Raw genomic sequence first — 284,097 nt, forward strand, 5'->3', positions numbered from 1 at the left:
TGAAGGTGAAATGGTGTCAGGGAAAATGCTGCTTCATCTTACGATATTAATGGGAAGATGAATTGTTAAAGTAGAATATAATCTGATCTGAAATCCATAATGTAAATAGATATGATGTTTCAGGCAGGAAACTACAACTGCCATTATGGTTACTGTCTGCCAAATGGTTATTAGCAAGCTTGATAGGCAGACAATTTCCATAATCTTCACATTCCCATCAATGATTGGGACAGGAATAAATTCCCAATCAGAAAAAGCAAACCATTTACACTAAATATAACCCTACTTCTCTAAGCAATGTATTTGTGAGTTCACCCTCCCAATTTCCCTCCAGCACACAACTAGCCACTAGCCTTAAACAGAAAGTCATTTTATGTACTGTGCACAATGTGTACTGTTTGCTAATAAACTATTTTGTATGAACAGCATCACAAGTCGAAAAAAAAAAACTGCCGGTGTCCACCAGAAATAACATGCTTGATAAAATTTTGAAATACTTATGACAACAGATTTTGCCTTGCACCAATTGCCACTTTGCTATAAATCAACACAGATCTTGACTCCTGATTTAAAACTCTTTGACAGCAAGAAGTCAAGTCCAGATTATGATACGCATAAAAACCCAGGCAGAGAGATTTAACATAAACTTTAATACAGTGTTACATAAAATGGATTTGATTACCGTTTGCAAATTACAGAATATTCAAATACTTGTTTGAATTTTAAACTATATCCAAACATGACAATTCCATGTTCATCTTAGCACTAACAATTGATGTACGGGTAATCAAAATGAAGCCACAGGTGAATGAAGGGTATGCAGGGTGTTTATTACCTCTGAGCTAAAGGGTTCCATTGTTACACACATTGTTAACCATATATCTAATGGAACCACTCCTATCTGCAATAGCATGGTGAATGGTCCATTCACAATATCAGCCCCATGTAACCAAGGCACTAGAATCACCCCGGAATGTAAGTGACAAGGCTTGGAGATCAGTTCTGAAAGGCTTGATAATAAAAAGAAAATGGACTTTAGTTTATCTAATAATTGCTGTCAAAAAGGTTGATTCATTTTAACCATACTATTAATAGATTTTACAGTTTTTTCTCAAAATGTGTTTTCTGCTATTTTTTTACCCAGCTTTGACAGCCTGCAGCTTCAAAAGTGATGGGTGAAATGTTCAGCCATGCCTCAGGTACAGTTCAGTAAGCTCCATGCTGAATATAAATGTAGTTTGAAGCCGCTATTCCTCTGTGTAAACCAAAGTTTTACTGCAGATATACCATATCCACAGTACACGTGTTTGTGTGTTTATTCAACATACTTGGTTATAAATTTTAAAAAAAAAGAAAAAGAAAACTGTGCTAAGGAGGCAAGTCTTAAAAATTGTACCGGTTTCCAGAATAGACAGGGTTCAGTAGGGATTTGGTTGGGACCCCAAAGTAATGCCAATTTACAATATACCATTTACCCCTGCAATGCTCTATGTTAGAGAAGCTGTAAAATACCCTTTTGCGGTGCTTTGAATTTTTGTTTAATAACAAGCAATTGGGGGCATTATACATTTTTCTTTTAATAGCAACTTGTATCCTATTAGCCTATATGGCACACGGACTGAAAGAAATGAGTTAAAATGTCTATCCAGTGAAGCCGTATTTTGAATGTCAAGTGGCAAATGATTCTAGAATTCAGGAGCTCTGCACATAAAAGATGTCTTGCCTATCTTTGGTCTCATAAAATGAATATTCAGTTTACATTCAGTGTTCCTTAAAATATAACGCTCGATAAATTCACTTGCTAAAATGGATTGTAAATATCTTGGTCCATCACCATGTCTACATTTGTAAAGTGGAGAGGCAGTCTTCTAAACTGCATTGGTGACTTTGACGGGGTGTCCACCCCTTGTGTATATTAATTTATGTATGTATTTTCATTTGTATTATTGTTGTTGTTGTTGCTGTTATTATTATTATTGTTATTATTATGACAGTATGTTTAAATGCCGGCAGCTGGGAACCGTCCATTATTTTTATTTATTATTTGAGAACGGCGAAAAAAGCCAGTCTCATGAAGTGTAGTTGGAATGGATGGGGTTGAATCCCTGTTCCAATAAAGCTTGTGGGAATGTGGCTGGAGCCTTAATAAGGTTTTAATAGGTAATAAAGGCTCCTGCTACAGAATATAAAAGGCCTACTCTAGGCTCATTAGATTGGAGAGAGTTTAAAGGAGTTGAGAGAGAGAGCGAAAGTGAATGCTACCAGTGAGAGATCCAAAAAGATACTCGTTTTAGGAACTACCATATCTGTTAGTATTTATTTGTTTGGCCAATGTGCCCTTGTCTTTGATTTGTTTTGTTTAAAGTGTTTGATTTCTTTTTTAATAAATATATGGCTGCGGCCATTTTCAGCTCCATACTACTGTCTGTGTCCTGCTTTCCTGGTCCGAAGTCAACACAACCCAAGACAAACTTACAAAGTCTATTCAACAGACTGTCCAAGCGATGTAAATGCATGTGTTATATTTATTTACTGAACATGTTTCCATTCGTGTGTCATGTATTCATTCTGTCATTAAGATCCATGTAATGCTGTGCCAATAAATTCCAATGCTGTTTTTCTCCATCTTGCTGTAGTCAATGTGTTGCTTTCATTACCTCTCTCTGCCACCTTAGTCTACCTATGATTAGAACAATCAAAAACTGCTTTTTGTTTTAATTAATTTAAATTTCACACCACATTCCATCTAATAATCCATCACGTGCATCATGTAAAGATAAGTTTAGAACGGAAGGCAGGTAATACTTTTTAACAGAGAGCGATAAATGCATGGAACAGCATACCAGGTGAAGGACTAGGATCTGAAATACTGGGCACATTCAAAAAACAACTAGATTCTGTCCTATCAAATTAGATCACCCTAGCAGGAGGAATGGTGGGCTATCAACAGGTCGAGCCTTAATGGGTCAAAGGGCCTCTTCTCGTTCCCAAAGTTTTCTTATCTTATTAGATGTACCGCATGCTGATTGGCCAGCTGATTTTTATGAAATACTGTTATTGTGTGCTTATCTCATCTTCAAAATGCTTTGGACACTTTAATTAACTCGAGAAAAAGCTACTCAGCATTTGTGTTGTGTTTTACAGCTCAGGCATCACACAGTACTGTTTTCAGTGACTTGGCAAGATAAGCATCTCAGCACTCCCTGGCTGTTCAGGCTTTAAGAAAGGTTTCAGGAATGGAAATTTACAAGCACACGATAATCTCAAAACTGGCACAAAGACTTGTGACAAGTTGCAGAATGCATGGCATTCCCAAATACAAGTTTACAGTTTATACTAGAGTTTAGTACAGTAAAGTAAAAGCAAGGGTAAATAATAATGCACAGAAAGTAAGGCAAATAATATTTGCAGCAAGTTACAAAAAAGACCCTGGGCATTGAGATTCTCCATGAACACATTATAGAGACTTACTAATGTTATACAATGAACTTACACATCTAATCATAGTATTCATTGTGCTTTTTTTTAAAAAAAAGGTTTTAACTTGGATTCTTTAGTGCTACTGATTTTGTTTAAAAATCAAAACTAAAACTGATAGACCATGAGCTCATTTATCCCAGATGACTGCTTCGAGGATACAAGACAGAACGTATCATAATGTAGCAACCTGAGAAGCACCTGTAAAAGGTAGCTTGTGGTATCAAATTTGTATAGTTTTGTGGGTCTGTGTCATAGACTTAATGTTATCTTATCTTAAAAGGCCTAGCCAGCCGTCTAAGGGCAGCACGACCAAGGACAGTCTGAGCTGTGGCAGTCAGAGCAAGGACAGGTAGAGCAAGGACCTTTTCCAAATCCCTCCCAATGGCTACTAGAGGCCTCATTCCTACCTTGACACCTAACGTCTGGATCAACTGGAAAATGCAGGCTCATTTGTTCTCCACTTTCAGAATGAACGCTGATAAGTATTTGCTGCAAAAACCATACCTACTGCTTCTCCTCCTACGCTACCTGCTACAAACTTGAAAATCTCCTTTTTTGAAAATTTCCTTTTTCTTGTCGCTCTCTGACTAACAAATCTCTGCTTCTCAGTGATCTTATAACCAATACCAATCTTGATCTTCTCTGTCTAGCTGAAACCTGGCACTCGCTGCATCTACCCACCCCAAAGGGCTATTCCTTGCCCGTTATGCCAGTACTCAAAAAAAGCCCCTTGACCCAACTGACTTATTTCATTTCCGTCCCATCTCCAATATCCCTTTTCTCTCAAAAATTCTTGAAAGGGCTGTAGCCAGTCAGCTGATGAAATACCTCACAGATAACAATCTGTTTGAATCTCTACAGTTTGGTTTCTGGCCGCATCACAGTACTGAAACTGCTCTGCTTCGGATTGTGAATGATCTCCTGCTCATTGCTGATGCTGGTGCTCCCTATGGGCTTGTTCTCCTTGACCTAACAGCCACTTTCATGGCATTCTTCTTGACCGCCTTCAGAAGTATGTTGGAATCTCTGGAACCTGTCTCTCCTGGATGTCCTCTTAGCTATCCGGACACATGCAGTCTGTTTTCTATGTTGGCGCAGTAGCGTTGCAAACCCGGTCACTTGTAGCATCCCCCAAGGATCTGTTCTTGTGCCCCTTCTCTTCAATATCTACATACTTCCCTTGGGTCACCTAATCCACCAACACAGTCTCATGTTTCACTCCTATGCTGACGACACCCAGCTCTACTTAAAACTCGACCCTGGAAGCCTCTCTGCCATGGTCCAGCTCTCAGCTTGCATTCAAGATATCGAGACCTGGATATCTGCCAATTTTCTTCAGCTGAATACTAGCAAATCTGAACTCCTTCAGGTAAATTCTTAAACCCAACTTAAGAATCTCAATATATTGTAGCTGCCCTGAACCTCGGAAACTCTCTGCTGCTGCCTTCCCCCACAGTACGAAGCCTTGGTGTACTTCTTGACAGCAACCTCTCCTTTAATGCCCAAATCTTCCTTCTACCATCTTCGAAACATCTCCAAAGTCCATCACACCTTTCCCTCCCGGATGTGGGGATACTTTGTCATGCATTTGTCTCCTCTCGACTCAACTACTTCAACTCTATATATGGTGGTCTCACGGCATGCACCATAAACCGACTGCAGCTAGTTCAGAATGTTGCTGCCAGGATCCTTACCAGATGTAAAAAACATAATCACATCACCCCATTCTTGCCCAGCTGCAGTGGCTACCTGTAAAGTTCATGATTATTTTCAAAACTCTCCTGCTCACCTACAAATACCTCCTCAAACTGCTGACCCGCTATGTCCCTACCCGCAAGCTGAGGTCCACCGACTCTGGCCTGCTCATTATCCCCAAGCAAAAGTGCACTTGGAGAATGCCTCGTTTAGCTTCATGGCTCTGACTCTTTGGAATTTTCTCCCAGCTTTGATGATTGATGTTCCCACCGTCGCTCGCTTTCAATCAGCTCTCAAGACCAATCTGTTCTCTTTTGCTTTCCATGCTCTTTAAGCCTGATATCTGCTATTAGCTGCTGTGTTGCTTCTTCTATTTAATGCATTATGCTACAATCATATATTATGCACTCCGCTGTATTTAATGTATTATGCTTTTTTCTTTTCTTTTTTTTAGCTTTTTTTTTACTGTATATCATGTATTATGCATTTCTCTGTATTTAAAGTATTATTGATTTTCTTGTTGTTACTGCATCTTGTAAAGCGCTTTGTGCTGGTGGTCCACTATGAATGGCGCTATATAAAATTGATATAGGATTGACTGATTGATTGATAGTTTTGTGCAATAAATACACTTTAATCACACATAAACATATAAAGTTGTGGTCTATTTATTTAATCTATTTAATCATAAAATAGAATGCATGTGGGGCTGCTGTAAATCTGTATGTACCTGAAACTTAGCATAAACTCTCCATTTCTAAGGTCGACTGTCACTTACCAGTCATCCCTCCAGTTACTCAGTAAAACCCCAAATGCATATATGATTCACCTGGATAACACCCACTGTGCAACCCCACTATTTTCCCCCTTTTTTGTAAAGACAGAGTAACTCTCCTGCCTATTTCTGTTGAATTCTTATACAATCCAAAAGGCAGTGTTGGATGGTGACAGGATTACTGTACCTGTGATTCAGATCCCATGATAGCACCTGAGATGAGAGACAGGTCCTAGTTCTGTTGTCCATCCATCACATTCCATTGGGACACTACACAACAAAACATAAAAAATAAATCATCACTGCACCTTCACGTGAAAGTATTCCAAATAAGAATTGAGTGATCTATATTTGTCAAATAGTGTATTATATTTCATGTTTTCAGTGTGTAGGGAATACTGACAGCTTTTGTCCTATGGCCAAAAATCCACAAGACACTAAGCATAAAAAGTGGAATCTGACATTAAAGGTGAATTTATATTATTTCAGATGACAGGCTTTCCACTAGTGATGCCCAAAGGGATACCAACAGCTTGTGGAATATGTCCAGTACTTTTTCAGGCACAACGTTAGCCTAAAGGATAAAGTCTGACTACACAGACCCAGATTAGCAGAGCTAACAGAAATGGATGCATTCCACATTTTCTCAGCATACTGTAGGTACAAATACTGATAACTTTGCCTCTAGACTTACGTACAACATTATCACTCATTTAGACAGCATGGCTCTATTTCTGTTCTCTGCCCTACTAGGACAACTGACTTGGTTTATGTAAACCTTAGAAACTTAGACATTTTCTGACCAAATAAGAAGAATAAAGTATATCAGTAACATATATACCATGTTATGGCTGAAAGTTCAGAGCTGTCATTATGATGAAAAGATGATGACCATGACATTATTATTATTATTATTATTATTATTATTATTATTATAGTAGTAGTAGTAGTAGTAGTAGTAGTAGTAGTAGTAGTGGTATTATTTATTTATTTATTTATTTATTTATTTATTTGGCAGGCGCCTTTATCCAAGGCGATACTGGGGTTATAGGGCAGAAAAGGGTTACAATGCAAGCTTAATATTTAAATACAGTGTAGTTTACAGTAAGTGCAAATAATACTAAATATAACATGAACTAGGGTGCAACACGTTAAGATTACAACAAGCTATATCTACAATGACATAGTGCAAGAAGCATTCTGAGATGCAGGAGGAGCTGTGGGAATCAAAGGAGAGAAAGGAGAGGAAGATCTGTGCATCATCCACGTAAAGGTGGTAGGAGAAGCCAAAAGAGGAGATGAGAATGCCTAGCACAGGTGTAGAATGAGAAGAGGAGGGGTGCAAAACAGATTGTTGAGGTGCACCTGTAGAGAAGGGGCTGCAGAGAGTAGAAATTAGCTTGAAGAACTTATTACTGTTCATTCATGTTTTGTATCTATGCTAATTTATTTACTTATTTTTAAAATGACAGTTTGAATTTATTGTGTTTCTGTAATATTGCAACAATGTAAGAAGAAAACTGCTTACCTCCATGTTTTATACACGTTGGTAAGTAAATTTTAAGTTATTGTTTTCCTACAATAAAGACGTTCTGCACCTTTAAATGTTAAACTCAAGTTTTGGTTTAATCTCCCCACTAGTCCTCCATCGCATCATTTGAACTAAGAGCTGATTGATATTGCTGGGTGTAACTCGTAGTCAACACAAACAAAATTCTTGCCATAGGTGACTATATTGAGATTTAGAGATTTGAAAAAAAAAAAATAATAATTTAACATTTCACATTTATATGATTCCATTTACAGCAGTATCCGCCTGTGTGTGGATTGCCTCGCCCCGTGTGATGGGCCTGTCTGCGGGAACCGAGAACAATACATTGGTGTCAGAAGTGGACGCAGATACACCGGCACGCACTCGTCGCCTGGTGAGCACGTCCAGGGCTGATTTGTGGCTGGCAGGGGAGTGTGTAGCGTGCACATGGGAAGGCAGCAGCAGGGCTAGTAGGTTACGTAATCACATACAAAGACACATGCCTGATATACGCTCCTTGCAAAGGAGCCGGCTCTTTTGTACAGCAGTATTGGTGCTATGCTTCAGTGTGAGAGGTTCATGCCCGCCCTCCGTCTGTTTGTGGATTGACCTGCCCTGTGTGATGTGTCTGCCTGCGGGAACAGGGAATGCTACAATATTTTGAGCCAGTTCACTTTCTTAATCAAACACTAATTAACAAAGGAAGTTGTTTCTTTTTACCCTCATATATTGATTGAGTTAACAAAGGACATGCATTGATCTCACCTCATTCTATTTTAACCTGCATTTCGTCTTGTCTCTGATCGCTGAATTCAGCTTAATTTCCACTGTGTTAGTTTCTATTAGTGAGTTGCTAATTTAAACATCTGATATTCAGTTAAGGCTTAACAACTATTAATTAAGGTTTAAAGGGAGGGAGAGAGAGAGATGGAAAATAAAAAATAAAAACTAGAAGCCCTAAATAGAGATCACAACATAACATATTTTTTTTTCCAATGGCAGCATTACAATAACATTATAATACTTGTGCAGGCATATAATTTTTTAGAAATTATTTTTTGCGTGATAGATTTCAAAGCAGACACACTTCAAACCCTCATCAATGCTAAAGTCTCTGTCTAGCAAATAGACATCAGAAAACCTGCGTTGCACATTTTCAATCATGTCATATACAGCATCTTCCCCAGTTTCAGGCACGGGTGTATAGCGCTGTTATGTGAATTATCTGAAGTGTAGGTACAATAAATAAATAGGTTGTTTTGACCAGTACCAAACCTGACAAGGCTTCCTTACAACCTGTAACGCCAACAAATAAATAAATACATCTCCTCGTTTTATTCTCTGTAGATACAGAGGCATCCATCTATCACTCTCAGCTGTGTGTATACAGATGACCCGGTGTGTCAAACACATTTCTTAGGGGCTGCTGCCACCTGCCAGTAAAAAACAAAACTGCATATACTTTTACAATACAGTTTTCTTATTTTTTCATTGAATTGTGTTAAAAACACGCGTTAAACTTTGCAGATGCACGTATAAGCGCCTGCACGCTATTCTCACATGCACTCCACATGGAAATCGTGGGATAAGCAGCTGGGTGGTTAAACCCCCACCCTCTCCTCAACCCCTCTCTTTTACAGCTGTTGATTTTGTCTTCTTCTGTTCAAAGGTAGCTGATATATCCCAAAGCTATTCTCCAATCCATCTTCACCCATCTCCTCCCCATCTGACCTTACTCTGCCTTCCTGCCCTCCCTCTCCCTCACTTTCAATTTTCAAGCCAATATCTGATTCTGACCTTTGCTTCTTAATGGTGAACTCCAGGCCAACTACTTGTGCTCTGGATCCCCTTCCTTATCACTTCTTCTAATCTATTAGCCCAGCTCTTCTTCCTTTCATCTCCTCTCTCATTAACACTTCTCTGCTCTCTGGTTCTTTTCCCTCTGCCTTCAAAATTGCTCATATCACCTATTCTTAAGAAACCTTCTCTTGACACTACTTCTGCCCTATCTCTCTCCTTCCATTCCTCTGTAAAACCACTGAAAGAGCTGTGCACCATCAACTGACTTCCTTACCAAACATTCTCTGCTCGACCAACTTCTATCCGGGTTCCGTCCTGCAAATTCCACAGTGCTGTTTTCCGCTCCTCCATTCTAATTCTCCTTTACCTCTCCTCTGCCTTTGACACTGTCAATCATGCATTTCTCCTTTCTCCTCTCTCTGATCTAGAAATCTCAGACACTGCTTTTGCCTGCTTTTCCACCTATCTTTCTAACTGTTGTTTTCAGGTTTCTTGGCACTCTATACCCGCTCACTACTCTTATCTCCTCTTTTGGCTTCTCATATCATATATATATGCTGACAATACTGAGATCTTTCTCTCTTTTCCTTTCTTTGACTCCACTATGTCCTCCCGCATTTCAGGTTGTTTCTCAGTAATCTCATCTTGGACACATTCACATCACCTCAAACCCAACCTTCCTAAATCTGACATCCTTCACTTTCCTTCTACTTCTCCTTGCTCCTCTGACCTCTCTATCTCCATTGATGCTAACAATCTTTCTCCTTCTGCGAGAAATTGAGGTGTTATTTTGTACCTTTCCCTCTCCTGTTCTCAACACATCTCTTCACTAACTCAGCACCTGTATTACAATGTAGGGTCTGAAGTTATGTGTATGTATCTAGTCAACAAACCTTAGTAAATCTACGGAATTGAAAGATAAGAATGGAAGCCCTGACAGCTACAATGCCCAGCATATAAGCAATTATCCTCCCATTTAATTAAATATCAAAACTTCCATTAGGTTCCAGTTTTCTCTCTTCCAGCTTTAATCATCAGTGTCACAGCAAACATACATCTTTAGTAATAGTTCTTTTGGTTCCAATACAACACATTGTCCAGTTTTTTCCACTGTGGTAAATTTATTTAGTGTGCGGTTTGCCCACAGCGGAAAATCTGTCTCATTGTATTGCCATTGCTTGTTATTCTTTGGTCTTAGTGGCTATGTTGGGGAGTTTATATATGCTAATGCAATGGATTGATTCCTTTTTTCATTAAAGTGCCAAAGGGAGTGTGGGGGGTTTGCTGTGTATGTACACAAGCACTGATAGATCAATGATAATTCAAAAGACGCTTCCAGAACAAAAAGCCTGTACCACTTTTTCTCAGCAGGTGTTATCCTCACCTGGGCCAGAGCTAATCCATTTTGTCAGCATTAAAACTTTAAGACCAGTCCCATCGTTTAAAACTATTTGGTATAACATGGTATGGACAGGAAATCATATCACAGTTATAGTCAACTAATATGTTACTCTTCTTGTTTAGATTCACGTTATATCTCCTGTTTCATTCATCACATCCTGATATTTATCAAAAAACTGAAGTGCTACTGTGACCTCAAAAGTGTTCTCAAACATGTCATCTTTCTATTTAAATGTTCAAAGTATATGTAGAAGTAATTTCAAAATGGGATTAAACATTTAACCAGAAAACAGAATAACACATTTCCTTTGAAATAAAATAATAGTATCATTTGTTCTCTTTTTGCAGAAGAGTTGCTTCACAAAATCTGCCTTGCACATATTCTTTATACATCTTGTATTCACATTAATATTCAGATATTCATAGTGTTACAAATGTGACACAGTGACAGGATATGTGCATATTTAAAGGCAATATATAGAAAAAGAAAGAAAAAGAAATAAACAGTGACAAGGCCTTTGGAATAGAAGCTGTGCAGACCAAAAGACTGAAATTCTTGTAATTGGCAACAGCTAGCTGAGGTTTTTTTCTGATAAGATGATCTTCTGTTAACAGAGATGCATTTTCCTTTACAAATACATATGCTTACAATCTTATAACAACAAAGACATGTCATAAGTCTTTACAGGCTTCTTTTTAAAGCTGTCAACTTCTGTTACTATTGGTTGTTTTAAATGTTGTCACTTTAGTAATCTTTTGGAAACTTCATGGGAAAGGCTTGAACATAATAAGCATACAGAAAAGCAGCTTGCTACTCAATATTAGATTGCTTTTAGAAGCATCCCCTGCCATTGCCACACACAGTCCTAAATGGATTTGACTACCATAGCTCAATTTCCATGGCAGCAGTGCAAATAGCTACTGGCCTTCCTGCCAGTACTGTATACCGTAAAAATCGTTTTATAGGTCGCACTGGCGATAAAGTCACTCCCAGCTTTTTGAGGCTCTTTTTCCAGAAAATATATTTTTCTTTTGTAAATGAAATCTGCTTGTTTAATATAATTTCTTATTAATTCAGGTGGTGTCGAGCTCCAGACTGGTATTTTTAAATGTGGAGACCCATTGCTTCTCAATGGTCAAGCCTCTATATTTAAATCTCACAGCTGTATAGGGACCGCAACATAGTTCAAACCGACTCATTTTATTTAGTTTAACACCCCTCTTGAATTCGCCCAAGGGTCACTCCTGAGTTCGTGTATCTTAACCATGGACATGGTTATGTTGCACACTTTGTTAGATTGACATTTTCATTTTAAATTACAGAAGCAATCTATTAACCTGACCAAGGTGACTCTGACAGGTCCCAGACACTTTGAAGGCAGGGAAGTCAATTAATCTCTGACCACAATGACAGATACAGTAATTGGAATTTAAACAACACAGTCTGCTTCCTTGCATTAGGTAGTGCATTATTACTTTCAAGCATATCTAGAAGTCAGCTGAAGGATGCTCTTAGGGATAAAGCAGTGTTTGTTATTTTCATAATTACTTTTTATAGTATAAAATGCACTTTATGACAAAAATGAAGTGTGCTTAACAAAATCTAAGGATCCTTGTGAGAAAGTTACATTAAAACAGAGTCCTGATATATAGCAACAGATGTACAGCAGTAATCTATATTTCATACATTTACTTTCTTTCCTAGGGGAAAACCAACATAGATTGCTTGACATTTTGCACACGTCTTTTTGACTTAATGTATATCAATGATTAACCTTGGTGTTTTTATGTATGTTAAAAGATTAGATTTACTGTTTATATGTATATGCTGTAGTGTATTTCTGCCATATCTTTCCTCATTTTTAAATGTCTTATTCAGTGTTAACAATGGAAAGGAAATACAAAGTAAATATAAAACTATTTCATTATATTTCCTAGCGTGTTTTTCATATACTGTGTGCATGCATATCATTTCAACATCATATATTCTGCCTAATTATTATTATTATTATTATTATTATTATTATTATTATTATTATTATTATTATTATTATTTATTTATTTATTAGTAGACACCCTTATCCAGGCCGACTTACAATTGTTACAAAATATCACATTGTAAAATATCACATTACAGATAAGAGCAGTTGCAAAGTACAATAAAAGCAGTAGCAAAAGATTAAATTCAAATAAGAGCAAAAAATAGAGAATACGTAAATAATTACACATAAGAGCTGGTTCGACTTAGAGCAGTAAACTTCTATTAAAAATATTTGCTTAACTGAGTAACGTCCACTATGAGCAGGTAGTAAGTATAATGAATGGATGAGAATGATTTCAAATAACAGCAATTACAAAAAACGTGAATACGAGTACCTATAAGAGTAAAGTCAAATACAAGATACAGGAAGTAGTTATAATTAAGAGCAGTAGTAGAATATGGAAAGGTATGGAGCAGTTGAGTGCAAGTACATACTGATGCAAGTACTGGTACAATTGATGCCATCTAGTCCACTATAGTCAAGTGTCGGTTTACAGATGTTCTCTGAAGAGGTGTGTCTTGAAGAGGTGCCAGAAAGTGGTCAGTGATATCCATGGGTAAGTCGTTCCACCACTGAGGGGCAAGGGTGGAGTAGGAGCGGGCTCTGGAAGCGGGAGAGCGGAGCGCGGTACAGCTAATCTGCCAGTGATGGAGGAGCAGATGGGACAGTAGGGGGGCGAGAGGGCATTTAGGGAGAAATGATAGACTAGAGATAGGAGGGAGCAGAAAGCTCAAGCATAACTGCCCACCTAAATTTTAAGCAACATTTTTCTTTTATGCCTCTGAATGTCCTTGGACTTATAGACATCAGAGCAGGCAAAGCACCTTCTGAGAATAAAATCACTTTCCAAATTACAAAAACAAAATGTAATTAACATGCAGGAAGTTTGTAAGCCATGTATTGTTATATAAAGCTTGCCAATTTTAAATCATTTCTAGGCTAATCAGCTTTATACAGGGATTTTTAAAACTGAGCAATTGTCTAGGGTAGGTAATTAGTAAGGTTTTTTTTTTTTTTTTTTTTAATTGACACTACTTTAGGATGTAAATTATGCATAAAGTCGTACATTTTCCCGAAATGGACAGATCTGATTATCCTATGATGCTGCATTTTATTGTATTTTTTTTTCTTGCTTGATTTGTTCAAGTTTCCAGAAACAACATCCATCTAAATGTTGCCAGTGGTCTGATGTTTGTCCACCAAAGGGAAAGAAATATGTATACAAATACACAATTCTCTTTTGTTTAAGCTTCAGTTTCATTTACACATCTCATTCATTCACTTCTTGTCTACCCTCAGCAGCCTTATCTATGATCAAAACAATGCCCTGTCTTTGACAGTATCCTTCCCCTACTGTGCTACCAATTAACACGAACCACAACCTTAATTCTTACTTTTAAATCTGAATTAAACCTATGTTATAGAATACTGATCCATGTGAATAAAGTCGTGGTTTTCAACCACACCCAATGAGGTCAAGGCTTTTGTTTCAACCTGTTCCCTTTTTTTATGATCCTCATACAAATATGGGCACCATTTTACTCTGATCGTCCGTCCGTTCTACCATTGTCACACGATAAATACCTTGATTGTGCACCAATCTTCACCAAATGCGTATCGCACACTTCCTGAGTATCTGTGTTTTGGATTGCATTTGGCAATAATTCAATAGCTATATGAATATATCTAACCTGAACATGAGCACATTCATGTTCATACAATAAGGTTTAAGCAGTTCTAAAACTTTTTTTTTTTCACCACTTTACGTCGTGTCTGCATATTGTGCATCAGTGCATGCTCTGAAGAGAGCACTCAGAAGTTATTCAACTTACATAGGGGTCTACAGTAAACCTTTTCAACCGTGTTTATTGTACAGGTAATACACTTAACATACAACCTCCAAGTACAACAAAGTAAAAAGTCAGGGGAAGCCAGTTAAAGATTCATTATTATACTATTCATTATTCAGACGGACCCCCCTCCTTGTTGGGTTACCTGACTGAAACTATTGTGCCTTTTCGATTTACATCCCAGAACTAAAATTCCAGCCATTAAAGTGCAGCTTGAAATAACACAATAGAAGCAACTTATCCATAGTAATATCCAGAGCAATAGGAGTAACTTATCCACAGTAATATGTTCATGATTCATTTGTTCTCATGAGGGTAGGGAAGGTTTTGTCCTTTGGTATGTAAAAAGATGATTTCCTAATATTGTTGCTTTTGGCTACAGGAACCAAAATAAATCTCTAGGGATAGAGCCAATGGGCCAATATTTTGTGTTAAAAGATACTGTTATCTGGATAGTAAATTACATTTAAAATTGACTAGATATGCTATTATTTAATAGAACAGAATAGTATTTTCTGTATAAAATCCTAAGGCTAAGAACGTGTTAATAAATTATCCAAAAAATAATATGTCATGTCATGTCATGTTTCACAAAGAAATGTAATTCTTTCAGTTTAAATGCTAGCAGTTATTCAGATATAATTTTGAATATGTGTTTATATTCAGTTCATGTAAATAACATATGCAGAATAATGTGAGCAGTACTCTGAATAACTTTATCCTGAAAACAACTTGTGTGACAGTTTGATTTATAAGTGTACTGTATTTGCATCCAAAATTCTAATTAGAATTTAGAAAGTTTACTGCACAAAATATTCTATCTATCTATCTATCTATCTATCTATCTATCTATCTATCTATCTATCTATCTATCTATCTAACTTAAATACTCCTTATCTTTCTAGGATACAGCAATTCAGGATACTGCTCACATTATTCTGGATATACGACTGTATTTGCATGAACTGCATATTTATTCCAAATAACAGTTGGAGGGGACGGGTCATGAAAAAGAGCAATGCTTCAGCTGTATTTTATGATCATTTTGGACGACTCCTAAGTAACCTCTGTATTTCTAACTCTTATTAGTAAAAGATTGTGACAAAAAACAATATTAAATTCTATGTGCAATATGATTCATACTATCGTCATTCTTAACACTTTGTCAGCTCTAAGGGTTACAAATGCATCCCAGTTCAAAGTTCTGGCAACTCTTTTAAGAGCTTGGAATATCTTTAAATGTGATGAAACTGTAATTGCTTACCTTTGTTTTGATACCAAGCAAGTCGGTGTGGCAGGGCAGACATTATAAAAAAAAAAAAAAAAGTTTTTAATATACTACTAGGGTACTTGTTGTTGACTTGTACAATCGATGCCAGAGTGAGACGACAGGCAAAGTGTAAATGTGCCCCATCATCAGGACTTTGAAGCTTTCATAATGGTGCTATTTGGATTGGGTTTTTTTTTTTTTTGAGGGATGGAGCCTATGTACATTTTTTTGTTATGTCCGATTATTCCATTATAAATATAGCCATAGTCTAAAAAAAAAAAAAAAAAACATACCTTTAGAATTTGTCCTACAAGGACTTGAATTCCCAGAAACAACTCACGTGTTGGATGCATTCCTTTAACGGGAAGTACAGCGTGGAGTGCTAGATGAGTTCCCCAATTCTATTGTTTATACATGGTTTGAAAAAAATACCATTAAAAATCCAATACACGTTTAAGACAATGTGTACCTCTTTTCAAAAAAGCAGTATTTTGCAGCGCATATCACTTGCCATTTATTACTATGAGTCTGAATTTATATTGACGAAAAAATACTGTAGCGGAAAAGTATCGTAGCTGCAGAATTTTAGAACGGCAAAATATCACTAGGGAAACGATATTTTGCAGCTGAGACATTTTCCCACAGCAGTAACTCTAGATCAGGTCTAACCAAGGAGGTGGTTGGTTTGGGATTGCATGATACGCTATATCTGGAATAAAACTTCAGAATATCCATCAACATGAATGAACCTCTTATAATTGAAGTTGTTTCTTTGCTAAATTGATTGCGAGTTTCATACACCTGCATATAGATGACATAAAAACAACTTTGATAAACAAACCAGTGTTTTTATTTAGTAGATTATATAGGAGCACTGCAACTATGGCTAAAAGTTTTGCATCACACTCTATAGAATTAATTATTTTTGCTTCATAAAGTCAAATGAAAACTGCTGTACATTAACATATTGAATTAAATATCACTTTGTAGTTTTCCAAAAATTGAAAAATGTGACATTTTGAAATCTAACATGAAACACTGTACTACTATTGTAGCTTTTGCAATATAATTTTGTAGTTTCTTGATTGCATGATGTTAAATAAATAAATATATATATATATATATATATATATATATATATATATATATATATATATATATATATATATATTTTTTTTTTTTTTTTTTTTTTTTTTTTTAATGATGTCTCATCCTAACATACTAGGTGATGCAAAACTTTTGGCCATATATGTAATAATATTTGAGTACATATCCTGTGGTGTGGTACTGACAACTTTACCATTCATTTTTTTGACAACTTTGTAAGAAAAGTCAGTCGCGTAGTGTATTCCACTCATGTGTGCCCGGCTAGCGGTATCGCACTGTAAAAATGCCCAGTGCTGCCACCCCGCTCATATGTGTCCCAGGCTTAAGCAACCCATCCACACCCTCTCCACTCTCTGTGTGTCTCTTACCCTCTGTCCTGAGGCTATTTACACTTCATTTCTCACTGTGCCCTTTGCTTAAAGTATTGGCTAGGGTTAGCTTTGTCTTCTCCTTTTAAGATTGTAAAGGCTAAACAAGCCTCCCACCCTCACTTATTGTTTATTTTTGATCATTCAAGCCACAGGCCGTAGAAAAGAAAGACGTTCTTTTAGCATTTTTTTATTTTTGTGATCTGGACGCATTGAGCTGAATTTGTTGAAAATACCATTGAGGAAGCTTTGCCACACAACTCGTAAAAAGCATCCACCACCAATGATTCATGCTGCACTCTACTTTTTCTGTACAAACAGTTTCATTTGAAACAATGGCAGTAACATAGCAGCACATCCAATGTATAAGAAGATAGTTATTAAATGAGGATATAGGCCAAAATAATATATCATTTCTCACAAATCTTTTATCAACAGGTCTTCAGCTGGTTTATACTTCAGATGGGTTTTGAATGACAGGCATACACAAATCTTCATGTGTACTGCTGTTTATCAATATTATAACTCTGGGGCAATGTAATTTCAAACATGTAATTGAAAAGTCCAATAGTATATCCTATTCATTAAAACTATGGGTTTTTCAGGAAGGCCGTAGCTGATTTAGATGCAAAGTCATGTAATTGAAAATATATCTTATATGGTGTCATTGAGATAAATTACTTCAGACCTGACATCGATCCAGTTACTGTTTTTTTCTTCTCCATTTATATCAAACACAGTCTCAGTGGAATAAGATGCAGTTTTAAGGAAGACTCTGTTTATTAAAACCATAACTTTTCACTTCAATAATATCTTATTTAAATGGAAAAAAAATGCAATAGAATTTTTTTTTTTTTTTGCCTTTCTCTTCAGTTGGAAACTCTTTCAGACAAATGGTTTCACTCACATTGTTTTTCACCTCATTGAAATACATCTGGGAGAATACAAAAATCTAAATACAGATAGAAGACTTCAATGGTGAAAAAAAAAATCATGGATATTGCAATATTTCACATTATCCCCAGACTTTACTTAGGATCAACTCATTGATGATAATACCATTCTCAAATAAACCAAACCCAAGGAGACATTGATTGTTGGATTAGAGGTGTGTTGATACCTCTTGCCCTAATTAAGGAGAGAAAGTTATAAAACTGAAAACAGTGTTGGTTGAAGCAGTTTTAGAGGCTGTTAATGATTTGGGTTAATATTACAAGATTAATTTATAGATTTGCTGACAAATACACTTTTCAGCATATCACTGTATACATGTGCATCCTATTCAGTTTGTATGTATCTGTTATACATAGTAATGTACTTCTATTTTGAAGTGTATCCGGACAGGAATACAAAAAGTAAAGCCAAAAAATGCAAAACACAACAGCTTAGCTGATTGGAAATACTATTAATAATACCAAATTATCCACGGTATAAGACCAGTACTGAAGGAATAGGAAACCAGATCCAGCTTCAATAGAAACCTACAAGTAAAACCAAACCAAGAACAAATCACTGAGAAACAAACAACAAACACAGAAACAATAAGTTTGATCATGCCCCAGACCCAAGACACACAAAACAGACAACAAAAGAAAAAGACCTGAAGATATCTATACAAATAATCATGATTCAAAAACAGCAAAGAGACCAACAACAGTTGCAGTGATGCCAGGAAACAAACAAAAGTGAGATACATACACTGCTACAAACACTGGCAACAAGAATAAAACCAGTTCAAACAGATGGGATAAAAACTTTCACAAATTACACTGTGGTACCTGCCCAGATCAGTATCACCACATCCATTCAAAGTACAACCACATTGACTTACACAAGGAAACAATATGTTTGTTCTTTCCAAGCCCCCTACCGCTACATACCAAAATAGTTACTATTATTATGAATAATTCAAAAGATTAGATCAATATTTTAACATTGTATTACTTTTATTTAATTCAATTTGCTACCAATGAGGATATGTTACAGTAAACAACTTGATGGCTGGTTGTTTGCTACGTGCTACACACAAGACCAGCATGCGCTCAGGGGCAAGATTATTTTCTGCAAATTGTCATTTGTACCTTTTTTTCTGGAAGGCAAATGGCATGTTTGCTAGTTTAAGATGTTTGCTTGAATGAAATTAGAGTGAGGGATGTTGCACACACGCAAGCATGTTACAAGATCCCTCTTTCTTTCAACCATTTGTGAAGAGGAATTGATTACATAAAGAGGTAAAACAAATACAACAGAGTGAAATGATATTACACAAAACTAGGTTTAGGACACAGCCATTTTGCAGCAGATATACAGTGTTCCCATTGCATTCCTTTAACTGTGCTGTTTTTATAGTAATGTGCAAGTGCATGTTGCAATAATTTTGCTTTTTTTGTAAGGAAGGTGGGTAAAATTTAAGAAATATATTTTTATCTAAATCAAATGTTTTCATCTATGGACTGGTTATTATATGCAGCTGGGATAAATTGTGAGCTCTCAGCATACAATTAATGTAGATATCAGTTTTCCTCAGCAGTAGTCTCAATGTTATGAGAGAAATTATTTAGTATGATATTCAAAATCTCCGAGCATCAAAATGCACATTTAAGAGCTGCATTTTTAACACCATGAAAGCTGGTAACTGTTCCCTTGGGATAGTTATTTCAAAGAGCTCTTTTTCTTTTCTTCATATGCAAAACTCTACACTCCCTGCACCCAAAGTTTTAAATCCTGATTCTATCCAACATAGTGTACTTTTGCATCAATAACTGTCTTGCTCTTTCAAGTATTTCCTGGAGGAATTCCATTGATTTCAGCCATTCCTTCTTTCTTTTGTGTCACCTGTAGGCATCACAATGTGACTTCAACATACATTCTCTGAGAAATCCCCTGTGAAACCTGTTCTGGGTATTGCTTCTGGACCAGAATAGAAATACACTGATTTTTTCTTCTTCATTACTTTATAATATATCATTCAGTTCAATGGCGTAACTCAGTATTAAGTATGTATATATAATAATACATTCATACTAGTAATAACAATAATATCAAGACGGGGAAGAAGCATATTAAAAGGTACAGAAAGCAATAATAGAGCTGCATTGTGGATCTTTAATATTCTATAATGCATATACAAATGCATGGAGTACAATTAGTACTGCACCATGTGCATTGTTTTCCCCTTTGATTTAAAGACAATCTACATAAGGAGAGTACATGTGTGAATGGACAATCTGCTGTAGACATGGTTTTATTAATGGAGTACCTCTGCACTTCATTCTGACAATAGCAAGGTTATTCACTGCCTTCTGGTGGTATAAGAAGGCAACACCGTCTCTGTAGCTGGAACCTGCTTTTTCATAATTGTCAACTGTAAATAGTAAATTGTACAGTAAATGCTATTTAAAACATTTTCATATTAACACACCCACTGTAATGCTATCACGCCAGGTGAGATAAATATCATTTAAATGTGTGGTGCAGTGTATTTTTAAAATCACAGAAACTTTGAAAAGGGGTTTGAAAAAGACTACACAAAACTCTGGTATTATAGAGATGGACAGATATATCCTTCCAGTCACGTAAAGGCCTTCTGCAGTGCCGTGTCTGAAATAGCCACTATTTAATTACTAAATCTGTATATTATATTAATGCATTTTAACATGTAATTGTTTGCGATGTGCACATCATTAATTTGACTGTGAGACTTCTAAAATAAATATTAAGGTTACCTTACCTGTTTAGTAATTACAAGATGATGCTTTTTTTTTTTTTACTGTACTTTGTCTCTAGCCTACAACACCTGCAACAAACCAGGTATTTTTTGGTTTAGTATATAGAACAATAAGTTAATTTAATAATGTAAAAATATAGGAACTATATCGAATTCATTTTATTTGCGTAAGTCTACCCTAATAAAACAAATGACTACACTGGACTGAAAATTTTAAAAGAACATTACGAATATGTACGTAAACCTAAAATCTGAATCCTGCTGAGAGCCTTTTAACAGAAGGAATAATGAGTCTTTGTTATATGAGGTGCTATCAATTTTCATTCATTTGTAGACCTATACATGTACAGACCAGTCAGATAACAAATATGTTAAGCATATTGAAATACGCTTTTATATATCAGTTCTACCATACCGGTATATACAGTAATGTTGCAATCACAACACTATTTCATGATATATTACTAAAAACAAACAATATACTGCAAATTAATTATTTGCACGTCTCAAACAAAAGTTAAAAAATACATAAAAATACATTAATATAATATACAGATTTGATATTTAAATAATGGCTATTTCAGACACTCGTTGCTGCAACAGGTCGTTATGTGACTGAAAGGATCACATCACATTAGCCTATCTGTGTGTCAATAATCTCTATGGTACCTACGCTTTATGCACGCCCACCTGATCGCAAAATGGTCAATTTGCATGTGACTTTCGTGGCTTTGCTTGATGTCAAGGATAGTAAAAAGGATAGGACAATGATGTCATAGATGAACAGAGTTAAGACAGGTGTGAGTGTCTGGAGCCCAGAAAGGATATTCTTGTTCAGATTGCGCACGATAATATAGTGGCAATGAATACATTATGCAGGTATTTTGCAATGACACATAGTGTCCAGTCAAGTTAGAAGAAAGGCTGGAGTAATGCTGCTGTGACTCTCGACTGTATATATGCTATATATATTATATATATATATATATATATATATATATATTATATATATATATATATATATATATATATATATATAAAATATTGTGTGGCTCAGTAATATTAAATGGCCAGTAGAGAGCTAGCTTGCTCCACAAGTTGAAAGCGAATGTGGATGTTAATGTAGTCACAGATTGTTTCGTTTTGTAAATAACCTTAAAGGCATACATCTAGATAAAATAAAAAGTGACATAGGTACAATAAAGCATTGCAATACATTGAAATAATAAAAGCTCTGCCAAAAAAAAAAAAAAAAAAAAAGCTTCAGGCATTGGAGCAACATTTAGGAGCAGGAAAGGGTTCTACGGCTTTGGTAGTGGAAAAAGTAATTGAAGGGCAAATGATGTAGTTCTGGATTCCTGGTGTGTTTAATAATTGTTTTGCAATGTGCAGAATGAGAAATAATGGTTTACATATGGATGATAAGTGTGTCATTATCCTCACTAGCAACGAACATTTAACTAGTCTGTTGTGTTGTTTACATTACTGTTGATTCACTCTGCCAGCAAACAACATTACATTGTCATTTCTTACTAAATGAATACTGTATGTTGGCTCACTTAATGTTTCATATATCAAGACAAATGTTGAAGATATACTGTAACAACATATAAAAACCTTCACCGTTGAATTCTTCTATTTTTATATGTGACACCTTCCTTGTCTTAATATTCCAGAAGTAGTGTATTTCTTGAAGTTTGTTGCTCAGGCAGTAGGACAGATTTTATAACTGAAGAAAATGCATTACAAAAGTAAGGGATAAACAGCAATAAGTGTTAAATCAGTAAATCTAATTCACTGTTTCGAGTGCCGTTAGACACGAGAAACTGGATGATTTTCTTACCGATTCAACACCATGAGTTGTTTTGGCCACTTAAAACATTTCTTCCTAATTGAGATTCAATTGATTGTTAATTTGGTAATTTGATTAGATTTTTTCTCTTTTGTTTTGCTTATTTTAAGTTAAAATGTCTGTCATATTGTGGGAATGTTGTCATGGGTTTCTAAGAGTTTGAGTTTGAAATCCCACTTACAAAGTGTTGTAGACAAAAGAAATGCAAAAGCTGAATTAAATCTAACGTCTGTGTAATTGTTGGAGATTTAATAAGTGATGATGAAATTGATGTTGTTCCTGAATTCAGTTGAGCTCAGCTGACCAGGTGATATTCAGCATCATAACAAATTATAATGTGTCTTTAAATGTCAATGTTTCAGTGTCATTATGGAAACTATACTGACACAGATTCTAAAAAAGTACATCATAATAGCATATTGTTTTTGGGAGATTTCAACTGGAATAGAAGGTAGCCTAAAATATGTATGTATTTGTATTTTAAAATGTGTAAGGGAATTTCACCATTGCATCTGTTAGCTGAATAAACCAGTAAAAAAATAAATAGTTCTTTGCCTTGGAACCAAGATTAAATGATACAGTATATGAACATACTGTAATATTTAATTGATATTTTGTGCATTTGGTATAATTTTCCATTGTTGTTTCTGATTACATTATTGCGATTTTTAAAAAATAATATTGCAAATAAGATCAAATACCTCAGCTTGCACATTGCTGGAATTCAATGCTGGAAATATGCACGTGAGAAGATTGACAATTCACAAAATTATAAAGAAAACAAATATTCTATAATTGGGATGAAATGACAGAGCACAATACCTATTGAATAATGACCCATCATAGAATGAGAGAATGTGCATTACGAACCCAGAACACTATCCTATCTTACCTTGGGATAGACAAAGCTATATATGTGTGTGTGCGTGTGTGTGTGTGTGTGTGTGTGTAGGTGTGCGTGTACATGTGTGAGTACAAGCATTTTGAAATACAAAGACTACCAATAAAATGTTCTGACACATATAACAGATCATCAGTTAGTATATTATTATAAATTTAGAGAAAATCCCATAATATTCGAAACATACATTTTTTGTTTTTTGCAAAATAATACATGATGAAGAAATAATTATCTTACTAAAAAGTTGACAAATATGAAAAGGACATGACAAACAATGCATGTTCTTCTGTCCAACTCATTATGAAAATTAATAAAGAATAATGCAATAACTATTCTATGCACTGGCTAAAGTATATATGACCAATACATGTAGTATTAATTTTTTTCCAATTGTTTGGCGCACCCACTTCTATAACTGACTTAATAACTATATTGGAAATCCAATGCAATTTTACAAGGGGATTTAACATGCAAGGAGGTTAATGGATGGCATTGTAGTGAAGTCCTTCTAGAAATGTAGAAGAAAAATAAACAAATACATATACAATTAAAAAAAAAATGAAGTGTGCTAAAGGTATCTGTATTGTTTAAAATATTAAAATGTTACAGTAAACTTGTCTTTTGAGTTATGAGACCAAAACCTTTGAATTAATTTCTGTTGAAATATGTTGAAAATTAAAACCACAAACCACTGGATTTTATGCAATACATTTCACACATGGCTACATTTTCCTTTGTACCCTTACACAATGAGTTTAAACTGAAACAAAACAGCAAATCAAGCATCATTTTAAAGTTGTGAGACAATGATAACAATGTGGTTTCTGACCACCTTGTAAAAGTTCAGAGCAGCTAGGAAGGGCTTTGTTAAATAAAGTCATATATCAAATAGACTTTCATTACTTTATAATATAAAGAGCAAGATCCTGTTTTTTTTTTTTTTTTGGTTTTTTTTTTTTTTTTCGGTATCAGCATATACAAATATTTCCTGAGTTATTTAACTTCCTTTCAAATGCAAACCAATTTAAGTTTTTATCAACAGTCATTCTTACAGGAAGAAGTGTTTAACTGTAAAATGAGTCTCAATGTAGTGATGTTATCTATAATGTATAGTACTGTACAGTAAATACACTTTAGGTTAACATTGCATCTTTTAATATATTGTTTCTTGCGCCAACAAAAATAAAAAGTAAACAGATTCATTTAACAGCATTAAATAAATTATCCTCAATAACTGTACATTTTGCGTTGCTTTTACTCAGCAAAAGTTTTCAAAGATTATCTTAATTAGTAGCTAGAGGTGGTATAAGAAAGAGGAGGTAAAGCAAAACATTTTAATAGTAAATTATTTTAGGGGCATAATCATAAAGCTTTAGGGCAGCAGAAGAGGCACTGAGATCCAATACATTTACTGGCACATTCATATTTCATGATAATGGACCACAGTACAGTATATTATACTGTCATTCTTTATAGTTATGTTATTAGATTTTGTTTTGTGGATTATTTTATTAATTGATGTATCTTTTAATTTTGAAACAATTAAGGTGTAATTAATTTTTTAATTGAGGTATAATGTATTAATAAGACACTGTAATTACAGTAATATATGGTATTATCAATGCTTGCTAATTATGTATCCATTTTTTAAAAGAGAGTGTTATACCACCTTTATGGCTAGGCTATATTAAGATGTAATTTTAATAATTATAAAATCACAATTATGTTAATCCATCTGTTGACTGTAAAATGTACATGATGAAGTTTTTTTTAGCATGTTAAATTATTGCTTATTTGCATAGGCCATTATGGTATAACTCATAACTCATAAAGTCTGGTCATTTATCTGTCAGCATGCAAAGATATGGAAACACTAATGTTATGTTGCTTTACATTCAGCTACTGGTAGCATAGTTGACTATGTCATAGTAATCTGTCATTTGCCTGTTAAGATGTAAGATGTTTCTAACACAAGAACAGTACAAATGAAAGAGCTGTTAAACTAATTTACATTCAATAGATATAAAAGGACTAAAAAGGGAGCATACAAATGAGTTGCCACTAAAAAATGTAAATGTACAAGTGACAAAAAATAAATATATAGATGACTCATATTTTCAGGTATTATTTGCAAACAGCAAGTGTTTTAATAATATTCCTGGTGTATATTCCTATTAGTAATAAATGTGGTGATGATGCTGTTCAAAATGAAGGTCACAGAGACCCCTGCAGAGCTTTTATAGAAACTGGCTCATAACTGTAGAACTTCACTTGAGGGAGAAGGGACCCCTAGTGGCAGAAACAGGCAACTGCTCAACTTGCGACAGTGATAGTAAAGACAAGGACAGAACAATTAACCCCGTGGTTCAGTTGTGCTATCCCACAATATAATGCACTACTGGCGTCATTACTGGAGCCCAGTCAGAGGTGGAGACTGAATGGGTAGCGAGGCCAAGGAGGCAGGCTGAGAATTGTAAAAACAAGTTAGAGCACAACAAAACACAGAGCAGGGTGGAGCATAAGTGGCACCGTGAAGCCCAGAGGGGTATGGCAAAGCCCACCAAACAAAATGCATATAAAACAAACTAGGGAGAACTGCTCCTATAAGAGTTTCTCGCAAGCAAAGCACAAAAAATGTAACAATGTAAGCAAAAGCCTGGCAATGCATAGGGAAGAACAGATGGCAGAAATTAAAATGACAAGTGGGGTCTGCAGTGCTGTGTGACAATACGCAAATGCAAAAAGCAAGACAAGAGAATGAGTGTTTTCGACCCAGGGCTTAAATAGGAAGGTTAATTGATAGATCGGCTTGTTGCTCCCCGAACAACACCCAGTGGTTACAGCACCGAGCTGTATTGGTCAATGCAGACTAAATTAATATAACCTTCTGATCTTCTATGTCATTCACAAATTAGTAGTGTTGTAGTTTTCCATCCACTTCACACTTGGTTATTTTCCAGCTCCGTGACAGGCTGATAGGCTTGATTTCACCCAAATACACACACTTCACCTGCAGCCCCATGGGCAGTGCTTTAGTTTGATTTCTGTGGTGAGGTATTATACTGAACTGTGAAACTGCAGATACAGAGGCATATTCATCTCTTTTTATTACTACATCACATACAACAAAAGGTTCAAAAGCACCAGTTTAACATTTGATTTGAAGGAGGCCTTAAAACATATTGTTGACATTGTTATGTATGCAGGTTATGTAACATGTTGACAAGATCCTTAGATGGTTAATAGAATAGGCCCAATTATGACCGCAGGGCAAGACACTAACACTAAGACAAGGTTTTTTAGTGCCTGATTATGGGGCGCAAGGTTGGTGCAGACGACAGCAATGAGACTGTGAAATGATTTCGGTACGATGTTTTGCTGAAAGTTTTTATGGGTGCACTACCATCAAGTGTTGTCCAAACATTTGGAGAGTGTCCGCATTACCATTTTTACCAAAGTGATTTTGAAGATGGGATAAAGGTGTGTCTTTGTGATCCAAGCATACATCCGCAGGTGTTTTCAAAAAGCAAACGCTGGTGCAGGGAAGCTACTGTGCACACCATGAATAGACATGCTGTGAGGGACACGACTGGAGACATGCAGAAAAAAACTATTATTATTTATTATTTGTTTATTTAGCAGACACCTTTATCCGAGGTGACTTAGAGACTAGGGTGTGTGAACTATGTATCAACTGCAAAGTCACTTACAGCTATTAACGCGGGTTAAAAAAATGTGTAAAATGTAAGTTACAGATAAACCTAAATGTATTCAAACAAAAACAAGGTTTTCACTGATGCTTAGTTCTCTTTTCATGTTGTGCGTGTCTTCATCCTGCACAAAGCAGTCATATCAGCATGAGTGATGACTGCTCTGTTCAAATGAAAATGTTAAACTCTCTGATAAATAAAAAAAAAAAAAAAGAAATTATGTCTATCTGCATTAATTTATTTAAACAGGATCTGTGATGCTTTCTGGCCTTTGATCTGCATGTTTGAAATGCTGTCTGTTTCCACATGGTTCTGCCATTCACATGCAGATAAAAATACAACAAAACACTTTCATTCTGCGGGAACAATGCCCTTTTTACAGAAAGGACATTGTTTTGACAGATAAAGTAGGCATTTGATAAATTGAAACAGGTTCTGAATTATTTTTGGGAATGTGTGCTACATCTGTCTGCTGATTTTCCACTGAAGCACTGCTTAACTTTCTTGTCTGATTGTGATTTATTGAGATACAATAGAGGTTAAGAAAATTTCATGGCTCTGTTCTTCAAATTTGTATGCGAATCAAACAGCGTATGTTACTGTTTATTACACTTAACATACAAAAGGACATCAAGAAAAAAACAACATATAGAGAATTGTGTTTATAGGAACCCTAACATACAGGAATACCATTTACTGTTTCTTCAGTTTTAGACTGTATTACTTAACTATATTTAAGATACTGCTACCAACAGCAGGTGCAGAGCAGACAATAACATCGTAACTCTTTCCCTTAATTATTCAGCCAATATTCTTCAATCATTAACAATATGGTGTATCATGTATCAGTTTTACTACTTCCCTATTAATGTTTACTGCTTATGCTCTCTATGTAGGTTTAAGTATCTGTATAGGTTTAAGTATTAGTCTGTTTAAGTATTAACAGCATTTTACAAACAATATATTATATCCTTTTCTTTAAATTGGATTGGAAGCTTAATGAACTTTCATTACAATACTGAACAACACAGTCTTGAAATTTTCATAGAAAAATCACAGTATATTACATTAAAAAGTTTTTTTTGTTTGTTTGTTTTTTTCTTAAATGTTACCATAATTAAAGATCATAGATGTAAAGGTAATTTTAGCTCTGAATAAGTAAACCCCTAATATTTTCAGATTTTGAGGTGTTGCTAAAGGAAAATGTGTAAGATGTGCAGATTGAAGAGGCCCCCATTCCGTCTTTGTAGACAATCCATTTCCACAAACAGATGAGGGCTGTATTTAAAAGCAGAGTTATAAGGTGGCAGTGGAAAAAAATCATGATAATTTATAAAAACTGATTTTAAACATTTACTATTAATAAGGACCTTTTCAAACAAACATGTATTAGTGGAAATGCTGAACCATAGACATGTGTTTAGTGATGTATTGTTTATGTGAGTATGTTTGCTGTAATAATCAGGGAAATTAAGTCCTGAACATGCATTTAGGCCTCAAAAGAAAATTAGAAAGAATTTGCAGATGTTCACCTTGGCCATACAACATTTTATACATTTATTTTGTAGGAGTATTATTTCTATTCAGTGCTGATAGATATTATTCAGCAATGCTAGGTGTTTCAGTAGAACAGTGAAGAGCAACACATAACCATATTTCATTCTATCCCCCTGTTTAGGTTAAAACAAAATAAACAAATAATATACAAAAATATGTTTGATAGTGACTACCAAAACTCTTATATTTCACTGTGTGCTACTTTCTGAGGTTGATTAGCCACAATGGGAATTTTGACTATAAAATCTGTCACTGGAAAACAGTATTAGGTGTGGAAAAACTACATTTTACAAATGTGTTGACAACCAGGTAATCCTTTATAGGTAAGTTATTGACAGCTTTATGTTTGAATAAACACTTAGCCCATGTGTTGCTTTTGGGGGTTTAGTTGATCTCATGCATATGGCAATATTACCTAAACTTTGGCAACTTTCCTAGATTTCACATTTTAGTAAAATATCACTTTCCAAACTGATTAAAGTGAAGTATTCCATGAACTATGTTGGTTTGTTTCACACAAGCAGAGCTTGGCTTACCTTTAGCTATTTGCCACATCATTTACTTTTCATATTTGCATCATAACAGATTTTTTTTTTTTTTGCTAACAATAAGGAATATCTACTTTTCTGAGACAGAATCAATAATAACAGTACATCATCTATACAGACATATATAATTGTACCATGAAAGAATCACCATTTACTATTGTGAGCGTGAGCAACGACTGTGCAGTGTGGATTCAATAAATAGACACTTTATTTTCAATAAGGGGTCAAGATCACACTACACAAATCAGTCAAAACATTTGTCAAACCATTGTTCAACTGTAAGGTCATACTAGTCATAGCATTCTTACAGGAGCTCGCAACACTTCTTGACATTTGGTATATTTAAATTTGGAAAGAAATGTTTTCCACAGCAACAGCACTGTAATGGGATATAACTTTATAGTACCCTTCATAATGTCCAATTGCCTTTCACAATAATGTATTCATGATACACCCACGCCTCGTTATATTGCCCCTTGCTATACTGCAGATTCAGATATATCTCGGCTCTGGAGCTGGCTCCCCATTTTTACAGTCTAACTGTATATTCCTCAGCTGCATATACGTAGGCACTTAGAATTACTGTGTGTTTTATTTCGTACTGCACATCACAAACAAAAATATACAAAACAATTAAAAACAAAGTATTAATATCATATTGTTAATATATACACATGCATTGCACAATAACACAAAGCAAATGAAATATCTACTTTCTGAAGCGTTTTTTTAAGCAAAGCACTAGCAAAAATCACAGGGCAGTGATGTCAGTTGGCAACAAGCCTCCTATGTTGGGAATGGATTCTTTCAATGCAGCGGTTTGGTCATTTGAGAAAGGAGAAGAAGATTGATGATTCAAACAGTACCCTCTGCAGCTGATTTGTATTAGACCCCGACACCCGCAATGTATCGAGTGGGGTGTATCTCAGTCTAATGTTTGCATGACACCTTGGAACTGTATATAACTGAATAATGATAATTACTGTTTTTCACTGGTCAAATTGTTTTATAAAACATTCAGTCATTTTAATTGTACGCTAATGCTACACCACCTCAGCTTTCACTGTACAGCAGCACCCTCTAATAAAATAAACAGCAAGTCCTCACAGAGGATTTTCAAAGGAATAATTTTGTAATGTGTGTTTTACCTTTTCTCATTTATCACTATAACAAAACATGCTGCTAAGTTGCATTTATTCATGTTGCATTAATCTGAGGCTTTGTACAAAAATACAGGCCGGAGGTTACAGGCACACGACTGCCACATGCTGCCCCTAATAGAGAGAAGATTAATAACAAGTGAAAATGGAACTCCACTATTTTGTTCAGGCCTATTTTGGTTGAAATAATAACTCCCATAATTCATTATAAGTTTTTGGCAATCGGAAAGAGGACAAAGCTATAGTATGAGTTAAGCGTTTATAATTGTTGTGAAAGGATGCTAAAACTATGCCATGTATAATTACACTGTAGTTAACGTTTTTACATACCTTCTGTGATTGTGAGGATGGAACTTCAAATATTAAAAGTCAGATCATTTCCCGATCATGCAGTCTTGTTGTCAGCATGTGTATTAAATATTGTAACTACAGTAGTTTGTATCTACATTGCAGTTTATCTACCTGTATTTTAAGTGTATTCACTTTTTAAACCAGTAACTATAAATACGGAGGAGTTGCTAGGTCACATCTTTTATTTAACTTGATGTAGAATGTGTTCTTTGATAAACATCCATGTGACTGTTGTATGCTAAATTCTAAATGTGGAGACGGCCAGTAGGGTCTAGTTATAATACAACCTCAGAAATGCCATCAACCAGTCAGAAACCTTAAAAAAAACTAAATGTAAAAAGATCAAAACTTTGTTGAAAAGGTAAATAAATACAGTATGCTATTTCAATCAACAAAAGCACAGCATCAAAATAATAACATGTTTATGCAAAGTCTGTACAACTTCAGCTGCATTAATAAGTACCAGAACATACAAGTAATGCATTTGTTTTAAATGCTTTGAACAAATTAGCAATAAAACTACAGAAAACATGTTTGTACTTTCTAACCAAAGTTAGTTACTGTTCTCTTTATTATTATTAATGATTAATGTTAGCATTGACCATAGCTTTTATCTTCTTCTGCCACAGTAGCTTTTCAGACTACTAAATGAAGAATATATCAAAAGACCATCTATGAGAAGCAAAAAAACAATCTATTCCCTCCACTCGGTGACAGAAATGAGTAATTCCTTGGGTAGGACTGGGTGTTTTCCAGTCTTTTAGCCAAAGGAACATTAAACATGTAAATCATTGGTGAGTATGTTAGGCAATCATTCTTCCACTTGTAGCAGAAAGGAATGTGGTTCAGTTAGATAATAAAACTGAAAGGGTTCTTTGTTTAATTGGGAAGGCATTCACAGAAGGTATGAAAATGAGTATATTAAAGGAATGACATTACCTTTACAGTGTCATTATGTATTACCTCAGTATGCTAGTAATGTCATGATTTCATTTCAATGTGTTCATTTGCAGCAGGGTTAAACATGACTCATGCATTCCTTTCAAAAACCTTATGACAACAAAGGCTTACCTTTAAATGAATTTTAATTGGGGAACATGCAGATCATTTTAAGTACCACGCTATAGAGCAAGAATATTTAAGCTTCTTCTAGGTACCGTATAATTTCCTGTGCTAAAGGTCAAGTTGTTTTGGAGCATTGGTTATGTTTACTGTAACTCAGAACGGAACATTCTAGTTCTAGAATTCTGATGTTCTAATACCATCATCATAGCTAGCTGTATATTTTGTAGTGAAGAGAACAGCAGACAATGGTAATGTTGTCAAAGGCATTAAAAAACTGTTGAAGGATTACTACTCTAAATGAAGTGATACGTCTGACTTGTATTGTATTTCTTTATATGGACGCACAGAAGCCAAAATACTTATATTCTTTGGAACGGATATATGTACATCTCATAAATTAGTTTTAATATTCTGTTTTAGCCAGAAAAATCTATATGTGCTTTATATTAGATCCATTAATCCTGAGTGATATCTACTGGATTTAACCTAAAAACCTTCAAAACAAAAATACTGCAATCAATTTGATTGAATGAATTCTTTTTTTTTTTTTTTAAACAAATTAAACCAAATTATATTGTTAGAATGAAGTTGAGTGGTTGTGCTTACAGTATGTAAACAGGTTATCCTTTATTAGAAAGATTCCTATTGGAAAAGAACAAAGGCACTGCTAATCAGTACTTCAGACATACAGCCTTGAATGCAGAATAGAAGAGAACATTTTGAATCAGATATTTTCTTTGTGAAAATCTTCTTTGTTTTTTTTATTTTTTTAATAAAGGCTTGCAGAAATTCTTTGCATTGCACTCTAGTTTTTAATGATAGATGGCTCATTCATATGCAGAAAAGTTTAATCCTCTGATGTCCCTGCATTTCTTTGAGACCAAGATAAATGTGGGGCTCAATCTGACTAGCAGCCTAATGATAGGACATGGACAGATCTGAATATGCTTTTTGATTGTATGATCTAATTAAAACAAGAACTATGTAAGTTGTATCCATTGAAACTAATTGGGAACTTTGCTGAAACATTTTTAGAAGACGAGTTGGGTATTATAGATATGAGTAATTAAATAACCTGTTGTCTAATAACACTGTCCTGTTTGTGTAATTGCTATAAAGTATAGTAGGCTACATTTGGCAGCTTTTTCCTTTTTCAGTCTTACTTGAGTGTTTATTTATTTATTTATTTATTTATTTTATACTGTAACAGATATGTCAGACTGATTCATGTGATGAAATGTGTGAATATCAGATTTCCTTAATTTATATATTATTATATGTTTGGTTTTTTTTGTTTTTTTGTTGGGTTTTTTTTTTTTTAAAATAGGCCTAGATCAAATCTAGTTTTAAAATGGCAGTGAAATCGAGTTTGTTCAAAATCATAAAAAGGGATTTGTTATCAACTCATCCAATAAGAACAGGAATTGCAATCAGATACATATGACAGATGGGAATGTATTGTAAAACAGACATGAGATGGGGAAGTAAGCAACTTTCACACAATTCACATTGCACACGTGCTTAGATAGTAAATGATTTTCACAGGAACCCAAGAGTTAATGCCGTTCCCCACACTACCATTGTTGGGTCAAAGCTAAACAGTTGTTTCAGCTAGGAGTTTAATGACATTGGCTCACTGCCTGCAGTATAATTTACTATTTTTATTAGTCTGTCAATATTGTACATTACGGCCCTCGATGTGTCTCATTGAATGTGAAACAATTCATTTAAACAGGAATAAAAACAGGACATGGCTAATGCATGTTCTTAATAGCTTAGATCCAGATTAAAGCCTTTGAAGTAGGCAGTACTAATTAATTTGAATTTTTGTGATGAAAAGACCCATGGTTGTTTGGGATACAGCACATCACTATTGTGTAAATAAAAATTTCTGAGTGTAACATTTTATTTTACACCCCACAGGTTTTAAAACAATTAAGTTATTCCTCACTTTGAAGTCAAATGAAAATGCCGGTGAAGGGTTTATATAAAACAGTCTTTGATCATGCTGGTTTATTCTTATTAGCTGTTACAGCCACTGTACATGCAGTCACATAAAGGAAAACACAACTAAGTATTTAGGACTACAATTTAGGGAGATAAATTGATCCATTTTAAATGCAATAACCCACAGACTATAATGGCTGTTGTTGGAGCTGTCCTTTGTTGGAGATTATCAATCCTCTTAGCAGCACCTGGTAATTTGCATAGTTGCCTCAAAGGACAGTGTAGGAACAGGAATAGGAAGTAATAATTCAGTTTTACTTAGTATGTGTCATACTCCTCCATCCTTAGCTGGAATGTCAACATTGTATTAGTTAATTTAAAAAAAAGGGATTCTTTTCCTGATTAGTTACTAAACATCCCTCTTCAGTATATTGGACTAAACATCCCCCTTCAGTATATTGGCTAATGGCCATTCACACATGTATGATTGTATTTGTGCATTACATTCATACATACTACAACACCAGTTATGATATAGTTAGGCCATGTCATTTTGATATTTTATTTAATCTAGTCCATCATCTGAAAGAAACAATTACACCTAAAGAGTTATTTAGTATGGGTTTGAAATATCTCAGTTATCTTAACCAATGTGTTATTCTTCGTGTTTATGTCACAGGTGACAAATTTTATGTGAGCTTTGTGTATTGTTTTTTTTTTTTTTTTTTTTTTTGGAATCTTCTCATCTCAACCCTCAGTTGATTTTATGTGTGTTGTGGCTGATTGTTGGGTAGAGCACTTTCGCCCCAGCAACAGGAGGTCCTGCCTGGTTAGCGCCACAGCCAATGGTGGCCAAGCAGGACTATATAAAGGGCTGGATTTGAGAGTAGAGGGATGGACATGTAAGACAGGAAGAACCAGGATGAGTGTGTGCAGGCAGAGGGTACAGCCTTGGGAGAATACGATATTGTGGAAGATTTACTGTTTTGGATTTTTTTGGGAAAACGACCATTGGCAACAAGAACTTTGTTGTGGGGACGGACCAGCACTGGAACAATATTCAGGGATGTTTTTTTTTTTTTTTTCTCATTTCTTTTTGTTGTGTCGGGAAAATATAGGGTGGTTGGTTGTTTTTATTGTGTTTTTTTATTCTGTGTGGCTATTGTACATTACCATTGGTGGGTGACAACAGCTTCAGTATTTAAGAATTTCAAAAACACGTTTTTTGGATGTACAACTAATAGCGATTTATTTTTGCACACTTTATTTTTTCCTTTTTTTGTTTTGCCTTGTTTTCCTTGGTGGAGCAAGGGACAGGTGTAACTGTTTTGGGTCCCAGTGTTTGGACCAGGACGTTTGGGCCCCCACGGATCCTTGATAGGGGGCAGATTGTTTTCCTTGATCTCTGGAAGAGAGGAAAGGACAAATAATAGTCAAGTTCATGCTGTTTTGTCTTACTTACCTGTATCGGCCGGGCCCTTGCACCCCTGTCTGGTGTGGTTGAGGCATTCTGTGGTTGACCTACCTTGCCTTCGGGTCTGGAGTCCAGCTTCCAGGTCGGGTTCGTTGGCGGCAGAATCGGGGCGAGGTCCGGGGAGCAAGGTGGAAGAAGGAGAGAGAGAGGAGAGAAACACGTGGTGAAAGACTGACCGAAGGGAAGTGATCAGAACCTCTGGGTGGAGGGTGTAGTTTACTTACCTGTGTGTCAGTTCCTAATGACCGCTTTTCTTTGCCCCAGTCTCTTCTCTCAGGTCCACAGGAGGCAACAGTGATGAACAGACGGAAAGTTAAAAAGTTACCAGGATATGATGACTGAAATGATTCAAAGTGAATCTAAACAACAATTCCAATTCATCAGTTAAGATTATTGTGCTGTGTCATACCCATAGCAAGCAGGTAGATATTAAAACAATATTTGTGTTTAAGTAAATACTGAAATGTGCTGCTTGTCACTGTGAGGGATGAAACCAGGACGAGGCATGATGAAGCATCAAGCAGCTCTATTTGCTGTCCAATTGCTGTCAATACTCTGTTGTAAGGTCCCCAACAATGAAAAGCACCTTCCAGATCTGTAGATGATATTGGCACTGACTTTTGCCTCTATGAATCCAGTCCAGTCCAGACCCTTGTTCTGATGACTATCCAGCTATTAAATTGATTAGTCCATAGCTTAGTTACAACCAGGTCTTTATTATTTCAGTGAAAGTAGGTGTTAAATGATGTAGCTAAGGACATGTATGGAACACAGTTCTAGGTTAAATTGTGCTGTTGTGGTAAAGTCTTCAGTAAAAGGTTCTAAGTGCATCAGAACAAATTATTAAAGTCATTTTACAGCATCACAAGGTTTTCATCACAGGCAGAGATATTGATGGTACGCATGTATGTATTTAGCATTATTAGTGTCATGAGAATCGATGCTGTCTATCTGATAGTGATTCAACCTTTTGTACATTTATGGTTTTGTTGCATACTGAAATGACTAATTGTAAATCAAGTACTTGGTAGAGATTCTTAATGTTGCTGTGGATTGGAAGAAAGTGGAGTGTCAGATTATACATTACAATGGTGTAACAGTACCTAGAACTCACAAACACTCAGTACCTCTGGAATGTTGAAAATGCCTGCTGTGTTTCAGTCCACAGTATTTCCATCGCAAAACCACACTGTGAAAGTGACTCACAGCAATTTAGAGTTCAGGCCAAAACTCACTGGCTTAACTTCTTTATGATCTCTTTTAATGATCTAAACAATTGCAGATCTCAATACTGCCACTCTTAAAAATTATTGCATTTAGCAATAATAATAATAAAGGGGTCACAAGCAACAGTAATAAAGAGTTGTTGGCCTTCAGTTCATTAAAATAGACCCACTTGCTAAAAACCAACACATGCTCATATGCATAAAATCCCATTAACAGATTTGTTTCTATCACAAAAATTTAAACAGTGTTAAATATTTCCTATAACATCTTAACACAACATTTTAGTATCTATGGACAAGTTTTCTGCTGCAACTGATTATTTCCAAGACAAAATAAATTTTCCTTAATTTATGTTCTGTCTCTCAGTTGACATTGTGTATCGGGCATAGACCATTATGGGTTGGGTACTCTGTTTTGCAAATGTGACCTGTGTAGTCATGCCATACTATATTTCAATATTTTGAGGCAATAGAAATCCCATTCAACTGATGACCAAAGTGAAAAAACAGTACGATTGACACATATTCTTTATTGAAGAAAATGGGAAAAAAATGCTTCTGTTGGACAAATTGCCAACAGGTCAAATAATTACTTAGGTTCAGTACAGTTTATGCAGTTAAACATATAAGCATTTTTTTCAACAATAATTACCTTCTATGACTAAAGAATAATTTCCTTAATGTCACTATAAGGAGTATCTGGGGAAGACATTTAGTTGGTTGAATATGCTTATATACATTGAACACAGCTCAGGATGTACAGTATCCGAAAGTAAAAAAAAAAAAAAAAACTGAATCTATCACCATGCACAAACAATGTTACTTAGATCTCTGACCCAAGGCCTTATTGTTTTCCCTTACAAAAATATTGGTAAGTCTCCTTCATCAGCGAACTGCCACCTTTCTGCTGAGGACATTATTTATGTCAGTAAATCATCTATGAATGAGGACAAAGCATGCCTACAGGAAAACTCTGACATTGTAATCCCTTTCTCAACACAAATTATTGTTTGACGTTAGGTAAACTAAAACCATAGTAGTTGTTTGCTAGCCAAAGGTGCCACAGTTAAACACAGGTTAGAACTAAAGAACATTTAGAAAATTAATACACTAGACATTGAACAGCTGATATATGCGTAAGATTGTAGGCCCGATTTAGATGACAGGGCAAACATTTAACTCTAGGATAAAATGCATTTGCCCCTGATTATGATTTTTAAAAAATGAGCATGTTTGCTTTGAGCGATTCCGATAAAGGTGCAGACAGGAGCACCTGCGTTTCAAACTAACCAGGTAAGGGAAGGTTTATTCGAAATGCAGGTTCTTTCAATCCCATTAAGAAAAGGGAACAGTAATTGGTGAAGGAGCGAGAGAGTAAGAGATAGAAAACACACTTTTTTCAAACAATTTTCCTTTATGTATACTTCTTATATTTTAAAACAAACAATAAATAATATAGCTGTGCATGTGATAGGTCTGAAAAGTAATTTTGATGTAACAGTGTTTACTTTGTAAAGCAGTATCTCTTTAGTGTAATTTCTGTTACAGAAAGGTAGTTCAGATATGTTATAAAGCACCTGGATTGTGTTGTATTCCTGTGGGAGGATAATTGCAGTGTAAATATCAATATTGTGACAAAAAGTGAAGCAAAGATGCAGGGTGTTTCACACACAGCATGCTACAGTATTTCCCCAAAGCACCACAAAAGCAAATACAACTAAAATTGTATATGGGACTAGTAGTAGCTTTATATTTCCAACAAACTAACAAATTGCTATTAATTTAGTGATGAAGACCAAACCGTAGAACTGCTGTTTTGTGTAGTACAACTTATATAGTACAATACATTATCCATTTCATTTAGCTATTCAAATTTGCTAAAATAAATGACACTGTATTTTATTTTAAATAATAATTTATTCGATAAATAACTGTTTCTGTAGCAATTACAGAATAACAGATGAGAGCACAAGACAAGATGGGTTACATCCCACCTTTCTTGGGATGCCATGTACTTTAAATTGCAATGCAAAATGTTTGCGTCACAAGTCAATGAAAATAGTATTCTCTGATATTGTATACCTCTCTTGATCCATTGTTAGAGTGCAGCATAGTAGTTAGTGTCATAATAAGTACCAGAACGTGTTTGCCTCATGCACAAAGTAATCCCTTTCCACTTCCAACACAGCCATGGAAAAGTCTGAAAGTTAGATAAATGTTTCATTTTTATGTAAGTTATGTTTTATTCAAAGGTTGGACACACAAAAAAAAGGAAAAAAAAAACATAATTTCCACATGAACAGAAAAACCTACAAATGAATGCCATAAAATATTTCCATTCAAGCATACATCACTTGTGATTCAGCTTTGTTCTCTGCTCACAGATGGTAACCTGTATGAAGTGAAGGCTCTACAAGACATTTCACAGAGGCTCTTCTGACAGGTGATCAAATACGAGAATGCCTCTCTCAGCTAAACAATGTTCAGATGTAGTCAATGCATGGATACTTCAATAGAATCTTTTACCTTTTCTTTCTGTTGACTTCCCTTTAATAACATAGAGTGAAAACAGGGAAGAAACAACTTTTTGAAGATTTTCAATGTGAAGCAGTTCCTATTTATTTTCCATGTCTCCACAGCTGTGGAGCTGCTTCAAATAATCTTTAAATTTTCTAAAGACACAGCATGCTAAAGTACTAAAATATGTTTTATATCATGTTATATTACAGTATGTTTATTATGTCCTTGTTAGCTTTTATTATACAAATTTAGGAATCTTCAAACAATATTTTCGGAAGGTCGGAATTATGTCCTCCACATCTTGCAACATGCGCATTTTTTGGAGTTATAAGCCTTTTCTCATGTGTCTGTGACCTGAATCGCATAGGTTTGGATAATGTTGAAAAATGTCAACATTTGCTGCATGGTCGGAGTGAAGCTGCACAGCTTTTATACTGTAGCATTCATCTGTGACAGAAGTATGAACCAGCCCTTGCTATCACACACATGTCACCACGTTGTGTGCAATTATGTCATCTATTTAATTCGATCGAAATTATAATAGGCCGTCTACAAAGGGTTAAGTGGTTTATGTTGAAGGTGCTTTCACAGTGCAACTCAGAATAAACATGGCAAAACTGGAATACCAATACTTCAAACACCTCAAGACCAACTGTAACCTTGGATAGAAATTGCAGGTGAATGGTTAAAAATTGTGTTTCAAAGCTCATTTGTCATAGTAAAGCTCATTAACATAAATCACTACATGTCAGTGTAACTGGAAGTATTAGACAATGCTTTAAATTATCGCAAGGCACAGCACACAAAACAACAGGATGCAAGCAATTAACATACAAGTTGACTCGCAAAAAATGATCCTCGCAACAACTCTGCAAGCTATTTATAGTAAAATCTACCCCTAAAATGAAAACCAGTAAGAGTTATTACTTGATGTACGTAGTTGTGCCCCTGTTGGTTGTGTTTTGAGTCAATCGGTGCTATTTAATTATTACATTTACATTTAGCAGCACATTTTAAACAATGGTGCATTGCTATTTCTGTGTTTTGACGATTATTGTTTGCATCCTGTACATAGAAAGAACAAAACAAGTAATATAAATGGAAAAACACAAGGATGTTGATATCTTCATGAAATAAGGAAATTAAGGAAATTCTTAGCAGATGTAAAGAATCTAAATTAATAATAAAAATTCATTAGATTTTATGTTTGCCAATATGAGCTGGAAATCTTACCAAACATTATAGCAACAGTTCCCCACATCTTCACTGTCTCATTAGGTGTGTCATATTGTTTTCATTAGAGTATATTAGAACTTGAAAGAGATCCCTTCATAATGACATATTGTTCCAATTCTACTTTCAGCGGGCTATAGAATGTTTTAGCATTAGTGTTAGAAGCCAGCAGGTGTCTTCAGTTTGCTTTTCTTCTTGAATACCTTAATGTACAGCCCTCCAGGCACATACTGGAATGTGAATGTTTCTAAAACAGGCGTATTAAAAGACAAATGAGTCTGATTAGACTCAAGCAATAATACTGGGAGCATATTTTCAGGAAATTTAGCCAGTTGTGGCTAATTAAAATATAGTCTTTTATATTCCATAGAATGAACACTTCTAGGGTTTTAATGTTTTGTTTCATGTTCATAATATTATACTGATTTGGATTGTGTTTCAGACATGCTAATTTTGCAAAGGTTGAAATAGATTAATGGCAAGAGAAATGAAAATCAAGAGGCAGAGGCCAAGGGTTGTAGAAAAAAAAAAAAAAAAACACTGCCGAATGCAGGTACCGGGTACTTTTATTAACCACAGAGAAAGATCTCTGTCTCTGGAGAGATACACAAGGTAAGCTTTCAGTCATTGTTCATATATATTTCTCTAGCGATGCAATTGGACATTTGAATTACCTTTTTTTCTAATATCCTGCCCTGCAAAGACCACTTGGGTAATACTGTCTTCCGAGCATAACAGAACTTAAGAGCCAGGCTAATACAGTCTTTATGCTGCTCTCGTTGATTCTCTCCATGACCTGCTTCATTCGGTCTTACCTCCAATGTGGCTCCGGTGTTAACTCCACCCCCTTGACTACCAATGCCAAGGCACAGCCACCAATGTCGTTTGGTACTAAACCCTCTGGTCACATTTGCTATCCAGGTGACTTCCAAAGTAACCTCAAGAAACAACACAAACCATAGGGAATAATTTACCAAGGGCCAACACAATTTTGCAAGTCCACAAGCCACTTCCAGCTGGCCTAGGGATCCCTCCAGAAGGACCAAGGCTAGCGTGACTGGTACCTCTAAAATCTGCCATTAAGTTCTGTGGAGGCTACCTCCACAAGAGGGTTTTATTACTATTACTAGTATCATTATTATTAGTATGGCAAGTCTGAAGGTCAAGCAAAACCAGTCCTCTGTAATTTACATCATAAAGGAACACATGAAAATCAATAACTGCTGTAGGTGTCTCCATTCTTCCCTATTTCAGACATGCAGATTAATCATAGCAATGTGATGTTCTGTAAATCAGGTTAAAACGCAGATGCACCTGTCACCCGTATCGTACTGCCAGGGCATTACATCATATCTCTAACGGGCACACTAATAATAAAAAAAAACACAAAACACAATCCTGCTTTTCTTCAAAAATGATAAAATTAAATACACTTAAAGGCACATAGTTGAGGACATGTTGATTGTTGTATTCAACTGAGAACTAGTCGTCATTTGTTAAATATAGACAAAAATAAATAGATACATTAAAAATGAAGGGCTGTTTGAAAAATAAATATAATTATGGCTTCTCTGGTCCTTGCTTTACAGTATGCTGACAAACATTAAACTCTATTAAGCTGTCTTCAAGTATGCAAAATAATATGATTTCACAATGATTATATATTCACTTCACAGCTGGCTGAGTTTATGCATCTCCATTTGTCATTGACTATTGTGTCCAATTAAATGATTAGCTTTTAAAAACTGCAGCTATTAAAGAACCCTTATGTGTTTCATCGCACTGAGTGAAGCAGAAACAAACCCATTACAGCATGTATTCACACATATTAAATAACAAACAGATGGTCGTTGTAAATTGGGGCTGCTTTTTTTCAGCAGAAGTGCCAGAAAAAAGGTGTTTTTATTTAGCTTTGTTTTCAACTTTTTTCTGAGTTTTTTTTTTCTTTTGACAAAGCAGCAGCTGGTTGCTGAGTGTTTAAATCAGCCTAGATGAAAGAAAACCTTGTTACCATTAATTCCTGTAAAGTACATCTTTGAATTATTTGGGTTAAGAATGTATGCGGAGCAAGCTTCTTGATTAACAGAGTTGTGAGGATTTTTAATTTCAAAAGTGCTTGCAAATAATTTATCATGTTTATCAGGACTGAACTACACATTTCATTGTCTTAATACCTTTGTCCCCAAGGAGTTTTTGTTTTCTCGCGACACATTTTAAATGTTAAGGTTTTTAGACAAATGACTGATAATTGGTACACATTTTCATTTTAAAAAGTCATATATAAAATGTATAAACTTATGGTTACCATGAAATATACACACACCTAGGTGGTGTTTAGTCCCGAGGAGAAGACAAGGATCTTTAACAACCCAGGCCTGTGTATATTTCATGAAAACCACATGGACCAAAATGGTGTAATTGTCATTTGGGAGAAAAAAAATAATTAAAACACATTTTTAATGTAAAAAAAGAAACAAGAAACTTTTATTGTGTATATATCCGCAGTGTTATATAGTCACAAATGACATAACCTTTAATTTGTATTTAAGAAAACATTTTAAGTTGCACTTGTTAAATATAAACTGCACATTACTATTTATTGTGAACTTTTGCATAGAAAGTGACATCTGAAAATTAGAGGGTGGAGCAAAGGCTGATAATGTGGATCTGTCTGGGAGGCTTTTCAAATGAAACTGAGAAAGGAAGTAGAGCAGCTGTGATGGAAGCTGAAGCTGAATTTCAAGGTAAGTTTCAGGATAGACCTGAACTCCACTCTTTTCTGTATTGCAGCACTGGAGTCCAGTAGCTTAGTAAATGCTTTCAGATCGAAGCCCAGTTACAGACATTATTTCCCTTGTGCCAGGTTAAGATGAAGATCAAACCAGATCTTGCATACCAATCCGACCGTGAGGTCTGTTGCTTCAGCTAATATTTTGTTATATTACAGTGATAACATTTTTTAAAAAGAAACATAAGATAGAAGTGAGCACCATCCTTTCCTTACTGAAAGTAGCCTGAAGTAATTAACACAGATTACCCAACTGACCATTGCAGGGCAGGATGTTAGAACAAAACGGGAAATTCAAATGTCCAATTGCATCGCTAGAGAAATATATATATATATATATATATATATATATATATATATATATATATATATATATATATATATATAAGAAAAATGACAGCAAACTTCAGGTTCAGCTGACCCTTAGTACAATCAAACCCATCACTGTTTACATGAAAAAATACTTTGGGAAATATGATGTCCACATTAAAGCCCTATCCTGCAGAGACAAGAATTACTGCATCAGGTTCACTGCAATCCAATGTAGTCTCAAATGCAGGTCTTGAAATAAGAGAACTAGTATCTGTAACTGGTTGTAAAAAGTCAACTTCCAGCCACATTCTCCAAAGAGATTGAATTATTGTTTTTTATTTATTTGAGATTCTCTTGACAGGTTTATTTATATATTTATATTTTCTTTTGGGGAGTGGGATTGATAAAGGCTGTAAACGCTATAAAGTTTCAAACGCTGTACCGCCTGGGCTACCTAACTGTCACAACAGTAAAATATCTAGTAGGGATGGCTGCGTTGGACATATAATCCTTAAGTAAAGCACACAAACAATAATTATAACCCTGATGAATCTGGAATGATTTTATATACATTAATTGGGCACATCATATAAGATATATTTTTACAGGTCTCCCATCTGCTGTTTTCCGTGGAGTTATAGAACTGTGGTCTGCAATTTAGAGTACTGGTTTCTTTCCTAATTCAAGGTATTATTTATGATAATTGAAAACATTTGTCAGGGAGGATTTCACCGTGAAAATTGTTCTGAATGGAAAGGGTTTTACTGGGAAATATCTTTATCAGTTTTATCGTACAAAAGAAAACAGATGTTTTGAAGTTTTAGGAAAAAGTGACCTTAATATTCCACATTCAGATCCAAGTGTTCAGCGGTTCTGCAAAGGGATTGTCTGTATAGCAAAACTGCTTATCATTCTGGTAGATGGACATGGGGAGAAATGACTTTACTGTGTTTCCATGCAAAGGATGGCAGAAAAAAAAATACCAATACTGGAAGCCATCTTATAAAATTAAATTAAGGTTTTTGTTCCACCAGTCTTAAACTGTAGCTATGTTGAGGACTATTGAAATGAAAAGTTCATATAATGTTGTCCTCGTTAATCCCATATTTATTAAAAGTCCCACGTTAGCTAATGGTAAGGCTATGTTTATTTCACTTATTGAAGTTTAGATCATTGTTATTTTTTCTAATTTTCTATTTTAGTCATCACATCCTGGTGGCCTCTGTAATTTATGTGTAAATCTGGTACACCAATGTGTAACCATTAACCTGTTCTCCTGCAACACTATACAACAAGAATACACTAGTTAAGATATATCTGATAGTTCATGTCCATAGCACATTGCTCTTTATCATTAGGAGCGCCACAGCAGTCACTTTGACGGATTGAGGTTTTCAAATTTAAATTACTCTGCATGTCTGAAAGTTATGTGGTTGTCCGTTTACAACTTTTCTTAAATACATGTATTGAATACCCTGATGGTGTTTGAAAGGCAGGATCACGAAAATAACAAAGTTATAATCCTGCCCACCTAGAATCGCCAAAGCAGTCATGTTGACTGCTTTTTACAATACATGTTTTTATTTTGAATATATATATATATATATATATATATATATATATATATATATATATATATATATATATATATATATATATATATATAAACACAAGCCTGTTGTTATCTCTGCTGGACCTGGCAGCCATTAATTCCTTCATTTTGCACCCGTGAAAATATCAATAGGAGAGACACAGTGTTTCAGATCACTACTCAGTACAGAAATAGCTCTTGTAAAGGTGGTTAATGATCTGTTCATTTCTGCAGATTCTGGAACCTTGTCTATCTTGATACTCCTTGACCTTAATGCCGCATTTGACACAGTCAACCATGATATTCTTATTAGGCACCTGTTGGTATCTCTGGTACTGCACTGTGCTGGTTTAAGTCTTATCTGCAGACAGGAAGCAGTCTGTCTCGATGGGGGCATACTTGTCCTTTTCCAGTCCGGTTTCCACAGGTGTCCCACAGGGCTCTATTCTCTATCTATATGCTGCCACTTGGCCAGATAAGCCAGCGCCATGGAGTTAGTTGTCATTCTTATGTAGATGACACTCAGATTTATCTTCAAACTAAACCTAATACCTCAATAGTGGTTTCTGTACTCTCACACTGTTTGTTGGAAATCAAATTATGGATACAAGAAAATTTTCTGCAGTTAAATTGCAATAAGACAGAGGTTATGCTGCCGGGTTCTCCGTGTTAGTTGAGTAATGTTGAGAACTTCAGCTTGGCTTTTGATGAACTTGAAATTAGAGCAATTTCCGAAATGAGAAATCTCTGTGTTATTTTTGATTATCGCCTAACTTTCAAAGCTCATGCTCAAAATGTTACAAAGGTGTTTTTTTCCATCTGAGTAACATAGTCCGCTTAAGACCTGTTCTCTCTCTACCTGATGCAGAGAGACTCATGCATGCCTTTGTCTCCTCGCGACTCAACTATTGTAATGCATTGTTTGCTGGCGGCTCTAAATGTGTTATTAATAGGCTACAATATGTTAAAAACTCGGCTGCTCGAGTCCTAACAAGGTCTAAATCTTTTGAACATATTACACCTGTCCTGGCATCTCTGCATTGGCTCCCTGTTAAGTTCAGGATTGAGTTTAAATTACTACTGTTAACATATAACATCTTGAATGGTTTGGCTCCTAGCTATATCTCTGATTTGTTAGCTGTATATTCTCATGTGCGAAACTTGAGATCTGCAGGTGCTGGGCTCTTAACCGTGCCACAAGGTTTCGGTCTATGGGAGAGAGGGCCTTCAGTTGCTATGCATCCAGCTCTGGAATGCTCTCCCACAGAAAATAAAAGATTCAAATACTGTTGATATTTTTAAAAAGCAACTAAAAACACATTTTTTTTTAAAATGACATTTGAGTCTGTGTAGGGCTGGCTGTTTACATGTTGTACTGTGTGTCTTCTTGCTGGACTAAACTTGTTGTGTGTCCTTGTTTTAATGTGTAACCTGCTTCGTGTCCATTTTTAATATCACTATGATTTGTTTTAAATTGTAAAGCGCTTTGAGATGAGCTGTATGAATTTTGCTATAAAAAATTAATAATAATAATAATTATTATTATTATTATTATTATTATTATTATTATTAAACTTTTCAATCAGAAAACTGCAAAGCAGCAGGCTGCTGCAGCTCAACCTAGATTCAGTGCTGCACCGAGTGACACACGCAAGACAAAACATATGTTATTTTCATTTTAAAATTTGAAATAATTTAATTTTTACAGTTTTGTATGTACATATACCTGTTTACAATAGTTCATTTAAATACGGCATTTCGGCTGTGCAGACATTTGATGTGATATGCTTGAATGTATTTTTTGAGTTGTATCTGATGGTTTGTCTTTCATTTTAATTTTGATGTTGTTTAAAATATAACTGTCATAATGACTGACAGCAGTGATGAGTATGAGTATAACCACGCCAGTTCTAGTGTTAAAATACTATACAGATAGATAAAAAGCTACATAGACAAATGAAGCTAGAGAGGACAAATGTACACATATAGATATAGACAGATAAATCTCCAAGACTCTTAATTGACATCTTTCGGTGTATTACATTTATACTTTTGTAGTAGCATGCCAGCTTTATTAGCTATTTACCTAACATATGCTAAATTATAACATTTCTGATAGGAGTAATTCTTATCTGTACTTGACATGTCATGAGAGTGTCAAGGTTTGGGGAAAAAAAATATCACATAATCAAAATGCCTTGGTTAAGCTATTTTATGATACACTGTTCCAGCAGAAATATGATGAGTCTTCATGTAAAAAATGCTGATTTGAATTAGATTTAGAATATATGTCATCCCCAATTAGCCTTCATTTCATTACCATGATCCCATGTATACTCCAAATCAATCACTTTTTCCTGCTCTGTACATGGGAGGTCATTTGTCAAATTTAATGTACTTCTACCTTTGCTTTCCACCTACTTCTGAGCCTGAGGTTGACCAGTGATGAAAAAAGAAAGTAATAAACTTACACATTCACACATTACAAAATGCCCACAGAAATATCTATTCAGTGTCATGATCATGACTGCGTGTGTGGGTATGGTGAAGTAAGAAGCCACCACCCTCTGAAAGAGAAACTGATGTGAAGATGCCAGGTCAGCAGGGTGGACCGCGACGAAGCCATGCCCTCCCCCCAAAAAAGCTGAAGAACGAGCAGATCAGCCAACTCCACTGAAGTGCAGGAATAACAAACAAACAAACAAAGTAATATATATTTACCCAAACCCCCAAAAAGTATATATATTATTAATATTATTTTTAATTATGGACTAATCTTGCTGCTCAGCATAGAGAGGAAAAAATAACCTCTGTGGGAGGAAACCTCTGGTGGTCTGTGATCTGTGCGGGTGGTGTGGTGAATAAAACAATGTCCAAACAGTTAGGTTTTCCCAAAAATGTCAGTGTTTTTAATAAAAGGGCACAAAGAAGCACCCCTCTACCAGCAATGGTATCGGGGGGAACATGGCTGGTTTGCCGTCCCAAATAATAAACACAATACTCCACAATAATCCCGTGCACGAAAGTGTGCTCTTAATCTGCCTGGTGGTGCTGGTGTTGTGTGGTGAGGGTAGTGCTCTGGTGATGCGGGTTGGCACCATGGCTCCAGCCGCTGGCTCCTTATTCCTCCTCTGCAGACAACAAACAAACACGTAACAAACCAAACACGTAACAAACCAAACACGTAACAAACCAAACGCAATCCTCCGGCCGGTAGTTACGTTCTCAGCGCAAGGCAGCGTACCGATGTAGCTGCTTCCCTTTTGTACCCATACACTCCTCCCTGCAAACAACCCGTCGCTATGGTTTTTCCAATAGAGGGCCGTCCCACAGCTGCTTGCAATGGAGTCGTTCCGGGTACTTGCAACTATGTGCCACTTCTAATAAGGTTACCTTCCGGTTTCCACCTTCCATCAAGGCGGTCCATCTAGGAGGCAGCATTCCATTCTCCTTACACGGCGTCCTTTCTCGTTGGGAGGGAGATTTGCAACATCGATTCTTTCTCTCTCTATCACATGGTCCCAGACTTCAGAGTTGTTGTTGGTCCGTAGGTGAAGATGGAAAATTGATCCGAAGGAAGTTAACCTCTTAATAGTGGTAGTATTTAGAAATGGTAAAATAAACAAAAAATATTCAATAACAAATGTTTTGACTTTTTCAATGTCTTCATGTAATCAAAAATGTTGAATAAATAGAGCACCTGTACAGCTGCTGTTATGAGGGTGTCACCAGTGTACCATACCATCCTTTTTCACATAACTGTTGCTACTTAGCAGGTTTTAATGCTCAATAAATGTTTTCTCCTGCATATCAGTGACCAGATATGTATCACCAATACAGTTTTTCTTGTACTCTGTCATCTGACAAAGATACTTGTTTGATTTTTTTCTGAAAAGAAAAAAAATACCAGCTACAATTCTACTGTACATACAAGCGCCTTTATTTCTGTTTTTATAACTTCAATGGCTAGATTCCTGAAAATGTGACAATTTGGACGACAACATCTAAAACCTGTAAGTTTTCTGTATATTCAAAAGCAGATCCTATTTATAAGCAGATTTACATTCTCAGTACACCTCTAAAAACAGACCTTCCCACTGCTTATTCCATATCCTTAACAATGTCTTTAACTTTCCATCAAAATTAGTTACCATTACATCCATGATTTCTATTGTCAGACTTGGGAAAATAAATTTATAATAAAGTTCCTGGGAACAGAGAACTAATGCAAAAGAGCTTTTACCCCAATATTGCATTAACATTTTATTCAGTATATCAAGGGAGCTATAAGTGTTTCTTCAAGCAAATTAGTTTGCTGGATGGAAATATACACAGCAGGAAAATGTATTGCAGCATACAACAAAAGAGATGCTTAATAAATTATGGTAATGCCATTAGTATTCTGTTTGCTTGTGAGGAAAATATTTAAATGGACGGGATTTACATATAGTGAAGAGTTTTCCATGTTGTAGTAAATTGCCAGTGTCTTTAATGACATGATTTAACTACCCATTTTCCTGTCCTTGCTCCCTTTGGGGGTCAAAACAAGAAACTGATGTTCGATTGTGGTTGTTAAAATAATAATTATTATAAAAGGAACATGGTTCTTTCCTTGTAAGATTGTGTTTCCTGTGGCACTGGTAATGAACTGGGAATCCTACTTTGAGCATTTAAAATGCCATGTTGCTTGGAAGTAAATATTTATAAAGCCTTCAGACATCCTTGTGCATCTATTTTAATTACTAAGATATATTCTGTTGGAACTGCTGTAGTATAAGGCTACCATCTTTTTTCTAACAACATGATTGCTTGTTTGATACCAATAAAGAGGGTGCATTTGTAATCAAAAAGGTAACAGATATTACAACAAAAGAAAAGGGATTGGGATAGCGGTTTTGATTCTAGACCTAATGTACTGACCTTGATTTACAGCAGCTCCCATATATGCTTCTTATTCTCATCTGCCTGTGGCTCGGGGTTTTGTGCCTTATTGTTGGTGTCTGTTGCTTCATGCTGACCTTTGCCAAGCCATGTTTTAACCCCCACGTGTTTTAATCTTCAGGTCTGAACAATACCAGAGGCAGGCCGGCTATTCTGATAAACAGAAGCGACAACTGTTGTTGTTGTTGTTGTTGTTGTTGTTGTTGTTGTTGTTGTTGTTGTTGTTAAGCGTGCTTGTTTATTTTGGGGTGTTTTTCCGTTTGCAGTGTAAAAAATAAAACTATGAAGTTTCGTACTCCTAGATGTCACAACCTAAAATATATAATTACGGTACACTTTTGTCATTCAATTCATGTAACAGGAAAATGTCTTTCTATTGAATGTTATGTACATAGGATTCTTTTTTGAAACAAAGAAAAAATACATTTGTATTCCTTCATACAGTTCATGATTTGAGAACTGTTATCTAACTCTCATCTCTCAGACAACAAAAAGGTACCAGATCTGGGATCCACTCCGATCCGGTACAAATTAACTCCTGCTTAAAATGTTTTAAACTAATTATGTTAAAATCTTTTTCTGTCTCAGAACTTTGTCTTCCAACACCCTTGCTTTAAGACAAGTTTCAAATACATTTAGGCTGAAGATGTGGCTCTCATTTATTTGAATAAGGTTCTATAAGGTTTCTTTTTTACATTAGCTTGCCTTTATTTGCCTGAAATGTTGCACCTTGATTGGCTGAGGCAGTGTCCAGCATTCTATTATGTTGATAAAATAGTAGTAATAATTTCCTTGAATGGTAACTGTAACCCCTATATCTTCTTCAGTAATATGCACAATGATACCCGCTGCATGTTATTTTTACCCTTTAGAGTCCTTGTCTTTTAAAAAAGACATAATCTCTGATACGGCATTTACTTAGCAAGAATTGACTCTAATAGATCCCTTCAGTCAAAATATCTAACTCAGGAAAATGTATGACTTTGTCTACAGCTGTCACTATCTTAGCAGATTGTACTGTCACTGTTTCACAGTGAGCATTGCTGCACCATTAGCGAATATAAATAATGCACAGCCTTTTCTGCTCTACTCAGCTAAGTGCATAGAAACCTTGGGTTCCTCTTGTCAGAAATCCAATGGATTAGTACCTAGATTTATTTTAAGTCCATAAAGCACTTTGTTCTTGACAGCATTCAAAGTGGAAAGAGTGTTATACTTAGTGCGCATCTTAATGTTGTCATTCTTATCTCGTAAGGTAGGCTGATACAGTGACTGCAGCTTGTTCTATTAATATTTCATTTGTTCTCACAGAAACCTTAACATTCTCTATACTGCCATGGAAAATACAAAAGTTCAAACGTCATATTATGAATGATATTAGTGTAAGTGGCACATGAAAGGACTGTCAGAGGGATAAAAGCAGATATAAGGGAAGTAAAATTAAAGATGAACTCCTTCATAAATTGCTTATTGTTCCTGCTGAAATAGTTTACAAATGTTTTATGCAAATATTTAATATGGCTCTGTACCCTTCATGTTAAATTTTGTTTACTACTCTATTGTAAACTTCTATACTGTACTGTATTGTTAAAATAATCCACTTTATAGTGCAATGTTTGCCCTGAAAGTTAATTCACAGCATTTTAAAAAAATCAGTGAAAAGCTTTTTTTTTTTTTTTTTGCATTTCAAGAAAATAAAAAAGGTAAGTATTTCCTTGTGTTTACCCATAGACTTGAATTTTTTTGCTGTGAATTTCGAAAAAGGTCATTGCTATGGAAATACGTTTATTGCAAAAGCATTTTGTGGGCTAATTAACATCGGTTTTTGCTCTCTGACTGGTTAGAAACCAAGTCGTTTGGTGACATTTGCTAAATATTGGCATTCTATACATAGAATATACACTGAGTGTACAAAACATTAGGTACACCTGCTCTTTCGATGTATTCTTTCGAATAGACTGATGAGGTGAATCCAGGTGAAAGCTATGATCCCTTATTGATGTAACCTGTTAAATCCACTTCAAACAGTGTAGATGAAGGGGAGACAGGTTAAAGAAGGATTTTTAAGCCTTGACACAATTGAGACATGGATGTGTGCCACTCAGAGGGTAAATGGGCAAGACAAAATATTTAAGTGCCTTTGAACGGGGTATGGTAGTAGGTGCCATGCGCGCCGGTTTGAGTATGTCAAGAACTGCAACACTCAACAGTTTCCTGTGTGTATCAAGGATGGTCCACCACCCAAAGGACATCCAGCCAATGGCAGGCCAGTGGTCAAAAATGGCTCACTGATGAAAGAGGCCAAAGGAGGCTGACAGGCTACAGTTAGTCAACTGACAGTCCAGAACAACATTGGTGTCGAAAGACCCATAAAAGAATGCACAGCTCGTCGTACCTTGACACCAATGTGGTATACCAGCCAACAACATAACAGAGTTCCACTTCTTTCAGCAAAACACAAGAAACTGTGGTTGCAGTGGGCTAAGGAACGAGAACACTGGACACTGGAGGATTGGAAAAACATTGCCTGGTCTGATGAATCCCGGTTCCTGCTGTTTCACGCTGATGGGAGGACTAGGGTATGGAGAAAACCACATGAGCACATGCATCCATCATGCCGCGTGTCAAGATTGCAGACTGGTAGTGGTGGTGTGATGGTGTGGGGTGTGTTTTCATGGCACACATTGGGCCCCTTGATAAAAGTGGAGCAACGTTTGAATGCCACAGGATATCTGAACATCATTGCCAATCGGATGCATCCCTTCATGGCAGCAGCGAATCCATCTGCTAATGGATTTTTTCAGCAGGATAATGCCCAATGCCACAAGGCTAGGATTGTCCAGGAATGGTTCCACAAATATGACAGTGAATTCAGCTTACTGCAATGGCCTGCCCAGTCACCAGATCTCCATCCAATTGAGCATCTGTGGGATGAGATGCACCGAGCTATTCCGAGTAGAGATCCACTACCAGCCAACTTGACACAACTGTGGGAAGCATTGGAGTCAACATGAGCCAGTATCCCTGTGAAATGCTTCGACACCTTGTAGAGTCCAAGCCCTGACAAATTGAGGCTGTTCTGAGGGCAAAAGGGGGTGGAACTCAATATTAGGAAGGTGTTCCTAATGTTTTGTACACTCATTGTATATGTTGTTTAATATGTATATAATATATATATATATATATATATATATATATATATATATATATATATATATATATATATATATATATATATATAAACCCATGTATTACTATTTATGTTTCAGTGTATTGTAATATATTTAATTTCCAAAAAGGATATTCTCCAATAGAACAAAATGTTTACTTGAAAACAGTCACAATCAAATTATAGGAGATCATGGAACAGGAATTTGGCAGGATCTATTGTCAGCCATCTTAGCTTGTTAGACAATGAATGGTAGATGTAATAACCAGACCTTCCCTGAAAGAAATGATTGAACAAACAGATGGGAAGAATATAGTACATTCTGCCAAAAATATATGGTGGCTAACCTTGTCTTAAAATACCTAAGGGGTAACACAATGTAAAAGCCATCCCATAGTTCTTACTGAAATAGACCAAGAGAGAAACTGTAAGGCAAAGTATTATAAATAGGGATCTATCTAATTTGTGATTTCGTGAAAATCTGGAAATTGAGGTGTCACCACGAAATTCACTTCTTTAGGGGCCAATGCATACTGGACTAGTACAGAGAGAAAAAAAAAGAAACCTAATTTAAATTAACTATTGCACACCAGCTTTTTTTTTTGCTGTTGTTGTATTTCTTTGTCGTTCTGTGTGCATTGCACTGTTCATGACAACGATGTTTATATCAGCCTATCAGTGCGTCTGTACTGGCTTTTCTGTACTGTAGAGTAGCAAGTGAGACAAAGTCAGTATTGCACTATTTTGATTTAGGTTGTTAAAATCTAGCTTTCAGCATTGAAGGTAAAATTCCAAAAATGGATGACAAAGCAAAAAAAAAGTATTTTTCAGCTGAGGATTGTGTCAAGAAATCTTCCAAAGAAACTTTACATGCAGAACGAGGTAAATTGTTTTGCACATCTTTTAATGTGACTTTGGAGAAAATACGAAACACCCTGACAACAAACCGTGCTGCATATATATGCCCTTTATTAAAGTTTTAAACCAAGTTTTGTGACTGTTTCTAATTGATTTCCACATCTGTATAACTTGTCAAAGCTTTGACTTACACTTTCAGCAAATTCAATGGATACTGAACATGTGGTCTTATGCTTGCCTTTAACAAATGACAGCACTCCGTTTTAGTAAGAAAGCAAGTACCACTATTTTTAGACTTTTATAGTGAAATATTATCTATTATTAACCCTTTGCAGTCCTATGTCAGACCAGGTCTGACAGTACAATTTTCACTTTCCAATCTGAAAAGATGTCAAAAGACGAAGGGACGTCAAAAAGACGTAAAGCACTGGTCTCTAGTCGTTTTTTTTTTCCGGAAAAAGCAGAGAAAACTTTTCAATGGCCGAGAGAGGCCGATAGGAGCTGAATGAAGCTGAAAAAAAAGGGCGTAATGACAGACAGTGTAAATTATGGCATTGTAATATAAAACCAATATGAAGCAATTCACATTTTAAGGGACCATTGGTGATCTTGGGCTGCATTTATTATTCATTTGTGGATTCATGTTTCTCTGATAAAACAAGACTGCTATAATATTTGTTGATTACACTAGCCAGTGAAAGGGCACTGTGGTTGTTGCTTTTCATCCCCCTCATTATTTCCTGTCCTGTACAACCAAATCAATGTTTGGTTTCTTTTATTTCTAGTGATCTCATCCATGTCAGGATATTGTTTTTGGCATGTGCACTTCAGGAAAACCTGATTAAGAGAGGTGTATTATGTAAAAAAATGCAGAAATAAAAATAACACAGATTTCACAAAACATGTCACCAGTACAGGACAGCGTGTCTGGGTCATGTAGTAAATTAGGATAGTCAAAAAACCTAATGATTAAAACATCAGTGGATCTTTATGCTGTGGCACTAAAACTCAAAATCCTGCACCATGTCGGACATATTTCATGTGTTATTTATCTTTTCAGCATCAAGTAACTTTATAGGAAGATAACCCTAGTATAAGTAATTTGAGTGTCTGGATTATTTGTTCTGAAAAACCCAATAACATTGCTGAGTAGAATAACGTGACACAGTGATTGAGCAGAATGTATAAATATCTCTCCAGGCATTCCAGACAATGCCCTTTCTAACTGGAATCAAGAATAACCATGCGCAAGATTAAAAACATATTGGATATTACATTGCTACAATCATACTGATACACATCACATATGCATTGTTTAATATTCTTTATTGATAGACTCAGAAACACCAAATCTGATTTTGTTACACAATACTCTAACTGGGATTGAATCTATATGTATATGTGGTGATGATCTTCTGTAGGTAGTGTAGTCCTGTTTTTTTTTTGTTTTTTTTTTGACCTTCTTCACATTGTACTTATCCTAATGCATTATTTCTTGCTGCAACATTTTATAGAATATAAGCATTTTTCTAAAACTACTTCATAATGTTTTTTGATCTCATACCACTGAGCTATGTGCTGTGTTGTATGCTCACAGTAGGTGGCGCTTTGTGTTCTTCTTATACTCCACAGCAGGCCACTTGACAAGTACAGATTTATCAAATTCACAAAATCCACTCATGTTCCCATTGGTTTAATGGAAAAACCAGGTAGCTCAGTTTGTTAATTAGGAGTGATGTTCTTTTTTGCTTTAAGGGTTTGTAGGGTAAACAGTAAGTAAAACCAGGGATTGTCACTAACTCAAGCTAGACATCTTTATTAATGACATGCTTGTATAACAAAATTCTGCAAATAAAAAATGAAAAGGGAAGTGGAAATAGACACAAAAAAGCCACCACCCCATCCTTTGAAACAAACTAAATTCGAAATGAAATGTGGTAACATTAGTTTCCAAAATAATTTAAACAGCAACAGTTTATATACATTAACACTGTTTATTATACTTAAATACAGAACATAAGTTGTTGTTTTTTTTTGTTTTTTTTTATTTTTATTATTTAACGTTAAAACCTGGGCAACTAAACATGTGATCATTTTCCTGAATATATTTAAGGACACTCATCAGGGGTAGTATATGTGAATAAATACATATCAAAATCCATCTATAATACTAACTTGCTCTATTTAGAGAAGGCATACCAGCTGGAATGGTGCTCTCGACAGGATGTCAAAGCAGTTATGCTGAGCCCCTTTGCCTAGCTTGTATCCATTGTTTAACTTAATGAAGATTTTACCATATGTGGTAGTGTGTGTGGTCTGTGCTGTATTATCAACATTATATGTAAATAAGAACACATAAAAATGCTTGAACATTTACCAAAACATAATCTATTACTGAATTTATTGAAAGTCAGAAGTGTTGTGATGGATTCACATAGGAAAAGTGTGTAACACTTTGGGCTGTTATTTACTCCAAATTTTCCAAAAGGATCCAAAAATAATTATAAAAGTAAGACAAATATAGAACCTCTTAAGACTGCTAGCTAGCAAGACCCTGTGTTACGGTATGATTGGTTTATTTCTGCTGTGGTAACTGCAGTGTGTTTTTCCTTAACGGTTTGGAGTAAAGAGCTTTGAGAATTTAGCCATATATTCCATAGTAATTACTGAATAAATGTTTGGTAATGACTGTGTAATCATAAGATAATTATACTGTAATATAATTTAGTAATACTTGGTAATCACTGTAACATTTTGTTTTATATTTAATTATTTAAAATCTTTAACCATTTAAGGACCAAGTATTTTTCAATGGGATGCTCCCTCAGGACCAGTTTTATTTGTTTTTTTGGCTGTATTTGACTCTTCCTGTAAAAATTAACAAAACTTATTTTATTTAAAGACATCTTGGAATTGGTGTCCTTTTTGTTAGAACACTGGGGAACAGTATAAAGCACTTCAGAATCCATAAAAAAAGTTGTGTTTTTGTTTTTTGTTTTTTACACAATATTCAGTGTTTTTATTATGTTTTCTTCTTAGAGATGCATGTATAAAAATGTGTTATTCTATGACCTGAGGGACCTATCACCTATTGTTTGGGCAAATTACAAGACTTTGTTTCACCTGAGTGACTGCAATGCCATAATAAACATTTATTTATTGTTTTTTGTAAGTAACATGTTAGAAATAAAATAATATTTCTGCATTCCATTATTATCAGTAATAAGGAAAATAAATATACCTGATAAAATTTGTTCATGAAACATTATCTAGTTATATCTACTCATTTCTTGATATTTATAAATATTGTAAAAACATATATATTAACACACATGGGACAGATACAGTTTGTAATATAATTATAAGTCAAATACATCAGATTTACAGTGTTTTCTTTTTTTTTTATTAGCTCTAAACATGTTCCTGTGATATTTTGTTTCTGCCTTTGCTGCTGTAAACTGTCTCCGTCCTTAAACAATTAAATGCTCATCTCAGTCACACGGGGAAAAAAACAACCGGTGGCCCAGTAAGTCAAAGAATTGAAGTGCATTTGTTATTGTGTTTACCGAATCACAGGCCCAGAATGACACTTCAGTATGATCGTGTTTACACCATCAAGGTCTTTAAAAGGTTAATAGTTATTATGTATTTCTAAATTATCGACATACAATAAGCATTTATAATGTAATGCACCACTCAATCGATAAATATCTCGTGGGTGTAGGGGTCCAATATAAATATGCTATATATCGAGACCCATAGAAAAACAAACATACTGTAGATCCACTCCCTTGTGTTATCGGGGACATCAGGGTCCAATATATATCCTCTACGCAATCTGCTTTTTCTTATTTTTTGTATATAAAAAACAGCACACTTTTTTAATTGGAAGTGTGGAGGGTAATTGATTCTCATCAACTTAAGTCTCCAATTAATTTCATGAGTCTTTCTTTCTTTTCTCAAAAGCACAAACCTGCTGCATTGAAATAATCCATTACCAACATAGGAGGCTTATTGCTAGGGAGCCGACGACACTGCCCTATGACTTTTGCTGTGCATTGCTGCCACAAGTGAACATCTTGTTGGCTAAAATAAAAAAAACGCTTTATCAAGTAGATATTTAATTTGCTTTGTGTTATTGTGCAATACGTGCGTATATATGATAACAGTACATTATATTAATGCTTTTTTTTTAATTGCTTTGTATATTTTGTTTGGGATGTGCAGTATGAAATAAAACAAACAGTAATTCTAAGTGAATTTGCCTATGTATATTGCATCTAAGGCATGCGCAGTTAGACTGTAAAAATGGGGAGCCAACTCCAGGACGAATCCACAGTATAGTGAGGGGTGATATAACAAGGGTTGGGTGTAATTACATGATTACTACTGCTTTGGTAGTGTAAGAGTATGCATCCAGTAACTGGGAGTTAACCTGTTTATCCATTAATGTACATACTGTTCATGGTAACATCAATTTCTCAGTTGGCATATATGGCATACATTTTCTAGGAATACACCACCAATTTGACTACTGTTTATGAAGTATCTTCTTATTCCTTCTTAGATCATTGCCTTTTCCTAAAAAAGAAGCATGATGGGGTCACTCCTGCCCCTGGGTGTATTTGGTTTATTCTGTTTCATTTGGGTTATGTAACACGGGTGAGTTCAAGTGTATATTGGTGTGTGGGCACAGGGAAGTCACAATTACTTCACGTGCAGACTGTGCCGGGGCCAGATTGAATGATTAGCAATTACACAATTAGTCGGGAGGTGATGTAAAATAACAATTACAATTGCTGTTCGTGCTGGATTTATACCAGCGCGATACTGGTGTGCTCTGTGTCTGGTTGTCTGTCTGTTTTGGCCACCACGTTTTGTTTTGTTAAGTGTTTTGTTTTGTTCACTGTGACAGGATAGCCGGGAGGACAGAGACTCAGAGGCAATAAACTGCAGTGGAAGCGCTGCTGCGCTGTTTAATCAACAAAAAGTCAATCAAAAAGTCAAGCAAACACGGCTCGCAGAGCCAGAAGTAAAAGGATTCAACAGAAAACTGTTCAAGCTGGGCAGAGCCTTCACTGAACTTCTTACCAAACATACACTGTAACACTAACCCAAAAACACCTCCAACAAACAAAGTATTTTCCCCAATTTTTTATAGCATGTTGCTGGAGCCTAATTATCAATTATTCAGTTAGCTCCAGCCACATTCTCACATGTGTTTTGGCAGGGATAGGAAATTAACCCCATCCCTGCCAACCACCACCAAATCCCCACAGCACAATATTTACAGACAGGGCCCTGCCCTGACACATTCACCTTTTTATTTATTATTAAAATCGGCGCATCAGCGCTTCCATACCCAAGTCCTGTCTGTCTACTTCCTGGTCTGACGTCACCCACAAGCCATCCTGGTCACAGTAAGCAACGTTTTTTAAAAAGTAAAATGTCCCATAAGTGCCATAGCACCCTGAATTCCATGACAAATGGAATAACAGCAGATGGCCTCATTAAAATTCAGTGTATTTTTAAAAAGGAGACAATGATCTATTCAGACATACCAAAGTACATAGTAACTAAGTCAGAGTGAGGTAAAAGGGGTAATAACAGCCCCCAAATCATTTCGGCTGTGCAGATGTTTGATATGATGAGCTTGAATAAAACTTTTGAGTTGTATCCGATAGATTGTCTTTCATTTTAATATTGTTGTTGTTTAAAATGTAACCGTCATAATGACTGCCGGCGGTGGTTTTAGTTATGAGTATAATTGTATATATAATTGTTTCTAGTGTTAAATTCTTAAAAAAAGGACATGCTGAATAATTCACATGCCAAAGCATTAGACTTGTCTGTCATACATGTTTTAATCTTAATTATAACTCTTAAAATACATCTTTATTTTAAAAATAAAGGTATTGTATCTAGATCAATAATATATGAAGACATTTTTATGATAATTTTCATAAATGCCCTGACTGTGATCCAACTATATTATTCCAGTTCAGGTGTTTGTTCCAGCCATATCCAAAAATTGTTTTGGGTCCAAGCTATGTTTGCCTATTTTTTTTTTTACTGTTGTTAGACTCTTTAACTATAAAGGTTATAGGTACATGTCATACATGAAATGAATGTGCACACACTAGGCTTTCATAAAACAAAGTGAAATAGTGTGAAACACATCCTGTTCAATACCACAGAAAAAGAGAGACAGTTCAAAAAAATAAAAATAAAAATAAATATTGTTTGTAAAAAATATTTTAGCAACCAAAAACAATGATTAATTGAAAATGTGCAAAAGAAAGCAAAAAGAAAGAAAAAAAACATTCCAATTATTCATCCCAGGCACCCTGATCATAGGGGACAAGATGGGACTGTTCGAGTGGCTTGAATAGCCAGCAAGGTGGCAACCAACATAACCCTAAACAGCTCTGGTCTTGTGCATCCAATCCACATTTCTCTTATTTTGTAAAGATTTTGTGTGAAAATGTTTGTTTATTGCACCAGGTAAGTCTGTCTTAAGCCAAGCAGCAACATTCCAAAACACTCGCGTTCAAGGCGATCTTCTAATATGGTCATCTACCAGAAATACACAAGTAGGACCTCATTTTAAAGGTCTGAATCTCCCCTTTTCAATGAAAGCAGGACTGTAAAAAAGGGTCAGGTTGCCAACGGGATGTTTAACATTGGGCGGACTAAAAAGTAATTGAACTAATTAATCTAAATATGATAATTATTTAATTTTGCCACCTGAACTTAGAGTGGAATGGCTCTTGAGGACTGAAGTTATTATTCAATATTACATATATTAGATACTCAATGAATGTAAAATGATAATGCTATATATCCAAAATTGACATTCAGTATTCATTGTCAAAACATACCTTTTAATCATCTATTCATCATATGGACTGAAAGAAGCTTTCACCCTTAGGGTAGCCTGATGTATCAAAAAAGGAAAGTACTTTTATTCTCTTGAAAGAGTTTGCAGCTTTGATCCATATACTTTTATAGATTACAGCAAATTTGATTATCTCACTTTGCAATTCTCAATATCCCTGTGAAACCAACAAAGCCTCTGTTTATTTATTTATATATATATATATATATAAACAAAGTGATTTGTGATATAAATAGGCCACATACAAATGCTTGTTCCAAAGAAAAGTGTATATCATGCCATCCACGTAAACTCTAAGTTGGTATGATATTTGTTATTGTTCCAGTATGGAAATTGTGTTAGATAGATGCATGTGCTATGCTTGCAAAAAGGTGATTGAGTTGTTTATAAAAACAAGACAAATAAGAACTTTTTTATTTTTTATTTCACTTGAATTATTCCTGATGAAAACCCACATCAACTGGGAAGCCTGCAGATATAATTTCACAGTCAAGGTCGATGTACCTTGTCGAAGATTAAAATGGGTATATTTCTTTCAAATTAGTGTTTCAAAGCAAAGTAGTCCGTCGCATATCCAACTGCAGTGGGACCAGCGTAAGGGCGAACATGTAGAAAGTCAGATAAATGAACCTTGTTTTAAATACCATTATACACAGCTGTATACAGCTGGTAGCAGTGCTGTATACACTTACATTAGTGTCTGGTAATTTGCATCATAGCAAAATGTATGGGTTTACGGAGAAAAAAATAAACTGCAAGTAGTGTCCATTTGCTCAAACAATAAAAAAAAAAAAAACAGAAAAGTAGAAATCTGAAGTTACGATATAAATTAAATGTTCAGTGCTTACATTATTGGAGTAAAAAAGTCGGATCGGCTTCAGGTTGCAATTCCAGCCATGCCAAAGAAGCTGTCGGAACCCGATGTCAACTTTTTAATCTCTGAGGCAGCTGTTTTAATATCAGCCACAGTGCTCTTTCCAATTCCAAAATCTTGTGCTATTTTATCCCTGGAAACTCCCTTCTCCAACTGTTTTTCAATTGCAAGTACAACTCGCTTTTGTTTTCTTGTAGCTATTTTGCATTAGTGCTATACACGTGGGTGAATTTGCTGAAGAGCTTGATCGTGGTGGATAAATGATTAGGGAGCATATGTGATGGGTGAATACATGACAGATTATTGTTCTGTGTTTCAGGTTCAATTGCATGTTTCAGATGCCAAATAATTAATATGCTTTAAATCCTGTATTATTATTATTTTTTTAAATATGTTATTGTGTATCAGTAGCCTGAGAAAATGTTACAGATATGTTTGTGTGTGTGTGTGTCAAACGCTTCATATTTACATAATGTAAATAAAGAGCAGTTGATACATTGTAATGAATGGAAATTTAGATGCCTGGGTCCATATTCATTAAATGTGTGTGGATTTTATATCCCCTATACTTGGATTCTCACTGTAAAAAATTGATTGAGAAGAGAGCAGAACAGAAGAGATTTTCTAAGTGTGATGTCAGTTAGAGAAGAGTGGAAGATTTCCCAAAATGGTTTGTTTTGGTCAATTGGGTTGAAACTGTAAATTCTGATGAAAGCCCTTAATTGATTAGTTCCACTTTGCTCAATTGGTCTGAACAGCAAATTTTTCAGAATCCTGTAGGCATACAAATTCCCTCCAAGGTTAATAAAATGGGGGCTATATTTAGGGACTGAATGAATTCTTAACTGCAGTCTTGTGAAGATAGAGGTAGTGTCATTGTCACCACAGGTAAAACTGTGTGTAAGGCGCGCACACACACACACACACACATCACCAGGTTTTGCGTTAGGGATTTATGTTACTGTGCTGGCTTATGACTTGATGACATTGGTATATACAGCGAGGTATATTGATTTTGTATTGGGTGATGTTATCAGCATATACATTTTCAATCCCCATCCAATTAAAAGGAGATGCCATTATACTCATAATGCAGTATATTTTAATGCATATGCTCCACTGAATTCCATTTTTTTTTTTTTAATAGCTAACCCAGACGTGAAGTTCATTCTGGAACATCCAATTATAAATATAAGCCTAGTATTTACCCTTTTTAAATATTTAGTAGGCTTAAATGCCATAAATCAGTCATGACAATCTTATTGAAACAATCAATGCAGTGCAATAAATATTCTGTAATATTATACTGATATGAGCATGACACATCTACATCTACCTTCTCTGAAATTAGAAAAAAATGAGGCATCTTTTTAGATCAATATTTAGCTTTTCATGCCATTCATTACATAGTTATCAATAATACATAACTTTAGCTTGGTCTGTGCTCAAGAGAATTGAGAATTAATGAAACACTTTATTTTAGACACAAATATTTTGATTCATCCTTAAAATACATTCCTTACAACCCCAAGTTGAATATAATCTCAGTAAAATATACTTTACAAAATGTAAATATCTAGTCATTTTATATTTGGACATGTAGCAACTTAAAATCTATTCTAATATAATGACAGTTGCATTTACAAGCTGCAAAAAATGAATTACTGTGCAAAACTTTATTCAATGTGGCAGTTATGTGCAGAGGACATTAAAAGGGCAAGGGCTCATTGAGTCTAAAGGACACTTTTCAAGCATCGCAAGAAAAACCTTCTTTTGGGAGGTTGGTGGGTTTGTGAGAGGTGGTAGGGGAGACTATGGTGGGGGCTGTGCATTGCCTCTGGTACACAACGGGTAAAAAGCCATAAGAAGCAAACAGATCATCTTTTCTTCCTATTCAATTGGTCTTATAAACATTTTTTTTTTAATCAGGCATATCTTTCAGTAGTTGTTGCACGTCACTGCACTGTGCTATACCTTACTTTACAATACAACCATAAAACATTAATATTCCTGAAATTATTGTACACATTCACAAATATATATATATATATATATATATATATATATATATATATATATATATATATATATATATATATATCATTGCTTTTCTTTTTTAATACATGTTAGCAATCATAATCCTATATTTATTACAATTCAAGATACCTTTTATTATCTATATCAATAAAATCTTGCCTTTCTCCAAATGTGCCCATGGTCTCTGGCTTATTGATTGGATCCTGTCAAGGAAGGATGAGTCTTTAGGTTACATTCTGTTTTAGATCACTGCTAGTGCAAATGCACTCTTACTGTACCTGCTGCTTAGGTTATTAGACCACTGTTCATTTACATGCAATAAGGTTCAAAACACTGAAGTGAACCTAAAGGCAGAACTAAAACACTTTATACTGTATGTAGTGTAGACTCCTACCTAAAAAAAGGGATTCAGCATCGTTGTTCTAGTGTTTTAATTAAAACTGTGATTAGGCACTACATTTGGTAGTCATGTTAAGCTTTCTCAGGTTAATATGAGAAACGACTGGTTTTGATTCAAGAAGGCTATCATGGTAAAGCTATGGAATTTCCATAATTATTCACAAACTTTTTCTCAGCACTGTAGCAGATGTTAATGCCATAAAATCGCAATTAAATAGGTTAAGGGTTTCAAAGCATTCTGCAAGTATATACCGTGCTACTCTTTGTATTACTTTTATGTTCTCTTTATACAAATAGAGTGTAATTCAATTCTGTCTGCATCACGGAACCAAAGTGTTGAAGTACCGGTGGATCTCTATGTTCCAATATTAAATTGTAACAGAAGCTGGTCCCACTTTATGCTATCAGTTGCATTTATGGTTATGTTTACCAGGGAAAAACAGGCACTGTGTGCGCTGTTGGCTTTGTAAGACATTAAAAATCGTGATTTACCTGAATTTTTAGGAGTCGTTACAATGAACTTGTTGTGGTGTCACTGTATTTTAATTGAGGTGGGGCTATGGTTTAATGAAAGTTAAAGCACAAGCCTCTTTAAAAACATGTGTATATGTATTGTATATTTAGCATATAGTGCATTTGTTTGCAAGGCATATCTCCTACACACTGCTGAAGTTATTTTAAATATTTTGCTTTTAACAGGCAGCCTATTCTGTAAAGTCACAGTGTTTGTAGGCTATAGCCATAGCACTGTATTGGTTCAAATCCTACCTCAGAGCAAGATTGATTGGTAGTGTGTAAAGGTGCTGACTTTACACCATTACAGTTGTACTACATTCTTGATCCAGGATCCAAGCAGGCTCTCAAATTATAACTGCTGGGTATACAGCATATATTCCCTAATTCAACCTGTCAATACCTTACAGTACTTTATTATGGGGCATGCCACAACAAGGTTAGACACACATGCCAGTAACTTGAGCTACTGGACTATGAGAAAAGGAGTTCCTCTAGAATACACAGCAATTCATCAAAGGGTTACAACTCCCACGTTTTTCTTAAAGGCACAGTGTCAGTATAGTAAAGTGATCATTACAATGTAGCACACTGTATCATTCACATTGTAGCACTATTATTTCAACTCAGAGAGGTAGAGACCCTAGTCTTCCTGATGGTTTAGGTTAACCTCCATAAGGGTGACCTTTTGAGGATCAAATCACTAGCAGACTCAATGAGTTCACTGGCAAACTTTTTTCTTATTGTAAAATGGATTAATAAAAGCACAGGACTGTTGTTTTTATTTCTGCTTATAGTGGAAAACTATGGCAACCTTGAACAAGAAAAGTAATCAATAGTAATTAGTACTGGAAAGTAGCTAATGTTGAACTCAATTTTGGTTGGAAAAGTACTTAACTGGAGACCAGACTGAACATATTATGCTATATATATTTAAAAATGCACAATGCATATAAATGAAAAAGCACTGTTTCTCGCCTGCCTGTCTAATGTATTATACATTTTATAGAACTGGAAAGAGAACTGAAATGGTTGAGAACTGAGACAAACCCCATCAATAACATGGCAGCAGGATGCTACAACATAATTTACCGCTCTTAATAACATTTCATATTTTACAGATCAGAGCTATAAAAGCCTTTAACAGTCTGAAGATGTTGACATAATTAGAAGGCAAAAAGCTTACATTTGAACGTTATGCCAGTTAACTCTATGTTCTTAACCAAGGATACTATACCATTTCTAACAGACTGGAATAACAACAACATCATCTTTATTATTTATTCTAAAATGAGTTTAGGCAAAAAGGACATTGATAAATGATTTCAAGGTCACAGGGTGTTTACCCATAGTACTCTCTTATACAGTCATATACAGTGATAATAATGCAACAACTGAGTAAGAAAGCTAGACATAATGTTATTACAAAAGAAACAATGTTTTTTTTTTTTTTTTTTTTTTTTTTAATTACCTCAACTGATAACATTGTCAAAGAACTATAAATAGGCCTATCTAAAAGTCAGGGATTCACTGCCTGTTGGAGTTTCAAAATACTTTTTTGTGTGGTGGACTACATTTTAATTTGAATTTCCTTTTTTTTAGGACCCATGTTAATAATGTCACAGCTATAGTATTGTTTGTTATGTAACAAGTAGGAATAGCAATGAGACTAATATGAACAATATATTAATTTGCTATCACGTTAATGTATGTATTTCCCTTGTAATATAAAAGTCAAGATTTCAAATATGCATCCACAGTGTACCTCTGTTTTCTGCTGTTTGCTTTTTTTCCCCATAAAAGAGCTGTAAAAGGCATTTGAACAGATGGTTGCTGGACCGCTCTTTCCTGCATCTCCTCACAACTGCCACAAAGCCTTTGTGTTCATTAATCTTCCATAGACTTCCAGTAGCACAACAACTATATTAAACAGCTTGGGAGAGAAAGAGACAAGCCATGGCTGTCAGGAACTTCAAACTAAACCATCAGTCCACTACGCCAAGTCCTTCCACTAAATGCTACTGTAAAACAGCGAGAGAAAATAAACATTTAGCCAGGAGGCTGACCCTTAAAAATGCTTTCCAAAGAAAGGAAATGATAAATGCTCATTATACTAAGGGCAGTTGCTGTAGCAAGTGTAGGACAGCCTTTGAAAGTGTAGCATAAAGACTCACAAAACATCTGGTTTGAATTCAAGCCAGCTCATTACATTTTAAGAAGATAACTGTTTCCCCCTGTACAGAGTATGGAAACATTGGAGCCAATGATGCTTGGATTCGTAACAAGGAGTTTGCACAGTGGGCGACAACTAAAAAGAAAAGTTTATTTTTTCATTCCTGGGTACAAGCAATAAATTCTGGTTGAGGGTGGATGTGGACACAGGTTGATGAAATGTTTCAAGCATTTTCTTTTATTGAGTGTAGTTAAAAGAGAAGCACAATCCCATTAAAACTTGTAGTGTTTAAAAGCATACAGAAACAGTTGATGTGATCTCAATGGCACATCAGTTTTTCTTGTGTTACTAAATACATATTTAATTATTTTTCTTTTTTTTTTATTCCACTACAATACATAGAACATAGAACGTAAAAACAGGTTAGGATAGATTTGGCAGGGGGTTCCCTCTGGCTTGCTGAGAAGCTTACAGGCAGAGGGAGAGGCTGGCTTCACTTGCCCCCAAAGGGAGACGTTTGCAGAGGTGGCACAGCAAAGTAGAGGAAGAAGGGAGGATGGAGGAAATGAAAAGCAAGACAGAATAAGGGCATTAAATAGGGAGATTGACAGATATTTTGGCGGAACATAACTGCAGTACAAGGAAATCCAAATAATAATATTTATAAACAAAAGTGAAGTTATGGAGTTGTTTGAGCCATTAGTTTTTAGTTTTTTTTGTTAGTAGTTTACCATGAAATAAGAACGCATTAATGTATATTGGACTAAATAAAGCCTTGTGTTTTAAAGGGTTGTATAATCCAAAAGAAACAACAACTCTGAATAAGAAAACAGTTATCACCTTCATTCAAACCCAGTAAAAAAACCTACAGGCATCGCTGAAGACCTGCACATAGGGACCCTAAAAGTCATACCTGACATGTTTTCTCTGCCTGCCCATGCTGGGCCAAAAATCTGTTGTCTGAGGCAGCAGCAGAGGATAACACATTAAGAAGTCAGGCCCCCATGAATTTATGAGGAGCGCATCACCATGACAAATATTTCAGGACTGCAACTCTATCTGGCCTCCTCCTCTGTTTGTCCATTGCAGTCAGCAGCTAAATTGAAAAATCAATTCCAATTTAAATTATTGGAATAAAGAACACCGGGAGTCAAAGATAAAAAGGCGCTGCTCTCCAAGATCCTCTTTAATTGGAAAGTCATTTCTTCAGGGTATTCTAATGGTTCTGAGGGAGGATTGCAAAATAAAGTTGATGAGCTGGGGGAAGGTTAATAGCTTATGTGCTTTTTTTCTGCACAGCAGCTCCCTCTCTCTCTCTTTTGCATTCTTTATGACAGCACCATCAAATGAAGAAAAATGCCAGGAATCTTGACTTCACTATAGAGACTGACACAGGATGTTGCCATTTGTTTCACCAGAACTGCTTTTTTTTTAAGGGTTTTGAGTTCTTTACAACCGGTATCTCTTCAAACAATGTGCCTCGCTGTATGACAGTGTGATTTCTGAATCTAATTAAATTAGGTTAAATAACTGTACAATTATAGCAAGGTGGACCCAAAGTGCATGCATTTATACAGTGCTTCAAATAAGCGCCATATCCTCTGTTACAGACGATGAAGTTTATAAAAGAGAGAAGTAGGATTACATTCGGATATAGCTGGATGGTTTCAAGAAATGATTACTGCATCCATACACACTGACTGTTTCTGTTTTAGAGGGTAATTTCTATTCAGATTTCACAAGTCCTTTATCCAGTTTGTCCTCCTTAAAAATTAAGACCAGTCTGCAAGAATACAATGCCCCTCGTGGGTTGAGTTGCCAGGTTTATTAAAGCTAACGGCAACGTGTCATGGAGTATTTAAGCCCATTTTACAGTATAATTCAATCAAAACAGGCTGCATCTGTACCCAAAGGGATGGCCATGGATTTGATCTGATTTCACAGTGTCTTTCATGTACAATATACTCGGAAAAAAAACATTTCCAATGGGATAAGGTCAGTTTGATAAAAAGAAAAGCATGTCAAGATGTTGCAGTCATTACACATCCCCATAAGGGGGCATATACGTTTTTTGCAATGTCTTGTGGCTGCTATATTGTGGTGAATTGTGATGTACAAAGACACAATTCTTAAAATATTCACAAACTTTAACTTATGAGTTATTTAAAAAATGTTAACATTAACCTCTTAACCAATATGGCTGCCATAATGAGATCTTAACACAGTTTCGGGTTCTTTAGGATGACTCATTCTGTGATACTGTATTCCTATTTGTCACAGAGCTGTATTTTATGATTCTCTCAGTCAAAATCCATTGCAGGTGTTCAGTAAAATATAACCGTCTCACTGCCACATTGTTTCAATATTTGGCGATACAAAGATAGAGGCCACTCGTTTTTGATTGTATTTGTTGATAACATATTTGTTATTAAATTCCCTGCTGGGTTTTTATTCCCAAAGAAAATGTCTTGTGTATTTTAAATTCACACCTACAATAAAACATTTGTATTGCTGTCACACCTACTTTTAATAATTAATATGGTATTTTTGTGATTCAGAAGTAAAAAACAAACAAACAGACATCTCATTAAGATATGTCAGGGTCCAAACATATGTGAATGTGTTAATCGGCTAGAAATAAAAAGAGGTATGTACTTCTCTACGCAAAATGGTGTGTTTCACAAACATATTCTCAATTTGACTTTGTTTCCTACAAGGAAACTAAGAAAGTTCAAATGAGGCCTCTTTGTAAATGAAACTCAATTTCACAGCATATTGTCCCTCCCTGTTCTCTTCCCTGGGTTTCATTTTCATGAAAACCACAGACAAGCACACATTAATAATTACTGTAGAGTGACTAAATACAGGCCATACTTTTCTAACCTTTCATTTTCCTCAGTGGCCTTCCATGTTCATGCTTGTGAAATGTTAATTTAGATAATGTGGCCTGCCCCTTGTCAGATAATTCTGTTTTGCATTTTCACTAATACATAATGGTCTGTTCTGATTAGATGGCATTAACTTTATCGTTTTTCAATCAAGTCTTAGTGTTTTCTTAGACATAATGTAATAACTGTTAAATATCCTAGCCAAATTGGTAACCAGGGCTACAGTTGGTCATGTGCAAGGTTTTTCTTCTAAATGCTTCAGAAAACTTATGCAAGGCACCTTTCTGGAACAAGAAAGAACAGAGCCCCAACTATATATGTGTGGAAGCAGCAACCAGCACCACTGGTCTTGTACTTCACACCAGCAATGCTTAGTGTTTCAGCCAATTAAATTATGCACCCAACATAACCTCAAACAACCCAAACATGCTAAAACAATAGAGGTATTTCACAATATGTGAAATAGCCTGGGGATTGCCCATCTGGACAGACAATACTACCCTGCTCACCCAGTTAAAGACGCCTCTTATCCGTGTAGTAATTCAAGCATTAATCCACCCATATTATTTTTCAAGTTATTTATTGCCAAAAAAGTAAAACTGACATAGTTTGAAATATTTGGCTTGCGTGTACAAAACTATAAAACCAGTTTGCACCTAGTTATAGCCATTCTTAATTTATCATAAGCTGTCTTGAAATTAACATAACTGGATGCTTATTTCTTTAAACTAATGCCAAGTTCACTTAAACTGATTGTACTACAAACATAAACAGACTCTTACGTAGAAATATCCTGCGTTTCAATTTTAACAATTAGCTTTTTGAGATAAGCCACTATTACTATATACAGGTGTATGAGTGTGGCAGAGCACAGCTCTGCCCTTTAGAAATTGGCAGGGATGGGGTTAACTTCCCCTACCTGCCTGGGTTTATTATGTTCAGGTGGCTGGGGTTGATTAATTGATTAGGATAATTAACGATCAATCAGCGCCCAGCCACCTGACATAAAAGGAGGCCTCTGCTTCTCATTTAGGAGGAGGGAGCTGAGGAAGCAGGTTGGTGGTTTTTGGTGTGTGAGTTCTGAATTTTGATAAATCCAGTGAAGGCATTGCCCAGCCTGGAAATTGTTATTTTTGTTAGTTTTGCTTTTTGTCTTTCTTTTTGTGTTTAAATCGCTTTGTTTTTGCCCTTGTGCCCTTTTATTTTTGTGTATTTATAATAAAATAATTTTTTTTTTGAACTACAGACTGTCTCTGGGCCTCTATCCATTCGCCAGCCTGCCACAATGAGATACTGAGATGATGCCTGTAAACATTTAGTACACATTCCATGAATTTAACTCCAAAATGGCTGAGTACTACAAGAATAACAAATATGGCAGTGACAGACATCCCACGCAACGGCTGCATGTTCTGGCACCAGGGATTTTGTAGGAATCTGAAAAAAGACAATAAAACAGACAAAGAAAATGTGGGCAACATACTCAACTTGGTTTATACCCTGGATATATAAGACACTGCGCTGTGCATCAGGATAGCGTTGTTCCCTGGCCACACGTTCATTTTACGTCATGAAAATATTCCTCATGGCTCCCACATAACAGCTCTCTCAGCTAAAACATAAACATCATACAACTCGCCCAACACAACGAAAAAAAGAATTGAAAATAAAATAGAAAAAACACTGTAGAGTAGAAAGGTTGTAAAGATGCACATGTTTAGCAACATAACTTGTATTAAGCCTGTTATCTTCACTGTCATTCTCTTTATATTTAAAACATCAGACAACGGAATGAATGCTCCAGAGTGGTTTAACCCTTTGACCAGGTCCGACCTTACAATTTTCCCTTTCCAGTCCGATGTCAGACCTTGTCCAACATCATCAAAAAGACATAAAGCATAGGTCTCTAGTTGTTTTTTCTCCGAAAAGCAGAGAAAACCTTTCAATGGCTGAGTGAGACCAATAAGAGCCAAATGAAGCCGAGAAGGGTTTATCTGATAGCCCCATGCACCACAGAGATAACACGGACACAAACAAAGGAGGTAGCTGCTTCCGCATCCAATGCTCAAAACCTATCACAGACATTTGCAGAGCTTTTTGAGATGTTATACTAAAAACAGCATGGAAAATTGAAACTTTCTTTAACCTAAAGTAGTAAGATATGTAAAAATAATATTAATTTGGTATAACATGTCTTTCAAAACTGCATATTTGAGCTAAATGCAAAATAGATACTTTTTTTTTTTTTTTTAGCTACAGTTACTTTAATTGTATTATCAGTTCTGTGTCATGTAACAAGCAATATAATAATTTCACGAAAACTGTGACAGACTGTTGAAATCCCTGTAAAACATAAGGAAGATATTTTTCTTTCACCTTGGTTTATCGTCTTTTTTTGTGAGATTTCTGGAGACACACGACAGCCACTATTTACAGAATGACTGTCTGTGAAGAGCAAGGCATTATTTTTCCACCCATGTTTAGAAAACTGAGATTGCTTTCAGGAGGATGTGAGAAATTTACATAATTTGTACTAGTTTTCTGTAAAACGTGCATTTTAACATTTTAACAAATGTCACAAGAAACTACATAAAAAACAACAAACCCAGGAAGCAAATATGTCCTTAAGCTGTGCTTTTATTGATTTATAAACACTCTGTCAAGCTATCTCCTCTCTGCATTGTAATTTAGATATGGGAATATATCTGTGAAATATATTGATTGCATTATTGATTGAAAAACCAATTGCTGTTGCACTCCTGTTTTACCATTTAAATCCTGACACAGCTTGACATGTGAGCTTCGATTTTGATATGTGACAACATGAAAGCTTTCATAACCTGTCCTCTATCAACTTGTAGAATTTACAGTACAGCAGTGATGTTATCAGGGTTGTTCTTGAGTTGCATTAATTAAAAGGTGTTCTGAGTCCTGCTGTTGGAGCTTTTGGATTTTTGCGAAAGACTGTTTGTGTATTTATGTTACCTGAAAATTGCTGCACTGTTATATCACTTTTCCATAGTTATGTAACGCCCCTGGGTCAGCTGTAACTGTGTTTGAGGAGGTTCTGTTACCCACCTTCAGCAGGTGCTCAGGGATGTCAGAGATGGGAGAATTGCCACCAATCGGAATCTTGGTTTGTCTTCCGAGCAGAACCCTGTTGCAACAGTTTGTGGGTGTGGGGGATTACAGTACATCTAATGTTTTCACATATACACATCTCCTGAAAAGAAACAAGTGTGTTTGCTAGTATCTTGTTGATAGGTATGAAAGTTTGCTTTTGTTTTGTGCCCATTTTACCTTTTTTGGATGTAATGTTTAGTCTCTTATTTGTCATTTTGAACATGAAAACCATTAAACAGTATATCTCCCTTGCGGCTCAGTTTTCTTTACTATACATAATAACATCTGCAGTAAGCTGCGAGAAACTGTATTTGTCTCAAGGCAGAGCACGTTCTGTCCAGACAAAGAATACATCCAGTTTGATAAGGAATACAAGCACTGCTCTACTAGCACTTTGATATAGTAATTTTTTCCATCTATATTGTGTCATTTTAAGGTCATTCATTATTATGGAAATTATGAGCTAGACATGCAAGTGGATTTTATTTGTATTAGATTGTAGTGTTTTGTATTCCTTGCATACACGCTAGTAAATTGGTTCAATTTGTTTGTTTACTACATTGTAGTCAATTTTAGGTAGCCTGCACCTTATGCTAGAACATATTTGTCCTCTTTCTTCAAGTGGTTTATTGTGTAAGTATTTTATTTTAAAATAATTTACTATTTGCAGTTTACAAAAGCACATGCAAATGGAAACAATGCCTTGAAGTTTTGAGTAATCTCGATAAATACTGTACAATCTTTAATGGTAATGGATACTGCAATGTTACTTTGAACGACTTAGAAACATCTACTCAGCGCATTACTTTCAAGGTATCGGTGACAGGATGCGAGTGGTGCGGTGTACAACGTGAATATCCAAACAGTACTCTCAATGAAAAATATCCATAGTTATTAAAAGGAAGCAAATAATAAATCAGTCGCCTCTATGATTTATAAATCATGGTTTATAAATCGAGCCAATATGGTGGGTTGCAGTCCCAAACAAGAAGACACTCCAAAACCACAATCCCCTGTGCACGAAACTGTGCTCTGTAGGTCCTGGAGAAAGTGGTGCTCGTGTCTGTACTGTGTTTGTGTTGTGAAGGATGGTGCTCATGGTTTCCTGCTGGCTCTGTGGCTGCAACTCCTGGGTCGCTCACTCCTCCTCTGTAACAAAAGAATAACAAACGCAGCACTGTGGAGCATCAGAACCGTCACCGTAAGGGCTGTACTCATGAAACGACATCCCATTTGTACCACCAAGCTCCTCCCTGCAACCGGCCCATTGCCATGGTTTATCCAATCGCTGCCTGACCCGTATCTGATCACAATGGTGTTGTTTAGAGTACTTTCAGCTACGCGCTTTCCCCAAGATGGCCCACTTCTGGTTCCAACCTACTGCTGGGTCCACCACTCGAGCCTTACTATTATAGACAACTTTTATTAGCGATTCCCTCTGACAATGGTTCCAGTTAGATTTGTAGTTCGACTGGAATGTTTGTACTTCCATCTGTATAGCTTAGAATTGTGCTTATTCTTACTGTGATTGACTGCAAAGGCAACAGGGCTAGCCAGACTGGATAATGTTTGTTGGGTTGTTTTTTACTTCTGTACAGTTTCCTAGTAACAGAAGACGTATTCTGGCAGATGTAGTTGTTAGTGGAGGTTTTAGGGGAGGCGGGAGGGGAGGCAGACAAGCTGTGCAGCAAAATTGCTATGGATATTTTTACGCATGAAATTTAAATGTAGTGCATATTTCTGATTTTTTAATGTGCAAAATCAGCAGCTACACAGCTTCTCTGGACCACTGGATGCAATTAGGCAAAATTGTGAAAGGCTGATGTGACATTGCCAGTACAGGTCTGTTTCAGTCAAAAAGCTAAGTTTTTGCCCTTCCTGTTGGCCATATCTGTTTTTTGGCATAACTGTTTTCAGTGTAAAATATGAATATATTGAAAAAAATTACATTGTATAATGGCAACTTAATGCAGAAGCATAATTTGCACTTTTTTATACTAGGAAAACATTTGTAATTCTGTACTGTAATTGCACTTGTGTCCTCCAGCTCCTTGATTGGTATTCAAGACGTGACTTGGGGTTTAAATAGGGACTTTAACAGATATTTTGGCGGGATGGAATAGTCAAACACATGAACCACAGTCCAACAATAAAACACACATGGGGGAAAGTCATTCAAGCATTTTGCTCTGTTTTATTAGTTTCACAACCACAAATAAACATTTTAAGAATACCTAAAAGTCTAAATGAATAAGTGATTTATTTGCAAGTTTTATAATTTCAAGGAAAATAATGGTGCTAGTGATAGTTTTGAGTAAAAAGCAGGCTTTGTGAATTCCCCCCACATTTGCACCACTGGTTCAATTGTTGTTTTTATCTACATAAGCAATATGTGTATGATTATGCTACAGAGGGGGGAAAAGGTAGAACTTAATAATATGAACTATTATATAGCATGCTTCATTGGCTATTTAAATGTGTTTCTTCAAGGGTGATTGCAACTTTAACCTAATTTTCAGTAAAGAAGAAAAGCCTCAAAGCCAGACCTTGAATTTGTTTCTTGAATTATGCAGTGATCAGTCAATTATTCATCTCCCCAACCCGTGATGGCTATGCTTTAAAAAGCATGCAAAAATGGGGCTATAGAATGCTGTGCTGTGTCAACACATTTTACTTTGCTTACAAGACATATTTTTGTTTCAATGCCGATTCTACTTTTCTTCATGCTGATTGTAATAAGGCACCTGTTACAAATCAATTGCACTGTGTATCTTAATGGTCACAGGAAAAAAAAAAGAAGTTTCCCTTTTCATAGTTACTGGGTAATTTATGAATCAAGCCATAATGAACTAGTGCTTTACCAGACAAGAAACTGCTGCAGAAAATGATGAAATATGATCCTTGTCTTAAGATAGAGCTTGTCAACAGGTATCACCAGAGGCCAATACATATTTTAGTATACATGCGTGAATGACAAGAACTGTTGCACGGAAACATCATCTAAGTCTCAGCTGATTGAAAAAAAGCTTTCAATCTGCATTCCTTTCCAGTGAACACAATTGGTGATAATGACCATTAATTAAAAAATGGCTATTATTCCCCACAAACTTTGCTTTTGTGACCAGGACAGTGATATTTCAAAATATTATTTTTCCAATGGGAAAATGGACAAATGTGTGTCTTTTTGTTCACATAAAGTCAGAAAAAAACAACATATGAATCCAAATTAACATGTATTTATACTAAAGTAATACAAAGATGACTACAAAAGATTTAGAAGTGAGTTGTTTTTCGAGATTTACAATTACACTGTATTTACAGTATAATTGTAAATCTCGAGAAACTACTCACTCATTTACACACTATTCATAAATAATATAGTTGCAATAAACATGCCACTAACAGCAATATAAATACAAAAAAGTGACTTTTGCTGCAGATGAATTGTTAGGCCATGGGAAAAGTATTCAAACAAATGTGAGTTTCCCTTTCAAAAGAAAATATCTGCCAGTTCCAACGACTTGAAAAAAACAAGTGTCGACCATGCCCCATAAATCACAACATATTACAATTCTAAAAGAGACCATAGAAACATCACCCAGAGGGATGCCTGCATGATGGTGCTCCCACATGCAGCGCTCACAAACATAAGGTGATCTTCCAAACATAGATACGCTTCAATCATTGAGAAGTGGAACAGTATCCCTCAAGAGCTAGATACTGTCATCCACAGTAGGCTGCAACGAGCAACTGTGTATTACTATTTTATATGCAGTGTATTTTATAAGTCATGCTGTATGTCATACATTTTTCTCAGAATAATGAGCAATAGCTAAATTACTTGTGTATCACTGGTACTCGGAAAAAAATGGCCATACTCGTTACGAATTCTCGGTTGTGCTCAGACTAGGGCACACCCCTATTTTCTGCAATTTATTTGAAAACATAATTATGGTGTTCTGAGTGAACCGCCTAAGAATTGCTCCAACCATTGGTAATAAGGCATATAACTGTTCGAAGACATACTCTCAATGTTGTACTTTATTTAATTGTCAAGTACTCTGTCCTGATTATAAAATTATAATGATTTGCCTGAAAACATAAAGTAATAATTACCTCAAAAATAGAAACTACAAACACAGTTGTGTAGCGAAGGTGGGATAACTGTTGGTATTATAAGAGAAACAACAAAATACCCTTAAAGTTATTAAAACAAATCCTCCCAACCCCCACCCCCCAAATATGTAGATAAAAGAAATACAGATGAAGCCGCTTTATATCAGGATTGCCATGTAGGCATCATTTGTGAAGTGGGTCATGATATAAAATGGGTTTCACGTTCGCCTATGGCAGCACATTATCGGTGCGAGGAAAAAGTAAGAAAACTAATGATGAAGTAAAGAGCAGTGTTTTTTAACAAATGCATATATTTTACTACAGGACAAATACCTTTTGTATCGTTAACTAGAGCAAAACAGTTTGTGTCATTATCTAAAAAAGGCATGAATTGTCGACCGATGAGATCTATCAATTATGCGTTGCACTTGGTGTTTTTTTTTTTTTGCTGTTTTTTTTTTTTTTTTTGTGAATAAGACCTGACTGTTAAAAAAGAAATTTGGTGATGTTGGTGTTTTGTAACTGAACTGTATCCTGTTAAGACCGCCCACGCAGCATTTGACTGGCTGCACAAAATGTGACAATAAGTCAGTTTGTGAGATGGCATTCAGAGAGGTACTTTCTCAAAAGAACCTATGGTGCAGAGCGAGTAGTTTTTGAAAGATTGTGATAATAAACGGGGCATGATATTAAGCAAGGTGATATAAAACTGGTTAATCTGTACATGTCAGTAATTCATTGTTACTGAGTAAAAGCATTATATCAAAAGGAGATACAATCTTTAATCCCAGACTAGTGTTAATCGGAGTACAGTATGTGAAACTAGCTGGAAGTGTTCCACTTCTAAATTAGTACTTTTTGAAAAGGGCACAAGATAAAAAGTGACAATCTTATCCATAACTATTAAACAATCCATTGAGGTTGACACTGAATTTATCATTTTTCTAATGCAAATGTGAAAACAGCACAAACAGCATTATTATGTCATTTTAATATGAACTCCAAATCCGAGCTGTCGGAAACTCAGCCAGTCAACCTAGAAAGATGATGTGGTATGATTTAAAAAACCAAAAGTACAGTGTTTGATAGTGTACCTGAAAAAACTTGTTTTACTGTAGTGTGCACCCACACACATGCACAAACACATGGGTTAAAATACTTTGTGGTGATCAGCACAATGCCTTATAGTATAGAATCGTGGGGATAGTACAGCAAATAACAGCTTCATACACTCTGAAACTTGTATAAATAAATGATGTAGATGGGAGCAGTTTGCTTATCTTGCAATGAAGAATATGGGAAAAATGTGCTTGTTAAACAATAACCCGAGTGTGCTTTTATTATGTTTTTCAGCGCAGTAACTCATGATACAAAAATAGCAGCTGCATGTTAAATCACAAATTATTCAGCATTATTCTTCTAGCAACGTAAAAAGCTGACTGTTTTTTTTTTTTTTTTTTTTTTTAAAGATCCGCAACACCAGAAAGCAAATATTCTATCTGTGCTAACATAGTGTAATTAAGGGAAACAATACATACAAGGTGGGAGATTTCAGACAGTTTTATTAGCAGATTGTTGAAAAGAAAAGAAAATACAGTAAAACGTGGATTCTCACATTTAAACTGGACTCAAAGAACTAGGCTACCATAGAAAAAGAAAACTTGCATTCTTGAATTATGATGTAAAAACAGTTCTCTTTTTGTACAGATTGTGTACAACAAAATTTGTAATAACCCTTTTTTTTTTTTTTTTTTTTTACTTTTAAAAAACGTTAAATATATAGATAAAAATAGACAATTTTCATAGGTCCTACGTGAAGATGAGCACTATGATCTGTTCCAATGGCTTGCATAGAGTGCAAATGTGGCTATAAGACAGGACAGCCTGACACAAATATTGTTAAGATAAAAAAAGCACCATGAACAGAAAGCAGTTGTATGATAAACAGCGGAATAACAACAATAACTTATAATGCAGTCTTTCTAGAAATCAAATATTTGAATGCTCTTTCTTGCTCCAACCACTTCTTAAACCCCTTTCTCTATAAATGTAATTTTGACTGTTCTCGACAGCAGAAAATGTACACATTTGTTAACCCAATAAACGCTAAGTGGTGACTCTATGCAAGGTGTGGAGTGATGAGAAATGCTAGCAAGTACATGTATTTTAAATGGTTTTCTTTTTTTTTTTTTAAGTGACAAAATGGTTGTCATTATCATACACAGCCCACGAGCTATTAATCCTTTAAAGACTAAAGCCTAAATATTTTCAAATCACTTACACTTATTCAGTCAAAACCTTTTAAAGAAAATACTTTATTAATGAAGTGTTTAATAAACACAGATTTATAGTGATATAGTGAACAGTATGCTTCAATTCTGATATAGATAACCATCTCCCTTTTTTTAAAACATGAAACCATACCCAGTTCATGTTTAACTGCTGAGGTGAATTGATTTCAGGATTAGATTTTTTTTTTTTTTTTTTTTTTTTACTGTATTTAGAGAGTTTTTTATCCTTGATTCACAATATATCATTACTAACTTTAAAAAAAAAAAAATTCTGATGGAATAAACCATCTGCTTGTACACTTTTATAAAAAAAAAAAGCCTGAGGCTAAAATTGACATACAGTAAACAGCTCTCTAACCAATTGACAGCTGATCCTTAATACATATCTGCATGTATGAATATGTTAAAGACATATAAACAATGTGATATTTGTTTTAGCGATTGCTGAGGACACTGTTTGATTAAAACGGACATTTACAGATGTATTTCCTTTGATGTTGAAGGCTTTGGAAAAGCAAACTAGCTGTTAAAGAAACACCTAATTAAAAAGACTTCAGATATTGTCCCATAAGAGACAAAGGTTAAACCAAACTGAAGCGCATCAAAGAAGATATTTAATAAATTGTATTACAGTTTATAAATAACTAAAATAATATTATTCATACAAAATGCATATTAGTAGCTTTTAAACTGTTTTCGACTTTCAAAAGTAGACTTAAAAGGGTTAACCGATCAATGAATCATTGTGAAATAAACAGAAAGCTACACTACAAGGTAGGTAGGTAAGAACTGTGTCATCGGTTTACTTCCAGTTACCTTCACAATATAGAGACAGTGAATATTACACAGAAACAAACCTGGCCAAATACAAGGAGAGGAGACAGAATGTAAGAGATCACTCAGCTTTAATCAATGCATCAAGTGATCTTTAAGTCAATGCTGTCACAAGGATGCTTGATGCTGCTAGAAAAGTAAACCTGGTGTCTGATTCACAGCACAGTCACTAATAAGAAGTATTCAGGGCTCTTGTTGTTGTTGTTTTTGTGTGTGTGTGGGTGTGCGTGTGTTTCTTTTTTAAAAATATAAATAGAAAGTGGCTAGCATAAAATAGTTTTTGTATGTCCCCAGACACCCAGGATTCCAATCATTTAATACCATGACTCCAGGACAAACATGTACATGCCTGCATGCGTTAAAACTTGAAAGGCAGCTCTCTGGCATCAGGGTGACAAAACAAAAATAATAAAATATTTTAAAAAAAAGTTGAAAAAAGTGAACTTCCAATTTTAATGTTTTGTTTCCTAATAAATCTACTGCATACATAATACCTTCTTTCAATAATGTGTTTTTATATACATACCATCTTGGTTATCATTAATTTTAAAAACATCCCATCACTTCAGATCAACAATATACAATGTGGTGAAAAAAAAAAAAAGACAGCGAATTGCATTTTTCCTTACAAATTTAAAAAGCTTTGAAATCAAAGTTTATTTTTCATGTGTAGGCTTGAACACACAGTCTAACCAAACACTTCTTCAGAAGCCTTCCCAAACTTGTGTATTTCACAATAAGTGTAACAGTTTTAATGTTGTATGAAAAAAAAAAAAAAAGATTCAGGTTTCACTTGAAGCTTTCTTGCTGGTTTGAGTACAGTATAAAAGTCTTCAACTTTACAGTATTGGGTTTAAAAAAAGGTCTGCTGCTGGATATTTCATTCTGCTGTGCTGTGTCCAGCTTTCACCGCAGGATGTATTAGGGGTTACAAAAGGCAGTAGGCCCCAGTTTCAAAGCCCAACAGCAACTAATCAGTCATTGTTTTGTGATGAGTCTTTTTTATATTTATGAACCTTCTAGCCTCGAGCACGGGTGGTAATAGCAGCTTCTGTAGATCACTCAGATGTATTCAGCATTAATTTGTTGTTAAAAACAAGTGGACATGCCAACTCAAAGAACTTGCTCTGAATGCTTCCTCAAAAGCTTCTTTTTTTGTTGTCATTTTTAAGTCTTTAATTTAGTCACAGAACCGCCTCTGCGTAGTTGGTTCAGTACATCACCGAAGTTTTCAGAAAAAGTCTTCCATCTGAAATATAAAAATAAAAATATATATTTTGAGTCAAGGTTTACTGTGTTAGTCTTGTAACGTAACATAAACACCTGTTTTATTACAGTAACAGATAATATTCTTGGATCCTGGTAATAAAGACATTACAACAATTTAAACAATTTTAGCACCATCAAAAGATCTATTAGCTCTGTGCCGATATAAGCAAGTCACACAGCCCAACATGCCGCTTCTATGCCAGCCTTGAGCCGTAATATCTTCTCTGTGTGAAAGGAGCTTAAGAAGTCCAGAAAGGAAACAACATTGAAAATTACTATGTCCAATAATTTTGTTTAGTACTAAACATAAATAATGATCTCATTCTTCCATAATTTAACCATCTGTCCACCTTAACTTATCACAATGCAGACCTTGTTGTTGTGTGCAGTCTTTGGATCATACTCATTTTTGGAAATTAAAAATAAATGAAAGTTGTGAAATCTATTGTGTATTCTAGTGTTATAGAGGGAATGGATTTGGCTCACAGCCTTGTGCACGCTGGGGCATGTCAAAGTTCTGAAATCAGAAAGACGGGGTGGTGTGGGGTCATCACCCCTGAGGAGTTGGGAAAACAGAATTAAAGGAGGTGTTTCGTAAGATAGGAGGTTTATTTCTAGTTGTGGGACTAATTAATAATGAAGTATCTTTTAAGTGACTGAAGAAGTGACATTCCAGCAGGTTTTGGTCACACATTTAGAACCACAGAATCGCAGCCAAACCTCAATGTACTGTTTGCTAAAATAGTAACACCAAGTGATTTCCAAATAGCAGATTCTATATTGCTGAATTGAATTAAGGGTGCCTTGAGGTGCTACAATAGCTCCACAATGAACAATTCAAGTCATTTTCTAAAAAAAAAAAATAGCTTTACATTTAAAACTGGTGTGCCTAGGCATAAAAAGACAGCTCAGTTTATTATGTTTGAAAAACCATGTGATGTGAGAATAGAAGAGAAACAGTACGTTATCATTAGTATGTAAAATATCCTTTCTGAATTCAGATTCCAAATATTTTTATTTAACAAATGTAATTTGTTATTCTGACAGAATTAGGGTGATTACAGTAAGACAGTCAGTATAAAACTCAATTACATGAAGTGGATTCTTATTAAAAGGAGTATAGTATAAGACCTTATTCGCAAAACGTTACACAAATACTGAGTACAAATTAGTGTAATGTAATGTGACAAGCAGCATTCAGCAAAGTGCAACAGTGGCTCACATTGCTGAAACATTCAACACTGGCCCAGGCAAACCCATGTCCACTCATAATGTTCCAGGAGAATTTGGTTTAAAAATAATAATATAATAATATAAATAAATATTAAACACCTTAAAGGATATTACTAACACAATTCCTTTGTTTGTATTTAATAAAATATTCAAAGTAACAAAACATGCCAGAATTAAAAAAAAAAACATGTGTTTAAAACATTTCTTGTGATATGCTTGTTTGAACACAGCACTGCACTCATGATTCAAAGCACTTAATAAATTGCATTTCCTGTAAGGAAGCAGCTTTATTGAAAAAGGCAGCTCCTGTTCTCAGACGTTATCTCCAGACACCTGTAATCTAACAAGCTTTGTCCATTTTCAAAGAACACTCATACGTGCATGCTTGAGCTCACATACGCACTCTGTCGTGGAGATGGAAAAAGCATCTGTTAGGCATGGCTCAGGAGTTTGTTTGATGTATGGTACCCGTACGTTTAGTATAAAAAAAAACAAAGAAAGATAAGGAAACAAATTGTAACCAGCATTTTCTTCATTCAGCCCTGTAACTAAATTATTTAATTTTAGCGCAAACTCACAAAGAAGTGATGACAAGCTAGAACAGGATGTTTTGCCAAGCTTTTGACAAGACAACAAGGGCAAGTCAAAATAGAAGCAAACAAATATCTGGGAACAGTGCTTTCAAACAGTCGAGAAAATATTCAGCACAGGAAACAACTAATTAGACTTGAGCCTTTCTGTGATTTTATTTTTATTTTTAATTAAAACTTCTTTTTTGAAATTGTTATACTGGGGATACAATTGTGTTCACAATTGTCACAACAAACAACAGTGTGTGTGTGTGTGTGTGTGGGTGGGGGGGGGGGGGGGGGGGGGGGGGGGGGTGATAGACAACCTGACTATAAATAAATAAATATTTAAAAGTATTATTTGTTATAGCACTACGATGAGGGAGGCACTGACGACATAATCTACGGTATTAGCGAATATGCACTCTTTCCATAACTGGCTGTACTAGAATGCCTAAACGTCACTGGATTCTGTGTTGTTTTTTTTTTTTTTTTTTTTTTTTTTTTTTTTTTTATAATGTTAACTTACGACTTAGCTTAGCATGGCCAACCTTGATTCATGTAGTTTCATGTGAAAAGAATGAAACCATAACTCAAAGGAGAAACCTGTACAACCAAACCTGCACTCTCTCAACATCTAAGGACCATAACAGAATGTGCTAGTTTAAATATGACACCACTACCATTTTGATGTTAAACTCAAAAGTGCAACAACATGTTCATTTTAATTACAGTACCTCTGACCTGCATATGTATTTCTTTAGCAGCCTTGTGAACTTGGCTACTGTTATTCTGTTTTCTTTTCAGAGAACAAAAGCTGTTCCAGGAAAAGACAAACACAAGGGCTAATTACAAAGCAAATCTGAATCTCCAAGGCATTGCATTCTGGCCATTTCTATTCAACACTATGGGATTCTGTGTAAAACTCATTTCAGCATGAAGTCATTGCTAAAAATAATCAGTGTGTGAATCTGCATGGCTCACAGTGTGATCTGTGTATTCTGTGTCCAGGCGTGAATTATTCCTATACTCATGCAGCTGTTTCAGTCTGCCTTAGTGACAATCAAACAGCTTGCATTTTGACTCATACTATACAGAGGGATGAACCTGACTGGGTTTACAGACTGATAATGTCAGAGTGATGTACAGTAAACTGACCACAATCATGGAACAGTCATTATAATTATAATAACTCATTTATAGGAAAACAATAGGGATTTACATTCTTCCTTTACCGAATACAGTGGAGATAGGTTAGGGCTCATTAGTAACGTCGCACAGGCAATGTGAAAACTATGAAGTCAACGAATATGTCGGGTAATATCATCATTTAAATCCTTGTCAAAATGTTTATTCAGCACAATTTCATACTTTAACAGCCATATAAAGAAATCCACTATTAACAATCCCTAAGCTTTTGATTTTTGCTTTTATTTGTAAGCTCAGGCATTCTTAATCCACTTCAGAACTGTGTAGTGCAAGGTTAAATGATGTGTACTTTAACAGTGCCTGTTGTTGTGTAGTTGTTAAAACCTGTTTATGTGTATGTGATGCATTTACAACAATATTCCAAAAGAGTACGGTACATCATGCATTTTAAGATGACCGCTCTGCTGTATGTGTAATGCAACCCATTATAACCCACTTGTCATGCCCTTATCTTTCATTACAAACATTATGCTAGGCATGGCATTATCAACAGCTGGAGAACATCTATCATCTGTATAATACTGGTAAGCACATGGTAGCTCTATTTAGCCTTAGTTAGAATTGAAAGAATTGAAAACAACATAATCTATAAAGGAACCTCGGGTTGTAACACTAGGAATAAGAAAGCAATACTGACAGGTAAGGTTAAAAAAGCAAAGCCTAATTTTCCCGTTAAAAATGTGACTATGATACATCTAATGTAGCCTAGCACATTAAAAACGAGTTCTGAAGTTAGAGTTTTTATAAAAGAAAACCGTCATTAAAATATGTAGCCAAGATGTAGCTTTTTTTTCATTCAAATCTAGATGAGACGTTCATTAAAGAAGAAAAATATTTCATCAGATGCTAAATAAAACAAAGGGAATTTTTGGCTTCTCTCAGCATAAAATTCCTTTGAAAGATTAATTAATACATGTAAATTATGCAAATTATGCCCATGCAAATATTTTATGAAGACAATTAAGGGAACCATTAATTACTGCCTTTTTTGCTTCAGTGAGATTCAGTCATTTAATTTTAATTTCACTTTAACTGTTTTGATGTTTAATCTTGCAATAAAGAACTTTATCTCTCCAAGCAGGGTCACTTAAACTTGCAAAACACATCAAGTGGCAAGCAGCAGAAATCAGGAATGATATTCTACATGCTATGTTTAGCATCACCAGGAATTTGTGACAAGATGCACTCCCAGAAGCTAGGAGGCTAGAAATCCATATGAGCTCATTCTTGGAATTGGTTCAAATACTGGAAAAGCAATTAATTTGTACTGGCTGTGTTAATACATGAGAATTAGAAAGTGTGACACAAGACAAATAGAGATAATTACTCCTCTAAAATGATGTTCTCCTTAATAAGTTTTTTTTTTTTTTTTTTTTTTTTTTTTTACAGCAGGAAATTATTACACTGATTTTTGGTTACTAAGGTTTTATTCGCATAAATTATTTAACATTGTCATCAGTAAGAGGATGATTATTCAAGGTTTGTGCTAGCACTCCATCCACAGCAGGGAGAGATACAATATAGGCAAAGTCATCTGGAGCAAAGGTAATGCTTCTTCCTTCCATGTCATCAAAAGGCAGTCATTGAGTTTATTACAGATGCAAACAAGACTGATTTTGCTTGCTTTCACAGCAAGGCACGTGAAACAACTACAAGAAAACATTATTTACAAATACTGGTCCCTAAATCATACCCTGCCTGGACAGTTACATGACCAGAAGACCATTTTTGTGTTTTACACAGGTTATGAAACATACACAGAATACAGAGATTGGGGTAGATTGGTTATAACAATATACCAAAACAGCACGGTTTTCTATAGTTTAAGGAATGAGGTGACCATTCATCTATTCATCTATTAACTCATTAAACACTAATCTTCTTAAATAACTAAACAAGCTTGATTTATGAAGTAAGGCATCCTGGGCTCATATTTTTGCTGGCTATTTTAATATTGATTTAAGCATTACAGAACACAAAGGCTGGTCCTAAACATGGGTTCAGAATCACTGTGAAACTGGTTATTACAGGGTCTAGGATCACCTCATATTCAACACTGGGTCTGGAAACATTAAGAGTTGGGCAGTAAGTTTTTCCCTCTCACAATTTTAGTTTTGACCCAGAACAAGGCTTCTCAGCATGCCCCAAAGTACACTATGTAGTGTTCAAAATAAAAAACACTGAAGACATGGGAACGGGGAACCAGTAGCAATGCGTTTGTAATGGAAGTTTTATTTTGGATGCACGCATTTAACTGAAATGCTCTCTTGCCAACAGTGTGCACATGGAATGTGTTCAACTGCATGCCAGAGATGATTAATGAGATGATCATGTGAATAAAAATATCAAAACAATCAGGATAATGTTGAAATAGATATCACAGGACAACATACAGAACACAAGACAGCAACAGTAATGAGTTTGTTTTAAACACAGTGTTCAGTGTTGCTTTAATGGCTGAGCATTAGAGGGTTTTAAAGTAATCTGATATCAATAATATATGTTAACATAATAGAGCATGAGGAATAAATTATGCCGCTTGACCTTCAGGTAAGTCAACTCCATACTAAATTATTTTATATTTAGATGTTACACCAGTAGTTTAGCAGTTTGATTAAATCAAATGACACATACCACACCATATCTTATTGACCTTGGCACAGGGCATTCTTTAATTTACACATGTAAACTTTAGTATTTATGTCTATTAACAATGAATAATAATAACACAAAATCTTTTAGGAGAGGTGCTTGATATATACAACATTTACATGTGTTACACTGGAATAGACTTAATAAGATATCAAGCATATGGTAGCAGTTAAAGGAAACATGAATACAACAAAATTACTTAAGCATTAAGATCTATTTATGATAAATATTTAGATTTTGCTGATTAATCCTGAAGGCTCGCATAACTGAATTAATGTTTATAGCAGACACATTTTGATTCTGTGCCCTTTCATGTTGGAACCTGGTTTCCAGTTGTTCCTTTGAAAATCTTGGCAAGGCATAATGAAATAGCCTAACCTAGCCTAGAAATGTTTTCAAAGTAATACATGTTCACCACTATTCTCTTCCTAAAGAGAGCATTTATAGGTCCCTAAGATCACGCTGAAAGGTAAACCTGTCATTAGTAAATGTAGCATTAGTAACAGTAGTCTCTAAAAGTGCTTCTGTTCTACTGTACAGTAAGTCCTAAATCCTGACAACAAACCATTGCAATAGCTTAAGTTAGCAGCCTATATTTGACTGCATTATTTGCTCAGTATAATTTTCAGAGTTCCCAACGAATAATTTGTTTTTTGTTTTGTTTTTTAATTTATTTTTTTTATTATTTATTTAGTCGTTGCCACATGCGTCCTCAGAAACGTGTCCCTACCTAGCCATCTTTTTTCGCACTGCAGATCCATAGCAAAGCCATCGGACCTATAGTGCTGGAGAACTACACAGATCTGAATAGCTCCACTGCAGACACGCAGGTGCCTTATTAGCCACAGGAGTCGCTGGTGCGCGGTGAACCGTGGATTGCCCTACCGACTTAGCTCTCCCAACCTGGGCAGCACACAGCCAGTTGTGCGTTGCCCCCTGGGAACTCTCGGTCACGGTCAGCAATGACATAGCCTGGATTGAAACCCGTGTTCTCCAGGTTATAAGGCACATCCTGCACTCCACACGGAGCGCCTTTACTGGATGCGCCACTTTACTGGAGCCCCAACTGTGTTGTTTTGATCCACCATTTACTTACAATAAAGAAAAAATTCCTTGTTGCTGTCTCTTTTTATCATTTTTTTTTTTTTTTTAAGGCAATACCATGTAAATGAAGCGAGCAGAATATTAGAGAAATGTACAGGTGCAGAATGTGTTGTGTACTGTAGCACCCCAAGGCTATCTATAAATGAAAGCTGAGGCAGAGCTATGTTGCAGCACAGTAACAATGATGTCATTATTCATTTGCAGTTTATCAACACTCAGCCATCTCCAGAGCTTAAACTATTAGTGGTGCTAAATTATGGGTATACCAAAGGGAGTTAACAGCAAGCTTATAGTTAATTGAAAGCCAATACACAGAGTTTTAGATTGCCACAAACTCTTCATTTAAAATATGCAGTTTCAATTTAAAGAAGGCACAGTAAGGTTATGAAAACATGACTGTCATCTTACCCTTGTTGTGGCTATTGCTAGTACCTCCTAAACATTCTAATTATGGATGAGAATCTTTTCTGTTTGCATCGTTAGATGGGGAAAGGGATTAAACTGAATTAAATGATTCATAATTATTTAGTCAGACTGCCCATATGGCACGGCTCTGAAACAGAAATGTTAAATGAAATGTAACATTTTTAATTAAAATCAACAGTATAAATTCACACCATTATAATTACACACTCTGTCCCTCCAAAAAAATGCTTCTTCAATTACACATAAAGCATAGTCTTATACACAATATAGTGTATACCACACAGTACACAAAATCATGGGTTATTTTTTGTTGATACAAAGTGGTAACCAAATTACATTTGTGTCTATGGTTTACATGAGTACACAGTTTCTTTACATGAATGAATTGGTATGTAGCACTCAGCCCACGGTGAAAGATACCACATTGTTCTAGGTGGTGTTTCTACCAGATATATTTCATACATGAATTAGGGCCAGCATTGCTAGAAGATAGAAGTGGTTATACTCTGGTGTACTGATGTATTTAATAAACAGACATGTTTTTGGTTAGTCAATTTGTGTGGAATTTCACATTTTGTGTTATCTGTGTAATCAGTAAAACCATGGCAACCAAGGAACAAAATTGAGATTTTTAAATCTCACCAAGTATTTACCTTGACCAAGCTGAAAAGTACAGAGAACTATTGTGCAATACACTAAAAACGAACAATAATGCATCTCTCCTCTCCCCTGGCACATAAATCTGTTACCTGGCAGTTTCTCATCCCAAGCTAACCAATCCAAGGCAAAATTGATTAAGTAAAACAAAAGACTGTATTGATTGCTTACAGTCAGTAGAAAGCAAGTGGACAGTCAAGTAATTGAGCGAGCCATTATGACTCACTGGTTCATGAGGTTATTCACTAGTTCAACACATTAGTTTATCCATGTTAAAGCTGGTGAAGAAAAACGTCCTGGTGTGAATTGTGTGCAGGTTAAGAGCCACATGAGCTCAGTGGGCATTCTTTTCTCAGTTTAGTCACTAATGCCTTGGAGGCCAAAACCATTACAAGAAAAATGTATAACCAATTCAGTATATGCATAATTTACCATATGGCCCAATGGTTTCAATGAAAATTTTTCAGTGAAAGGTTTGTTTTTGAAAACTCATTTAGAAAGGCTGAAGACATATAAAGTACTGTATGATCATCACCCCATTGCAAATTAACTGCAAATATGAAAACTTATTTTCTCCCAGACTTAAGCAGCATTCATAATGCGTAAAATCACGATAACTTGTTTTGATAGAGCTTGCTTTGAAATAGAACACAATTCACGAGTAGAGTACATGTCCATACGCATTATAGCTGTTTTTGTAAGCTAGGTAATATAAACCAATCAGAGATCAAGGGAAAGCCCAACTAAATTGTCATGGCACACCAAATGGATATAATTGTTCATGCACCAATAACAATCGAGGAAAAATATTTTACTTTATGCTAAGTTTGAAAGAAAATGCATTGTTTATGCAAAAATGATAGGTACATTACATCTCATTAATTACGATTCATTAACAAAAACGGGTAAAAAGATCAGAATAAGACTTGTAAATAAACACAATGATCTTGACCTTGTTTGCACTTGGATTGATGTGGCCCAGATGGTAAGCTACATGCTTGAACAGCGGGCTGAGACTAAGTAAAACTCATGTAGCAGGAAGTAGATTTATAGCCTTCTCAAAACATGTACCTTGTATTGTCCTTTCAGCATCTGTTCTGCCACTGCCACGGTCAGCCTCCATCTCCTGGGTCAAAGACTCTAAAAGAATTGAAAGATAGAGCTACTCAATACTAAAAATGTTTCAAAATTGTCTGTTTTCTTTTTAAATAAGTAAAAAAAGTAGGTTTTTTGGATTGCTGCTGATTATTTAATAGTTTTTAGAATAAAGGCATATTTGATCCAGAACTTTTTTCAATTTAAGAAACCCAATACCTTGATTTTTTACTGGTCAGTCCTAGAACCTCAATAGTCATGGTGTTAAAAACAGAAACATGCCTGCTAACCAGCTGATTCACACATTATGCACATCTAAGGTATCTGGGGTGGCATTTGAACTTTAGCCATCTAGAATTACTTCTGTGGATCATCAGACTGCCATATACATTATTATATAGTATTTTCAGAACCAGGCTAAAGCAAAAGCCTTAGTAAAGAATCCCTGCTATAAGTGCTTTCTGTATGAGCAGTATGGATATTTTAAACCTTACCGTTGAGGGCCCTGAGACTCTCTGTAGAAGCTGCCTGCTTCAGTGTCTGTTCTGCTTGGTCTCGCCTTTTGGTTTCGTATTCAAGTGCTTCCTGTAATTTCCTTTTTGCCTTCTTCTCCTTCTTTAACCTCTTCTGAATTATTGCTGGTTAAAAGGATAAATGGCAGGTAACATGTGCAGAGTGATCCCGACTCACAATGTGCAAGGCCTCATCTGGGTTGCCACATTTTGTAGTTCTTTCTGCTGCCATCTAAATCTAAATGAATTAGCTTTAATTATGATGCTTTATATTCAAAGTGTAATACCCATCTATATGCATCACTTGTATACAGTAAAACAGTAGTTCACTGGGACACTCCCTCTATTAAATGCCTACAGTTCAAAATGTTAGCTCGATGCATTACTAGCTGTTAATGGGTACCTCTGTTTTTCTGCTCCACAGCTAGCTGCTTCTCTATGGTTTCTCTGAGCTCTCGCTCCCTGAATAGCTCCATTTTCAGCTCAGTCTTCTCCATCTGGATCTGCTTCTCTTGGGCTCTGGCGTTGTCGATGGCAACCTTTAAGAGGCCCTGTGCACATGTTTACATTTTTTTAGACATAATACTGGGCCAAAAAGTAAAAACTAAAAAAAGTAGGGCTTGTTTTTCAATAATGTAAGATCAACTTAAAACATTTTTCCTTAAAATAATATGAGTTAATTCAACAAAATATGGTCCTGTATGTTTTATAAGTGTTTTATTCCATAGTTCCAATATGTTTTTGGACATTATTATCATTATTATTATTATTATTATTATTAGTAGTAGTAGTAGTAGTAGCAGTACTGTAACCAGACAGTACCTATATGTTTTCTACTTCATACAATGTAGAAAGGATATGCATATTTATTTTGCCTTTGTTGAAATTATATATTTTTTTACTTTAGGACTTAATTAAAATAGATCAGTACAAATAAATATAAAGTTGTACAACATTAACAACATTCATCTTCATCTCAAAATTAACATCATGGAAATGTGTTCTGTATCCAGCCAATATAATTAGAAATGAAACAGGTTATTTTATTAATTGTTCTTATCTGCTTCAGCCCAATTTTAATCAAGATGCCAAACCTCAATTTTCTGCTTGAATTCCTCATGTTGACTTATCCCTTCACTGTTTTTTTTTTTTACAGCACTGTAACTAAAGGTCATTTTGCAAGACGACTTATTTTACAAATGTGTTATGGGGCTAGATTTAGAATTGATTAATTATAATATACCATAAGCCAGTGTAAACATAGTGGAAATCATTTCAGTGTGATAGATGTACAAGTCACAAGTGCAATGAGCTGATCAATCTCAGCCCTCTATATCTAATGCACAGCTGTACACGTCACAAAACCAACCTTTGACTTGGGTTTCAGGTCTGCTGGTTTCCCTGTGTAGACTATTGAGGATGGGATGTGACAGCCAGCAATGAGACACTCTAACCAGCATTGGACAAAGGTGAATAGCGTGCTTTAAAACTGAGTTAAATGAGTTTCTCAACTATCAAAGGGTTCTGTCCCTCTTCTGAAGAGTATGTGAGTGATAAACAATACATCCCCTACCACGGTTGTAAATACAACATTAGAGCTAGCGGTATTACAAAAAAGCAAAATGATAACGACCTACATGCACCGTATGCATATGTAAAAATGTAAGCTTAACAAACGGATGGCCAGACAGAATGCATATTTAACAGTTTGACGAACTTATTTCCTATCACAACTTTCCCATTATCATTATGCATCGCTAGCTAATTTGCATACATCATTCTGGATTGGTAATCTGCACCAGGAGTATAGCCCATGAACTGTCATATTATTTCATTTTCTCTTATGCTGTTCCATAATATTGCTCTTTTTCATGTTTTCTCCTCCTACTATGTTGGTAGCAACCTGCATTTTTATTTATGTATTTATTTTTTCTCAGGTGACTCATTTTACATAACAACATATCCTTTCATCTCCCTTAATAAATGACCTGCACCAACATCAAAAGCAGAAATATAACTGGCGAGGGAACCCAGAGTTCCTTTATATGTGTTCAATTCAAATCACAGCTATTAGCTTTTGCACCTATGTTACAATATATTAAGTTAATTCAAAATCCTAATGTTTTTATCTATTTCACAGTTGTTTCGCCAGAATATGGTGCATTATGATATAGCATATTGTTTATAACAATATGCATATGCTTACTTGCAACTCATCAACTACAAATCTCTAATGCCCAGAAATTGCACAATCACATAAAATATATATTTTACAAAGATTGACAACAACCCCCCATTAATACACTATGCTTATTGAGCTGCAAACTGTTCACTTTAAATATAAATATATATATAAAAGTTGATTGTATAACCTTGTCATTCTTTTATCTGTTAACCAGTATTTCAGACATATGTGCATTGGGGAAGCATACTAAGAATGCAGAAGACTATCCTTAAAGAGCGTTGGTCAAAGTCTGAAACGTGCTGCCGTCTTGAAAGAGATACCTGTATGTTGGTCAGAAGGGTCTCTATCGAAGACAAGCCATCAGGAAAGAGGAAAGGTGATGGGAATCCTGGAGGTAAATGCTGTCCTGCCAGGGAAAGTCTTTCAAAGCTGTCTCTTGCAGTCGGAGTGCAGAGTGGAGTCTCATCTGTAATGAAAACAAAAAGAAGAATTATGCTTTTCTGTTTTTTGTTTTTTTTGTCCTAACTATTGCTAGTTATTGTGCCAGCCTCAGTTTTCCTACTGGATATGACTGGTTCTATTCCACCTTAAGATCTATAATATTGATGCACATTGTTGAAATTAAAGTACCCAGAGGTTCTCTATGTATATACTGTACATACAAAGTTAATACAATTTCATGTGTTCATGTACCAGAGGCCTGGTCTTCTGGCAGTTAATAATTACAGTTATTTACTATTACTATTAATTAGTACAGTTAATTATACTTTAAGTACATTGAATCTTTATAATTAGTTAACCATAAATTATGAAACTGGAACCACTATTAATCCCAGGACTAATCACATAGACAAAGGGTATATATAAGACAATTCCAGAACAATTAACCAGTGATCATGGTTTTAAACTGGTCAAACCTGACAAATCACTGTGTGTTTTACAAACATTTTCAGCCAGTTATGCCAGCTAGCTAGGTCATTATGCCCTGTGTGGCTTGCGATAAAACAAAATAATCTACCAGTATTCCTTCAGAAATGTAAGAATGTATTAAGTACCTATGACATTTAAATACCTAAAGCATATAAATGCTGGTCCATAAAAAACAAACCTTACACACATGGCATTCCACTTAGTCCTTGAAGCCTTTCGATGGGCTAAAAAGCTCTTAAATAACAAAGGCTGATATAGAGATACATTCTCAGTCTTACCCAATATGAGCTAAACAACCTTTACCTTGTTTTTACTTTTATCTTTATTGTATTCAACACAATGTATTTGACAAACGCTGGTGTAAATATCATTCAGTACCGAGACACTGTAAATTTCTCCCCAATAATTTTAATTGAACTCCATTCAAATGTCAATCGTGTCTACCATGTGCCATTTGCCCTTTGTGTAGAATTCTCAAGCTTTCTTGATTATATTTCTGTAAAAACTTCTGACATGTGAAGTCTTATTCAAACCCAGTTCTTAGACCGCAAAAAATGAATCAGAAATAGTGAGTTATTATTACCAGTACCTGCATTTAACATTTACATAACAGCTGCCTGGCCTAAGTTTAACACACTATTGTATTGAGCTATTATACACCAGATGTTACATGAAACGTGAAAATGTCAGTTATAAATGATTGATGGTCTCGCATTCCCATCTCCAAAGAAACTCTGATTATTGATGTTTTGTGTAGCTCTTGTCACTGCTTGAGAACATCCTATTAGATTTTAAAAATCAGCCCCCTTGTTCAGAATGTCTCGTTTAATGTAATATTTATATGTTTATGCACATTTTGACTGAGAGGCCCCAGTGTGCAGGGGTGTTTAGAAAATTGCCTGTTCCACCCAGTCCATATGGCATGTTTGCTCGACCAATGTGAGGTCTACCTTTCTTTTCCACCGGGCACATATGGTAGGCCTTAGCTAGCCAGGGCCCTGGGTTTTCATCAGAGGCCATATGGCAATGAGAGAACAGTGAGCCCTCATTTACCTTGTATTAATATTTCATCCTCTCCCCTGACAAAACGGTGAGCAAGTTTGGGCAGATATATTTGATATTCGGAAAAGAGTTGTCTACAAAATCAATACTGCAAAGGCAGTTTTGACATGAGCTGTGAAATGGACTCAATATTCTTTTTATTAGGAGAGGTGAATGCTGGTGATGATGTCGCTAAACCTCTTATTGTTACACAGTGATTGATGGTTAATCTATGTGAACATGCTTACATGTTATGACTGTTGAGGGGAACATGCTTTAATGCTTTTACTGTTTTTTACAAAGACTTTATCAAGAAGTTTAGAATCTGGTATTATATACTTGAACAATGTATCCACCATTACAAGGACTATAATTAATACAATGGTATCTATAAATGTAATAAGAAAAAAAGGATTTGGGGAGAGGTGAATGGTGGTGATGGTTTTCCTTTCAGACATGATTAATTCATGCAGCATATAGTACCAGGTGTATGGAGATTATGTTTTGTTTTACTACAACATAGCTACAAAACAAGAAATATTTCTTAACCTAGGTATAAACATCAAAGTCAGATTAGCTTAGTTTGAGGGAACATGCTTTTCTTCATACAGTAGTTACAGAATCCATACTTTGCGATCACTAGTTTATTGCTTTACTAATTTACATCCTTAACTGGAGCGGTTCACTTTAAAGACCCACTCAGCAGTTGCAAATTCATGTCATGAAATCCTTAAAATATACATGCTGTTTGCTATTCAACTGACCAAACTGTTGCATGTCACAGAGACAGCACGGCTAAATAGTTGTAATTAATTTTCTATTGAGTAATCCAGCTACTTTAAGCACAAATGCATGGCTTATTATAAAATCTGGGATTGGTATCAGGATGAGAATGAGGTTCCACTTTATGGGATGACATGGACAATGTGTTGCCCTTGGAAAATAAGCTATTATACTGTAGTTTATCGCTGGTATCCTCTGAGATTCAGGGCCCCCGGTGGTTCTAAAATCTGAGGGCTGCAAAACAAAATGTTGCTTCTGAGGACTTTAAACAAGTTGCATCTGGTTTCTATAATCTTCTGGCAGCCTGAATAGGTGCTGACTGCTCACTGTTATCCCACCCAAGGTTACAGGGCCTGACTCTTTAATATCATCTCCCTGTCCGCAGAGACCAAATCCCATTATGCCTCGGTGAAGGGTTAAACAATATCATAAAGAAATACATATTGCACACATTCCCCATTTAGCAGATGTCATCCGAGTTCAAGATTTAGAATTCTAAGCAGCCAGGCCTCAACCTGAAATGTCCAATCCCTCTGTGAACCCTTTGGTCCCCGTCAAATCTGTGATGACATCATATCCCATCCATCAGTTCTTTAAGGGCTGCACTTGCCATCTGCTCTGCAGGCTATCATAACTCCACACACATTTACAAGGTAACAGGCTGCACAATGACATTATCTCAAAGCTGTCATATAGACAAGCTGCTAAAGATGCTAAAAAGGAATGGAATTTGAAAGCCAGAAATGTCGTTTTGCAATCTGACATATTAAAAAAAAAAAACATGCATTTAAACAAAATAACAATTCCTTAATTCTTTAAATCTGCAGTATATACAACTGAGAAAGAATTAAAGAACCACAATTAGAAATCTACTGCATACAAACTGCAGCTTGGCTGCTAAAGAAGTCTGTGCTCTAAATGTATTTTTAGTTAAACGGCAGTCAGTGTGCAGAGTGGAGTCTCATCTGACTGATTCAGACCCTAATTCAGGCACACTGGTGTATACTCATTTGATCTAAACAAAGGCTTTGACTATGATTTCAGGAGCTGCTTTTCATTTTGTGTTGCCTGCCATCAACATATATTATTTAGGTTAGATCTACCAAAATATCTTTACAGTAGTAAGTTAGCACCATATAGTGTAAAGCTATGTATAGTAAGCAAAATTAGAGGAAACGTGTTTCAAACGTGGCGATTACAAAATGTAAAAAAAAAAACCTGAGGAAAAAAAAAAAAATAAGAAAAGGAAAACTGAAGTTACTTATAAAAAGCACTGGCATTAGGACCATGTGATAACCTTATCCTTAAACATTGAACTTTTCTTTTGTCCTCACAGTGGAGCTGACTCGATGCCAAGTGGTTGTTCCCCCCTGTGACACTGCCTGATTTTAAAACTTTTGATTTTTAATGTTAATTGTACACCTCCCCTTAATTTGTGTAATCCACTCTCATGCAGTATTTATTCCTGTTTACACTGTAATCTAAATTACATAGAAATAAAAGCAGCCCCTCTTCCCCCATCAATATTCACAAATGCCTGCCAAGTCTTGGTAACAGCTGGTCCTACATTAATTAGTTTAAACTATTTATTTCATCCATCTCCAGAGCAGATTGAGCAAAAACATACCTAGCTTCTGCAAATGCCCTGGAAACGTGTATTAACCAATGGTTGAACAATAGGCATCCACTTGTAGGGTATGTGGTTTTTAATTTTTAGAAGAAATGGGGCGGTATAAGCAGTAATGGTCCGTTGAGATCATACATACATTATCCTTTTTCAATGTGGTTAGCTCAAAATAATTAATTAGGATAACTAAACACGCTACACATACAAATACAACTGCCAGTCAGTGTATATATCCAATTCAAAACTCTTGTACACGCCTATCGCTGTCTCGACCTTTCTGCTCCCTCCTGTCTCCAGACTAGATTTCCCCCCCTCCACTCCTTTACCGCTGGCAGATTAACTGTACGCCCCTCCGCTCCTCCACCGCTGGCAGATTAACTGTACCCCCCTCCGCTCCTCCACCACTGGCAGATTAACTGTACCCCCCTCTGCACCCCCTCTTCCAGCTCCCGCTCCTTCTCCACCCTTGCCCCTCAGTGGTGGAATGACCTACCCACGGGTATCAGGAGTGCTCAATCCCTGACTACCTTCCGGCACCTCCTCAAGACATACCTGGTCCATAGACCAATTTCTGTGTTCTTGTGCATATTTTAGCCTTTTAGTCTTGTTCCCCTTTCTTACCAGAGGTATTTTTACTGCAACACATCCTTTAAGTCCTGATTTCAAGAATGCCCTTCGTACTGTTGATTTGATGGACAACGACACCTGTGCCGTCTGCCAGTTCTGTTGTCAATTCAACAGTCTTCTTTTTATTCCTTAAAGATATTATCTTAAAGTATTGCTCATCCTTGTTAGACAGCTTTTTGGGTCTTCCAATCCTGGGTTTGTCAATTACAGATGATGCTTCTTTGTACTTGCTGATTATGCTTCGGATACCACACCTTGAAAATTGAGTGACGCGAGCTGTTTCACTCAATATGTTACCTTCTTTATGCAAGTCAAGTTTTTTTTATAAAAGTAGAAAAACTATATATATATATATATATATATATATTATATATCTTATATATATATTGATATATATATATATATATATATACACACATGATGTACTTAGTAATTAGTCAAAAAGAAGTGTTTAATTATATAATTAAAAAAATATTTTGCAGCCAGGCATAGAAGATGTATAGCAGTGTTAGAAAAACACACACCTCCACGATCCAAACATAACCTACAACCTTGAGAATAACATAATACAATGCAAGTATAATGAGGCTATGCTCTTTTATAGGTGTTCTAGGTGATATTATAGTTTTCAACATTTTTTGACAGTTGGTTCTTTGTTTCTTAGTGCTTTGGTACTTGGCTATTGGTAACAGCATTGAGCTGATTAGAAATGGTGTCATTATTTAAGATTTTTTTAGTTTAACAATATCACCAATTTTCAAATTAGGAAGAACATTGAAATTAAATTTAAAAATGTGTAGTATTCTTAAGATTAATTAAAAGTCTGTTTCAAAACTTTTCAAAATGTCCGCTCTGGTGCACTGGGGTTTGAGACCTTTCCTCGAAAAAAAACAAAAAAACAAAGAAACAAAAAAAATATATATAACATCAAGTGCTCTGGCCTTTCTGTTCTGTAGCACATCATGGAACATGATTGCTGTGTTCCCTGTTTGACAATGTGGGCAATACTCCTTACACTATCAGTGAACTCTAAAGATATTAGTGTAAAAGTTGTCAGGATGGTAACAATGAAAATAAAAAAATACAAGTATGTTATTTAAACAGTTGTACAGCAACATGTGGGGACGTGTAACGCGATATTTTACCAAACACTGCTACTTACTCTTTAACAGCTGTGAGTAGTCACTTTCTTTTCCAAATGGTTTCATATGTATCTATTCAGCGATGGTATTTTTGCAGATCCAATATTTTAATATTTAAATCAATATAATTAATATTTGGATATTTTTCAAGGGGGAAAAAATGCACATTTGCGACGTTTGGAAGTACAAAAAGGAATGATAAATTGCTTCATAAACTAAAGAATTATTCATTAAAAAACAATGTTAAAAAAATAAACACTGAGACATTGATAAATCACACCCAGTATTTTTCTTCTATTCTAACTTCAAATAAATGAATTTATATGGGGGAAGCTTGTTTAATCCTACAAGCATTTTTAAAGGCAATTTCTAAGGGTTGTGAGTGCAGGGTTTTGGTGAAGCCTGATGTAAGGCTGAATGGGTACACTTGATCGGTTTATTAGTCAAAAACTTAAACCAAGCTCGATTTAAAACATGAAATTACAACATGGATAGTCAGGATAAGAGTACACTTCAAATGTGTTATTGTTAATATTGATACAACAATAATAGTAAAGCAAACCAGAAAATGTGCTTTGCAACACAACTATGCGCAGATAGGATGGTGAACTGCACTTAAAGCGTGTTCATCCATCACACTCAGAGAAAATGTGCAGCTCAGGTTAACACTGCCAGGGGATTCATATCACATTTTAAACTGACCCCTAAAACCGAGACCTACACCTTTCCTAGCCTTATTTAAACAGGATTCACCTACATGAATCATTTTTTCTAGTGTCTCAGTAGCTCTGTGACGGCTCACTGGAGTTGCTTAACAAGCCTGTCACAATAGCCATGACAGCAAAATGGATGAGAGTAGGATAGCATCACCGTAGCTCTTTATTTTAATATGCATTGGAATTTGCAATTGAATTAATATATTTAGAATGTTATTTAAAGATCTCCACACCCAAGCCAGTTCATAGAAGCTACTTGCTGTAAGGAACTGCCAGGTAGTGATGTAATCAAGGAACTGCCAGGTAGTGATGTAATATAGGGATATATATATATATATATATATATATATATATATATATATATATATATATATATATATACACACACACACACACACACACACACACACACACACACACACACAGTATAGTGGCTCCTCAGTCGGATACAAGAGAGTTCATTACAAACAGGACAAGCAAACTTGAGCATAACCATGCAGTTATCTACATACTGTAGAACCATCAATTATGCTTAAGACAGTACAGTGCAGAAGCACACAGCAATTACACTATGAAATGATTAACCATCAGTGATGGGATTTTTTTACCTATTGGGGTTACTGTCAGGACCCACTAAGAATGAAGGTGAAGCTGACTATGGTAGCAACCAACGTGCTCCCAAAGTAGCACCCAATTGGATTTGGCCATTGGCTCCTAAGGCAAACATTTTGTCTGGAGCCCTGTCTATTATTATTATTATTATTATTATTATTATTATTATTATTATTATTATTATTATTATTATTATTATTATTATTTATTTATTTATTTTTTTATTTATTTATTTGTTTGTTTTGTTTGTTTATTTATTTATTTATTAGTATGCGTCCTTATCCAGGGTGACTTAGTTGTTACAAAAAATCACAGTACAAATTATCACATTATAAAAATATCACAGTACAGATAAGAGCAGTTATAAAGTACAGTAAAAAGTAGAAAATAAGATCACATTCAAATGAGAGCAAAATAAAGAATGCAATAAATAATTACATTTAAAAAAAAACAAACATGATTTTTCTGAATAAATAAATAGCTATTATTAAGTTAAACTGTTTTTCTTTCTGCGAGCAATGATTAGCTTTATATATGAACTACACAACATTCTACTCTTGACTTAAATTTAGTGGCTTTGATGTCCTCTACAGATGTATTGAACTGAAAGTTATTTTAGCCTTGCACTATTTGTTGTGAATTTAGAGCCCTGCTAATGTGTGTAGTACACCACAAAGGTGCAAGTAAGTTCCTGCTGTGGCAATTGCATCTTTAGTGCTATACTGAAGCCCAAGGGCCCATGAGTCCTGACAATCACTAATAATGATCCAGTATATTCAAACACTAACATCCTGGAATAGAATGTTGCCAAAAACCTAGAGGTGAGAAACTCCATTTCCTATTGTAAACTGACTGTGCCATATTTATTTCTCTTTAAACAAAACTGTGACGCAATTTAACCATGTAAATGGTTAATATGACATGTTGGTTGTTTTTTTGTTGTTGTTATTGCAATTGAGACTGTACCTACAGGTTATTGGCCTTATTTTCCTAAAGTTGATTTGCTTAAGGACACACAATATTGGCAAGTATTTAAATGTTTATTTCTCACCATTGGTCCACGATTATTAAAGATGCTGGAGTGGATGAACCTGAAGAATCAAATGCCTCATTTCCAGGTTAATTTTTCCACTGCTTCTGCCAGCAGCAGATGTGTGAGTCCCCGGTGCTCAGCAGCAAAATATTTATAAAATCCTAACAGGTCACCTGTGTCACAAACACTATTTCAGACCCAACTGTTTCATCTGATAATAGGAGCCGCAAAAACAAATGGCAAGCTGTAAATACAATGTGGTGTGAATGAAATGCCATCATTTTAAATAGCTTTTTCTCTTCTTGTAGTCCTTGACACTACACTAGAAGTCATAGAAGTCATAAATCACCCTTCCTGTTAATTATCTCTCTTTATTCTTTATTGTGCACTATGGTTCTGAAAGGGGAGTCAAAAATGGACTTATTGTACGATATTTTTTAAAAAACACACAATTAAGAAATCTGTCGTTTCTTGAAATAGCATCTCACTGATGGCTGTTCCGACGTTACATACACGTTTTTGGGCTAAATTAAACTAGCAGATAGGTGGATTTATAAATGAACTCACACTGTAGATTTAAGTTGAAATGTATTCATGAGGCAACAGGATATAAAAAGGAGGGGAAACAGAACTGTTCTCAGTAAGTGCTTGTAGCTGACTTTGGGAGTACTGAATACAGTGGCTGAGCAGATTGATGTTAATGCCATATTTTTCAAAGGTCCCAAGTTTGAATCATGGCCCCAATGGACCCTTCACATGTTTCTTTGGCCCCACTTGGTAGTACATCTAATGCACTGTAGAAGAGCCTTCCTCCCACTCTCAGTTAGCAGACAGTCACACTTGTCCTCCTATATAAAAAGAACTCTTTGTCTGGGCAGTCATGGTTGTATATTGACAGGTGAAGCCTGTGTCCTTGTAAAGTTGTGTCCTTCCCAGCAGGAGGATTGAGCAGAAAAACCTGGAGGCTGTCAGTTGAGTTTGAAATGGGAGGAGAAGGGGGGGGGGGGGGGGGTTCCATCTTCTTTTTTTTTCAAAAAACAAGATTGTAGGTAACAATCTGTTGTTATGTTGTACTGTACCTACAGTACATGGATGTCATTAGTATTATTATTATTATTTATTATTATTATTATTATTAAAAAAACAATAAATATATGCATAAAACTTTATACTCACTGCATTCTACGGATACAGATTGACTTTAACAGCTGCATCTAAACTGTCTGAGACACACAATATTAAAATGGTACGATGCAAAATAGGACAAGAATATTTTTGCATTCATCTTCAGTTTCCTGTGATGGAAATAATATGCATGGGATAAGCAATGAAAAGAAAATGTAATTTGGCTACAATTTTTTCATGAGCAAGAAAAATTCAAGTGATTAACTAGCACGGACTGCACGCTTAGCTTCGAGACCCTCGTCTTTGTGAAAAACAGTGGTGTTATTTTTTTCCCTAATGTTCCCTACTTTTAGAGATTAAATCGGTCGCTGCACAAACCCATTTGGAAAAGGAGAGAAGGTGAAAAGGATAATCAGCACAGCCACTGGTCCGTGTTTCCTAAACGCTTTCAACAACATTACTGTGCACAGGCATAACATTTGCGGCAGGACCTTAAAAAGCTGACATTTAGCATGACTTTTTGGAAAGTGACACCCTCATATTTCCTTGTAGGATATCATTAAATTTCAGCTGCCCTATGGCTGTGCCATTCCATTAATAACCAATCCAGTGTGTCACTGTGCTTCCCCCCTTTGAAATCATTGTGCTTTGCTTTAATACATTTAAACATATTCTTAAGGCCAACGGAAGATAAGAGTGCACAGGTGGGCACAGGGAGAAAAAAATAATGATTTATGATTCCTTAACCGTCTCGTAAAATATCAAACAATCTCAGCAGTTCACGCACAGTTTCATTAGCAGAATTTCACTATGTATTCCTGTTCACAGAGCCCTTAGGCAACACAGGGCTTGTGTTTGATCAATGCAGTGCAAACTATTTGGAGAAAAAATAGGCCTCGTGCTAGCTTAGGAAACACTGTTTTTAACTTTCGAGGAGAACAAAAGAACTTCTGTTTTAAACGCGCACTCAAGAATAATAAAATTGATTGATTTTGTTATATAGGGTTGATAAATAAAGAGCAGTATATGGTAAGGTCACAAAAAATATTCCACAAAAACAGTTACTAGCTTACTCCTAAAGGTTGTGAACGACAACAATAATAATAGACATTATTATCTTCCATCTCTGAAAAAGGATATTTGAAGATTGGTCAAATCTAAGTATTAAATATACTATCCACAATATTATACAAGGCGATATATATAGTATATATATATATATATTATATATATATATATATATAATATATAGCAAGATAGACAGTGTATAAACTTTATACTCACTGCATTCTACGGATACAGATTGACTTTAACAGCTGCATCTAAACTGTCTGAGACACACAATATTAAAATGGTACGATGCAAAATAGGACAAGAATATTTTTGCATTCATCTTCAGTTTCCTGTGATGGAAATAATATGCATGGGATAAGCAATGAAAAGAAAATGTAATTTGGCTACAATTTTTTCATGAGCAAGAAAAATTCAAGTGATTAACTAGCACGGACTGCACGCTTAGCTTCGAGACCCTCGTCTTTGTGAAAAACAGTGGTGTTATTTTTTTCCCTAATGTTCCCTACTTTTAGAGATTAAATCGGTCGCTGCACAAACCCATTTGGAAAAGGAGAGAAGGTGAAAAGGATAATCAGCACAGCCACTGGTCCGTGTTTCCTAAACGCTTTCAACAACATTACTGTGCACAGGCATAACATTTGCGGCAGGACCTTAAAAAGCTGACATTTAGCATGACTTTTTGGAAAGTGACACCCTCATATTTCCTTGTAGGATATCATTAAATTTCAGCTGCCCTATGGCTGTGCCATTCCATTAATAACCAATCCAGTGTGTCACTGTGCTTCCCCCCTTTGAAATCATTGTGCTTTGCTTTAATACATTTAAACATATTCTTAAGGCCAACGGAAGATAAGAGTGCACAGGTGGGCACAGGGAGAAAAAAATAATGATTTATGATTCCTTAACCGTCTCGTAAAATATCAAACAATCTCAGCAGTTCACGCACAGTTTCATTAGCAGAATTTCACTATGTATTCCTGTTCACAGAGCCCTTAGGCAACACAGGGCTTGTGTTTGATCAATGCAGTGCAAACTATTTGGAGAAAAAATAGGCCTCGTGCTAGCTTAGGAAACACTGTTTTTAACTTTCGAGGAGAACAAAAGAACTTCTGTTTTAAACGCGCACTCAAGAATAATAAAATTGATTGATTTTGTTATATAGGGTTGATAAATAAAGAGCAGTATATGGTAAGGTCACAAAAAATATTCCACAAAAACAGTTACTAGCTTACTCCTAAAGGTTGTGAACGACAACATTGATAAAAACGGATTTCTTTCTAAACAATGTGTCTCATTGGTGTTTCTGTAAAAGACACAATTTATATATATATATATATATATATATATATATATATATATATATATATATAGAGAGAGAGAGAGAGAGAGAGAGAGAGAGAGAGAGAGAGAGAGAGAGAGAGAGAGAGATAGAATTTTTCTTTTTTTTTTACTACTATGAGCATCCCATACAGTGGTCCGTCTTATATCCGACTGCAGTGGGACCAGAGTAAGGGGAGATATGTAAATCTTGTTTTAAATACCATTAAACAAAGCTGTAACAATTACTATATTCACACAATTACTGTTTTGAGAGTCAGCATTTATGAGGGCTCTCCCCTAAATCCCTTGATTAAAAATGAACACGGTATTAATGCTTGTGACGGGGTAGCCGTCTTGCCATGTGGGTGCGTGCATTCACTGCTGAGTCACAGGCAGGCGATCAAGATGGTGGTTAAAGTCAAACAGGATTTATTTACATATCAACACACTGAACAGCTCACGTGACACTACCAGCAATGAAACCCCACAGAGTACATATATAAGAACATAAGAAAGTTTACAAACGAGAGGATGCCATTCAGCCCATCTTGCTCGTTTGGTTGTTAGTAGCTTATTGAAGGATCCCAGGCTGTCAGCTTCAACAACAATCCTGGGGAGATGGTTCCAGACTACCACAATTCTCTGTGTAAAAAAGTGCCTCCTATTTTTTGTTCTGAATGCCCCTTTATATCTAATCTCCATTTGTTTCTTTTTTCAGGTTGAAAAAGCCCCTTGGCTTGACATTGTCAACACCTTTTTGAATGCTTGAATCAGATCGTTGCGTAGTGTTCTTTGTTCAAGACTGAACAGAGTCAATTTTTTTTAGCTTGTCTGTGCATGACATGCCTTTTAAACCCGGAATAATTCTGGTCGCTCTTCTTTGCACTCTTCTAGGGCAGCAATATCCTTTTTGTAGCAAGGTGACCAGAACTGAACACAGTGTACAAAAACTTAATTGGGATCTACAATCTCTGAACTAATCTTTTCTGTTCAATAACAAACCACCTCTGGCTACTCGCTTGGCTGTCGCTGGTTTCGACTCGCTTACTCACTCTTCGGTATCCAACACTGGGTGAAAATTTAATGTAACTCTGTGTTTGTGAATTACCTTTTGTTATAAATTGTTATCATGTATGAAGATACATTTAGCGATAATCCCACTCATGCCAGTAAAACCTTTATTTTGAAGATGAAATAGGTGCACACGAAAAAAGCCAATGCATTTTAACCAAATAAAGACACTTTTAGCTATTACTATATATACTGTGTGTTAGTCAGAAACTGAAGGGGTCACATAACGGGGTGGAAGACATCTGGACGCAATGCACTTTCCAAACAGGCTGTCAATTTAGTGGACAGAATATCGATATTTCTTAACATTCCAAGGACAAGACATTGTTTTTTTACTGCCTGTGTCATATATATTTATTTGCTTTAAGTCAGCATTTTTTGTCACTGTGATGTTTGAAAATGCTGAAAGAATTAACCCTCAAAAAAAGCTGTAAGGCTTGTGTTACTGATTGTGATGTAAATGAAGAAGTCTCTCTAAGACCTGTAACTTGAAAACAAGCCTCTAAAAAACAAAACAAACCCATAACACTATGTGAGTTATTCTGCTAGCACATTTGATTGAATTTACTGTTGTGAGAAAAAATTTTTTTAAAAATCCACGACAGTTCATTTAAACAGTAATGACTTTCTGCAATACTGTCAGTATTGCCCATTCTAGTTCCACCAAAAGGTTGCTACCCTTGGTTGAAATGTAAAGCTTGTTAGTGAATTGTTTTCTATTGGGATTTCTAAATGTGAAACTAAAGAATGTTGTAATATGTGTTCAGCATAAGCCATATTTTTGCCTTTGCTGCATAACATTTGTGAATATTATTATAGGGGGCATTTATTTGTTCAGTTTCTTTATGTTCTAGATTGGTTTACATAAAATAATGTTTATGACATACATGACTATCTATGTACCACTCTGCTCAAAAAGTACAAAAAAAAAAAGCCTACATTTTTTATTCATGTTTTATAACCTATAGCTGTATATTGTAACATGTACAGAGGTCTGTACCACATATATATATATATATATATATATATATATATATAATATATATGTGTATATATGATATATTGATACACAGATATTATATATATATATATATATATATATATATATATATATATATATATATACACACACACAGTGGTTTGCAGAAGTATTCACCCCCTGCAAAGTTTTCAAATTTTGCTGGCACCTGAGCGTACTCCACTATGTTTCCAAATTCGACTTTACATGTAGAATCTACACAAACTACTCCGCATTGATAAAGTTACAAAATGCATATAGAATATAAATAAATAACATTTACAGAGAAAAACAGATTAATCTCAGTTGCATAAGTTCAACCCCTTTGCTACTGCAGCCCTAAATCAGCTCAGGTGCAAATGATTTGTTTGAAAGGTCACAAAATTAGTTAAATGGTTTCAGCCTGTGTGTTCTCAAAGTGGTTTAACTTGTAGATAATTTCCCTCAGGTATAGAAAGACTTTCAAGCTGCAGCTCACATAGTGATCCAGCAAAGCAACCATGAAGACCAAGGAGCTTTCGAAACAAGTCAGGGATAAAGTGGTAGAGAGGCACAGAGCAGGAGAAGGGTACAAGAAAATTTCAAAGGCGCTGATTATCCCTCTTAGCACAGTGAAGTCCATCATTAAGAAGTGGAAGATGCATCATACCAACCAGACACTACCCAGATCAGATCGCCCTCCCACAATGAGCAGCCGGGAAAACAAGAAACTGGTTCTGCATGTCACTCTGAAGTCATCAATGACCTTGAGAGATCTGCAAAGTTCTGTGATTGAGATGGGAGTCAGTGTTCACACATCAACAATATGCCAGTCCCTACAAAAAGCTGGCCTGCATGGACAGATGGCAAGAAAGAAGCCATTACTCAAAAAGCCTCATCTTAAAGCACGTATGGAGTTTGCGAAAAAGCATGTAGATGATACTGCAGACATGTGGAAAAAGTTTTTGAGGTCAGACGAGACAAAAATTTAACTTTTCGGTCTAAATTCCAAGTGTTATGTCTGGCGCAAGCCCAACACTGCACATCACCCAGTCTACACCATCCCAACTGTCAAGCACGGTGGTGGCAGAATCATATTATGGGGATTGCACAATTTCTGCTGTACTTGTTGGGGAGTAGTGTGTAAATAATTTGATAAATTTTCTCTGCTTACAAAATGCTGTTACCTGATACAATTTTAGATGTATTTCGCTCATCATTTTAGTCCATTTTCCTTTTTGTCACACAGTTCTTTTCTTCTGTATTGTTTATCAGCTAATATCTAAAGCAATTACAATGTGAGTCCGGTCAGGATACAGTCTTTGCCACCTGGCCCTCTTACATTTTGCCACTTCTAGTGAACCCCACCAAATATTTGCAGCTGAGGAACATTTGATTTGGCTTAAATTAACATTTCTCAGCAGTCAGAAGTCATTAAGCCCTGCAACTGATTTGAAGCTGACTTGATTTTTCCATTTCAAAAGCGACACACTAGGCTAACTGTGAGGACATTATATATATATATATATATATATATATATATATATATATATATATATATATACACACACACACACACACACACACACACACACTTGTTTGTAATGAATTTACTATTTAGTCACTTATTTAAAAAACAAAATATAATTAACTGTAAAAACAATGCGTCGTTCTAGAGTCACAGAGTTACTGAGTAAATGTAACATGACACGGTTGTGTGATTCATTGCTGTTAATTGAGTCTGACCCTTTTTAGTACAGTGGTACTGTCTTAGAAGGCCTACCGGTAATAAAAGAAAACTATACATTTCACAAAGTAAAGCTTTTGACAGAATAGTTCTCTGGACTTGTTACAATTATTTATATTTTTACATAAGGTGAAGATTGTTAAAAAAAATATCAATAAATGACATCCGTGCTGAAATGTAACAATACAACGCTCAATGCCATGTTTCCTTATCCATACTCGAGGAAAGTGAAGAAGGGCCAGTATCATTTAGAGTCACTAAAGTCTGTATAATAAGGTACAATGATGCACAGCTAAAGGCTTCTGTATCTGTGTTTTATTATTCAGTAATGCAGGTCATAAAATAAAGATGCCTCAGGATTCTTTCCACTCTTTCTTGTTTGACTGTTTAGATTGCCAGGTCCTAGAAACACAACCTGCCATCATGCACGTTCTCTCTCTGGAGAAAGTGAGAGGATGAGGCAAAGACAGGTTCCATTATTTGCTTCTTCTAGTCTGAGCTTACAGTTTTGCATTCAGATCCATAATATTTTTAAATGCTGTTTGCTCCAACAGCACTAATTAACAAATAATAGAAAATAAAAAATTCAGTAAAATCTTCAATTATCACTACCAGTAGCACTGGTCTTTAGGTTGACATGGGTCAAGGGTTTTAGAGATGGAGAATGAATACAGTTTTAAATGTAAATCTGGAGCTACAGAACACATTCTTCTATCTGGCTTCTAGAAATGGAGGCCAATCCGTCCTCTTTTGGTTCACATAAATACTTAAGGGTTTAACCAGAGTATGTGTTAAACGTGGGGAAATCTGTTTTGATAACATTATTCATAACATTAGCTTTGCAGTGCTTGAATTAATAACACACCACTTACAGAAAGAAGAAAGCTGCCATGGTATTTCCAGTTAAAGAGATTAATTTTTAAACACCTAATTGACAGGCAGGGGTTAGGGAGGATAAGCAACATATTCTCTCTGCTGCTGCAAAGTCAAGGTGACTGGAATACAGACTGAATGTTTTAACCAAGGAGAAATGAAATACTCTTCTAAGGAGTTTGTTTTTTGATCCTTTCACTTACATTGAAAGGATTTGCAGTTGAACAGTATAAAGGGAACAGTTATGCACAAAAAAAAAGGTTTGGCATGCAAATGTACACTAATTACCTTAACAGGATGGAGAAAATATCTGAACAATCAACATTTGGTATCCAAATCGAATTTAAAAAGGTTCCAATTTGAATTGTACAATTGCTGAATTGTGATTCTCCAATAAATATTAAGCAGTGTTATTAAAATGTCATGAATTTGCCATGAAGATGCCCAGAATACATGGGACTTGATGGAAAACCATCACTTGCAGTAAAGATTATATAAATATGGTATAAGCAAGATGCAGAGTACATACTGTAGATACTCTAGACACCCTGAAATCAAGTCTTCTAAAAGCATTAGGATTATTTCACACCCCATGTGATTTGGGGTCTGAAATAAATGGGTTTATTTAACAGCCACACAAGATCTCTATACATTTCATAATAATATAACTCATATCAATATGAATTTAAGAATGATGTTTATATGCTCTGGTAAGATGGCTTTGGAAATAAATAATTTCTTCACATAACACTTGTTCTGTCTGTTTTATATCCGACAACAATGAAACAAAGTAGACGTCAGCTTCAATAGACATTAGTGCAAATATTTTTTTTGCAAAGATGATTTATACGGTAGCACACTTTCCAAAATGATTAAGTTATACAACAACAGGTTTCAGAGATACAAAATGTACTAAGTTATGTCACACGAGCTGGAGTGTCGTTTAATACATGAATGCATTAAAACAATATATGCAAAGGGTATAAATGAACAAAAAGTGATTTCCTGGTAACACTGTAGAGACAGCTTAAACACAACCAAACACAGACAGCCTTAACTGGGGCAAGAAATCATCTTTCACATACTGTATTGATCTCCAATGACATGCTATAGAACAGTTGCTCAAGGAAGAAGTACCTACAGTTTAAAAACACACATGATAATTCCTGTTCCAATGAGCAAGACAAAATTATTCTTTACTGTTAGTCTTGTTCTAGCAGAAAGTCTGGAGGGTACATAGTGCAGACAACATTGCTCAAAATGTGAATGTATTAGGCTTGGGATCACATGTTGGTTTCTCCTTCTGCAAACTACTTACTTTGTATTTAATTGAAGCAGCTAAAAAGCAGTCTCTTTTTTAACATACATAGATCATATTTGTTACCCCATCCAAGCAGGTTCCCCTCCATTTTATCACACATTATTGAAGTTGTCATTTTCATCAAAGTAATGGTCAGTTCAACTATTCAAATTATTTCCCAGCACTTTTACAGGCATGTGCTGCTTAAATCTTGGCAGGATACTATTTCCTATTCCACCCTTTTACTGTTTCCCACAATAATTACCATAAACTTCCACTTTGACATGTGTAGCAACATATAAAGACACAAGTAGTTTATTTTTATTCCTACTATACATCATAAATGGTGGCACACAGTACACGTTCTATCCCTGAAAATTGTAGTGATGTCAGCTAATCTCTTTTTTTTCTGGCACACACAGATTGTGTTTCATCTCCTGACTTATTTTCCGTTCCTTGCTGGCTTGTACAGGTACTTTTCTTCTGTTCTTATCCAGAGTGGTTTGATAATAGGCTTTTCTGAAGGGTTCTTTTGTATTGTCAGCGCAATTGGATACATTGTTTTTCAAAATGTTATGGATCCTGGTGGGTTACTTTAACAATACCTATAGCTTTAAATGCAGGATTTGAGTTGTTGACAGTATTTTTCTTCTTTCTTTTTTTTTTTTATTTCTCGAGTTGTGATGTTTTTGGCAGCCTCAAATCCAGCACTTCAAAACAGAAGACATGCACAACTATTGGAAGTGAAATTGTGTTATATATCAGCAGCAACAGCACTTGTAACAACAGTCTGTCATCTTGACAGTGTCCAATTGAAACTGCTGTTCAGCTGACAGAGACATGCACAGTAGATACTGATCTGGATATTGTCATATAGCTGTGCATTATAGTTTATACTTAAAATGATATTCTTCATGATACATTTAATATGAAATCTTCAAACAAAATGTTGCACTAAAGGCTCAAAGAACTTAATTGCTGATTAGACTGTATTTAGACAGTATAAGTATTTCCTTTCAACTGTGCAACTAGGAAGTCATTATTGCATTCTGTGGGCCTTATTAGTACCTCCAAAAAACAAAAACAAAAACAAAAACAAAAAAAAAAAACATGAAAGGCAGCTCTACTAATACATTTACTTGTTACAAAAACACCACGGCCCACAAACCATGCTTTAACTCATGTTAGAATTAAACATGTTTGCAGAAACAGCACATTGAAAAAAGTCAATTAGACATGGTAACTGTTAGCCTTGTAATTTGTATATTTTGAGCTATAAGGGACTCTATATAGATATAACTTGCTGTAAACATTTTTTAAAAAATCAACTAACAAATTGTCCTGCCTTGCAGGTATTACAAGACCCATAATGGATTTGACAAGATGTAAACAAATAAACGCCTATTTTATTGGATTCTTTAACATGGCATCAAAAATTAATCAAAACACAAAGTCATCCTAATTTGCTCTGTCTATCGCATACATTTGTATTTACTAATTATCCCATTCTCCAGCTAAAAAAATAAGTGGACTGGGTCACCAGCTGACCAAATGTTTTGGTTAATACCTTCATAAGTTTTACTGTTTTGTACTTAGTGGTCTAGTTTATTTTTTAAGGTTAATTCACCTGTAGCAAAAGTCTATGATAAAACAACATATATTCCTTTGTTAGGAAATTTTTATAGGGTTTAAAAATGATGCAATATTAACATTTACATGCCCTTTATGAAACAGAACTGTAGGGCCCTACTCACTTTCAAAGCCTGACACTTTTCCACAGGTAAATGCAGTATTGCTATTCACTTGTTCATCAATCACTGTAGTTGTTACTCATTCTTTTGTCACAAAGGACAATAGATTTGCAACCAGATACTTTTGGGAAATAATTTGAAAAATCAGACAAACTTACACATTTCACAACATATTTGTGTTGTCTTTCTCATTTCGCCAAGATGATAATTTGCCTCTATGAGCACAATTACAGCATGCCAACACTATCCAAGGAACAAACTGCAATTTCCTGCGTACACCATATCAACACAATAACTTGTTCTGGCTGTGGGCCCTGCAAATAAGTGCAGATTGCAAATGGAAAATGACAAAAGACTTCATGCTTACAAACCTACTGTAGAACTTTTTCTACACTACCTCTGCAGCTAACTTCCCCCATTCAATTAAAAACCCATTACAAATGATATGTTCCTGTCTGCCAGGGCTTTTATGTGCCATTGCCAAGGTCATGCCCCCAACAGTCATATTTTGTTTTGAGTGTTTAATTCAGAACTGCAGATTCGGATGTTTCTAAGGAAATAAAGGAAATACCAAGGTCCCTTGCCGTTGCTACAGGATGACTAAATGGCTAGTAAATTAATGGCATCTGTTTCACACTGCAATCCTGTTATTTTCACCCAGTAAAGAGAAGATTGAGATCTTGGTTTACAAAGTTCTGCAGGATCTAAGATAGTCTGTCACTTTGTTTAACCTTTACACTAGAAAAGGGAAACATTATTCCTATCAAACCAAGCATGTTTAATTAGTATGTTCTGTATGTTGGATACATTAAATAAGCCCTTTAGGCTTACAATTAATGAAACAGCACCTTTTGTGCAAATATTCTACATGGTATTTTCATGGGAATGGGGTGTACATCTAAATTTAACCTATTTCATCATTACACAAAATGGTACGCTTTATAACAAACCACCTCTTTTAACAAATACATAATTTACTGTCTAATTCCAATTACAGTGGAATCCTAAGATAATACAGTATAGGATTATCAGAATTTGAAATAGCTCAGAAACAGCATGTAAAACAGAATTTTATGATTTTATTTCTGTAAAAAATGTCAAAAGCATTACAATGGATAAATAAAACATACTTCTATTTGCATGTAATTTTAATAAACATTAAACACACAGAAGGCAAATACGTTATGATACGTTACCAGTATTGGAACATTTAAACTTCACTGAAGAACAATAATACATTATTAAATTCACTTTTCTGCTCAGTGGATACTCTGGATAGCTGACCACAGCAAATTCATTCTGATCCTTACAACTTGGCAGAAGAAAACATTCTGTCACATTTAAAGCATTTTAAAGATTAAAAGAACACTCTCTTCAACGTTTTTAAAAGCATCCTTTCACAAAATATGATTAGCAGTTCCTGGTGTCACACAGTGGATCATTCTTGAAGAACGCATTTCCAAATGAACTCACTGTCCTAAAGGAAGAGCATCTTTTCTGCATCAGCAATATGTGTGACATAGCTTTCTGGATTTGATTGATCCCGCATTGCATTATTTTTGTCTTACCTTTTTATTCCAACACAACATTTTCCCAGTTGTTTGATCACACACAACCTAAACTGCCAAAACCTCAGCTTTTGCTGTGTCCTATGATGACTGAGCTTGAGTTTCATTAGATAAAAGTCAGTAGCTCAGCATTATACGTGTTTCAAGTTTGAAAGGAGACACTGTATTCTACTAATAAATAATATATAGAGCAAGCTGGAAACTGACATACCTGTGTTTAACATTTCAACATTACAAACAGGTGAACTTAAAAGACCCCTCTACAAACAATGCTCTATCTGTAAATAAAACTTTACTGTGGACAACAGGTGGGCCCTTTAGAAGTCACAATTCTGGTTAGATGGATAGGTTGCCACAACAAAAAAATATATATTTGTACTACAGTATGTATCATATTAGTGAGTGAATGTCAACTTTTAATGTCTTTTTTTTTTTTTTTTTTCAAATAATCCAGTCTAATACAATAGTTAACTTTCCAACAGCGAATATAAATAAAGAAAAAAAATTTAAAAAACAACCGTTGATTCATTTCACAAACCCATCATATACTATTTGCTGTTCAGAAAATGGTGCATTTTGTGCTGGGAAATGGAACAGTGAAGTTATAAATATAATGCTAAATATTTGTTATTTGCAAATATTACAGATTAATTACGCACATTGGCATGATTTAACAATAGCAGACACAATATACAGTTTCTTCTTAAGCGTGTTATTGTGTTTCTCAAAAAACCTCGTTGAAACAAAAGAACTTCCTAGATATTTGATCGCAGAGCTCTTTCAGTTTTGTTCCATAAAGCTCAATGTTCTTCCTCAGAACATGTCAAAAAAAAAAAAAAAAAAAAGAACACTAACCTACATGTATCTACAAGCTACTTAAAAGCTTTCCATCTACCAAACATATGAAAAAGTGATCTCATGGCACCAAGTGTCTTTTATAGCCACGCTCTGTTTTTGGTTAACTGTGCACTTCTGTGCAGACTTCCGTCTTTTAAGGAACGAAGTGTGGTACAGTGTAACACAACTGCAATGAAAATAAAACCCAATGCCAGTTAAAGTAAACGAATGCCATCAGCATAAAGAGCAATTTCAAAGCCAGTCAGGTGTGTCATATTTGTTTATGATGTAACTATGACAGGATTGTATAAAGATTGTATAATGTGCATATAAATAGCTTCACATGAATATATGAATGAGTTTCAAAAGAGGGTTATATCGAAACAGAAATAGATACACTAGGTCTATTTAAGTAGAAGTTGAAAGCCACATCATTAAATATAATATTACTTCTAGACCTAATATACAATTAAGTCTTTTTTTTCCAATTATAGATCAGATTTTGTAATATATTAGCATATTTGGACTCTTGCAGGATTTGGTAAGATATGTACCATATAATGCATTGCTGATTCCATTTTTTAGTGATTGACCAGCTGTCAAGTAGTATTGCTGATATGAGTTATGAGTACTTTGTAGGACAAAGACCGAGTCTGAATAGAAATAGTTCCCATAACATTTTGCAGTTAAAATATACTTACAGTCCTCGTGAATGTTAGAGATGCTAATATTAACTACTGACATTAACGATTTATATGACTTGTTTACGCTAGATGTTTCTTTAAAAAAAAAAATTAACCTGTCTACTTTATGTAATCTGTCGATTCTGTCATTGTATACATTTTATGAAGCAGCACTTATACTAAGAAATCCATCATACCACAAAAGAGATTTCTGAAATATTTTGAAAATTTTTCAGTACATCCAGTAATTCATCTGAAAACCCATATTGAACAACGTTGCTCACGTGTTTATAAATGGTTTGTGTGTCTATCCTGTGATTTATCTATGTTCTTTGTATAGTAATAAAGCAACACATTCTTAGAAATTAAATTCATAATCATTTTAACAATTTACATTCCCCTTGTATTTACAAATATGAAAATGTACGTGCATCAGCAAGCAATACTGCCTACACATGTATACTGTAATGTTCATGTTGGCTCATTGAGCATCACTTAAAATGCTGCTTAAGATGTCAGATACAGTCAGTCACAGTGAGCCAAAGAGCAGCTGTAACAGACTTTGACATACAGGTCTCCAGTAATACCAGATGCTCCTTCAGGAGGTGCTTCCTTGTACTAGACTGCACACATTGCAGATGCTTTACAAAGAACAGTCACAAGCAAGAACTCTACCAGCCATTCTGAACACAATTTGCTGTTGACTTTTACTGCTGACTTTCCTGAAGGAATTAACCTCAAAGATAGACCACTGCTCCATCTACCCTACTTTACCCTGTACTAACTGTACACATGCATGTCAAACTGATCTTTGTGGAGTTCCTTACTGCCAGCAGGAGATCACTAACTTGCAAACACACCCAAGGGCACTGGGCATTAAAGTGAATAGAGTGTATAAGAGGACAGTAAATCTTTGAATCTTTCATCTGTACAAAGCTACTCTCATAAGAATGGGCATACTGTATTTACAAACAGTACTAGTGAGTCCCTTTGCAGAGGTTTGTCCTTGACAGATCGTAGGTCTGTTCTATTTGTTTTGATACTAGTGGTTTTGTAAAAGATTGTGTTGTACTGTCGGTGTCTGTGTGTCTGAGTGTGTGCATGTGTTATTACAACTGCAAACATCAGTGCAATAAAGGAATCTTTCAACATGGATTTGCATATTGGATTTGTTATAGTTCTGAGATAAATACATGTAATGATTGTACAGAATAAAAAAGAAATGACAGGATGCAATGTCATGGAGAACCGATTTTACTAATTCTTATCTGAGATCCACAGATTACCCAAGTGGACCAGTTAAACACAATACATGAAAGAGCTAATAAGCTGTAGCCCACTACCTACAGTGGTAGCGATGGTAGTGTGGTTTTGTTGTATTCAGCGTATTTCCTGTATAAGGAAAATAAAACTTGCCTATAAAAGCATTAACTATTTACAGCTGTGTAACAACACAAGGCTTTTAAATCCATCCTGTCTGTGTCAGCTCCCTGCAGTTTTCATGATTGGACGCATGTCAAAAGTCACCCTTGGTGTATTTATTATTTTTTTAATTATTATTTAAATTTACCTTGCTTGAGTTTTCTAGTCTAATGAACATATAATTAAATGTTTTCTTGGAAAATCATTTAAACACTTTATTTAAAACTGACAAAGATAATGTAAGTATCACAGGCCCTGTTACAGGCAAACAAATTACTGCACAATAAAAGATAACTTGTCAACCTAGTGAGGCAGCTATCTTGTCCTTGATCTGCAAAAAAAAAAGAACTGATCTGCCTTGCCCATTACTCATGAACAGTGAAGCACCAGAGTGTACGTGTTGTAGCTAGAGCTGTTTTGCATGTTTAGTCACAGATGATGAAAGAGACGGCTTATTCCTGCCCTATAAAATACTGTTATACTGCACACTGCATTGAAAGTATAATGCAGACAATTAATGTAATGCTCTGGTGAGTCCATAAAGATCAAACAAGTGGAGAAATATCATTAAACCATTGGAATGTTATCTAATTTGTCTAAGCAAACTGATCCGATGAACAACCCTAATTAAAAAGTCTGACATAAACAATGTGTGGATTGTAGGCCTCTCTTTAACAATGAACACATTTATTTTATTAATATAATGCATCTTATCATTACAGTTCTATATATATATCATTAATTTTATTCCCTTCACTTAAGCCTTTTATTGGGATTACTTTAGTTATTAGTTGTTCTAATGTATTGGTTACCTCTAGATCTCGCTGTACAATCTCTCTTATCTCACTGCATAAAACCTGTGCGTGTTATTCAAATTGCCTCATTTATTACGATAGCTTCCCCATGTAAATTGTGCTGACTGCTCGCCCTTGCACAGTCCTCATTAGACTAATGAAAACCTTCAAACGAAAAAACTAAACAACCTGCCAAATAAAGGTCTGAGGTTATTATGAAAATTACAACTCTGGGAGCTGGGAGAAGCTCTGTTCATTAATTCATGCTCAGCAAATTGCTAACTAATTTAGTTGCACTCCTCTGCATTAATGGATTATTTTATAAAAATGTTTTTCACATCCTGAGACCTCTGGTGCTCTCTTTGGAGAGCCCTGAATTCTAATCAACCTGAGCGACATATTAAGAATTTAGTATCTAAATAATAATGGGAATGGCATATGGATGGAAACAATATTAAAAATCCCTTGAAAGGGGCTTTGGGCTTTCCAGTTCAACTGTCAATTTCAGGGTTGTTAAATATAATGTACTCTGTAAATATCCTAGGATTGAAGCACGCGATTTTTTTTGAGCAATTAAAAAAATAATAATTAATAAATGGGATAAAAGCACAAGCGGTTGTATTTGTTTATTTTGGTCAATTTAAACCTAGACCTAAGAAATTAGAGTAGCAATTACGCTAATTATTATTTTCTTGAGACCTTTCACATCACAATCAAAAAAGGTCCAGGACCATTCTGAGTTGATGTCACGTCAGTTGGAAAAACATGATCAAAAAAGAGGTTTCATTGTCAGTTTTCATAGACATAACTCAGCTGAGAATACTAAGGTGTATTATTTGCTTAATTTTGTGTTCAAATCATAGCAGGGTAGATCATAGCAGTCTCGGTTTTCCCCATGTCACTTTATGGAACAGGGCAAATCATTACATGTTTATACTTCAACCCTAACTACTTAGATTAATCTAACACTCTCAGGTGGAAGAACTAAACCCACTGATTTGAACCAAAAGTGTCTTTTCTGACAACTGTACACTACCTGTTTAGCTGCTAATTTAATCACAAGCACAATTAAGAGTCAGAATGGTGGCAGGTGTTAAATTGAAATTTCAGAGAGAGCTTACCTTTTTCAATGTGTATTCTTTTTGCTTCATGGCCCATGTCATGGGTGGCGAGATCTCCTTCTTTGGGGCCGGGCAACACATTTGGTGACAATCCCATAAGTGTCTGATTCAAGGATAGTCCATTCTGATGCACAGCTGTAGGAACAGATTTATATTATTTTCATACCTTTGCATTCTACTGTATAGCATACCCTTACCAGATTTCAAAAATAAAAATGACTCATTTTAAAAGCACTGATTTTCATGTCTATTTGTTTGGTACTTCAAACAACAAATTCAACTGTTTCTGTATTATTTCAGCCTTGTCGACTTAGGTTTTACTGCAAAGGAAGGATTGGTCAGAACATATGAATTCAATTGTAATGACCCTTAAAATTCAATAGGTGTTTTATTAAATCAGTCTGATGTGAGCGGCAAGGCCTGTAGGAAAGATGGGATGATTCCAAATGTGTTAAATACAGTTTACTTTTTCAAGATTTTTATTTTTTTTACTCTATGGCAGCAATGTATTACAAATGTTTAAGAATGTATTTTAAGAGTTGTTTAGTAAGTTATTTTAACTGTAGCAGTGCTTTTCAGTCTGTTAGAGGGAAATTTAAAAAAGTAATACCATATATATAGTATAACCCCCCCCCCCCAAGACGAGCATCAACTGACAGCTGCAAATCTTTAGAAATAGCTTTAATTCAGCAAAATCTCTCACTACCATGATTTTACAATTTTCCTTATTTTTTAATTTTTTTAAGCGTATTTCATGTCTGAAATTAAAAAGATGTTAACCCAAAGGTGAGTCACTACTCCCTTAATTATGCTGCATGACTGTAACATAAAAAATGCATAGTTCATTTACATTTATTTAGAAAATGTAGTATTTTATGTATTGTAGCCTTTTGCTCGCAAGAGGGAGAAAACAGGAAGACGCTTGTTTATTTGAATGCTTTTTATTAGCACACTTCTCTTGAGGTTGTATCTTTGTAAATGCACATTTATTTGATTTTATTTTTTCTTGAAATTGAGGGTGGGAAATGTGGGCTTTGTCTTAAAGTCGAGGGCGTCTTAAATTCGAAAGAATATGGTAACTATGACATTCACAATCTCAACTGACTCCTCCAAGAATTATATGGCGCAGTGAGAAAGTTATTTATTTATTTGTTCTGTAACAGCTATATTTAAACAAATATATAAAAGCGTACTTACTACTTTCTTGACTAATTCAGAAAACAAATATGGACTGTAGACCTCAGCTCATAGTGGGAAACTAAAGGCCCCTTGGGATGAACTATCGTTACCACCAGGGGACAACCTGCAGCTTCAGCTGTCAGTAACTATACCATTGAATTGACAACAGAATTTGCAGAAGGCACAGGTATCGTTTTCCATCAAATCAACAGTACGAAGGTCGCTCTTGAAATCAGGACTTAAAGGATGTGTTGCAATAAGCATCCCTCTGTTAAGAAAGGGGAACAAGATTAAAAGGCTAAAATATGCACAAGAACACAGAAATTGGACTATGGAACAATGGTCAAAGACACTTTGGACTGTTGATGGATAGCCTTCTGCCAGTTCTGTTGTCAATTCAACGCTTGTCTTCTTTTTATTCCTTAAGGATATTATTTTCAAGTATTGCTCATCCGTGTTAGACAGCTTTTTGGGTCTTCCAGTCCTGGGTTTGTCAATTAGAGATGATGTTTATCTGTACTTGTTGATTATGCTTCAGACACCACACCTTGAAAATGGAGTGATGCAAGTTATTTCACTCAATATTTTTCCTTCTTCATGCAACTCAAGGTTGTTATAACAGTAGAAAACACTAGTGGATGCTTTGAATAAATTGTTGATGCTCATAATGCAACATAGTAGCAACAAGCAACATGTCTAAGACTTTTGCACAGCAGTGTATATATGTAGTCATAACAAGTTATTTGTAATGGCAAACTATCCATCCAAGCATACCTCGCTTAATTGTCCATATTTATGGAAGGGACTAGTCGTGTATTCAAAAGACCTCCTTTGTATTTTTAACACATGACCACTGATGCAGTATAATTCTCACATTTAATTTGCTTAAAAACACTTTGATTCAAACATAACAAAGAAAAAACACACAGTGTTTCAACACCTAGTGTGTCTTCATCAGGTGTAGCTATACCACAATTGCTAATTAGAGGACATCTTAATCATATATACAGTGCCTACAGAAAGTCTACACCCCCTTGAACTTTTTTCACATTTTGTTGTGTCAGTGCCTCAGAGTACCATAATCCACAGTTAAGGGGAAAAAGTGCCTTGGTGCTCATGGTTGAGTCTTTGTTTGAAATGCACTACCCAGCAGACTGAACCTACAGGAACTGTTGAATTTATCCTAAAATCATGTGAATCACTACAATTTTACACAGGTGGGGGCCACTTAACTTGGTGTGGGATTTTGAAGACGATTGGGTACACCTGAGCTAATTTAGGATTGCTATTACAAGAGGGGTGGACACTTATCTAACCAAGCTATTTCAGTTTTTATTTTTAATTAATTTTCTACAAATTTGTAGAATTTTTTTTCACTTGGAAGTTGTGGGGTAGGATGAGTAGATAAATGAAAAAAAAATATTTTAATGCATTTTAATTCCAGCCTATAAGGCAACAAAAAAGTAAAAATTTGGAAAAGGGGTGTAGGCTTTCTATAGGCGCTGTGTGTATATATAACTTCACTATAACGAACCCTTCTTATAAGAACACATGTTTTTAATGATCCCAAAAGCAAGTTAGCCCTATTAGAACGATCACGTACAGGATAGACCCGGATACAACGATCTCAGTACTGACTGACACTGAACTTTCTCCAGTGTCAAGGATGTTAATCTATCAGTGAAAACAAAGACCACGGTTGACTAATTCAAAGTTAAGGCTAATTCAAAGATTACCTATTGTAATACAAATCATGCATGACGAATGTAATCGTTGCTTGTCAGTCATCCTCTCACAAACTGCAACCAGGCAACAGCCGTGAGGAGCAATCTACGCTGGATAGTTTTTTCAAGAGAAAGGACATGTAATTACCATATTCAGCATGTAAGAGAACATTCTTTCCTTTTTCATTTCTTTACTGTTTTCTTTTAAACACACCACAGGGGGGATTAGTGTTGGTGTAATTTATTTGTGGAATCAGATTTGTTTTGTGTGCTTTTTGGAGTTGTTATGTTTGATCAAATGATTGTTTACAGATGGGCACTCGATTGAGACTTTCTGCCTGCCTGTCTTGTATGTGTCCTCTGTGCATTACCATTATATATATACCATATATATTAAACACTGGGTAACATTTCACTGAAAAAACAGGTGTGGCTATACAATCATTTCTATCCAATTAAAACAGGACTTACGGATTCTGTCTGAAGAGCTTTCGGTGCGAGCGGGAGAGCTGGACACACTGCTGCTCCGGTGAGAAGAGGGATGGCTGCCGGGTCTCCTCCCATCCTCAAGGGACGGGGCAGGGGACGGGCTGTCGGGTACGCGTTCCTGCAAAACACATCAAATGACATTATCTTACAATTTAGATTATAGCAATCGTTTTATTGATACGTTTTGTTTTATATATATATATATATATATATATATATATATATATATAATTATTTGACAATTGTCTACGTAAAGACTTATTGTTGAATTGTCATGGAAATATGTCTGTATTTCTACTTATCTTACTTAGCACTACCATTGAATAAAGTGCTTTTATCTGCATATCCAGCTGACAAGTACAAACATGATTTGCACTGCAAACACTTCCATTTTGTTGGAGTCTGTGATTTATTTTAAATAACTCTTGGAGTCACAAATTTAGATTGAAACTAAGGAACTCGTGTATTTCCCAACCCAGATTCTCAATTAACCATGAAATGTTAATTTAGATCATAACACAACATAGTACAGTTATTTGGTTGGCCAAAATACAAAAGTTGATTGATGGTGCATGACGTGATCTCATAGTTATAAGCTGGCATCATAAAACTGTTTCAATGGGGAACTTTGCCAGCTCTCAAATCCAACTGGATTTTGATCAAGCTGATGGGCTCAAAATTTTGAGAACAGATGTTCACCCATCTCTTCAAAACAAATATTCAATTGTATTTCAACTAGGGGCCTGTCATAAAATGGCCACCGTTCATAGGCCAAATAAGAACATTGTTCATGAGTAATTTCCACATCCAGTTGAACTCTGCTTTACCCCACTCTACTCAGGGTACAGTATGATTCTCACCAGTGCTGTTACTGTGACATATCGTTCTAATTCATTTCATTATTTAAATGCTGCCTTTTTCAGTTTATATTGATTTATTTACAATTTACAGCATATTCTCCTTTTATGGGTGGGTTTATGACATTTAGAAATTTACCATTGATATACTGTATCTTTTCATTATGTCACGATTTCAAATACATTTGGTTTTATTTATTTATTGATGTATTTATTTAGTGTATTATATACTGTATGTATTATTGTTTTGGATTTCTTTTGTGTATATTTCAAATTATCTTTTTCTCTTATCCATTTTTCTTCAACAGCAAAGCCTGTAGAGCCTGCATTCTGCAATCTGAATTCCCTTGTACAGTTTAGAAAACCTTTCTTGTTGATATAATAAACACACTAACAAGCTGAGCATTTTGATGTGTGGACAGGTGATAAAAGCCAGCTCAAGTCTTAGGCCTTTGCAGGTCACAGATTTGTCATTCATTGCAATTCAGAGCTGCCACAAGCTTCAGTCTTAGTTTGTGGCTGCTCCTATTAACCGCATAGCTGATCTGTATACATTCCAGCAAGCAAGGACAAAATCACTTTCATTTTTCCCTTCTAAGGGCTAGCTATAGATTTTGCAATAATCAAAGCTATGCTTATTCTTCTGCAGACTGACAAAAACTCAAACACCAAAGCTTACTTAATTGGGCCTCATGATTTCCATCACACGAGAGTAGATGTTGAACTTCATGCTGATTTGAACTCGGCTCTCGCCAAGATAAGCACCAACTAAGACGTAGCTTTGCAGTAAACTAGTGTGATCCATCTGCATCTCCATCCATTCGCGTTGTTTTCCATCTGATGATGTAGATATCTTTCTGTCTGGTTTTGATTGCTGAAGTGTAATGCTGGCTCCAGGGATCAGCTCATTTTGCCTCCCCAGCCCATCAGCACACACAACGGCTGCGATGCTGGCTCCGGGGATCAACCCAGAGCGGTCTCCCCAGCACATCAGCATAACAACTGGATTAAGCTAAGTAGGGTACAGCGAAGCTAACATCTAGCAGGATAGTTGTATATCCAATTACCAATGGTGTCCAAGTATATAGCTTACTTTTTTTTTTTTTGTTAAACTGAAAAGTACAATTTTGAAATAGTCAAAAACAAAGCTGTTTTTATACAATGTGATGATGGCAAAAAAAAATGTTGTAATAGGAAATTGGGATATTGCTGGCTTTGTGTGTGTGTGTTTGTGTGTGTGTAAATATAGAGAATACTGCATGCCTTCTAATCTGATGCAACACAAAAGTGATATAATGTTTGATTTTTGTGAATAAAAAAGTGTAACATTACGGGAAATGTTCCTGGCTGTCGTAAAGATGCCATCAACAGTCTAGAACAGGTTCCTGAATAGAACACTGCAATTCATTTTAACAAATCAGCAGCTTTCCCTGTTACTGTACCTTGATAACTGAAGTCTCGACTCTGGAAGGGGGACTCTGTACTTGTGCGGCAGCTGCCATGTTAGCGATGGTGCTCAGGTGGTTCATCTGACTCATTGCCATGGTAACTGATGCAGGAGGTAGGCTGACAGGAATCAGGGGGTGGGGCATCATCATGAAGGGAAGCTCCAAACCTAAAAATAATGTTTGAGCAATTAAAACATATTATGATTATATTTGCCATAAAGGAGTTTTTTTGTCACTATGGTATCTTTCCTCTCTGTGTTGTGTAACTGAACTGTTTAAAATGTTATCAGTGTTTTATTTTTAGGAAAGCTATGTATGTAATTCCTTAGTTTCTACACAAAACGTCTGAATGTGTTACAAGCCTTTCATTTCTTTACTGTTTTCTTTTAAACACACCACAGGGGAGATTAGTGTTGGTGTAATTTATTTGTGGAATCAGATTTGTTTTGTGTGCTTTTTGGGGTTGTTATGTTTGATCAAATGATTGTTTACAGATGGGCACTCGATTGAGACTTTCTGCCTGCCTGTCTTGTATGTGTCCTCTGTGCATTACCATTATATATATATATATATATATATATATATATATATATATATATATATATATATATATATATATATATATATATATATATATATATATAGTTAGCCTTTTGGAGTTATTCCTGTGATGTTCCATTTGATAAAGCGTGCTGTTGAAATGAAAGTCATACCTGCAAAAGAACTTTCCAACCTATTATAAACCTTTATTTAGGAAAACCTCTCTATGTAGATAATTACTTGTTGATATAATATTACCCTTGTTTTGGTCCCCTTGTTTCATTCAGTACATGGTTTTGTAAACCCAATACTTGACACACCCTATAACATGAATTCTAAAGGTTTGTCGTCCTACTGAATAACCACTGAGTTTTACATATGCTATACAATAGTATACCACAATTCAGTCACTACTTTGCATGTACTGGATATCTAGTGTAGATTTACTTAGAAAAAAAAAAAAATGTGTGTAACTGAAAACACCCAAAAAAAACCCATCAAAATTTGATACACCATTGGACAGCTGAAACACTGCATTTAAAATAATCTTTTTTGTAAAAAAAAAAAAAAAAAAAAAAAAAAACATATACTGGGAATAAAGCAATGAATGGTGTTCCACTTGCGTTCTACAAAGCCCACTACAGTGGACAAGCTTGTGTAGTGTTCAAAAGCTTGTTTATCATTTCAAGCTAGTCTTACATATACTGAAGGAGTAAAGTTGGTCCTGACTGGGTTGTACGAGGTTTAATTTAGTCCCCTTACCATTTGATAGAAGGTGGTTCTGCTGGACAGGGTTAAGGGGGTGACTAACTGAATGCTTATGCTGTCCAGGTAGGCTGGGATGGGGAGACTGAAGTTTCTTTTTATCCCAGGAAACATCACAGCTACCTGAAGAGAAAGATTCACCAATGACGTGCATTAGGATGTGTGGTGATGTCTTTGTACCTTTTTGTCAACACATAGTGCCATTCATGTCTTTATACCATTGGAGATAAGACCCAAGTACCTCTCTTGGTTGAAATAACCCATGTCGTACCATACGCTAAATCGCACTGCCAGACCAATGTCTCATAAGTGACATTTTCTCTACCCAGTATGATGCAACAATTTCCAATATGTTATTTATGGAAAACAATAAGAACTAGAAAAAGAAAACAAGTACAATAAAAATATAATTAAAAAAAAATTTTAAATCTGATATCCTGATTGTTATCTCCAGATATTTAAACCGCCAAGGGGAAGTTTCAGACAAACACAATACAAAATACACTATACAAATAAAAAAAGTGGCTCAAAACACAGCTGACTCTCTTACAATGTGTCAAATCTTGAAGAGCTAGGCTAATTACACCATGTAACAATTTATTTTTATTTTTTTTTTGTTCCTGGGTAGTATGTGTTATTTCTTAATTGCTTATGCCTCAAAAGTATAGAACATGGCTATTATTCCCCACAAACTTTGCTTTTGTGACCAGGACAGTGATATTTCAAAATATCACCATTTCCAATGGGAAAATGGGCAAATGTGTGTCTTTTCGTTCACATAAAATCAGAAAAAAACAACATATGAATCCAAATTAACATGTATTTATACTAAAGTAATACAAAAATGACTACAAAAGATTTAGAAGTGAGTAGTTTTTCGAGATTTACGATTATACTGTATTTACTAGGAAATAACACTTACTACCCAGGAACAAAAATTGTGTTACATAGTGTTATAAATGTAGACTGCCTTAAAACAAATAAATTATGTTTTTCAATGTAAATACAATCAAGCTGCTTAGAATTGTTTAGTAATGAAAATACTAAATTGTGATGATATATTTGAAGCTAATATCACTCATCAGTCAACTATTTTTAAACTGCATTCATACAGACACTGCTTGAGATTAAAATTGCAATGAACTGGTAATACATTTGGAACTATCTAACACAATTGTAATTAATTTGAGCATGTAAAAGGCAGTCAGAGCTGTTAACTTGAACTTGAGGCACTGATCATATGTGGACAAAATACAAGAATAATAAATATTATTTCTTAATTTAATACAGAAGTTTATATTGGCTTCTATGTTGCATACATTGCATAATAACACCAATAACTGAAAACCCACAAGTGCAAAGTTTAAGAATGGTGAAAATAATGTGTTAAAGCAAGCCAATTATACATGCAATTACCCATTTGACTAGTTAAAACCAACTACAGACCAAATACTTAGATCATGATGAAAACAGCTACAGACCAATTAACCATGTTTGGGGCTAATTCACCAGTGTCCTACTTTCCAAATTTCAAATGGCATAGCAAACTACAAATTAACAGATATAGTCAATTTTTTTTTTTTGTTATATTGAAGCATAAATAATAACTGAGCACTTATTTGTTTTTTTAGGTACATTTATAAACTGTTCTCACTGCTGAAATAATGCCTGAGAATCGCGTTTTGAAAGTATAACTGAAGTATCGGCAATCATGTTTCAGTGGTGTTGCTCACACATCGTTTAGGAAGTGTGGGTATTAGATGAAAGCCAAGTTATATGCAAGTTAATAATTTACTACATTTCTGTGAAAAAATAAGTGTATCTTTGCTTAGGTTCAGAGTAAATGACACCCTGATACAGATGGGGCCCTTATGTAAACGGTCCAGACAGCACAGTAAATGAAGACTAAATCCACATACACCAATGAAACCTGCAGTGCAATTCATCCCATTATCAACAACTAATACATTTCAGGAATCATTGTTGAAAACGTAACATAAGCAGATGTCATCGGATAGGTATGTAATGTATGATATACAGTATGCATCAGTAATTTTAATATAGAAATGACAATGACATACAACGTATGTTGTCAAGCAACAACAATCAAATGTATAATATGACTGCAGAGTGACATTAGCTCTTACAGATTTAAATGAACAACTATATTTATAAACTGTTCTTGAAATGTAGGCTAAATGAGTGTGGTTTCTGTAATTTACTATAGGAGTACACTGTCATGAATACCAACAGCTTTGAAATCAAAGAATAATGCATTGTTGAATGTATTGCTAATGAAAAAGTCCAAGATATTTGGTGTATACGGCACTAACAGCAATACAAACCTTCTAAGTGGATACATATTGTTCAAACATAAAATATTGCAATGCTACTGCCAAACTCTCAAAAGTATAACTACACATATTGTATATAGTACCCATATGTGTATCCTATTTATAATGATTAAATAACTGTCCCATATATATATACACACATTCACACATATATATATATATATATATATATATTATATATATATATATATATATATATATATATATATATCTGTATCTCACTATTCAATAAACTATGATTAACATGGTATTTCAAAAATGGAAAATGTAATTATTATATTAAATTATACAAATAAACTAATTAATGTTTCAGATGTTTAATGAGTTTGATAAACAAATGACCAAAATGAAACCTGAAGACTTCTAGTCAAAATGTTTGTTAAAGATTTATTTTTAAAATGTTTTATTAGTATTTCTACACATTCTATCACTGAGTGTTTTCTAGTTAGGAATGAAGTACAATGCCCTCCTGCAGTCTGTTTAAATGTGCTCACCTATTCATTGAAGTGCCCCTACACCTGCAGACCCACAATTCAATCCAAACTGCTGTCTGGGCCTCATTGGCTTAACTATTTCATGTAGTTATAAGATGCATCTTCTTATTTTACATGGAAACTGCACTTTCATCTTTCACAAGTTACTAGCGACAAATAATGTCATGACCATATGGATAACCTTTGACCAATCCTGCTTCCTGTGCTAAGCCCCAGAACATTAGTTTTCATCATTGTTATAATTTATACAGAATATTACAGAACATGCATATATATATATATATATATATATATATATATATATATATATATATATATATATATATATATATATAAGCAATAGAGCCCATCAATGGGGGCTCTACCGTGTGCAGATGACCATGACTAGAGTTATGCGTCCCGAGCTGAAGGCGAGGGTGCTAACGAAAGTCAAGGTCATCTACCACATGGTACAGCCTGCATCGAGAGGGCTCTGTTGCTTTTAGAAAATGATTTACTTCTTTATTTTCTCTTTTAAAAAAAAAAAAAAAACTTTAAAACCTACATTTACCTTGAACTTCTGATATTTCGCTGGGTAACCTTCCGCCGAGGAAGATAGTCCCTATCATAATTAGAATATAAAAACGATATACACGTAGAGAAAACGTTATTATTATTATTATTATTATTATTATTAAAAACATTATTATTTGTTATCTATTGGGGTTTTCATCTTTCTTAGTATAATTTATCTGGACATGTACAACTGTTGAATAGTCTGTGTAGAATTGAGTCAGACTCGAAACTTGTTGTTGGAGGCGGGGCGTCATTCAAGCTGGCAGGCAGAGGATTGGCTGATGAGGAAAGAAATGAAACTGGGTTGCCAGTTTGACTGGCTGATTTTGAGAGAGGGTATTGTTTGGATCCAGCTGATGACATAATTATGGACCAATCATGTCGTTCCTGTTGATTTGCTGTCCAGTAGCTGCGAATTGAGCTTTCCTTATGGTGTCCTGTCATAGACATGATTTCCCTTGTCTCTAGACCAGCGTCAGAAAGTATGTTTCAGTAGCTTTTTATTTTGTCAGATTAGTTGTAGATTAGAATGTTAAAATGTTAATCCATGGGTGGATTGATTTAAAATTGAATTCACAGTTAAGCACTTCAAAGTTCCAGCGGAGACTGCACTGCGTAAAATAAATAACTAGGCCGTTGTACACAAGTTCAGATGTTTTCTCAATGGAATGCAATTGGAATGCGATTATAGTTGTATAGAAAGAAAATTGCCCATTTTACATGATAGGAAGACATACCAATAAGGTTACAGCTGAGGCACATACATCAGAGAGCTGTGCCTTATAGCTGCAATTGCAGATTCTAACTGACTTTGAACTGCCCTGAGATGAAAGGGAATCTGAAGCAATTCATTCGTCATCACTGTCATCACAAAAAGTTGATGTGTGTCCTTAAAAAGGATACTGCATTTTTTTTTAAATCTTTAAACTGATCTCATCTTCTGTTTTTGGTTTCCTGACGGAAATGCTCTATGCCCTGTGTGTTAATCCACAACACAATTTAACTTGCTTTTGAAAAAAGTAACAGTGGATAAAGGGCAGCAGGGTCTGAACGGAGGGCTTTTAAAATGAATGAGCCAGTGTTTGAAAAAGAGGGGTACAAGAACTCTCTCTCTCCTTCACTTAAAAAAGGATTGATTTCCATAAGAAAGATAGCATGCAGATCTACAGAAGAACAAATTCAGAAAGAGAATACAGCAAGAAATGCAAATAGATTAAAGTGGAAAAAGCTAGCAGCACCTTGTTATTGCAGCTCTTGTAGAACAGTGATTCTGTATCAATTACAACTCACTCGGCTGGACTCAATTAAAAGCTCACACAGAAGCTGTGTGATTGCAGAATGCTTACCGCACCACAAGGAACAAATTGAGTGAGTCATTCTTGCACACATCTACCTTTCAAAGGCACACAAAAGCCAGGCTGAGTGATATGCAGCCTCTGAGAGAGAGATACAAAGAGCCTCTGACTGGTTTGTGGAAAAGCAACAAAAAGAAAATCCTAAGTAAAAGGTCTGATATGAATTTGTCTTTGTAATTTAAATTGCGTTTCTCTATCATCCAGTGCCTTGAATGCTGTCTCCCTTGTAAAGCGGCTTGCACTTTGCAGTAAGCTATTTAAAATATCTAGATCTGTTTCTTTGAATCTGTATATAACTTTTGTACTGTAATACAAGCTCCTAAATAATATAGATTTCCAGCTCCAAAGCCATGTTCTCTCACAGCTTACATGCTGGAGCCAAACAAGTTCAAAGGGTATAGTCCTAACCTGAGCTATAACTAATATGATCTGCCTAAACCCTAAACATGGCACAACACAAGGTGTTTTAGCAGAAAATCACATTTAAAATGCTCACTTTGTGACAGAGCTAGTTCTTCAAAATATATTTAATTTGCATTGCTCATGGGGAATGTGTCATTGTGACGGGATGCCTCGTCCCCTTGTAAATATTTGCATTATTATTACAGATATTGTTATGATTGTAATCTGTGTTGTATAGCTTGGTTGCGTATTGTTAGTTGTTTGTTATTGTAAAGGGAGAAACAGAACAACCCGTTGGCCAGTGTTTGTTTATATTTGTGAGATTGTGTTCACATAAGAATTCATGTATTTTAATGATCTCGGTTAACGCAGGCAGATGGATCACACAGGGCAAGGTAATCCACACACAGGCGGAGGGCGGGCGCGAACCCGGGACCTCTCACGCTAAAGCACAGCGCAGATACCACTGTACAAAAGAACCACTACGTACCCCAGCACGCACTCGTCAGACTGTAGCCACTGGGGAGCAAGTCCGGGGCGGACTTGAGGTTGGCATAGGAGAGTGTGGCATGCACGAGGGAAGGCAGCAGCAGGGCAGGTAGGTGATGTAATCGCACACAAAGACATAAGCCCAGAAGCCGGCTCTTTTGTACATTTGGTATCGGCACAATGCTTCAGTGCGAGAGGTCCTGGGTTCACGCCCGCCTTCTGCCTGTATGTGGATTGCCTCACCCTGTGTGATGCGCCTGCCTGCGTTAACCAAGATCGATACAGTAGGTTAATTGATCTCTGTAAGAATGCAACCTTGAATGAAAATCCATGTACGTGTGTTGTGTTATAGTAAGTGTCTGTTTATTGTTTAATTTTTCACGTGCGATTGGCAGCTTTGGGGTAATTGTGCAATTATAGTTCACAGTGTATTTAATGAAAATGGGTGCACTGTATGTGAGTTGGGAGTTGTGTGTTGCGAGAGCGAGAGTGTGGTAAAAATAAATAAATAACAATTGCTCTTCACATTGCTTCGCACCAGCATGATACTTGTTACTGTGTTTTGTTTACTTCAGCCATTGCACTGTTTCATTTGTGTTTTATTTAAAAGTGTGTTTTCTTTTGTTTATATAAACGTCAGCCCAGCAGCTCACATTATACCCCATAATCGCTGCACCTTGAGTTTTTACTTCTGGTATGACCACACCCACACTAGCCATCCGTCACAGTCATATAGAACCGACCATATTTCTCTGTGTTCAGCGGGACAGTTTGGGACAGTTCAGGCTTTTCAACTCACAACCCAATGCATTCTGGTACATTTTACCTGTCTCAGGTACCATTTTTACCTTTAAGAGAAGCAAGGCTACGCTTACCAGAATGCATTGGGTTGTGACTTGAAAAGCCTGAACTATCCCAAACTGTCCCGCTGAACACAGAGACATATGGTCACCTTAAATTGAACTGTACATTAAAATATATGGCTATCCTTATCTTAAAATACATATTAATGCTTAGTCTTGTAAACATTAAGTAAGACTGTCACTGGATATATCATGTGTACAGCATCCAGGCTCTTGGGATGCAGGAGCCAAAATTAAATCTTAATTTAAAGTTTTCATATGTTTATACGGAGAACTGCTTTGCACAAGCTACTTTAGTTAAGCTGAGAAAAACAGTGCTTGCAAGGCTTTCACAAACATAACTGCCTTTCCATTAGGAAAATGGCACTGCACACAGTAAATAGTGGCCCCAAGGGAAATATAACCATTGATTTTATTACTGTGTTGGTTGGTTTGCATTTGCAATTGTCAGCTTTAATTTTAAGCCGCACATTTAATATCCTCATTGTAGTGTGCTAAGAGAAGCTTATTAAGCAAATGTACATTGCATAAGTAAATATAGGGTTATTGGAAAGACTACATACAGAGAATGTGTAGACAATGGGTTTTTTTCTCCGCAGCACAAGCTGAAGAATGACATATAAACATTCCTTAGAAATGCAGTAATTGATTTGCTAAAGCTTCTCATGATGATGGGGTGCTCAATTTCAACATGGTTTTACGTAAATGTGTTGTGTTAAAATGTCCTACTATTGCCTGTATTTGATAACCCACTCTTAACAGCCTGTTATTTACATATTTACAACAACTTCAATATTTAGTGTTTAGGTTTCACCCGTCTATGATTTGGATAGCAACAGCTATCAGTCAATTACAGTCATGACTGAAAGTTTGCCTCTTAACTTTGCATAAAGATCGATTGATTGATTCATATTTAAATAGCAGGACCAATAGGATTCATTCATACATTAAGCTATTAACATTGTCCTCTCGTTTTCTTTAGAGTAGTCCAGGCTTGGTTTAGCAACAAAAGTGACTGTTAGCCAGCCTTTTGAGCATTTAACTTTTTCAAGAGACAGGGATAGGCATGGGAAACATTACAATGTCCCAGTAACAGGTTATGAATTAGTTGGCGCCAAGGCCAATTTGTTCAAAATCTCCATTATCTTGAAGCTGTGCTGCATGCCTCCATCTGAAAGCTTAAGTCCATTGTTGTCTAATACTAAGCTTGCATTTGGGCCTCGTTCACCCAAATTATATTGTACTTGGGAAGATTTTATAATGCTCATTTACTGAACAGCTTAAACACTTGCAAAGATAAAGTTGTTGCCCTTTTTTGTTGAAACTACTGCTATCTATCCAATGAGCCTGGTATGCAGATAGTCTTGCTAGGAAATGCTCTGAGCACTGCCAGGGTAAAACTTTGCGAAGTCTAGCTAATGCTTTGCTAAGATATTTAGTGTGTACAATAATAATTAGTTGTCTCATGTTGCTCATTTGCTTTAAATAGACACAATTAAGTAGACAAATAGACACAATTAAGTCAATTTCAACTGAAGTAGATGGTACAGATCAGGTTTTACTTTTGACCCCATGATTTGGGATCTTGGTCTCTTTTATTTATACAATTGCAATGGCAAAGGCTGCACAACTACTTTCTTCTGACCTTGTATTCATTGGTATCATTGGCTTCCAACTTCAATGACTGTAATGCACACTTCACTTGGTATTGACAAAAAATACTCACATTTTCCTCAACACTTATTAGACGCTGCCCCTGGTTCAGTTCTGGATTTTATTCTGCTTCATGTGAATGACGTGGCATTTCTTCAGGTACAGTAGTGCTGCCTAGCTGGTTCATTAATACAGGGTGATATCAAGCTGACAAAATTGAAATTCAGCATATTTTTATATCCACCTGGTGCACAGAATTTACCAACTTCTGAATCAAAGATAATCTGTGTTTTCCATTCCAAACCAGTATTACATGCATAAAAAGCTTAGACAACACTGGGGTTGTGGAGCCTTTCATAAAACACAAGCCAACATGATTGTGCAGCTTTATAAGACACTATTCAGAAACACGTAACACTAAATTACATTCCTTTTGTAAGGAATCCACTGAATAACATCACATCTCTTGGAGATTGAAATCAGGGCAGAAGAATCCCAAATTACCTAATCCAACATTGCTGCTTAGTTACCCTTTTGAGCTTTTACAATAACTCTGTTCTTCCCCACTTTTCTTCAGTTTGCACAACTGATCTGGCTCGAGGGGGCAGCATAGAGCAGCATTGGCATCTATTCTACATTTCTTAAGCCTCTGCCTGTTCCTCTTGTTAGTGTCTTGAAGTTGAAGATTGCTGTTATTACTATGATTAGTGAAATGTCATAACTTCACTGACACTGCAGTTACCATACAGTATAATGTAACTGTAGTCTGATATTTCTCCCAGGCTTGTAGTGCTAAATAGACTTTCTGTTGATTCTTATATGATGTTAGCCTTGTCAGGTTACACAAAATAAAGTATAAGCTGTGGTTAAGTAACCTAGGGTCATACTTATAAAACAAAACAAATCAGTAAACACAGAGGACTGCTATAAATTTGAGGCTCACTAATGAACTATCAATAACCTGGAGTGCTAGCCTATTAAAACTAGTATCAGCTTTTAGATTCTTAAATATGGTATAAATGGATGATGATGGTTATTATACAGTTTCTATAGAAAAACAACAGGATTCTTTCTAGATCATTTGGTTACCATCACTCCAACGTTCAACTTTTAAACTTTAATCAACAGCCTGTTCTATGATCTTCAAAAGCTAACCCTCCTATTTGGTTTCGGGTCTATTTGACCCGACTCTAGTTTCCAATTAGCTTAAATGCTTAATTTTTCTTTTCATTTTCTGTATAATATTTTATGACTAAGTTGGGGTCATGAACTTATACACAGAAAACAAAACCTTTGAGATGTTTATTTTTTTTTAGAACAGGTCGTGCATACAAATAAGATGTTTCGGGTCACTGTGACCCATGGCATTTATCTATGTAGATTTGTGTGCAGGAATAAAACAAACTTCTTTAATTTGTTATTATTATTATTATTATTATATTATTATTATTATTATTATTATTATTATTATTATTATTATTATTATTATTATTTCTTATGGCTGCACCTGTCTGGAGATATTTATAACAAAAAACAAACATATTATATTATATATATATATATATATATATATATATATATATATAGATATAGATATAGATATAGATATATATATAGATATAGATATAGATATATGTGTGTGTGTGTGTGTGTGTGTGTGTGTGTGTATATATATATATATATATATATATATATATATATATATATATATATATATATATATATATATATATATATATATAAGGATTTCCCGACTCGGATTAAAAGAGACATGCAATAACGTTCTCGTAGAGTAGACACTGTTTTTGTGTTTAGACATTCCAAAATGAGGAGCTCCCAGGCTGGCAGTCAAAGAAGTTTTATCACAGCTCCTGGACTAAGAAAGCATAAAAAAGTAAAACCTTTGCAAATAAAAATATTTAATCAATTTAAGGCTATTTAAATTAATTTGAAATTGCATCGGGTCAATATGACCCCAAACATAACAGAAGTACCTAAATTCAGAACATAATAGGAGGGTTAAAGGAAACAATACTTCAAACTACAAATACTTCTGCTTAACTCTGAATTAACCTACTATATTTTAGAGGCAAACTTCTACATGGTTCACTCAATGTAAATTGGTAGTGCTATGCAATTAAAGAAGGCCTCCCATGTCATATGTGTAGTCACAAGCAGACGAGGGCTACTGCAGCAATTAAATATTATCTTTGTTAATCATGTTGGACTAGTTATGTTTACCAACGCACAGATGTCTTTCTGCAATGCGATGCTAATTTACACCAGTGCTTTAATAAAACCAAGTCACTCAACAAATTAAAAAATGCCAATATGTACCGATAATCATAAGAATTAGTGGAGCCGTCGCTTAACTCTTATATTTAACCAAGAGTAGGTGTTTGCAAACACATATATTCCCTCCGGGGGATGTTGTGAATGCTAATTTGAAGGCGAAAATTAAACAGAACAGCAAGTGTTGTGAATACACAAATGACAGTGCCTCTATGCTGCCTGGACTGTGCAGATGGATTGTCATTACAATTATCAAGATTTTTGCATACATGCTTAAATTATAGACCATTAAAAAAAAATCTTGTTTCAAATACTTTAAAAAAAAATTTTAATACTGTATTACCAGTACTGCCAACATATTGGTCTAGTTCTGGAAATGCCAGTATTTCACAGGTGATTTGAGTGAAGGTTACTTGATTGATGTTTCTTTGTATTGAGAATACTGTATGAAAACATTGGAGGTACAATCCAATTTGCATTGCCCCTGTCTTAAAATCCACAGGAGTATTAGGGCTGCTCTAACACAGAGCCACTGGCTGTTCAACTGCCCAACAAACCTGGGCACGAGAAAACCACTACCTGGTGGTGGAGGGGAGGAGAAGTGTGCTTGAAAACATGGGCAGCTTGCAAGTACATTCAATTAGAATATAAAGAAGAAAGGGGAGAAGAAAGAAATGAGGTGGTCTACTGTGTGTGTCTTTTAGAATGGATTAGTATGTTGTCCACCACTGAGTGACATCACAAGCATCATACTATTCAGCAATACAATATTGCATTGGCAGATACGTCATGTATGTCCTGATCAATAGCTTTTTTTTTTTTTTTATAGTTCTTTTATTAGTTAGCATGCAAGCAAAATTTGTTCCATTCCTGAAAATAAACAATTTAATGAAAAGCCTTAGCACTGCTGAATGAAATCTCAGCAGCACTGTGTTTGATCTAGCTCTGTAGTGATAGCCCCTTTTCCTTTTACATTATTCCAGTAAGTGCCGAAGATTTCCCCTGACAAAAATTAAACCAGCACCCGCTTGGTGCTTTATTATCTCTTCAACTGAATGATTTATCATGTGCAGGCTGAAAGCAAAAGAGGAGGGAAATTACATTTTGTGCACTGCTCAAGCTGGCCCCGCTTTAGGTCCTATATCCTGAAAGAGCTCCCAACAAACAATAATGTCAGCTGTAATTGATCTGAGGTCGCTGGTGAGCCCTCCAGTAAAGGCCTACTATTTAAACGACAAAATGCCTGCCGCTCATCTGAATCCTTCTAATGAAGCTGTCTGTCTCTGGTATTTACCTTCTCTTAAATGGAAAAAAAGAAAGATATACTGTAACAGACAGTACCAAAAAAAAAAAAAAGAAAAGATTAGATTTGCCTGTGAAATAAAACAAGCAGATGCCTGAGGAATGTATTATTGGTTGCTAGAACCAAAGCACAATTTCCAGCTTTAATTTGCAACATTAAACATTTTTTTTTCTTATTGATTTAATATATGTTTTTTGTTTGTTTTGTTTTAAAAGACACCACAATATAGTACAGGGCATGTTCCAGAACTCAATACGACCTGTATTTCTTTCTTTAAGAAAATAATCTTTTTTTTTTTTAATAAATCTGTTTTAGGTGATAATTATTGTTGTACTTAACTAGAATAAACTGATGTGTTTACACTATCTGAAAACCAGAATGTAATTAATCTTACAATAATAAAATGCTGTCACATGTCGTGCATTCTGCTAAAGACTCAAAGGTGATACATTAAATTCCTATATAGACGTTGTTTACATTTTACATCTAAGAGCTCATCTGGCATTATGTCTGGAAACATTTTTTAGGCCAAACAGTCTATGGATTAATGAACTCATTAGGCCAAAATAACAGAGGAAGATGAGGCGGTATGGGTAGGGGTCGGTAGTGCTGCAAGTAATCATTTTATGGCCCACTGATATGCCTAAGACCCTTAAGACAATACAATTATAGTACATTGTTCCAAGAATAAGCCATTTTAACTAATTTTTTTAATGTGTTGAAATGATAGATAAACCCATTGATCAAGGTAGATGAAGTGCTGAAGGTTATGTTCTTATGACATTTTAAGGTCACACTATATTTTTAAAAGAATGTATATTAACTACCTTTGTAAAAAGAACAACCTTTGTGCATGTGTTAGTAAGCTAGTTGATAAGAGTTAATAAAGCATAAAAGAGTGTCACCCTTAAAATAAGGTGTCACCTATTTGAATACCTTATTAAATCCATACATTTAACTCCTGCCCTGCACAGCACATTTTAGATTGGAAATGGTGTGTAGTTTTAAGAAACGTATTTGATATGAGAAAAGTCAAGTTGGCACACGGCTTAGTGCTTCAAGATGGCTGACGGATCTTGTCTGAATAAGGTTCAGCATCTTCGCTATGAAATATTGCAAACGGAAAATGAGTAATTTCAAGATCATTGTGCTTTTGACTTTAAAAAAAGATGTATATCAATTTAACAGTTCTTTCATTTAATTCTGCTCAACCCTATTCCTCCTTAAAGCAAAGTTTTCCTTCCTGTTATGATAATCCGCATTATTTGCTTTTTTAGTTATTTTTACTTGCTGCCCCATCTGTTGCATGAGTAAAACTGTATTTGGTGAAATACAGTGCTAATTAAACCACAAACCCGATAGCAAAAAGCTGTAACAGATGTTGCTGAAAATTCGTGTGACCTGAATGCAACATTGGAGACTGATTAAACAGCTACAGTAGTGGTGTCGCATACAAAAATATAACAACAATTATCGATATCATCAATGTCATTAAAAGACAAAACATGAAATCTCAATGCTAAAACATGATTATTTCTTTGAATACCTACATATACCCTAAACGAGTCCTGTACACTCCCAAACTATCATATTTACTTCTCAAAGCAGAACACAGCATATCAACAACAACATGTGTGCCTCTCAGTTTCTAATTAATAACTCATAATACAACCATTCAATTTACTTCCATTTGCAATTACAATGGTATTTTGGCCATAATAAAAGTTTGTTTAAATTTTAAAACATGTTATTTCTCATTTTCTAATACAGTATTTTAGCACATGTGCCAAAGTATTGTATTGGCAAATGGTGCTATGACAATACAGCAGCCTTTTGTTCATGAAAATCACACCAAAGGCAATCACTTGGGCTATCATAAAAGGGAATGCACTTGCTCCTGATCTGCTAGCCTCTTGTGACTCTCACGTTTTGTTTTTTTTTTGTTTGTTTGTTTGTTTGTTTTTCACTGGTCATTGATAATAGAAATCCGCCAGTGCCCAGCTCAGACTCCCTTCAAAATCACAACGTGAAGGGGACAGTGCAATCCAGCGTAAACCTTACACTTACCCTTACATTCAAATTTTACCTGCTTTCCTCAGAATCTGTCCCCTAGTATATTATAGTTTGCCATCAACTTAAGAGCTCATTCAGTCAGGTATGATATTGAAATTAAATAAAATATAATATACTGTATTTTATTGATGTTAGACTTGAAAATATACATGCTATACATTGACACGTATAAGGTTTAAAACTATACATTTAGTCATGCCATTATGTTAAAATCTATAATGCTTCTAGTTTTAAACATACTGTATAGTGACTATGTGAAACCAATAAAGTTAAAGTAGAATTTGTACTGACACTAGGTTTCAGGCTTCAACATCACAATCAGATTGAGCATTACAGAAGAACGTTTCTGCTTCTGTTGAAATTCAGAATACTACCTTCTAAAGCTGCAATACGTCTTCTATTTAAGCCATCAAGGAAAGACACATCATAAGAATTATCCAGAAGACAGACTACAAAGGCACGTTTTATTCAGTTGTGCTTTCAGCAAAAAGATAAAGGCCCAGCAGCTGTCCTCAGCAGATGGTTTAATGATTGTGTTCCAGTAATACTACTTACAGCACTGACTGGGAACAAATAAAGACAAACACTTCTCAACTCTTTAAAGCAGTCTCCCCACACATTCTGTGTGCATAGCTTCCTTTTGGGAGGTGACACAGGTTTACTAATATCATTTAAAAAGGCTTTCAAAGTCACAAATGCCTCACAAGATTACATCACAGTTTTGAGTCCCAATATTAGACCAATATTAGCAAATAAAGCAGAATATTGAAAACTATAAATGTCAATAAAATATATAAAGTCGCTGCTTTTGAAAAGTTAATCACTAATTTACTGCCTTTGATACTGCATTACATTTCAATGTGTTTCTGTAGAGTTCATAACAAGTTGGGTTAAAAAAAAAAACTGATGGGGCAGTGCAAAGAAATGAAAGACTGATGACAAGTTATTATGAAGTACTGTTAGAGTTTAACTTTTGAGTCTGCCACAATGGAGAAATCAGCACTCACAAATAAGACCTTCCTGAACATTATGGAATCCATGTCCATTCAGATATTTCAGCTGCCTTTAATTTAGAAAAAATCCCTTTATAACTTTGCAGAAAGAGATTAATATAATGCATTTAAAACACATTCTCCTTTTCTTGGGCTTCGTTTTGCCTAGCTTTCTTTCTTTCTTTTTACCTTTCTTTATCTTGAGATAGTAATTAGCAAAACCTTAAACTGACAAATGTTAATGACCACTGTTCCATCCTGAAATACCAGTTAGACCAAGTTTAAGATTGATATCCTATAAAAGGTCTGAATAATATATAACAAAGTTATCGTTAAATCTAGGTTAACATAATAATTACACTGTATTAAAAAAGTATATATATATATATATATATATATATATATCATATATATATATATATATATTATATATATATATATATATATATAATAGGGTCGCTGGGTGGAGCCTACACCCGACATGCTTGAAACCGGGGCCCCACTCGCCTGCGAGACAAACTGCATTTATTTGTTTTGTCGGTGCGCCACGCACTTCTAAAGTTAAGGCGTTCCTTTGCAAGGAACGTTTAAGACAAATCGGTTAAGCCACAAAGTTTCTTGACGAGACCTGACCCAGACTGCTGCAGTGATGAAGAAGCATGTGCTCTATTCAACATTTGGGCCGATGGTTCAATCCAGAGAAGCTTGGATGGAAGTGTCTGTAACAAGCTGCTTCCAGGGAATTGATAAGCATATTGTTTACCCAGGTCTACCCTGCTTTATCAAAAGCAATGTGAAATTGCATAGCCAACGCACATGTTACCAGTTTCCAACCCATATAGAGCATGCTAGTGTGAAAGGGGATATTGACTATTGCTGTGTTTAAACTTGCGTTCTAGAATCATTTAGAAAGGTTTCCGAAACTTCTGGGGAATTTTCCTGAATCGTTCCGGAACATGTCCTCAATGAGATTACACTAGCAAATATTAAGACTGTGCCAGAAACTAACTCCAACTTTTGAGAAGATAACAGGACAGCAAAATCTTCCAGAATACGTTCTCTTGGTTCTGGAGTATTTGTGCAAGTGTAAATTCACCTTATGCCTACTGTATACCTATAGTTTCAAATACAGTTTATTTTTTACTGTGCAGCATGCATTAAAGGCAAGTTAAACGTTTGATTCATCATGATGAATTTTTGAATTCACACAGAGCAAAACTGGGTCCAGAACGACTGGTAACCCAAAGCTCCTTAACATAATTAGCAGTCTACAGATGGCTTGGGATGCCAAGACACTGGCCTTCAGCATGCATTACTGACTGGAGGCCTTCATCTGTATTTGAATTGGTTTCAGTTTAAATTTGTCCTTTATCATTCACAATAAACTACAGATGGTGTTGTGAGGAAAAGGACATTACCAGCAGCTGTTTCAATCAGGGGTGCAATATATTCAAGAACAATCAATAAAAACCACACAGGCTTTGACACACAACCAGACAGAGGAATCATTTTAGTCTGATACTTAGCAGAGTCCCTTTTAAAAAGATTGCTTTCAGTCAATGCAGTTTGGTTGTCATTCGGGTCAGGCTTTTAAATAAAACACATGAAACAGTATTATCAATCACTAAATATCCTTCCTTCATATTGTTTTGAGTAAACCCAGTTGCAGCTGGTCAGTGGGTCATTTTTTCGATTTGGAAATGGATACACATTATTTGCAAACAAAAAAGGAATGCAGTGATAAAAAATAAAGTGTACTACTAATACATGTTACTGTAAGTTTGCATAATAATCATAGAAAAACAGAGTATTATCAATATATCACTTGATAAGTCTTTTACCTGTCAGAAAGGTTCAGCTTCAAGGCCAACATTTTCTTTTGACTGAAAACTCAACAGACCAATCAGAACTTTAATTCCTCACACACACAGATTTACTCAGTGTTGTTCAAATGATTTAATGCAATTTTAAAACAGCTTTTATTTCTAAAATAAAAACATGCTATGTAATTTGTATTTCGGACCTCAACAGTCCAATCTATATATATATATATATATATATATATATATATATATATATATATATATATATATATATATATATATATATAAATATAAAACAAATAAATAAATCTGTATATGAAATGGATCAGGATCTGTGATTAACACTACATAGAAAATCAATTTGGTAAATGATGCAATCTATTAAAAAAACTGTTTTAACCTTTTGGAAAACAATGGGACACATATTATTCTATTGAGAAAATACCAAAGCACTTCTTATTGATCCAAGGATGATAAATGTTTGTCTCGATGAGAAACAATGAGCAGGAATAAAGAATCAATTCAAAGAGTTAAAGCGATCGAGCTGCACGATTTGGCAGATATGCTGATAAAAAAAAAATGTACCTTGCAACAAAACTGCAAAACCACCACCTCCTTACAGCTCAAAAACAAATTGTTTATATTGTATATAAAGAAATCCACCAGGAACAGAGAATAACTAAGTGTAGTACATTCAATCTGGTAGCAGACTTCTGTAATACAAAGAAGACCAGCCTGATTCTCAAAAGAAGCAACACTGAAAATCCGGATTCATTCCAATTTCAGTGAATTATTCAAGAGAAACACATTAGGTTGCTACTTTTGCCCCTTTTAAAAATAACCCTATTCATACTACTTGAATAATGCATGACCAACCCGTGTTGAAATCATGTGATTGTCATTCATTTTATTCACATTTTTTATAAGTGAACTGTCAGGTTTTAAAAACGAAGTTCTTACTTTTCCCATATTGATAACACTGACTGTAAATGTATACTTGCCAACATTTGGAAACTGTTCAATGCAACTCTCATCATACGTTTCATACACATGGGAGGAGTCAATCACAAACAACACTCATTATCATATAATAGACGCCCCCCCCCCCCAAACTCAACACGACACAACCATCATGACAGCAAAAATAGACACAATGAAGCATTCTTACCTTTGTATAAGTTAGTGATCAGCAGATGTATCAGCCGCACCAAGAGCACAGCGAGTGGTTTTCACTAACTCTACTGTGCAGAATAAATGATTTTATTTTTTTCTATGGGCAAATATCGGGACTTTCTTCCTCTACATCGGGACGCGGGACATCTGTTAGGAAATTGGGACTGTCCCGCCCATATAGGGACTGTTGTCATGTATGTAAATGCCTCACCCCGTTGTTCTGTGTTGGTAATAGACAGTACCGCCACTGCACCACCCTGCACTGTCCGGAGGGATTGCTCAGGAGTCTGAGCTAAAAAGGGCAGCAATGCCCCACCAAGTTGTTCTGATTTTACTGTTCCAGAACTTGTCAAGTATACATCAAAATGTGGCAATCTTCCTTGGGAATGAAATAATAACCTAATTGTGTACTGAAATAGCCATTGTTACTATAATATAAACCCCTAATGTGTTATATTATTTAAATAGCTTAATCTCAGTCTTACATGATGAGATGATGCTCTACTAATGAGCAACAGAATTATTATAATGAACATTATATTTGCATTTTAGTCAAATAATAGATACTTTAAAAAAAACAATAACAGACAGGAAACAATGCACAGATCATCTGAGCACAGTTGAATGTTATTTATTACATGTATGAAAAGTGACATTGTCTTTTCAAATTGTGTTTATCTCTCCACTTCTATTTCAGCTTTCAAAGGTCACTCAGTTCTAGCTGTAAATTCAACCTGACAGAGATTAGTAAAAAGGGACAGTTAAATTAATGTCTCATCATGCAATCAAACATTTCCTAATTAATTTATCCAATTAATGAAAAACACAGCCCGGAGCTGATCAGGAGTGACACGTAAACTGGTCATTTATTTCTTTTAAATATCAAAGATGTTTAGCTGAGGTAATTAAAGCAGACAACACTGAAAATATTGGTATAAACGCATAAACTTACTGCAACTAAAACATCACTACCTTATAGTGCATCTATTAAAATATTTTCCTTGTATTTATTAAATTTATGTTTAAAAATGTACTTTAGACTATCTGGACACGGGACATTTGGTAGGAAATTGGAACTGTCCCGACCATATAGGGACTGTTGGCATGTATGTAAATGCCTCACCCCGTTGTTCTGTGTTGGTAATAGATGGTACCACCACTGCACCACCCTGCACTGTGGGGAGGGTACTTTACTTCAGCAAAGCATATGCTCTCCTCTGTATTCTGCTGGAGAAGGTTAAAACACACTACAAATAAGGTTCTCAAAATAACTCACTTTGTCAGCTGAACATATCTTAAAATACACTTTTGTCCCAGAAAAAGGATGCTAAAGAAGTCAAGAAAATATATGCCAGCAAATAAAGTGGCATACAATTTCCCTGACAGGAAACAACTGTATGTTTACTATACATATTGTTTTTCATTAAGTAAGTATCTAAAAATGCATGTGTAGTATACAGCAGTTGTAAAACCAGAAGCATTTCCAGAGTGCTATTTGAAACCTGATTAATTTATTGTGATGGTAAGTCTTTAGCTCTGAATAACAATAATGTACAGCAATTATAACAGGTGTTTACATGGACACTAAATCAGACCTGAGGAGTAAGAACAACTTTACTTTCAAATAAGTCTAAACACTCTTGGCCTGCCCCTCTTCTTTGTGTACAGTCCCTACCACTCTCTTGCTTGACCCCCAAGGAAATAGCTCTTGCTCTTGGCTGCACAATTTATCAACAGCTTGAAGTGACAACAACACAGATTTAACTCTGGCAATGCAAACATATCAGATGCAGGCCGCGTTCCTCAGTCTGCAGTGGCGGAGAAGATGAGAAAACGCCCATGATGCATTTGCCCTTTCACAGAGATGGAAATATTATTAGAAAGGACATAAACAGACTAATCACAGCAGTAAGGCTAAGATGACAGCTGGTACTGCATGTGACTGAGCAGATCCATATCTGTGAACAGAAGGCACCCCCAACCCTTTTGCTATACAGTGTTTTTAGACTTTAGTATACAGACATTAAAACATATTGTCTGAGAGGTTTGGGGGGATGGGGGGTGTAGTGTGATCAAAGCATTTATAAATGTATATGAAATAAGATCTCGTAGGAAAACATTTAGATGTCTGCTATAAGTACCATTAGTGTTCGTCAGCAGGATTCTTTAAAATCAACACTTGTTTTTATTTAAGCTGTGAAGTGTGGCTACTGTTGGGAATTTTGACACATGACACATGCTGCACTATGAACCAGTGCTGCATCAGTTTTACTAATGAATGCACGACGTAATTAATAACTAAAAACATTAACATTATGTCTTTAACATAAGCGTCTGGAGCCAGGCTGCCTGTCACAAACCAATATGCATGTGCATATTATGAAAAAAAATTTCCAAGTATAAGCTGCTTCCTTGCTGCTTCACCATTGCACTTATTTTTCAGATACTGCTCAACGTACTTTTTCTCTTTAAAAAAAAAAATGCTTTTCTGTTTCGCAGGATTCAAATGTTAATTGATTGCATACATAGGATTGCCAATTATCAATTTCTTCAAAACCGGACATCACCACTATTTGCACCTTACAAATTCCATTAAAACCGGACAGTTGGCAACCCCATCCATACAGTAACAATGTGGAGTTCTAGAGCTTGTGTGCCCTGACAGCTTCACCCCCACTATTTGAAATCTGAAAACTGTACCACCAGCTTAACTAAAAAGGATTAACTCTTATATCCAACTGAGAACACAGATAATTCTCAGTAATTGGTAAAAAATGAAGATGAATGGGACTGCGAGATAAGGACCAATTAGCTCATCGACAGTTACAGCTGCGGTCTCAATCCACATACATCTCTTGAGTCTTGGCCTCTTTCTACAAGAAAGCCTGGGAGAATTAGTAGGATGACCCCTCGAATGGAAGGATGCCTTTCCATCATCTCTCACTTCTTCCACTCTAGTTCCTTTCTTCACAGACACCTGTCATGACTTGATTTGTAAATCACATAGCCCTCTCACATATCTTTTCACTATGAGCAGTGAAACTCAAAATAAGTATTTCTTCTAAACAGCTACTGCATACAGTTAAACAGTTAAATGGCTATTGTATACAGTCTTAAATTTCTTGTCAATCATTTCATTACTATAGCATCATCTGTTTGATAACACACGCAATTCCCTTATCTAATTACAGAGAGGATTTGAGGTCCATTAACATTGCTGAGGTAAGGAATCAGTTGTGTAACTACACCCAATGGCTTGAATACCAGTTTCCTTTTCTTATGCTCAAGGTCTCCCTGACATTTTCCTGAACTTACACAAATAATCTTCTTGAAATAGGCACATGTGTTTGGAATAAGGAAATGACGACAGTTTGTACTAGTTACTACATAGGTTCTGTCCAGGTCACTTAAATTAGAAGGAATTCGTCACCATTTTCTTTCATTGTTGCAAATCTGTTAAAAGAATGCTTCTGTTTAGTTCTGAGCTGTAAATACTGCATTTCCTTTAAGAACCGGAAACAATATTACTTGTCAGCTAAAACAAAAAATAGAAGGGGTTAACAAAAGAAGGCTCAATAAACTATTGCAGTTTTGAGTGTAGCTAGAGACAGTGTTTAAAATGCACTCATGTTAAGTTAAAATGAGAAAAAAAGTAGCTCTAGCTATATATATATATATATATATATATATATATATATATATATATATATATATATATATGCAACAAGATGTCTGACCAGATTGCAAAACAAAATCCCACATTCCTATTATTTTTTACACAGTGTCAAATAAAGGGGTGAGATGGGTTTAGAAAAAAATGACTTTAAAATGATTTCAGCATAGCTCAAAGCCTCTACAATATTACCCACATTTAGTCAACCCCATTTACCACAGCACCTTAAAGACATTAACAAGTCAAGACAACAGAAATAGCCATGAGGGCCCACTCTATTCCTATAGTCAGAACAGCTAAATTCAGCAGTCCTAAAAAAATACAAAATAAACAGCAGGTGTGTGCAGTACTCAACCGTGCTGCTGACTTGTGTGCATTATATATTGTATATACATAGATCTGAGGTATGGGGCCAATATGAACATTATTTTAAGCCTTTGTTAATATTTTGTTGATACACATCTCAGCAAACAGGTTTTACTGGAAGCAGCTGTTTGAACGCTTGATTTTAAATAGTCATGACCTCATTTCCTGCTAATCAGGGTGCTTGCATTGTTAACTGCAGTAGCCTGACTCAGAAAGGGCTGCTGTCAAAAAAAGTTCCTCTCGAGTCAAGTTACAGCTATATCTGTAAATGATTTATGTTAAAAAATGTTGAGAGCATAATGTGTTGACCGTACACTGGTAGTTAAATACAATAAGAGCACTCATAGGAAAGTTTACTCATGACATGCCATGCAGAGAGAGTAAGGTACATAGCAGGAAAGTGACACAAATTCAGGGCATAGTTCTGTGGGGGAAGCAAAAAAACATTCACCCAGAAGTTACAGTTTTGGGTCTTTATGTTTTCTATAGAAATAAAGCATTTCACTCCAGTTTCAAAATACTAGTATTTCAATACCATTATCATGTGCATTTATAACAATAAAACATTAAATAATATCAATACTGTATATGTTGTTGTTTTTTGTCACAGTAAAACTGACATGTCTGTGAAGCTTTCTTTCTTTTTTCTTTCTTTCTGAATAAAACAGAAATCATTTTTTCTAGGTATTCTGTGACTATCTCAGCTAGCCGAATAGCGCTTGCAATATTCTTCTTCCTCATCAGCTGTGTGGCTCATATCGGCCACCCTGTCACAATACAGTGCTTGATATAAACAAGAGATTGTGGAGACATCCAGCAATCAATATTTGGATGGCTTCAGTACTGCACATCATTTGTCTCGGCAACCATTTCTTTGACCAAACGAAGGATTAATTCAAATCATAAATCTGAGGTGATTTAAATCCAGGAATGAGAGGCTGCCTGCTTTAATGATTTATTTTGTACATTTCTGCCAGTGAGAGATTTGTCCATACAAAGTGACAGGTCACCTTCAAATGCCAGTGGCAGACTGTTCATCACCATGCCGACGAGCATCTCATCGGCGCAAGTAAATATTAAAGTAAAAGAATCCAATTGATTGTGGATGGGGGAGAAAGGTGTCACTGCCATATATTTTACTCAGAGCGCTAATGCCTCACTTTCTACACCTTCAGTGGCTGTTTTACTAGAATTATTATTCTAGTGGGAGGCTGTGTGCTCAAGGTTACAATTTAAATTGTAGCAGATAAAACAGTTTCTTATTAGCTTCATTGCCATAGCCCCGCTGTTCTTATTCACATTTATCTTGATTTCTGTGACCTCCTAGCCTCATTTTTCACTGCAGTTATGACCTCATTTCCCATGCATTTTTTTGTTAAACATATTTATAATACATGTTGTTTTCAGAATGTTTGGTGTCAAAGATTGACTGCATTTCAAGTCGATAATAATCAAACAAATAATTACTCAACAAACATTCGACTAATGAGTCATGTGTAAAGTAATACAAATGTAAAACATGACATATAATATACATATACATTATACTAGAACTGTTCATACTTCATTTCTGGATAATAAAAACACATTACACTGAAAGACTCTGGCATATTTTCATAGTAATAACTAGACCCCTGAATATTAAAATGTTCCTTCTATCTGTCAGAATAAATGTACGACACTCGCTAAATAATTGTGTCTGTGTAATAAATTGTATGACAGATGTATTTCTTTGTTCATTTTTTTTAATCCTGCTTTGGAAAAACCTCATATTTAAATGTTTAGTTTTTTTTTTTTTTTTTGGGGGGGGGTTTCTAAAACAGGGAGTCCAATTACCCAAAACTTTCAGATCTCTTTTCAGGATGCACAAATGAAATGACTGTCAGTTTACTTAAAAACAAAAGCAATCAGTACATCCAATCTTTACACTACCTCTACTGTATGTTTGTTTATTTGTTTTCCCTTTTGTTTTATTATTTGCTTACATGTTGAACAAATTAGCACATTCCAGACTAAAATGTGAATCAGTTGATGTGCATTTTTTAAATCCTGAGAGAAAGATATTCACAAAATTAATATATTAAGGATTGAAACTCACACCTCAAACTTGTCCTGCGCCTAGCCCTGGGTTTTAGAACTACTGTATCCTCAAAATGAATGATCAGGAGGCAAGAGTTTAAGCTATCAGGCCTGTTAAATAAATGTTATTCTCCCCTATATCTGCACAACTTTTAAAAGTTACCCTAACAACTCAGCTGAGACTTGTACATGCTATGATAAGGGGGTGGGGGACCTGGGGCCTTATTGCTCAAATTACTGGCTCTGGTCATTTTATGAATTGTCCCAAATGTATTTTTTATTTTAACTTTCATTAAGCTACAATTTTAGCATAGCCACTTTTGGCTACATATCAGTTTGTTTGAATCCCTCCTGTAATAGTGGGTAAAATGAAAATGTTATCGAAAACAAAGATACGCCAAGAGTATACCAGTTGTTCTGTACTATTGGTTTATAAAGGAACAGACGCCAACAATTTGATTCAACTTGAAACTATGTTTTATTCCCTAATGTTTACATTCTAAGGTTGAATTGAGGCAACTATAAACCCAGCGGGCTTCGTAGCACAGTAAATAGTTCTCGCTCCTTTCTGTTATCATGCGATTTTATGGGTAATGTAGTCACTTTGTTATATACACTAAAGTCACCCTTTGTAACAGCCTTTTCGTGAAGAACATAAAAATCATAAATGAGTTGCAAAACAGTCCTTTTACCAGTCCTAAATATAACACATGACATCACCTGGATTTAGATAAAACTGAGTCACAAATGAAACAAAGGCAGATGACTTCCAGCTTTAAGAAATATGGTGTGATACAGTTTAAAACAGAAAGCTGTTTTGTATGTACTTGCTTACCTGAACTTAATGTTTCTCAGTTATGCTTGTGCGTTGTGCACTTATGTTTGGGTGTTACAGTATTACAGGCCACTGTGCAAAACAATTCCACCTCTTTTTGTCATGTTTCCCTTTGGTTTGATTGGATCTTGTACTGTTTTATTTTGTATTGTGGTTGAGCTCCAACTGCACTGCAGTCAAATACATATAGTATATTTGGTTTTGACTCAACTGCATAAGTACAAAAGGGTACATAAGTACACTGGGGAAAAAAAAAGTCAAATTAAGGGATTTAGTCAATGAAAATATCAGAGAGTCACTCACCCACGCTGGAATTCAGGTCTCTGTTCTCTGAATCTGCCCCATGCTGGTTATTGCTGCTGTGGTAGCTGCTCATGACTTCTAACTTGATCTTCTTCACCTTCATGGCCTCTGCAATGGCAGCATTTGTTGCAGCAGCAGCTGCAGCTGCTGCGGCTGAGAGACCTGGTGGCCCAACACAACAATGACATGATGAGCAGGATGATCATATCTTCTTTACCTCACATTGAGTTTGGATATCACCACAGCATCGCCGTGTGTCGGATTTGTGCATTTACTGACACGCCTTGGCTGTTTTAACCTGCTGCACTGCAGTGCTCCAAAATGTATTCCAAAAAAATATGTATTTTTTTTTTATTTCTGAACACAACTATAATGAAACACTACAATCTGAAGTATGACACACGTGGTCTTTAAAAAAATCCCAAATATTTGAAAGGAAATGCATACAGCAGCAGTTTAAAAAAATCATTAAAAAAAATCTAACAAACTATGGTGTACCTGCAGATGGGTTCTTTGCCTCAAACACTGCTTTCTTCATCATAAGTACATTATCTTGAGTTTTGCTTTTGAAACTTGTTGCCTATGAATTACAGAAATAATTATATTTTCCTGTTATTATTATTATTATTATTATTATTATTATTATTATTATTATTATTATTATATATGATTGTTTGTGATACTGGCCCTTGCTTTTCTCATGTGTTGCTCCATGACTGCCTGATTTATATGTTTTATGCCACCAACTCTCCTCCACTGCTCTGTTTTTTTAGAGGGAAACACGAGATGAACACAAGTGTTACCCCTAATCGTGAACCCAGTACAAACCTAGAACCCTCTCAACCCCTATCCACCCAGACACAAACTCAAATATAATAAAGAACACTTTAATTCCAATTCGCACTGGCTTTAACATTAACAATGTGGCTGGTCTTTTGTATTTTATAATAAAAAAAAGGGTCAGCTTTGATTTGCAACCTAAAATATCACTACAGTTTTTTTTTCCTTTCTGACTAAACTTGAAAGAAGCTATGGCATTTCAACATGAAAGAGGTAGAAAACAATGTCAAAACCTACACTCTGGAGAGCCTATATAGTCATTAATGTGCTTGCTACTACTGGCATTCACTGGCTCTATGCCTATCTGACTAAAACCCATCCACAAAACCAATATTATTCACACTGCAGCTCTGGAAGAATAAAGGAATTCTCTTACAGATGTCACAGAGTTGTCATGGGAGCAAAAGCACATTAAAACACACAGTGATGCAGTGTTCGATCTGGCAGCAAAAATAAATCTCAAGTGTGCAAAAAGGCAATGATCCTCTGACCTTCAGCATCATAGCACTTTATAACTGTAGCTACCCTTGAAACAGTAGTTCACCCTCTGCTGAATGAATGCAATTTAAAACTAGGAAGGTTAAGGCGCTGGGAGTCCCTTATGTTGGCATATTAAAATATTCTGTTGTAATACCAGTGGTGATTGAGTGATACAGACCATTGTGTCTTTTCCATAATGAACTTGTTACTTACTGTTACGTCCTTGTACTATCACTGTAGTTTCATTTTAAAATAATACTGGATTTGGATATTCACAGTACTGTAGCAACAACCAGGGGCAGGTTTTTGAGGATTTTTTGTTTGTCTGGGACTGCCACGCTTAAGTCTTCTAGACGTCAACACTTTTCTATAGACTGCACTCATACAGGTATCACGGAAAAAGGTGCTTTTTACCTGATCCAAGGTAGTACCTTGACTTGAACGTGTTGACATCATGAAGGTGTGCTCCGGGCAGTCTCTGAGCAGCTTGAAGAAATCCTCTGTAAAACTCAGCATCTGCTACAGAACCGTAACATATAAATATCCACCAAGCGCAGATTTTGAAACAAAGCTACAATGTTAAAATAGACAGTAACAGTAAGCGATATATTAGTATAAAAAAGACACTTGGTGTTTGTATTTTGTTTAATATATATAATACAATTTTAACAATATCAGTACCAGCTCTTAATGTGTTTTCTAAAACTGTATTTCTCTGACTTGCCAAGCGGATATAGTTACATAAATGAATGAATGAATAAATAAATAAATAAATAAATGGTGTTTTGCTGACCACTACCAGTTAAAAAAAAAAAACCTGCAATAAATTGATATACACTGGGATAAATTCATATAAATGTTTTTGCATAAAAATGTGACTGTATTACAGTACTTTTCTGTGATGTGATTAAAAGTACGAGATATAAACAATATTGCAGTACAGGTGAAGACTGGCTACCAAATATTTCCAGTAAATCCCAACATGTCGCTTCATAGGTCTCAAATGTTCCCATATAGTAAATGGTAATTCTGGTAAATGTGTAATCTATGTTTTTACTGGTACTTTTTGAAGCTATTAGGGAAGATCATTTATTGACTGTTCTTTACAGATATTTCAATGTGCTTGCATGGAAGAACACAGCCGACATTGAAAACACATCTGTCATAAATAAAGCTGCCATTGTTCACTGGGCAAGGCAATCATAACGTTTACAGGAGTTTGAGTTCTTGAAAAGGAGTGAAATTAAATTGCAGAAAGTTTTTTTTTTTTTTTTTTAAGTTTTTCTGAGAAATACATATTAAAAATCAGGCTTGCGAACTGACTTAATTTTTTTTGTTTTTTGTACAAGAATTCTAACCACCATAACAACTCGTCCATGCTCTGGCGATAACGAATCATTGCTTTCCTAGTGATGTTTTCAGTGTTGACTGTGCTCTTTCATGGAAATACATATTATGAGAGTCTTTAATCTATTACAAAGTGAGATCTATGAAGTGATCACAATATATAGTAGGTGATATTTATTATAATTTTGTTAGCTGTTTACTTTAAATAGTGAAATATTGAGATGTTTCAACATTTGAAAGTGCTGCCACTTATATTTACAGTACAGTGCTATTGTTGTACTGCATTATGGTACAGCTAACTGAAACCTCCTCCATAGAGATTTGTTACCATGAGGTAACACACTGTTGTTACTTGAATTACCTGAGGGATAAAGTAATTTATTGAAAGGGGGTATTAAGGTTTTCCTGACTTGACATCAAAGAAAGCTTTTAAAATATGGACATGACAGATGACCCTCTATGGAACCTTTCTAGGTTTGAATCACTTATATGTTTAAATGCTGCCCTTTGCTAACCAGTTTAAACCTGGTATTTCCATCGCTGTTTATTACGAGGGACAGGCAGCTTCATAAATATCTCATCGCTTAGCTGTCACACACATTTCAGTGACATGACTCAAGTGCAGCTATTAGCAGTATGAATCTAGCCAGTACACGAGGATCGAACATGTGGCATTAATACGCAGTCCTGGTTTCTAACCATCTGATAGGCAGATGGTGTGAAATGGATTCTCTAGCTGAAATGAAGGGGCACATCATTTAAAACCTTGTTTGCATTTTAAAAGACATCAGTTCAGTATTGATGTACAGTATACACCATGACAGGATTTAATAGCCACACTTGTTTGCGGTCTGCTCATTCTATTCAATATGTATGCAGAAATACTGCTCATCCCATTACCAAAGCTTTGGTGTTCTATATAATGAATGTGGCCTCCACATTCTGCTGAAGGTCGTTGTTCACTTAACTAAAATATACATGAGTCAACTGTTTCTGAATGAGGGAAAAAATAAACTTACAGCTCAAGGATTTGCTATAGGATGTTGTTTTGTTTTGTTTTTCTTTTAATGCAAACATTAAGTCAGTGCCCAGTAGGTTAATGCTGAGGACTGGGATCCAGAATCCCAGCTGAGGCACTTACTTATTGTGTTGGCCTGGGGCATGTAAATTCATATGTGCCTTCAACCAACCAAGCAGTAAAACTGAACAGTCAGAACCACAATGGAAATGAGAAGTGGCATCTCTGCTGATAGACTGGATAAATAAAAATAAGTCAATATCTACAGCTGAGGCTCTTTGGCTTTAAGAGAACAATTAAATTGCAATCGATTGGTTATCACCCAATAGTGTAATTTAAATGACATAAGGCTCAGCTTAATGTATTATAAACTGTCTTTAATTAGGAGCAAGACTAATTGAAACATGTATGTAGTATGAATTTTAAATTCAACTGTTTTGTAAAAATTGAGCATTTATGAATGGAGTGACTTGATTGGATAATAGATTATGTATGAATAAATACCAAAAAAATGAGTAATATAAAAATGATCAACACAATTAAATGGCCAAACATAAGTAACACACCACATGTATGTGTAGCTGTTCAGAGTGAGTAAACTGTTTTTAAAAATATGTATCAGTGCATTTTAGTTGTTCCATGATAAACCAGTTCAGGTCTGTCCACAAGGATCATATTAACCTAGATATTCTAGGTGTTCTGCACCGCTCTCATGCCCATTTAACACATTACAATACAATGCCAGGTTATGTAAATTAGTCAATTACACACAATTACAAATGGCAGCTTTTTTCCACTCCCAGTTTTTGATAAAGTTATCACTGTTTTATTATTTGCATGTTATGAACAATACTTGTTTATTGTAGTGTGCATGTAAAACAGCTATCAATGCAATTCACTGCTAACTGTTTTACATGTTGCTGTTTTTATAAAACTAATTCAGAATATTAGTTTCTGTTTGTTTTTTTAAACAACATTTTTCTGTGTTTACTTGACCTGAAAAAGTTAAACCACAATAATATTGCATTAACGTTTTAAATGTGAATTTCTTTTCAGAAAACTGCATTTTCTAAAAATGATTCTTCAATACCTGAACTGTAGCCACACTGATATGTGTATAAATAAATATCTGACTCAAATTGGTGAAAGGAATGATTTACAAATAATTTTCAAGACTGGATTGGACTGAATCTCAATGAACCTCCAGCGAAAAAAAATGTTCTGAATAAATGTACCTGTACTTTTGTTTACTAAGGGTTGTATGGTAAGTGCCATGAAGGCTCTGAATGATCTGAAATGACTTGAAACTTGATTTTGTTAAAGTGTCGATGGTTCTATATTTGTTAGGTATTATCTTGCTCTTTAACTTTAAAAAGAAAGAAGAACACTGTCAAGACATTTATAATAAATGAAACCTACTGCCTCAGGCACTGGCCTAGTTAATAAACTTTCAATGCAAGTTTCTTTCAACTGTTACGGACAACGAGGTTGAAAACAAATCTTAAATTACAGCCATGTGTGACTTTTACAGCTCATTTTCCTTTCATCTCCAATTCTAGAAAAAAAGAGTGATTGTCTTTCAATTTTCTTAATCAACAAAAAAGTGAACACAGCTGCTTTTGTTTCATAAAGTTGAGTTATTATTTAAGTCGTTTTAAGTACATGTGTTATAAGTCATGAAGAAGCAATTGTTCAGATTTTGTTAGGACAATTACCCTGTACAATGTCCTCAATACAACTCCTTCACTTTAAGTGTCCTAATGAGTCACTGTTAGATTGAATAGGATCTTAACAGGTTTTACTAATGTTGGATGCCAATGAAATTAGATATATTTATGTCAGAGATTGTAATGATGAAGGTGGGGAGCATTTCTTATTGTGTTGATACTGTTATCGATATATGTAATCTGGCCATGCTCTAGAAAACAACACAAATAATGAAGTCACTGTCACCACAGAAACAATTCCATGGATACATGAATCTAGGTTTTCAATGAGGTTTTTTTCAGTTTTGTTTTTCTGCACTACTTAGTCACTAAAGAGATGTACAATGCCACATTAGAAAAGTAATTCTCTGCTGGTTTTCAGGGTGCAGTTGTAAATCTGACAAATATTCTGCAAGCTTGATGAAGATATTACGAATACAAAAACACCAATGACTAAGTATGTCATTTTGTATTGTAATTAAAATCGTTTTAAAGCTTTACTGTTTGCATGTCTACATTACAGTAATTAAATTAGTTTGGATGGTCCTAATCATACAGTGGTTAATGTCACACTGGCACAATGCAGAAAAAATTCTAAATCTTTGCTGAAAAGAGGCCCTAGAGACAGAAGTGGTGACTGAATTACTCACTTGAAGCCTTAAGCTTTCCATCATCCTATACTGTACTGGCCCTCTGAATAAACAGAAGGTGTTGGCCTCCAGTGATGTCAATCTCTCACATTTAAACACCATTTATTTCATTACCACATATTTTACAATGTTACAGTATTAAAATGTTAGGTTACTGAAAAACACAAACATGTGTTTAGCTGATTTATTTGTTCCTTCTGCAAGATAAAGGGATATAAATGTAGTATAAAAGTATAAAGGTGTCTGATCTTTTACAAATAGTTTTATAGTATTGTGGCAAATTTGCCCCGCTCCTGTGTGTATTTCTGTGTTGTATGTTACGTGTTGTGTGTTGATATTGGTGTATAGTCATTGGTACATGGGATATAATATGGGTTATGCGCACAAGTGTTTAAAATGTATATTTGTATTCAGGCACAAGGATTACACAACGCTTCACATGCAGGTAAAATGTAATAATATGTGAGCATGGGGAATTGCACTTTATTAATTCACGTGCAGTTGTACCGCGACTCCAATTGAATGATTGATTAGCAAAATTGAGTCTCGGTACAGCTGCATAAAAGTAGCATGTTTTCACTCACTCAGGGTTGTATGTTCAGTGTGTGGAGACAGAGGTAATAATAGTGATAGTAAATAATAATATCAGCTCATGTGTTTGTCTGTGTAGTCCGTTTGGTTTGTTTCTTTATTTTGGCTAAAGTGCCGTGTCCTGTGTTTTGTTTGTCCTACAACCTTTTATTTTCTGTCTGTTTATTTATTAAATGCTGAGTGCTAGCAAGCGCTCAGCTTGACCAAAACTCCACCTCACTGTTTATTTTGTGTTGGTTCCTGGTTCTGGTCTGACGTCACCCACAGTAGCCATCTTTGTGACAAGTATACAGTATACGTGCATGTAGCAGGGGGAGATCTGTGCTGACTCTGCTGGCATGTTCACGGTGCTGCAGGAAGAGGGCGGCAGTCGTCCAACAACCGCCTGTGAGTCATGGCAGTGACACGGGGAGGTGGGAAAGTGGTTGTGTGGACTTTCCCCCTCTCTGAATGGCTGAGGCGAGTCTTGGGGAGATTGTTAGCCCTATAAGTTAACGCTCTGTTGTTTCCTCAGGTCTGCCCATTTAGACGCGCCGAGAGTGCGGAAGCTCTGGTCCAGGACCGAGAATTAGCCGTGAAAAAAAAAGAAACAGAGTTTCACAGCGAGACAGTGACAGCGGGGAACGCTTGGGCAGACCCCGGAGTATTGTAACGGAGCAGGCTAGTTAGCCGGCAGTGTAGGACGGTGATCCGGGTCGCACGGGTAGCGGCGACTGGGATATAGCTGTTCAAGTGCAGCACCTTTTATTTGTAGTTTTGTTACTGTTTTATTTTCCCTGTTTCTTTGTGCCTTCTGTTTTGAATTATTGTTTCGAAGCACCTGCAAGTGCGCCAGTATTGTGTACCATCGCTTGGTATTCCCATGGTTCTGTTTACCATCGTTGGTAAGCAGACCACCGACCAACAGCGCCCTCTGCGGGCTAAAAGAAAAAGAGCACCCCAAAATAAAACTGGGCACCTGTGCGGTGTTGCCAAATCCACCTGTCTGTCTCTTGTGTCAGTGAATTACCCACCACCCTTCTACAGTGCATTTTCTAACTTACTTGCATTTATGATAGACTGATCTTAGCATAATCCTATTAAAATAATTATCATGTCAGGACTAATATAAACAGTTTAACTCCTTACAAAATGTCAGCAAACAAATGCAAATGTGTAAAATATAAAAACTGCAATTCACAAAAATGTAGCATGTTATATTCAAATAAAATGAAAACAAATAACATTTACCTGTTGTCTGCCGACATTTGTCACTATCCTTTAAAATATCATCCGTGTCAGAGTGGAATCTGTAGAAGAGTGTGTGGAATCCTGCCACTAAAATAACAGAAAAGGCTTATTTGACGTATTCAGCATTTGCTACAAAATTAATGATCAGTATGCAACTTTATTTAAATTAAGTCAACAATTCAATTGAAGTCTAAAATGTCTTTACATATAAAAAGTAATTGTAGACTGATCCTTATTTTATTAGGTTCTGAAGAGGTTGTATATCAAATAAAGTGCTCTCTTTCTCTCTCTCTCTCTCTCTCTCTCTAGATATATATATTGACACATTATTCAAAATATATCCAAATATATATGACAAGCCATGACGTTGTTTCTTGCGCTGTCGATCAAGCTCATTCTGTTCATTTCAATAGACACACTTTCTATTATTGTTGCTGGGATGTATCTTATTTTCTGGCCTTAAAATGTATACTGAATACAAAAAAAACCCCCAAAAAACCCACATAATTGTATTCTCAGTTCATATTTGTTTAAAGGGTTGTTTTTGGTTCCACCTCTACTGACAGTGTGTTTTTAAGGTTTAGAATATATATGTAATCACCCATTAAAACCCTCCATGAAATGACAAATAATTTGCATTAGCACTTACATCCTCAGTGGTTTATAACCTGAAACACAGAGAAATGGGTAGCAGGGAAGAATGATGAAATACAGAACTGAAGAGGACTCATTAAGCCACATGTATTGCTGATATTGCTGCTCTAGAAAGAGTGCAAAGAAGAGCGACCAGAATTATGACAGGTTTAAAAGGCATGTCATATGCATACAGGCTAAAATAATTGAATCTATTCAGTCTTGAACAAAGAAGACTATGTGGCGATCTAATTCAAGCATTCAAAATTCTAAAAGGTATTGACAATGTCGACCCAAGGGACTTTATCGACCTGAAAAAAGAAACAAGGACCGGGGGTCACAAATGGAGATTAGACAAAGGGGCATTCAGAACAGAAAATAGGAGGCACTTTTTTACACAGAGAATCGTGAGAGTCTGGAATCAACTCCTCAGTAATGTTGTTGAAGCTGACACCCTGGGATCCTTCAAGAAGCTGCTTGATGATATTCTGGGATCAATAAGCTACTAACAACCAAACGAGCAAGATGGGCCAAATGGCCTCCTCTCGTTTGTAAACTTTCTTATGTTCTTATGTGATGTCTCAACAGATACAAGCAGTTCTCAGGTTCACATAATCGAGAAATGTATATAAACTAATTCCAGTCATGTTCCACTACTAAGGTTGTAACAAATATTTTCACTATAAACACAATTTAATTTTGAAACAATTAAAGAAATGTGTTGTCATATCGAATATACTAATGGGTATCCAGTGTTAGTACTAGCCACTGCGCTTGGAGCTGCTGTCATATTAAATAATAATGAGGGGTCTATTAATATGCAAAGGAGCCAGCAGCAGACTGTCTTAAAGCTGTCATGCCTCTGCACATTGTCAGATTGTTCATTCATTACTAATTAACATGCTTGCTGCTCCATACCTGTGCAGTGTCAGAACAGTCTTATAACATATAGCGAATGTATGTGCCTTTTCCTAATAATAGTATAATTAAATTAAAATCAGATTAAGTACACATCAGTACACAAAGACTGACTTTAGAACCCAGGCAATAAAGAATTACCAGTTCATATCTCAAAAGAGATTTTTTTTTCTATTTCTGGGGTGCAGCTCTGAATCTTGGTTTACTTATCTAACAAAGCTGCTGAGAAAAAAACACCTGTCGTCTTATATCCCAATGATGTAAAGAGACAAATGTTATGCATGGATTGGTAATAATGACATGCAGAGGTCTAAGTGTGGTCAGGGCTCTTTGAGTGGATTGTTATCAGTCCTGAAATAATAGAAACCATGACATCACAACAGCTTGTATAACTGTCCACCAATCCTGTCTAAGCGTGTTCAACATGAGAGGTAGGGATTGGTGGGAGTGCACTTCCATAGTGACTATATATTTTGTTCAGTATACCGAACATTTTTCATTTGCAATTTTCCGCGCTACTGTCAGCCCGTGAGCCCTTGGGTGTAGACGTTCAGAATATTGAATGTTCAATATTTTGGGGTCCCAAATATCGGTCTCATATTTTGTATCTTTTTGTGGTCTCATGTAAAGCAAATAACGCGTTTCACAGTCACATTTCATTTTCTCTTAAACCTGGTCTCAGGACCACGGATGATAAGAAATAGGTAATAGCTTAATTATTATTATTGGACAGTAAAAAAAAAAACATGTCTGACATATATTCAATTAATGGAACAGGAAAGCATGTTTTGTATTGTGATAACAATAGAGGTAGAGTAATCAACGGGAGATATGTGAGGGTAGACATTTTGTTGGGATTGTGCCCTCATACAATATGGCCAACGATTACACAAAATGGCCGACCAGTTCACAAAATGGTCGACAGAGAAATCTACCCAGATACAGGTGTCTTGGGAAAGGTGTGAATAGGTGGTGATTATCTTTTAATGGGGCAATTAAACTCTAACCACCTGTATAAGTAGAGCAGGATTAGCCACAAAGGGGTGGTGTGTGTTTGGAGGAGAAGGTTGTTTGCTGTATTTGTGAGTGGAGACAAGAAGAGTAATTGGGCGGTGAAATCTTGATCACCTGTGGTGGACTTGGAACGTTTGGACTACCCTGCCGGCTGTAAGACCCTGTTGTTTTATGAAAACCTGTATTCTGTACCGAACCTTGCTATTTAAACTGACGATCCCTTTAGAAACAGGGAGATTGGAAACAGGGAGAGAATAAAGAACCGGGCCTTGCTCTGTTTGAACTGAGACATCAGGGTGTGTTTCTAACTGGTATACAAGACTGCTGTTGCGAGCCCTGCTTTGCTACTATATATATATATATATATATATATATATATATATATATATATATATATATATATATATATATATACACACACACACACACACACACACACACACATACAATAGAAAACATGCTTTCCTGTTCCATGAATTGAATGACAAAAGCATACTGTACTGATACTTTTCAGGATGTGACTTCTATGAGTAAGGAAGTTACTTGTTTTTCACCCCGAACGACGAAATGCCAAAAAAGTAAGCCCCTAACAACGACAGTGTCGTCACTCCTGTTCATCAGATTAGTCAGCCCACTGGTACTGTTTAAACCTGAGGATTATGTTAAAACATGGCTTGGCATAGGTCGGCATGCCAACTAAATGCAGTGTTCAGTGGAGGTTTATTGAGCCTCAGTATCCAAGGAGTGATCTTAACTTTGTGCATCCTAGACAGCATAATAGTGGCTAAATTCAGTGTCTGATCATTTCTTTGTTTTACATATGCAAAACATTTGAAGTATTAAGTACATGGGACAGCTATAGCTAAACACATTTTAACTGCACTGTAGTTTTTCCCCCCATATAAGCTTCCTATATATTGTTAGAACGTGTAGCTACTAGCCAGTTATTGCACCCTTTTTATTTTTCCACTGCAGACAGTATTATTAAACTATATTTCTTATTGTGATGATATTGTGTGAATGAGATGGTAAAAAAGACTGTATAAACAATTCAACAAACATATTGTTTGTTGAACTTTGTGCAAAGTAAAAAAAGAAAAAATCTGTTGCGTGTCACAAATAAAGTAATTGCTAATCTTATCACAATACAATCATTCTAAATCCATACAGCTGTTGCACAATGCGTATGAAGTATTGTTTAAATATCAGGAAATTACACAGTAACCTAGCTTGTCCAAATGAGTTTGGCAACAACCTGTTGAACAATATATCATTATTTATACATCTGTACCAGTTCTCCAGAAGAGAAAAAAAGGCTGCTCCACCCTAGTAACACTGCTGTGACCTTATTAGTAAAAACAAGTAAAACTATTACATGCCTACATTTGCAGTTCACTTTAGTTTTATAAGGGTAATTCTACCACACAGTGGTCCCAAATGTAGTGCCCTGATGTACTATTAGAAGACAACACAAATAATACTTATTATTTTTTTTTATGTTATTTTTTTTTTGGTAAAGAAAATTGAGTTGGGGGGGGATAACCCTACAGGGAAATATCTGTAAACATACAATGCAAGTCCTCAAGAAATTTGCATGAGATTATGTAGTAGTACTGGACCAAAAAACACAGTGATATCAGTATTTACTGTACAGCACTTACAGTAGTTTGCCATCCTTTCTATTTTTAACACTGTTCCCACTGCTCTGAGAGTAACTGGGAGATCAAAAATGCTTTTGATCTGGTTTAGCCCATATGTCGTAACATAGAACTGGATGTGGTTCTTGAGGATCTAATGTTGTCTGCTTCTAATTAAAGGATCATTCTGTCAGAAAAGCATGTGTTAAAAGTCTATTGATAAGTCGTTGTTTTACTAGTGTTTTAACATGTGGAACCTTAAATCCCCAGAGAAACTTCCCCTGAATTCATAATCAAACGAGCCAAAACAGTCAACAGATTTTCTGCTGTCCACAAGTTCAAAAAGAGCACTTGCCATGTTTTTATTTTCCAGCATCAAGATTCTTTGTAATACGAACCCAAGACATTACATGGTGCTTGCGTTGTGTTCAATCTGCTAATGTTTCAACACATTGATCAATTTACCTATCATTTCCTAATTTAAATGAACTTTTCATTTCTTAAAAAGTCTGCTTGTCACATTATGATACTAGATTACAGGAGGACTAAATATCTCCCTTCTGCTGCTGAGACAGAACAAAGTATAAAGTGCTGCCTCACATTGATAACATCTCTACTTCTTTTACACTGCCTTCAGTAAAAAAAAGTATGGTTTAGTTCCTGTAATTACTCTACGCTAAGAGTTGTACATGCATGATTTAGAAGACAGTGCAATACAATATGCAGACACGAACTGCCTTTCCTGTCAAACTGGAGGTTCACAAAGCCCCATCTAATGAACAAGGATTTACACAACTTCTACAAAGCTTCGACAATTAGGAAAACGTCTCATAAGTAAGCTGTGTCCTTCCTGTTGAGTTCTTCAAACCTCAGCTACTCAAAGTAAGCTTCGATACCAGCTCACAATTAAAAATTAAACACTTCAGATCTTCTGTCATTAAATCGAAGACTACAATTGGTGTTTTACAGGAGGAGCTGTCATTAAAGACAATCAGATAGACGGCTGTTTCCTTTTACTTGGGGACAATATGTCTAATGTATAAAAAAAAATAGAAAGAGAACCCTCTAGAATACTTATGAACAAGAAATTACTTGTAAGGTATTAACAAAAAAAAAAAAAAAAACCTTAGGTTACTTACCATAACCCTGGTTCCCTAAAAGAGAAGATGACCACCAACAACATTAGGTATGGAATATGCTTGCCTATTGGTAGATATTTTCTGAGCTCTCTATACAAGAGTTGCTGATAGGCCCCTTCCTGGGATAACGCCCTCAGTCCCACCTACCTAGGGGTTAAAACCATCATACTGAGGAAGCCATTTCTCTTTTTGCATCGAGGGCAACCTGTGAGGGCAACCGATGCGATCTCGCGGTTGGTGTCATCTTCTCTTTCAGGAAACCAATGTCATGATAAGTAACCTAATGTTCCCTTTGAATTAGAAGACGACCACCAACAACATTAAGTATAGGATAATGTATACCAGAGCCGTCGCAAGGGAGAAGGAAGGGCAGCATAGGAGGGACACATCAGAACCATATAACCGAAGGTTAGCAGTGCGAGCGTGCAACCTCAATGACCCTCGTGCCTATTAAAGGCAAGGAAGGATCCACCACATTCAAGTGGTAGAACCTGGAGAACGTATGCGGCGTATCCCAGCTAGCCGCCATACACATATCGCACATAAAAGGGCCCAAAATGTAGCCAGCCTTCTAGTAGAGTTTGCAGCTACTCTCCCAGATGAGAGTAAGTCAACAATTTTATACGCTGCAGAGACTGTGTTTGCAATCATATGCAATAGTTGCTGCTTTGAGAGGTGCTGTCCTAGGGTCTGTATACCATGACAGACAAAGAGCTGGTCAGTATGACGCAGCGCTCTTGTCCTATCCACATAACATTTCAATGCCTGCACCGGCCAGAGGAAATTCAATCCCCTATGCTCCTCCAAAGCAAACAGAGGAGGATGATAAGACACCAGTTCCCTCTATGGAGGGTATAGGTTCAAATGGGGCCTTTGTGAGAGCCTCCAGTACAACATCAAGGTTTCACTCAGTTAGAACGGTCCTCCTAGGAGGGCATAACTGTCGAGCGCCCTTGAGAAACCAGGTGGCCAAAAAATGCGCATCGGGAGATAACAAATCTATGGGTGCATGGCACGTAGAGATAGCTGCTAAATACACCTTCAACGTGGAAGGTGACCTACCAGCATCAAGTACCAAGTACCAAGGGCTGAGCATGCACCGAGGTACTGAAGCACTCGGAGGGCAGCTGAAGCAGCAGTGCCTACCCTAACCTCATGTAGTCACATCCCTAGTCAGTGCGCAGCGTATACCAGGGGGCACACAGGCCGAAGCCACGGCAGGTGACTCTGTGGACAGAGTACAATGCAATATATACAATTAAAACACTACTACTTGGGAGCACAGAGGCCTACTTTTTTTTTTTTTTTTTTTACCTAGCTGTTGCACAGAGCAGGCAAGTGGGATACATTATATATATATATATATATATATATATATATATATATATATATATATATATATATATATATATATATATATATATATAAACTGCCACTCGGCAGCCAGGTGAGTCATTCAACAGCGGGGGTAAGGCAGAGCCTAGCCCCGGTGGAGGATGTGCTCCCACACAAGGGAAAGTCTGTACAAGACAATAAGACTCACTCCTTTAAATCAATACTGCACAGTCAGTCGACTTGCGTACCACAGACAGGAAAGCAGCAGCCTGCAATGCAACTATGCGCAGGTTGCTGAGGAAGAAAGAAAGAAAAAGGCTGAATCAGGAGTCACTGATTCCGTGAAAGTGGCAAGCCAACTTTCAGCCTGAAAGGCAAGGGAGTTGCAGTTGACTCAAAAGCTCTTACCAACACAGAGGGTCTTACCTTACCGTCTTGGGAGGCAAAAAGAGAAATGGCTTTCTCAGTATGACGGTTTTAACCCCTCGGTAGGCGGAACCGAGGGTGTCATCCCAGGAAGGGGCCTATCAGAAGCATTGGTACAGAGAGGTCAGAATATACCTACCAATAGGCAAGCATATCCCATACCTAATGTTGTTGGTGGTCATCTTCGAATTGAAAGGGAACTGTAAATATTTCCGGTCACCTGTGAGGTTTCAGTTAAAAAACGTAAACAGTATTGACACTGTATATCTAATACCTGTAGATCTAAATCCCAATATTATATTCAATACAGCAACATACCCCCATTTGCTTTTTCTTAATGGATGGTCCATTCCTACCTGTGTTTATCTGTCCATCCTCCCTCCCATCACCTTTCTGCCTTTTCCTCTCTTTAAACTATTAGCCTTCTCAGCTTCTTTACTCTGGGGGAAGAAGCCATGCTCATTTCTACCTCAGCTGCTGATTTTGCAGTTGTATGTAGTATGGCTGAGGTAGTCCCATCCCAGAGGCGGAAGATTAGGCCAGACTTTCATATAAAGCTCATTCCCAGAGCTGTAACCTCTCCTGCAAGGTAAGGTATCATGTTCTCACTCCCTGCCTCACTGGCAAGCCAGTAGGAAAGTGCAAACACTGGTAGGCTTGCTGTAATGGTATTTTATCATGATCACTGGAATAGCACTTTCCCTCTCCTAACCTAGTTGCTTTTGCCCAAGCCAGTGCATCAATGCCTGGTTCAACAGCAGTGGTATTGTGTGATGTACAGTACTGGTGGTATTGGTAATGTGTTTGGCGGTGTGTCCTGACTATGCTTAAAAATGCTTTTAAAAAGACATAAAACAATCCTCAACAAGAATGTATTGTGATTGGGGACTACCAATATTTTTTACAAGGAAACTAATGAAGACCCACCGATCACATTATGTGTCCTATAAAGAAACGGAATAATAATTTACAGCATTTAAAAAAATTAAAAAAAACACAGCAAATATATGAAGTGACTTTCCCTAAGATAGGAATATTTAAAACCAGGTTAGACTAAATTCTAACCACTATGCAACTCAGCTATTGGGCTAAGAGAATAATTTGCATAAAAAAGAAGGCATTCCCTACAACAGAAACTTGAAATTAGAGTAAAGGCATGTGTTAACACAGCTTCCATTCAAATCTAGTAGGGTAATTCAACTGATAAATTTCAAAGTACTCAGAACTGTGTCTGAATACAGCCTTATTACAATGCCAGAGAAGCCTGTTGTATGCTAATGAAGGTAATTGTAATATAGTTGGAGCCCAGGCCATAATAGACTTACATGGAAGGGATCAAAGAAATATATAAAGTATGAAGGCAGCAACAGGTGCATACCTAAAACAACTATAAATCATACTGATAAGATGGTTTTGCATTAATATGGAAAATCAATGGGAGATACTGTAATTACGATAACTAGACTCCTAAGAAATGCAATTGGGACATACTTTTCTGCTGAGATACCACAAATACAAAGGTGAAAAACTTGAAAAAAATTTGAAGAGTCTAATAAACTGAGGAATACCTTAGTCACTCTGGTTTAAAAAAAAAAAAAAAAAAAAAAAAAAATAAGCCCCCAAACAGATTTATGCAGGTGATCATTCTTGCTGTAATGAAAGTGATTATCTAATTGTCACTTTTTGACTCAAACCAAGCTTATCTAAATGTTTGTAGTTAAAAAAAAAAAAAAAGTAATCCCAGTCTCTCATATCATTAAAATAATTTTTAATTACATGGTTCTTTCCTTAGATACAAAATTAGAAACATTCCAGTAAATGCTAACACCCTCGGATTGTTAGGATGGGGTGGAAATGGTATACAGCAGGTGAACACAAAGACATCTTTGCTTTTTTTTTATATATATTCTGCCAGTCTGAATGAAAATAACGATAAACAATTGCACGTTATACAAATATGAACTGCTCAGGGAAGTGGGTGTAGGAATCTGCTTTGGGCAATATCGACATTTTTCAGCTAAGGGAGTAACTGAAGTATCCAAAGACCAAATATGTTTTATTGATCCCTTTAAATTAAGTTTGTTAGTCAGCAAAGAGCAATTGATAGTGATATTATTAATTCATGTTAACGACAGGTAACTTCCCCAGACAATTCTGAAAACATTCTGTATTATGCTTTTATAACCAGTGTTGTTTTGCTTTTGTTTTGGGTTTTTTTTTAAGTCTCAATGATGAATTAATACTTAATGTGAAGTGTAATTGGTTTTTTTTTTTTTTTTTTTTTTTTTTTTTTTTTTTTTTTTTTTATGAGGGTGTAGATGGGAATTTAGAGTTTAATAATTGTTTATATCTAAGACAAATACGAGCTCTACCCAGAGCTGGAACCTGAGCCCATGCTTTCCAAAGCTCCTCTGTTTTAAAGGAGATGTCATTCATGTACAGTGTCAGTTGAGAGCAAAGAATACCATTTAGAAGGGCGATCTCAGTGTAATGTATTAGGAATCACAGTACCCCTAGAGCAAGGCTCTAAGGAGCACACCATTTTAAAAAGGATACATTGGATGCTGTTTGAATTGTTAAATGGGAACCAAAGAAGATTAAAATGCCTTTAACAAACCTGGCCTTTGGTTATTTAGTAGAAGAACAAAACGGCTGACATGTCTCTCTATCATAAACTTGCATTTAGATATGTCCCTGTGAAGCTGATATAACCCTGACTAGGAAATGAAAGCCTGCTTCAAGGAATCTACAGCAGCGAAGTAGACAGCTTTCGATGGCTATAACAAAGCTTGCTGTGGGGAATTAAAACAAACAAAACAAAATAAAATTAATGTTACAGTGAGTGAAGTTTTGATACATAAGTTCTGGCAGCTCACATTGCCCAGAGCACAGAATGAGTTTTGCCATTTGATAATTTCTTTGAATCAGTGTACTTCTTCATGCAGGGCATTTTCTGCCTGATTTATGTTTAATTGAGTCACCTGCTCAATGTTAAGGAGGGTCGCAGGCAGACAGAAGGGATACAATCACATTAGTATCAGCGCTTTCAACATTCCCATATCTGACAGCAGAAATCAAATTAAAGCAGTTTTGGACTATAATTTAGATCAATTTTAAACTGACTGTTTAATGTGAAGTACAAATAACAGATTGCCTTTGAATGTATGTTATTTTACAGATTTTAACATTGGGGGCTTTTCTGTTAAAACTAAGCATTTTACATCACCTTTTGTTGTGCTATTTTATAAACAATTAGATTTAAAAACGCAAATACTGTAATCACAAAAGACAAATGTCTAACAAATGTTACATTTATGTAACTCAAACAAAGTTTGTATGAAATAAAACAGAAAATGGGGAAGTCAGCATGACCTAGCAGTCTATTATATGGACATCTGTCTCAGACTGAATTTGATTGGTTCCTTACATATTTTAAAGCATGTGCCTTTAAGGGTTTTGTAACTGAACGGAAAAACAACTGTTTTATGTTACATTCAGAAAAGCAGGCACAGCAAGCTTTTGGTTTGTAAACAACTGTAAACATAAGTCATTGGCACTGCTTCACTAGTTTACAAGATTACTGATTAAGAAACTCAACTTTGTATACAAGTGCCTTCATTTTCCACATAATATTTTAAACCAGTACATTGAAGTTTCCCTTGTGATCCCACAGTATCAGCAAAAAGAGGCTAGAACATAAGTTACCCCTATTTGCAATTGCTTAACAGGCATACATAGCCAGTTCTGTGTTTCTTCATTCAGCTACTCTGCTGTACAGATGTTGTAATTGCTGATCTGCTTGACAATGGTCGATGTACCCCTTTATGTGACTGATCAGATATTGAGATTGTGATCTGTTCCTTTTAAAATGTGGATTGCTCTAACACTGGACCACAATAAATAATACATACCATCAATTTTTAGTATAACACGATTGTTTTACCATCACAGGACAGCAAACAGCCCGGACGAGAAAACATGTGTCACATACAAGTTATTTGCCAGGGCCATATTGCAAATAGTTATAAATGTAAAAGTTTGGATATGAAACACTGAAAGAAAATAAACGAAATGTAGATGTTTCCTATTTCGTCCAGGGATAGGGTTGAGAAAGACTTGGAAAAAAGCTTGTCTTTACTGTGCAATTCAAAGAGGCGCTTATTTTAAGTACTTTTCTTAACATATAATGCTGAATAGAGAATGCACTGTTGATAAGAATAGTGGGGCACTCCAGTCTGTGTGTCACAGACTTTGAATCTATTTTTTCTTATGTTTCTTGCGCTTGTTATTATGTGACGTATGTAAAGAAATGAAGCTTAAATAATCTCTTCTGCCGTGGCTAAAACAGAGTGCTTTATCAATAGCAGTGTGTAATACAACAAAGTCATTACGGCTGCATCTGAAAACTACCGTATATGGTCCAGCTGTATGGAGAAGAAGCAAAGGATGTTACTACTATAGCCAGTGTGAAACACGCTGCGAGCTGAAAGGAAGTGTCCTTTCCACTGTACATCTCATAGATTTCCCTTACATCAGAGATCATTTGAAATCTGCCTTTCTTCAACTGCATTCTTTGGAGAGAGAAACAGATATGTGTATAGGTGTTTTAAATTCTGTCTTCGTTCTCTTTATCTCTTTAGGCACATTCGCCCAAATCAGGACACAAACAGGACAAGATGGTAACCATAAACACAGATGCTAAGGGAACGTTTATTAATTGCTTTGACAACAAACTGGATCAATTCTTGTCAAACATAAAAGCCTTTCATTCAGCAATTTACTGACTCCTGGATAAGGGTAAAGAACAAAGAGCACAGCTTTTTTCTAACTGGAAGCTATTACTAAAATGACTTTGTCAACAATACATTTCAAAATAAGGAAACGAATATGTGTATTAACAAATAATATATGTATAATATAATATCACAAACTGTATATAATAAGTTTGCATAGCACTATTACATTTTTTTCAAGACTTGAGTTAATATAAAAAAAAAAAAAAATTGGCAGGCTTATTTTGGGATGATCTCTAATTATTCAACACACACAATTAACAAAAAAAAAGTGCAGGCATTGGTGAATCGAGACCAGCTTTACTGAAAGACTGCAGCATGCCTTTCAAACTGTCAGAGTTAAAATCCAACAACAAAGAAAGAACAAAAGAGAAAGCCGGTCTTTCTGTGACACCATTCGTTGTTATAAAACATGCTGGAAGAGCAACCAGTTACTGTTGATTCTTCTGGCAATGAGCTTATTTTAACATCAGCAGTGCCTGTGTACACAAAGGACTGATATGGTTTTAATCAGGTTAATTATATTTTATTCAAGGGAAAAAGTACAGCATGATGTAGTCAATTACAGAATTCCACTTCCGTAACACAAATCCTTACTGATTATATATTTTAATAGGAATGTTACTTATTACTTTATTATTGTTTTATAAAGCAGTCAATTATGATTGACTGAAAAGGAGTCCCTCTCTATCAGGAAAGTTTTGTAAATAAACAAACACATGACAAAAACACAAACACAGACACAGAGGGTTAACTGTGCGTGCATTATTTCTTTAACTTACTAAAAAGATTTGAAAATAGTTCAAATCAACTTGACACAACACCAACAAATCCAGATGTATTTATTCTTGGACTGCACATTAATAAACCCTATATATTCCTGAGACACGATGATTGGGATTGTGATGGATCTTTCTTTTTTTTTTCCTCATGTACAAAAATATCTTTGAGTTCTATTTTGGCTTCACTTTTTGATCTTGTATTCTTTTAACTAGCCTGTTGCAAAAAAAAAAAAAAAAAAAAAAAAAAAAGCAATTTTGTCATTCTTTTGTATTGAATACAGTATTAAGGATGAAGTGTGGTCCAGTGGTTAGAGTCCAGGGTTTGTAACCAGAATGTCACTGGTTCAAATCCCACCAACTGACTCACTATGTTACTCTGAGCAAGTCACTTAACCTCCTCAATGTCCTATTGTAAATGACTATGCATATAATGCACAGTTCACAGCCTACTTCTGTAAAGCACTTTGTCATGGTGGTCCACTATGAAAGGTGCTACATAAAGATATTATTATTATATTCCACACAAACAAGGTTAGCTACTGTAATAGCAATTAACAACTAGTGACGAAGTGGTCATTTACTTGGAGGTGATTACTTACAGTATATTACAGTGATTTCAATCAATGAAACTTTTATTTGCACTTGGCAACTCATAAGGCCAGGAAACATGTATTATATATGGTAACTCTTTTACTCTTCACAATACAGCTTTCTGGGACTAAAGTTAATTATAAATCTTTCCTGCAATTCTTTCGACCTTGTACACTGCCATTGTAGTTTAAATTATATTGTAGCTTACTAATTGCTTTTTTGTTTGTTTCAGATTTTAAAATTATGCAATTTCCAATAAACCTCTGTGAGTGTATTGAAAAACCCATTGAAGTACTTGCAGTTTAATTATAGCCCAATGCTAGTTTCTGTGTATTAGGTCAAACATGAAAGCTCAGTATCAATTCAGTGAGTACTGTAAGTGCAGTTGTATCAATGTACAATACATTATTAATGTACAGTAGTCATAATGGCTATTTGGCTCCTGATAATAAGAATCCCTAATAAGACAAATGTTTTTTGCTGGTCTATTGAAATGTGTTGTAATGAGAGTTGACTGTAAAATATCCTCTGACTGGGCTATGAGTAATAGTTCCAAGGTAAGTTTGCTGGCGTTACATGCAGTACAACAATGCGTGAGTTATATTGTGCATTAGATGCTGTACAGTACAAAACCGTACATGATGCATTTATAGATTCATATATACATGAGCCTTGCTTTTTTTCTTTTTATTTTTCCATACAAAAAGAAACTGAGAAACTACCACTTTGATGACAAATATAACAAATACAGTAACACTTTATCAGTTATGGGTATAAACATTATAAAATGTCCCACTGCTTTGTAATTACTGCGCATATTACTCATTTAGCCGTGCAATCATACAAATGTTGCTGCATATAATCTACTAATAAAAATAATAATATAAAAGTGCCTGCTGTGAAAGGAATTTTTTTTTTTTTGCAGCATTATCTGTGATGTTCACATTAAAAAAAAATAAACTTTCTCTGCGTTCTTTTAAACACTTTAGCAACACCTAATGTAATCTTGTACTTTGTTGCTTGTCATGTTGTTTTGCCACATCATGTTATAATTCCTCATCATTTATCTCTCGGAAATGCCAATTTCGAAACCTATAGTAAAAACAACAAACTGTTTTTTTCTGGTTTTGTAAACTGTCACCAGCATCTGATTACACAAGGGTTAGTAACTGATATGAAATCTTGCTTTCTTAATGAATTTGACTCGATACATTTAAATGCATATTCTTGTGATAAAAATGTAAAATCTAACATGTAAATTAAGAAATATCTGGTTTAAAAAATAGTAGTATCTTCGAGTTCCGCCAATATAACATTTGCCACTTGTTATGGTGAGGAATATCAATACAATTAAGGAATGTTAAATCTATTACAATACAGTTTTTGTTTTGTTATACATACTAATTGTTTATACTCAGTATACTCTGCCCAGTACCAAAGAATCATGAACCCTTAAGTGTAAACCTAGTGAGACATAAGTTTCATTTTGAGGAAATATCTGGTAGTAGCCAACAAGAAACCAATACAATTGACACGTCAACAGCAAACATTAAAATATCCCAGTTGAAAGACCTGATCTGAATTGCTAGTAGACGAAAGCTAGACCTTTTACATCATCTAATGTCTTTCCATTTCTTCGGTTGTTTGTTTTGTGCCAATAATTTGCCATTTGAAAACCGTTGGTTGCTGAGAAACCAGTTTATACTCTGAGGCAAGTGAGGAAATAGGAAGCGTATTTCTGAAGACAGAGACACATTTACCTGTAGGAGCAATGATTCCTGGTGACATGAGACCTGGGACAGTATGTGGCATGATGTGCTGATTCTCTTGGGATGTCACACTCTGCGTCCTCTTGGGAGGCCTCCCAGGTCTAGAGCTAAAATTAAAAGAAAAAAAAAAAAACCTTTCACTTGTACTGCTGTCTTGAACATATTCTACTGAAAGTGCCAACATGTTCTGTAAATAAATGTATTTCAAGGACAGTTGCTTTTGCAGTTAGATGTAATAGACTTCCATTACTAATTAGATTACATGCTGAATTCATTTCCTTCACTGAAGATCAACCGCTTTTGATGCATAATTCATAGCCAGCACCTCGTTACCTGCTCCTTGGTATTAATATCCAGACACCATTTGAATTGCCTCGTTTGCATATGCTAAAATTCAGCACGTAGCTTTCAGCTTGAAAATTACGTTAACTTGTAATAATTATTGCAGTCAGGCTGCTGTTGATTTATGAGACCAAATATGTGTAGTTCTTGTAATGAATGATATTTTAAGGTTCTTCAGGAAATTAAAAGGCAATGGCTGCCTAAGGAAATGTTCTCCTGGTGTGATTTAACACTACAGTTAGCTGGAAGGTTGTATGAGAGAGGGATTCAGACCTGTAGCACATTTCTGATGAGATGTTTTATTACTTCACACAACAGGCCTAGTATCTCGATGATAAATTACAATACCTGCCTAATCTGGTGGAAAAGGTCTCTGCAGCGTCTTCATTTTCTTTCTTTTTCAAGGATCATCAAGTTATACTTTAACTTATTTCTGCCTGTGTGAGTTCTCCATTGTAACAACTTTTAACCATACAGTATGGCTCCAGTGCCTTCATATCAACAAATCAATACAATTGATGTTAATTTGTGTTTACTGCGCTCTTCTTATCCCATGTTAACATAATCCCAGAAGTGAGAATACTTTGTTTTTTTGGAGGGCTTTTGATTGAAATGAGTTACAATAAAAGCCTATTGTGTAAAATTCCATTGTCCACAATTATATGTAGAAAGTAACTGACTACAGCCCCTTTCACACTGGCATGATCTACTCAGGTCAGAATCTACCCGTGCAGGACCCGGTGTCATGCAGGTCGAGTACGCGATTTCACACTGCTTTTGATAAAGCAGGATTGGGTGACAGATGCAAGTACACAATGCGTGTATCAATGCCCAGGAAGCAGCTTGTTACTGACCCTTCACTCGAAGCTTCTCTGGATTGAACCATCGGCCACATTTTTTATTAGAGCAAATGTTTCTTCATCCCTGCTGCAATCTGACTCATGCTGTGTCTCATGCAACAAAAATATGGCTAAACCGAATAAACAGAAACGTTCCTTGCGGAAGTGAAACTTCCACGGAGGCGTGGCTGTTTGTTATCGCGTTAGCTCACGAATGGCCGTCAGGCATTTTGTCTCAGTCAACCTGGGTCAAAGCATGTCAACCCACATCCTGAGGTGGGTCACCTGGGTCCAACCCAGGTACGTTGTTTCACACTACGCAGGATTGTGACTCGGTTACTCAGGATCAGGGTCCAGACCCGGGTAAGATCGCCAGTGTGAAAGGGTCTTACGATTCCTCTTAAAATTTTCAGAACCTTTTTAAAAATCAAGGTAACTGAACAAATATAACATTGCAGCCCATTTAAAGGGGAGGTCAGCGGCTTTTAAATAAGGGAGGCTCTTAGATTAGGAAATTACTTTCACCAAAATGTTCATAGTTCCACTATGTTCAGATAGAGCCTTTAACTGGTAAAGCTGGAAAAGTGTTTGAACCTGGAAAGAAATTTATGCAGTTGATTTGCTCTGGCTCATGTAAAACAGTTTTATCTTAAAACAAAACTACAGAGATATAAAAAAAATAATGCACCGTGAAGTCACAGCATATAGAACATGTATTGTAAATATGTATTACTTACTCTGTATTACTGTCAGCTTTGGTTTTTACTGACTGATACAATCTGAAATTACTAAACAAAATGTTGTTAGCTATTTTTCCACTTGCTGACGTTTTCACCAATAATAAAGCAGGCTTTTATTGACTGAGACAGTCTATGGTACAGTCAAATAATAATGAATCAAAGTAACCCTAAAACACAAAGCACAAGCAAAATGACATAACCCTTTATATGATATGCTCTTTCCCACCACTTAGGTAAATATTTTCTCACGGTAATGCACTGGTGTGACATCACTAAGATTGATGGGGTAGGAACAGGAAGTAATACTGATTAAAAAGGAATGATTAAACAACTGGAAATCAGAACAAACTGACTACAGCAATGGGATATAAGATGAGATGCTATGTACCTGGTCTTTCTAATGATAATTTACTTAATAACACATTTTTAAATATCAGAATTAATTGAGAAGGGAATTCATTAACACAAAGCATTTTTTTTTTAACTACTGGTTACCATAACACTAATTGAACACCTAAATAGCAAATGCATTCTTTCTATTAGGTTTTTTACTATCATTAAAAAAAAAAACTTGTGTCCTAGGAATTTCCTGAAGCATATTTTCTTTAAAATAGCTCTGATGTCCTTGCATGTGCTTGTTTTTCAGACACAAAAACCAGCTTGCTCTTCTGAAATAAGATTTCTCCTATTTAACTAAGGAAGACATTGCTCTAATAGTAAACGTGATTTATACAGTGCTCGGTGTTTCCCTTTCGTTCTCCTAAACTGAGTTATGCTCAAATGTCATTCATGGAGGCTCAAGTTTAAATGATCTACAACGCACCTAAATCTAACATTTTAATCTCTCTCTCTCTCTCTCTCTCTCTCTCTCTCTCTCTCTCTCTCTCTCTCTCTCTCTCTCTCTCTCTCGATGAAAATCTAAACTCCATGTCCTTTTAAACTGCTGGAACCTAAATTACATTATTTTCTAAATTAGATACGTCATTTTTTTTGGGTGCCCTGAATAACAATTGATGGAAACAAAAAGTCCCATAGCAATGTTCAAGTCACCACAGAAATCTACTAAAGTCTGGATCAACAAAAAGATCTGTAATGTGCTAAGTCAATGCCATCTAGTCCACAGCTACTGTACTGTGTCAAGTATCATTCAGTACAGTTAATTTTTGATTGCTAGCAAAAGAAAGTGTCTGCGCACTCCACACACTCCTTAGTTTATTTAGCCTTTATTAGATGTATATTTAATTAAGTTTAGGGCTGTGTAAACAAAAGGTTGTTGTATAACTAGATTTATTAGGCTATAATTTTTTTATTGACTTATTTATTGTTCAAATACTGAGGTCTGGAAAGATCAAATGAAACAAATATAAACGTTTACCAAAATGGAACATCTGTGCTTTCCTTCAGAGGCGATCACAGGATATTAGTCTGTTTACACTAGAGATAAATCGCTGGGTTTATTTTCCTGACTTCAATTTATAAAGAAATCCAGCCCACTACCTTCAGAAATCAAGCCACTAACATGTTACAAATACAGGATTGCTCCCCTTTTTTGTAGTGTAGCCATGGCAAAAGAAAACAGAAATGCACTTTCCCTGAACCTTGTTTCTTTTAATGGACTTGGTCCATGTTGACCCAGCAGTGCAAGCTGGAACCCGATACTATCGGACAGACTGCTGCTACACAATCAGATTAACGGCAAACTATACACTCCATTACAGTACCAATTTCAGCACAACAAAGCCATTAGAGCACAACTCCCTATTTCTATTAATCATTCCTTTTTTCACACTATTGTAGGAAAACTACAATTAAGTTAAGCATTCAATAAAATACCAGTATGCAATTCTATCTTTGATCTCCACCAATAAAAGGTGGTTGTTTCCCCTCACTTTGATAACCCCTTTATAAATGGGGCACACACATACATATATATATATATATATATATATATATATATATATATATATATATATATATATATATATATATATATAAAGAAGTAATATATGTTACATGTAAATCTGTTTACAAATGTCACCTAAACAGGATGACATCCTTAATTTACATTTAGTGTTTCAGGTGGCCACTTATTGTTATCAAGAAGACTCTAGTCACATCTAACGTATTCTATGATAGAGAAGGTTAGTAAGGTAACTGGGGTTCAAATTATTCACTTCAGACTGGGGTTAATAAAAAAACAGGCTTTTCTAAGGCCAAGGGAAGCTGCACACAGGTGTATTATAAGTTTCTTTCAGTACTACTGTACGTACTGCCGTTGAGTGTTTATAGTTATGGATGATGATAATGAGAACGTGGCATTTGATGTGTAGAAGCCCCTCGTGGCAATATTAGTGCTTCTTATCTGTAATGGCTGCTTCACTCTCTGTGTTTTAAACTGGTGGCCCCCTTTCTTGCCTCAAAGCTTCACTGCTCTTGCCTGGTACACTGCCTTCTTTTTTCTACTATACAGCACATCGTGCATTACACTCCTGCTTCTCTAAACAAAGGCTTTTCCAAACCTTATAAAATATTAACTCTATGTCATTGCCCTTTTTAAAATCTCTCACCTAGAATTCCCTAATTGTTCCCTTTCTTTATCTCTCTGTACCAGAGGGTAAATAAATTAACAAAATAGCTTTTATCGCAGAGAATAACCTTTCAACTGAGGGATTATCACTGGTTTATTTTTCATTTCTTTTACAGAAGATAGCAGTGCATGCCTCATTGATTAGTTTGCTGAGGTGGTGCCCAGAAATGAAAACAAGTTCTTTCGGATATTGCCAGTAACTATTTTTTTTTTCCTTCAAATCATTAAAAAAAAAAACGGTTTCACACAATGAAAGTCACGAGTCAAAAGGTTTGTTTGTTTATTTCAATCACATTGTGCTAAGACTTACTTTCAATATAGACAATTCCCAAGACCTGTTATCTATTTTTTTTTTTTGTGCCAAGGTACAAGGATACCAACTTTCACTGTTATAAATAAGCAACCAATTACAGTCAGTCCATGATAAAATCAGCACATGACAATCATGCTGTATGAAACTATACCCAGTCTGTCATTCAAAGTCATAGAAATAGTTTTACGTTTTTAGGGGTGATGTGTAGAAATGCACTATTATTATTATTATTATTATTATTATTATTATTATTATTATTATTATTATTATTATTATAATGCAGTAAGTCACGTCTTTGTTTCTTCTATCGGCATGAGAACCAATAATAAAGCTTGTCATCTTGTGAACAAAAACATAATATGATTATTATCCAATTCCTTATATCATTCCCATAGCCTTCAGTATTAAGAACACTTTAAAAGGTTTTCAAAAACAAGCACATTTAAAAATGGTGCTGTAAAATTATAATATAAAAATACAGTATTGTTGATACTGTAGTTCAGGCTTCTTTTTCTCAAATAAGCACAGGATTTTACAGACATACCCAGCTTTATTTATAATGCAGCACTCCAACTAAATGAAACGATTGTGATAAAGGTCAAACAGTGGTACATAACATGCTATTATGCTCCCTTGTACAGTATTTATCAATCCCCACTGTGATCTCTATCAGCTAGTTGATTTGCATTGAGCTGCAGTTGGTTTATCTCAACCAGCTTTCCCTCACACCTGTCAGAATGTTCCTACACCCAGGTAGTTGTAGCTGTGTTATCAGATAGTGATAGATGGATTATGTGTAAGGACTAGATAGATATATATATATATATATATATATATATATATATATATATATATATATATATATATATATATAAAGCTCTCTTATTTTGCTTATTCACAGCTGCTTCCTGTTGTAAACACTTTACTTTTGTTCTAAACAATAAATAAGATCAAATGCGGAGAATCAAAGGGAAAAGGGTACTTCAAGCTGAACAGGGCTTTTAATCTCTCAACAGACCCTAAGTAGCTTGTTATATTTAAACAAAATACAAAGGGAACAAGTGCGCTTTCTATTCTCTTTTGGAACAATATAACTTACAAATAGAAAAATAAAAAAACATTGCGTCTCTGTAACTAAAACATTAGGATGTTTTGTCTATCTCTGTCAAAGCATTAACCCCTGAGGCCATCGAGATATTCTCTTTATAGAGTAATCTCTTTACATATTTGCATTTCAGTGTCTTATCATTTGTCATCCTATTAAACCTTTACCTGCCTCTTGTTTTGCATTTTTCCCATTACAATTTAGTTTCACTTCAGCACAAAGACGCTCTTTGCTGACTGTTTGCATCCATGTTAGGTGGCTTCTGAGATGTCTTTTCATGCAACTTGTCCCATATGTATAGTCTACAAATAGCTGTGTGGCAGAGCAAAGCTCTGCCCTTTTTAAATTGGCAGGGATGGGGTTAATTTCCCCTACCTGCCTGAGGTTATTATGTTCAGGTGGCTGGGGTTGATTAGATTTTAATTAACGATCAATCAGCGCCCAGCCACCTGGCATAAAAGGAGGCCTCTGCTTCTCATTTGGGAGGAGGGAGCTGAGGAAGCAGGTTGGTTTTTGTTTGGTAAATTTGAATCCAGTGAAGGCATTGCCCAGCCTGGAAACCTTGTTTTTGTAAGTTTGTTTTTGTATTGGGGTTTTTTTGTGTTTAAATCCCTTTATTTTGCCATTGTGCACTTTTGTTTTGTGTTATTTATAATAAAATTAGTATTTTTTTGGGGGGGGGGGGGACCCCAATACAAAAACAAACTTACAAAAACAAGGTTTCCAGGCTGGGCAATGCCTTCACTGGATTCAAATTTACCAAACCAAAACCAAAACCAAAACCAAAACCAAAACCAAAACCAACAAACACCAACCTGCTTCCTCAGCTCCCTCCTCCCAAATGAGAAGCAGAGGCCTCCTTTTATGCCAGGTGGCTGGGCGCTGATTGATCGTTAATTAACCTAATCAACCCCAGCCACCTGAATATAATAAACCCAGGCAGGTAGGGGAAATTAACCCCATCCTTGCCAATTTAAAAAGGGCAGAGCTTTGCTCTGCCACAAGCTGCCACACTATTTTTGGTTGTGTGACTTTCACCCATACGTATTAGAACCCTATAATGGAAACAGTGCTCTTCATATATAGTAATACTCCCAATAACAAAGCAGCCTTTTTCACAGGTGAGAGCTAACGCAATGTCTTTTTTTTCTTATTTATCTTTTTTTTGCGGCAGGTAATTCTGCTGCACGTAGTAAAGATTACAGTTAGCTGTAACAAGAGGACAAGAATCCTGGCTCTTTAATCCTATTTTCAGTAATACAGTACATCTCCCACAGCCACACTAAGGCTGTATCTCTTTGTATGGGGTGGGACTTGGTTCTAGGAGTTCAATGGCTTTGGAGGTGCACTATGTAGGTTACAGTATATGGCAGTGGGGCTCTTGGGGTGTAATATGTATAATGTGGTCTTGCTTTGGAATGTGTAATGGATGACGGATACATATTGACAAGTCATATTGGAATATATGTCGTTTATTGGAAAGTTCACTCATGAAAACAAAAGTATGTGGGTTTAGCATCACATACAGTCTTGAAAAAGCACAAATTAAATTAATAAAAGAGAAAATGAATTACTAGAAGAGTTTGATAATGCCTATTTTTAAAAGCCCTAATGTATTATTACTAGAAACAGCTGATTGTATTATTGTGTACACTAATTATTTTTGTATCATTTCTATTAACACTAATAAGGACTGAACAGATTTTCTACAACATGGGAATTGAAGAAGAATTTCTAATTGGTTGACTTTTTTCATTCCTAATGGAGAATATATTTTAAACAGATACTGTACCTAATGTTATAAATCAGATACTACTAAACATAAAGCAGTTAATCAAATGTATTAAAATGAGCAGTTCCAGGAAAGTCAAAATTAGATTTTTAGATATGATTTTGTTTTCAATATTTATTAATTGCAGTCCCTTTGGTTAACAAAACAGAACAGGTCTTATCTTACAATTGTAAAAAAAATTAATCTAACTGCTTTGAGTGATCTCTCATTTTCATGAACTGCATTGCATGTGAAACAAGTCTTCAAAAACAAGGCTTTAAAAACTTACCAGTCAGGGTGCCTTTGAGGATATTTAATTAAAATCTAATCCTGCATTCATTAAGGCTCACATAAATTAAGCTGTCATTCATAAGATTTATGGATTCTCATTTGCATATTGCATACAATTCATCAATTACTCAAGTATGAAAGGAGCACATTTCCCTTGGAGCTGCCTGCTACCCTGCCAACATTTGAAATGAGAGAAAGAGCAAGACTGTCAGGCATTCGAACAAACTTTCCTCACAATGTCTGCTTCTTGATTAATCTAATTTTCTAGCCATCTCTTACATGATTTTACAACAGTCCAGCTGCAGTTTTCAATTATGTCTCCTGTCTTCACAACAAACTTTCTTGCTTTTTTTTTGTTTGTTTGTTTGTTTGGTGCAACTGAATGTAGGGGTGATTTTTATATGTTAGTGCTCTATCAGAGTTGCTTTCACTATATAAGAGTTCTCACTAAGTTTTCTGTAAAGAAAATGTTTTAAGGGTTTTTCCCTCAGCTGGTTACACAAATTAAATTCATTCAATAACATACCACATATTTAAGGAAATAGAAATTATTAAAGGGATGACATATTTTGTTTGTCCAGTAAAAGTGCAACGATGCATTTAATGAGCATAATATATATTTTTGTAAACCTTCAACACATTAATTTTTGGTTTACTTAAAGAACTCTTAAATGGTAAGGAATGTCAACTGACTATGTTCATTGAAAGGGAATAATATTAATTTAAAAGCCTAGTGCTGTAACACAAACATAACCACCACAGTATTTCCTGTCACATTTCAACTATTTTGACAGATTGTAAAGTGAACATTTACTGCCAGACAAATCCAATCTCTGTTTTCTGGGGGTTGCAGTGGGAAAACATGGTACAGAACTAGTAAGTGCTAAAAGCACACCAGGCATGAACATGTCTGAAAAATAAACAGATGACTTGAAGTTTAATCAGAAACATGAGGTCATTAATATGCATGATTAATAAAAGTCTTGCTAAATCACAAGCATGGGCAGCAAAACTCTTCGGCTGCTTTCCTAGGCACCCTGGTGTTTGCTGTAAATCAAAGCAAGTTATTCCCAGATTGCTGTTTGATTTTTTTCTACCTTTTTCAATTTCCCTGTGTGTTCTACAGTGGATACTTAGCACAAGCTATCTGCCCAGGCTGCTCCAAGATGTGTGCAACATGAAAATCATTTTCACCATATACAATCACCTACAGCTATGTCCAAAAGTTTTGCATCCCCTATAGAATTAATTATTTTTTCCATATACTTCATGAAAAACTGACAGAAATTGAAAAATGTGACATTTTGAAATCTAACATGAAATACTGTACTACTATTATGGCTTCCAGTAGACTTTTGCAATATCCTTTTGTAGTTTCTTTGATTTATACGTTAAACAAAAGATCTAAATTATGTTCATATATATTTAGTTTTTCTAAATGATGTCTCAGTCCTAAAGTGATGCAATACGTTTGGCCATAGTGGTAGAACGTTTTTTTTGTTTTGTTTTTTTTTTTCCCCTAAATCCACACCACCTGTTCCTCTCCACAAATTGGCTGGATATCCTTAACAAAAGGCAATGTTTAAAAAAAAACAGTAATTGCCACACACGTGTGTTACAGAGTTCTGTTACACCTGACAACACCACACTGGCAGCAGTTGTTTCAATTTGACCTTTTTATTGTGTACAAAGGGACATTAAAACAAAGACCAGTGTAACTGTCATTAAGCAGAATAAACAATGCTGCATGAACTGGAAAAACATTCAAGCATATTTCCAGTGCTGTAGTATTACCAGTACACATTATGTGTAATTTGTACTGCTCACATACATTATTATTATTATTATTATTATTATTATTATTATTATTATTATTATTATTATTATTATTATTATTATTATTATTATTATTATCTATTATTTGACACCTTTATCAGTTGCTTGGTTTTAATGGAGAGATTGCATTAAATGTTGTGCAATGTGTTCAAACAATACTACTAACAGAACAAAGACAAACTTGTCCTGGTAAAAAATATTATTTTCATATTAATCCCAAAAACATATTTAAATTGCTGTTCCCCACACTCCCACACAACCCCACCCCACCCCACACACGTTAGAGTACATATTACTTTCAACTGTCTCTATTAAATATACACAATAAAGAAAATGGAAGTCTATCAATTACAGAATTTGTGATCTTTAGTAATTATTACATTAAAAAATTGTCAAAACCAAAACAAGTTTTTTCAAGTTTTACATTTGAAAGATCTAGTCCCTGTAAGCAAGCTTGCATGAGTATACACATTTTCTTTAGAATATATGTTAATGCAAATCAGCGTTACTTATGATTTCTAATTGGCTACATACCTGTATACTCACTACAGTGCTCAACACTAAGATATGTTTGTTCAGCTTTCTATTTATTTTCAGAATGTTTTGTGTGTCTCACGGATTCTAATTTAAGTTCGGCACGAATGTGGTTCCTACAGTTTGTTTATTTTCCTATATCCAAACAGTTACAACAAAAAAGACAGCAATGTGTGGTCATATCATTAGTTTCTACAATAATTAGAAGAAGAAAAAAAAACGAATTTGCGCTGAGACAAACACACAATTTATGTTCAATTTAAACAGGAAGTCCTTGATGATTAACATTAATTGGACCAAGCATTAGAATCCTGTGTGAAACATTAAACAAAAATGATCTGCTGTTTATGTGCTTTTTCCTTTTTAATAATTAATGAAATGTAAATAATCAAGGGAATCCACAGTGCTTCATATTGTAAGAGGAAGGCAGATGTTTACATAATACTAGAACCTCTCTTTACAGAAGGAGGTTATGAATCTGCCCCATTTTCCCTGTTCAAAGTCAGAAATAATGGTGCCTGTTCCCCTGAGCCTACACTGGAAGAACTGTTTGCATATTTAGTTATTGTTTACGCTGCTCCAGTCATCTGCTGAAGTTCACTCTAATGTGGCCCTGATCAATTCTGCCAGCTGTGTTTAAGTGCTATTTACAATAATAACATCACAGTGCATTTTTATTCAGAAACAACAGCTCTGAAAACACCTCTGCACAGTTAAGAAAAAAAGTGGTTTGCCTAAACTAGTATGAAAGTGAAACTCTTAAGGAGAACATTGGGTATCTGCTGGTATCTCTTAATGAATCTTTTTCAAATGCACCCTTGGCACTCCTAACTGAGAATACACATGTATTGACTGAGGACTCACAGTCTCAATGCTGTTTTCTTCTGTTTTTTTACCAGAAAACAAGGGCTATGAGACTTGACAACGTCCTCTTGACAATGCAAACCAAGATGTGGTCGAGGATATTGTCAGGAAGGCACACGTAACTTTTGTCTCCAATCTAGATGCTGGTGGGAATGATTAATTGAGTATGATGTAACACTTTGCCTTCATTCGCACTGACATATATATCGGCATCGTCTGCCAAACACACAGGGGTGCTTGATGCAACCCAGATCAATAAACCTGGACAACCCCAATTACTTCAGACTAGATCATTTGGCCCATGAGCCAAGTGAAGGTATTCTACTTCTTACCAATGTAAATGACTCATTACACTATATCACATGTCTCAAAGCAACAGATGCTGCTGAAGATTTCACAAAGAAAGTTATTCTTTCTTTTTTTAAGTTAAGAAAGCAAAATGTTAAATGCAGCAAATGTAGGTGAAACGGTAAGATTCCTATGACAAAACTGCATCATTCGTAGCGTATGGCTTCACTTTACAGACATAAATCCTAAAAAATATATTGCCAGAGTTCTCTGATAAATTGTTTGCAAATTTCTCAAGACTAAACCCCTCAATTCTACCTTCTACTAACTCTGAAGAACTGGAGATGTGACAGAATGATGAACATCACAACCGACAGCTCCAACATGGCACAATTTTAGCAGATCAATATCTCACTGCGATAGAAGAAAAAAGGACCTGGTATTAGTCTACACAGTGTATTACAGATGGGGTACAATTCTGTTTTCTGCACTCATGCTGAACCCAAGCAATATTTTATAAATGTCTGAAATGGGTTACACACTAGTACACACAGTGGAAAGTAATCATTGTTGCAGCACCTGTTTAAAATTATTATTGCACATAGCTTAAAACTCCTGTACAACATGAGTATGTCCTTGGAAATAAACTGTAAGACTGAAGGTTAGATCTACTAAGATGGGCCAGTTGCAGTGCAAACCTACATTTTGGCTTATGTACTAAGAGATTATATGTTAATCAAAAGAGCCCCAATATGCTAATTTAAATATTAGTTGCATCTTCTTAAAGAGATCTCTAGCATTATACATTGTGAGAGTCGTGAGACAGTCTTCAAATAATTAGTGGGAGTTGAGTTGTGGTTTGCTGCAGCAGAGGGAGCCCGAAGCATAACGTCTATACATGCAAGGGTGCAAGAATCAAAATAACATGTTTTTGTTCAATGAAAACTGTACAATGCATTATATTGTGTCTCATTTTACCTGTTTTAATACTTTTATAAATAGTGACATGAAAGGCAGTTTAATCCCATCAGATTCTATAGTGGGGTCCCCACCTTCACCCCCAAAAATCTTTTCATAATCATACAGTAGTCCTTCACTAAACTTGACATGTTTGTCCAACATAAGGGGGTGTCGGGTTTAAAAACAATAAAATAAAATCATATTCACATACATCTATAGTGCTCAATGCATTCGAAATGTAAAGCATTGCACTGAAATAACACTAATGTGTTTTGGGTAGGCTTCACATTAGATTATGTAAAAACATAAATCTGTACAGTAGGCCTATACAGTAGTAAAATCAAGTGAATACCTAGCACACTTTATTTTTACTTTAGCCTACCAGTAACCCAAAATAAACAATGCTGCAGTATTGTACACATTGGTGTACAATGCGAATAAAAGATCATTTTAAATTGAAACTAAATTATTTTAGCATTTATTTTTTTAATTATTATTATATACCAGTGGTATACCAGTGGTATACCAGTGGTTCCCAACCTTTTTTCCTTGGAGCTCCCCCTACTTGTATTTAAGAAAAGCTGAGCACCCCCTGCCCCCGCCCCATCCCACACACACACACACACACACACACACACACACACACACACCAAAAGAATAAAGTGATTCATTCCAAATCTTTATTGGCAAAAATTTACATCAATTAGAGTTGTTCTTTCCTTTTCTCTTTGGTTTGCCCTGGTTATCTTTGTGTATAATTAACTGTAGGCCTATACACACACATTGTTACCAAAAGAATAATAATGATTCATTACCAGCGTAATAAGTGATTAACACCACCTATATAGCTCTGTCCTAGATCTCCCTCAGACCAATTAACTGAAACGGGCAGTTTGTTGCATACACACATGCATGTGAACACTGGTTTTGACACAGCTATAATGTATGTGTTATAAAAATAACAATAAGTAACAATAACAAATAGTAAGTTACAATCAATATCTTTTTCCTTCCTTAAAAAACTAATGGCCACCTTGGGCCTGCATACCTCTGACCAGGGATGGGATGTCAGGTGTGATACTAGTGGCAGCCAGCCTAAAGTCCTGGTGGACATCGAGCCTGTTAAGGGCTTTTGTTTTTATTGTTACAAGCGTGCTGAAGGCCGTCTCAGACAGGTACGTAGTGCTGAATGGTAGAATAACCCTTGTAGCTGCGTGTCCTTTGACAACCCAAAACTTTTTGTATCCGTTCTCGTGGAAATATTTCTTTGACACAGAATCGGCTTGAAGGTCAGCAAGCTCATCTTCACAGCCGAGGTATTCCACGTCCTCGAGACTGCAAATGTAAGGGTCCATCACCCACGATTCCTTTGATAAGTATTTGTCAACATCAGCAAAACAGGATTTAATTTCCTCCCGAAGCATGTTCATGTGCCAGGTAAACTCAGTGCGTAAAGACGCAGGCACAGTGCCACCAGACTGTTTCATCAGCAGTGGAAATTGTTGTAGCTCCCCTTTTGACATTTTTCCAACTCTGTACTCCAGTTTCCACACAAAAGTGTCGAGAGCGTCTTTGCACTGCATGACGTTTGATTCAGGACCCTGCATCCACTTGTTTGTCTCATTGTAGAGAGTGAATGTATCCGCTAGGTATGCCGTTTTGATCCAAAACACATCAGTCAGCTGTTCGCACAGTGGTCGCTTGTGATCTTGCAAGAATTCCTTTATTTTTTCCTGCAGTTCCATAAAACGCACAAGCACTTGTCCACGCGACAACCAGCGTACCTCTGTGTGTAACAGCAGTGTTTGATGTGCTTCATCCTCACACAGCTGGGCAAACAGTCTCTTGTTAGTAGGGCGAGCCTTAATGAAGTTTTCAACCTTGACAACAGTTGCCAGGGTGTTACTAAGGTCTTCCGAAAGTTTTTACTGGCCAATGCTTGCCGAGTCCATAGCTATAAAAATATCTTGGCCTGTTGTTGTTGTGGCTAGATTGGTAGACATAAGAATGTCTTGTTTCAAGTCATCACCGTCAATATACTGCACATAAACGATGAGCACGGATTCGTCTGACACTGTTGTTGTTTCATCCAACTGAATGGCAAAGGGAACATTCCTAAGCTTCTCATGCAGCTGGTTTTGACAATCTCCAGCCATTTTATCAATTCTGTCTTTGATAGTGTTGTCAGAGAGTGGGACAGTTCTCACTTTATCCACCACCCATGGGCCACACAGCCTCTCTACAATTTTCAGGCAGGCAGGTTTGATTAGCTGCTCTCCAATACTGTGTGGCTTTTTAGCCTTGACAATTAATAGCGAACACTCAAATGATGCCTCCGTGGCTCTGTGTAAATCACTGCCTGCTCTTTCAAATGCTTTTCTGATGTCTGTGGATCTTTTTGATAGTGCCAACTGCTTCTTCCTCTCAAAAAAATCCTGACCTTCACCAATAGTCTCCTGGTGTTTTGTTTCCTGGTGTCGTTGCATTTTGCTTGGCTTCATGCTGTCATTAGCTAGCTTCTCGCCACAAATGACACATTCTGGCCGAGTCCTGTCCTGTCCTTCAATAAAACCGAAGTTAAGATAACTCTCGAGATATAGCCTTACTTTCTTTTTTGATGATGAGTCATCAGCACTTTTACGTTTCTTAGACATGTTGTTTTATTCATAAAATAGTGATGCTCTGACTGCAGGATAAATGAGCTGCTAGCTGAAACTGATTGAGGGTCATTGACCTGCACACATTTTTTTTTCGGGGAATTACCGCTTTTACGTTTCTCTCCCGCGACCCCACCCCCCCCCCCCGTGAACTCTGGCGCCCCCCTAAGGGGGGCACGGACCCCAGGTTGGGAACCACTGGCCTAGACAAGATCTGTTACTTGTGTAGATCATGCTGGAGGGGTTAGCGGCACATATGTGCAGTCAATTGCTCCCAGTACATTGGGAAAACCAGAAATGTCAAATAAATTTGTTTTCAAGGCTTGTAAGTACACCCTTTAGTGAAAATTAGGTAATTGTGCGTTCGCCTCAAAAATACATTGAGCACAACTGGCAACACACGAGAAAAAGCGGACAGGGAAATGCCAGCAACAATTGCCACTGTTTAAAACATGCTTTCAAAAGTTCTTAACAAATGCAATTGTAAGTGTCGGCAGCTTTAGTACATCTCATAATAATAATAATAATAATAATAATAATAATAATAATAATAATAATAACAATATCTCTGTACCCTTTTTGCAAATTTATGCAGGAACATCCATAATTGTAAACTTGGTTGCTTTTCTGGAAGGATATTCCGCCCATAAGCGTGCTATTCATTCTTGTCGCTTCTTTTTGTTTCGGCTGCTCAGTCAAGCGCTGGGAGGCCGAAACGGGAGTTGACCGCTTAGAGCCTGGAGGAAGGGCTGCCTCAGCCACAGATGTCCTGAGGTTTTCCCCTAAAAAAAATTAAAATATGTGTGTAGGGGGGTTTTCTTTACCTGAGTGCTGAGTGGTTCGTATTTAGTAGTTCTGTGGGGTGAGTGGTCGGGTTGGAGAGGCTGGGCTCTCTCCCTCGGTGCAGTCATGCTCTGGGGGACGGACCGTGTCTCAGCTGCTGATTTTCATTCAATTCAATATTTGGGGATTATATGGCAGAGTGCCACTGTGGACAGCGTTAAAAATGTTTCATTATTCATTCATGGTTTGGAGGACTCGTCATTTTGGGGAGAGGTGGCTACAGCCACTTCTTATCTGCGGTACTGGGATGCATGTACCTGTTCCATGTTTCTCTAGCCGGCCTCATGCAGGTAGCCGTCAGGCACCCACGGATGAGGCCTCCGGCCAATTTTATCTAGCAATTGTGGGGTGTGTTAATTATTTATTATTCTCCATTCATGGTTTGGCGGTCTCGTCTTTTGGGGAGAGGTGGCTTGTAGCCACGTCCTATCTGCGGCACTGGTCTGCATGTATCTGTTCGTGTATTTCCAGCCGGCCCCGCGGAGGTAGTTGTTGGACACCTGTGGACGAGACTTCCAGCCAAATTTATGTTTCACTCGGGCCCTGAGCGTCCTTCACAGTCATAAATCATCTGCAATTGCAATCGCTACCATCATCATTTATTCACTGCCATTCATTTAAGCTGATTCTCAGTGCTGAATTACATATTCATCTAAGGTTGAACCGCATAGAAAAACTGCTGCCTCAAAGCATTCCCTAAAAAGTTGCTAACAGCTTTGCGCATGTTTAGTACATTTCACCCTAGAATTCCGACTCGTTTGCGACTATTTTGACTGGCGCAACACTTTAGTACATCTACCCCTGAGTGTACACTGATGCTCCATTCAATTAGTTATAAGAAAACAGAAAGTGTCATCACATGTTTTTAAAAGATCACAATACTCAGAAGGGATCTAAGATTTGTTAGATACTATTTGCGTTTAATTCTTAAACAATGTTTTCCATCGCTTCCCTAAACCTTTCAATGGTACTGTAAGTATAAAGCCTAATAAACACTTGCAAATGGATTGCTTGAGTAATTACTTAACTACAGACTGTTTAGACAGCCATATTGGTGAATGTTTTGACAGAGAAAAAAAAACAAAACAATGGTTACTGGAGCTTAAGAGTGGCTTTCATTCCATAAAAAAAAAAAAGAATCAGTTGAATGATTTCTTGGTGAGGTAACGTGAAGTGTAAACAAAAAATATAAAAATTAGGCATGGTTCAAGTATTGTAATGTTACAGGAACCAAAGGAATTTCATTTTGATACTTCTCTTGATATAAGGGTCTGACCAACATCGCCTTGATGTGGAAAATAAAGATTAAAGTAAAGTGGGTGGATCACTTTTTAACCAATAAAGGGAGCAAAGTACTTGAGCCCAGGCCCAGCTGGCTTGTAGATACATGAACAACATAAGGAGACCACCATCCGCAAGCAAGCCATGATGAAGAATATCAGGTGTCACAGGCTTGTTTCACTGTAACCTTTCCCTCACATCTCATATTGGCCACTTTCTTCACAGGCATCATGTTTGTGAGCTTGACCATGCCAAATCCCAAATCCCTCAAGGGCTTTTACATCAGCCTCCTGGTGTAGCTCAGGTCCCCAGTTCAGCACTAAAGAAATAAAGACATCAACTAAATGAAACAGGAAGCTTGTTTATGTTCCCATTGGGAGCTCCAGCAGGGTAGGGTGATGATGTGAGCACATGAGCAACTATGGGAATTACATGAGATTTAGAATAACTAAGTAATTCAACAGCATTAATAAAACCACAGGTATGAACCATGCTGTCTAACTGACTGGTCGTGTTCTATTTACTGTACATTTCAGGGGGTTCTGGAAAGTCACACTGGCACCATTGCCTAAGTCACATTCACTTCTGTGTTCTGTAGATTTCTATTGCAATAGTACATTAAACAGGTAAGAAATTAACTTTAAACACATATACTGTGGATTACATAACGTATGCCTTTAACGCCCATTGTGGCCTCTATAACGCTTTTTTATTTTTGTCAAAGCACTGTGCAACTGCACAATTGGGGTGGATGCCTTAGTCTCTGGCTCTGAGCCTCTCATCACACCCCAGGTGTACAATTATGTCAGCCTAATGAACACCTGGTCATTCCTTATTCCTTTTTTTAATGCACTGAAAAAGTGGTTAAATGTAGCAGGCATTAATACTGTGCAAAAGCACCCACATTAGTTTCATATTAGCATTGCAGATTTATATTGGGGCTGTGATAAAGTGCCTATTAGCACTAGTGTATGGTTTTATTAACATATCTAATATGCATGTAGTACTCACCTCCTAGTGTTAAATTAAAAGAAAATACAGAAAGCATATATTGCAGATCTGCCAGCTTAATGTAAACGTAACTTTGAATCTGTTTTATTACCCATCAAAATCCAGATAACTGAGATAGTATAGGGTCACAAAAAGAACTGCATTGGAAAGTCTCATAATGCATAATATCTTCTCTCACCGGGGAACAACTCTTAAGCCCCACAGCTGTCACTGGCAATAGGACCAGCTCGTGGTGAATACTCAAGGTTCGTTAAATGCTATTAAAGGAACACAGCATCCCTTGCGCAGAAAACTTGTCAGCATTTCATTAGAGACTGATAAACATATAATGCATAAGTGTCAAACACAGTGTCTGCTTTCTGACAGACTGGCAAGAAGGGTATTTTGGGATCACTTTGCTGCAATAATTCCCATGCACAGGGCTGACAGAATGGATAATTTCAATGAGGGATGTCACAGAGATTCGGAATGTCTCTACACTCGTACAAAGATAGCAAGGGATAAACTGGCTCAGAATAGTGAGGAAGGCAAGTTATATTTTCCTTTTTAGGGACATGTAAAATGTTATTTTATTTTATGTTTTAAAGATACTGTTGGATAAAACATTTAACTGACACTATTTATAAATACAGGTATATACAATATTTTTTTTAATTACCTTAACTGCAACATACTATTCAGTTAACTGCCTCAGCTTTGTAAACTCTACTTTGAAAGTGTAACTACAACTAATCTACAGTACCTGCAGAACACCTGGCTCAGAATGATACACCTGGATGCCTTCTCTTAAATTTCTTTCCAAAGATCTTCATGTAATAAGAGGCACACATCAGATGTGTCATTTAAACAGTGTTACAACTAAATGTGTCTCAAAATCAGCTTTAAAACTAGCTCATTGAAATTCCATGGTATTTAGCTTTTCATTTTTGGTGGCCTATGACATATAGATTGCAATGACAAATTAACAGCAATATTTTTAATCGTGCCTTTGGCATAGTAAAAATTCTCAAGCTGTAGTCCCCAAGCCAGACAGCCATATGTACTGTGCATCTCAGTCTGGCACTATGGATGCTATGTCATGCTGAGACATCTCTTTTTCTCTTCTTGAAATAAAAATATATAAATAGGTTATTACAAGCTACAACTATATATGCTCCATTTGTAAATAAATGAAAACCCAAGAGGTTTAGGCTGGGACCAAACCAAAACTTTGCCAACCCGCTAACCGCATAACAAAACTGTATTTAATAACGTTTTTTTTTTTTTTTTTTTGTAAGTATCTTATTTCTTCTACTCATAAAAAGAAAACTCTATTAAATACAGTGTTGTTAAATGCGATTAGCGGGTTGATTTGCTCCCAGCCTTAAGTAGAGCCACTCATAAATCCCAAAACTTAACGTATAGCAATGTGTTATAATTCTTATTTCATCCCACAAACTAACTATAACCAAGAGAAAGTCCAGATGTATACTACAATGCATTTTAAATGTATGGCTAGGTCCAGTTAAGACTGTGGGCAGTTTTAAAGTTGCTGTTGTTTAATATTTCAACTCTCAGTTGAGAAATTAAGAAACCTTCCACAGAACGAGAACAAAAACGTGTAAACACATGTAGAGTCATAAAACACCAAGTGGTTGCAAACCTGACGAGGTATGTAAATTTTATATCTTGTGGATGTAAAGAACATACAGTCATACTAAATCAACATATAAACAAGTTTGCAGTTCACGAAAAGCTGAAATTAGTTGGCTTTGAGGTGTTTTAAAACAACTCACAAAATAAAAACAGTCCTTTAAAGGCATTTGTTAAAATCTTTAAAGTTTTGTGAACAGGGCCAATGTTGCAAAACAATTACCAGTAATACACAAGTTGGAGTACCACAGTTTGATTGTTCTTTCACAAGAAATGGTGCTGATTCTATTTAATACAAATCTGACCAATGGATCCTATTCATAAAGCTTCAGCTCATTAGTTATTTTTTTTATAAATATGTATATACAATACAGTTTGATGAAACTGTTCTAAACTATAATTATTTTTCAACAAGCAGGCTAAAACATGTTTTATGAATATTAAACATTTTGTAATGAATTATGTTAACCACCCAACAATTACAGTAATGATCACTGTTATAAGTTGTGACCTTACCATAGCCTAACTCTTAGCCTTAATTATATCATAATAGTTATTTAATTGTTCCCAGTTAATAAAAAGCATTACCAACTTTATTGTATTCTTATTAAATTTAACTATCGGTTAATGTATAAATACTACTATAGCATTTCTTTTATTATTATTCTTATTAAAAACAGTACAGAAATACAGTAAAGACTAACTTTTAAACATGCACACTGCATAGCACTAGGATTCGGAACATACTGAAATTCTGTCTAAAAAATAATGAGAAATATTAATTTCAATGGCTGATGTAGTATCATATCTGGTGTGAAGCATTTATTGAGAAACATCCTGAGCTCAATAATTAAAACGTGTCAGGTGAAAGTCCGACTCCCTTCCTCAGAGTTTCATTTCTCACAGTCTGCTCTTTGTTCATCCTATTAACCTTCTAGCTGCTCGGTGTGTCTTTAAATTAAATCTTTAGCCCCTTACAGTGAAATTAAAACTACAGTCCCTTGAGCAATTTTAATTATTCTTGTTCTAAAAAACTTCCACTTTGTCTGTCTTTTGTATTACAAAGTTACAGACTCCCACTCAGATAATATATCTGCCAGACTCTGTCAGGCTTCACTCCACTGAGCCTTTTTTCTGCAGCACTGTTAAATTCTCACCTTGCACTGCCCTTGTCATCAAGTCATTCAAGCACATAGCAAGGAGCACAGGAGTGTTTACTCATTTCCCAAGTACATTATCTCACACATTAATCAGCAGGCTGGAACTTCTGGACAACAGCAACTCTGTTACATTGCTTTTGACTGCAATAACCCTCAAGTTTCACTGTAATACACCTTGGACCTAGGAAATTATTTTTTTTTAAAGCCACTTCTATATACCACCAGTGCTAAAAGTAATTCAAAGTAATGTATTTAGTTTCAGTACATTTTTTAAAAAGTGTATGAAAAGCAAAGTAAATAAATAAAATATTTATCATAATATATGATCTGTGGTATCAACACATTTAGTTAACTCACATTTTTCCACACTTTATTTATAAAAAAGAATATTGTTTAACCCTCATAAAACCATTGCTGTATTCACTTAAATTCCCATTCTTTCAAAATACAGCAGCTGAGCAGCAATAATTCAAATTGTTCATAAACGTTTTACAACAGAAAATATGAAGTTATGTGACTAGCAATGTAGGTCCCTAGACACTTTTGAAATGCACAAGTAAAAACCAATAATGTGCACTGCATTTATATTAAATCTGATAAAGGAAACAATACTTTGTTGTTGATATTTCTAAAATAAAATCTCAGACAGTTTCTTCACAGACCAACTATTTTGAAATAAATTAAAAACATAACACACAGTAATATGTGTAGCTTTACCAAATATTTGTTTCACTGTAACGATTAAGTCAAATCCCACACAATGTAATATTTCAATAAACTAATGTACATCGTATTGAAGTATGAAAACTACAGTATTTATATTAACAAGGACTTAGAGAAACCCTAAAAACACACCAACAACAGATAATCGGCAGCAACACAGTCAGTTTGTAAACAGGTTTAAATTTAATTTAGTAAAGTGGTATGACCTAGAGAAGAGAACAGACTTTCTAAAGCAGTGCCACGTAAAACAAAGGCCATTTACTTTACTTCTGAGACACAGTACAAAACACCCAACTTAGAACCAACTGAAAGCCATCCCATGTGAATATGTCCTGAGGTATTGAACGCCTCAGGGCAATAAACATAATTAGACAGAATACAAACTAATTACCAGGTCTCTGAAGCAGTGTAACCAGAGCCCTTTAATGGAGAACAGGCTATTTGAAAAGATGGATAGCCATGGGCTCATGCACCAGGCCAGTGACTTGTTTGTGAAACATACACTTTATTGCCTGGTATGCGGGTTATAATGAGGTACGGACAACTGCAACATTATCCTTAATGATGTCATTCCATGTTTCAGTTGGACCCCCTGTCCTCTCGCAATTAATGTTTTCCCGGCTCGCCCAGAGGCTGCAATGTCACTGGAAAAACATCTGAAATTCTAATAAATGAGCAAAGTCAATAGTTTTGAAAGAGTTTAACCGTGAACAATAGACCCTTATGAGCCACAAGTAAGAACAAAATGGGGTTCAGGGTGCAGGGGGGGGGATGAGCTAGCACAATGTAGCCCTTTTACTAGAGCAGATTGTTATCAGGCAGTAAGCAAGGCCTTTTCAATCTGCATTTAAAAACATTTCATTCCATTCGCTCATTTGCATTAATTTCTCCCATTATATTGGAAAATGGCCGAATGTCTAGCCTGCACAATGTGGCAGCCTATCACAAGCAACCGGGACCCGCACCTGATGCCAATGTAGCCCGCTTGGCTCTTTTCATTGCCATTGCCCATTCTGACAACTGGAGCTCTTCACAGTCCAGGGGACTTTTCAATTGGATTTGCTTGTGGTGACAAAATTGTTGTGTTTGTTGAGAGGAGGGGGTTTTCTGTGACCAGGCATCTATCAGGCTGCCATGGGAAAACGAGAGATGAAGGATTCTCAGTGGCTTCTGATTTCCACTACTTGTTCAGCATTAGGCCCACTTATCTCCCAAAGAAAAAGCAACATGTGGAGAGAAAGTGACAGGCAGAAATACACACTCGCTAACTGGCTCATTGTACACTGAAGGCCTGTATTCAAACGAGAGGGGCCCTCGAACACAGAAAGCTGCAGCTCTGCCTCACTCAATTATCACAGCAAATCCTTATTGCTATACAAAGTAAATATATCATTACTTTTTTTAAAAAAAAACTGTTTGGCTGGGCCAGTGAAGCAACAACCAAACTACGTCAAAAGGAAGAATTGATGTACTATAGCAGGGATGCATTTCTATATTATAGAAGTATAATACTGTGAACAACATATACATGTATCATGTATTTTAACATACCAACCTCATCTCTTTCTTCAAGAAAATATTAATTATGGCGGCACACACACATAAAAACAGCAACTGACTTCATTGACATAATTTTTTATAGCTGATTTTATTAATGTAATAACCATAGCTGTTAATCTTTTAAAGGAATTAATTTTTTTTTAAATGAAATTACATGCAAAAAGCACATTCAACAAAGTACATTGTACACAAAAATAAAATAAAATTAACTTTTAAAAGGATCGAATGTTTTTTTGTTTGTTTTTTTTTTTTTTATATACAAATATTGATGACATGTCACTTATATCTAATCATAAAATGTCAGCAGTCTGAAAGGAATTAGTAGATGAAATAAAAACACACGGGGTGAAATGACAGAAGGATCCCAGTGGCTCTTACACATTAATCACTGCAGTGTCTTTGACCTTTCGTTTGCCAAGGGCAAAAAGCAAGGAGGAGGGTGGCCTCGGTTGTAGAGAAGAAAAAACAGGAGGCTATAGAAATGCAAAGTCCAGAAGATGCCACAACACATTCCTAATGAAGAGTGAAATGAATCAGCTTCATGGATTGTTAGAGGAATCTGACATTCCCAGCCCCTAGGTGGTATCAACAGCTTTCAATGTCAGATAAAGAAGGATAGGCCCCTTGCCCCCTTACACTTGATATTAAAAGAATTACAAAGATGTATGCCCATTATTTCTGCCTTTGAATGCAAAGCTGGTAATAGAAAAGAATTGGGGTGAGAAATAGAAACACACCCAAAACTATTAGTTGGCTTGATTAAGGTTTAGACTCAGTTATGCCTTCCTTTTTGCCCTGCATGAGGTACAGTGTTTTTTAGTGTGTTGTACCCTTGTAGTGCCACATGCTGCAGTTACTGAAGTCTTCACAAATGAATATTATAATATGTATTTTTTTAAATCTATTCCCCTACAATGTTTCTATGAACTTTTCTTTCTTTTGCTATGAAATAGTAAAAACGCAATATTTACTTTTAAGTTAATCAAGTATCATATTCAAAAAATGTACAGTTTATTCAGTAAGCAGTAGCAACCGTGTCATTTTACTGCAGAACATGCAGAATGCACGGCTCATTTCCAGAAAATAACACTATTAAGGACTGTGTAGAGTACAGTACATCCGTAACAACATATTAAATATACTGACCTGAAAAAAGATATAACAGTGTTAACACAAGAGAAATTATAATGAAATTGGAGCGGGGGGGGTAGCAGTGTGTGTTTCCTATTCCACTGTTTTTAAGGCACTTTAAATGACAACTCCATCAGGGACTATAACGGTTTTAATCCCATAGCTTCTACAATCAACGTCATCATAAATTGATAAAGATTGACAGATTAATAATAAATACTTTTACAAAATTAGGCCAAACTAAGTGCGGTTTGCATTTTAGATGGCCAGTGGTAAAGTTCCACTTTGTGATGTAGCTGCCTGATTGCCAGGTAACTGTTAAAATGTGCAAATCTTTGTGTGTATGCGTGTGTGCGTCTCTGTGTGAAGTTGATCTGTCAGAAGTTATCACTTGTATGTCTTTGTGCAGGACTTGTGACTTCTTGTCTATAATTAAATAAATAAATTAATAAATAAATAAATAAACAAATAAATGTTCAAGAATAATACATTATACATGTTGTAACTTTACTATGTGCACTATATTGTTTTAATGAACTTGGAAATCTTGTCAGGCTAATTAATTAAAAAAGTTAAAAAAAAGCTTTCTGAACTTGAACCTTACATTGAGCTTGGTAAAGCAGCCATCCTGTGAACAAATGAACTGTTTTAAAAATAAAAGTCTCCTTTTAGCAAAAAGCATAGTTGTTATTTATGGCTCAGATATGAAAAGTGAGTTTGGGGAATTTATCACTACTGAAAGTATGAAATGTTTTAGCTTGTTCTCTCTCTCTAATCCATAAACCATTTTCTTAGTCACCCAAGTGAATTCTAATGGAACAGAAGTGATGAAATAATATTTTCCAAAGCCCTTAACACTTTGTCTACTGTGCTCACTGTATAACTTTGAAACGACGTTATTCATTGTACAAACAACTGAGTTAAAGCAATTAGTCAGAAAAAAACTGAATCATATACATACCAGTACATGATAAACCCTACACGCACGCACACACACACACACACACACACACACACACACACACACTCACCAAACAGTGAGTAATGATTTATTTTATTCATGCAATCAAAGAAATAATATGACATCAATGTTAGGCTAAGTACAGCCTATCCCCATCTACAGTTTAGAACTGTACCCCTAGAATGGTGAGATGTAAACTGATTTTAACTGAACTGCTAAGAGACTTGACCATTACTTCTACTTATACCTGTTCATCATATATGCAAGTTACATGATATTGTTTACTCAATCTATGCATCTCACTTGGCCCAGGTCTAAATATTGAAATGTAAGTGTTGTGTACTGTCAGCACCTTACAAAAACATGTATGACCTTCTATTAGGACGGACTAACAAATAAAAGTGGTTGCAATTGGTTTCTGCCATGAAAAGGATTTCAAATCCTCCGTTTTGAGTTATTTCATTTAATTGTTAACAGCAATTAAAATAGAGCCCTTTTAGAATGTCTTTGAAATAGAGGTGGATCAGACAATACTGTTTAAAGAGTTTAAGTTGCCGGGTTCCAAAAAATGTAGCGTTATACATCACAACGTGCTGCTACAGCGGTTTAATTAGCATAATTGTAATTTTAATTTTCACTGAAAACTTAATCTGTAGTGCAGTGATGATAGTGCAAGGATTATTGCCCACATTGTCAAACAGATAACACGGCAATAGCAATCAATGATGTGGTATGGAACAGGAAAGCCAGAGCACGTGTCATGCTTTTTCTTTTTTCTTTAATCGCTCTTCCTACAGTGATTTAGAGGACAGATCTCAAACCCCAGTGCACTAGAGTGGACATTTTGAAAAAAGTTTTCAAACAGAGTTTAAAGTTATAAGTGTAAAAAGTTGTCAGGAACAATGAAAAGAAAAAATTGTAGCAGCCCGTGGGGATGTGTAACGCTATATTTAAACAGTTGTAGCAGCCCGTGGGGATGTGTAACGCTATATTTAAACAGTTGTAGTAGCATGTGGGGATGTGTAACTCTATATTTAAACAGTTGTAGCAGCCTGTGGGGATGTGTAACGCTATATTTAAACAGTTGTAGCAGCGCGTGGGGATGTGTAACGCTATATTTAAACAGTTGTAGCAGCATGTGGGGATGTGTAACGCTATATTTAAACAGTTGTAGCAGCCCGTGGGGATGTGTAACGCTATATTTAAACAGTTGTAGCAGCCCGTGGGGATGTGTAACGCTATATTTAAACAGTTGTAGCAGCATGTGGGGATGTGTAACGCTATATTTAAACAGTTGTAGCAGCATGTGGGGATGTGTAACGCTATATTTAAACAGTTGTAGCAGCACGTGGGGATGTGTAACGCTATATTTAAACAGTTGTAGCAGCACGTGGGGATGTGTAACGCTATATTTAAACAGTTGTAGCAGCACTTGGGGATGTGTAACGCTATATTTAAACAGTTGTAGCAGCACTTGGGGATGTGTAACGCTATATTTAAACAGTTGTAGCAGCACTTGGGGATGTGTAACGCTATATTTAAACAGTTGTAGCAGCACGTGGGGATGTGTAACGCTATATTTAAACAGTTGTAGCAGCACTTGGGGATGTGTAACGCTATATTTAAACAGTTGTAGCAGCACTTGGGGATGTGTAACGCTATATTTAAACAGTTGTAGTAGCACTTGGGGATGTGTAACGCTATATTTAAACAGTTGTAGCAGCCCGTGGGGATGTGTAACGCTATATTTAAACAGTTGTAGCAGCATGTGGGGATGTGTAACGCTATATTTAAACAGTTGTAGCAGCTCTTGGGGATGTGTAACGCTATATTTAAACAGTTGTAGCAGCAGTGGGGATGTGTAACGCTATATTTAAACAGTTGTAGCAGCATGTGGGGATGTGTAACGCTATATTTAAACAGTTGTAGCAGCACGTGGGGATGTGTAACGCTATATTTAAACAGTTGTAGCAGCCCGTGGGGATGTGTAACGCTATATTTAAACAGTTGTAGCAGCATGTGGGGATGTGTAACGCTATATTTAAACAGTTGTAGCAGCATGTGGGGATGTGTAACGCTATATTTAAACAGTTGTAGCAGCATGTGGGGATGTGTAACGCTATATTTAAACAGTTGTAGCAGCCCGTGGGGATGTGTAACGCTATATTTAAACAGTTGTAGCAGCATGTGGGGATGTGTAACGCTATATTTAAACAGTTGTAGCAGCATGTGGGGATGTGTAACGCTATATTTAAACAGTTGTAGCAGCATGTGGGGATGTGTAACGCTATATTTAAACAGTTGTAGCAGCATGTGGGGATGTGTAACGCTATATTTAAACAGTTGTAGCAGCTCGTGGGGATGTGTAACGCTATATTTAAACAGTTGTAGCAGCACGTGGGGATGTGTAACGCTATATTTAAACAGTTGTAGCAGCACGTGGGGATGTGTAACGCTATATTTAAACAGTTGTAGCAGCCCGTGGGGATGTGTAACGCTATATTTAAACAGTTGTAGCAGCACATGGGGATGTGTAACGCTATATTTAAACAGTTGTAGCAGCATGTGGGGATGTGTAACGCTATATTTAAACAGTTGTAGCAGCCTGTGGGGATGTGTAACTCTATATTTAAACAGTTGTAGCAGCATGTGGGGATGTGTAACGCTATATTTAAACAGTTGTAGCAGCCCGTGGGGATGTGTAACGCTATATTTAAACAGTTGTAGCAGCCCGTGGGGATGTGTAACGCTATATTTAAACAGTTGTAGCAGCCCATGGGGATGTGTAACGCTGTATTTAAACAGTTGTAGCAGCCCGTGGGGATGTGTAACGCTATATTTAAACAGTTGTAGCAGCCCGTGGGGATGTGTAACTCTATATTTAAACAGTTGTAGTAGCATGTGGGGATGCTTATAACGCTATTTTTTTTTTTGGAACCCTGCTACTTACTCTTTAATCTACACATTGGTATTTCAAATACAAAGGTTGTTCATAATTTAAACTGAATGTTTGAATAGTGTGGCAGCCATATCATCATCACTGTCAAAAACTATTCACACAAAATAAGGGCAATGTGTTAGAAGCCATGTAGGATTTCTAGAATTGCTTCATGGTGAAGCTATTTAAATTATACTGTATTTTGTTCCCTATACCCAACATCCAAACATTGTCTGCAGCCCCCGTGTTAACCCTCTTTGGGTTATTCATACATTATTTAAAAAAAAAAAAAAAACTGTCACATGGATGTCCTGCACAATGGAGCAGTTATCTCATGTTTTGCCATCTTGAAGGTTAGGATTTTGATGGCTCTGTGGCCCCTTTCTCTGGGGTTTGTCAGGGCTACTCCTGGAAAACAATTTATGGCTTTACTACAAAACACTTGACACCATCAAAGAAATGAAAAATAATTGGTTTCCATGGTGACCACGGTCAATTACACAACTGCATGACAGAAATGCAAGTTCCTCAGCTCTTGTAAATAATATACTTTACTTCAGTAAGGAAGTGCTACATGTTTGACCACAGAGTACAGATAATCTGAAATTGTTTTGTTTGTTTCCAGAAGGAGGGAGATAAATAGGACTTCCATCCTTTACATAAATCATTAAGACCAAACCTTAGAGAACAAAAAAGTTGAAGCATGGTCATTGAAGTGATTGGCTATTACTTATGTGTTCTTGAAAATAATTGCTAGTTAATAGACCCAAATAGAGCAAGAAGCGGTTTCTTTCCAAAAATAGCATTCAGTTATATTTATACGTAGTAAGTCTATGTTTAACCCTATTTTTTCTCAAGGTTAATTTAATCAGTCTGTTTCTACCTCTCAAGTGCCTGCACCAATTTAATAGGCTATTTTGTATTGCCTCAGAGACAACTTGATTGAAACCAACAGGGATGTTACAACAACTGTGACTTGCTGACATCCTTGGGTATCTCTGAATGTCTAGTTATTATTTTGCAATGAAAAATGAGTATCCACACTACCCCCTAATGTAAAAACTGAAATATGGTGTTTTTTTTTTTTTTTTTTAATGGAATCAATACTTGATTTCACCAGGATGATGCAATGTGTACCGTAACCCTAAAGTTTCTTGTTATAAGTTTCTGAAAGAGCTGCTCTTGTAAACTCATCAGCCGAAGCACAGGAAACTAAACAAGTATTACATTCCAGGAGAGTACTGATGTACAGTACAAATACTGTAGCTGCATTAATATGAGTAAACTATAGTTCTTTGAATAATGTTTTTTAAACTCTATTTTTACACTTTTTTCGTTGCTCTTCTCAACTCCTCAATAGAAAATGAATAACGGGCAAACAGCAGCAACTGAAGCCTGACGTGTATAAAAACACAAATAATCTGATGTCAGCAGAATGTTCAGTAACTTCTATCACTCTAGTGCTGGTAAAGAACAGCGGCTGTAAGGATTCTGCTGTTATGCGAGGCTCAGTGGATCGGAATGCATGCTAATTACCATCAAAAATACTTGTTAGCCTTTCACGTTACAACATTGTATCTTATAGATGGAGAATGTAAATTGCCTGAAAAATACACATAGACAAAAAATGTATAATGAACAAATATACTTCCATTAGTACATTTTTAATAGCAACATCTAGCCGATTATTTTAACTATTAGAGTTCCATTTTCTATAACCAGCTGACTGTTGTATAATTAATAGTAGTCATGTTATTATTATTATTATTATTATTATTATTATTATTATTATTATTATTATTATTATTATAATAATAATAATAATAATAATGATAGATGACAAAATGCATTAATCATGACAGTTAATTCAATGTTTGGTATTTAACAGGCATAAAAGGGAGGTGCATGACAGAATGTGTCAAGAAAGAAATGTGATTTGAATGTATGTACTTTAACATGAAATATTTTTCCTGACTCTACATCATTGTTAACGCATTCCTGAAAGACATTCAAATTATTAACATAAACTTTACCCATGCTTATCAACTGCTGGTACCAACTTCTCCTGTCATATTGTGTTGTGTGTCTGTAAATAAAATCCTCTAGCTCCTAACAAGAACAAACCTTTCAATTTAAATAACTGATATTCCTTAATTAAATGTGCCAGTTAGTAGATATTGCATTCTTCATAAAAATGAGTATAGGCCTTGAGCAACCAAGTCCCTGTCCTCTTTAAAGACGTTTTTACAGTGCATTTTGCCCAAATGTTCAAATTTTAACCTATATAGATCAATGTACTTATTTAAAAGAGTTTAATAAATTGAAGTGCAGAAAGCTTTTTTCAGTGGGCAGAAAAAGCTGATGAGACAGGTTTAGTTTAATTTCAGGCAATAGAAGTCATTAACCATTCTCCTAGGAATTAAAATATAGCTTGCCCTTTTCTTCTCTCACTTATCATTAGCATCACTTTAATCTCCCAGCGTTTCACACTGCTATTTTAATCATTACTTACTGCCTTTTGACAAGTGAAGAACATGCTTTTTACTCACTAAGGCAATATCCTGGTTTTAGCTGACAAAATGTAGGACATAATGTAAAAATATCAAAAAGTAGCATCTTTTCATTTTGTTTTTTATATTGAATACGAGTCCTAACTTATACATACAATCACTAAAACAGTGAGCACGTCTAAATTGTTGGGTTTTATCTGAATGTAAAGTTAGTGACTTGTAATGAATTGGATTACACTATGTAACACAATTTTTTCCTGGGTAGTAAGTGTTATTTCCTAATTGCTTATGCCTCAAAAGTATAGAAAATGGCTATTATTCCCCACAAACTTTGCTTTTGTGACCAGGTCAGTGATATTTCAAAATATCACTATTTCCAATGGGAAAACGGGCAAATGTGTGTCTTTTCATTCACATAAAGTCAGAAAAAAACAACATATGGATCCAAATTAACATGTATTTATACTAAAGTAATACAAAGATAAGCAATTGGGAAATAACACTTACTACCCAGGAACAAAAAAAAAAAAAAAAATTTGTTAAACAGTGTTATATTTTGTTTTGTTTGTTTTATATAGGTCATTTGTACCACAGGTACATTCATTTATTTGCCCTTCTTGCAAGTGAAGTTTACCACAAACAAAACTAAATTCTGTAAGGAGTATAAATCATAACAAGGGCAGTCTCCTGATGACAGATATGGGGCACGTTCTTAAATGTCTTTAACACATTTCTTTCTAGTGTACTAGAATAGCATGCACAGGGAAAAAAAAACAAAAAAAAACAAAAAACATCCCCGTTCATATCCATGTGCCATTTCACAACAGGATGGCTCACCTGAACTAAATCTGGAAGAGGTGGTTTCAAATAAGTACAGACCTTTCTGTAGCCAAGATCCAAAACTTCAAGTCAGCTGATTAATTGTTAAAACGCATTAATATAACACACTTGGCAATATAATGCAACAACTAATGTGCACAAAAATAGTCATGAAGATTCCGAAACGTCTGATTTTTCTATACACGTATTGTAAAATAATGATTTTGTTTAGCTGTAGTAGAAGATTGTGATTGCAGAATAGAGACAAAATCCTGCAGGGGATCTGTACAATAACATTACAGTTTAAATATTATTCTTTATTGCTGCAACTCTCTCTATTTCAAACTGCTTGAGCAGTACTAAGAACAAAAGAACTGAAGCCAGTTAGATTACTGTTATATTACTTAACTCTTTAATAGTTTTTTAAATGTGGCCAAAAAACTGAGTACTTTAAGCATGTTCATGTAATAGTTGTCAAAAGTTACGAGTCAATATAATATATCATAATATATATATATATATATATATATATATATATATATATATATATATATATATATATATATATATATATATATATATTAGATCTGTAACCCTCACAGAACTAGATGTCTTCTATAACAAAAAGAAAAGTGACTTGCTCCTGGGTAGTCATGTCTTCCCTACATATTTTGGTTCATAGACAAATAGACATAGACATGGAAGATGCAATGAATGTTGTTATTACTGAAATTAAGTAACAAACTACTCCATTTAGAGCAGGACTCTGAGTTAATTCTCTCTCTCTCTCTCTCTCTCTCTCTCTCTCTCTCTCTCTCTCTCTCTCTCTCTCTCTCTCTCTCTCGATGAAAATCTAAACTCCATGTCCTTTTAAACTGCTGGAACCTAAACTACATTATTTTCTAAATGTTTCAACAATAAAATCTCTTCTATTACATCAAAAAGCAGCCCCTTTCATTTTCTGAACTCGTTCCAAGTTCAAAGGCTTACTTATAGTCTTACTTCAAAGAAAAATGTAATCAAAGACAAACAGCTGTTAAAACAATCTTTTGTTAGTTCATTGTCTTCTAACTGGACTCTTCAGAGTACCCACAATGTAACAAACCAGTGCACCAAGGAGAGGTTTAAGTCAGCAACCTTTGACAATATGGGGTCTCCATGCAAGTCTTACATACCGCCTTGATGTGAAAATAAGGCCACTCATGAAACAGTAGAGCACCTAAGCTCTTTTTAAGCATAAACAGCAATATTTACAGTATCTTAACTGGCCTTCTCTGTCATTTTTAGTGGCAACAAAGCTGGAAATGCAGACTAAATGGGATTTTGTTCAGATCTATTAGTTAACCCCCTGGGTCCTCCTAATGTATGTTAACAGGTTGCAGTCCATCACTACAAACTGTACATCCTGCAAGTCTGCTGGTAGTTATTAACTGCTGACTGCGCTACAAAGCAGTCTGTGAAATCTCCATCCAGGAGATCTTCTCTGTTAAACCTAACCCTAGATTGCAAATGTTCCCCCTCCTGGCAATACAGAAGATTGCACCTTGGGTCAATAAGTGTTGTCATTCAAGTAGCATTGGTGCAGATTTTTAATTATTATTATTTTTTTTTTATTTAGTATTCGCCAATTATTTTTTATTATTTTCTCCCAATTTAGGATATCCAATTATTATTTAAGCTCGGCTCACCACTACCACCCCTGCGCTGACTCGGGAGTGGAGAAGACGAACACATGCTGTCCTCCGAAGCGTGTGCCGTCAGCCGACCGCTTCTTTTCACGCTGCAGGCTCACCGTGCAGCCAACCCTGAGCTACACTGTCAGAGGACAACAGGAGTCAGTGGTGCGCGGTGAGCCGAGGACACCTGAGCGGCGCGGGGCCAATTGTGCCTTTACCGGATGCCCCACTCAGGAAACCCCAGATTTTGAATTTTAACTATTAATCTAAACCCATTGAGTCATTTAAATTCTTAAAGTATTACAACATTTGGCACAAGCAAATTTAGTTTGTACCTTTATCACCAATTGCCAACTGTCCAGAGTTAAAATATAGTCCATTGCTTGAGGAAGGGGGATACGACTTCTCTCTTCCAATGCTAAAGCCTGACTTAATTTCTTAATACATGCCAGCACCTTCCTTTAATCCAACTTTAATATACAATGTCAGAGGTTACAAGAGAGATAGAAAAAGCAACTGTCAATCAAGGGCTTGTCAAACTGTGGCTCTGCTGAATTTTAACTCAAACTCTCACTGAGGTCTTTTAAGTCACCCTGACTAAATCACTAAAAAACGATTTAGTAATATGACTGTAATTGGACTGTTGCAATCAAACTCATTTTGTCTTCTGAAAAGCAAAGCCATATCTCAATATAAAACACTCCTTTTCCCCTTTTTTTCCCTACAGACAAAAAACCCTGAAATTCAGAACAAACACTATGCTAAGTGAGTTGTACTGTATGTGAACGCTGCTAAACCTTTTTTGCTGTTGATAGGCAGTGAATGATTAGAACAGTCCCGATCAAGCCAAGGTGTGTGGGGGGGAGTTTGATCCAGCCTAGATTCCACTGACAGCCTTATGACCAAACTGGATTTAAGTCAGCAGCACGCTGTAGGCTATATACTTTACACTTAACAGTGATATGTGACCTATTTTTAAGATAATGCTGTAAACTGCAGATGTCGTCATGCAGTAGTGGCATGTTGTAAATTGCATGTGGCATCTTGATTAGTCCTCATAAGCTACCCTTTGTTAAGAGTATAATACAATGCGAAACAGAGAAATGTTCTGACATGGTTTTTATATCATCATTAGTAATGAAGTGTTTAATAGCCCTCGACCTTACAGCTGTCAGGGCACTTTTAAACATATTATCCCCTGAGAGTTATAGGGTTAAGAAGCTGAAAGTGTCCTACAGGTTTGTGTGTTCATTAGTAGTATTTTTTTTTTTTGGTGCTCTACATGCCTGCAGATAGGGTTCTTACAGCTGACAATACCTTATTTGAAACACTTTTCTCTCTACCCTTTCCCCTTGGCTATGGAATGTTCTCCTTCACAGAGTAATAGAGCTTGAAACTCCAACATAGGCAGGGAGGGAAAGTACTACTTAGCCGGTTACTGTGAGAGACAAAATGCAATTAAGGCTCCCACCAGGGAGAGGGAGAACCAAACAAAACTCAACACCCTCACACAAGTCTTTCTTTTCTACCATAAAAATACAGGGGCTTAAGCTTGTTAATAAGATGCCTGCATTTAGGACAACATGTTTCTAGATTCTCTTGTTGGAGATCAAATTAAAGCCGAGAGGCTACCCAACAAAAGGAAGAAAAAAAACACAACGTACTTGCATTAAAGAGTGATAAGCTAAGGCTTACAAGGGTATAAAGAAATTTCAAGCAGCAAAAACTGAAATATGAAAAAGCCGACTGTAATTCAGCCAACTTGAGTTTGTAAGTTTTCTGTTCAGGGTGAAAAAAAAAACATTTTCCTATGAATCCATTATATATTAAATGAAATACTGAATTGGATATTTTAGTCCAGCCATGCCATTTAGTATTTAACTGTCATCCTATAGTAAAGAACTTATCTGGCTATTTTTGTTTTTTTCACTAAAACACCCCCACAAAGGGATCCTTAAATAAATTATTTACACCAATTTTGCACATCATATGAAAGACCCTCAAGGTCACCTCTAAAACTTCTTGATATTTCCCACAGAAAAATAAATGAACTTCAAAAGTAAAACATGTATTTACTTTACACTGACATCTTCTGAAAAATCAACTATACAATATATATTAAATGCTCCACACCTAGTTTAGTCAGTATTAAAAAAAAAGGAATCCAAGCATCTAGACAAACATTACAAGAATAGTAGGCGTGCATATGAGAAAGTTATTTCCGAAATCATATTTACAGTAATGCATTGGAACTACAATTTAGAGAATTGAATGAACTGGCAGAGATATGGTACTTCATGTATTATAACAATGATGCCTTGGGCTCCCTGTACAGACAACAGCTTTGTCTTTTAAAGCTAGGCAGCAGCAGCCACAGAAATAATTTTGTAAGACAGGCTGATGACTTAACAGTTTAAAGTTAGGTACCAGTAATTTAATTTAGTGAATGACAAAAACAGTCTGAATGTCATCCACCATCATTTCCAGCGTTAATAAAAATAAACGTGTATGAATTACTAATCCTAGGATACACAGTGTGTGTGTGTGTGTGTGTGTGTGTGTGTGTGTGTGTGTGTGTGTGTGTGGTGTGTGTGTGTGTGTGTGTGTGTGTGTTTGTCTGTGTGGGTGCCATAATATATTTTACATTGAAAACATACAGCAATCAATTACATCAAACAGACCTTATTTGTAACTTGAAGACCTTTCTGGTGAATGATTGATTTTTGTTTTTCACATTCCACATGTAACAACCCCAAATGCAAAATGCCATTTCATATTGCCATTGCAGTAAGTGCCTATTTAATTACCACAAAGCAATATTCTAGAAAACATTTAAAATATTGATTACAGATTTGTATGACTCATTCCAGCTAGCTTTGAATGTAAATTACCCCAAGAAGATGAATTTCTCACAGAATCAAGGTAAAATTAAAATTATTATCATGCATCGGGGTCATCAAGTTGAAGCTCTGTGCTGTTACATTTCCAGGTCATATGCTTTACATTGTTGCATGGCACTGTGCATTGACAACAATGTAATTAGGACACTAGTCTGGATGAAATCAACAAAATCAGTGTTGAGAAATAACAATTGCAACCATACTTTGTGCTGCTCATGTCAATACATGGATTAGTATGGGTTTGTTTGTTTTTTTTTCATTTTTAATAAGCATATTTAACTTGCGAATAAAGGCTCACTGTTGGTTTATTTTATTGTGTTATGAAATTACAGTTTTCATCCTTACATGTATTTCTTTTAATGAAGAGATTATGTGTTGCATTCCTTTATTTGTTTTTACACATATCAGCTGTCCTGTCTATAGAATATCGGTGGGCTATAAGACAGACAAAAGGATACCTTAAAAAGACAGAGGTCAGACAAGACAATCTTAAAGGGTAAATTATTAATCGCGCTTCAAATCAGATTATCGTGCCCAAGCTTGTAGGTTTCCAATAGTTTTTCTTCTTAATGGGAACCATTTACAGTTTTCATTAAAAATACCAACAGAGTTATACTAGCCAAAGAAAACAATGGCCTATGAAACAACCAGGTGTACAAAGCACAGTGAACAAGAAATGATGACACAAACTAAAATTACTTCCAGTTTACTGCACTTTATCAGTACTGTAAAATCTGCTGCTTACAATGGCAATGACTAGGAGCATGCCGTTTGAGAGTTCGTGTGGCAGTACTGAAGAAAGTTTCTGCCTGTCTCTTTTACACACACTTACAGAGACAGGAATACACCCACATATAGACAGTGTTCAGCATTTGTGAGTGACTGCTTATGCAACGACCCTGGGAAACATGTAAATTGTATTTCCTCACAGCCAGCTGCAACTGCATTAGACAATTGGGCAGACATAAACAATGCAATCAAATTCCCTGTATTTTTATCGAGCCCCTGTTTGACCACAAATACACATGGAAGAGAAATAAAACTGTTTATCAGGGATTGTGACACTGCAGGTCTTGAGGGAAATGAACATTTATGTATAAGTGTATTACTTTGTAAAAAATCTGACAGTGCTGTATTTACTCACATCAGCTACAAGTCAGATATACATTTCATATTTTAAAAGAGATTTTGAAAATGTTTCGAGCAGACTTTTGGGGGCTGCTTTATGATTGAGCAGACTGCTGAAGGATAACAAATGACTTCATGGTAAAACAGCTATTGAAATTCTTTCAGTGTGTGGCATTAAAAACAACTGAACAAATAGAGATAAGAGGGTTAGTAGGATTCAAAATGGGATTTTTTTTACAGACCTAAATAAAACAAATGGAGCTTATTACTGCAGATTACATTTCACAGGGCAGTTTCACTGCATGGGGTCAATTGTAACCAATCTTTTATCTTATGCAGTCCCCCCACCCCCCTCCACTTATAAATTATAATAATACTGGTAATATATTTTAACTCAGTAGAAAAATTAAAACATTAAATAGCTTTTAAAGTGTATGTCAGCATAGCAAACACAGGTAAACTAATCTATTATTATAATGGTGGTACTTTTAGTTTATAAATAGTTCGATCCTACTAACCCTGTTTCCATACATGAATAAAATGTGTGTGTGACAGTACAGATGAAACACACACATTAACAATCAGATAGACAGACAGCTGAGAAGAATTAGACACAGTGTATTTTATATACTTGTAAAAGCCATCCACCGTAGCAAAATCAGAGTGCATTTAACAAACCCTAACATCACATTATATAGAAGATAAGACTAGCCTTACGGTAATGATACTTTGTGAAAAAAAAAAAAAAAAACTAGGACCTGAGCAGCACATTTAGAGGCTCACTCTGTTTAGTGATTCAATCCAAGTGTCACCCACATCTGTTGTATAGCAGGGTTGTGTACAAGATTTACAGCTGGGAGTATCGAGCCAACAGCAGGGTCACATTCAGCCAGGAAGCATACTACTTTTACACCCCTGTTAGGGTTCCAGATTAACTGTGGCTGTTTTGCATAGTACCATTGTTCAGAGTTGGGCACGTTACTGAAAAAAGTAACTTATTACTCACTACTGATTTCTTCAGAAAAAATTACATAATGTCCTTACTTATTACTTAATTAAAAAAAAAAGTGGTGCGTTATATTTCTTTTGTCTTGTCCTGCGACACAGTTGCTGTGTTTACTTTTAACTGCTGAGTCCGGTAATTATACTAACTGTGTCAAACAGGTTTTTACAATTTTTGTAGTATAAATACATTTTTGTTTTGGCATATAAACATAATGTACTGTATATTTCCTGACTTTCAATATTTTTGCATTATGAAAACAAAATCATACAAACATTAGAATTCAATAGCAAATCAACAATAACAACAAAAAAGTCTATAGAAAAACAAACACTATGGTGACAAAGGAGTAAACATAAATATAATGGGGTGATGCAATTAATGTGGCCTCCTCTGTAAGCAAGCCAACAAACAAATGAATAAAAGTGTACGTCCGGTCAAGTAGGCCTCCTCTTGATCTAGTCCTATTAAACTTCAAAATGCGCGGCCGTAGACACGTTTCCTGTGTTTCTGAAGTGTGCCATCAAAATTGGCAGGTCGGCATCCATTTATTTATTTATTTTTGTTCCTAGTGCCTAGCCTTATTGAATGATAAGGCTCAGAAAGACTGATCTGACAGCCCCGCACCTTGTTATTGTCATGAATCATCCTGGAAAGATCGGTGGTGAGGCACTGACATATGAGCAGTCTGTGAGAAAGTTTACAGTAGAGAAAAGGCAACCAGACAAATTTTTTTCTTTTTTTGCAGAAAGTAACCATATAAATATATATAAGTAAATATATTATTACCCCTATTAAAATTTTTACACATTATTTTACCTCATTACTGACAAAAGTAATATTACAGTAGCCCGCACTCTGCCGTTTTCTTTATCTCATACAATCGCTTGGTTTACATTTCAGCTCAACAATACCTACATACAGTATACTTGTTGTAAATGTGTTTTTGTTATGTTACAGAATTTAATTAAGTGAGGGCAGAAGCATTGAAGACCTCTTTGCCAGTATTCAAGTTGTGTGCTGGTCTATTTTTTACAGTGGATTACCTGAAAGTACACAGAGGAGGGCCGTCACAGTTATAAAACCCATCTAATTAGAACACAAGGTGTGGTAGATTAATAATCGGAATATAGTATGCCGCAGTACTTATTATTATATTATATATATATATATATATATATATATATATATATATATATTCAAGCAAGCAGGTATATAGTGTGGCAGAAGCATTGAAGACCTAGTATATGGTCTATTTTTTACAGTGGATTACCTGAAAGTACACAGAGGAGGGCCGTCACAGTTATAAAACCCATCTATTATGTAAAGATATTCATATATGTGAGTTATAAATATTTGTGTGATTGCCGAATATAAATGTATATTTAGCAACTATTAAGATGAAAAGGGATGGTAAATGTGGTTTATAATATGCAAAATATATTTATTAACATTATATAACAACCCACTTTTCAAGGCAGTTCAAGATATAATAAAATGTTTCTTTCATCACCAACTACAAACACCAGGCACATTGATTGTATATCACAATGTGGTACTGGACACAGTGATATTTCTTTGGGCCATATCAAGTTTAAACCAGAGCATCAGCACGACTATTATTAAAGTGTTTGTACTGAATTCTGTAGTTCAGATGGAAAAAATAAAACAATCTGTGTATTATTCTGATGTTTCTACTTTGTGGGCAGTCTGTTGCTTTGTTTATTGAAATTAGTGTTGGGTCTCATGTTTTTCTATGTATAACAAGCTCTAACAGACGACCATATTTATGATTTATAAACGGGGTTGCTATGCAATAGGCTGAAAGTAGCTGTTCCACATGGTCTAAATTTATTATCAGCTCAAGTCATCTAACAGTCAAGCCTTAAACAGAACAAAATATATTCCAAATAAATTCTCCCTGTATTTGTGCTGCTGATTTGATTTAAAGGTCTTTGGGATGATACCATTTGCTAGCACGGGAATATCGAGGGGTAGGTGGTGCCGAGGAGAAGGAGGGCTCATGTGCCAGAAGTGTTATTGTGTCAGGTTGATTTATTGAGTGAGCTTCAATTCACCGAATGTTCTCAGATATTTATTTCCCTAAAGGCCCGCAAAAATATGAACAGGCCTGCATCCACAGATGTCATCATTGCTCATTTTACAGAGTCAGGATTTTTTATTTTTTTTTCCCCAACTGTAATTTGTCTGTTTGAAATTGCTGCAACCGAACAAAGTCACTGCACCTTTCAAACTCCACCTTGAAATCTCTATTGTTAAAATAAAATTGTTGTAAATCTGAAATGAAGTAACAAACTACTCCATTTAGTGCAGGACTCTGAGTTAATTCTCTCTCTCTCTCTCTCTCTCTCTCTCTCTCTCTCTCTCTCTCTCTCTCTCTCTCTCTCTCTCTCTCTCTCTCTCTCTATCTCTATATATATATATATATATATATATATATATATATATATATATATGTGTGTGTGTGTGTGTGTGTGTGTTATTTGTGTGTGTGTGTGTGTGTTATTTGTTGACTAAATGCCATTGAGCTAAAGGGTTAAAATGTTACTATCAAATGACAGAAATATTTCTATAAGTCCTTCAAAACAGGTTGCATATTTTATAGTAATCCAAATTGGCCAAATTATTTTGAACTTCTGAATTAACTACTGTTTCCACAACTTAAATATATATGATTAAATATGTGATTTGGGATTTTTTTCTACGATATTGAGTTTGCATCAAATGTAGCTTACAACTAAAACTTTTCTTTCCAAATGTTTTACTTCAGCCAACAAACAGAAAAAGGCAGATGGCTTTTGACTTTGATTTTCCAGATGGCTTTCTGCACTGGTGTGCAGTGCCTGAATAAAAAGCTGGCTTTGCCTTTTCTTTAGCCAGTTAGGTCTCTTCACCCAGACGTAAAGAAGGGGTGTGGCACTCAACAGTGTGTCACTGAGTCAGTGTACATGCAGCCTTGTGCTGGCTGGCTGAGTTCAAGTGTCAATGCTGAATGCATTTAACATTCAGCACACTCATCCACGACTTGTGAAACTCTCAGGGAGCACACGCATCATTTTATCCACACATTTCAACTATAGGATTTGGGATGTGCTTTGTAGAAACTAATTTGTTATTCTTCTCTGAAAATAGAAGACCTTTTTTTGCAATTAAATTTACAAAAGCTTTTGTTCCTTTGGGGAATTATCCTTTGTTTTTCATTTGGCATGCAGTTCTGTCAATACATATACTCATACAAAAATATAACCAAGCTGAGTTGAAACATGTACATCTTTCAATGAAGAATTAAGTTCTCTCACATCCAGACCAGTTTAGCAAACATCTCACAATGCATAGTTTTTGGAACTGATGGAAAATGTTTTTATTATTATTTTTAACAGATTTTAACATGATAAGCTACATTAACCATGTTTACATCAAACATTTCCATCTTATTTGATCTTTTTTGATAAATAACACAATTGCTTCTACACAGCACCATGGGAGGTATTACATTAGAAGATAAATTCAGCCTGCACACTCAGCTACTGAAAACTGTGTTTTTTTCTCTGTCCAACATTCTGCTGAGTATGTGAATGTTGTCAATATGTTCTATAACAATGGCTTTAAAAGGTTAATAATCCCCTATTACACTTGTACCAGTAACCCTTATGTAGTTGTGAAATTAATTGTATGCACATAAATTAGCAACTGAAGCAAAATCATCTTAATTTGCTCTAGACCAGCAAATAACCAAATAAATTGCAGAACCCTGGCAAATGTATGTATTAAATGCTTCATGCTTATTTTATGACCTTTGCTGCACCTCTGCTCTCATGGCTCAGTGTCACATGATTATTAACATATTGCAAACGCAGAAACTTTATTTCAACACTCCGTAATTAATGTATGTATTTGGAAGGCCACAGGACTTCAGATCCAGTTAATGAAACTTTCTTCCCCAGGCCTCTGGAGCCCAATAGAGAGACGACTCCTCTGTTGTAATGGTTGCCTTTTCCCTACTGTTTGTTTATTCACAGTTAATTGATCTCCACTCTCCCAGAAGCATTCCAGGGGCAAAAACTGTTCTGACTCAGTTAAAGATTTTTGTTTTCAAAAGCCCTGATGGCCAGTGCTATTTTTAATTAGGAGTTTATACTGAACATTTCTTAACAAATGTAAAATGCTACAACTATAATTCTTCAATACATCCTGCACTGATAATCTCTTTAAAATGCCCCTAACCCATTTAGGTTGGGTACTAATCATAAACAAGGAGAGGGAAAAGCCAGTTAAGATATTATCTCAAAATAGGAAATATTTACAGTAACTACAAAAAGTCTCTTTAGTCGCGCTAGTCAAGTGGATTGGTTTTCTTTTCTTTCATGGCAGCTGGGAAACAAGGATTCCCCACTAAATGGAAAATATGCAAAAAGGTTTTTCAACAGTAAATGGTAACATATTAATTAATATTAATGTTGTATGGTACAGTTTGTAGCAGAAGTCTTAATCTGCCCCTCCAATCCCACCCAAAAAAATGCTGTTGTAGCATTATTACAGCATTAATACTCCCTATTGCTTTATTTGCTCACTGTACATATGAGTAGGCAGCATTCATGATGTTTGTATTCTCACTCCTATGTATCAGTTCAGTGCATATTGAAAAAATGAATATTTGCCTGATTTTCCCCTTGAGGGCAAAGAGTGGTAATGAATACCTTGGTCTTAAAGAATTAGAGTGCTTTATCTTTTTCCATATTGAATAGAGGGGGGAAAAAACGAGACATTTCAAAATCCTATAAATCTATAAACAAAATCCATGGAGCAGATACATTTTAAATGGCACAATGCAATTAAAGTTGAATTCAGTTTGTGCATACCCTGTCCATCTGTCAGAAGGAAACAAAAGCCGAGAAGCTCTATTATTGCCGAATCCCTGCTCTTGTTAATTTGCTTGCTGAGAGATTTCAATTTCTAGGAACTGCACAGATTAAGCTACAGCTACAGTGTTCAGTCAGGGCAAGATCCTCAGTAACTATCAGCAGATGGTGCAAATCAGTGCTAATCAAGTGGCCAAGCCTGTGTCTGATAAATAATTTAAAAACACCCTTTCTGTATTTAAATATTCACATAAATAATTTTATTGCAAAGTCATCCCAGTATTAAAAAAGGCAAACAATTGCTTCTTTGCAAGTTAAATAGAAGTGCTACAATTTGTTAAACATTCAATTGTTAAACTTTGTATTATAATGAATAATGAATCGTATAATCTTGGTTTCTATAAAGACTCAAATGTTGTTCCTACCGAGGGGGTAACCATATAATGACTGTCAATCAAATGCAGCAGTAAGTGTCCTTACAGGTATACTTCTATAGACAAATGCAACGATGAGAGCCGTGAAAAAAACTGAAAGACAAAAAATTAACTTGAGACACAGTAAATGGTCAACAATGCTTCTGTCACACTCCTAATTAATTCCAAACAGCAATGATACTACACATTGGTTTGGGATTTGACTGAGGATGAAGGTTCAAGGTTAGCATCTTGAAGCCAGCAATGATACTTCATAAGGTGCACTTTTAACATTCAGAGACAACCTGGTGAAGCAAGTGTTCCAATATATATATATATATATATATATATATATATATATATATATATATATATATATATATATACGGTATGTTATGTTTAGAATGTTATTCAATTCAAATTTAGAATTGTTTACGTGGTAAAAGAAATACAAATGTGGTAACAAATGTCTCCTATTTGGTGGGTAAATTTATTGTCTATAAATGTTTTCGTTCATCAAAGAACGTCCGTAATTTTGGACCGACGAAACAAGTCGGCTCATCGAAGTTTTTATACGTCCTTTCGTATGTTCTTTCCCTATTCCATTTGCATTCTGAAATGTAAACACAATACAAGTTCTTTTTTAAAATTGTAAATTCTAAATATATATAAATATATATATATATATATGATACTTATAATATATATATATATATCTCTATTATATTATATACGACTGCGTGTGTGTGTGTGTGTGTGTATGTCATTAATGAACAACAGTTTTGTTTTTTTTATGTAAATCAGTATTCATTAGTATTCATGAATTGTGTCTGCTGTTATGTGAAAGGTCAAGCAGAGTAGGATACTCCTACCCAAGCACATGTTTCATTAAAGGACGGTTGCCAGGGTCTAACCCTTTCTTCCTGCATGGTCATTTGAGTTTGAAAACCGAATCAGTTCATGTGTGAGGGTTTGATGTTTTAAGCTCAGTCCCTTGTGGCCCATAGTTAGCATCACAAAACCACCATGTAATTCTTCACCATGCGACACTAATGCCAAGCACTGCTCAGAATAGTCCAGAATTAACAATGTACAGACTAATCATCTATCCTGTTTAAAAGGCAAAGGGTGTAATAAAATCAAGCAAATGTGTTAAAAGAGATGTTTTAGAATTAGCTTATTTGAAAAATAATCTATTTATAGTAGATCATTTCCCTCCATATTTGTGTGACATGCATGTAGAAGTTTCTTGTTGTCCATGTGGGTGAAAAAATCAAACGGCAACAAATTATGTCAGCAGAAGGCTTAAAGATGGTGTTTGTTGAATCATGATATATTTACTTTACAGCCAACAACAAATATGTAGATGTGTGCCAACTATAATCCTGCTGGTCCACCTTTATGATATTATCTGAATCTTTCTTGTTTGTGCCAGGGATATAATTGTAATGCTTTCAGCAGAAAATCTTATCATCTTCAAAGGTAGGGAAGTATGTCAATTAAAAATCAAAAATGTATCTTGCATCTTTATGCTCCTTAAACTACAACACATCTAAACTGATTAAAGTACATCAAAGGCTCTTCATTCATTACTCAGAGCAAAAAAGGGGAGATTTTAATTGCAAAATCTAAAATCTCACAATTAAAGGCTTTTTGGTACTCAAAGCTTGCACAAACACAGGCGTGTTAAGAGCAGCATACAAATTAGCTTCAAATGTGAATGTATACTGAGGGCTTTGTAGAAGAACAGCAGTATTCAAATCATGACAGTCTTACAACTTTCCAACATGTTTATTATATTCACTTGGCTTTTTTAAAAAAACGCCAACTCAATTAATAATCAGATTGTTATTTCAAGGGCTGATTTTATTTAAAATATATTTGTGCCTTTCTTTGGTTAATATTACATCTCTCTCCGCTGGTTCTAATAAATGTAATATTCACTTGCAACAATCACTTTTGGAATGATATTAGCATTATATTTGAGCAAGGTTTAAATTGCACTCCACCACTTGAAATAATATTAGTTATTATTAGAGTGTGTTCTTTTTTTTATAAAATACATATGTTAGCTTTAAAGGAGCCTCTTTTGATTCACTGCACTGTTAATTACAGTATAGTCTGGTTGCAAACAGTGTTGGGTGTATGCAGTATTTGGTGTTCTTTTTCTTTCATAGTAAATATGTTGTGCCAGTACACTCGTTAGGATCAACAACACAGCCAATCAATTGATCAATATACACAAGCAAAAGGCCAAAATGCAGCCCTAAGCCTAGCATCTTGAAAACTGTAAAGAACTAAGCGGTAAGTGCCAGTCAGTCACAAACAACTATGCTTGTCATGATAACAACCTGACATCACTGTTACACAGTTAATGACTACAAATTAACTTGGCACATTCTGTTAAGACAGTTTACATTTTATGATCTAAGGTTTCTTTGGGGTTTCCTGTTGAAGGTTTGGCATTCAAACATCTGTTACAGCAACAAGTAGAGTGTCATTCTTTAACATCAAGTGTGTCCTTGACAGGGAGTAAGGGGCGATTTAGCACAGAGCTCAGGTGCTGCTCTCCCAAATCCATACACTATACTTTAACAAAAACATATTACACTCTTCAAAACTACTGCAACCACTGTTTAGTACCCTGTTGAAAAAAACAACACAACATAATCAATGCGCTGTTCCTCTAGTAAATAAAAGTCCACCTAGATACCGTAAGCGTCTTGTAAAGTATAAGCTGCCGAATGAGCAATACAAAGCGCACGAAAGGGACAAAAGAGCAGGGAGCAATGGAGAGAAAACACTTTCATGGATAACACACACAGCTATGGCAAATAACAGTAAAAATCAGAAGAGGAGCTGCAGAATGTTACGTGAGGGAGTAGGGACATGTGATCTCCCGTTCCATACGATAATAATATCTCACCCAGGTGTCCTTGCTTTCTTTTAGCTGCCTGGGGCTCTTCCAAGCTAAAAGAGGCTCAGTTCCAATGCACTTGTATGCCCCCCCCCCCCCCCCCCCTTTTTATTTCATTTCTACTCTGGCCATATATATAGTTTGTATATCAATTATGTATTTATTGAATTACTTCTCACCTTCAAGGAAGGTTGTCACATAAAACCTAATTATAAGCCCTGTAAAAACAGAGTCTCCATCAGAGGCAGCCTTTCAAGCAATTCTTGTTATTTTCATAATGGCCTTGATAAAGACCCACAAAAGTGTGCCTATATTATCGTAAATGGGACATCACTTGTGCCACCAATAGAACAAAAAGACAATCATATCTGCTGTAACACTGCAAGCATATAGGTTGTGTGTTGTGGGAAGTCTTCTAGAAGCTAGAGATTATCGAATATGTGGATTGTGTTTCTCCTGGCTAATACCTATTTTGTATTTGATTTTATTATTGTTAATGTACTCATTACGAGTGACCCATTAAGACTGCAGGCTCATTTACCAGTGTGTCATTGGCAAGATGTTCTGCAGCCCTACTGGTCCTTCATTACAAAAATCAATCCTGGACTGATGTGACATTCTTCTCTGATTTATATTAAAAAATACGTACTGAAATATATAAGTAGTCTTCTTAATTTACTGTCACAATGTTGATAGTTCAGTCTATCTTTTTTTTTTTTTTTTAATAAGGATTGCAGAAGAGGTTTGGATACAGTTTACAAATTGGCAGAGCAGGCCAATTAAAAATGAGGCAGCACATTCTGCAAAGAAGATGCCGGACGGTGTTCAGTATTGTTTTTCTTTTGTAGTTAAAAATGAGAACAACAATACTATAACCATTATTGAGAAGATAAACCCTAAATGCTGGGGAATTGGTCAAACTTTTAATTATGTTTTTTAAGGCTGAATAAGGCTTTGCTTTTTGGGACTGAATAATAATAATAATAATAATAATAATAATAATAATAATAATAATAATAATGATGTTGATGATGATGTCCTTGTCCTCTAATCTACCGGCTTTGAAAATCAAATATGTGAGTTGTCACCTTGTCTCCTGCATCTAGAAAGGAGCTTGAGAATTCAGTAAATACTGGTGTTTTTAATACAGGATAACAATGGCTAATTATAATAAAGATTGCTAATAATGTTTTGGAATTCTTTGACAAATTTATTTCAGGTCTGCATTGGGGCAACTTATCTTCATATTCAACTAAAGTGGTTTAAAAAAGTATAAACCAAAATCACAAAACTACAGTTACTTGTAGATTTCCAGATTTCACTGGGCCTGTTATTTAAATGTACTGTTCTAAACTGCCAGTAATCTGTGTACCTTGTTCTACCCAGAGGGCTACATTGAGAGTAATTGTTTTCTCTGTGCACTCTCTCCCATTGTTGAACAGAGACAGCCTGCTTGTGATTAGCATGTGGAAAAAGTTAATAAGGAAAATGAGTTACCTACTGTCGCAACCATATGCAAATGTGTCAAAGGAAGGCAGAGGGACCAAATACAAAGAGCACCTTGTCACACTTTGAAAGACGTTTTCTAATTAGTTTAATCATTTTCTTGTTTTTATACATTATACAAAATGACACTTGTGTCCACAAAAGAAAAAAGAAAAAAGAAAATTAAGCAACCCCTATCACCTGCTGTCATTTACCTCGATAATATAATATAAACTAAGCTTGGTTAGCCTACTGTACTGTAGCAAGATGCACAGACTAAGGATTCAATTAAACCTGCTCACAATTGCTCAACTATTAGTATAAGAAAGAATTCATACAGCTTGTTATTCTTACCTGCAGATGGTTTGGGAAGTGTTGGCAAGGAGCTATCAGCAGGGGTTACAGTACCAGATTGCATATACAATCTGAAGGGTAGTAATACTAGCAGCTACAGTGTCTTCTGCTAGAAGGACTAAATCATAAGCTCTCCATCTAGGACGAAATCATAAGCTCTGCAGAAATACTAGAACGAAGTTAGTAAAAGGTTTCAATGACAGCACCTTATCACCCTCCATCTGGGTCTGTTGATGACCTATTTAATGTTCTCTGATGAATTTTCATTTCAGTTACACAATGCTTCTAAAGTATGTGCGTAACATTTCGGAAAATTACAGTAGTCAGGCGGCACATTGCTGATTTTCTTTTGTGTCGTTCCATTTGAACCCATAGACTGCTGGTACTGGATGAAATAAGTACTGAAAGGCTGTTTTTTTTTTTTTTTTAACTGCCTTTTTATATTTAATTTGTAAATTAGTATTTACCCTGGGGTCTATTGAGACAATGTAAATAGCTGCTACTGAATATCTAGGCCCTTGGTAGTGAACAGACATTGCACAATAAGTCTGTTAATAAAAAAACAAAACAAAAAAAATGTTTTGAGCACCTTTCAAACAAGCTTTAAGGATGATGCATTGTCAGCAAAATTCTTACAGTTTAAGTGTTAACTTAATGAATGTGTTAGTAAGTGCAGAATAAGTAACACATGCCTGTTGTAGTGTAATTCAGTTTTTACAAGTATTTATTAACTTTGATATTCCTTCATCTAGACAGAGCGTAGCAGTAAACAAAACCTGTAACCTACAGCAGACAGGTACAATGTGATCAGTATTGTTACAGTTATTAAAAAACAAAACATTTTTCATTTGCCCACATCTAATCCATTTGCAAACACAAGGTACACCTGTCTTCTTTTTTTGTGCTACCTTCAACAAACCTATTCCACCACTGGAAAGCAGCTGGTCTATGGAACTGTTTACAGTGAGCCATCTAACTGACAGCTGGCAGAGGGAACTCAAACAGCTGCACCCCCGCACAAGTGAAAAGAAAGAAAAAGCAAACATAGTCTCAATACCCTCAGGGTTGTCAGCTCACATCCTACAACCTGCATCGCTTTTAACCCGGCAAACAGAGAACAACTGTGGCAGTCTAAAGAAATGACAATCTTTTTTTTTAAGTATGCATTTCAAGGATCCTCCCGCCCCCACACATTAGTAACATCTGTGTTTGAAGATGCAAGCAAAGACAGGAATGGGCCAGCCTGGATCTTCCAAACTAGAAGAGATACCCACTACCTGTATTTAACTGTAGGGTCTCAAAACGTAAAAATGATATGCCTTTCATTTTACTAGGAAACTATTTGTAAAGATGTTATGATTGCCATCCTATTTATTTTATATGGGTGTTATATAAAATAGTTTACGATATTATTGCATTCCATTAGCATTGCTAGTATTAAACAGTACTTTTTTCACTGATGTTATGTTAGTCCTCTAATTTATACATACAGAGAAATAAAGAGGATATTCAGATAGCACTGAAATACAGCAGATCACTTCCAGAAGTATCCAGCTTCTACCCAGTGTTTTAGACTGGTCTGGTGGCTTGACCAATATCACCGAATCAGTCATTTGTTCAGATAAGTCTTTAACACAGATTTTCTGAAGTTATTTCTCTGTATCTATGTTAGTTACCTGCATGCTTGTCTGATGGACAGACAGACTGCTCTTCACACATCACAGTACAAATAATTGTATTAAGCACTTTAATGAATTTGATAAATAAATATGCAAATGTCACAACTCTTTATCACCCTGAATTGAAGCTTCCGAGAATGGAAGTATCATGAAACAGTCCTTAGGGATGAATGATGGAGCAAAGCATGGAACTGCTTCTCTATTAGCATAATAACGATAATGCGGTTCATGAATAAAGTTAAACTACATAAAGCACTATTTAAGAGAGCAGTATTCTCCCTTTATAAAGGGTTTCAGACATATTATGGAGGCTTTTGTGACCTAAAGTTTAATAAGTGTTGGCTGTTTTCTGATAAGCCAATACATGAAATGATTTAATGCAACTTTCTTTCTTTTGAGAATTGCAGTGTTTACAGAAGAAGTGATAGAAAGCAGCCTGCAAACCAAAATTAATGTCCCACACATTCAAAATAATAATACAGAATAGGCCTATATGTTTTATTGGGATCAGGATTTGGTCTGGTTAGGTGACTTTACTAAGAAAATGTATAAGACAGAGGACAGACATCTGCTTCAGGTTAATTGCAGTTTCTCTCCTGCTGCTCTAACTTGCTGTTGTGCAGCCTTCTCCCCCCTCAGTTAATTTGACCCCATACCCATACACCCACCCATCCACTAAACTGGACAACAGGAATCAACTCTTACAAAGAACTGGCATTCCTAGGGCTGGTTATACTTTACATCCATACATCTATACACTCACACAATCTTACACAGACTTCAAGCACCACCCAAAATAATGAACTAGCATGAAGATGACTGTCCAAATTCCAAATTCAAAACTAGAAACCATATCTCTTGAAATGAATAAATATCTCAACTGAAATGTGTTGGGGTTCTCTTTCTATCGTGGTAAGGGTGTGTGTGTGTGTGTGTGTGTGTGTGTGTGTGTGTGTGTGTGTGTGTGTGTGTGTGTGTGTGTGTGTGTGTGTATATATATATATATATATATATATATATATATATATATATATATAATGAAGTGTGTATACCTCTATTTAACTCTGCATGCAGTGTATATGAATCCAGATTGGGTTTTCCTACAGGGGTTATGTTTTGTACACCCTTATTAACATTACTACATACAATAAAAATGCAAATCAGGTTCACATTTAAGGAAGGCAGAAATACCATATATGTATGGCTGCAGAAATATATAGTAGGTATATTGGACAGAATCAATATTAGCGCTGATGAGGTTTTAATCAGATTTGTATTGTCAACATAGCAAAAGTTGTGTCAGTTTATTCTAGTGTTTATTATGTAAAATGTGTTTTATTTTGATTACATAATAATAGATACAGACCAGTTTTTGTATCTGTAACAATGAATTAAATGCTAATGGAAAGTTAATCAGTGCCTCCTCTAAAAGTAACACAGGACATGCTGTACGTGTTTGTTATTTAAAGCACCAGCAACCAAAGCCCACGCATTCTTTAAAGCACATCAAGAAGTATACTAAAAAGTCACTTAAAGGTGCACCTGACAAATGGAAATACAATAAGATGCAGCCCCAATTGCCACTTCATAGATCAAAAGGTGGGAAAACAACTCCCACAACAAAGACAGGAAACCCAACATAGATTTGTACTTTTTCTCATTTACCTTTGGAGACTGTAACCGAGAACAAATACTGCCTGGAGCTGGCAGACACCTGCAATGTATTTGCTTTCCCTCGACATTAAAGTCCTTCGCAGAAATCAGAATTTAATAAATCACCCCTGAGTCTGACAGAGTTTATCTCAAGGGGTCGCTTCGACTCCAGAGTAACTCGCAGACAGACAAAGCAGGGCAGATACGGTGTGAAATGAAATACAGTTAGCAGAGTGAAACAAAGGAGTGAATGTGTCATACTGAGCCTTCTACTGCACAAACGCTCTCGAGCCTTTGAAGTACAGCGAAGGCAGGGCTGAGACATTTATTACAGTCACATTAAATCTCTGCCACGCATATTCCAGCCTCTGAGGGGGCACAGTTCCGTTCTGTGTGCATTTCACAATGATTTTAGTCGTTTTTTGTATATTTTTTGTAATATGTATTCTGTATACTAATTAAATGTTTAAATAAACATTTATTAAGATACGAAAACAAGCAAATAATAGTATATCAGAATAAATTGTGTTTTCCTCATCAGGAATAGTGTATGTACATTTTCAGAAATGCAGCCGGGACTGGGTGTTCAATAGGCTAATGCTGTCCTTTGCTCCCCTCTTTCATTAGCTTACAATAATAAACCAGCCTGGCTGTCTTCATGGTGGGAACACGGTGACCCTGGGGTGATGTATAATCTTGTGAAACTTTGTCCACGCTGCTGACCAGACTCTTTTTAAGCTCCGCTATCTGTTTCTTCAACTGATGTCTTCCTGCTGTGACAACACTGTTGGATAGCTGTCAGCACACAAGCATTGCCCCAGCTCTGCATTCTCTCCACAAGCATTTCTCAAGTTATTCTTATTAAACGCAATTCAGGGGGCTGCTGTGTCAAAACAACTCTGACCCTTTCTCATTAGTCCCTCCCCCACACCAAAGAGGAGAAATGATTGGCTGGTACATTACAACAAAACAAACAAATAATCTCATACCCCAGCCTAGTTTAAAAAGACCTATCAAACTGTTGATTTAAATTCAAATTCAAATTATTATTATTATTATTATTATTATTATTATTTATTATTATTATTATTATTATAATAATAATAATAATAATTTGATTTAAATCAACATTTTCTTCATCATTTTTCTTTTTGGCTCTTGCTTCTAATCACAAACTTTAAACATCTGAATGTACCAAATATAAAAAAAAGATTTACATTTCCAAAATGTAACTTCGTCACACTGGTGCCCTTTCAACTGTAATCATAATACTACCAGTCTGACTATCTATTTTCTGAAGCCCGATTCACGTGAAACTAAAAATCACCACATACAAACAGATGGCCTCAGAACTGTTAATGACATTGGTGAAATTTAGTTCTGTGTGAATCTATTTCTTTTTATCTTAGATCATTTTCTCAGTGGTCCTCCAATTTTTTTTTACAGGACATCGGGACCTCCTGAAAATGTCAAGCAACGGCCAGCAGCCTTTAGAAAAGAAGGTACGGTAAAATGACAAGGAGCAGAGTCGATACACTGCGTTCAGATATTTATATTTTCATTGTTTACAAATCATGCACAAAAGCACCTTCTCTGGCCACAACATTGCATTTAATTTGGAATTTACTGACTTTCCTTGAATATAGTCCATGTCTAGGAGGTTACTAAGCATCCTCTGCTTTTGACCAACTCTGAGGAAACTTGATCTTTAGTCCCGTGCGAATCATGCTTAAGCGGTCCTTAAGCATTGTAATTGTGTGGCAGCAGTATTAAGATCTTATTTAGATGTCTCAGTGTTAAAATACTACTAACTTATTGTCAGGAGTTCTTATTATTTCTTCACAAAATTTATAAGTGCAGCCTCTCTAAACATATATACCATAGCCTGAAATAAAATTAGGTTATGTGTACTATAACTGCTGGAATACAAAGCAACACAGCTGCAAAAATAGCTTTCGTGGCACGACAGTTGAAAGAGTGCTGATGAATACGGGTCATATTTTCTCTTCTCTGAATATGTTTTTGTGTCTAACAATATACTGTACAACATCATAATTATAATACAAGCTGTAAAATGTGATACTTGTGGCTAAGACTGTGTTTTCCACTTCCACTTCCTATGATTAATCCACATGCTGCAGTATCCTTACAATAAAGTATTACCAGTGTGTGTTTGATCCAAGTAATCAGATCTCTGCACTAGTTAAGATTCCACATGTTCCTGGTCTGATTTTTAAAAAGGACATCCTAAAACCACAAAGCATTGTGTTTGATGGCTTTATCTTTAACTGTGACTCATTAATGACTCTAAAGCAAGGTTCAGGATATCTAACATTTTCCAATAACAAACAGCAGCGTGCCTTTTTATAACCCTGGTATTGTGTGTTAAAGTGTAGGTTTCAAAGGGATTTTATTGTGATATTACTAACAGGATGGGTGGCATAATCGATGGAAATATTTTAAGTTATACTGGGCTGATCCAATCAAAATATTACAGAGTTATAACTTATAACTTATAATTGCCTTGAGAAAGTAGATGCTAAGACTCTCCCCTTTTATACATAAAAAGGTGGTGCTTAGCTTCAACAGAAATCTATACAGTACGTTGGCCTTAATGTGTGCTGAACAGAACACTTAATCCTTACACTGCTTTCTGCAAGCCATATTTTCCCCGTGAATACATATCCATTTTAATAACAACCAAGGGGAATGTAACACGCAGCAGCTACACTTAACACCTTGTACTGAGACAAAAATGTTTTTGATATGCGCCTGTCATTTAATCATACCATTTTCTACAGAGCTGCACAGAACAATTTTTTCAGGGTATTAACTTGCAGCTAAACCGTGCTTGAATCATTTGTGGTTCCCACTCAGTTTGGAGCCCCAAGAGACAGTGTGAGTTTCTTCCAACTGTAATGAGCTTCACTAAGCAGAATAAAAAGTGAATAGAAAGATAATATTAAAAATGTATGAATCGTGAAATACAAAGCAATGTTAAAGCGCTCATGCACTCCCAACTCGCTGGTAGAGTTCAAAGATATAGCTCACTGGCAGCAATTGTAAAAAAATCTGCTATATGAAAAGTGATCCTGCAAGTAAGTGTGAGTGCCTAGCATGAAAACATGTGGCAGTAATAGTGAAAGCGTACCTTTCTGGACTGACATGCGTGATTCATTGTGAACATGCAATACCATGGCTAGGGCACAAAAATACAACTGTATTTAATCAAGACAAATACTACATTCTGTGATAATGTAAAAATGCAGTTCTAAACTCTAAACTCTCACTGAATGTAAGAATCCAATGAAAACCCTCAATGCAATTTGATTTTACAACCTCCCTGTAAGATCTTCTTACATACTGAATTTTCTGTTTTGCTACCGGACCCAAAAAAGGCCATATGTTCTTAGGAAAGGCTACTGAAAGAAATCGAAGTAATTCTGCCCCATGAAAATCATCTTTAGCTCCATTATTAAGAATTAGGTCATCTTCTCATAATTGTCAATCATGCAATAAATCTGCCACAAATGAATACTGCATCAGGAATGAAACAAAGCTTGTTGGCATGCAATGTCAGCTTAACTGAATTCACTTTCCTTTTCAGGAAAGCCATTTCACATGTGAAATCTACTCTACTAAATGATAGCCTCAGAATATAATGACTGTGAACATCCCTTTAAACCCATGTAGCTTATTTCACTGAGAACACACTTCACACTCTATTTACTGTACCAGACTGAAATCTCCCAGGGAATAGTGTCTGAAGAGTGGATGTACGTTGAAACAATGAGTATTGCGTTAAGGGAATATGGAACAAATGTGTATTTGTTGTATTTTTACAGGTCTTACTGTAGCATTTAGTTAATACTGTATATTATTCTCTCAATATAAAAACAAGCAGTGTGGATGCACCGGATAGGGTTACAGTCATTTGTAACCAAATATACTGCTTTAAAACCTAAAAGAACAATTATGTCTTCCAGGTGAAATAAAGTTCAATTTAGTTGTCTCGGCAGAAAACAAAATCATGAACTGCAATGACAGCAGTCTGTGTGAGTAAGCAGCCCCCTAACCTGTGAAAATTCCCCTTCTCACAAATGTAATTTTGTTTTATTTTCAGCATTTGTAACCCTGTGTGGCTAGGTGGGATGAAACACACAAACGTCTTTTACTGCTCTGTTTGTGCTGTATGCACACAGAAATGTAACCCTGACTCCTGTAGATCTAGCTTGGGATCATAACATCCCTCTTGCCTTACCCTACAAAACAGATTTGAGGCACCACCAATAACTCTTTTTGATACCAATTTCCTGGCAGTGGAAAGGTTATCTTTTTGTGTGAGATTTTAATTTCCAAAACAAGCTCAGGTAAGACTAAGGAGAAAGAAGTTGTACTGTATAAACAACCACTGGGCGAGTGAAGAAGAGTTGATTAACAAACTAAATACTACAGCTGTTTTTATTTATGTATTGATTTATTATACAGGAGAGTGGACAGTGCATGCATTTGGTTTACATTAATCAGAAATTGCACAGCAGCAGCATGATCCCTGTTTAATTCTGGGTTCTCTGCACTGGCCAGAGGATGCACTGGTAGTTTTTAAAGATATTTTTGGACTAGCTTTTTTTTTTTTTTTTTTTTTTTTTTTGTGCAGTGTAATATTGATGAACCTAACTTGGAGACATCTCTTGACAAAGGTTGAATGTATAACATTTCTAACTTTTAGGTAAGGGCTGCAATGGTCCATAAATCTGCTCAAAACTGTGTCCCCTCGGTAGCTGTATTTGAAAAGGTGGGAGAATAAAGACCAGGATTAACATTTGAACACAAAGTGGTGACTAGATAGGAAATAGGAGTTAATGTAGAAAACACTAGCAGTATCAATAACTAGAGCTATTCAAAGCACACTGTAGCAAGCCTCAGACGCTCCATGCTCTCCAGCAAGTGGAGGGTAGTGTATGGACAGTTTGAATGTGCCTTTCATTTTGTATTATCAACTGCAATTGTCAAGGGTGATGGGGGCAGCATGAAAGGCTACTTGGGCACTGTCATATGACATTAAAAGTAGCATGTGTTTGGATTGACTTTGACGTAGCTTTCAATAAATACATCCACGCTTCAGTGTCAGTGTTTGTTTTTGAAATGAATGAGAACATACTTGTCCCTATGAGAAACATAAGGCAGTCTAGTTTAAAGAGAATTATCTGCCCAATTAGGTATTGGTATTCACCATTAATTCTATCATCACAAAAAAACTGTAGAGATACAGTGTTTTCAAAGTTCAGTCTTTTTGCAAAAAAGAATAGACTACTCTAAATTCCTGGAATTTTTCAATTGACTCACCTTATCAGGAAACTGTTTCTATACAGAAAACACTTTACATGTTAAATCTTTCTATAAATAAATGGAGACATGATAAGATTTACATACAGTGTTTTGTGTTTCTGCTTCACCAATACCTATAATGAAAGACATTTGGTTCTCTGTACTGCTAACATATGATTAATTGATATAAATGAGCCTACATTTTCAACTGCATTATAGTTCTGTATTGCAGTCTAAACGTTTATTACTTTATGGAGCCTTTAACAAAGCTAATAAAGATTAGCTAAATACAATCTGTCAAAAGCTAAAGTCAAAAGGCATTACTTGTAAAAGAAAAAAATCTGATCAGCTGCAAGAAATTCTCTTCTAAGATCAGTTACACAATAGAACTGAACTCTCTATGCTTGTCCTATGAGTCTGTGTTTGTGGGAAGGTCTCCACACATTACAGACTGCTATTCATCTCCTCTAGACAGCACAAAATATTTCACTTAAATGAGAAATAATTGATCTACCATATCAAAGGTCTGAAAAAACAGGTGAAAATACATAACAGAAGCGAGTTCTCACTTGTGTATGGAATATTACATTGTTTATTAAATTATTAACATAGTATTAACCATTATTAACATAATTCTAAACTTGTGGGGTCAAAGGGCTTTGTACATTCCTCATCTGTGATGTATGTATATAAAGATGAATGAATTGTCTTATAAACTGCAAAACTCTTATTTGAAAGGTGGGCATAATAGACAGTAGAAAGTTTTTAAATGTTTTGTGATTTGATGCTTCAACTACTTTTCAGCCAATGAAATATACCCCGAGTAGGGATCCAATGTTTCCATTAGTATATAAAAAAGTATTGAGTATGTATCAAGTTTCACTTGAAGTAAAGATGTTCATCTGGTGAGAAATGCTGCAATTATAACTACCTGTACAATCATTTATCATTATTAGTAATGAAACGCCTATGAACAAAGTTCAAGGTATTTATGAAGTTTAAGAAAAACAAACTGTAATATACTCTGGTTTGTTTAAATTGTATAACAGACAGGTACAAAATGGACATAGAGCAAATAATGTCAATAAAGTTTTATTTGCATGGTAATATAGAGAATGTGCACATTGTATGTATTTTAAAGTGTGTAAACAGACAATGGTGACATACATGATAATATAATATTTTCAAAAAGATTAAAACATAAAATAACATCTTAATGTCTATTTCACTAAAATATTGAAGTACAGTACTTCCAGTGTGTTCACCAAGGATGACAGTACAGGATTTTTCTTTCACAGTTGCTTGCCTGTAAAAGACAGTACAAGCTTCCTATTCCCTCATTAGTGATGTATGTTGGTATACTGTGACTGCTGTTTGAAAGGATTCCCTGTTTGTGTGGGCAAAGAACAATAAACACATCATATATCACAAAGGAATTCATTGCTGTGCTATGCAGTATCACCACTTTAATTGCATCCCATTAAGAAGTGTCTATTACAGTACACCTTAACTGTAATGCATGGGCACACTAAATTCTTTGCAAAACTTGAGCAATATTTTCCAGTTGTGTTTACTCTCTAAGTTACATCTAAACCACAGAATTTAAGTGTGGGCAAAAAGGGTGATTACTACCAAAAATATATGACCTGCTGTACTGAGTTCCACGAGGAACTGTTGCTCAGTATACCATGACATTGCACTGACTAAGTAGTAACAGCCCGAACCAGGCTTCTGCAGTGAGCCTTCCCACTCACTGACAAACAGGTTTTGGAGCAGTTCTCTAAGCACTGTTGGAATAGTTGACAGTAGTGCCTGTCCACAGCAAGACAGTCAGACAAAAGCTGAAACATATTAAACACTGCAATCCATCATCTCACAGATGGGGAGCAGGAGCCAGGAGTTTGGGAGGAATGACTTCCCGCTGCTAACAATGGCTAAAACACTGACAGCTCATCAGCATTCTTCCTCGTACTCACCCCTGACACTACCTCTCACTACCTGGAGACACTGGACACGGAGAAAGAGTGTCTCTACCTATGAAGCTGGTATTCATGACAGTATCTCAAGTTACTTCCCAAACTGTACCACAATCATCACAGCAAACAGCCTCAGTTTCACACAGTGCAGCTTAACTGACGTGTGATTTATAGGTAAGAACATGTGGGAGAACCGATAGCTCAGAAGCAGAGAAGAGGTTCATGGTGTTTATGAAAAATAATGACTGCTTGTAAGGCAGAATTTCAATAGGCTTCCATTCATAATATTTTGTAAAGCATTAAGAATATACACTTTATTCATAGAAATTATGTAACAAAATGTTATGGTAACTATTATTTAGACAACATTGTTATGTTTACATTTTAGCAAATTAAAATGATTAAGCCTGATAAAGATGTGGAAAAAACCTCAACAACTTTTTTGTCTATATAATATTATATATATATATAATATATTATATATATATATATATATATCGGCCGCAGCCTTCATTAAGAATCAAGCAAGCATAATTTAACTCCACATATAACAATAAATTAAACAGGGAACAAATACACATTTAAGGATCCCAGCCTTGTCATTTCCAATGTTCTGCTCTTTGGACATGCTTGTATTCCAATTCTAGAACATCTATTTGGCATATCAATCCTAATTAGACAATCTGGGGCTGCAATGGATGGAAGCTGGGTCATTTGCATAATTTAATCATAAATACTCAGTGATACACATTTCCAAATGCATTTGTACAATTATCTTTCCATCCTTGGGGCAATGGTATTAATATGATTAGGCAATATTTCTGGGGGAAAAAAACAGGCAAGTGTGCACTCTTTATAACTGTAGCTTTGGGCGGTATGAAAAATTAATTAATTTCCGAAGAAAATCAATTTATCTACGTGACCACATTAGACAGTGCCAAGTGAAGACTCAGACTCTGTTCTCAATCAGGAAATCTCATCTGCTTCTTCTAACTTCTGTCAGTAGCATTTAACATCCTCATACCAGCTCCAGTGCCTTTGAACAGCTCCCCTGAATATGCTACAGAATGAAGAGGTTCTTTCCAGAGTGATAATAAACAGACTACACCTGCATAAAGACACAGGTTGTTGAAGGAAAAATATAAGGCTATTGTGATGTCATTTGATTTGATTGTTCTTGTCCTAATGGGGCTTATTGTGAATTTTAAAGTAAGTACTGAAACATTTTGAGAAATATGGAAGTATCATGGGTACGCTTTGTTGAATGCCCTTCATCCAACCTATACAAACATGTAAATGAGCTTGAGCAGTTTTTAGCACAACAGGCATATTAAGCATGCAAGTGTCTCAGGGAATGACATAAATTTGATCTTAAATGTATCAAAATACAAACAATGAACAAGTAGTTTCCTAAACTTAAATCTTTTTAAATCCTTAAACAAAGTACAATCGGTTTAAATAGGCCTGTGTCTTACATTAAAATAGTATATAACCAATATTATATCAGGAATTTAAAATAAGCAGTGCTTGAAAGGAAATGACAAAAGTGTGTCTTGCTGAATATGGACGCCATGTTTACAGCGTTGAGTAAAGAAAATCAATTAAAATGTCCCCAAAATTATGTGTTATTAAAAAAATAGTAAACCACATTTATGACATATGTGGTGCATACTGTAGTGCTCAGAACCCAGGTGGCTAATCCCATTCGAAAACGTTACTGGTTTGAATGTTAATTAGTGTAAAAATCACATTTATGCTTCCAATTAATCTTCTTTTTCCCCAATCAACATGAAATACTATAAATTATGAGATGCAAATGTGCAATGTTCATTTAATTTGCGTGAAGGTGCTTGAATGAATTTTTGATTTTAACAAGCCTAATTTTCATGCGTTTGTTTCTCTTTCATCCTAATCAGGCATCTGTCACTCTGTTTTTTGAAGTTATTATCGCATTGATTCCCTCTTGGGTGTGGTTGCTGGGTGATCGGTATCTTAGCACCCACTCGACTGGGAAAGATTTGAATCTCATCCAGATATTCCCCTAGAGTACCTGAAAACACAGTCATCTCTTGTAGTAAACAAACTGTAAGTAGGGCAAAAGTAACAAGAAAAAAAGTTGATTAGCTAAATCTTTAGACTTACCCATATGATGACCCCTCACCTTTTTTCAAATACAAATGATACTATCTCTTGTTTAAGAGAAAATGTAATTATTTATTCTAAATGTTTATTAATGTTAATTTATCATTATAATCCTTTACACTTGACATTGTCACAAGCCCAAATAATTTTTAACATTAACATTTTATTTCATTTAAATTATTATGGCAATTATTTTAAGATATAAAACCTTTTGAATCCTGTATTGTAAAATACAATGAATAATACTAATAACAGATTATTATTATTATTTATTTATTTATTTATTTATTTATTTTAACTGATGCATATTTTATAACATAAACAAATATGGAATACTGAATATAGATAGTTATTTAATGCACCAAGCAATTTAAAACATGAACCTATTATTATTATTAATTATATGAATGCATTACATATCATTTTATTGAATTAACCCTATAAAGATTACAATCTGATTAAAAAAAAAAATCTAATGCAGAAATTCTCAGAAAGGTTTTATCTCTGAAATGCTAGGGTGATCAGCTAGCTAGTTTAACAGTATTTTTACCTCTACATTAGCAAACTGATAAGACTTGACAATGACTCCAGTGAGACCACACTGATATTACAGTAATACTCTCTTGTGTTTTAATAACCTTTTATCAAAGTTCAAGTGTTGCAATTCTCTACCGGCTCTCTGTCCCACAAGTAGAAAACGAAAAGGAAAACAAGTCGCTGTGGTGCTGCTGTTCATAGGGCAGTGTCATAACTTCTTTGAAAGGGAGGGGATTACTGCCATGTATCTGTTACACCCGACACAAGATGTACATTAATCTCATCAAAGTACCCCTCAGAAACTGGAGAAGACACTGAATTCCTTTCTTTCACAGCACAACATCCTATTTTACAAGCGTGCATTACAAAGTGTCTCCTCAGGAACAATTACAATCCTGCAAAAATAGCAAAAACAGCAAATACAGTGCAATCATAACAATCAGACCCAGACAGTCATGCACTGTACAGTATTATTCAAATCAAACAAAAACAGCAGCTTTGTACATCTTTACTGCGACTACTAGGACTACTAATACAAGTAACAACAACAACAATAATAATAATAATAATAATAATAATAATAAAATATAATAATAATAATAATAATAATAATAATAATAATAATAACAGAATATTTAATTAAACACTAAAAAACACTCATCAAAAACATGGCAAGCAGCCCAACGTCCAAGTGTCATAAATACAATGTATGCTGTAAGAGTTGTGTATTGTTGTACCCATCTCATAACAAGAAATACATACATATCGTTTTCAACTGAAGATGTCTTTGTGCATGATTTTGTGGACGCATGCATTTTCACAATGATGTAATGGGTATACAAATAGGCTGAGGCGATTGTGAAAGTGATTGATTTCAATCTAACACAACCACAACCAGGTGCTTTCAAAGACAATTACAGCCCTCTGTGTATAGCAGTAATGGCCATGCACTTCACTGTCATTAAGCTAACATGTAGCACTGCATTAACCCTCTAATCCCATCACAGGCCCACCTTATTCAACACACATTTCTCTAAGACAGACCTTTGACAAAAACTGGCTTTTTAATAATTTGAAGACTTATAATCTTTGTGCATTTTCAGTATGCTACTTGCCACTACAGGCTTGAAAAAGTGGGTTGTGAAAATATAAATTGATGCAGTTAATGTGATGCAACATTTGTTTATATAATCAATAATCTATTTAAATAAATGTTAATGCTCAATTCCAATAGTCTTTCTGTATAATTATTGTCACACAAATGTATGCTATTTGTTGCTAAAAGTAATAAAAGTTATTGAAATACTATTTCAAAGATCTTGTCAGTATTACCTGCAATCAATTAATTAAAAAAAGTTTTTTGGCTGACAGTAATTTGTCACATGTACTGTTTTGCAGTCAATTCATAATACCTGAAATCACTTTTCTTTAAGTCTTTACATGTTTGGTGTTTACTTTGATTTCTTGTCTGAGCTGCTTTTAAGATAAACCTCATGGAACAGCAGCATGAAAAAATTGTACTGAATTATACTCACATTACAGATAAATGTTATCTTAATCGGCACATTTCAAACTGTAGCGCACTGAACAGCTCTGGTTATTTTATAAATCACAATTACAGTTTTACAAAATAAATTGTACTAATAATGTGCAATTTGAAATACAAGCAGAATTAAACAGTAATATTGTGCATGTGCGATTCCAATAACAGACATCCACGGTCCCATTTCTTTCAAACATAAAAAATAAAACAAGTTTTTAATAGTCATACATGTTGCACATTTTGCTCAACGGCATGACAGTACCTTCCTGAAATTCACCTGCAAATATTTGCTGATGTTGCAAAAGAAACCAAAGTATTTGTTTTATTAAAGGATGAAGTGATACTTCTATGGAAGAAGCTGAAGCATAACCTTTATCACTCTGAACACCACTACAATTTCTAATAAATAACAAAGGCCATTCTTAACAGTCACGGAATGTTGATTCACCATCCCAGGGTGAGGTCATAGCTTCCAAGATTTATATTATGGATATTCAGATTATGTATGGGAATGCTGATGTTGATTCACCTTCAGAATGAGATCAGTTTTCATGATGTCTAACCCAAATCCCTAGCTAAGAATGTCATCAACAAGGTGTTATCAAAACTGGAAAAAAAAAAAAATAAAGCAGTGGCAAGCATTCAGTACTTCATACACCTACAGGGATTTCTGCATCTCCTCCTTCACAGGTACCCCTGTTTTACAGCAGTGATAAAAATATATATATATTCTTACAAATAATAAAGCAAATGCCTTGAACAAGTATTTCAAGTGTATTAGGAGATTCACCAGCTCACAAAAGATAATATGTTTTTTATTGTACAAAAAAATAACAAATTTGTTATATATATATAATATAATATTATATATATATATATATATATAGATAAATTATATAGTTCGATAGATATATATATTTCCGTACATCTATATAACTTATTTACAGTTTACTTTTAGTGGTAACATATACCTGAATATAAAATGAAAGACACTGATTAGCAAATGGAAAATGTGTTCCTGCTGTACCAATGAAGTTGCCATTATTGGTGATGTTGTAAATGTATATTTTGCTACAACACTTCATTTGGTTTAGTTTTCTTTTTTAAAATGGTTGCAGGAAATATAAGCTAACGAAAGTAATGCCAAAAGCTACGATAAGCTGCTAGTCAATTCACAAGACCACAAGAGTAAATAAAACACTGAACTGTTAAAAGTTAAAAAAAAAAAAAAGTCGAATAACAAATGAAAACATTTTGCAGTAAACACAACTTGTATAAGAAGAAATACACAAACGGAGAAACGACAGTCAACACTAATAAATGCCCGTTTTACCTAATTCTCCATACAGGTTAAAGCATTGAGTGGCTGTGACACATTTATCGATTGATCAGAATGTAATTACCTTTAGTCAGAAATAATAATCGTTTAACAAAAAATCGCAGTTGATGCATGTAAAAGAACGCATTGTGTTACAGCATACCCCTACAGTAGTGAAGGACAACATGGAACAGTGTCCTTTTCATGACAGATCTTAAACGTTTTCGCATGACAGTCTAACAGTCAAGAAATTAAAAAAAAGTATCTACTAAAACAAAACTAAAAAAAAAAAAAAAAAAAAAAAAAAAAAACACAATATGAATATGATATAGCCTATGTAAAAAGTTTTTTTTTTGTTTTGTTTTTTTGTTTTTTTACGATAGAATATAACATTCAAACAAGATGCGTCATTGTAGCGCAGGCAAATAGGGAAACATATTTACAGCCACCAAAACATACAAGAAATCACACTGACAGGTTCAAGTAAAACTAAGCATTCAAAATAAGGAAGCAAATTGTTAACTAACTGCTTAAATACACTGGACACGACAGGCAGAACAAAAAAGCAATACCGCTCGCACAGCACTGCTAGTTACCATGACCACTGTAACGTGTTTTACGTGCAGTTTTGTGAAGAATCTGCTATTTGACTGCCTGACAGTACTCTGACTGCTAGTAATGTATACACTGCCTCAGCGACAAGCTTTCGAAACTCAAAATCATATAATAGTGTGTGGTTGAAATACCACAGTTAAAGATATGTAATTCAAAACACACTGCACACACTGTATTACAATATTAAACAGCGAACACATTTTCTTAATTACACTTTGAAACACAATCGATACGTGTATTTATCAGATAATACAAACATATTGGTAAGTCATTCCTGTGAAACGCAGCAGACATGCACTATTCTACTCCAGAGCAACGCGATCACCACCCGTGTATATTTCTCTGCGTTTACCTTTTCCCGTTTGAAAAGCATATCACCTTCCTTTGAAGCTACGTACTGAATACTATTCCAGCTAAGCCACCATCTGCCGTCCCGTCTGGCAAAGAAAACATGTTCCTAAAAATTACGAGGTGTTTCAGTCAGTTTATATGTCCCTTTCTTTTTTACACCGATTCCCTTATCTTGCTTTTGTCATAATAAATGGGCCTTGGTAACAAAAGTTAATAACTGCTGTAAAAGTACATTACTATAGCATCAGTAGGCTACAGGTAAGATAGTCTATGTGAACTTTTTCCCAAAATAATTTCTGTATAATACAGTTTAGTTACAATACACCTTCCTGCTCTGAAGCCATGCAATACTGTTTCAATTGAATTGCGCTTTAAATATTACATTTGCTCTGTTGTTTCCCGCTGAGTTTTCTGTTTTCACTAAGTTTTATCAAGTGTTTTGATTTGTTTTTAACATCATGTAGAAGTGTTTGAAAACACGATCTGGTCTCACTTCATGCTTTGGTCACAGAATGTTTCACGATTTCACTTTTTATTTCGTGTGGGGAAAAAAAGAATTTATCGTCATGTCAAATTAGGCTAATCTTTACGAGTCACTTGGTCAAAGTGATTATGAATGAACCGGTTTCTTTACTTTTTTTAAAAAAATTATTTAATTAATGAACTTCGTGGCTTTTGTGTTGTTTCACTTACCTGGCATTGGTGCAGTCATTGTAAAGGGTCTCGAAGTCCTTTCTGGAGATCAGTTTGCAGCGGTTCACTCCTGGCTGGATGGCCCCGAGTCCCCTCAGGATCCGAACTTGCTCCACATTACACACCACCGGCGTGATCTCCAGCCTCTTCAGCTTGGTGTACACGGTGTGCAGCCCCCCGACCAAGTGCTTCAAAAACAGATCAAAAGCCTGAGGAAGGCAGATCAGTTCACAGCTTTCTACTGTGAAGGAAGCGACCTTAGCTCCCCTCAATTCCACCATTTTGCACTCATTATTCTGCGGAGTATTCTCAACGGGAGACGGAGTCGAGTACACCGGCTTGCTCGGCAGGTTGCCGACAGAGATGCCAGGGCTACTGCTGGTGTTAATCGGCTCCGATCGAAACAGGTTCTGTCCAGAAGGAGCGACCGAAGGAGAAGAAGAGGTCGTTGAGGGCGAAGAGGTGGCTGAAGTAGTTGAAATCGGAGGCTGAGGGACAAGCGGGGTCGGGGGGATCAAAGCAGCCGGTACTGCCATGGTCACCTATGTGAATAAGTTCAAGGTATACAGCCAGTATAGAAGTGTCCCGAAAAAAAATCGAAACAAAAAGTCCTGCGGGATGTGGTCTCCTATATATTTTGTTTTGTTTTCTAGTTAAAGGAAGGGGTTTGCAGGATCTAGGCTGGCTCTCTGCAGTAGTGCATTGATCAAAGATTGAGAGAGAATGACAGGGAGAAAATGAGCTGAAAAGTGCAGCTTGCTCTCTGGACGGGTTGTTGTTGTCACAAGGTACAGGGGGAGGAGCTGGGGGAACTTGAGATAGCAGCCTTCAAAACATGCACAGCACACACTTAGCGTGAAGACTTTACAAATCAACAGAAATTAATGGGAAACAAAAGTGGTATTCAAAGAATAGCAGGGTGGCGTGTTTAAAAAAACAGCTATTGTCTTTTACATACAATGATACATAATGCAAGGCTAATGGTGGTGAGGAGCAGACGTTTCGGAGTTAAACGTTTATGTCCACGTGTTAAGGCTTTGTTCTTGTTTTGTTTATTAATAATATCTGTATAGAAATCCAATTGTGTCCACTTAGGACATCTGCATATGCGTAATATTGGTTTAATTCAATAAGCACTTATTTCTACATCTGGGCGCACACATAGCACAGATATTCAAATCAATGTAATTCGAGGATTAAATTGTAACCAACTTAATCTAATATATAACAAAGAATCCCGAAGGAAAGAATGAAGGTCTTCAGCCTGAACATCTGTCGCATCATAAAAGGTATTTTCGATGAATAAACTATTCCAGAGCAATTCACCGTATAGAAAAAACATGCACAGTGCCATAGTCACAAAGCATTTAAACAGGTTCCAAATTTAGCACCATTAAGAAAACACATTTAAAATCATATTTCAGATTTCAGCACGTCAGCCTATACTAGCCTAAATGAAAACATCTGAAACTTGAACGTGTTTATTTAGGCCTAATCCACAAATGATCTCACCTGGTCGTGTTTATCACAATGTAAAGTGTGTTATCACAGGCAGTAGCACACTTTAAACATTTCTTCATTAAAGCAAATATGTAATAAGCAGAAGCGTTAGCGACAGTTTCATTGGTTTTTATTTGACAGAATAGTAGGTTATAACTGCTCCCAAACTATAAATTTCTCCGCGCCGGAGGCGGCAGCAGGTGATATAGAACGGTGTATAGAACGGTTTTTTTTGGGGGGGGGGGGGGGGGGGGGGGGGGGGGGGGGGGGGGGTCGGGGGATACCTGTAGTTTATACTGTAATGCTGTCAAAAAGTGAGATTTCTCGATCACAGAGGTTTGTGCACAATGCTTAACCTTCTCGTGTTATAATAGCCAACGTTACTGTATTTGACTTTTGGGGGTTTGGGGTACGTTTCAGAGAACTTCAATGTTTAAAGAATGTTAGAATGATCACGAGGAGAGAGGCTTATGAAAATTATGTTCCCGTGTTACTTAAAGGGCCAGGGGCAAATGGAAAGGTTTGTTCATATAACACACGAATTCAAACAAATGAACTGCTTAAAATAGTACAATTTTACGGTGAGCATACAAGAGTGCAAGTTCAAGAAAATCCTAAATCAAAGGTCCGAAAATATATGATTATATATATATATATATATATATATATATATATCTATAGAGATATATATATATATATATATAATATATATATATGTGTGTTGTGTGGTGGGTGTGGTGTGTGTGTATATATATATATATATATATATATATATATATACATATATATACACTTGATGATTGCGAATCAGAACCCCGTGTAAACACAAAATATAATTCTATACATAAAATTCTCATCGGATAGTGTATAATACCGGTTTGAAACTAGTGATTTATCTAGACTACTTTCAAAAAGATTTCAAAGATTACTGGTTTCCTAAACGTGCATAACGTATTTAAATATTCTTTATTGGGCCTCAGTGCCAATTAGATTTGCAGGGAGATAAAGTGAATGACATTTCCAAATTGTCATTCATACAACGAAGTAGCAATAGTGTAAAAATCAATGGCTGCTTACAATTCACAGGAACACAATCCATTTGCCCTTTATATTGCTAACCTTTTCTTAAATGTGCATCATGGTATAATTAACACAATTAGAAAACTGCGTATATGACTGCATGGGTTATTCTATGTATTCTTTTTTTTTTTTTTTTTTTTTTTTTTTTAGGTGTGTTGTGTATTTCAGGGTGAGTATGTAAATCGTGTGTGAATTATAGTGAGACGATATCTGATATCTTTATCTACGATATATATATAATATATATATATATATCTATATATATATATATATCTATAATATATATATTATATATATAGGATGAGAATATTTATACAACAAAGAAATGGCACAATGTCCCTGGCAAATAAAACAATAATCACTCCGCTTTCCAGTGGAGCATAAAGAGTAATCAATGGGCTCACATTGCTCTGCCCACTGCCAGTCTGTTTTGGCTGCCAACATTTTCCAACACATTAAGGAAAAATGCAATTAAATACTGACGAACCTGCATAAAATAACAATAATGTATCACATCGTACAGCATATAGAACGAATATGTGTTTACAATCTGTTGCATAAGATTTATGTTTAATTCTTATAAAAGTGGTTTACATTTTGCCATACAACATTAATACTAGTAGGTTACTACTATACTGCGACTACTACGACTACTTTTCTTAAGGAGAATGAGTCGGATGCTTGTTTTAAATTCAAGTTTATTCCAAATTAATGTTTTTTTTAAGGCTCGGGACGTTCGTGGTTTTCCTAAAATGTCTAAACAAATATTTTGACACCGGATTTGTTTTCCATTTGAACTAGTGCATTAAACACCAGAGCTATATGCGTGCTGAACCAAACACCTACATTAAGTTCTTATATCATTGCAATGTATCCTGCAGTACAAGTGAAAAGATTTGATACAAAACCAAGATGTAACCACGGATTCATTCATGGAACATACTGCTTATGAGGTTTTTTTACGACGTTGTGCTGCCTAAACCCCAAAGGTAAGACGCAAACTGTGTAGCTACTGAGATCTCATTAATTCAACTCATTATTTCTCTGTTTGTACTCAGTGAGTTTAGAGGTATAGGTCATGTGCAACTTCCTTCGTATATGATCCAAGTAAAAATGTAAACTGTTTTACCAATCGATATTATTAATAATATATAATAATAATAATAATAATAATAATAATAATAATAATAATCTTTATTTTTATATAGCACCTTTCATAGTGGACCACCATCACAAAGCGCTTTACAAGATACGAGACTATAACTACAGCTACAGGACATGATCGCGTTTGTATAAACAAGCATGATTTCTCTTAGAAGGACATTGTGCAATTCTTTACCTTGCCCACATTGCGTTGCTATTGTTTTAATAATACAAGATGATCACGCAGTTTCTGCCAATTAAACTAAAAAGGGAATTAACCTGCTGATCTGTAATTAACTCAGATCAAATATAATAAATGCAAAGCAATTTTCCGCCCCACTCAAAATATTAAATAAATCAAAACTAAAAACTATCCTCCACATGATGACAGCGAACATTGAAAACGAGTCGGAGATGATGTCATGCTTGTGTTTTATTCCTGCATCAGATAATTATATTTCCATTGCAAACTTAAACTCTTCGGTACGTGTGTGTGTGTGTGTGTGTGTGTGTGTGTGTGTGTGTGTGTGTGTGGATAGATAGACAAATTGCTTGTTCTGTGCCTGCTGTTATCATACATTTGAAGTCGCATTATAACATGGTTTCTTTTAACTAAAATGCAAAGTGAATCTGCATTTATAAAATCACGCATTTTTTGTCAACAAATATGTATGTAAGGATGTGTTCCCAACTTTTAGCACCACGTTTAAAATAACAGGTAAAGGCGACCTCTGTCGGTGACTGTATGTAACAGCCGAACAGTTGAGGCGTGACCTGTCACATGACTTAACCTATATGTGTAGGTAACGGTTTACTCTGTAAAAAATGTTATACACATTAAGGTTATACAGTGTATTTAGTTATACATGCAAATTAATTTGCCTGTATAGTCTACATTTTGTTAAGTGGCGTCAGAGGAGTCACATAATCAGGAGCACCAGGGTAATTATCTATCTAATTTGTCCTGACACATTGTCTTTGTTGTTATATATCATCTATATGGCGTTTATTATTTTAAACCATCAGGTAGTTCTGGGTATTACTGGCATGCCATACTGTACAAAGTTAAATTAAAGGATCTATACACTCAAACCTAGCATAAAACTAGCTGCTGATCTCAAATCAATACACAATTTATCTCTGTAAAATGCATCCAATACATACATATGCAGAACACCTGTCATTAAAAGTTAATTTCAGTGGCTCATCCAGTTAAGTCATACGATCAGGAGCTCTGTAGTTCAAATCCTGGAGTCACTGATCTTGATTGAGGAATAGGGAGGCAGGTCTGGGTTGGGGAGGGACAATGTCTGGGGATAGTTTACCTTGTGCTTCAGAAACCTACTGTCAGTCGCTCCAGGGTTCCATACAAGAATTTCTAGCCTGACCCTTTGCTCAAGTGTTCAGTGTACTGGTAACCTCTTTGCTTCACTTTGGCAGGTCAAAAATAAGGATCCAATTGATCTTAAAAAAAGTTAAGATTGCATTTTTTCCCAAAACACTATTATATTATGCTGCCAAAGTGAAAGAAAAAGATACAAATAACTGCAATTGGTCCTTTGTGAGGTATAACAATACAACCTCGGCCAAATTCTGTAAGTTCGTACACATTTTGTTATTGTTTCTTTGATTGTTGTAATGGTTTGCTGTGTTACTGTTTTTACTACAAGGGAATCTGAATGATGTGAGAGGATTATGAAATCAAAATGTCAGGCGCAGAGGGTTTCTGAAGTGCCATCTGTGGTGTACCCAAAGCTAAACCTACCTGCGTTATGGTCAAGTGTAGACAGGCCCTTTCCCTTGGCAAATATTGTTGGCATTTAGAGCCAGGATGTGAAATCTGGCAAAGGAGGACAGAGAAAGACAAGTCACAACATAGTAGCAATGAAAGATGTGAAAGGAGACCAGAGTCTGCTTCAGACAATACTGTAATGGCAATGTCAGATTGGAACTGGAAGTGTTTGCGTTTCCCTAGTTCTGTTTTATTTTAAATGCAAGTGTTATGATCTATGCAGAAGCAAGAGGCTTGTGATAATTATTAGCATCACAGTACCATAGGAGGCTCTGTACCAGGCAGGCTTGAAGTCACTTGCTGGTTGATAAGGAATTGAAAAGTGGATGATCCTCCAGGGCAATACCCTCTCAGTCAGTGACCAAGAATACTGGCCGCTGTTTCTCATCTCCATTGGGGAAACCTTCTGCAACAACAGCTGCAACAGGTCGCTCACCCATGGGTGGAGTTGTATACACTCTGCTGTAGCCGTAATGGTTTTCTCTGCCACAATATTGCTCTGCCATTACTTGCTGTATTTCTGCTTCCAGCTTCCCAACCAGCTCATAAGAGTCTTCTGCTCTGTAGTTTTTCATCACTGTGGCTCATTAGCATCTTCTTATGTTGCAGACCACTTGTTAAGCAATCGAGTTACTGAATAGACAGAGCGTGAGCAATCCCCCCTGAATTGACACAGTTGTAGGAATTGTGCTCAATCCAACATAATTAACACCAGTCTAACATGTTGAATGTAACACACTACAATATGTTTAAAGTGCCTTTGGAACCTTATTCTGGTTGAACAACACACAAGGAGCCATCCAGAACTTCCACAGTACACAGGTCCAACACATTAGAACTGCTAAACAGATTCAGTTACAAACTATGAAATAACAAACCCCACAAGCACTCAAATGCCATTGCACTGCACCAGCACCTGTTGTTTACACAACCCCCCTGTGACAGGTTGGCCAAGCAGTGACATCCAGTGATATGCAGGCATCTACTGGCAGTGACGTACGGACATCCCAGGGGGCAAACTGGGATCCCCAGATTGCGGCAAGCAGACGACCCCAGGCGACGGTGAACAGGTGTCCCCAGGTGTTGCAGGCTCAGCAGCCCTAGCAAGTGCAGGCTCCACAGCCCTAAGCAGTGTAGGCGGTGCAGGATAGGGCAGGAGCGGTCCATCGAGAGGTGACGGCAGGTGTGGACCCTCGGGAGGCTACTGCAATAGCTCCTCATCTCCCTCCGGTGGTGGAGGCGAAAGCAGGTAATCTTGCTCTGCCGGTGGAGGTGGAAACAGCAGGTAGTCTCCCTTTTGTGGTGGCGGCGGGAGCATTGGGTAGTCTCCCACTAACAGTGGAGGCCGGAACAGCAGGTAGTCTCCCTGTTGTCTCTGAAGACTTGTGCGGCTCTCCCTCGGTTACTGGAGACTGGTGCAGTTCTCCCTCGGTCACTGGAGACTGACGCGGTTCTCCCTTGGTCACCAGAGGCTCCCCTTTCTTAGGGTCTCGACACGTGGTAGTCCCCTTCTTGGGTGATTCATGTTTGGCTTCACCCCTCTTGGGCGCTGAACGCTTGGGCTCCTCCCACTTGAGTGTTGGACGCTCTGGCTCCTCCCACTCCAAGGTCCATGCCTGGGTCCTTGTCGGTCTCCGGGCAACTGTCCTCATGCCTGTAGCACAGGCAGAAGGAGCATTGTGGGACACCTGCCCGGGCATATTGGGACTGTCCTGCCTCTCGCTCCTGATAGACCCAGTCCATGACGTTGTTCATTGCCTCTAAGGCCTCCATCAGCCCTGGATATCTTCTCCTGATCCCCTTCAGCTGGATTGTGGGCTTCAGCTGGACAAAATTCAGGAGGATATCAAGGTGGCTGTTCCCAGGAATTGTCTCCCCTCTGTTCTCAGCCACAGGGGGGTGCTCAGGTCCCTCAGCCAGCCCTCATATGTCTATATCCTTCTTTGAAGAGCTGGTTCTTCATTTCCACTCTGGAAAGACATTCTCTTCTGTAGTGCATCACCTCTTATGTGCAGCACCACAAACCTTCCTCTGTCTTTTCTTCACTCACAAAATTTCCAAACAAAAAACAATTGTACCCACAGTACCTGCACTAGATCCCACGGTGCACAGCACGTATGACAGGTTGGCTGAGCAGTGATGTTCCCAGACCAGATAGCTGATAGAGACACACACATAGGTATTACGGGTAAAAATCGTGCTTGTGCACCATTTTTATTGAAACAGAAGTAAAATAAATATTTAAACAAAAATATTAAACAAAACAAATCACAAACACTAATCCAACAAACAAATATTGTGCTGGTCTGCCCAGCACGCGTAGCAATTGCTTGCTTTTGCTTTAGTAAAAGCAAGCACCCCTGCCAACCACCACCAAAACACCACAAGACACTATTTACAAGCAGCGCCCTGCCCTGCACACACCACCATTGAGTGTTTTTATAGTTATGGATTAGTTATTTCATTTGTTAGTCATTTCTTTTGTCTCTATATTATCAAAGTATTAAGTTATCTTTGAAATCAGCTCACATTGTTGCAAAGCAACAGCTGGGGAATTTGAAACAAGGGACAGGGCTAGTTGCTTTGTTTCCTTATTTGAAATATAAAATATTTTTTGTAGCCATTTTGACTACTCAAAATAATGACTTCCTGAGAAGACTGAAGGAGAGATGGAAGCTATTTAATTTGCAAAGGTTCCCTTGAAGTGGCAGGATAGAAGTAAAGCATTGTCACGTCCACTATAATCAAGGAAGGTCACCTGCCTCAAAAGATGACAGCCATGGTATTATTTCATGTTTAGCTGGTGGCTAACAATTTCTAAATTTACATCAAACCACCTCTATGTTAGTTATAATTTCCTAATTTTAGTATAGTACAAAAAACGAAGATGGCAATAAATAAAAATGTTAGTCTCATTGTTCCGTCTGTCTGTCCTACTCAGACTGTGACTGGTATAATCGCTATAGACTGTGGGTTAATAATTCATTCTAGGCAGTACATTTTAAATGGTCTCCCACAGCTCAGATGCTGTATGTTGCATACATGTAAAATGTAGGGATCTTGTATTTTAAGTTCTATATTTGAAAAAACCTTCCCAGTAATTAAAAAAATAAACAGTTTATTGAGGTACACTTATTCAACATATTCTGTTGATACTTGCTTATTTCATGAGGGATCTGTATAGTGTAATTAATAAAGGAGGAAATTAAAAATCCTGTTCCCAATTATCCTTTACCCAGGAAAGTATATCTGTAGTGTTTCAATATTGTACAAAAAGAATAAGCAGAAAAGTCACAAATTCTGGCTTCACGTTCAACTAGTTTAATGGCAAATATAAAAAATGTTTACTTAATGGACGAAATACCTAGAAAAGGAGCTTCCAAACAAATTTATAATAAACATTTTAATACTCATGTCTAAAGGAAAAAGAGAAAAAGAGGATACAAAATGTGTTAAGCGGCTCAAAAAACAGACCCCAGTTGTGACTCAACATCACTATACAGCACTGGGTCTTGAAATAAAGTTTAAAAATTGTAATCCCAGTCTGAATGCCTTCAGTCAAAAGGAAAGTAAATGTAAGAGATTCTCTGGGGTACCCATGCCTTTTATTTAAAATATTTTAAAATAATTTTTAACATCTGTAGACAAGTTCACAAAGAGTCTGGAAAAACAATGAAGAAAAGCAGTTTGTTATCTTCTTTCGTCATGGAAAAGGGGAACATGATAAATTGTTACACACGTACAACGACTATGCCCCTCACTATCACTCGAGTGTGTGTTACATGACGACAGAAGTTATTGAGCTCACACACTGTCTACTGTCCTGATTCAAAAGTGTATTCAGTGCTAGCAATTGTTCTAAGTGGTGAGATCACGATGGTTAAGTTGACCATTTTTTTTGACACCTAAAAAAAAAAATAAAAACTGTTTTCAAGTTATTTCTGACACCTCAAAGACAGTTTCAATATTTTTAAGACCCTCTCTCCTAGTTTTCTCTCCTAGTTTCTAACCACTTTATACCACAAATGTGGAATGTAAAAAAAAAAAAAAAAAAAAAAAAAAAACTATTCAAGAAGGGATTATAGTAAATATGAATGTTTTAGTGTTGTGCGTGTTTAACTTTGTAAACCGTTATACTGCACAGTGTCAGAGTTCACAAACAATAGCTGGCATCAACTTTAAGCTTAACCTATTTTTACTGTTGTGTTTTTCTGGGAAAATGATTTGAGACAGACCTAAACATGCTAAAATAAGTAGGCCCTGTTCTGAAGCGTGGTTTTGATTTCATTTTTGTTTGCTTGCCCAACATGTACCTTAAGTTACAGTATTTTGCATTTTATAATGTATTAACAGGTTCTGTTAAGATCTGTTCTAATATGATTCACATTAGACTAAAATGTCATGTTGTCAACAATTATAGGAAGCATCTTTATACTGCAGGTAGGTGCATTGAGCACATAAACATTGTCAGGGTTGTATTGTTCTTTCTGTTCTCAGTTCCACCAAGCCTTTACAGGCCCCATTATGAAACTTTTATCTTTAAAAAAAAAAACTGTGACAGGGTTATTCAACCCTTATTAATGTTGACTACCTCCTCCTGCACATCAGGTATTCAATGCAATCGGGAAATCAACTGGATTTCAGATGTACAGATGGGAGCCATGCATTTTTTATGTGTTACTGTATCACTCATGATTTCCTTTCAAATACAAATGCATCTTTTATTCACTTTTATAGGTTTGCTGCTCCGGCACTGTTATTTTCAGCATGCGGTTTTGTGAAATAACACTGCTCTTAATGTGTCTTGTAAACAGAAATAAGGCTTCTAATACTGGGGTCTAATGAGGTTATCTAAACAGTGGCACATCTACCGTCTAGACTGCTGTCAGCTGAACACTTGGACAGGGGTCTTCTTGGTATTTTGTGTAGTTCTCAAAACACTATAACAATGTAGATGCTGCACTTCAACCCTCTGAGAATCTTTTCTTCAGTATTAATTCAATTGAAACATTTGTAGTGTTTTTATCTTTTTTTATTTCAAAGAAAAAACAACATTTAACCTGAAGAGACCTTGTATTGAAATATTATCAGTATTTGCATCACAGGTCAGATAATATCAGAAGGTTACATGATAGCTCTTGGGAAGGTCAGATTCCGGTACTCATTTTTGTTATTTCTTCTTTAAGAAGAAAGGCAGGCATACTATAAAATATGCTATTAACCTTTATCTTATTAAGCAACTGAAATCAAGGAAGGCCAGTTCGGAACAGCATCTCTTAAGGATTTGAAGCATTCACACAAAGGAGCATTGTGATCACTCAAGCAAACCCACTGCATAGGCTATTAATGCTATTGTGATCACTCAAGCAAACCCATTGCATAGGCTATTCCTGCTATTGTGATCACTCAAGTAAACCCATTGCACAGGTGATTCCTGCTATTGTGATCACTCAAGCAAACCCATTGCATAAGTGATTCCTGCTATTGTGATCACTTGAGCAAACCCATTGCATAGGTGATTCCTGCTATTGTGATCACTCAAGCAAACCCATTGCATAGGTGATTCCTGCTATTGGATCACTCAAGCAAACCCATTGCATAGGCTATTCCTGCTATTGGATCACTCAAGCAAACCCATTGCATAGGTGATTCCTGCTATTGTGATCACTCAAGCAAACCCATTGCATAGGCGATTCCTGCTATTGTGATCACTCGAGCAAACCCATTGCATAGGTGATTCCTGCTATTGTGATCACTCAAGCAAACCCATTGCCTAGGCTATTCCTGCTATTGTGATCACTCGAGCAAACCCATTGCGTATGCAATTTCTTTTGTATTTGGGGTTAGGGGTTGAAAGAGAAAGAGAAAGACAAAGAAAGAAATAAGTAGGAAATTAGACTAGGAAATAAATAAGTACTGTAACTACATTAGTACAATGCAAACTAACGATATTTGCATCAAGTGCAGATTACAATAGGATGAAATGGTTAGGAAAGAATTAAGGGAATCCATTCAACAGTCACGGCATCAGTAACTTAATAAGAATAAATATTAAAAAGAAAGAAAAACAGCGAGAAAGTTCTACATGTCGATGTATTTGGTTTCTGTTAAAATAATTATAAACTTTTCTTCTTCATTCCACTTACTCAGCTAAATAATTAACTTGTTGAGATGATAAATGGAAGCCTTTTTTAAGACATGTAAAGATTATAGTTATGAGTTCTACATGAGCAATGCCACTGCATATTTTTTGATATAATAATTTATTCGTCCTCTACGTCGTTGATAAAACAATGTTGAAAAGCAATTTAAAGGAAATTCATTTAAATGTCAATTCTCATGGTTAGGATTTTTCTATAATTGGCTATTTAATTAAAATAATTTTCATAGTCATTAATACAGCCTGCAACTTGTAATGCACTGACATGTTTTAATTACATGGTGTTAACAAAATTGATATGCTTTAGAAAGCGTGGCGAAAATCTGAATAAGAAATAATTAGGCCAATCATACATCATGCCCTTATGGAAGCTAAGTGTATTGCAATATAATGAATGAACTAAAGTGTAACATCCCGTAAATACTAAACTAATACACGTACCGCCTTGAAGTCAGAACCTATCAGCTCTCAGAAGCTAACTGAGGTTGAACCTGATCAGAGTGTGGATGGGTGACTTCCATACAAAAAAAGAACACAGGTACTGTATAAAGTGGCTCAGCAGGTGATACTGTACTCTTAAACTGATTTAAACACTGCGTCTCGGAACGTGTGCTGCCTCCACAACCTTTGCTTTATTCCTTGTGTGACGAAAAAAGAGTTTGACGAAAAAAAAGGCTTTGAAAAACAATAATATTATTGGATTCAGCCCTGGTGTTAATCGGTAAATTCTTAGCTGAACTACAAAAAATAAATAAATAAATAACAATAATAACAATAATCAAATTCAAAGAAATTAAAATTAAAAAAACAATTAAATGTCTAACTGCTTTAAAATAAATAAATACCGGTAAATAGAATAGAATAGAATGGAACAGAATAGATAATAGGTATCAGCAACAAAATAACATTAATTTAAATCTTAAAGGTATGAGACAGCCCCCTGAGTGATTTAAAGATTAGGCGTAGATGGTCCTGGAGCTGCAGATTTACTGTGCAATTTTATTTTTCTATTGGACGAATTGGCAGCCTATCTCACAGATAATTCTGGTTTTCGGTTCCCAGTTTGTCATAAAAATGTACAGTATGTTGCCCTGAGAAAGTTGTTTGGCAATCCCTTCATTCACAGGCAAGCTCCACATCCCTGATGCTGTATGGATCTGTGGAAAACGTGTGAATACTGGATGCATTCTGTTGCTGCTTGCATAATCATTTTCATGTTTTCTCTTTTTTTTTGTATGTCCTGGCTAGACAATTGGTAGTCACAGTTTTAAGTGGGAACACTTCAGAAAACACATTGTCTGAACTCTTTATCCTTTTTTTCTTTGTTAATGAATGTGTTTCTGTTGGCATTGTGACACTGTATTGGTCAAACCAGAGAGATGTCAGATTTAAACGGTAATGAGTAGGGTTTGTCTCAAAGTAGCTCTTTCAGTTTTACTGTGTATGATATACTGTAGTACAGCATAGCGCCTGTCTTTACACACATCTCTAATGACAGTTTTATATATGCGGAAGTGCTTGTTAGATATTTATAAATACAGTATTACTTTTTTTAATGTAATTTTAGACTCACTTATGCTACAGTTTGTTAAAGAACTGACACTTTACAATACTGTGATAGGGCCAAACCTTCCAGTCAGTTCTCTCTATGCATGTTTCAATAGATCTCTAAGTGTCCCTGGGCAGATCGCCAGAATCTGCATTTAAATGGAGATATTTAAAATGTATAATATGCTAGAGACTGCAAGTATCCATTATAATTATTAGTAAGTCGTATGTTTATTCAATTCTGTTAACCATTAAAGCAGTTGTCAGGAAAGTGAGATTTTATTTGACTGTCAGTTACAAAATATGCATGTCACACTTAACAATGCTGTAACATAACTGTACTATAGTATTAAACATGCATTATTCTTGTACACTTTAAAAAGAAAACATATACATAATGTTATGGATTGTCAAAACAAACTGCCATTACAAAATCTTTAAGTGAGGGGGAAAATGCACACATCAGCGTGTACTGTAAGAATTTCTCATTATTGGAATTTGTTGATTGAATTAAATATAACTATGACAGGCAGCTTCTTAAATGATAAATGTCCTCTGTTGTGTTGGGCTTTTACATGTAAAAGTTATCCTTTTGAAATATAAATAGGTAGCACTATTTATATATTGTACAAATCTTTAACTTTATGGTTCTAAAAATACTTGTATGATATAAGCTGTTATTAAAAACAGCCACCCAACATCCCCCACTAAATAAATAAATAAATAAATAAATCCATTAAGCACTACAGTTTGAATTAAGCCCATGAAGACATTGAAAAGAGTGGAGCATTTAGGTTAAGCCTGAAAAACACTTCGAAGCACAATACCATTTGGATCCAAAAGAAGGAAGAACCAATCCAGTGAAGGTATACTGGAGAGAGAGAGAGAGAGAGAGAGAGAGAGAGAGAGAGAGAGAGAGAGGGGTATTAATAAAAATCTGAGATAACCATGGAAAGTATTTAACACAGTTTTTAACACATCTTTATCCAAATGTATGTCTTTTATTAATTACATCTAAATATTCAAATTTTACTTTACGATTAAAAGAAATAAGTAATTCAATTTAATAATAATAAAGAAGGTAGTGTACTGAGCTGTAATTACAATACCCCTGAATAGTAGTTTTAAAGGTACAACTTTATAAAACAATTTGATACCAAACCCCTTCCTTATATACCATGATTTGTGGACATCTAAATTGCAAGGTAGCCCTGTATAAACACTCATAATTGACAGTCTTTGTTGTGCTCATTCTGAAGCAGCCAGAATGATTAAAACGAATCCCAATCGACTTCTCCATTAAAAATGCTGGCAGAAACGATCCTTTGACCTTTCTCATTGATTGAACACAACAATCACAATTCAATTGTAATGCAAAGAGAACATTTATTATAATGTACACGAGATGCATGAGCCATTTCCTCTGTGCTCTGGATAATCAATGAGGGGCAGTCCTATATCAAGAGCTGAGGAAAGTGTCTGGCACCTCAGTGCAGGACTCAGCTCTGCTTAATTCACAAAGGTTGTTCTGTACATATGATTAAGCAAATAGTACGTAGATATTAATTCCATTTCTATCTGTACAATTCAGTGAAGAACCCCCATGGGTGCAGATGCCGTTGACGTACTGATTTCGCTGTGACCCTGACATCAGTAATCTGGTAGATTTTCTGACTGACAGCATGGTACAGAAGCACAAGGAATCACATGTCTGATATCCAGTCCCAGTGTGTTGATGAAAACAAATCAAGCTAGAATTATCAAACACTGTGTCCTAAAAACAAGAAAGTGCTTTTGTCTGCCTTTCTTATTTATTTGTTCAAGGCAAGATTATACAGTTATATTCAACTGATATGAAGTTAAATATCTAAATAAAGTCTACATTATTAAATGAAGGCTGATTGTGTACCAACAATCGAGGTGTTTCACTGCAGGAGGTATTTATTAACATACACCACTGTGTCCCCTCCTACAGAATATCCTTGTCGTCTATTGTAAATAAACACTATCAAAGTACAGCAATAATGTGCATTGTCATTTATAATAATACATATAAAATGTCAATCATTCAGTTACATTTTTAATAGTATCTTTGTTTAATAAGAATCAGAGCAAAAAATTAACAACCAATCGGTTTATCTTTTTTCTTTTGCAAATGTTAAAACCAGTAGCAGTTGTTCAAAACTGATCCCATTTGCAATGGTGGTTTTGTCAGTAGTAATTTGTTTAACTCTGTTCTTTTTTCTCAGAACTTCTCCCTGCAGCATTAGAAATGAACATTTTCCAGTTCAAATTTAGTTATTATGATGTGTGAAGGCTATAAAACATGCACAAATAACCTTTAATTGGGCTTTTTATATATTTAGTCCAGAAATATGTGAGGCGAAATGATTGGAGGGTGGCACGGTGGTGTGGTGGTTAGCGCTGCTGCCTCACAGCACCAGGGTCCTGCGTTTCGATTCCGCCCTAGGGGTCTGTCTGTGTGGAGTTTGTACTTTCTCCTCGTGTTTGCGTGGGTTTTCTCTGGGTACTCTAGTTTCCTCCCACAGTCCAAAGACATGCTGCTCAGGTTGATTGGTCACTCTAAATTGCCCTGTGTGTGTGTGTGGTGCCCTGCAATGGACTGGCATCCCGTCCAGGGTGTAGTCCTGCATTGCGCCCTGTGTTTGCAGGGTTAGGCTCCGGCTCACCATGACCATGTAAAGGATTAATCGGTTAATGATAATGGATGGAAACGATTGGACCCAATGTAACTATTTTAATGTTTCTCTTAAATGACCAATTCTGTTCTACATAATGTAACATATTGGCAGAGTGGCATTTACTGAGCTTTAAAGACCACATTGGCTCCTTCTCTATGGTGTGAAGTTTGATCTCAGTATACCAAATTTGTATTCGGGATTTGAGAGTGTTTGAGCATTGGTCCAGACTGTTGTACCTCTGTTTATAATTCAGATAGGCAAGAGGGCTGTTTTTGCCTATCAGCTTTAAGGATAAACAGAACAGATTGCATGAAATGTAAAAAATGTATCATATATGAATACATGCAAATACAATTATATGACATTAAAGCTATTTTATTTAAAGAGGCATATATACATATGTTGTTCATTGGCTCTTATTCAAATATCCCTGTAGTTAAATACTGTATATACTGTACTCTTCATGTGGAAGTCCAGTTTTTTTTTTTGTACAGTATCATATTCCTTCGAATTTAGGAAGGACTTTTTAAACCAATTTTTTCTTCTCAAAAATGGCCTGCGTCTTAAATTTGAAAACAGTATATTGATGCATGTATTAAAATCGCCAACAACAAAAGAAGTGACTGCACGAGAACACAAGCAGCAACATGACTGATTGGCAGTTGAAGTGACTGCCCGAGTACTCAAGCAGCAACATGACTGACTGACAGTTGAAGTGACTGCCTGAGTATGCAAGCAGCAACATGACTGACTGGCAGTTGAAGTGACTGCCCGAGTACGCAAGCAGCAACATGACCGATTGGCAGTTGAAGTGTTTCGTAGTAGTTATCCTGTGGAGTGGACGCTCTCCTCCTTGATGTGAATAAAGCAAATTTTCGCTCAGCGCCCGTCTGTGTAGGTATGGTCATGGTGCAGTAGCCTCAAACTGCCGCTACGGCGTACTTAAACAGGCGTCAGCTCCCCAGGCACGCCCCCCAGCCAATCAGGACCTCCCGATCAGCTCTGCTCTGGGCAAGCCTTCCTGTTTACCGCAGCAGCAGTGCAGCTGAACCAGCGACAGGGTCCTCCCTATCACAAAGCATCATTAGCTTCCTGAGGAATTAGAAGAGAAGCTTTTACAATTTCAGCATTATTAGGCTCAGTTCTTATTCTATCTTCTATATGTTTCTACTGGCCAAGTAATGCCACAGTTCACAAAAAAAGGAGTAAAACATGTAATCAGAACTGGAAATGAGAAGTAGCTCATAACTGTAATGCTCTGTGTGACAGCAGACTGGAAATGAGAAGCAGCTCATAACTGTAATGCTCTGTGGGACAGCAGACAGCTGCAAACTGCCTTCATATGTCATTTTCTTATATGAGTAAATGCTTCTTTGTGAATGCATCTTTATTTGATTTTTTTTCCCCTGAAGTTGAGAGTGGAAAATTTGGGCTGCATCTTAAATTAAACTTAAATTCAAAGGAATACAGTACTAAACATGAGAAACGACTAGCCACGCCTAGAAACAATGAGTTACCCACTGTTAGCAAACCTTCTTTCAAGTAATGTGAAGCAGACAGTTTGTCTAAGAAAACTATAAATGATGAAAGATCTGATTTCATTCTGCTGGTGTACAATAAACATGGCAAAGAGAAAATAGCCTATCTCACTGTATCTGAGCTACAATGTAAAAACAAAGGGAAATTTAAATTGCTTTAATCATCGTTTGCTTTGACTTTGTTAACAGGAACTGTCTTGTAAAGGAAATTGCACATTATTTCTAGTATGTGATATTTTACAAATTCAAATTACCGATGTATTGTGTTGGAGGGTTAGTTAAATTGGGTTACATATTTAGCACTGGCCAAAAACCACGTTGAAGCACACAGTCAGCGAAAACACAGTCAACAGAATTTGAGTTCCCTCTAAATTACTGTCTTATAAAAATAATTGTAATACTAATGTTGTATTTGCAAAATGAAGATGTTGTACAACTGTTACAAACAAGATATATTAATTACCAAATGCAAGTTTTGATTCTCTAAACTTTTTTTTTTTTTTTTTTTTTTTTTTTTATTGAATGCAAGGCTAACAGCTTCAGTGAGTACCGGGTAACTTCAAGAAAATCTTGTTTTACCACCTACAGGTTACAGTTCCTGCCATTTATTTTAAACAATATGAATGCCACAAAAAGAGTTTTACCTTTTATCTATACTAAAAGGAAATAATGCATTTCCTGCCTTGTTTACCATACTTACTTAACAAGTGTTCCTGTACAATTAGAATTGTTAATAGGTTTGGAAACAATGGGACTTGGAAGGTGGAAAACTGCTGACATTATTTCAATTGGGAAAAGCCCTCTTGAGAGAGCGCTGCAGTACAGCTAATGTTTTCTGGAATACACGTCCATGAAACACTTTGAGTCTTCTCATTAAAAAAAATGCCATGCAGATGGCATAAATCAAGGACAGTAAAAATGTTAATTGTTGAAACACTAAACTAATGCTTATTGTTGTACGGTGATTGTGCCTAAACATTGTCTTTTTACTTTTGCCGAGTTAAATGTGTGCACAGTTTTACAATCCATAAACAGATCTTGAATAAAAGTTAATAAATGTCAAAATTTACATTTAAAAAAAATCTTGCTGCATTTTTAGCAAAGATCAATCCATGAACCTTTCAACATTTTGTCAAATGAAATGCTAATTGTACCTTTAGGAATTTCAGAGATAGTGACAAGAAATGAAATGTTCTGTTCCTTTGAATCAGGGAATCAACATGGCTTGCATATTTACTTGAATATAACTGAGGTAAATGTGACTGAACAAAAAGTAATCAATGCTTCAATAATGGCAGGTCTGACTGGTATTTATGTTAAATATGAGGCATGTTCCACCTCCTACTTCCTAATTAGATATTTTTTGCCAATATATATAGACAGGATTTTGCCACTCTATTCAAGCTTTATTTGTTGTATACATGCGCTGTAGATTCTGAATTCTAGAATTATCAGGGATGCTGAGTACATAACTTGGGTTCCAATGATACTGCCCAGCAAATACACATACCACAATAAATAAAGGCCATATACTAGAAAATAGAAAAGAAAAAAAATTATGATGAGGGGATGACAGGGGGTGGAAATTATAAAATTGGCCAAAACTTTACGTTCAAATTCTTGAGTGTTCCTAAACAAGTATTAAGGAATTAAGCCATTTCAATGACAACTCATCCGAGTTTGGCAACTTGGATCAGATTGTTTTCTGTTAGACTTAAAATAAAATTGTGTTTCATGAAATAGATTGTTTTTAATATTGTTATTCAATCTAAAATTTAAAAAAGGATACCTAAAAGAGTAAAGTCAAATACAAGATACAGGAAGTAGTTATAATTAAGAGCAGTAGTAGAATACGGCAAGGGTTGGAGCAGTTCAGTGCAAGTACAAGCTGATGCAAGTACTGGTACGGTTGGGTGCCAAACAGTCCAGTATAGTCGAGAGGTGAGGTTTATAGATGCTGTCTTAACAGGTGTGTCTTGAGGAGGCGCCAGAAGGTGGTCAGGGACTGAGCAGTCCTGATATCCGTGGGTAGGCCATTCCAATGAAAACCAGAAGACACTGTGGTCTTGAAGACTGGGTTTGAGAAGCCCTGTCCTGAAGGATTATACTACATAGTATTTGATAGTTCCAACCCCAGTCCAGTTTTGTTTCAACTTGTTTGCAGTATCATGGATTTCAATAAATGGATCCAGTTAGCAAAGGCATAATAACCCGGGATGCATTATTATTTCAATGATAGCTACTTGCCCATTAGGTTTTACATATGCAACAGCAGTCTAATGTGTTCTGTGTCTCATCTGTAGCATACACTGGAGGTGGAATGAAGGTCTCCTGTTCCCCCAAGATAATTGCAGGGTGACCAAATGCAGAATGTTCCTTACCATTGCAAATCATTGATCTCATATTGTTGACACCATCTGCCATGACAGACCTAGTGAGGAGGACACAACCTTTGCAGGTTGATTTAAATCCAATGTGAGCTTGCTTTTTTTTTTTTAGATGAATGTGAGGCTAACAGAAATACCCATTGGTGTTAACAGCTCCCATTGTAGTCAGTCAGAGGCTATTTGTAGAGCATTTTCTATTTTGTGAACTGTCGTTGCTAATCACAATGTTACGTAAAATGGATTAAAACTATTCAAAGACAGATAGAGCTTCAACCTAAATTATTTAAAGCTACATTTCTTTGAAAGAGACAAATGTATTCTTTTTATAACCTCATTTTCTGATACACTTGAGTGGGAGAGTATATTGATTTTTTGTCTTTCTGATAGCACTGAAGTGTAAATGGAAAATATCAGGCTTGGCAACCACTTAGACCATGTGAAGATTTCAAGGAGTAAAGGCTATTAAAGTGTCTATATGGTTTCTACCAGATGGCTATAGAAAAAAAAGTACATTTCTGCATTTCTTCATATCATTCTTTTAGACAGCTGAGGAGAGTAACCTGTATAATATGAGTCCTTCCCCTTTGAACAAGATTGCTTCTTTTTTTTTACTTAACTAGCTACAGGAGGATAAACAAATGTGTAAATGGCTTTGTCTAACCATTAGTCTTTGGCTTTACATGCAAGGTGCAATATTAACATTAACTCATACACAGATGCACACACCAGGGGGAATGGAAGAGAGCTAAATGTGACCTTGATTAAGCTGCATGTGGGAAATTGAACAGTATTCCAAAACAAAATGGTAAGAAATGTTTCCCTGGTCGATTCCTTAAAAGCACTATATAAAGAAGTGCATAAATACCATTTTAAAAACAATTGTACACCACCATATATATATGGGCGGCTGGCTCTTTGAGCTAATATATATATATATATATATATATATATATATATATATATATATATATATATATATACACACAGGATGCACATGTTCATTCTTTAAATACTATGTTGTGTTTCAAAGGAGTTTACATTTAATGGCTGCTAAATATTGTCAACATTTATTGTCAACTTGGGTAGATGTTTGTAGATGAAACCAGCAACTCAAACAGTGCATTACAGTCTTTGTGTGTAAAGACATTTAAAAAAAAGAAAGGGGACAACTTTAAAGATCATTGACTTTACAATATATAGTGTGATGATAATGATCTCATTTGAACTTCTGAGAGTTAATCTTAATTCCTGTCACTCATAAGAATTGTGTAGACCTATTAAAATGATCTACATACGGTAAACTGCCCTTCCTAGTGTTATATATGATTTATCGATTTTTTTAATGTATTTATTTTAGACACTTTGCTCTTCAGAATAATTCCCAGTATATGGGGGGTGGCATATACTGTACCTACCATTGTTACAGTTAGTGCTCATTCTGTCACTCACTGCAAATAATGCACAGCAATACCTTCAAGTTTGAACAAATGTTTTTTAAACTACGTTTGTATGTGACACACTATAAAACGATTTTTTTTCATTTTCATGCTGTGCAATGACCTTTGTAGAAGTGTAGCTACCATTCCACCATGAGATCTGTTGATGTTGCTTTTAAGCCAATTTCACTTCTGGCTACGGGCTATAAGAGACTCCCCAGTGCATTTACCTGGAACGCTTGTTAGAGGCAACTGGGACAATAATCAATTTCAATACTCAAAATTATTGCAAACATAATGGATCTACCCCAGGATGCAGCCCCTTTAAGAGTGTTTGTGTATCTCAAATGCTTTTTTGAATGACTGTATGCAGCCAGGCAGTAGGCAAGTACAGAAGGAGAGAGCGCTCAACCCTTAGGGGTGTAACAGAATTGTAAGCTCTGGAAGTGGGAAGCTTTTTTTGATGAGTGAAGGAATTACAGTGCTGATTTAATATAATGTATCACACAAATATGAACTTGTTATGCTCTTTACGCTCAAATGAAATAAATTTTAAAAAGTTGCTGCAGTCGTGCCTCCTGCGGATGTCATTCATCCACTAAGCGTCCTGTCCTGTTCCCGAGACAGGCTGGACCGCACTTTCGAGTGAGATGGACCCTCTCTTGCTACTCAAGCCAAGGGAACATTTCATTGCAATCATAATAAAAATCAAGCAATTGAAGCGATTTATTCTTTAAAGAGCATGATGCTAACAAAATTATTCCATTACATTTGATCTAATATGTACTGCCATCATTGTGTAGGCCTCATATTATCCAGTCTGAAAAATGCACACATAATGGCAAATGTGCATTTTTTTATGGTAATTTATCTGACGATACTTTAATGCTACACTTCCAGTCAAGAGGTCGCATGAAGGAACTTTGTCAATGGAGTCAGTTACAGGAAAAGCAATGACTGGCACACAAAGATGAACTGATGTGTGAAGTCAGTCACAGGAAAAGCAGCATGGAAAAGATTGCAAAAACCTTTGGACATTTTTTTTAGTACTATTATTATTTACAAATTCTATGGAAAAATGAAATGCATATTTCCTGTGCGAGAATTAAAACTTTTTAGTTAAACAACAACGGATTCGGTCGAATGATTTATTGCGATATATTAGTATAATAATAATGAGAAATGTGCAAACTTAAAGAGGGGCGTTTCTAATAATTACTCTTTTCCTGAGGAATTATAATACTTAAAGCCAGCAGTGTCTGTGTTTGTCCATGTTCAATGCTGCTGCAAGTAAGGGCTTGATATTGCATGTGCAGATACACGAAAGCTGAGTCTTTGTATCAGTACCAAAAGCACACACACCTATGTGGATTCTAGCAGCACTAATTAATATGTTTAGGTTTTTTTACCTTGGGAATACCTATGACAACATACTCAGAATAATAAATCAGGTTTAAATTAACTCATTTGAATTTTAATCTTTTTACCCATAGATTAATTCAGCAATGGGAGGGATGTAATGTGCTGTACACTCTGTGTTTTTCTAGGTTTATAGTCTTATGCTGTAAAATGCTTACTATCAGAAGCTGTCAAAATGTTAAATGTGAAATTCTTATGATCTTAGAAACAGAGGCTGAATTATACTAAATGTTTTGTATTGTTCAAGGGAAGATTTAAAACGCAATATATTCATCTTTTTAAAGCTTTTTACCATAGTAAAAAAATATTTATTTATGACCGCTCTATCATTTTATAACAACATTATGTAAATGTCCCTCATGAAGATACAACAGCTGCAGTTACTGCAGAAAGCATGAACATATTTTTTGCTACTTAAACAGAGCAATGACTTGATTTCAAAAGACGGCAGGAATAAAGACTTGTTCAATGCAATAGAAGTAACCTGTCATTCAAATACTGCCACCTTATTACTAGTTTTTTTTCTTCTAAACTGCTTTGTGGATAGATCGCAGTTGCCTGAAGCAGTTCATAATGCTGACAAATGAAAGTTATTTCAAGTGATCCAGGACAATAGGAAACAGTACAGCAAGGTCCAACACATCTTCCAGGTATTGTAATAACTTACATGGCTGTAATACTGGTTCTTTACCCCTTTTTCACCCAAGGGGGTCCCACTGAAACAAGAAATCAGCTTAACTGTCAATGTTTTCAGAGCTGATGGTTGGAGAACACTCAGGATCTAAACACCAGCCTTGTTCACTGTAACCTAGATACAACAGCGTTCAGAAGGCAACGGGAACAAGTTTACCAATCTGTAATCAATATATCCAACATATTCACGATATATACACAACTCATAACTACAGCCACCTTTCTTCAAAACTGAAAAATATTTAACTACATAGAAGAATACAAGTAATTAGGTCCACACCCTGTCACTTTTATTCATTCTACAGATGCATCAATATGCAAGTCATCTTCAAGGCATATTGAGCACAATTATTGCTCTGCCTTGTTTGGGGTTTATTTATATGTATTTATTTTTGATAATACAGTCTATTTGAACTATGCGTCTCCTCTGTCTAAATCCTAACAGCAAAGAATTAAGAAACCCAAGCATTAAGTAACATGCTTCCAACAGCTAGGGCAACAGACATTAGATCTCAAACATTACATGGCTGCAAATACACTTGGAAAAGAGAATGAACTGGGGCACAATCAGTCTACAGAACAGTTTTTTGTGTTTTTTGTAGAAAATGAACTAAATAAGGATTGGTAATGACTGGAAGACAAATATCGGTGCATTTTTCTAATTGTATATTAATAATAAAACACGATATAATAGATTTATAGGACTGTGTATGGGTTATATCAGCACTCCCAGCTCGTAAACAGACCTCCATTTTCACCCTCGGTCTGTTGAGTTCTACTCGTGTCACATACACAGACAATCACCGTCTTATAACTGTGTGTTAAAACACTTTTCAAAACCAGTGGATTGTGTACTTTCTGAACCAGTGAGCAAATTATTAAAGTCATTACTTAAAAAACATGGCTTGAGTGGCTTTGCTTAGATTTGTCCCGTTTATTTATTTGTTTGTTTGCTTAAATCCCACAGCATAAGACTCTTGATAGATCTTAATTTCTTGGGGTGGAAAAAAATGTCCTCCAGTTTTGCCCGTCAATTTGACTTTTACATGTGAAACATTAGTAGTCTGGAAGCATCTGACAAACAAGAGTCTATGTTCAGCCATCAGAATGACTTGGAAGATGCAGCTTTTAGATATTATAGAATATATTTAAATATATAAGTGAGAAGCAACCCTGTTAGTGTTTCTAAAGTATTATATACTTAGGGCTCTTCAGTTTCGCTTTTTATTTTCCATCACATGCACATGATGTTCCTTTTTGAGCTGACTCCATTCAATGACACTCTTGAAAAGTACCGATTGTGAAACAAGTTCACTTTAGTTTTTTCTGCCGTGTAACTTGATTGAGATAGTGAAAAAAAAAAAGCAGCTCCTTATATATCATTCAAACCGAACACAAACAGCGAGTGAAGGTAAATTGATTTAATTAAATCCTAATTAAGAGGAAACTATTATTTTCAAAACAGGTCATTGTAAACAGGTTTAAGATTTTAAATCCGGGAAAAGCAATTGCTTTTTGTGCTCTGTTTAAATAAAAAATAAGGGGCTGACGTTTATTTATTTATTTATTCATTTTACATTATCCAAGAGTTTAATTAAGAAGCACAGTCTGCTCAATATAACGATATAGGGACATCAAAAAATATTTTTGTGACCAAAAATAAAAACCAAAAATGAAGAGCCCTACATATACCGCATATACCGTATAGATTACCACATATCCACAGGGGTAACAGTTTACATAGATTCAAGGGCACAATGTCTACTCAAAGATTAATTATAATTTACACTCTGTGGTGCATAAAAGAAAGCATTACGCAAGCCTTAATGCAACAAACCTTTTCTAATGAAATAAAAAAAGGCCTTAGGCAGTACAGATTACACATTATGACAGAACAAGTGTACAAATGCACACAAAATGGACTGCCAGAGGGCTACTGAATATGGGTCTTCGTGCTTTTAGTGTTCCGTTCACCTGGAGACCTGTATGTGTAAAGAATAAACGTTTCTGAATTCTGACTGCCCTCAGGTATTAACTCCTGCTCAACCAGTGGTATACAAAATTATTCTCTTCACAGACAGCTATTTACGAGATCAAATGCTGTGTTTCTTAATCCATATCAGAATACAAACCAATTTGTTGCAAAAAAAATTATATTTGAAATATAGCTATAGCTAGTTGGAATATTCCAATAGCAAACTGTATGGCAAAATAAAAGATAAGGGAGGCAGTGAAAAAAGTTCAGAATGTAATAATTGATAGAAAAATTGATGGAAATATTTAAAACCATTATTCCCACTGCTGCCGAGGATTGATCTTCTGAGACAACATCAATGAAACACACATAACAGGTACAGATGTTGTGATTATTGTAATCTAAACAGCCAGTATAACTCCTTCAGGATTGGCAGGTGTGGGAATGTTGTATCCAATTTTACTGCAGCCCACGCAATGAATCTTCTTTCACAAAATGCCAATATATTTGATTGCCAAATGCCTGATTCCAGCATCCATAAAAATGCATTTGTAAAGAATAGCATGTCAGAGTGACATTGACAGAAGAACTGCTGACTTGCATCATTGTTTGTCTTTTGATGTGAAAGATCAAATCGATGTTTAAGCTTTTGCAAGAAGATGTTTGGTAAGATTAATATGCAGAAGCAGACATTGCTTGCCCTAAATCATTCAAGTTTATCTGCACATTAATTTAAAGACAAATAACTGCAATGTGTATATATGTTAATATGCAGATGTGATAGCTTCTATATAAGAATACATTATTTGTTTTTGTCTGCATGTTTCCCTTTGTGCCAAAAAAATGCTTTTTAAAGAGCTCAAATATGACTTGTCATAAACACGCCTTAATACGTTGCTCAGTTACATATTGTACTATAGGCCAGTACAGGCGTTCATATTTTACATCCTAACCCACCTACATTACCGCTGTATAGAAACTGTATTGGACAGACTGTTGCTTAATGGTCTTGAAAATTCATTGATAAAGTACATAATTTATTGGCATATCACCAGATTGAGTGACACAATTTAGTGATTCAATTCATTGCTTTCAATTGTATCGATGTAAATGCTGGTAATAATGAATTATTTTGTTGGTTTGATTCTATATTATTGAGTGGAACATAATAAGTCACATAGTATTCAAAGCCTAATATAACATACAGAATTATACTATTGGTTCTCACAGCCAACAAAAAATCCATTCTTGAGGACCCAAAAGTCTCACCTTGTAAAGGCACTGCTGCGTGGTGTGCTGGTTCAAATCCTGGTCAAGCTGAGTAGCCAATTGGCTGGAGTTGGCTTAACTCAATGCACCACAGCAACCCCTACTGGTCAGGGGAGACCAGTCAGGCTGGACTCTCTCCTTCAGAGCTCAGGCTTGACTCTAAATGTACCGTGTTTTTGTTTTTGTTTTTGTTTTGTTTTTTGTTTTTTAATAACTGATTAATATTCGGTCAAACATATATAAAATTATCCATTTAAAGTATTCTGTATTCCTAATTGCTCTAATTAACACTGCAGCTCCAATTAAGAAATACGTAGAAGTGGTTACCACAGGAGACATCATAAATCAAAAGCTCTTCCTCCATCATCAGAGACATGATAGCTTCTGTCTGGACAAAGCATTACTCATACATTGCATATCTTTTGTAAGCAAGATGAATTATGAAGCAGATAAGATGAAGTTCTATTAGTAGCATCAATAGATCAAATGGAATGAAACCAGTGCAACTGGAACAGGCTCATATGAAGTGCTGCTGCGCTCATAAATCCATTTCAAATAGCAGGAGACATGTTCCCTTTTAGAATGTGTAGGTTTCTGATACTGCTTGAAAGAGACATATACTTTACAATACATACTGACCCCTGATTCCCTATGATACTGTTAAACTGTTTTTTGATCATTTCCTTATAATAATTGTGTTTCAAAGCCCTGCTAAAACTTTCTTTCACAATACACCTTTCTTTATCTGGATCTTCGTTGAAAGAGGGAAAATGGTTGAAGTGAAAAGCATTTTGCAATCAATAGTAGACGAGAAGGCACAGACATGTATCAATACAGCCAACACCTTCAAGTGTGTTTCTGTTTGGAATGAAATGAGATCCAAACTCTTTTAATCATCTGGGATTGGAATGCTAACAGCTAATCTGAATAAAAGACATTTCCGAGCCAGTTTATACAGTTATTAATTACTTCCATCTGTCTATCTGTCAATTACATTGTTGGAAACAGTGTCACAGAATATTAGGTCAATACACGTTCTCAGGTTAGGAGCAGAACCAGTGATCGTATAGTGATAAACTTCTGTACATTTACTTTCAAGCACAGACTTCATATTGGGGTTTTTAAGTTAAACTGCATGTAGGACAGACAGGACATCCATACAAATATAGGTCAATCTTTTGTTGTTGCCTTTCTCCAATTAGGACTAGAATTGCTTTGGATGAAATTGCGTACAAATACTCAGTTAGTTACAAACCTGGTTCCTTTTAATTTAAAAATAAATGTTTTGAATGAAGTTGGTCATGCCTGCCATTTTTCGCAAGGCACATTGATGAGGTTTTCTGTTTAAGGTGATGATTTCAGACACTACAATACTGTACATGATTGTAGTTATCATACAGTAGACATACGCCATCTCATATAATATTTGAACAACCTTTTTAGATATACCAATCTCCAAATTTCACTTTTTTCTTTCTTGAGCATTTTAGTTAAACTAGGCTTACGTGTAAAATTTTAGAAGTGTGATAACATTTTGAATTTTTCCTCGTGGAACAACAAAAAAAAAGTTAACTTCAATAAAAATAAAAAAAACTTTATTAGTCTTTCTTTCTCCAGCAGCCACTGTGTCAGAAAAGATGCCCCCACATAATATAGAGAGCTGTAGTTTTTGTGTGATAGCGTGCTATTGCTCATGTATAACATGTATTAGAAGAAGCAACTAGCATACATTCTGGAGAGGAAAGCAAGGCCCCTGGGGATCATTGTGTCAACAATGATTGATCAATAGAAGTCACACAGTAGAAAATTGACATTCAGTCAGCAATTTTCTGTTATCCAGTCACATTTTGCAGCATCTAGAAAGACAGTTTTAAAAGAGGTAGTTTGTGATACCAGAAATCATTAGTTCATGAAATAACGTAATGCAGAGTGACATCTAGTGACATTCAGAGACTTTCACTTCCAATGGGTTTCTACATTTCGAAGTGCCAATATGTACTATACAGGATAACTCAAAAACTAAAAAAAATATGGGAGCGAATGAAAATAAATGAGGAGATTGTGAACTTCAGCACAGGCAGAAATACATTTACAGTATATTAATTCTGTACATGAATAACTATCCTGCTAGCGTTCAGATTTGTGTTCTATCTATTGCAATTGACAGTTAGAAAAATGTAATGTTGGGTACTATTCAACTCCAGTTCACAACAGAAAGCCAAATATTTCACACAGTCTGCAATGAATTAATTATATTTCTTTGTTGAGAGCAAACACTCTTTGTTTTTATTTTACAGAATATGTTAACCAGTGAGCATGTTCTCTTCTGAAAACAAAATGCTGCAAACTAATTACACAAAACACACCACTGTGTTCCAGAAAACAAGTCACTGCTATGGTTACAGACGTTTAGAAAAAATGATTCAGCTCAGATGCTTGTTTTGCAGAATACATTTATCAGAGATCTGATTAAGAAAGCAATGCAGGATATTATTAAGATACTCTTGAACTGGCTGGATTTGTCCGGTGCAATCCATTTCTATAACAAGTGTGTCTTTCCTTGCTAGGCTCGCATGATTTCATGCTTATTTTAAGAAAACCTGGCCTTTTCCTCTCTCCAAAAACAAAAGTGCTTTGACCAGAAACACCATTCACTGTCTTTATTTACACTTGCTTGTTTTTAGATGCATATATTTAGGTGCTTTTAATTTCATTTTCTTAGTATTATGTTTTATTAAAAACAAAGTTAATGCATATTTATGTATAAAAAACTGTAATAAACATGCTATTGCTGTCTTGACAAGTCAACCTTGAAAATAATACTTTTCAAGGTTCCTCACTAGTTAGATGAACAAAACTGAACACTTCGTATGACATTTGGTTCTATCCATAACTTTGATCAATTCAAACTAAGCTAAGCAAAAATGGCTTACTGAGTCAAGTGGAGCCAATCTTTTTATGTCAATTTTTTTATTCAGAGGGCTCGTTTAGAACACTACACAAATGATCAAAGTTGATGAAAAAAAAATCTCTGGAGTATAAGTTATGAAGATGCTATGAAGAAAAAAATGCTTTGCTCTTCTACTTTGAACAGTTATACGCTTTCCAATAAGCTTTGTTTTTTAATTGGCTGAAATTAATCTTAGGCATATACATGCCAAATTTGCATTAATTAAAACTCAACCAAAGAAGTCATGCTTAATTTCAATCAAATTTGCTTAATTATGCATGGTGAGAGATTCCCAAAAGAGTAGAGGATTTTTTTTTTCTTTTCTTAGTTTCTTTTAGAAAATAAAATGTTATGAAGCTGTCATTTTGTGTTTTTGGGGATATTTAAAATAATAAGGAAAGCACCTCGAGTCTTTTCTGAACAACAATGTTACTGCTGAAGTAATTATAACAATCTGCATTTTTCATTGTTAATTGCACTTGTCAGCATCATTAATTTTAATTTACAGCCAGCAATGAAATTAAGAATACTTTGTGCTGATCTTTTAAATCATACCATGAAGAGGAGATGCAACTCAAGTTTCAAGAAAATATCGATTCAATGAAATCCCGAGCAGTTTTCATTCCTATACTCCTGGCTACTCTTAATTTGAACAGGCCGCTTTAAAATGCCAAATGAATTATATTTAGTGGAAAAATAGATTGGGTCTTTTGTTAGCTAAAGAAGTATTTGTATCCATGATCAACACTGGGACAGGTTTGTTTGCAAACAGGTTATGTGTATGTCTTTGAGCACATTGGTAAATATGTGTAGGACTCCATAGGACAAGTGCAAGAAAAAAGGTACATTTCTATGACACAAAGGGCAAGATACTTCGAAAATGTCCTCCTATTTATAGAGAAATGATTAAAACATGTGTTAATAATGGATCCGTTGCTCAGGTTGATTTGCTGCAATAAGTTATCTTAAGTGTGTTGTCTTTGTTACTTGAATGCCAAATTTTTTACTTAACAAATTTCTAAGAATATTTTCCATAACTATTCTTTTAAAATGTTTCTTTGACTGCTTCCCCATATTGTAACCTTAGTGTGGTTCAGGGGGCCGGGCCGTCCCGGGGCAGGGGGCAGGAGCCAGGACCTCGGGCTACCCCCTGTTCCGTCCCGACAAAATATCTGTAAATCTTCCTATTTAAAGTCCAAGTCACACCCTTATTCTCTGTCTTGCTTTTTTGTTTCCTCCATCCTCCCTTCCTCCTCCACTATAGTGTACCTTGCAATGGTCTCCCTCTAAGGGTAAGTGAAGCTCGCTTTCCAGCCACACCAGTCTCAGCCTCCGCTAGGAAGGTTTTACTGCAAGCTAGAGGGGACCTCTGCTCACTCCATCCTTTTTTCACCTGTACCAGTCTCCCTCTCTGGAGAGCTAAGCTTGTTCCCAGCCTTGGAGCCCAACGACACGGTCTAAACTTGGAGAGCCGGGGGGGGGGGGGGGGGGGATTGACCTTTGGACCTCTTGCCCTCTTACATGTTTATTTTTTTTTCTCTTTCCAGCCTTCCTGTTTTCCTCACGAGGTGAGTGAAGGAAGTCCGGCCGCACACAACTCCCTCAGTAAAAGAAACCCTCACAACCTAAGGAGACCTCTGGACTTCTCTTCATCTTTTCGATTTGTCCGCTATCCTACGTTTCGCTTCACTTTGGTGGAAGTAACGTGTGCTTCCCAGCCGATCGGTTTGGTTTCACCACTGTGACAGCAGCTCTCCATGAGCCAAGGGGAAACCCTGTCCTCTTCTCTAAGTCACAAGCACTCCTCTCCTATTTCATTCCAGTGAAGTATACATTTGGTTAAATAAACTAAAAGCTTTAGCACAGGTCTTAATGGAAAAGCACGTAAAAACACCTCAAGCTACCAGAATAGTGGATAAAACCATGTTAAATGCACTACTGAAATCTGACTGGAAGAAATTCGAAAATGAAGAAAAATGTTTTCATGCCAACATCTGGTGCCAAAGTCTAGGATATCTGTCAGTGCTTAAAAAGTCTAGACGACCATGACTGCTACTGAAGCCCAAACCATACTGCTTCTTTGATTCCATCCTGAAGCATCTCCACATAGAATTTTTGTCAACCAGTATTTGTTTTGCAGAAGAAACATTGTAGGCCAGAGATGCACAAGCAATTTTTATTGTCAATTGTAGCTGACAACAAAAGAGCCGTTGCTAAATGTGCCACATGCACACTGGAAAGTAAACAATTATTTAAAGCAATTTTAAGATGGTGGCTGTTTGGAGTAAATGTGTTTCAGCAGCTACTATTGTAATTGGAATAATTTTGAAAAGATGTCGATGTAGAAAAACTCGAGTTTGGACCAGCTTGTATTTAAAAAAAAAAAAAAACTATGCTTTAACTAAAATTGGTTCAACATGTTCTAATGTAAGTTTGTTACTTGAGTTACTTAAAATGTTTTTAGTTTTTTTTTCTTTCAAGTTGTATTTCTGTTACTTTCAAGCAACATTAATGTGAATGTATCATTACATTATGTGTATGATTTTCTGTGACTAATCATTTGTTTAGTGAGATTACAAATTTATATATATATATATATATATATATATATATATATATATATATATATATATATATATCGAACAATCCCTAAATTAAGATCAATAATTTTTTGTCGTACTACCTGTTTATTAAAACAGGGTGTGGGTGAAGTGACCTGAAGTACACAATGGCACAATAAGTTTGTCGACGTGGGAACCTTTGTAAGTCATTCTGCCATGCCACATCATTCACAGCATCTATGTAGAGCACAGCCTGTGGAACAAATGAATGAGCGCAACCATTAACAGCTTCATTATACCAATTCACACGTGTTCTGGCTCAAATCCATTCTCGCTGTTCTGGGTGGTTCTATAACACTTGTTGTGCTTTTGCTAATTGGGTGTTTCTTAAATAAAGAGATGGAGTTTGTTTCTTAATGTGTTAAGGCTCAATCTCTTGCATGCTAAGACACCAGTAGTGTAAATTAACCCCGCCCATATTCAGGCTTGTGCAGAAGCCTGCGTGGTATCCATGCTTGTTGCACTATTACTGCACTGACCGACCTCCTCAAGAAGGTCACCTGTGTATAAAACAGGAACAAGCAACTGTTCACAGCAAAGACATCACAAGATAACATTCAAAAAAAAAAAATTGGAGGATCGTACACAAGGCTCTATTAAACACAATTTGATTAGAGATGTGAGAAATATTAGATATTTTTGAAAATATTTGAAAATAAGTAATTAACAAAACTTTAAACATGTCTGCACATTTTTTATTGTTAAAAGGGATGCATGCGGATTGACTAGCTCAAACGTTTGTTTATTATTTTCAACGTGTGTTCTGTGCCAATAACACTAAACTGTTTTTCTCTCGAGTACCTGAGTTCAAGTTAAAGTAAATAACACAGTGTAACAAATTATTTTTTTTTTTTTGTTCCTGGGTATTAAGTGTTATTTCCTAATTGCTTATGCCTCAAAAGTATAGAAAATGGCTATTATTCCCCACAAACTTTGCTGTTGTGACCAGGACAGTGATATTTCAAAATATCACTATTTCCAATGGGAAAACGGGCAAATGTGTGCCTTTTCGTTCACATAAAGTCAGAAAAAAACAACATATGAATCCAAATTAACATGTATTTATACTAAAGTAATACAAAAATGACTACAAAAGATTTAGAAGTGTATTTACAGTATAATCGTAAATCTCGAAAAACTACTCACTTCTAAATCCTTTGTAGTCATTTTTGTATTACTTTTGTATAAATACATGTTAATTTGGATTCATATGTTGTTTTTTTCTGACTTTATGTGAACGAAAAGATACATATTTGCCTGTTTTCCCATTGGAAATAGTGATATTTTGAAATATCACTGTCCTGGTCACAAAAGCAAAGTTTGTGGGGAATAATAGCAATGTTTTATACTTTTGAGGCATAGGCAATTAGGAAATAACACTTACTACCCAGGAACAAAAATTGTGTTACATAGTGTAATTAATGGAGCCTTCTACTGGAACCTGTACACTTAAAAGTTCTCACATTCCTGTTATATAATCATTTTGAGGAGCTGCGTTTCTGTTGCAATGAGTTTCATCACTGTTGTTCTACATAGGTGGAACATTGGCCCCAAGGCCCTTTATTGCCACACTGTGCTTATCATTAGCTGCACTTCCCTCTTCCTGCTTTTCTTCCATCATACAGAGTAACAAGTGATCCTAATGTAAAAATAACAATGATTTGATTTAGCTTATCAGAGAGAATGAGCACTTAAACAGCTGCCATGGCCTTTGTTCAGTTTTCTTTTTACAAACCACTTCCTAAAACAAAGTAAACATGTAGAAGTGCTTTGCAATTATGAAATGTACCCAATCTGTCCAAACAAGTATTTGATATCACGCCAAAGACAAAAATAAATAAATACAATAAAATAAAATTAAATCAAAACATCATTGGATGCCATAACAATACCAATGTATTTAGCTGAATAAACCCTAGCAGAAAAGAACACAGCATTCCCCATCAATTAGTTCATTAGTAATCTGTACTTCATATTTAGTCAACTGTCAACTGTACTGGACTACATGGCACCCAGTTCTATCAGTACTTGAATCATCTTGTACATACACTTAACAGCTCCACACTGCTCTCAGTTATAACTCTATTTTCTGTATCTTGTACTTGATTTTACTCTTAAAGATAACCGTATTCACTTTTTTTTTAATTGCTCTTATTTGAAATCGTTCTTATCCATTTATTGTACCTACTACTTGCTCTTAATGGAATTTATTCTCATAAGCAAATATTTTTACTATAAGTTTAACTGCTCTTGGTCAAAATCGCTCTTAAATATTTTCATATTTGAATTTGCTCTTAGTTAATACTTGAATTGTGATACTTAGTAATGTGATACTTTGTAATGTGATATTTTGTAACAACTGTAAGTCACCCTGGATAAGGGTGGTGTTTGCTAATAAATAAATAATAATAATAATTAACCACAGGCCTATGGCCTTTTGCCTCACAACTGACCCAGGTGTGTCAGAAAATAGGAGACACCTGGAAACAACTCTATACTTTGATTAGTAGTCTTTTATTCTCCAGAAGATTTTTAGGATTTACAATTGCTGTGTCTCATGAGCAAAGTTATCATGTGATTCTCCAGATATTCCAATGACAGCAACCATGAATCAGACCTATAAACTGAAGATCTTATCTTAAAATACATCTTAAAAAAAATAATAGTTAAAAAACATGGAGACAAAAGCTTAGCGCAATAGATAACCCTGAAATTCATGTCAGGCTCCCTCAATTAACTGATGTGCATCTATAGTACAGATATCATCATTAGACACATACTTAACCTCTTGACTGCTGAGCTTAGTTGGCAGGTAAAATTTACAAAATGACTCCACAAGCTGCTTTCTGTTAAACTGAATGTGGGTTTGAATATTAGCTTTAGGAGAAGCGTGGTACAAGTCTGAAACATTACAGTAATATTAACTAATTATTCCTCCTCTTGTTTAGAACCCCTTTGTTTCAGTCATCACATCCTGTCTACTTTTTAAAACTTGGAGGGTTAAATCTATCCTGTGGTCTCAAAGGGGCTCTAACATGTATTATTACTAAAACATCAAGATGGCGTGCTACCTGCCTCCAGTGGACTTAATACATAAGTATGAGGGGCATTACATCCACTGGGGGCAGAGTGTTGCAGGGGAACAGGTTACAGTCTGGTGCATATACCAACACATTGACAGGGCACATACTCACAGCTTTCGTCAGTTTGAACACATCCATCCAAAGGGTTTCTTATTTTTTTCCCAAGGGGACATCTTTTCAAATGTATTCATCTTATACACTGATGTTAGCAAAATGTCCTTGCACATTACATTGACTGTATTCTAATTATCAATTGAATCAAATTAACTAAGTTTTTATGTGAAGCAACTTGTTTCCCATTGGTTTATTTTGTGTGATCCAGTCAGAGCATATTTGAATGAATTTGGCTCACACTAAACAAAAGTTCAGTAACTTAAAAAAATTTTGTGAGCTTAAAAGTGTAATAAATTGGCTGGTTATGTCTCTGTTTGTGTAGCAATGAGTAATTGCTTGCTACAAAAACAGCTAGGACCTATATTTCCATATGTATGAACCATTTAGTGGGATTGATAAAAAAAAAAAAAAACTAAAACAATTAATAACACACAGCTGTTTAATAACAACCCACTGAATGATTTTCATTACCCCACTTCTGTTCTTTAGATAGATAACCTTTTTGTCTTGGTGAAAATCACAGAAGCCAGATGATTCATCTCTGTGAATCTGCTTGTTGAATTTGATGGATCATTCTTAAAAGCGTTGCTGCTAATCTTCAGGTTTTTCTTTTTTAGGTTACTCACAGATCAGTGGGTTTTCCAGCTAATACAGGACCTGATGCTCTTCTGTCTCTGCACATGGTATTCATCATATCTTGACAAGAAAAGACCTTCAGTCTACAAATAACCTTCACTGGAGTAAGACATGCAGTTGTGTTTCTTTTATGTTGGATAGATTTCATGGCTGAAATAAAAAAAAACAATTAGAGATGCGATGTGTCCTTGTTGGCTATGGGACCATCTTCAGCTACTCAGAAATGATCCATCTTAACCCTTAGCCATGCCCTGGACAATTGAATAAGCCATGCCCCTACCTGTGAACTGCCTGGGCTGATTTAATAGCTCTTTTTTATTGGACCAAAGTCATATAAATCAAACCAATAGGGATGTCCCTGCATCTTAGCTGGCTGTCATTGTTCAGTAGTCATGGAAACATTGTTCCAGGTGCAAGCTGACACTTCATAAAAAGAAGGTAAACCAAGGTATTCTGGGGTATCACTCCTCCATGGGTTTGCAGAGACCTCAGATGATCAGTTAGTTGCCCTGCCATTTGCAGTCTCCAAACCATCCCCTCTAACACATCCCTCAGCAGATGTTCATACCTCCTGTCATTGGAAATGCTCATAACAAATGCAGGGACATAGAATGGAACATTCAACTTCTAAAATTGTACTTTATTTTGAAAATGCATGTTGCATGTGTGGTATGCCTCTAAGCTAGTGCCATTTTGGCTTTGTTAAACATTGTACACTATTAAAAATGTGTCAATTTCCATGGACAAATGATCAAAACCGTACTTGTTGATCTTCTGAAATCACATTGCAAATCTTGTGTTAGGAATGCTTGTGGCACACCGTCAACACAAACAATGCAAGGGCCAATGAAACTCCCAATATGAGACTCCCAGTACTGAGATGCACCAGTGCATCACTATGATTAAATATACATTATAAATCTAGTATACAGGTGTGTGGCAGGCTACACCTGCCCATGTGCGTATCTTGTGTGTATTTTGTATTATTTTGCTGTATTATTGTTTAAATGTACTGTTTTGTCTTTGTTTTACACAATGTTTTTGTTATTGCTGTTTTACAGCATGTATGGGGTTAAAATCCCCCATCCAGCTAAACTCGAGCGCAATGTGGGACAATTGGGGAGGTGGTCACATATATAAAATAGAAGCAGTCGCTTCAGAGAGGTGGATGAGACTAAAGAGTAAGAATGAGACGTGAGTGAGTTTAAAAGGAAATATACTACAATTGCTACTTGTGCGGGATTTCGACCAGCATGGTAGTTGTGTAATTTAGTGTTCAAATGTACTGTCGGTTTTGTTTTGGCCAACGTGCCTTTTGTTTTGTGAAAGTGTTTTGTTTTAGTTTAATTATTTTATTAAATAAATGCCAGCACCAGCACTTACCTCGCAGCCCTGTGTGTGTCCATTTCCTGGTCTGACATCACCCACAAGCCATCGGGGTGACAAGGTGACATATACACACTGCCAGTGATCAAAACACTGAATCGCATTAGCATTAATGGAGTTCTCTGTTTATCTCAATTGATAAAGCTTTTACTTGTGATCTCTAAGCGAATAGCATTGAATCACGCTGTAAAATAATTTTAATACAGTATTATAATATCATAGTGATAATTCCAATAGCTCGGAGTTAAGAATCATACATATTTTAGCATACAAATGTAGTTCATATCACTGTGAAGCAATGACCCTGATTGTCACATTGGCTGAGGGAAAGGAGGAAAACACTACATAAGAGGGAAAATTAAGAGAAACATTTAACACATACATAATCTACATTTAACCATTCACAGAGTCAGAAAAGGGCACGGATAACTAGTAGTATGTTTCAACTACATCTGCGGTAAACACAGATGGTCATGATTAGGTGAGTAAAACTGGAATGTTTCTCTAATATCATTCTAAAATCTTACAAAGTCATTGTAAACACCCTCTTTAAAGCAATGCGTATTTAATTTATAGTAAGGCACAAGTGTGTTGTGTACCCATGTCATGGTAAAAAGGAAAAGGTCAAGAGGATTTATTTTCAGAAATAACAGAGTTACTATCATGTATTCATGGCAAATATAGCCATTGTCATTTTATTTCCTACTATTCTCATAAATAGCACCACTGTTGTATTCTTGCCGTGCCACACAAGGTCTTAGGGATGTAGAACAGCTATTGAATCTGGCCCTTCAGCTTCCAGTTATAGCCTACAGAGGGAAGAGTAGTGAAATTACAACAGTTACAGAGGGTTATACTGGTCTATCGGAATGGATCACTCATTGATTCAAAGATTTTGAGGCCAAGAAGTCTTTCGTACTGTTAACGATAATATATAATATATTAATTATCTGTAATTTATTTGAACCGGTTATTTCAACTAAAAACACACAGAAATGGCCGGGAAAATCTCATTCTTAAAAAAAATGCATAGGAGGGGATACAAATTTGGTCTGTTTTTATAACTGCTTAACAAAATTAAGTGGACAGAAAAGAAAATAATTGTTTACAACTGTAAATATACAAAAATATTTAAATTTAATTCCACAAAACTACAGTAAAGTAAAATACTCACGAAGCATGATTGTCAGCTAAAATGTTTCTTAGTTTTACTTTGTTCTATAGTGTTATTTTCCTTTTAAAATGAATCTGTTGTCAATTGCTGTATATGTATATTTAGTGTTTATATGTATTGATGTTCAGTTCCTGATTCATAGAGAAAGGAACATATATCATTTTATTTACCATGTGACTTTTGTCACTGTGACACAAATTATTCCACAGCATCATTTTTAAATGTCATTATTTCCCTCGAGTTGTGGTGACACATCCTACATTGCCATGTGGCTGTAAGCATTACACTCAGCCCCATTTTTATGTATGTTTAACTAATGTATAGTTTGTGCTGCATGCATGTAACTTATATCAAATGAAAAACCACAAAATGCCCTTTCATATTATGTAAATTGCAACAGGGTCAGGCATACTACATGTGGTAGAGATGAGAATATAAAATAAACGCTTTTCCAAAACAATCATGTTTGTTCACTGCTATATATTGCAATAATAGATGGCTAAAAAAAAGCATTGCATCGTTGAACTTCAATATGAAATGAACATGTGGGAAATGAAGTAAATTAGCTGAAAAATAACTGTTTTATTAGCACTTTTACCAACCTAGCATAATCACAACTTTTTTTTGAACAAAACAGAATATGGAACACTGAAGAGAACTATTTACAATTTTACATGCTTAGGCCATGTCCCATTACCTTCTGTGCCACTCTATAAAGCCGTTCCTATCTGGCACAAGACACAATGGATAAAACTCTCTTTCATACTCTTTCACACTGTCTCTCTGGTCTGAAGCTTCTCTAGCGCTCTCTCTCTCGCTGAACTACACATGCGGTTATTGCTGATATTGACAATGATACTGCACCTTCAAGTCAAGCTGGTAAAATGAGCAATCGACTCAAAACAAAACCTAAGCTGTGTAATATGTAATATGCACAAGTAATATGCAGGGCGAGAGGGGAATAGGGAGAAATGATAGTCTGGAGATAGGAGGGAGCAGATTGGTCAAGACAGCGATAGGCGAGTACAAGCGTTCTGAATTGGATGCGAGCAGTGATAGGGAACCAGTGATAGGGAGCCAGTGCTGAGAGCAGAGCAGAGCTGTAGCATGGGAGAATCGGGGAAGGGAGAAGAAAAGACAGAAGCAGAGTTCTGGATGAGCTGGAGTGGACGGGTAGCAGAGGCAAGCAGACAGGAAGGCCGGCCAGGAGGGAGTTGCTGTAGTCAAGGTAGGACAGTACCAGGGCCTGAGCTAGGAGTTGTGTGGAGTAAAGGAAGGATAGAATTCTGCATATGTCACTGAGGAAGAAGTGATAGGAGCATGTCAGAGTAGAGATGTGCTGAGAGTAGAAGATGGAGGGGTCAAGGGTGACACCAAGGTTTTTGGTGGATGAGGAGGGAGAGATGATGGTGGATTGAAGCGGGATAGAGACAGAGATCAGCGGAGGCAGAGGAAGAGGGGGAAGAAAAGGAGGTCTGATTTTGAGAGAATGAGGTAGAGATGATGCAAGTGCATACAGGAGGAGATGGCAGAGAGACAGATATGGTTGGAGAGGTGGATGTTGAAGTCACTTAGTAGAACAACAGAGATGGAGGGAGAGGGGAGGGAGGAGAGGAGAAAGTCAAGCTCGTGAAAAAAGTGAGTATGGTGTCCTGAAGGGTAATAGAGAACTTCACTTCATGCTAACACAATAATAACACAAAAAATATATATACCTTATAAGGATATGTTGGCCACAATCTGATACGCTATCCTTAACGATTTACATTTTTAGCCAGTGACAGGCTTTAACCAAAGACACTGCAAAAATGACCTAGGCAAGGTTAAATGACCTATAAGATAAAACAGTAACAAACTAAAAGTAAAGTATGGAAACAGAGCTTTCTTTAATATATATATATATATATATATATATATATATATATATATATATATATATATATATATATATATGTGTGTGTGTGTGTGTGTGTGTATATATATATATATATATATATATATGTGTGTGTGTGTGTATATATATATATATATATATATATATATATAAATAGATGATTGCTACAACATGTGCTTCTTGCAAAACATCAGCAAAAGATCTTGATAAGTAAGATTTATGAAACGATTTTATTAGCTATAACCACTTTAACACAGAGAGGTGTTCTCATCAATATCTTAAAATACATACATGAGATTGTTTGTGACATTAAAACTGCTGAACTATACATTATGGCTCTGTTCCATAGTGCTGTGTTCAGCTGGTTCTGCTGCCACTGGTGTTAGAAATGCACTTAATGGGTGGTGAAACTGACAGTTTTAATCAATATTGTAGGTTGCTGGCCAAGATGTTGTGAATTTGCATAGGGATATTTTATGCAAGGTGCTGAATGTTAATAGCTGTTTCAGCCACAAACTCCCAACAGCAAAAAACGAAAATATGTAATCATTTTTGACCACCTCCATTACAAAAAGAAATGAGTGTGCTTGAATATAAGTTATATACACACTCTAAAATAAGCACAAAGTATATAATATGATAAAAAGACAGAAACATATAAATATTTTTTATCTATCTATTAAGAAAATTAATTTTAGAATATTGCCCACTGATAGCAAAGAACAGATTTCTTAAAATAATCAAATATATTATCATTTTAATCTGTCTATTTTCATGATTTTAAAAAAAAATTGACATTCAAGTCTGCAATTTTTTTATTTTTTTTGTACCTCAGTGGTGTTTTATCGAGCACTTGATGAAAATCATTAAATACAAAGAAAGAGGACATTTTTTACGATTTTTAACTCATCAAAATTAATGTGTAGATTATCAGTTGTTGTTGCAATGTAAGGTATATAACAATTTAACCTTAAACTTAACATTTATGCAGGAGCTCCCAAGTGGGCATGGTAACGGTAGTCCGCGTGGCGTGCTTATAGCCTGGAGATCGCTGGTTCGAGTCCAGGCTATGAAAAGAAGTGGCGGCTGACAGCACACGAGTGTACGTCTTCGTTTCTCCAGAGATAATTGGGCTTTCCAAATTGGGGAGAATTTGCGAAAAAATTATCTGCAATTCCAAATTAAAAATAAATAGATAAAAAAAAAAACATTTGTCATAACAATGATTATAAAAGTTACATGCTATAGATCAATCAGAACTCCATATTCACTTTTTGTAGACCGCCAACAGCTGATTTTTTTTTTTTTTTTTTTTTTTTAATTCCTGCATTTATTGTGTGTTTTAATTGAATGGAATGAAAATTACAACAGTCAAATAACCTGTACTCAGCGCTTTTTGGAGTGTTGTTTTGCTTTACATCTGCTAAGAAGGAAAATGACAAAAAAAAAATCCTTATTTTGATATTTGCTTAACCTTTCCAGACACAGTATCATATTAAGAAATATTGGTAACGCCTTATATTGCATGGCATAAATTAAATTAATGTTAATTTGGTAGATAGGCAATTGATATTAAATGTACCTTCAATTATTCCTTGTTGCTTTCCATTAACATTTAAATCAGATTAAATGTATTTTCAATAAAAAAACATGTAAAAAATTCGAAATTTGTACATATTTTCAAGGGTAACAAAACGTAATATAAGTGGACCTGATATACAATTACATTTTCAATTGACATTTGGTTAACATTTAGCAAGGAACCAACTATTCCATATTATTAATTTAACATTAATTTAATATGCAATTGTATATCTATTTAATATTAATTTATGCCATGCAATATAAAGCGTTACCAAAATATTGTTATAATGTAAAGGGTGTAATAGTGTGTAACCTATAAAATAGTGTGGTTATTTAAAACCACACTGCCTCTTACTGGCCATGTGGAGTTCCTTTTTCATCTCATTGGTTAGCTGGAATATCAAGAGATGTCGTAGCCAACCATGTTTAAAATACTGACATGCTGGGTAACTGCTGTGGCTGAGGATTATTTTACAACAATCTACAGAAGATAATTCCTAAAACAGTAAATATATCCCTTTGCCTTTCTCATGATCAGACTTCAATCTCCAAAGTGAAATCAGCATCAAGGCATTTCTTTCACTCTACTCTTCTGATGCCGTCTTTTACATGGAAAGTCAATTAGATGAGAAACAAATGGGCAAACCTTATGAGAACTTAAAAAGTCCAACAGAGTTTGTAAGCACCTAAACACACATTTCTAAAAGCCTATTTTTTCTTGTAATCAACCATCAACAGGATATAGAGGCAGTAGCACAGAATGCAGACATACAATTTTCGTTAGATAACATTTTCCCCTGCAATTCTATACTAAATGGTTATTGATAAGTTGGATTTAAGTATTTTACGCATACATGCTCTAATATTAAAAATAATTTTAATTAATTAAGATATGGAAACCATTTTCCCTATGTCAATGTTTAATAACCACAAGGCAAATAAAGTGATCCCATCACATAGCTTTCTGTTAAGATCTGGAAAATCTGGACCCTCAGGCATAACTTTTCTTATTTTCTTCCAATCATCCAGACAGATACAATCAGTTACCAGCAGTCACTTCTGTGCTGGCTGTTATATCTCCACCAGCATCTGTTTCTGCTCTATCACAGCTAATTTCTAACCTGTTTTAAAACAAAATACATGTAAGCATGCGATATCAATGTTACTGGGGGGACTCTCATCGTATGAATTTGGTGAATGGACTGAGAGAATGTTGCTCCAGTTGCAGTGATTGAGGAAGTTACTTTA

The 284,097-nt window shown here is 35.6% G+C and overlaps 1 protein-coding gene and 1 long non-coding RNA gene across 8 annotated transcripts; one reads left to right on the top strand and one right to left on the bottom strand.

The window, feature by feature from the left end:
• Positions 1-80,824: 80,824 nt before the first annotated feature.
• Positions 80,825-241,515, bottom strand: LOC121327720 (dachshund homolog 1-like). 7 transcript variants are annotated; one of them, XM_041271872.1, is made up of 14 exons: positions 240,766-241,515; positions 174,470-174,585; positions 159,442-159,528; positions 153,314-153,415; positions 151,580-151,741; positions 126,500-126,625; positions 125,192-125,364; positions 122,875-123,010; positions 119,501-119,635; positions 93,627-93,772; positions 91,525-91,672; positions 91,104-91,247; positions 90,586-90,654; positions 80,825-81,644 (listed from the first exon to the last, which is right to left on the bottom strand). In XM_041271872.1, the coding sequence occupies exons 1-14, from the start codon at positions 241,299-241,301 to the stop codon at positions 81,607-81,609; spliced, it is 2,118 nt and encodes a 705-aa protein (XP_041127806.1). In that variant the 5' UTR covers positions 241,302-241,515; the 3' UTR covers positions 80,825-81,606. The 7 variants fall into 7 exon arrangements, with proteins under 7 accessions (XP_041127806.1, XP_041127805.1, XP_041127808.1 ...); XM_041271871.1 differs by having other exon boundaries at positions 153,314-153,418; XM_041271874.1 differs by lacking the exon at positions 159,442-159,528.
• Positions 83,979-93,617, top strand: LOC121327721. The gene is made up of 3 exons (XR_005951605.1): positions 83,979-87,225; positions 92,509-92,590; positions 93,521-93,617. It is a non-coding gene; the product is annotated as an uncharacterized LOC121327721 (long non-coding RNA).
• Positions 241,516-284,097: the final 42,582 nt, after the last annotated feature.

This window comes from Polyodon spathula, chromosome 15 (genome assembly GCF_017654505.1).
Source record: "Polyodon spathula isolate WHYD16114869_AA chromosome 15, ASM1765450v1, whole genome shotgun sequence".
NCBI lineage: Eukaryota > Metazoa > Chordata > Actinopteri > Acipenseriformes > Polyodontidae > Polyodon > Polyodon spathula.

Bases quoted from the DNA above. Each gene is read 5' to 3' on its own strand.
- LOC121327720 (XM_041271871.1), bottom strand. From the start codon at position 241,301: ATGGCAGTACCGGCTGCTTTGATCCCCCCGACCCCGCTTGTCCCTCAG. The intron at 153,419-159,441 runs GTAAATGTTATT...ACGGTTCTGTAG, and splicing joins CAAATGTCGGCAGACAACAG to CAGATGCTGAGTTTTACAGA. The intron at 81,645-90,585 runs GTACATGTTTTG...TTTATATTTCAG, and splicing joins TGCTGAAAGGACAATACAAG to ATGGAAGACTTTTTCTGAAA.